The sequence below is a fragment of the Pangasianodon hypophthalmus genome, chromosome 4 (genome assembly GCF_027358585.1).
Source record: "Pangasianodon hypophthalmus isolate fPanHyp1 chromosome 4, fPanHyp1.pri, whole genome shotgun sequence".
Lineage (NCBI taxonomy): Eukaryota > Metazoa > Chordata > Actinopteri > Siluriformes > Pangasiidae > Pangasianodon > Pangasianodon hypophthalmus.
In genome coordinates this window covers 30,899,253-31,187,610 of record NC_069713.1, presented here as the reverse complement: position 1 = coordinate 31,187,610, position 288,358 = coordinate 30,899,253, and the positions used below count along the sequence as shown (strand labels likewise).

Below are 288,358 nucleotides of genomic sequence, written 5' to 3'. Positions count from 1 at the left end.
CCACACCACCAGGAAACCCAGCAACCTATGTATGTTGCTACGTTTTATTAAGACATGTACACTGTGTTAATGCCCAGGAGGACCATGAAGCGCCTCTAAACTTGTTCTGGACGTTTTATGCTTCATTTATGCATGAAAGCAATATAAATAAAAAGTCCATAACGTGAATTATGAATCAACTGCTAATATAAAAACTTTGCAAACTTTGTCAACTGCAAAAACAGCATAAATTGAGAAAATTGCATTAAAAAAATAATGCAGAACTGACTAGGTGACGTTGCAACACGCCTATGTAAGGTAAGTTGCAGGTATTTTGCATGCACGCGCCTTTTAAATATGTTATTAAACGTTGCACCACGGATCCGTTCCCCGTGCAAAAGCATGCACGGACACAAACTCGCGCAGATGCAGAAATTTCACACAGCTTTGTGCAGATAGTGTTTGTGTGTTTTGTTTTGTTTTGTTTTTTTTTTTTGCAGAATGTTTGCATATAAGCGCTAAGTTCACTTAAAAATACGCGCGCGAGAAGCTCACGAGCTGTAAACAACACCACCAACGACAGCAACAACAACAACAAAAACAAAAAAAGAGAGTTTTCCAGGCAGCGCGTGAGCATTTAAAAAGAAAGGAAAGAAAGAGAAACACACAAACCAACAACTGAAATCACAACGCGGAGAAAATAGGGAGTAAAACCACTAAAAACAGTGAAGTTTGAACAAGTTTGTAAAGTAGTTTTCAGGGTCCGCGCGCGGCGCTCGCGCAGGTAAGTTAGCTTAGGGTTTAACGTTAACGGCAGGTTTGGTTTCCGTGACAACGCACAAATTTTGAACTTACTTCTCTCGCGCTTGGCTATCGGACGGCACCACGGCTCCTTTCCCTTTGGCGTACATGTTGGACTCCGTTTTTGAAAGATTTTTAAGCCCCTACTCGACGCCTGTCAAAGAAAGCGGCCAGGAAAAGGCTCCATCTCCATAGCTACCCAGGGTAGTGTGTGGTTTTCTTCCTCCTCCTGTTTTTTTTTTTTTTTTTTTTTTTTTTTTTTTTTTACATCTCCAACATCGGCCACAAATCAGGCACAGTTTCTACCGGGGGGGACTTGAAACAGTCCGCCGCGAGAGCTTTTTTTTTTTTTTCTTTTTTTTTTTTCTTTTTTTTTTTTTTCAATCGCTGTTCCGGGAGTTTACTCGCCCTCCCTCTGCTGTGGGGAAAGGGGGGGCTTCTTAAAGGGGAACGCACACCGAAAATGACCTGACACACGCCACAACTTTTTCAACTCATTCCGTCATAATTGTTTGTTGGCCAAACAGGACAGTTTGATTGATTTTAAAAAGGAGCTTTGACATGTGAGTCATTTAGTCCGTTTAAATCAAAACATGCTGGGTTTTTTTTTTTTTTTTCCTTTCTCTCTCTCTCTCTTGGCAGGTGAGAACACAGCAGTGATCACAGGACCAAAACACCCGGTCCGAGAGCGAGCGAGCGTCTGAGCGAGGCGGTGTCGGTCCGGTTGCAGACCGTGGTTCGATCGAGAAAGTGATTCGAAGACTCAAACGAATAAGCTTTGTGTTTTGGGTTCTAGGTGGCATTTTTTTCTAGAATCATGAGACGAAATGACAAATCGAGGGGCCGTGTGTTCGGGAAACTTATACCGACTCACATAACATTTGATCTGACGCACAAAATTAGTTATTTATGTAATTTCCTATTAATTTATTCACCACTGACTCCATATTCCTGGTTCTTTTTGAGCTTTTTAAGCACCTTTGCCAAAGTACTCTTGAAACAACCCAACCAAACGTTGTGTATTTTGGGTTGCGTCCAGCGTTTTCTTAAAAACCGATCCAAAGGACAGAGCTTCAGTGCTACAGAAATGCCATGTGTTCTGGAGATTTGGGCCGAACAACAAAACGAGAAAACGAATGTTTGATCTAACACACAAAATGTTTTAAACTAGTTATTTATGAGTAGTAACTATCTACTGGTTTATTTAGCGCCGACTCTCTGTTCTTTGTTCTTGGGTGATTTTTGTGAGTTGGACACACACTTGGAAAAAATTGTTGGTTTACCTTTTTCCAATTCTGTATTTCTAACAAAAGAATTGGGTTTTATGAGTACCTTCTCAGCCTCAAGCAGCCCTCAACTAATTTTATTTTGGTCCGTTTAAATATGTGCCGTGTGAAATCAAAGCAAAAACAAATTGCAAATGAAGCAAAAGTATGAATTTTCTCTGATTTGGACTCACAAACCGAGTAATACATGTGAAAGGCTGTTGTGTAGAACAACCAACAGTTAAACACAATCCAACCCATGTGAGGACAATTTAGGTGACGGTACCAGTTTAGAGGCAGACTGTAAATCAGACTGCTGCGCTGTAGTTTATACAAACCTGACATGGGTCTACTACTCCCACCTGATCCAGCTTCATGAAGGATGTTACCATTAGCTGGTGAGCTGGATGTTATGTGTTTGGAGAAGGAAAACTGTAACTGTCCAGAGCAGTCGGTCTTCAAGACTGGATTTCCAAAATCTTACCTGAAGTACTTGGGGTGGATTACGCCATCCTTCTCTAGAGTAGATTGGCAGCTACAGGGGTTTTTGTGGAGGTTAGGGGAGATCCAATTTCGGTCAACAAAATAAAAGACTTTCAATTTAATCTAAGCATAGAATTACAATGAAGGTAAACATTTGCATAGTCAATAACACAACCGACAGTTAAACATAAGCCAGTCCACACAAGGACAATGTGAGGAACTCTACCAGTTTGGAGGTAAATTGTAAATCAGACTGCTGTATTTCGAACACAATCCGATCTACGTGGCCAGCGTTGCCAATTTATAGGTAAAACATTGTGTCTTGCCAACAGGAATTTAATTCTTGCTTCTGTATTACTCTCAGAAATTGATCAAAACTTGCACATACTTCGCTAAGAAAAGTTCGCAAAGACGTTACTGACCTGTGACTTGTGGCTTACACAGCCCATGTGGTGAAGTGTGAAGATTTGTACGCTAGATAATGTATCTGTAAATAACATAGCTGTGAGTGTAAGCGCAGTAGAGTTGGAAGGGAAGGGGTGGATTTCGCAGCATCCTTTGCCAAAAAAAAAAAAAAACCTGTCAAATGTTAGAAACTTGATAGTATTCTTAGACCATGATCTATTAGCACTATCATAAGGATATGTTTTTGATGGAGATTCCCAAACACTTCCTCAAACTTATGTTTCTCACAAATGCTGTAAATGTAATGTAAATATAGAAACAGTTGCTAAATGCTTAGATCAAAATATTGAATTGTAATATACTAGTGAGGGAAAAAGTTGCACTTACCATGATTATGGTTGTTAGCATAATTAATGGTGTGGATGGAGTTAGCGTAGAAGTTCTACTAGGTGCTGTCAGTCTGCTAAGTATGAAATAAACCACTTGAGGGTGTGCTGTAATAGGAAAATAATCAACGACAGGGTGGTGTGGTATGGCCCAATGCATTGAAAATTATGTTCCAATAACGACACATCCAGAAGCAATCTATTAACGAATTTTAACACAAGTTATAGCAGCTATAAATAGCCGTTTCCTCACCAGCCTCACATTTCTCTCTACTGAAGTTAATAAGACACAAAAATGCAGCTTGTCATGTTACCAAGAAGGCTCTGACACTGGACACTCCTTCCATAAATATTCATCTTACACAAAACATCACCGTATCAACAGTAATATGTTTGTTTTTGTTAAATAACAATAAAAAGTTTGTTTATTGTTTCGCCTTAGATTATGTGGAGCGTCCACTATGGAAGTCCCAGTGAATGAGTTGTTACTATAGAAACGATCGCAATAATGTAACCCTGTGAATTGAATTACTAACAGCTACTAACAGCTACTACTAACAGCTTCCAACCAATCAGATTTGAGAATCACTGTAATCAGTGTTAAGACTTGTGTGAAGGTGTATTCTTATTTTATATGTTTTTATAACAGTTACGAATTTGTTGAACATTTCGGATTTGGTCTTCAACAAACAAACTACTATAGACCTTGAACAGTTGTGAACTCTTTGTGTACGTGCATGTCAGTGTACCAGTGTGCGGCCTGTAGACATAGTCATCCCTTTGTTGTAACCAGCCCCCTCTAAACAGCATCTGAGAGACGCCCATGCTCACACGAGGGGCCCCGTTTGTGGTACATGACTGCCTGAGACTACAGACATCTTGAAAAGTACAGGCATCATATTCTGTAGGATGTTGTGGTTGACCACAGCCCTACACACGTTAGTGTTTTTCCTCTTCTCACACACCAAATTTAGCTCATGAAAGTCTTGGTAATTAGCTGATGAGTTGAATCAAGTGGCCCTCTAAGACTGGAGTCTGACACGCATCTGAAATATGAAAATTATTATTAAAGAATTTGAAAATGTCCAAGCTTTTTATTAAGATTTCCTTTGCTGGTTAGTCGTAGCTGATTTTAAGCCTTGGTCTTCTCTATTGTACAATGCCTTGTACTAACTTGAGACTTTTAAGGTTAGCATTTGCTTCCTGTGTTGCACATTTAAGAATGGACTAAAAAAGAACCAGCCTTTTCCATGATTCATCCTTAATCAGGCTGAGCTATTTACACCATTCCAGCCTTGTAATTTACCGACAGAAAAAAAAAAGCAATAATACGAATTTCATAAAGTCACAGCTAAAAAAAAAAAAAAAAGTAGTGGATTTGTACAGTTTGTTCAGTCTTATCAGGTGTACAGTGAGGTATACTCAAGCTACTTGCTCCTGGTGAGAGAACGATGCCTGTGGGGTGCTATGGAACAAGTTCATTTTGCTTGCTGTAGCTCATTAGCTTGACCACACATGCTGGGTTTGCTCCTGTTTATCCAAAACATCCTGCGGTCTCTCCTGGCCTCCCTTCCGGCCAAGCTCACTCTGAGTCACGGCTACAGGAACTGCCTCAGGAACTGCCTCGCCTTACGTCTCATGAGATATTATCGGACTTGCTGTGAAGGAACATCATGAGCCTTTAATCCTGAGGAGTTGTCTTTGCGTCCTGTACACTAAGAGTAAAGAGGATGCTCCTCCACTTTAAACCTGATATCATTTCATATGACAGTCCCTTGGATCCTGAGGAGATGCCACTGGCCGCTTTGGTTTAAGAGCAGAAGAATGGTAGATGTTTCTCCACATTAACACCAGAGTTAGGTTTTTGTCTTCTTCATTTATTTGGTTTTAACATCACAATGATTTTACAACTCACCACACTGGTCATTGGTTTTTTACATTTCTTTTGGGGTTCATGGAGGTCGTTTTACCTGTGTACAACATGCAAGAGAAAATACAGACAACCAATTAAAAGACAGTGTGCAAATTTTAAATAATGTACAGTACTTTCGAGAGCCAATCAACATAAATCCTGATAAAAGTACACACTTCCAGCGCCAAATGCTGGGGCAGCAATGTCTGAGACAGTGGAGACAGATGAGCATCTCTGGAACAATTTATCAGGTATCTTCAGTTTCAATGCTTTACAGCTCAACATCCAACCTGAAGAAGCCATTAGCTAACATGCAGCTGATCACGGAAGCGGTGTTCACTTCAGCATAGCTCACTTGGTTAGTTAACATAACTGTTCAAACAAAAAAAAATGTAGACATGTAAAAAAGTAATTTAAAGTAATTACCTAAGTAATTTCTCGAGTCATTTTCTTGATTGGTACTTTTACTTTTACTCAAATGAACTATTACTACCGGAGCAGTATTTTTTTACTCACGTCTGTACTCTGTATTCACTGATAATATGCCAAAACTACACTTTACAGCAAGGTTAATAAACTGATTATTCTGACATTATACGTCCTTATGGAGCTATTACCAATTTTAGACTCATTTCCACTGTTCTTTACTGTTCCTTGGCATGAAAAAAAATATTCCCTACAATTTAAACTTATTTAAACATGTCTGCACAATTCGTACTGATCTACGTTCTCTAGAAAAAAAAAAAACATATCATCTAGTTGGGAGAGGTGATCTATGTATGTTCTTCTATATTAACGAAAAGTATACGTTTTAATATTTCACAGAACCCGTAAAAGAGTTGGTGCTCCTCCTTCTCTCAATCATGCCAAAAAGGTTCACTCATTCATCTTCAATAAGCACTTTATGCGAGGCAAGAATACACCCTGGATGGTACACCAGTCGATCAATGTGTTTTTTAGGAGGCAGGGAGAAACCGGAGAACCTGAAGGAAACCCACACACAAACGGGAAGAACGTGTGACATTCCACACAGACAGTAACCCGAGCTCAGGATCAAACCGGGGACCCTGGAGTTGTGAAGGGGCAATGCCATTCAGTCCGCCACATTGCTGGTCTGAAATTACCTTTAGAGTTGTGATAAAAGCACTCAGCATCAGTATGGTGTGGCCCATCATAAAATGGTGTTCTGGTCAGTAATGAATTGAACCTTGGTTCACTTTTGGCTACTTTTGGTTCACACCCGAGTATTGGAGGAGTTCACATCACCAAACCACACCAAACAAAGTAGGTATGAAAGCATCCAAATAGCATCCAATTTTCTGATGATCATCTAGATCAGAAGTCATAGCTGCCTCCTCTTCAGTAAGAACAGATGAACCATGAGTAAATGGCATTGCATCCTCTTGAATCCCAGTCAATTGGTTCCTCATCAATTGTTTATGTTCATGCAAATTTGACGGAAATATTCGGATAGCTCAGAGATTATAAGTTGTGATGTTAACGTTTCTCAGTATGACAGAACTTATGTTCACCTTCTTTTGTCATATGCACAAATTCTATTTGCAAATAAGCAGATCCATCAAGCATAAATTAGGCAGTACATTCCCCTACCATGAGGTAAAGCAAAGCGTATGTGGGTGTCGTAAATACATATGATGAATAACATGAAAATGGGACCATCATTTGTCCCCAGAAAACATTACGAACATTTTGATTAATTACTATGAAGCTTTTCTAGACTTGTTCTCTGGTTTGTTTCATTGCAGGTTATGTGACTGTTTTTTGTTTTTTGTTTTTTTAGTTTTTTTAAATATGAAAATTTCATCATTTCACATTGTCAGTTATTTCATATTATACCACTGTAATTTTCTGTAACAGCAGCTCTGACAGTTGTTCTGGCTACAAAGTGAATCATGCTATAAAAATACATTATTGTTTCTATGGTAACAATGAATTCATCATTTATGGAAGGAGTCTCCAGTGTTAGCAGTTTGTAACAGTTTGTAAAAGCCATCTCTTTAGGTTTTCAGGCATTTTTTGTTTTATCACCTTAAAGAATAAGTGATGGAACCTATATATATATAGCTGCTATTTACCTCCTCTTTGTGCAAGGTCACATTACACCATCATGTCGTTGATTATTTTCCTATAACAGCACAGCTCTAAGTGTTTTATTCCTTACATATTTGGTGTGTGATCACTGAAAATAAGGTCTTAACACCTAGTTAGCTATAATAGTGTTCCCTTGACTATTTTAAAATGTTTTTTGAATGGTTAAATCATACATTGCAGGAATGTTTTTATTACTGATGTTTTCCTTCTTGCAATTTCTAACGTTATCTCAAATCATTTGTTGGAAATTGATTCCTGTTTAGAAGAGTCCAGAAAAAAAGAGCCCAAGACTTATACAGTCTCTCTTTACATATATTAAAATAATATCAAATAAAATATGTAAAAATGATGTAGCCTTGTCCATTTTTCTTCAGGCACAGGCACAATGATATTGGCTGGAACAAAGCCGGTATCACTCAGCACTTCATTCGAACTCTGCAATTTTTTTTTTTTTTTTTTTTTAGGTTGGCAGTGTATAATGGGCCTAAGAGGCAGAGGAACCAAGGTAGGACGCAGAAGCCATGTTTTTATGTATTTCATGCATTATTTTCAGTGGTGCGCCTGCATATATTTTTTTTTTCGTGCTCTGCTTCTTCCAGAAAGAAGCCCGAAAATTTCACATCGACGCCTATAATCCGGAGCTATCTCCCGATGAGCGAGGGAGAAAGAGAGAGAGAGAGAGAGAGAGATGGAGGAAGAGAGGACGAGGGAGATAGTGAGGGATGGAGAGAGACTTGACGAGACACTCCGAGAATAGTAAATACTTGCTTTTTTCCAACCACTGCTGCACAACCAAGAAATCTTCTCCACACACACACACACACACACACACACACACACACACACATATATATTCTAAATGCATCTGAAGGAAATTTAAATCAGGCACGATTGGTTGTCCTGTTGCATTTTTTTCCTGATAATATTCGATGCTCGTTCGAATCATACAAAGTGCGTGATGATTCCGTGTTAATAGCAGTTAGTGTTATATGGTGCAAAATTTTAAAACCAAGGAGTCTTGGATGCAACATGCAGCTGTGTGTGAGGGGGGAGAAAAAAAAAACGGTGCACTGCAAACAAGTTGTGGCGAATTGCATCATGGTACAAACATGCACCAAACCTCAAAAATTCACTCTTTTCAACCATGGCAAATTCACATGGAGCATACCTCACACTCTTTCTCTCTCCTTCTCTCTCTCTCTCTCTCTCTCTCTCTTTCTCTCTATCATGTCAACCTCGGAGGAACTGAAGTAGATCTAGCTCTAGACCACAAACTTTATCTCTATCTTATCACACCATCCATATCACTGCTCTTCCCTTCTCCATTTAGAAACAAATCCACATAAAAATGAACACAGATGTTAGGAATGACATATTGAAGTCGCTCCCCTTTGACGCAGGACCATACATGTATAATGTACGTGTATTTCTGGTTCCCCTGTTGAATTATATCGGTGGAGGCAGGCTTCGAGGAAAAAAAAAAATATCTCATTATTAGTGCCAGGAAGAAATCCTCTTTGCTCTGGGCTGCGTGTTGTGGGTGTTGGAGCAGTGGGGGGTGGGGGTTGAATAGAGCGTAGAGCTCTGTGTGTGTGTGTGTGTGTGTGTGAGTGTGTGTGTGGGGAAGGAGAAGAGAATGGAAATGCAGAGAGGACTGCGAGAGAGATACTGGAGTCAGTCAACCTGATCTCCAACAATTTTAGTAGGAAAGAAATCGGAAGCAAAGCTACGACCGAGCTATAACTCCATCCCCTGGCGTTAAGCATAAGGATTTGGGATTTCTTATGAATTTGCAATCGTAGGACTATTTTGCGTATACACTCACCGCCCACTTTAATAGGAACACCTGTTAAAAGGTGTTTCAATCAGCCAATCACATGGCAGCAGCACCATGAGTGAAATCATGCATGTTCACAAATGTGATTTTGACCATGGCTGAGTTTTCAGAAAGTGCTGATCTCGAGGGATTTTTACACACAACTACACACTCTGGAGTTTACCCAGAATGGTGCGGAAAAAAAATACATCCCGTTCTACAGGCGAAGGCACCTTGTAGGAAGAGAGAGGTCATTGGAGAACGGATAGACAGGTTCAAGCTGACAGGAAGACTGCAGCAACTCAACTACTCTTTACATCTGTGGTGAGCAGAAAAGCATCTCAGAATGCACAATGTGCCAAACCTTAAGGCAGCAGACGACCACATCTTGTTCCAGTCCTCTCAGCCTGAGGCTACAATGGGAACATCACGACTTTAATTCACTGCTATACAAGAACCTTTTCACTCTTAATATCCACTTTATTCCAGTTTGCTTGATCACAATGCCGCTTTTCCCAGCCATGTTTGCTCCTCTGTCCACATCTTCAGGAGCGAACATGGTGCCTGAGCTGCAAGCGAACTATCAAGGCAAGGACTAACAAGGAGGCCATGGAGACGGGAAGGAAATACGTGACCTACACATCCACATTTCTCCTCATTACCATATCGGCATCTGTGCGTCACGACCCTTTGTTTATTTTAATCCGTCCCTCCACTCGCTCAGCGCCTCGGTTTTTCATTTGCGTATCAGGAGATGCCCTTTCGCTTGATTTATACCACCGCTAGCCATAGCTGGCTCACTCGCTCAGAAAGAGGGGTAATTATTTAATTAAACTGGAGCTGGGTGGGCCACTCGGGATGCTCGTGGAGGGAAAGGGGTCCAAGTCGTGTCGGTAAACCACCAAGGTTAAACAGCTTTTTTTTTTTTAATATACAATGTACTATGATGGTATTGAATTGGATGTGTCTTTGGCATCTCGTTTGGATTTACAGTTGACCCTACGTGACCGTGAGCTCTATGATGTCATTTCCGCTTACCGTTAGAAAGATAATAACCTAATAATCAGCAAATTCTTCCACAGTCAGGAAAACTGCAAATTCCGAATGGACAGGCAGGCCTGGATAACATTGCTGTAAATAAAAGAGAAATGCTTTGTATTGCTTCTTTGGGAATTGGACTACGCTGCGAGTTTGTGTGAGGGCTCCACTTGCCGCAGTCGCAGTGGCATTTCTCTTTCTCGTTCCCTTTTTTTTCCTCTCCGAGGCTTTTTCGCTTTTGCACCAGCCAGGCTCGGGATGGTCATTAATCACCGGCTAAAATGATAGATGTTCCTCACGGAATGAGTAGATGCACCATGCATACAGAAATAACCTGCTGTGCTGGCTCAAGAAGCACACACAAACACTTTGTCTCACACACACACACAAACACACACACACATAAACACACATTCATGCGCGCACACACGCTACACTCTCAAGTCCTTGTTTCCTTCCGCACTTCTATCTCTATCTTTTTTTCTGTACATACCAAAAAAATCCGCTCTTATACGATTGCACGTTGTGTTCGTATTGATTAGTGAAAACGCAGGTCCCTGTAACAAACTTGGGTTTCGCAATTTTACCTTCAACATCCCAGAAGCACCTGCAAATTAGCATAGAAAACAAGCCTCGACATTCCAGATGGATCTCCATCTGAGTGCTGAATAATCAGACCTCTTCCAGGTATGATTGCGCCTAAACACAACACAAATAGGCCTAGTTAATCATTAACGATATGCATCATCTGGTATTTTTTTTTAATGTTGTTATTTTCTTTTAAGTTTATATTGCTAATCAGTCATCTATGTATTTCAGACACTTTACATTTTGTCGCCGTTTCCGAATCTCGGATCTCTGACTGTGCCACACAACCTCTACAGCCACCATTTTTCCTCTGGTTCTTTTTAATTGAATGTGGACCAGGCACCTCGGACGGAAAAAGACACCCTTTTTTTTTTTTCTGGAGCAAGCGCTGTTGCATCCAATTACAGATAGGGAGAGGAGGGGGGCTAGCTAAAGCCCAGGAAGAGTTTATGACCCTTTCCACACATCTGGGATGAAAAGCAGGCTGTTTTTTTTTTTTTTTCAAGCTTGAGGAGAGGCACAGGCATGTCTGCGAGAAAAGAAGTGGAGAAAACAGCTTTTTTTTTTTTTTGAGGCTTGCTGGGCTGTCTTGACGGCGGCGAAGCAAGTTAACGACATGCAAATGAAATGCGAGTACGCCGTATCTTCACTCCACGGCCTAATGAGAAATTCCGGGATTTTTCCAGCACACAAACAGAGGAAACCCCCCCCACACCATAACTACAAAACGTCTGGATGTCTGTAGGTAAGAATTATCTAGGTGAGACAAGCAGCAAAACCACTGATAAGGTCCCCTTTTTTCAATCTACACCAGGCACAAGAGGAAACTGAAAACATCAACCTTTTTTTTGTGTGTGTGTGGAATTGTTTATATGCCGAAATGGTCTGTAATTTCACTTTTTGGGTCTAGTCAAGAGTATGATTTATGGGCTACAAACAATAGACACCCTGACTGGAAAATTTTAAATATTAACCAAAACATTATTCACCACTATAAACAGATAAATAAATCAATGATATTTAAAATTGGTTTGTCCATTGCAGAACATAGAACAATTCTCAAATCAGATTTTAGTGCAGTCACATTTGACCGGGTTACTCCACAGGAAGTCTGCTTTGGCAGATTCCTCGTTAACAGCGGGTTAATTAGCATAGCTAACAGGGTTTCTAGGGGAGGGGCCTCGTTAATTAGAGATTAACCGCGCCTTAAGCTGGTGGCTGTCATCTGCTGGATTTATTAACGTGGTACAGCTTTAATTGTTCCTGGCCTGCACAAACCTCCAGCTCCTTCATCATGGACCAAGGGGGTTGGGGTCAGTACGGTCAATTACACTGACCTGCACCTCACACACCCTACTTCTATTCAAAACTGTCACTTAACTGATTAGCATATTGGTGTGTTTTCTCCGTTTGGCCTTAAATATGCAATTGAAGGAGACGGAGGTTGAGGAAATGTAATAAAATATACCAAGCTGTAGTATGGACACTACAAAAGAAAAAGATTATTTACTAATATAATTAAATCAATTATTCATTTAAATTATTCATAGTCTGTATATGATCTTGTCTTTCTCTCCACATTTTAGGGTGCTTTAAAAAACACCATTTGCCTGCAACAAGCCGATTTGGAACAGTGCCACCGATAAAAATGTGTCTTGCCAGACCAGACCCATAAAAAGAGACATTTAAATTCTCCCGAGGTTACGTATTGGGCATAAATGAGCAACTCCAGTCCACAGTAATCAGTTCCACAGGCTCGGCTGCATTAGAAGATTCAGTGAGGTCATCGAGTGTGTAACGCGGCTGGCGAGCACCGCGCATCTTTGCAAATGTGACCACAATGAGTCAGGGCGAAGCAGCAGCGGAGAAAACATGGAGCTGGAGTCTGGAACGAAAAAGGGAAGAAAATACAGCAGTGTGATGATGATGATGATGATGATGATAACGGGGGTTACAAGGTTTAAATAGAGAAGGAGGGAGGGAGGTAAGGTATGTATGTGTGTGTGTGTGTGTGTGTGTGTGTGTGAAGTGGCCAGTGTGAGATTATAAAACAAAGCCTGACCTAAACTGGCCTGACTGTAGTAGATTTTTCAATACTGACTGCTGGACGTGATCAATACAGTAAAGGTGTGTAATAAAATATAATATTTTAATATAATAATTTCCATATTTATTTTTAACAAATGAAATAAGAAATGTAAAACGGTCTAATTCTATACTGTATATAAACCATATTCTATGTCTCTCCTCATGCCAAATCCCCATAAACAGTCATTTCTCGAAGACCCATGGATAAATAACACATCAGCTGGACCTGAAGAAAGGATCAGACAGACGTTTCTCCATTTTCCCAGCGACGCCAGTTGTGTTTTCCATAACTGAGTGGAACACGTGGTGATAAATACCGACCCAGTGTGTTTCTTTTCTTGAGTCTTCCTGCAGTTCTGCTTTTGTCTGAGTGACGGAGGCATACATTGTTGACAGTCGTGCCCCAGGCCAAGCCTGCAGAGCCTCTCATGTCTCTTTGCGGGGCCTCCGTGATCCCCCCCGCCCCCATTCCTTTACGCACACACACACACATACACACACGCACGCACACAGCATGTGTACAAACTACAGACACAGGGAGGTACAAAGGGCCAGGGCTTCGTTCTTTAGTTTTTCTCTTTAGTGGAGAAGCATGGCTTCCATTATTCTCCCCCCACCAACCAGAAAAACCTTGCATTTCTGTGAGTGTGTGTGTGTGCTTTATTTCATTCATAAATCCTGCTTTACATACACGCAAAACATTTTTTTCCATAGAAGACATATCTCAAACTCTTTGGCACTTGCACACAAAGTCACTAGTACACTCACTCACCAGTTCTTCCACTGGCAAATCTGTACTAGCAACTTCAGGCCTTTTTTTTTTCTTTTTTGAAGTCTCTCTCCGCGTGATGCTGTCAACGGCTAACCAAATCTTGCCACGGATCCATGCAAATTGTGCATCAAGGGGTGTCTCGGTTTACCGAGTAAAACAGGCGTGTATTAAGAGCATGCCTTGCGTGTGTTAAGAGGCGTACTCTCAATGGAATGTGGAAGGGAAAGAAGCCATTGAGAAGAAAAGCGAGACGTCTCTGTGGAGAGAGAGAGAAAGAGAAAGAGAGAGGAAGAGAAAGACAGAGAGAGCATGGATAAACCAAACCGTCTGCTCTTATACGTAGATGATGTTAACTCCACTTACAAAGTCTCGGTTGATCTGTATAAAGATGTCCAGGAATAATAAGATTTAGCCCAATTAGAAAACATGTTGTGGTGTGTGTGTGAGAGAGAAAGAGAGAGAGAGAGAGAGAGAGAGAAAGAGAGAGAGAGAATGAGAGCATGGGAAATCAAACAGATCTCATCATCTAGACGGTGTTAATCTCAGACATAAAGTCCTGCTTGATCTGTTTTAAGATGTGCAGTCTTGCATATAGTGACAGTGCCATTAGCCCGGGGAGGAATAATGAGATTTAGCTCAATTAGAAGACATTATAAGGTGTAGCGAGAGAGAGAGAGAAACAGAAAGTGAAGGATAGCAAGTGAGTGAAAGAATAGGTATGTTTTCATCCAAATGTTTTGCAAATATTAAGCAAATTTCTGGAAAGACTGGCAGGAATCGTTGCATTTCCATGAATTACTGGTTAATAGAAGCGAGCCCAACAAAGTGACGTAATAAAATGAGCAAGAGCAAAACATGTGTCATGGAGAATGTTCCCTCAAGCAAGCACACACACACACACACACACACACACACATATATATATATATATATATATATATATATATATATATATATATATATATATGTGGGTGTTTTACATTTTTCATGTTTCTTTGGTGGGGCAGGAATTCTAAATTCACATAAATCAGGTGGAGAGAAACAACACTAACACAAGGGGAAACTTGTACAACCCCAGACCTCCTGATCCTTCACCTGAACACACCAGTGCATCCGACAGGCGCCATTTGACAAACAACAGGTTCCTTCAGGACTATGGAAGGTGCATTGCTGATACCACCCACAAAGCAGGAGCTGCGGTCCCCACCATTGGGTTAAATGCAGAAGCTACGCTGAGTCAAGCAAAAAAAAAAAACCCTAGCTCCCTTGAGCACCCAAGAAGAAATGTCTTTACAAATTGATTTATGTATTACCAACCTCGCCAGTGGCCTCTGAACCATCCATTAAGATACCACACACTGCAGCCACTAAGCCGACAGAACAGGAGGAGAAACCTTTCAGTGGTGGGGGGGACGGCTAGGGGAAGTGGTACAGGAAGCTTAGCTAGTCAATTCAAATCCAGATCTCTCAATCTCTGGATGACTAAAACTATAAAATTAGATCTGTTTCCAAGTGGTGCAACAGAAACGCATTCACCCTATTGTCAGGAGATCACTGATGCCGAATCCATGGCTGGAAATCCAAGAGAGCAAAATTGGCTGTGCTGTTTGAGTGGGAGGGATGACATGATCTCTCCCCTGTCAATCAGAGCAACATTAACCAATCATGGGTGTCTGTGTGGTTTAGAGGGATGCTAGCGCTGTCCTCCAATGTGTATAGCTACCGTGTTGCGTCAGCAACAGTTCAAACAGATAGAGGGAGGAAGGAGGATTAGAAGGCGCTTTACCCTTTACCCTCACTGATTGGTAGCTGTTGTGGTTACTGGAATATGAATAAATTGGTAGAAAATGGAGTAAAACAGGTTACAAAAAAAAAAGAACAGAACTGCATCCAATGAAAAGACATAAGCCAGCCTTAACTAGTTCAAGTTTTATCACACACTATCCAATAAATCAATCTAGCTTCCTGTATCAAAGCACTCAGCTTTGCTGTGTCTCCCTCTGTTTGAGAAGCGGAGAGCATGAATACTGCGGATAAGTTCAGAGCTAGTTCTGCATACAAAGAACCCTCATAATTGAGAGAGAGAGAGCACAGTCTCATGAATGCAAATTTGTAATAACTCACACTATTGTAAAAGTTTCACTTAAGATTTGAGTCATTTCAGCCTCCCATTTTTGTACACCTTTCTAGCTTCAGAATCTTTAGAGTTTAAGCATTATGATTGGTTCTCCATACTTCCATATGCTGGTTTCCAGTGTGAAAACACTGCAACACAATAAGCTTTTCAAAGCAAGATCTAACGACTGGACTGAAAAATATTCCCATTTTTAAAAGAATTATGAAGTTTGAAGCACTAAGTGATGAATACACAGGATAATCTAGTGTGTTTTCCAACAGGCTATGGGACGAGGTCTGTGGTTGGTCAGCTGCCACGTCAGTCAAATTGTGTCTTTCTGTGAAAGTAGTTGGATCTTGGCCACATTTATTAAGCAAACGTACCATACTCTCTAGCTAGAAGTCTGGCTTGTGAGACTAAAGTAAGGGTGAGTGGAGGAACTTAGCAGTCATAGCCTTTATTATGAGCTTCATTTGATTAAGAGCATACTCTGCTTACTGCCTCCTTATTAAAGCTCTCAGTATCTAATAACTAATAAACAGAATGTCAACACTATAAGATTGGCTATTGAGGAAAGTTAAGGAAACCACAATGTCTTTTAGCTAGAAATCTGAACAAGACCACATACATACGTGGCACCAGTAGACCCCAGAAAAAAAAAAGAAATGGCTGGGTGCAAAGTGAACCCAGAAGTACCGGATCATCAAGTCAAACCTTTGCCCCGTAAGCCCTACTTGCTTTGCTGGGTTCTTCTGCCAAGGCAGAGGTCTTGGGTTGGGACTCCACACTGACTCCACATATGATGCTTATTAAGGCCCAGTTGGAGCCCGTGGCTCTTAACCAAATGGTGTGGGGAATTCTGGGAACACAGGGCTGACTTAAGTGTTAATAGAGACCGTTCCAGCACCAGCAGCAGCATTCCAAAGTAGGCGTATCCATAAAAAAGTGACAATGAAGGGGCTGGAGGGTTCCTTGGAGTTGGGATTATATGCAATACCAAGACTTTTTGTAAGAAGCAGCATACTCTGGCTTCTACAACGTCATTCACTATTTCCTTGCTGTCTATAAAAGATCTTTATTTTTTAATATTTCTTTCCCAAAAGTGTTTCTTCTTCACACATTCTTGAGGCCTCCTTCATTTCTGACTGAACCTGGACCTTTGTAGCTGTGATGTGATACAGTTCACTGTAAATAGCTCTGAAGGAAATAAAATTGATTTGAATTGAGCTGAGCCAAATTCTGCGTCATGGTGTAGCCTCTAAAATTTCCTTACTGTCTGTGAGCTTGTCATGCGGTTAAGTTGAGAAGTGCCCTTTGAATATATTGTTAATCTACAGATAGTTTATGTCTTAATAAGTTGTCTGGACACAACAAGCCACCAGAACAGCTTCAATGCACCTTATGAACACCTTATGAACGATGAATGCCGTTCTTCTAAAACGGCTGGTGTCTTGATGATGGGCATGAAAAGCTTCCATATGTGTTCAGCTGAGTTGAGATCTGGTAAGTGGGAAGGCTATATATATAGATTTACATCATTTTTATCCTGATCAAAAAAATTCACTGAGCCCTCATGCCCTTGCAAAGGATAAAAGAACCCAAACCATGCCAGCCAAATACATTTCCATTTAAATAAATTCCGTATTAATTAGTTAAAAAGTTACGGAACACAAAGCACTGCTTAATATTATTGGCATAGGAAAGACGTTTAATGTAGTCCAGTCCACATTTTTTATTTTGTCCGAACAAACACACTTGGGTCAGGCTGTCAAGGTGTGTTAGGAGTTGGAACAGAATGAAAATGTGAACTGGTAATTTATCTGACTGGATTGGGATCCCATGTTCCATGTAAACATACCCAGCTGATCTAGGAAGTATTATCTATTTTAAATTAGCCAAATTAACATAACACTGCTAGAATATTTTTAAAGATGAACTGGTAATACTTGAGGATTTTTAGCATTGTAGAAGACTTATATTTTTGACCTAGCAATGGTGAAAATGTGAATTAGCAACATGCCCTAGCTATTATTACACATTCAATATGACATAAGGCTGTGCTTGTGATATTTAAGACTCAGGTTTCATTAATCGAATGTAAAGTTTACTGCCATTCTCTGACTTCCTGTTTTTTTCTTCTGTCAGGTATTTACAATCCAAATGGCACCTCCTCTGCAATCGCTTTTGTTTAAAGTTGCTGACTTAATTTATGGATGGTAAACAGTGACAAAGTGGAGTTCCTGCAAGGTTCAGCTGGAAGAAAACGACAGCGGATGACAGCAATTGTCTGGCTTAAATCTTCATCTAAACCGCAGTGATTGACCAGCGTCCCCATGCCAACGAGGATCGCATTATAGCTGTAATCCATTTTTGCAGATGTAAAGTGGACATCTGCAGCTGATGCACTGCGAGACAGACAGAGGCACAGCGTAATGTCTAAGGATATCTAGATTTCACTGCTCACTTCAGACTGAGACCAAACAAACCTTTACTTGAGGAAAAGACTCCACTTCTGGTTTGCTTTGAAAAGACACACAGCTTATGCTGCCATTGTTCAGTAGTTTAGGTCCTTTGACAGGAAGTTCAATTTATCTAGGCCTTAAAAACCTAGCCTATGTTTGAGGTTTTCCCCACCATTCTCTGTGTTTTCAAGCTTCTAATTATAATAAATATAAGCAGCCATTAATTAGCCATGGTCTCTGTATGGAAGGGATAGCAGTACTTCCTCCCCTGTCAATCTGTGTGACATTGACTAATCATGGGTGTCTCTGAGCTCAGGTATGTGAAAGAGGGCAGACTACACTTTCGTCCAGCTGTGTGCAGCTGCCCTGTGATGATCAAAAAGATATGGGTGCCTGCTTCTTGGAGATACTGTGGAAGAACATTAGTTGCTGCTGAGCAACTGCCGAGAGCTAGCTAGTGGGTGGCAAATGTTAAATGGCCAAATTAGCAGAAAAAAAGACAAAAAAAGGGCAATCATGCGTACGAAATAGTAACATTTCCTATGTAAATGTCAGCAGAATTTGGGGTGGGACACTGTATGGTTTAATATTCTGTCAAGGAATATATCATTAATCCAAGGTAAAGCCATTACTTCATTCTCTATGTAAATATATTAGCCATTTGTGATTCAGCAAAACATAATGTCTTTGCCAAACCAAAAGTTGGAAGACTGAGCGCAAAACAGCCTGCAAAACGTACTTATCAGGTTCTAACAGCTAGGACAGGGGTGTGACCCAAAGATTTGAAATTTCCCTCCTCTGACACACTGGATTAAACTGATCCTGATCAGGGTCTTTGTCGATCCAAAGCCTATCCTGGGAATGGGAATCTGGATGGGATGCCAGATCATCACACATTCGCACACTCAGGGAGTTTTCTGGGAGCTAGAGAAAACCAGAGAACCTGGAGGAAACCCACAAGAACAATGAAGAACATGTGAAATATATAGACAGTAACTTAAGCTAAGCATCAAACCAGGAACCCTGGAGCTCTGAGGCAGCAACCATATACGTATACCATATACATTGCCATATACGTGCTCTAGACAACATTAAGCTACATAATCACACTTTAAAATAAGGTAAAACTCATTTTTTTGTTTAAAAAAAGTTTAGGTAGTCTGTATTTATGTATTTGACTGGAACTATAATTATCATCTGTATCACTTCCCGCTTTACAACACAGTTCCACTTTTAAATGTTGGGGGGTTGAGTCTAGTAGGTCCAGTAATTCTAAACTACACTACGTTAAAAAAAAAAAAAAAAAAAAAAAGGGATTTTGGTTGTCCAAGATGGCTGCCCTAAAATATAATTGTATATTTTTAAAAATTTTAAATATTATATTTTTAAAATATAATTGGTGAAATTCTGCTCATGTTTATAAGTAATACTCTGTGACTTTAATTTACAGCTAGCTATGTTAGCCTTGTAGCACCAATGCAAAAATAAAGAAGTAAACGTTGAACACCAACTATGCCATGGCTCATTTAATACATTTGAGGTATCTTACTTTTTTTTTTTCAACAAAGTATTCTGTTAACTCTATTATGTATTATGTTTACGCTAGCAAGCAACACATCGCCTGTGTCGCATATGGTTTGGTTTTTTTCTTGCGCCAATGAGAAAAGGTAGTAGCCAAAATCAATAGCCTACAGCTGACTACGTGATTAATAAACATCATATTTGTTTAAAATGTATTTAAGTTTGATTTACATGTTACATGCTAAACTTGAAGCTAACTGTACTTGCTACGCACACTCACCAGTGGCAATCTTTGCTTTGTCCTTCCAAGCTTTATTTTTCTTCGTAATGTCTCTATACACATTTAATGATAGGTTGTATATGACAGGATAAGATGAAACCACGGTAGTAAGTTTTTCTTCCACTTTTTCGCACGTCAAAATTGAAATAGAAATAAAGTTCTGAGTAGGGAACTGAAGAAACGTTGGACCACGCGCGGCATACGACTGGTCGCTTTGTCTCTTGCTAGTGTGAACCTACGCTTAGCTAGCTAGTCAATGTCAACTGAAAACCGTCACTGTTATTTACTGTTATACACTTGCATTTTTAACGTAAAAAAATTTCGGATTACATTTTTTTTTACAAACCTTTTATGTACAGACCCACAGGAAAATATGTTCTAGGTCTTTACGTTATAAAGACTTTTCCGTGCTATATCATAGCGTAAAATTTGAGGCAAATCTTTCGTAGTCTGCTGATAAGTTGAATGAGTTGCGTTAAATCGAGACGGAAACTCTGCAGTACCCTCACCCTCCATGACTGCAATCCGACACATCTGACCCAGACCTATAGGATCAAAGAGCATTGCGTCTCGCCACTTTTCTCCACAAACAGGACTTATAGGCTATTGAACAAGCCATGTGCCGAGGCAAAGGGATGCAAAGCATCTGAGACATGAACACACTGAGCTGAACCTTAGCTGTAATATAAATAGTCCTATTCTGTGGTTATTTTTTTTTTTTTTGTACTGTAATGACTCACACTGCAAGAAGAAGTCCCACAGGCAAGAAGAAGCGATAATCTAGCAAATGGAAGTCAATCTGATCTGAATAATTTATGCTAACTTTTTAACATAGATGAGTGACATATGACCATATGACACATATGATGAGCAATCCGGTTTTGTTTTGCTTATATATATATATATATATATATATATATATATATATATATATATATGTGTGTGTGTGTGTGTGTGTGTGTGTGTGTGTGTGTGTATGTATTTCTAGTGTAGTTAGTAGGCTATATAAACCTGAAACTTTGCCTGTGTGCAAAAAATGGTATAGTTGTGTTTACAAAAAGCATTAAAAACCTAATTTCCTTCATGTATACACCATCTCATTAAACCCACCCTTTTATTAAAATAAAAACTCGATGTATTTGTACGGCAAAATCTTACTTATCTAATTTAAAATGTACTCATTTCTTATTCCCGCGGAGGGAGGGCGAGACGCTGACTTGAACAGCTGCTTCATGACCCAAAAAACTGTCAGTCTTTCCCTGGAATAAATTGTGGAATGTTTCATTATTACTGCAGGGGGAAAGACAAATCGTTGTTCCACTCGGGAAAGTGGTGCGCACGAATTTACGTGGAGATTTAGATATATCTTAGATATCGAAGCCTATTTAATGTTAAGAAGAAGTAATTCAAATGAGCATTTTTGATATTTTAAAGAATAAACACGAGTGGAGAGAAGTAAACCCCCCCGCTGCCCGGAGCCCGCTTTCAGGCGGACCTGTAGTAGAATCAATTCACCGAGTGGGGAGCTTGAAACCGTCCACTCGCGCTTCTGAGGTGAGTTTGGAGAGAAAGAAGTGTTGAGCACAGTTTAGATTTCGCCGTCGTGTGTCTCTCACGCTTAGTAAACTAACCGAACAGTATCACATATATACAGATTTTAAACATTTACACGTTTATACAGAAAGAAAGACAGCTCTGGGTAGATAGTGAGATGTTATTCGTTTGTTTTGGACGGAAGAAACCGCCTCAGAAAAGCGCCTCAGTGCCGCACGCGCGTGTTTTGGCGCCAAAAACACTGAATATAGAGATATAAATTTGTTATGGTATGTTGTTGAACCTGAGCAAGTTGGTAGATTTGGGTGTTAGGAAAGCAAAATGAAGGCCTAGAAGTTTATCTGGAGAAGGAAATACGAGTAGTATGAAAACAAAAGCCAATACCCAAACCTTAACAGCAATGAATTCTGGGTAAAAACATGCAAAATACCTTTAGCTCTAGCTAAGAAGTCAAAAAAATTGTCATCATCTAAGAAAAGAGTCACAAATGAACTTTTATAAAACACATCAAAACAGTTTAAGCACTCATGTCATACCATTAAAGCTTAAACAAAGGTAAATTTACATAAATTCAATATCAAAGCATTAAGATGCCTGAGAAACACACTGATATTCAGTGTAATGTTCATGAAATCTGCTTAAACACCTGTAAAATTGAGGTGATGAGGAGTTTTGTCAGCCGTCAATCATCTCTCAAGGTCATTCGGATGTGTGGAAGCAGTTCTCCTGGATGGCGAAAGGTGGTAATACAGGTTAAACAGATTGTATTTAAGGTGTGAAGATACCTCAAGAGTACATGATACGTGATACATGATACATGATAATGGTGTTTCATTAAATAAATAAAAACAGAAAAACAAATGTATGTGAAATGCTAAAAATAGCAAGCTTTCTGTGGTGATAGCTTTGATTTCTGTTCCATAATGAAGACTGACATTGATCGGTGCCCATTTTTTCCCTGACGGGTATACTGAACTGGCCACCTTGGTATCGGTTTGGGTTCTTAGCGTCCTCCCAAAAGTCTCAAAACTACCAAAGTGAAGTTGCTTAGCTCCCCCTGTGTGAAGACAATGGTATCACACTCCATCTACACTTTGCAGCTGATGATTAGGAGTGGAAAGGTATGGAAAGCTCATGGTTTGGTAGGTCCAACCCAAAATCAGGGTGGTTTTTTATTTTTATTTTTTTGTATGTCACAACTTCAGATCAAGCAGGATGACCGGCTTCGGCATTATTGGGGTAAAACGAACAATATAAAATTTATTTTCCACTCAAAGAAGTGAAGAAATAATGTTCCTTTCCCCCACAAAGATATTCTCCGAAGAACTTCCGTTGTTTTTTTTTTAAATTTTTTTCCTCAAATCCATTTGGCAAAATGATCTTAAACATCTCGTAAAATAAAAGCAAACCAATTGTCATGCTTCATTGCTCTCCAGAAAGCAGGGAAGAAAGTCTGACTGACAAAATATGAGGTTTGCACACACACACACACACACACACACACACACACACACACACACACACACACCATATAGAAGACATTTTAAAGCCCACACAACATGAAGCATTCACCCGTGGTGGATTATAGAAATAAATATTCCTGACTACAATTTAATTTTACCTCAAAGCTACAAAAAGTCCTATTTTCTGTCTGATCAAAATCTGATCACGTCATGATTGACAGTGGTGTTTCTGCAAGCGATGTAAACAGGCATGTGAAGTGCTAGTGCTAGAAAAGCGAGTAGTGAACATGGTGTATTGGTGTATTTTGTACATATTTCTAGCAGCACACTGATCATGGAAAGTGACACAATCAGGTAAGATCGCGGTTTTTCGTTTTTCGAAGATTTACGTTCTTCTTTCAGCTGGTTTAAAAAGCTAACCCGATCAAGAGCATGGCACTACACTGTGCTGAAGCAGCAGGAATATCACATCTGGTTTAATAAAATGGATTAAAATTACAAAGCTTATCCTTACTTAGCTTGTTCTTGCTTAGCTACCGGCAATCACGTGTCAGCGAGCAGCTTATTTACCGTTGATGGTCGTGAGCTTTGCTGGTGAAGGTCGGCAAGATTGGATTAACTTTGTTGTGTGTTTTCTATTATAAATATTGTCCGAATTTATTATACAAACATGAAACACATTGAAAGAAACTGTAGCCTTGGCTTTCCAATGTACCCTTGTGTAAGTAATGAGTATTAGCGAAATGAACTTAGATAAAAAAAATACAGCTCGTCTGCCTGATTATAATACGTAGACCATTATTATCTCAATCTCAATCACAGTGCAGTCACTCTGCTAATTCTCATTGCTTTTACCACTAAAAAAAGTACCCTATGTAGAATTACTCACCATTACCACATATAAACACAAAAACATTCATTTGTTCATCTTTAGTAACTGCTTTATCCTAGTCAGCATTGCGGTGAGTCCCGAGCCTATCCCAGGGACATTGGGTGCGAGCTGAGAATACACCCTGGATGGTGGGAGGAAACCGGAGAAGCTGCAAGAAACCCATTCAGATGCTTGTAGAACTCGAAACCCCACACAGACAGTAAACCAAGATTAGGATTAAACCAGCAACCCTGGAGCTGTGATGCTACCCACTGACCCACTGTCCTGCCTTTACAATAAATCAGCGTATATAAAATGGTAAAAATTGTAATTAGATAGAGTTTTGCTCATCCCCAGGCACAAAGCTGCTGAGTGACCAGGAAAGAAGTCAGTTCAGTTTCTGTGACTGGGGTAAAAGTGGAGCTGACATGAGCAGATGGCTAAGTCTGAATGTTAATTTAGTAGCACTGATGTCACTTACGCCAAATATAGTCCCACCCAACCCCGAATCAGCCACCAGAAGAAGAAGAAGAAAAAAGAAATCTCTTAACGAAATCTCTTTGTTTCACAGTCAGTGGTAAATTCACCACAGACGCTATAGACACCAGTAAGAAGCTAATTATGAAATTGGGCTTTAACATAAAAGAGACAGATGGTTGTTGACCTGCCCAAGTTGGGTAATGAATATAAAGAATTATATGGGCAGTTGAAACAACAATTAAGCCTCTTGGGATTCATGGGGTTGTCAAGTTTTAAAACAGCAAGCTGTTTGGAAGGGTTTCATGATAGAAGCATTTAAAATGCAGTACCTGATCTTCACCAGGTGTCACTTGAACTACAGTAAGAAAAGTGGGCTAAAATTGAAGGCCAAAATTGAACGCTGTGGCCATGCACACCATCGGCATGTTTGATGAAAACGTTGTTTAGCGGCCGGTGTATCAGCTTCTGAGTTCCATTAAGATATTTTAGCACAAAACCTAGTTGCTTCTGCAAGAAGCATCCACCAAATCCATGTTTTGCTGTGGCCATTTCCGTCTCTGGATTTAAACGTTATCTAAAACCCTGTGGTCTGAATGGAAACTTATTGCAAAATCACCTGGAATCTTAAAAAAGTGCAAGGCGTCTAATGTCTACTAAAACCTGAACTTTGATCACTGAGTTCAAAAAGACAAAGATGGGGAAAAGAATAACTAAATATACTCTTTTTACACTGTTCATAAAAAAATGCTTTGTATAATGCAGTTAGACTTCAAGCTCTGTGGTAAAAAGAGTATAACTAAATTGAAGCTAGATCCATCATCAGTGATGTGACATCTTCTAAATACAAATAAGAGTGACTAAAGAGAACTTTACCTGCAAGCTACTTGATTTAAAATAGTGACACTTACCATCTCACTACTGAAAAATGTGTAAGGAGTAAAACATGACAAGGGAGTGCTGTTATAGGAAATGAATCGAGTGAAGCGATGCAAAAAAAAAAAGTTTATGTTACGTTATTGATAAACCAGAACATGCACTCAAACTGGAGAGTCATTCCAAAATGTAAGTTTAAATATTAATCCTCCTTTATTTATTGGGCAAATATATTCTATAATCTGAGTATTTATATTATGGACAGATTTCTAAGTGTGAACACAGTAGATAGTTATGTATGTGCAAAAAATAGCTCATGACGATGTAACAGTTTGTGATTGGACACACAGGGTTATAGAACCTGTTTTACCTCTTTAACATGCAAGACCAAACTCATCAGGTACTTTACACAGACTTCATGACCTCGGTCGTTTGGTTTAAATCAGGGAAAACAAAAATGTGCAATTGATTAGAGTCTCCAGAACTGGGATTGAGAACTTCTGTGGTATAAACGGCAGCATTAAGCTAATGCCTGGCCCGGGGCTGGTGAATACATGAGGCCCCACATTTCTGAAATGTTTCCTCAAAGCACATGCAACAGAAACACTTCCATTTTAACAAGCGTTTCATCCACACCAAGTCCGTTAGATGCAAGCCCACACGTCTTGCTGTGATGTTTTAGATACATTTATTTATGCTGAACCAAGAACATGGTACAACCAATAGTCTTATAAACTGTGCTATAACCATGTATTACATGCACTGAGATTTTCATAGCTACACTTTTAGAAAAAAGTTCTTTCTGAGCAGATGGTAGCGACTATCCTGAACTTGATATAGCTCTCCAGCTCACATCACAGCTGCTGGGAAAATGAGTTGAGAGAGTCACCACCAGTGTGTAAAGTCTGACTGAGTTAGACAGTGTTACCAAAGTCTAATCACTGTTTGTTATTGTTCCCAGTGACCAATCACTGATCACCATTGTTCCCAGTGACCAATCACTGACCACCATTGTTCCCAGTGACCAATCACTAATCACCAATGACTAATGAATCATCACCACTTTTACCAATGAACAATCACTGAGCACCATTGTTCCCAATGATAAATCACTTATCACCCTTTTTACCAACAACCAATCACTGATCCCCATTTTTACCAATAAATAATCACCATTTTTACCAGTGAACAATCAATGATCACCGTTTTTACCAAAGACCAATCACTGATCACCACTGTTAAACAATGACCAGTCACTAGTGACCATTTTTACTAACAATCACTGATCACCATTGTTTTCAAAGATGAATCACTGATCACCTTTGATTCCCAACGACCAATCACAAATCACCATTGTTCCTAATGACCAGTCACTGATCACGCTTGTTACCAATGACACTTCTTTTACTTTTGTTTTAAACTCTCTTCTTGATGATATTTACAAGTAATAAACACAAGTTACTCCATCCATAACTGTTTCCTTCGTGTTTATTCCTTGATGCGTCACTACCACTGCTTCTTTTTGTCTGTATTCTTGATAGGAATTATAGTATTTTGTAAATACGTAAATAGTTTATTTATACAGCCATGACCAAAGACAACTCCTTTCTATAAGAAAGAATCTATTATTTTGTATCAGGCATTAGCTACTTTCCCCTGAAAAGAGGGAAGCTCTGGGAAGTGAAGAACCTTTCACTATCTGAAAAAAAAAAATAAAATTCTAAGAGTAAAACATTGCATGCCCAAGCATTTTGCATTTGAAATGCAGCTTGTGTTTGAAGAGCTTGCTGATAAACTGTAACCAATAACGTGAGCTATTCCTATCTTGGTCACGGTGGAGTGTGTCATTTCCGGTATGAGACATCTAGAATGGCTCATCAGTCAACGGAGGCTATTATTCCTCTGTTCTTTTCTCTCTCTCTCTTTTTTTTTTTTTTTTTTGAACAAGGTGCTTGGATGTTGTTGATGCCTTTAGGCTTGTTCCAATATTAAATTTTTATAACATTATAATTGACTCTGCTTAAATCATGGCGTATTATCACAGTATTGTTTTGGAAAAGAAAACAGCATCTGTTCTTGTTCAGTAGCATTTTAATAAGTGTTCATTTAAATATGAATGTTAATCCAAATGTTAATGAAAATGTTAGCTTCATAGTCGTCAGTAAGTGCAGCAGTTCTTGAAACATTCATGAAATCCTCCTGTGGTGAAGAGAATTACCGTCTCGGAGAAGGACCTTGAAAGATAGCTGTCTCTTTTTTGTCGTCTTCAAAATGGGGCAGGATTTCTCTCAAGAGCTGACATCAACTATTTTGAAGTACCAATATTGTACGTTAAGTGTAAAACAGATTATCTGATTATGCTTAAATGCTCCAGAGTTCAGGGACACGACCTGCTTTGCTTAAACTTAAGACAGTACTGAGGTTGATGGCATGACACATCATGAACAGAGAGATGTGGACGTGCGAGAGAAAAAGAGAGATAAACAGTCAAAAAGCACCGGTGCGTCATATGTTTTGCTATGTGAGTCATCACAAAAAGCTCAACGATGAGCAGCCCCACCCTTCCCTACCAGTCAGATACGTCAAGCACAAGGAGCCTTCAGGGCTTTCAGGCACACAAGCCATCAGTCTTTGGAGTGTGTGTGTTTAAGAGAGGCTGTTTTTTTTAAATCCCGCCTAGACACAATTTTGGAAAGTATACATTGTGAAAGTCTGGTGCACTTAATGGACTGTTTGGCCTATGTGCCAGCATTAAAGGTTCCATCTCCATTGTTCCTCTGGAGAAATCCTCGTACGCTACAACAGATGGGATTTCCCTTTAATTGATGGTTCCAAGTAGAACCTCTTATATATCTGAGAACTCATAACTATACGATACCCTTAAACAGCAATTTATTTATTTACTTACTTATTTACTTACAAAATTGTAGGCATGGGACCATATCCAATAGAGAGAATTCATGGCCTGAAACATTTAGCACTGGGTGGAAAAACAAATCAGCCTACACTGTAAATCTGTAAACGATGACATACGGAGAGAGCAGAAGTGGTATTTTATCCAAATGTTTTAAAATTTTAGCCAAACCTACAGTCGGAATTCCACCCTCTATAGAGATGCTGATTATCCCACAAACAGTTGCGTAATATTTGTGAAAGGGCACCCAGCCAGAACCGCTGGAGACAGACAACTTACTGACATGTGCTGGGTGACTAACGTCATGACGTCACGTGAGAAACTGAGCTCCAATTAGCATTGATGAAATAAGGGCATGTTGGCAAGTGCTCATAGAAACACCAAACCGGCCAACTGGTTATAAGGCGGTATTGCATGTGCAGTTGTCGGAGCTCAGAAAAATATAAAAATGATTTGAGTGCTCGTAAGACCCACATTATATTTTTCTTCACGGTTTTAGGTCATTTTATGACTTATGCATGGTCTCAGAACCAAAGGTTATCAGTTAGGAAAACAGTTTTTCTTAAAAAGGATTCCAATGAACTAGATGGTGAGTTGAGTACAGATTCAAACAAGGCTTTTTCCCAGGTTCAAGGTAACATGTAACTACGCATCAAGTTACGAATAAAACGCATGGGGGCATGCGGTTATAGGGAAAAGATCACGGACAGGGTAGTGTGATGCAGCTTGATGTGAAGCAGAGTTCTTGTTACCACCCTCAAGTTGAATATTTTTCAAGTGCTGTATTCCTCTTATACTACAGCAATTTTTTTAAAATGATCATAAAACACCACATCATAATTTTATTGATTACAGTTACATTACAGTTACAGTTCGTTCCTGTTATTACTTACGCTACAAACAGTACACCAGCCTTTGTCCCGAAGACTTTCCTATGACGGAAAACCTGCCGACTTTTACAAAGCGCTGACACTGGAGACTCCTTCCAAAAATGCTACATAAGAGTCTCCTCACAGAAAACTTCTCCATATCGACAATAACAAGTCAGGATTGAGAATTCAGCATCGCCGTGGTGTAACATGAGCTAGCTAAATTTCTCTGTTCATCTCTCTATGTCGTCAACTAGTATAATCCTAAAACACCTTCCCTAATATGTTCATAAAATTTTTGTTTATGAAAGATATTATTTTAAAGACTAACAGGAATATATTTGTAACTGTGAGGCAGAATGTAATCCAAGCATGTAGCTGGAGCAGTTAAGGGTTTTACCCAAGGGCCAATGGTGGCTCTTTAACAGTCTAACTCGCAATCATGAAATTGTTTTTCATTATGTTTTAAAATGGAGGAACTTGTAATGCTACATGTCTCGATATCCTGGCAAAAAAAAAAAAAATTCCTATATACTCGAGTGTGTAAATATCTTTAATGAATAAATGATCAATTAAAATAAAATGGAATTTTTTAGCTTTTTTTTTTTTAAATTAACAATCATTATTTTTAAGTAATTTCTTTTTAAATTGATAAGAAAAAAATTATGTTAATTAATTATAAAATAAAATGAAAAAAAAGTACTTTTATCCTTTTCACATGCCTGCAGTAGTCGAAATGCATCTCTTGACATATTTGAATTACATTTATATCTCATTATGTCATGCAACACCCTCCTCCATTTTACGCCGCTTAATCATGTTACTCAGCTGGCCTGCTTGTTCGTTCGTCTCTTTTGATAATTCATGTCTGTTAATGTTTTCCTGCGTGTTAATGTTTACTTTTCTGTTTTTAGTCGTATATTCGTTTGTCCAGTGCCCTTAGGTGGGAGAAAGCCTAAATAAATAAAATCATTATTATTATTGGTTAAAAAAAAAAACCAACAACACACACACACACACACACACACACACACACACACACACACACACACAGAAGAACTGGACACATCCCATAATATAAAGCAGTCCCACTTTCTGTGGAAGTCAAATCCCTCCACCTAGTGGCCATTCTTAAAGCTACAACTCAAATCAAATGTATGATTTGACTTGAAATAAAATGAATGAAGTCGGTTTGAGCACTCGATATATTTATCTAATAAAGAGATTAATCATTTTTTTTAAAAAGTCAGCGAATATACAGATCAAAACTTTTATTCACAATTTATTCACAGAGTAATCCGAGCTCGTCAGGAAAGGTCAGTAGTCCAGCGATTGTGTTCTAAATAACACACACAAACCTACACCGTGCAGTCTTGTCCAATACTGCCACAGCACAACGAGTCAAAATCGTTCTGGCTGGGAAACCTGCCAAGTATCTGCTCAACCTCAAGGGGCCAGGCGTGAACTCTGATGACGTTGCAAGGTTCAAAGTCTGCATCATAGTTCGTCTTCCTCCTCTGGAAAGCAGCCCGGGCACGGCTCCATGGTTACACCTACTCCCATCCCACTTCGACCCACTGGCATGTCCGTCACGTACGTCCACTGGTTACTTCCTGGGCAGTAACTCTCCACGCTGGACAGGAAACCACTCTGGTTGAAACCACCTTGATGAAATCGATAGAAAACATTCATTAGCATGTTTATTATGATTACATTGTTGTTAAATTCTTTATCCTGATTGGTCAGAAGATCATTTCTATAGTAACAACACACACAGGGGCTTGTATGGCGGACACTATATTAAAAAAAAAAAAAAAGTGTTCATGTGGTGATATTTTCAGTGAGTAGATGTTTGTTTTTTTGAAAGAACATTGAACATTTTTGAAAGGAGTCTCCAGTGTCTTTGTAAAACAGTTGCTTTAAATTTCTTTATCAGGGCATGAAGGACTTTGCACTGTCTGGGAAAAAAAAAAACAGAGGGTGGAGAATGAACAAGTGTTTATAGCTGCTATAACGTAAGTGATAGCGGGAACCTATTTGGCAGACGTTCTACATACGGCTAAAAAAATCCTACATGTCGTTCATTAATAGATAAATATTTTTTTTTAGCACTGGCAAATTGCTGTTGTATAACAGGAATAAAACACTCCAGGATTATTTATAGGAAAATAATCAACTTTGGCTTTGCGTCAGGCCAAATCACACCACGTCACCGATAATTATTTTCCTATAACGGCATACCCTGAAGTGTTTTATTCCTTACTCACAGATTTCCCAAGAAAGGTTGGACTGTAGTAATTAAGTCATTATCAGGTTATGAGGTGACATCAATTAAAGCAATGTGTTATGATCATACTTGTGTGAAGGAAATCTCTGGTGTTGTGGAGGAAAGGAGTTTAAAAAAAATAAAAATAAATGAAACCTGAAGAAATAAAAATAGCTCTTGGTAGTAGACTAGGATTGTAGATTCCACTGTATACATAAAGACATTTATTACAATGATTAAATTAATTAATTACAAATGACCTGTTAACCTAGCAGGGTAAATCTGTATAGGAAATATAAAAAGTTAAATAATACATAAGCCAAATTTAAAAGAAAAAAAGTGTGTTTATAGTTAATACTGCATTCACTACTGCTCTTCTTGTTAATATTTGCTTGTCTCTATGGGAACACTTGGCAAAGCCCAATCAGATTTCACGTCATCTAAAATGGTTCAGATGTCTAGATGCTGTGTATAGGCATTTGAGTGAAAAAAAAAAAAAATTAACAAGCAAAGTGCAGGTTTATTGCGTGTAAGTGCTGATTAACTTGTGAATGACTCCATATTGTGGTCTCACTAATACGGAAATGGCCTTGTAATGAGAGCCCTGCCGCTTCAACGAGCAAATACGATCAAGACACAAAGCCTCCATTTTCTCAGTAAATAACCGACGATGAAACAGAATGTCACACTGTCAGTCGCCATATCGCACGTACAGTTTTTCCGTAAGGTGGATCAAGAAGGAAATATCAGGAAACCATTTATATCATTAACTGTTAAGTGTTATGTGCTCACCAAACACGAAGAGTTTGTCGTGGTAGACCGTGACTCCGTGGGCACTCCGACTGTGGACCATGGACGCCATGGGCTCCCAAACGTCTCTGGCTACGTTATATCTCTCCATAGTGTTGAGTTGCCTTTGGCCGTCATAACCACCCACTGCGTAGAGGTAAGAATCTATAGACACCACACCTGCATGGTGCAGGAATCAAAATCCACTGGTTAAAAAATTATCTTAGGTCAGTAAATTGCCATTAACCATTTTCCACCAATACAAGACTAGTGATCTGGTTCTTCAGCAATCTTTTCTTTTTTTTTTTTTTTTGATTGTGCATTTCCACCAAATTGGGAGCCAAACCATTATATTAATCAGATGCTTTTTGCTGCCTAACACCACAGTGTAACCATAATAACAGTCCTGGTGAATCATTAGCAATAGCCAGGTTCTGGCAAACATGATAAAATATTCAGTTTATAAGCAATTGCTAACAAGCCATGTACACCCACTGTCCAGCTTCTCATTCATGCAGTTATCTAATCAGCCAATCATTTGGCAGCAGCGCAATGCATACAACCATGCAGATACAAGTCAAGAGTTTCAGATAATCAGAGTTCACATCAAACATCAGAAAAGGGAAAATATGTGATCTCGGTGCCCTTGACCATGGCATGGTTTCTTGTGGCAAATGTGCTGGTTTGAGTATTGCAGAAATTGTTCATCTCCTGGGGTTTTCACACACTCTCTCTAAAGTTCTCTGAGAATAGTGCAAAAAAAAAAAAAGAAAACCTTGCAGTGGATGGGCTACAACAGCAGAAGACCACACTGGGTTCCACTCTTTTCAGCCAAGTACAAGAATCTGAAGCTACAGTGGTCACTGCTTAAGCAAAAGTAGACAGCTGAAGATTCGAAAAATGTCACCTGGCCTTTTTCCAATCTTCAACCGTCCAGTTTCAGTATCTGCATTAATTTATTCATTGCACTGCTGCCACATGATTGCATGAATGAGCAGGGGACAGCTTTCCCCCAAATTGGTGAAAAAGCACTTTTCATGGGATATTTTGGTTTGCAAAATAACAAAAGGTACTAGTGGGGCATTAAAAATGTTAGTTAATATTTACCTAAGCCACTACGTGCAGTGTTCATAGATGCTACATGGTGCCAAGTGTTGGTGTCTGGTTGATAGCGTTCTACTGTTCTCCACCGGTTTTGGCCATCGAAGCCCCCCACCACATACAGAGCTCCCCCGCACGCTGCCACTCCAGCTCCCAGGCGTGCCACGGACATCGGCGCCACATATGTCCACCTGTTTGTCTCTGGATCGTACCTGTGAAGAAGACGCGCAATTCAGAACTCATTCATTCATCTTCAGTCCTAGTTGGTGGATCTGGAACCTATACCAGGAATACACCTTGGAGTCCATCACAGGGCCCCATGCACATACACTTACACACATTCAAATCTAGGGGCAACTTAGTGTAGCCAATCTAACATTTCTGGGAAGTGGGTGGAAACTGGAGAACCTTGAGGAAATCCATACACACAGTAACCCGAGCTCAGGATCAAACCAAGGATCCTGGAACTGAGAGGCCACAGTGCCACTGTGCAGGTCATCATCAATTTCTTCTTTCTCTTTCGTTTTCATGTCTCTATCTCAGAAACACTAACTGTTGCTTTTAAAACCACACCGAGCAGCTAAACACACTTGGAAGAGAGTGCTAACTTCCACCCAGAGGGCAGGACCAATTATCCTCTCGTGGTCTCGCACCTATGGTTTTGATGTGAACTTGTCATCTCATGACAATAGAGCTATGTATTATACACTATGTAATTATGTATGAAAAAAAAAAAGGTTTTCTACATAATAGGATACATATAACCAGTATCCTGGTATCGTAAAACTGTGTCCTGACCTGAAATACTTTCTCACAGAACTTGATACCCAACCCCAGGATTACTATAGCTTGCAGCTATGTTATGTGATCCACAGAAAAATGGTCCAAGTCAAACAAACTCTTTCAACAACATGGAAGTAGACGTTGGCTGCCACTTCTTTATAGAAAGGTTTTCAGAGGCTTTGGATTGATCTGGTGCCAATCAAGGGACATAACTAAAAGGTGTTCAATGTTATGATGCTTTCACATATGCAGTATTTAGTCCATTGAAATCAAGCTCTTGTTCAGTTACATGCCTTAGTGTGTTTTATTTGGGCGGACCAGAGCACCTGTGAGCGGCGGCTTCGAAGCGAACGCCTATTTGACTCAAATTGGCGTTATTTGACTAACCGACACAACATGTATTTCAGACATTTCATGACAGCTGCTAAACTGACGCACAAAGGCGCAGACTGAGGATTTCGAGACCAAAGACACGTTGCCGTTTTTCAGACCAGTAAATAAAAGAGTTTTACGAGTATGTTTTCAGCCTCACCCCTTACCACACGCCCTTAAGCAGATGTGTTTTGCTTTTTGGTTCATTCACAAGGTCTTGGTTCAGGTCCAAGTGAACTCTAGCGAGATTCGACTGCTGTGAGGAAGTGATTCGATCCTGAACCGACTCAACTGCAGGAAGTGGACTAAAGCTGCCGTGTGTTATCTGTAGGTGGATGCAAGCTGCTGACGTGAGCTGTGAGGTGCAACTGAGTCAAAGGACGGAGCTGCAGAATTGCCATGTGTTCTGGAGATTTGGACAGATGAATTAAAAAAAGAAAATAAATACTGGAAGCACCAGCTATGTGTTCTCATTGCTTCTGCACACACTTGGTACAGTTTTTCCATTACCATATTTTTCACCAAAGAATGAAAGAGATTTACGAGTATGCTTTCAAACCAAACCAAACAGCAAACAAACCAAAAGTATCACTTTTGCTCTGATTCGGACTCGCCAAACAGATCAGTAGGTGTGAAAGCGTCCATAAATGCAATGCGGCGCAAAGCCAAACCACACAAGCACACCAAGTGCGTCTTTGACTGGAAATTTAATTTCAGTATTAATATGATTTGTTATTATTTTAGACTGAAATACACACTGCTCTGTCTGTAGGATGCACACTGGTGATTTCTGAATGTTACTGAAAAGTTACTGAGTTGTGCATTTCACAAATATGCTGTTTTCATCAAAAACAACCTTCCATTTTTCATCTTTTTTTTTTTTTTTAAAAAAACCTGCACTCCACCACCCTTATCAGAGCAATGTTGCATCAGTGTTGGGTTAAACTGCACAACACGCTGGAGATAAAGATGCAGATTGTCATGCTTGGACAAAGGTATAAAAAAACGAAATAAATAAAACACACAAACCAGTGGTTTTCCTTTCTGCGTCACCCATAAAAATAGAACAAAGTGTCGCTAAGAGTGAAAAAGGTTGGTAAGAATGACTAATATGATTCCTGTTACAGCACCTATAAGGAATGGTATTAGAACTGGCACTGCTCTTCTAAAGCTTGCTATTAGCTGTGGTATGGGAGTTTGTTCATCTAAAGTGACTTCTCTGAATCAGAACAGACTTCGCCTGTTGTTAGAGGAAGCACATGCCAAGTCAAACCATTTTAGACCACTTAACCACCGTCCTTCTTTCACGTGTAACACGATTCTGAATGCCACGGCTTTTGTGAAAACGTGTTCACCCACGGCAAATGTGCTTCTCGTTAATCCTGTAAGGTACGTTCTGTAGTAGGGATGTAACTGAATACGAATACATTATTCGGAATGAACAGATAATGTGTTCGAAACAGATACAAATACACATACGAATAGGAGGTATACTATTCTGGGTTTTTGGTTCGTGCTTGGAACTAGAGGTGTGTATGGGAACTGTGATCCCACGGGACACAACAAAACTGTCACGTGGATGGAAAGGTTTTACTTTCATGCAGGCGCAAGTGAGTGGTCAGATATGAAGCTCGCAGGGACAAAGAAAAAGCCTGTTCATTAATATGCAATGCCTTTACAGAGTTCTTTAATTCATCCTTAGTAACTGTCTGGTCAGGTGTGCTGTACCGTGGTTTGAATTAGTTTATATCTGTGAAAAACATGTTTGAAAAGAGTTGCCAGACATGCTGAAGAAGCTCATGCTGGTTTCCACCTCCCATTCATTCACAACTTGCTACTGGCTAATGTTTTCACATAAATTATTTATACCCCTGCTCGTTTTGGAAATGAAATGTTTTAATTGTTTAATTACCTTTTAGAAACACAACCAAATGATTTGTTGTCCAAACAGAAAGACTGATTAAAATAGTATGAAAGAAATAAAAACCTCTAGTAACGCAATATTTACAGAATAATGGGTGTGTCACGGTGGTGATCCAGTAAATCTTCTTCTGTCATAGCCCTAAATGCTTATGAAATCATGAGGAATGATAACTATGACACTATGACACTCTCCGTGCACTCACCTCTCCACTGTGTTGTGATGTGTGGAGCCATGGGATCCTCCAACAGCGTAGATGCTCCCGTCGAGTTCCCCAGTGCCCACTCTGTTTCTGGCTGTGTTAAGCGAAGCTAGCTGGGTCCACTGATTGGTCATGGGGTTGTAGCAGGACAGTGTTGCGGAGTCTGCGTTGCTCTGCATTGAGAGGTTTCGACCCCCCACAGTGTAGAAGAGCCCAAACAGTACAGAGGCGCCCAAGCCACTACAGGGTTGCGTCATCGGCTCCAGGGGCAGCCAAGTGTTGTTTCGTGGGTCAAAAGCCTCCATGGAGTCCAACGAGTGCTGCTTGTAACCCCCAGCCACGTAGATCAACTTAGTGCCTCGGTATGGAGTAGGGGGCAGGTACTTGCGGAGGGTCATGTCATGGAAGATCTTGGAGAGGAAGTCTTTGCAGGAGTTGGCCTTGCTCAAGATAGGACATGACTGCAGCTGCCTCTTGAGGAACTTGGCAGGCAAGGCGTAGATATGGACAGCATTGAGCAGAGCATGGAAGTACTGGGAGCGAGCCTCCGCATCCCATCGCACCCAGTCAGTGCAGGCTTTGTAGACCTCAGTCTCGCACAGAACCTTCAGACTGTCCTGACTGATGAGCTCCAGCAGCTGGCAGTGCGTCAGGCTGAAGAACTCCTCTTCTTTGGTCACCTGGAACAAAAAGCATAGATGTTACTTCGCTTACGATAGATACCATAGAACTGGACAACTCAGAATCAAAATCAGGACAACTTCTCATTGCAATGACGTAGAAGAATCTACCTCACTGAAGTGACTGTTGATATACTCCCGACACCGCTGATGCAGCTCGACACAGCCTATCTCCTCTGCAAACCGGGCAATCCCAATGACGTTTGAGGGCTCTAGGTTCTTCATCAGGAAGTCACAGCATGCTTTCGCCACGTCCTCCATTTGGAAGCGCATGGCAGCCAGCAGGACGTGCAGCACACACTTTTCCCCTACTGTGATGCGGGAGGTATAGGCATAGTCCACCAACCTACTGATCACCTGAGGGCAAACATCCCTGAGAGTCACCTCTGAGGCCTGGCACTCCTTGAAGTTGCTGGTGAACATGGCTTTGAAGTATGGGCTGCAGGCTGCCAGTACCAGTTTGTGCACCTGGATAATATAGACACATGTCTGTGATGGGCATAACAAGATCAAAGTGACCAAAATTAAAGATGGCCCAAAAATGCCCCATTTGGTGTCCAGGAGCCTTCCAGATTCAAGGCCCATGCAATGATCAAGTGCTGTCTAACTGCACAGTAAATTCAGGTGGTGGTAAAAGTGCTGATGAACGCTAGGAGCAACGGCTGGGATAGAAACCAGCTCATGATATTTACTGCTCACTACTTTAAGTCTTACCATTTATGGGTTACGTACAGTATACCTTAGAATGAATGATAACTAGGAGCAACTACTTTTAGTGAATTAGATAATTTGGGCAAAATATTTTTTTAAATGTCGTACATTCAGTGATACTAAGCATACTACACATCAAACATTGCAGAACAAGTTCTGCTCTTTTGGAGAACTGCTAACCTAAGATAAATGGTGCTGACTCATGCAGATCTCTTATCATGCTGGCTCTCATCTTTCTTGTGGACTCACCCCCGAAAACTCTCACCTTGAAATCAACCATCGTATCTTTGTACGTCACTCGAAGTACCAGGTCACAGAGCAGTCCGTGTTGACGCAACTCATCCATGAGATGAAGGGCTCTGGAAGGGTGACTCTCAATGGTGTAGTCCAGATAGCCATGGCCTTTCATCGAGGGCACCACGATGGCTGAAAAATCCTCATCTTTGATGGGCCTCTTCTTCCTTGGACATATCATTCTCCAAGCCTGGGTTGTAATTCGGTTTCACAAGATACAGGGCAGGTAAAATAGTCTAGATCCAACCACGTGTCATGAAGTAATACAGACACAACTGGTAGTCACTGGGAGATAGGAAGCCATTTTTTTTTTGTCTGACTCTAAATCCATCGTGACTGGGGTCTCTCGCAGACCAAATAGGCATCTTTAAATGACCCGGACCAAATATCGAGAGAATGTCACATAGATACCAACAAATGAACCTCAAAAGAGCATCAAAAGAACTAGATGTCAGACATCCTAAATCCACACAACGTCTTCTCAACTGCAGTTCATTTTCTTCAAGTGTGACTCTGCATTACGCCTTGTGCTCTCTGATTAGGTGTGCTGAAAAAAAAAAAGTAAAAAATGAGCAAGAACTTTACCAGTTTGATATGTCTCTAAGTTGACAAGTTAAATTAGACATGGCAAGTTGCTACAGAGGAACTCTGAAGTACAGCAGAAAGATGGTCTTTTATGGTTGACTAGAGCCCAAATGGCCTGCAAATTGTGCATGCAAATAGCCATATATACTCTGCTGAATCATGTTTCAGTTCCCTTTTCCTTCTTAAATCTCAAACCTTCCAAAAAGTCACTCCCACCCAAAAAAAAAAAAAAAAGAAAAGAAAGACAGAAAGAAAGAAAAAAAAAAAACACAGAGCTTGCAATTACCTGAATACCACAACCGGTGCCACTGCTGTCTTAGTTGTGCTAACTTTTTTTTCTGTGCAGCTTTTTAAAAATTATTTATCACTAAACTGGTTTGTTCAACTGGATTACATAACTTATTTGCAGAACATCAGGGCTGATTATTGCTCAACCAAACATTCCAAGTGCAATATTTGCCTTGATGCTTATCATGAGAAGAGGCCACTCGCCTTTGAAAGTGTGGCCTCGCTGTGTCACGTGAGCTTATAAGTTAAAAGGCAACACTGATACGTGGAGAATGGCACTGCATGTGCCAGGTGAGATTATTATTAACTACCTGGAGATTGCTATAATTGTTTCAGAACAGAACGTATAAAGATGTACTGATTACTGTGTCACACTTGATTGTGTAATATAACTGCACACAAGTTCAACTGAATATTGCAAAATGTCTAAATTTAATTGAGGTTACTGAATTTTGTTATTCAGTAACACCTGCACCAATCAGAAGTCTGGTTATTCAGCAACAGGTTTACATGCATCTAAAACCTACCTATAATAATAATAAAAAAAGATACAAAACTCTGCATACACTATATAGCAAAAAAGTTTGTGTACACCTGTCCATCACACTCATGTGCTTTTTGAACATCTCATTCCACACTTTGCTGTTATAATAACTTCCACTAGTCTGCGAAGTCTTTCCACTAGATGTTGGAGCGTGGCTGTGGGGATTTGTGTTCATTCAGCTACAAGAGCATTAGTGAGGTCAGGTGCTGATGTTGGTGAGGAGGTCTGGGGTTCAGTCGGTGTTCCAGTTCATCCCAAAGGTGTTCAGTGGGGTTGAGGTCAGGGCTCTGTGCAGGACACTCGAGTTCTTCCACTCCAACCTTCACACACCATGTCTTCATGGAGCTTGAATTGTGCTTAGGGGCATTGTCATGCTGGAACAGGTTTGAGTCTCTTAGTTCCAGTGAAGGGAAATCTTAATGCTACAGCATACAAAGACTTTCTATTCAATTGTGTGCTTCCAGGTTCGTGGCAACAGTTTGGGGAAGAAAAACATAAGGGTGTGATGGTCAGGTGTCCACAAACATTTGGCCATAAAGACTTACTGGCCTCTAAAGGTTATCATAGTAACAAGTCTTAACACATTTGAAAATTATTAAAGGGAAGTGCAGAGTTTGTTCATGTGTAAGTGAGAAGTTGTGAGCCACAATAAGACAATTTGTCCTTTCTGTAATCCTGGATGAATAATAAATTATGCATCCTTAGTGAGCATGACTGAAAAAAAAACAAACTGTCTTACAGCTAAGTACTTTTCCAAAGCCAGCAATAACTGAGTAACCAAGTAACCACGCCAAAGCGTATCATCGCTGACTCAGAAAACACTTGCGAGTCTCTGCAAGAACCAAACACTCATTATGGAAATACGAGTGCGCTGTTTTTTTGTTTTTTTTTAAGAAAATGTTTGCAACATTGCTTCAACATATGTGAACTTCTGCAACATTTCTCCAGCATGGTTATTTTATAATTTACAAGTAAACTTAACAAATGACAAACAAGCAAGCCTAATGAAGTTCTGGTAACAGTAACTCAGAATAATGAGCTGTCGTATTATCAGGAATGAATCACTCATCCTCAGAGAAATGATGTATGACTCTTAAGTTCTTAAGAAATTAGACTAAGTCAGGATTTTAAAATAAGCCAGGTTTCTGTGGAAAGGATGAATGTTTCATTTGACTACATTCCCAAATATCAAAGCACGATACATGAAGACGTTTTTAAGAAGCGTGAAATGTATCGCGATATTTAGGCTTGCTAACAACCTGCCAATGAAACACTGGTGAACCTGCGTAGAACAGAGTTCGATGATACTTTTATTTAAATGTCCTTTATAATAAATGAATATGGAAAAGAAAAAAATAAACATCTTGTACAGATGTTTTTTTTTTACAATTTTAAAGATTCAGCAAATCAGCTACTTCCAATGTCCTTCATTTTATCATTATTTTAAAACAAATGATGAAAAAAAGTTATAAAAAAAGATATCATGATACCCACAATGTCTATAAAATGTATTGTGGCATATATATATGTGTGTGTGTGTGTGTGTGCATTTTATCACGATATCCATATTATATTGGCTTAACAGAAACTTTGCAGGTGATGCATTAGTTCTCAGAAAATAAGAGCGCCCCTGTTGGTACTATAACATACATAATTGTTCAAAAAAAGACCACTTTATTGGAAAAGTCAGAAATAATTGTGTGGAATACTGCAGTGGAAATGACACTGGATTACTGTCTTTCTCTACAAAGAACTTGTGTTTTATTCTACGATTTTTTAAATTTATTTACCTTTATTAACTCGTATATAAACAAAGAGAACCCTGTCCTTTAATTCTCTTTCAACAACTAGATTTCTGTGGTTATATTTTATTTAATAATTTATTCATTCTTGTAAAATTATTACTATCTATTCTTCTACTTGTGTGCACTTGTGGGATTGTTGTATTTTCTAATTTGTTGTTTTTAATGATTAATATTTAAAGCAAGACAAATGTGAGACAAAAAAAAAAAAATCTTGTTTTTATATAGCCTAAATCTAATAAATATATTCACGAAAAATAAATAAATAAATAAAAATAGAGATGAAAAAGTGACTATGATTTGTTGCATAGAATAAAAGAAATCTCCTAAAGAGATTAGTGCTATATTTCAGTATTATTTATTTATTTATTTAAATTAAGAGTGTTATGTTGGTGTGTTATTGCAGGGAAAAACAACTAAATAACACGCAGTGTAAGGGGAATAAAGCACTATTTGGGATTAAGGAAAAACCAAACAATCCTACTGCTTTATATAAACACATCAGGTAGGATTTAGTTGTTCAAACTAAAGTCTAAACCAGGTCTTTTAGACTCACTGCAAGTGCATGCCAAGGCAAACAAACATGCAAAAACAATGACACTTGCAACTTTTATTTTTAATGCTCAAATGCAAACACTGAACTTCAATGCACAGAATGCATTAATGCAAATGCAAGTGTAATATCTGCATTTATATTTCTTTATATGTGGCTTATTTTTTTGCAGTAATACTTTTTATTTTTGTCATGGAACCTCATTGGTGAAGCTCTGATATGGTACAATAGTTTAACCCAGCTTATTTCTGTCCTCAGTGGAAATGTCACTATGCAATCTAGAGTGCATACTCCAACTCTTTTAAAAAACTCACCATAATCCAGAAAATAAACCCAGAGTATTTCAGTCCACAGTGTTTCTGTAGCAGAGGCACTACAGTGTGAAGTACTCTCTTAAAACTTCTTGTCGCGCGCGTGACGATCACTGCTTTTTAATCCGATTCTGACATTGCTAACTTCCGGAAGTAAGTCTTCTTTAAATACCGCGATATCAGAACACTAAAAAAAAAAAAAAAACAGATGCATTACAGCTCCAGCTGTTTAGTACCGTGCCATTACTCTACTCCACATCAGCATGACTGTGCAACTCCGACCTGGGCCGAGTTCAGCTGCGTCAGCGCGCGCTCAGTCGCCCCACACAAACCGGAAGTGGCGCTTTAACATAAACACGACTGACATTTATTTATATAATTCATATTTTCAGGTTTAGGGAAAATCTCCTCATGGTAGAAGTTGTGCTTAAACCTGAGTTCGAATTAATTTAGTACATTTTAAGCGTTTTTATTTAAAAAAGACGCTAATTCCGCATACCTAGCGCCGCATCCTGAATGACTCCTGAATCCCTACATCAGCGCACTACATAGGACGCGGAAACAGCAGCGTTCTGTTCACTACCTAGTGCAACACGCCGCCATTTTGGATTCGCCTCAAACGAATTCGTTAAAACTGGGTGCGGTGTAAGTTTCTAGTTTCTTTGCTAAGTCAAGACGAACAAATGTATCACCTTTTTTGTTGTTAAAGGAAGTTTGTCAGGCTAAACAAGATTGAGTTTTGTATATATCAACAAGAAAGACTTAGAGTTGCTGTAAATTTAGGCTTTAACACCAGAAGGTTGTAGTAGCCTATAGAAAGTGTAGGTTAAACAAAAACAAAATGGCTGCTTCCCCAATCAGGTGTACACTAAGTGCAAATAGTGCACCTGTATAGCTCATTAAAGGTGGTACAGCACCTGTAGATACTATTATTGGTTTGGGACGGACCCATGATAAAGTGTGTCCCTGAACTATAACTGGTTTTCCACTGGGCAGCATGGTACGGTACGGTACGGTACGGTACGGTACGATTGTTAAAGAGAAGATTGCATCAGCCTCCATATTACATTCTCTGACTGCCTGGAATAACAAGACGACTAATGATGTTAACTGCATACCAAATTCCATTCGAGGTCTGAGTCAAGAAACAAATCACAACCCGTGGCAAACGCACAAAATTAAAACCGTCTTTGAGTTGGTCTGACGTGTGGAGTTGGGTTAATGTGATTATTTCTACATTATTATTATTCATTATTATTTATAATGTTAGTATCTCGTTCATTATAGTCATTTCGGTCATTTTACCTACTATAAAATGACACAGAGAAGAACTCCATTCTGCAGTGCTATTACTTAAAGGAAATATCCGCCCTGGAACGACTTGCATGTTAATCTTTAATCAAAGACTTTAGTCTTTATCAATTAACATGTGATTTTTGGTATCAGCTATGGTTTCAGTGTTCATCGGCATGACACTGTTGCTCTATTTTCACTTCAATGAACGGTTTCCTACATTACCCACAATGCTTTTCGACTACAGACTGCAGTAGGATTTATGCTGCATTTGACTCAAGGTAGTTAGTTGTAATTTCTGACCTCCAGTTAGGAAAATAACAAAGAAAACTCTCCCTGAAGTCAACAGTATTTCCTAGACGGCGAGTCAGGGCGGTCTCTCCAACTCCGAGTTCAGGAAGTGACGTCAAATCAGCATGGCTGCTCACAGCATCAGTAGTAAACACATAAATCTTACCTTAAAGCGAATTACGCTGTGAAGATATACAAGTATTTGCTTTGGATCAACAAAGTTGCTTGGTAAAGCTGTAACATTCACTGTACAGTTCCATGTTTTAATATGAAACATCCTTTAAAGATGGTGGATTTTATGGATCTTATGGAAAAAGCAAACCATTTTATGCTAAAAATGATCAACTGAAACATTAACTCCAGAAGCAACCCAACAGATGGACATTAAAGAAATTATTAAACGAAAAAAGAAATAAATGAATACATTTAAAAAGCAACATTTGGCAGACTGTTACTACACAACTACATATGATTGCTGTACTGCAGTATATTGTTGCATGGACAAGAGAGCTCTCTTTAAAAAAAAAAAAAGTGTAGTTGTCTGGAAAAATATTATGGGATTATGGATTACTTGTTACAGTGCTAGCTGGTAGAAAGTTACAAGCACTCCACTTGTCCTAGGACTGAAATGTAGGACTGATCTAGGTTTGCTAGTCATTCCCACAGCTTGAAAATCATTATTAGGATTGTCTTAAAAAGCCATTTTGAACATGTAGAGGTTACACCGCTGCATGCAGAAGACCATATATCACACCAAAGGATACCAGATGTGGAAACAATCTACAGATTGACTTGGTAATAAGAGGCGTCTTAGCCTACAGGGACTAATAAAAGTAAATATACCGCCCCTGGGAAAGCCCTTGTCTCCTTTCAGGGTGTAGTGTCAGTGTTTAGACTTGTTAGAGTTTACAGTCCACACACTGAAACCGCAATGAGTCAGAGTGCATTCACCGAAAGGGACGGGTTTATCATCGGGCAGATTGTGTATATGATGACACATAGTGTCTATTAGCGACACACAATGGTACGCTATTTATAATAAGCCCAAACCGTCATCTGTCAGATCTCCATCAGGTGGGAAATGTCGAAGTATTTAAAAAAATATTTTTAAAAAACCCAAACAAACCCACACGTTCAGATAAGAAATGCCATTACGCCATTACAGCCTATCCTCAGGCTCTGAATTCATTACATAACAAACGCGTGAAAGATTCAAGGCTCATTTTCACTGAACATCCTGTACGTTTCTTGGAAGTACAGAATTCTTCCTGGTCGGGGTTCCACCCAGCCCTCGGACCGTGGTGTGGTTTTGGCGAGGGCTGTTTTGTTGATTTCTGCCTTGTCACGGTCTCGAGGAGCTTGAAGAGGATCATTGTTTTTGCATTGGAATCCTGAGGCATCTGGGAAGGGCAGGTCTCAAAAACAAAACAAAAAGAATGTAGTGATAGAGGAAGAAAGTAAACAGCTAAAAAGTGGATTAATTTAAGGACACTTCAGACACACCCAGCGATATAGCAAGGTGTGCTACAGTATTGCAGATGGAACACTTCATTGGTTATTGTTAGAGAAAAAAAAACAAACATCTCAAATCTCGTTATCTCAAATACTGCAGTATTATGTAATTGCTTAAATGCAATTGCGTATAGATTGCATACCATGCATTGCGTGCATGCGGGTCTTTACTTGCTGCTTTGTCATGCTCAGTGATATAGGGAAGTAATGAAAACATGTCACTGCACTATGACAATGCAAAAGTGCTGATGCCATGGCAGTGTTTTCTTTCACAGCCTACTTGACACAGTGTAACCTTTACTTTTGCCTTAGTCTCCATTTCAAAAGCTTTCAGTCATTTGCATGTTAATGGTTTACTGAGTTATTGGAAGCTCTGAAACGTATCATTCTCACTGCTAGCACTGATATGAGTGGTGGTGCTATGCTGGGGGTAATTCACTATGCTCCTGCTGCCCTCTAACGGTGATGTGCTGTTGTTTTTGTGAGCTTGTTTCCTCAGAGGATTACAGCCATTATTAACCTAGTAAAAAAATCTCTGGTTCAGTTACATTTAAAACCAAAATCACCTTGTTTAGATTTAGTAGTTGATGTAGAATTGAGCAATTTGGCCGTCGCTTTTATCCAAAGCGTCTTCCAAGCGACTGAGGATACACTCCATGCATAAAACAGAGCAGTTCTGGTTACACAACTGTGGCTCTAACAAATTCACAGCTACATATCTGTAACATAGTAGTCACATTTAATCATGGGTGGATAAAATACTGAGAAATGATACTTTAGTGTCATGTCAGCAGCTTGCTTAAGTCAGAAGTTGTACTCCAGCCAAATAATGTACTCAAGTGAAAGTCAAAAGATAAACGATTTTAGCTGATGACATTAAATAGATCGGAGCAGAAGTAGCCACTATGGAAGAAGCCACTATAAAATGGGTCAATTGCAGCCATAAAAGGATGCACGTGGTCAGGAACTATACTCAGACAGGTTGTCGCATTCAAAAGATTGGTATTAAGGGGCCTAATGTGTGTTAAGAAAACATTCCCCACACCATCACGCTACCACCACCAGCCTGAACTGTTGTATTAAACAGTAAGAAGTAAATGTTTTAAACGGATGAAATGAAGTAGGTTACAGCAGATGTATTATTGGCTACTTGATACTTGATAGTTTTTTTCCTCCACATATGATGGATTTGAAGAATCTGATTGGATGCTTTAAACCAAAATGTAAATAAAATATGAGTGAAATATGGGGGAGCTTGTTTTATTGATGTACAGCATGTAGTCATGGGCTGGATGAGAGAAGAAGAGATCTACTAGATTCAATTAGATAACAAGCAGTTTGAATGTCAAAATAAAAAAAATGTAAGTATGAGTAAAAAAATTCAATTTCTACAATTAATACTCAAGTAAAGTATAAAATATAAATAATATTAAAAATATATATATTTTTGTATAGTAGCAAAGTACAATTATTTTAGATTAAATGTTTCACCCCTGAATGTTATAAACAAATTACCCCATGCTATTTGTATTAAATACAATAAAATGTCCCTGGGTGTGAATGTGTGTGTGCTGTGGACTGGCATGGGTGTATTCCTGCCTCATTCCCAGTATTCCCGGGATAGGCCCCAGATCCACCATGACCTGTGTCCAGGATGAAGCACTTACGGAAGATTCATGAATAAATGAATGAATAAATATTTGTAGTGCATAACGTAGTACATTATGGCATGCTAGAAAATTATTGGCACCCTCAATACCTCCATCGTCTCTAGCACAACTTTGGGATTCACACTGTTGCTGTGTGGAAATACAACAATAAATAAATCAATACATTTTAATAACTAACTAAGCTACCGGACCATATACATAACTCTTACGTTGTTTTCGTTAATAAATAACTTATAGCTAATGGATGGAATAAGTGACCCTTTCCCATGTGCATAAAAAATGTAAGAATTACATCATTCTAGATCTTTTCTAAAGATGTAGATGGGGGCGAATATCATATATTACATTCAGTGATACTTTTATTTTTTATGCCTAGAAAAATAAATGACTTAAAAATGAAAAGGAGAGAAATTTAAATGATAAAATATCTAATAAATTCTGAAAATAAATAAATACTAAAAAAAAATATATTTAACCATTTGAAAGATTCAATACAAAATGTTTTAACAGCAAATCAGCTGCTTCTGATCAGAGTTTTAATTGTTATTTTTTTAAAAATCGTATAATATTAAATAATATTTCATCTATTTATTGGAGCTATTTATCTATTTATTTGTCTATTTATGGGCAGCTGAAATTATTTATAGTCCTGCTTATTTTTTTTAAAGGTTTGGATTCAATTCAACTGACGACTCCAGCAGAGTAACTATAATAACTCAATAATAAAAATAATACATTTGATAATGGTGAGTTATAGACCCTGGCTATGCTTCACAGATCCCTGTGGGAGAACCATGGTCTAATCAATGCTATAATTTAGCCCCAAATTTTGCTTGTTATTTTGTTGTTGTTGTTGTTGTTGTTGGATAATTCCTGGAAAAAGTAATACGGTTCACTTCATTTAAACAAAACTGTAAATGCTTAATATGTGCAATTGTGGTTTCATGCCCTTTAAATGTCAGGGTAATTTGTTTTTTAATAACAACATACATATGCTTTTTATGAATGTGTTTATGGCCCTATCCATTTTTTCTTCTCTGTTTTACTGTCTGTTGTGTCTACATAGTACACTGTATTTTTCTAACATCAATCTGCATCAATGAGAAACAACAGGAAATTAGCCGCGCCTAACAACCGGCAACAAGGAACAGCTCGGGTGAAAATAAAGAGGAAGTTAGCTTGGTGAATCCCCAGACAATATATCTACTGAATGAAAACTATGCAACTTTTTGAAGATTTGACACAATGACATGACACAATGGAACAATAGGGAACAAGGAAAGAAAGTTAATACCTAGCTTAGGGGAATGATGTTAGGTCAGGGATGCAGTGCACCATGCTAAGGAAATGTAAAATAATAACACCATTCATGTATATATTATATGCAACTATGACAAAAATGCTTTTCCAAAAGGTGGCATGTTCTTTCAAAATATCTACAGATAAGGAATAAAACACTTGGGGGCATGCGGTTATAGGAAAATAATCCAAGATGGGATGTTACGTCAAGCGGAGTTACCCTTTACTGTCCTAAAGTTGATTATTTTCCTAAAACAGCACATCCTGAAGTGTTCTATTCCACTTATACCACAGCAAAAGAGTGCATGAACAACATATCATGCTTTCTTATCCATTTATAGTTACATTTAATGTTAGTGGAACGTTTGCAAAATATGTTAAGTCTTGTTATCCCGTATATTAAGCAGCTATAAACAGTCATTCCTTCACCAGCCTCTCTTTTTTCCCCTTTCTCTGACTGTGCTGACCCTGGAGAACAATTATACAGTAAGTCTTTATTTAATAACGAGACATTTAAAAAAAAAAAACTGTTTATCATTATCTTAGGTTATGTAGCTCATCCACCATTTCAGTCCCTGTATGTGAGTTGTTACTATAGAAATGGTTTAAAAATGCATACAAAAAGTGTTACAGAAGGAATCAAGACCTTCTGACCAATCAGATTTGAGAATTCAACAGCGCTGTGGTATAAAACAGGACGTTTTTACGTAAAATAGCATAACATAACATAACATAACGTAACATAACATAACATAACATAACATAATGTAATATAACATAACGTAACATAACAGAACGTATCGTAACGTAACGTAAAGTAACTTAACGTAACATATTACAGTTTTGATAAACTACCAAAGGCAAACAAGCCCATTTTAAACAGTATTCTAATAGAATAATATTCTGACTATTTGTATCATGTTGCCTTCTTTGAAAATTCGCTGAAATACAGTGATATTACTTTACCATGATTTTTTAGACTTCCTTAAAATAAATAAAAAAAATTAAACCAACTTCCTGTCTATACATTTTCTCAAAACCACCAGCAGCCAGTATATGATCGACATGCATCTGTCACGCATTATTGCAGAGAATGCCAAAGCTGGCTTCTGAAACTATGCAAAGGGAGATCCTTCGGGTTAAGTCTTGTTGGCTTCTCTCGTCCACTCCTGTCCCTTATAGATAACCCTGTGACTAATACCGTGTATCACAATGTTATGGCGTGTAAACGTGGCTCAGCTATGTCCTGGAAAGCCTCGACTTTATTTCAAACAAACACTTTCTCCCAATCAATGGGGATTGCTCCACTGGGGTCGCTAACTGTCTTCCCACATTAGAAGGAAAATGGCCTGATTTAAGATGAGTCCATGGAGCACTGGAGTCTCTCTGGTTAATTTAAAGGCCCCATTTGTGTTTGTCAGAAATATAATGCTGGGTTGGGTTCGGATTAAGGTTCAGCCTGCGCTGGATGATCGGCATTACCGTTCTGTCATAACGGCTTCATGTTGCGCCAAGTGCTTCAAGACGGAGAAGCCAGACTTTCACACTCGAATCCAGTACTGGGCCTGAGATCCCGAAGAGAATCTCAATCACCCACCCTTCCCAGTCCCCCTTCTCCCCGCCTGCCTCTGAAAACTTTACGGTGAGATAATGTGTTCCACATGCTAGTGTTCACCCACTAAATCACTGCATCCCAAATAGCCAATGCTTCCCCCCCCGGTCTCATTACGTTCATGTCGGCTGTCTCGAAGAAGGGCTTCTGGAGAATGGATGGGCTCGTAGAGTCTGACTTGTTTACAGCAAAAAAATTTTAAATGGACATTATTAAAAACTTGAATACAATCGAGTAGGACGACATAATTGGGTACATTGTTGGCCTTCTATTGGGTTCTGTAATGAGGTACATCATCAGCCTTCTAATCAAATTCTGTAATTTCTTCATACAATAAATTCCATACGTTTTAACATCAAATTGGGATTGAAAACCTTCCAATTTTGGTTTACCCTTTTACTCCCAGCTTGGTGCTTTTTTTATTATTTTTTTCCTGGCAGGACACTTGGAAACAAATATTACTAATTCTTGTAGCATGCTATACTGCAGAATGGACATCAGTTCACATTCAGAGCTTTAAGAAAGGAAGAAAAGGGGGGAAAAAAATGGAGTGGAGTCCCTGAGGTGTTTTTTTTTTTTTTTGAGTCATGGTAGAAGGCTTTCCAAAATCTGTCAAGTCAGATAATGCAAGATTGTTAGTGGTTTTTTGAGGTTGAACGCTTACCTGACAACGAGATCATTATGTTCCGCATAACAACCTTAACCCACTTACATCTGTCCCAATCAACGAAATCTGCTGCGCTAAACAGACAGTACGCCATTTTCCAAAGCCAGAGATGTCAGTTCTGTTTCTTCAGTGAATCTGTGGAAAAGCCTCAACTACACCGTGATGCTCTAAAAAGCTTTACTATGTAATCAAGCTCCCCATGGAATAATAATACTACTGCTAATGGTAGTCTTTATTTATATAGCACTTTTAATTTTGAGTCAAACATTTTAAAGCGCTTTATATAAAAGATTAAAAATTTGACAAGGAATAAAACAATAAAATAACAAGCCTGGATTTAAAGACCTTTTAAAGGCTTGTGATCCTAATATTCTCTGCAGCACTATTCCAGACTTTAGGGGTTATTATTTAAGAAAAAGCACAAAATCTACCACAGACTGAGCTACGATTAATCCTAGCTATTGATAACGAACCTGCCTCAGTGGAATGAAGTGCTGGGGAAGGGTTATACTGTTTCAGGAGAACAGCAAGATATGTCAGAGCTTAACCAACCAGGACCATGTGACCTTTATTTCAAATGACTGGTAATCATCAGTAAAAAGACAGTGACCTCCTAACATAGTCGAGCCAATCAAAATGTACATTTCTACTGTAGGACTCGAGTGTGGTCTTGAGACAGTCTTGGATTTATTGGCATTTGCACTTGGACTTCATCTCTGAGAGATTTATGTTCGTCTTGTCTGGTTTTTCGACAAGTTATACTTTCTTCTAGAAAACAGTGTCATCATTGGCGCAGTGCACGAACTAGCTGAAGTAAAAGCTTGGTCCTAAAAAAGGATTTGTCGGGTTTTGGTCTCGATTTTCACTCAGTCTGGCTTTCATTTGGGTTCGAGCTTGACTTGACTTGGCCATAAGACTGAGTCTTGACTCGATCTTGGCTAGTCCTGGTCTTGTACTCGACAATAGCGGTGTTGCCTACAGCCCTACAAACGCCTGACTGAGCTATAAAGTTGAGACATAGTCAAAGAACTTTCTATTAAAGAATTTCATCCGGCAAAGTGGGGTTGTGCAAATTTTTTCCGTTCGAAAGACCTTCACACAGTCTGTAAATACTTGGAACAAAGGAACATTTGGTCATCCAGATTTCAGCTGTGTCATTCATTTTTCGATGACATAGCTTTTCCCTGAAGAGCTATAACTCTGCATGATGTATTGTGCTTGGCCCATTCAAGGACCTCGAATAGCAACGTTCTTACTTTGGGTAGTAACAGGAAAGGAAGTCTACTCACTCGTTTACCAGACGTGGCTAACACGAGACGAGCGGTAAAACGTAAGCCGAACAAGAGGCTTGTCTGCTACGGATAATGCACCTCATTGTGTCTCGCTGACCCACGGACAAGCCGGCCGCTACGGTTATTGTTTCAGCACACATACACTTTCACTGGCATGTGAGTCACTAGCCAAGTCGTCCAACTCAGAGAACCCGCAGCTGCCATTAGTCAAACTGTGGTCATGACATCTACCGAGGCTAGCGGCTGTGTTTCCACTGATGAACCTGATTTTCATTTAGGCCTGCTTCTCTCTCTCTCCCCCTCTCTCTCTCTCTCTTTTTTTTCATGTTAGATTCTGAACAGACAGACAATGTTTTAGCCCTCATTCATTTCTGCCTGGTCTGTAATTTTACAAAATCTAATAATTACAAGTGACAAAATAAAAGGTCTGTGTCCTTCACAAACAAATGGGACACAGTAAAGGAAAATATTTGACTTTGTATTCCATTTGCATATAATCTTTCATGCCTTTTTTTCATTTGCATATTATAGGTCATGCCCCACATTCTACTTTATTAGCAATACTGAACATGTTTTTTTAAACCCCATGTAATAGGTTTTCCTATTTCCGCAAAAGTCTTTTTTTCCCATGCCTTTTAGTGTAATTTACATAACTTAACAATTACAACTGACTGGATAAAAAGACGACCAGATGTCCTCCAGATGAAACTTGAGTCAAAACTCCTAATGCTTGTGAACAGCCCGGAGTCTGCATTGTTTTCATATCCTATTAAATTGTGGTGGGTTACATTAAATGATATTAACTTTTTAAATATGACCTAAGAACGGGCTAATTTCAGGTCAGAGAACGTCTCGTTCCCGCCTTGTTCTGGATGAATCCTCAAATCACGAATGTGTCTCTTCCCTTTAAAATGCTAAGATTGTTTAAAAGGTGAGAACTTCATGTTTTAGCTCTCAGGTAAGTTCCAAAAGACAGTAAAATCCCCAAGACTGAGTGAACGCATGCAGTATTAAATTCATCCCTACGCTACAGTGAGAACTGCTAGCGTGACGTCGTTTTTATTCGGTAAATATCACCGAGTCGAATATTTTTGGTTAGCAAAAGTGAACTATGAACTTGGCGTGCAGCTTTATGTGGTCTAAGTGGTTGCAGTTACGCTTGTTTTCACATCTCAGCCAGTGCAGTGCTCTGAATTCGACTGGTTATTAGTTTTGTTTATATTAATTCGAAAAAAAATTTGGAAATGTGCAGACCGAATCCATCGATATAGGTATTTTTTTTGTTGGTTCTCATATAGCTTGGAAAAAAAACTGTTATAGTCAGCTAATACTAATTTGAAGCCCAAAACATTTTGAAACAAAATGAGGACAAATATGCAGTAAATTGCATTGAAACTGAAAATAATTAGAAAATAAATGAAAATAATTTTTTTTTTTGGCTTGAAAAAAACCTAAACACTAAAATATATAAAGATAATTTCAAGCTAAACTAACCAAAAATCATAATCCTTCACAAACATGTAATAAAATTAAAATGACAGATACAGAAAATAAAAAAAACATTTCTCCGGGCGCCATCTTGGATTATAGACTTCAGGAGAAGAATTTACTGCTCCTGCAATGCAAACTGACGCACTTTCACATGGTTTCAGCATGTACTTTATTACGTAGCTGGCATATTAGCTAGTTAGAACACTAGCTAGTTTACAAGCTCTCAAGCTGAAATAGGGTTTAGCGTACGACTGAGAATCTACGGAGTCTCTAAGGGGACGTGATGATGGAAAAAAAATGAGATGGGAGGAAAATTTATATTTCAGTGCTTTTGAGATCACTTGCAAAACTTTTCCCCTGAGAAACTTTGCGGGTTTTTTTTCTTTCGCAAATTTTTTGTGTTCTCTCGCAAAGATATTTGCATTCTCTCGCGATCACAAAGGTTCTCAAGAAACGCAAAAGTTTTGTCAGCTCCGTAAGAATCAGATGATTACACACACAATGTAAACAAAATTTTTATTTTAATACAAACTGGTCGAAGTGGTGCAGCGGTGATGGAGCTTTGCCACCTCAGTTCGATCCTGAGCTCGGGTTAATATCTTTTCGTACGCAAGTGTCCATGCGGGTTTCCTCCGGGTTCTCTGGTTTCCTCCTACATAGCAAGAACATGCCAGTAAAGCACTTTCTGAAGATCAGGAACCCAAAGTCCAGCGAGGACTCGCTGGTTGATGCGTTGCAATTTTCCCTTTCACCTGACGGTGGCAGCAGACTGCGTTAACACTAGCTAAACTGCAAGAGCCTTCTTATTTTCTCTGACGACACCTGCGAATGAATTCACTGAACAAACTTTAGTCCTGGCTACAGACAAAAAAGCACAAAGTTAACATTGAGAAGGAACAATTTCAATCCAAGAAACAAGAATTCTGTTTTTTTTTTTTGGTTTTTTTTTTTTTGCGCTAATTAAGGAACATACATTCAATTAAACAAATCCTGGCCAATGCCAGAAATATTCAGAGGATGTGTGTGAATTCTTTAAAGAGTCTTTAACTAAAGTGGATTTGAAAATGACACGTTAAGATTATGTTAGTTTGTCTAATTACATTTGGTCGCTTAAGTAACGGGGAAACCACACACACACACACACACACACACACATATATATATATTGTATATCAACTGATTTGGATGTAAATACTCTCGATTTAAAGCTGAAATTGAATTACAATTACTCTAATATACTGTAAATAGTAAATATATTATAAATATTTTGTATTCTGATGCGGTCTAATCCGGCCCCCTTTTGAAACAAAAGTTTGGACACCCCCTGGCTGAAGATGACCTGAACGAACTGAGTGTGTACATCAGTAAGGAAAATGCAAACACATGCCTGTGGTGCTCAGTGGTTAAAACGTTTGGCTACCAATCAGATGGTTGTGAGTTCAAATCCCAGCACCACCAAGCTGCCACTGCTGGGCGCTTGAGCACGGCCCTTAACCCTCATCTGCTCAGATGTATAACATGAGATAATTGAGATAAAATGAGATAAGTCGCTCTGGATAAGAGTGTAAGGATGTAAATGGTGCTGCAAGTAGCCACTCGGTTCTACACACAGCTCCGAAGCTGATGTTTTGCGACTCGATGTGGCTGGAAATAATCCCATCAGTCGGTGATGCACCTCAGTGAGATTCCCATGGTTCCTAGAAATCATGCTTCATTCCAGAAGGTGGGGAGGAATGGAATGGAATGGAATGGAAGGAAGCGCAGAGAGAGGAGTGAGAAGGACAGCAGGAGGGTGGAGGAGGAGGAGGAGGAGGTGGAAGAGGTGGAAGAGGTGGTGGTGGTGGTGGAGGAAGAGGAGGAGGAGGAGAGGGAGGAGCTTGTGAAACCCAAGCGCCCCGCCCACTGGTGCTCCCACTGGCTTCTCATAAACTTGGACGCGTCCTGCTAAACGATGACCAAACGGCACGAAGGAGCACGAGCGAGCCATCGTGTCGCGTCAAAGCACGCTGGATAGGCTGGCTTTCCTCCTCCCTTTCTTTCTTTCTTTTTTTTTTTTTTTTTTTGGGGGACTTAACTTAAGAGACAGAGAGAGAGAGAAAGAGAGAGAGAAGGAAAGTCCAGACTGCGGTAGCAACACCTCAGAGAGAGAGAGAGAGAGAGGGAAGAAGATCTTGTACAAGCTCCCCAAGCTCTCCAGTATTCCCAGGAGGAATATTCCCTGTCGCGCGGTAAAGATTCCAGAATTCCTGGGAATGATCACGCGGAGAAGAAGCGCGTCCCGGGACATGATCGTCTTATTGTTTTTCATGCTGCGCGCTCCCGGCGCACACTGCGCGCTCCCTTCCACCCGTGAGTAGGAGTTGGAGATTTTTTTATTTTTTTATTTTTTATTTTTTTGGATTTGTGGCGTGTGTATGCGTGTGTGTGTGTGTATGCGTGTGTGTGTGTGTATGCGTGTGTGTATGCGTGTATATGCCTATGTGTGTGTGTGTGTGTGTGTGTGTGTGTGTGTGTTCTGGAGTTGTAAGGACCCATACTAAACTTATGAGACAGAGTTTGCATATCTGTACCACAAATCACACACAAGCACGAGAGAGAAAAAAAAAAAACAGTGACATTTGTGGATTTTTTTTTTTTTTTTTGCTCAGCATCAGTCAGCATTCTAGCTCTCATTCTGCAGAATATAAACATCAAATCATTCATGCACTTTGGAGGAAAAGGGGAAAAAAAAGTGGGTGTGAGTTCAAGGTCTCAGCAGGTCACACTATAATTCAGCACATGCTCACTTTTTTATTTTATATAAAAAAAAAGCACTGTAACAAAACTGATAGTTCTGCATATATACATATACATATATATATATATAGAGATAGATAGATAGATAGATGGGAGCAAATGAACATTAACACCTACACCTATGGCTCCTTTCCTTCCCACTCCTATTTATTTATCCATGTGCATCATTAACTAACATATTTCACACCTAACACAACACGCTGCATATTTCAAATCCACATCCTAATGTATGAAGAGTTGAATTTGCTGTCACTCACTTGAAATAAACACTTAAAGTGTTAAGGCAGTGCGAGAGTTGATTATTTAAGATGTAGGTATGAGGCGTAAACTAGTCAAGAATTAATCTTTTAATTAATTAATTAATTGTTTTCCCCCTCAGTTTTTTTAGTCATATGTTGACATTCCTGTAGAGGCGACATTTCATTGGCATGGCAATTAAAAAAAACAAAAAAAAAACACTTCACTTATGAAGTTTTATTGATGAGAAAATCCTTCACACTGTGTCTGTTTGGTTTACGTTTGCATTATAAGCGTTAATCACGTGCTCATGATTCTACTCTGTGCACGTTTATTATCCCGTGCCACAGACGAACCCTTTAAAAAAGAATAATTCTTCTTTTACGTTTCTATTCTTTTGTTATTTTTTAAAATGAGACATTCCAGGTCTCACACAAGGTGATTCCGTGGTGTTGATTTGAGAGCAGCTGGCGTTAAATCAACACTACAGATGTTGTTTTAGTACTTAACGGTTAATTCAGTACTCTAGGTGTTAATTCAGCACTAGGGATTCTGCTGTACAGTTGTGTTGTTGTGTTTTTTTTTTTTCCTCCATATAGACCCACAAACTTGTCTGTACATAAAAAGTTACGTGCATTAGGAATTTTTTTGTTGTTTCCCGCATTCCTGTGATTCAATTTAAAGCTAAAATGAGATTTCAAGAGAAAACAAATGCTCCTGACAAACTCCGCAGGGTCATCTTCTGTTTATTTGAGTCCAGCTGCATTTCAGCGCACGCTACAGGTGTTAATCCTGCTCTCGAGCTGTTAATTCTGCACCGGGGATTCTGCAGCACAGTCATAATCATGTAGTTTTTGAGCTGTTTCGTGTCATGCACAGGTGTGAAAGCAAAAAGGCAGAGACTAATTACGGCTCATTAAGGTTGGCTACATTCACACCCTCTTTGTCAGGTGTGAGATTTAACGGCCCTTGAGAATGTGGCAACACACGTTTTTTTTTTTTTTTAAAGCCAGAGTGGTTTTCCCCGGGCCTCCGTTTAACATAAACAGACACAAATGCATGTGTAGGCGAAAGACCTTATCCCTGATCGTATCCTTTTTAATGCACTGGTGCTGAATGCTGAATGACATCGTCAGAGGTAGCTCCCCTTTTTTGCACCCTTCTCAATTGTCCCTAATCCGAGGGATTTAACGTGAGCTGCCGTGTGTTTGCTTTGGTTTAGATCGTTTCCTCAATGTTAACCTCACGGGACCTCTTTTCTTCTTTTCCGAAACGAAAGCTCGTTTCCTATTGGGACGCATGAGAAAATAAATACGAGTGATTGCTCCTGCGAGTGTGTAAGTAAAAGACTGATTCCTGTCCACGCCGTCTCATTTGATGAGTCTCGCTTAAGGATGACCTGAAAGCCAAAATTCAAATTCTCAATAACGTACATTATAGTTTTAAGTCAAAGAAATAATGTGAAGATGTGATGTAATAGGCCATGAAATTGCAGTCGTTCACTATAAACATTGTGACAATCGCTTTACAGGATCAACAATCAGATTTTAATAAAAAATTAATATCCAGAACACCTCATATTTAGATGCTTTATGGAGAAATGGCTAATCATAATTCAAGCGTATTGTGTTTTCGAATTCTTGAATCTGATTGGTCGGAGAGTGTTTATAATTTTTTTATGCGTATGTTATCGTTTCTATAGCGACAGCTCATTCACAGTAATTGGTAGAAAGGAAGAAAACAACGTAATCAACATAATCGTTGATATGGATGTTTTCTGTAAGGAGATGTTTCTTTAACGTTTACGGAAGGAGTCTCCAGTGTCAGTGCTCTGGAGCAGTCAGTAAGATTTCCGCCGCAGGATGGAGGAGTTTGCACGTCCTGGTTTCTCAGTAACACGCTGGTGAGGGAACGACTGTTTGTAGCTGCTGTGATGTAAGTAATAAAAACAGGACCTAACGTACTCTACGGACGCTCTCTGTCCTCTTGTCCTCTATCCATCCTTCCAGCGATGGCTAGCGTGCATCCTCAGGACCCGGCTCTTCGGATCGGCGCCAGCTTGACCGCCACGTGTTCTGTCGGCACGGACCACGGCCTGCACGCCGGCTCGCTCTACTGGACGCTGAACGGCCGACGGCTTCCCAGCAACACCTACAGCGTGCTCAGCCCCAGCGTCCTCAGCGTCACGCTGAGCAACCTGAGCGGCTCGCGTCAGCGCTCGGGCGACAATCTGGTGTGTCACAGCGGCGGGGGGCACGTGCTCGCCGGGTCCTGTCTCTACGTGGGCAGTAAGTGCTGTTGCTTAGTTGTGTCGAATACTCTGGAAAGCTCTTGGTGGCTGAATACTGAAAACACCTTCCTAGACACTGTTCCTCTGTGAACGAGACAAATGAGAAATTGTGGGCGTGGTCTTTTTTAACAATCGATAATAATAGCTACAAGTAATAGTGTTGTTCTTCTAAAAAGTCACTTTATTCCACGTACTACCTTTTCGAAATGTAACGATGACGCAATGTACGTGCTTCAGTTTTGTGTTCTACGTACGTACGGCCGTTCTTTGTATTCCGTTAGAAAATATACACACGTACGTATTTACACACTCCGTTGATCAGGGTGCGTTATAGAGACCAAACGACATAGTGCAAAAATGAAAAGCCGTGCATGCAAAGATAGTGGTAAGAACATAAAAAAAATCTAATTGTAAAGTTGTGTTGCACAGTTTCTAGTAACTCTAGAAGTATTGGCACCCTTCACGAACACGAGCAAAAAAAATGATAGTCATTTAATCATTCTGGAGGTAACTGTAGGTCAGTGGTTTCTCATAAAGGAAAGATGTGTCTAGTAGTAAATGATTGTATCTCTTTGCTTTTCCCATATATATATATATATATATATATATATATATGTATATATATATATATTTATATATGTTGAAAAGCTTTATAAATTAAATTAGGGAAGTTGTGTTGAGAGTGAACTCCAGCAGTGTTGGGTGTTAAGAGTTTGGTATACATTTAGTTTAATTATATAAATTTCCAGGAAGTTTAATAATAAAGCAAACGAATGCATAGCTCTTACGCATATACCGACGAGTGACGGATTAAAGGAAATTCGTCTGGTGCCAGGGTTTGGTGCCATTTGTCCTTTTAGAAGGAGACGTCGCTACAAATCAACCCAAAGTTCTTCTTCCTGATCAGCGTTAACGGATATGATTTGAAACTGATGGGCGTGGATTCTTCCAGGATGACTCCGCCCCCATCGACATGGACACTGAATAGTTTGACGACGTTGAAAATGATTTAAAAACTCGTTTTCACGATGGCGTAAATACACACTTATGAACTTGTGTTCTGACGCCTTACTAACACACCTTATGTTGTTTTTTTTTCTTCCTTTAATTCGGCACCTGTCTGTATATACTGCGTTTTTTAATTAAGTGAGTTAACAGGTGGAACGTAGCATGATTTTGGGTTCTGGTGGATTTTCGGCTGGTTTTGATTGGCCGTTGGACTCCTCTGTGTCATGCACAGCTGGCAACCCTGAAATGAAACAGACCATCATTTTGGTTAGTCTTTCATTTCTGAAATGTCAAATATCTGTGATTAGACGGCAAGTAAGTCAAGGTGAGTGGACTGGGGCGTGTAATTTTGTAATCTTGTCAAAAAAGCTATGTTAGGTATGGACTAAAGTGAAACAAAGAGAAACATCAGGAGAGAGTAGAGGTGTTTGGTCATAAAAACCTATGACGCTATGGCTAGTAGGAACAAGTCAAAATGACTAGGCATAGTTTTATCTTGCCTTCTAATTCACTTACCTTGATTTACTGCTACTAGACATTTCATAATGACGTGAATGAAAAACCTTCTAAAGAGACTGAATAGCGCTGCGCAGTAAATGATTTATTATACGATGTCGTTTGAACATTAATAACAGTTAATAACAGTTTTTGCGTTTTGTGAGCATTTGTGATTGACCGCCGATGTTCCAGATGTGTCGTGAACAGCACACATCTCCAAAAAAGGTGCATTTTGCTCAAATTAATGACTTACTCTGAAACTCGTAGGTATGTTTTAATATATGCTAGGACACTTCGCGATCACAAAATGTAGCAATACATCTGAGTGCAAAAGTTTACACCCCTCTTGGATTTCGAATGGAAAAAGGGAATCTTTAGTTTACGATCTACACACAATGAAATGTCGGTGTATCCTGCAACTTTTTCATATTGATTTTTTTTTCTCTAATTATGAATATCTTGATGAGCATACACAGTTTGAATGTTTATGCGACAGGAAATCTGTGAAACTGAAAAACCTAAATGTCTTGAAGTTGGTGTAAGTTCTTAGTAAATTCTTAGTATTCTCTGTTTTCTGAAGGGCGTGTAAACTTTTGCACCCAACTGAATAAGTGATAGGATGCTGTTTTGTCCATATTAAGGTGAAACAAATGATCGATTTTAAGTCCTTGAAGCAGGGCTCATATATATACATAGTAATAAAAGTCTAAAACAAATAAATAATGACCGTATCTATTCGGTAATCAGATTGTTTTCAAAATTTTAACCGTGCGTTTTTAATTTTTCCGACTGGTAACGTCGAATTTTGAGCTTGAGAAGTGGTTGGATTTGACGTTTGTCTATAAAGAGTGTTATTAATGTTGTTAGCTTGAACAGCAGAGACTTTAGTAGCGTATGATGCACAAACAATTGGCACAGCTGCAGCCTTTTAAAGTCAGGCATGTTGCATGAAACAATTATTACTGGTAAGTGTTATTAACTTCCAGCTGTGAATGGTTACTGTTCCCGACAAATTGTGTCAGGAAAAATAAAATGTCAAAATTTGTGCTCGACATTCAATGTTTGTTTTATTATTTCAATAAAGCCTTGGAACTTCAAATAGAATTTCGTTTTTTTCCTTTTCAAAACGCTCCGTTTATTTAAGACTGCCAGTTAAATCAGACTTCTGGTCACTGCAGTTGGTGCAACATTTTAAAGCTTTCCATCTACACTTCTGCGTTCTCGTGTGTGTGTGTGTGTGTGTGAGTGTGTGAGATTAACTATGTTCTGCTACCATTCTTTTGGCACCTGTGAGGTCAGTTCCAGCCAGTCGGCGTCTCCCGCCGAACAAATGTAAAGTCAGAGCAAATGCACTACGTTTGTCTGGAAAGACGAAGCGCTCGACGATATGGAAAATTACTCGCCCGGGCGTCCTCTCAGCCCGAGAGCGCAGGACGAGACGGAGTGTGTATGTGTGTTGAAGTGCCGTGTTCCGTTATGCCGAGCTCCGAGGTCTCGTCCTCCGTGTTTTTAAGCCTTAATCAGCCTCCGACACTTCCACCGCCTGCCTTTTGTTCTCAGTTGAATGGAATCTTGGCGGCGTTCCCGAACTTAATCGAGGATGGCAGCTGAAAACGCTCATCCGCTGTTGAAAATATTTAAGCCGGGCCATTATTTTCAGGCTCTCGATGAAGATCTGCTTTTTTCATCTCCGTTCTTTTTTTTTCTTCTTCTTCTGCTTTTTCTTCTTCTTCTTCTTCCTAATTTAATGTATCTGGTTCTAACTTTTGCGGACGTAGATTAGGATCTGTTGTTTAGCGTTGATGGAAAGCTTCTCCTAGACGTTAGACATCATCTGTGTTTGGATAAGAGTATTTGGTATGTTCTGTACAAATATTGCAGGACGAAATTGTAAAGCTTGCTTTACTTATTTATTTATTTTTTGTTTCCTCCAGTGCCGCCTGAGAAACCCGTGAACCTTACGTGTTGGTCGAGAAACACAAAAGATCTCACCTGCAAATGGGCTCCTGGGGGTCAGGGGGAGACCTTCATCAAGACCAAATACACACTCAAATACAAGCTGAAGTGAGTGCGCACATCACACACACACACACACACACACACGGCTTGATGTGTCTATAAATGGATTCAAATTTGTTGATTTTGTAGTTTATCTTTATCTTTAGTCTTGGATTTGAACTCACAACCTTCCAGAACCGTTTATTATTAGCACTTTTTTTTTTTTTGCATGAATATTCTTTTAGCCCGAAGGCGTTTTGTGGGTGTTTGAGAAGCTCTCAGACCGGATCTGCGCTAATCCTTTTGATGAGCAAAAAGAGGTTATTCAAAAGCGAAGAAAAGAATGCAGAAGGCACTTATTCACACTGCGAGTCCACAGGATGCTGCATGCTTTACATACGTTTTCATTGAGCCAGAAATAATTCACTCAAGTTCTGACAAATCGCGTCAGCCATACTGTATATAGCCACTCTTTATTGGTTGGTGGTTGGAACGTGGTTTTTTTTTCCTCATCTCAGTGGGCTTTGGATGAACGGTGGAGAAACACAAATCTCAAATTACGAGTGACACCACCTTTCTAGACGTAAATATCGGTGCGATGATGTGTTCTGACGAATAACCTGGTTGTTTTGCGCAGATGGTACGGCCAGGAGAAAGAGTGCGACGACTACAGCGGCGGGCAGCCGTACACGTGCTACATCCCGCGCGACCTCGCCCTCTTCACGCCCTATGAGATCTGGGTGGAGGCCTCCAACCAGCTCGGGAGCGCCACCTCAGACGTCATCAACCTAGATATCCTGGATGTGGGTGAGTGTGTGTGTGTGAGAGTGTGAGTATGCGATTGTGTGTGCCACCTCTGACCCCATTCCATATGTCACTCAGGGCGACAGGAGAGAGGAAAAAAAAGCGCTGGGTGGAGTACGTGACGAATTGCCACGCTCCTACCCGTTCCTTTGATGGTGTCGTCAACCTCGGTTTCTGTTTGCGCGCTACATGGCGAGTTGTTTTCGTGTGTGAGAACAGAAGTTTACGAGCCTTTCGGTGATCTGAATGGCGCAGCTTGCCTTGGGCTACGTTTAAATGGCAATGTAACATTAAAGGAAGTCTGTAAAATGTCTTTGCATGTTATTATCTTTGATCACTGACCTTCTCCTGACTTTTTTTTTTTTTTTTTTTCCCCGTGGTCAAATGGAAATTTCGAATATCAGAATCAGACCTCTCAGCAGCGGTAGCAAGCGGTAGTAGAGTCCAGTGGAGCTGTGATATCCTGTCTGTTTTTTTTTTTTAGATGAAACCACAGAGTTTGGAAAATATTAGTCCCTCTTAAGACGTTACTTAATGATTTAAAAATTCCGTGTTGGAACGTTTCTGGTACACGTTAGTGTGTGCATGTCTCACACCTGGAAGCAGGGGCATGTTTAGAGGTGAGCAACAGCTGGAAGAGGAAGGTGGGTGTTGTACTAGTGATACCAGAAGCATGACACACTCGTCACACCCAAACGCCTCCACTTTGCTACACAATCGAAGGCTTCTTCAGTGTTTCGTGATGTTATCGTCAACGTCCTGTGTGCAATCTAGAAGCAGATCCCAGAAGGAAATGTAAGGAAATGTAAAGTATGTACTGTACTGCAATGAATACAAATTCAGTACAGTACGAGGTAAAGCGCTATAAAGGCGTGCAGTTTATTTGGAGGAAAAACTAACATGAAGTGTCTTCCGAATAGTCTTCAATGTGCCGTGGTGTGGATTATGCACATCTCTGGAATGGTACTGTCGTGATGACCACCGTTCTTCCGATAGATACTCCCTCCGTTGGTGTTTTTAACCGAGAGCACTGTTGTTGTCGCTGTCTTAACTCGGCGCTCTAAAATCTCCCATAAGTGTTCAATTAGGCTGAAATGTGGTGATGAAGTGTGAAGCCCATAGCATCTGATTTACATCATTTTCATCCTCATCAATTCATCCTTCTTCTAAGGAAGCAAATGGCCATGCTAGCAAAATAAACATTTCCATGGCACCATGGCACAGCCACCATTTTTTTTCCTTTAATTCGTCACCCATACGTGCGTTTGCATGTGGCATGTACAACCAAGAAAAGGAAAAAAAAAACACACAATAGTTCAGCTTGGGTGTCACACCCTTCTGAGATGTTTCTCCAACTGTGCTGAGTTTTTACCTAAATCATGGCCTCACAGAATATTTACTATATGTTAAATAAAACATGATGAGTGCATGGTGTTATAGGAAAAGAATTCAAAGCAGGGTGGGCTGAAACGCTTTATTTCTCTTATAGTACAACCATTTATTTATTCATGACTTAGTTTAGAGTTACGTTTAATGTTGTGGAACGTGCGCAAGACAAGTCTCTTTTTTTGCCTCTCTTCTGAAGTTAATAAGACAAAAAAAAAAAAAAAACGCAGCTTGTCATGTTACCTACCTATAAACCGCAAAATGTAAAAACTTACAAATGTTATGTTATGAAACATGTATGAGGAAATTTCACTCTATCAATGATTTTTCTTTGTCAAATAACACCTGTTTTTTTTAAATGCATTTATTATTAGCTTTAGATTTTCTAGCTCGTTCACCGTAGACCAATTCCCTGTAAATGATTCATTACTATAGAAACAACTTGTGCTTTGAATTACAACTGGGACTACTGACAGAGCTGCTGGTACAGAAAATAATCCACCTTCTGACCAATCAGATTTGAGAATTCAACACCAAATATGGTCCCCTCGATGGTTCTTTGGTTCAAGCTTTCAGAGTGCTAGAATTTGTGTATGATATAGTTTCTCTTTAGCCATACCAAACGTTCTTCTCTTCTTCTACCCAGTGACGACGGATCCTCCGGCCGATGTGCACGTGAGCCGCGTGGGCGATCTGGATGATCAGCTGACCGTACGCTGGGGAACACCGCCTGCCCTCAAAGACTATCTCTTCCAGGCCAAGTACCAGATCCGCTACAGGCTTGAAGACAGCACCGATTGGAAGGTAGCACCTTGAAATCAGTCTGCCTTCTCTGTCTGTTATTTGAACCTTTAAAATGAAACTCTTCGCCTTATCCAGCCATCTAGCTTGAACCGGTTGCTGAGTTCATTCGATGATTGACAGCGCCGTTTATTTGATGGCCGATTGATTTTCACTGCAGTATTTTTATTAGCGCAGCCGAGGTTTATTTTAGAGGTCGCCGAATGGCTGCGGACGCCTCTGGCTTTTGCAATAGCAGGAACTCTGCCATGTGGGAGTTAAGAGATTTAAGGATATTTTTACAGGATCTTGAGCAGACACCTAGCAGAGTGATTCACGACGATATCAGATTTGTGGAAGAGGGTTTAGATTTATTAGGTAGAAACCAGATATCCTGGAGCTTTAACAGTTTAACTAATGCTGCTTTAGTGTTCCTTTTTTTTTTTTTTCTCCAGCGGAGTCAGAGATTCATCATTCACCCTGACTTGTGTAGCTTCCGTATGAAAGGTCTAGGAATACAGACAACTAGGCTCTGCCAGACCATCTCATTCCTCTTAGGATGTTTGGACACAGCTTGCATCCTAGAATTTAGTCATTCCTGAGATACTACCACCACCAGGCTTTACGGATCTGATGGAAGTGTGATTAACTTGAATAACCATTTCTTTTAAAACGTTCTGCCCCACATAGAGACGCGTAGCAACGCTAATCTCTCACATCTGAATGAAACACACATGCTTACCATCTGCTTCACAATGAATCATGACTTTATTCTGGCACCTAGGTATGTGAAACCTTCCCTAAGGGTGATAGGAATATCCTAGGTTAAAGTTACCAAGGTTCCATTATCCAGGGAAATGAGGAAAGATTTATTGCCGTGCACCTTGTAAAAACGTCGTTGCTTGTGCCAGGAATTGGCTATAAATGGAAAATAACCACATAAAAGTTAGGAATCGGAGGGAAAAAGGAAGGCGTCATTAGTTAACATGAACAATGTTTCGAGTCCACTTCACCCAAGATGCTGACAAGTGATCAACCAGAGTGTATGATTTGTTTGCTCTATGCTAATCATCACCATTATGCTAATTGTCATTAGTAGCGAAGGTAGCATTCGTTAGCAGGATTCTTTTGAATGTTTGTGGTTTTGTATTATAGGATTGTTCAATACAACAAGATTGTGTTAGGTTTTTAGGCAGAGCCAAAGAGCATTTTGTTTTTGGGGGGAACGTTAGCCAACATCGAACGATTTCCATATTTCCCTCTTGATTTGCGTCATAATATTCTCGAAATGATAAACCTGTTAAAATATACCACATTATTCCATAATATATTAATCAAAATGTTATCACTAACAGTAGCTAAGTTAGCTAGCTGTTTGCATACCCTACCCTACATACATTTATACTAGTAAGTGAAAATTCGCTTGTGTCGCTTGTGTTTTTTTCTTGTGGGTGTGTAGCAACTGCTACTCTTGTTGCTTATTGTTGTTTGATTACATGTTACATGCTAAGCTTTGTTGGCGGATTAGCAAAGCAAGCTAACTTTACAAGCTACACACCCTCGCCAGAGGCACCATCAATCTCTGCTACGTCCGCCATACATTTAATAAGAGTATATTATTATAATATACTAATTACAATAATTGTGAGTCAGAACTAAAGTTGTAAGCATGGAAGTAAAGAAATATTGGACCACACCTAAAATAGGATTGGTCTGAGGAATTATTAGAGCTAATTGTTTGGATTTGTTGCTTTACCTTGTCGTACTTCATTTGCATAGAGTTAAGAAATATCAATTAATATCTTAGGGCATATTCTTTTTTTGTTTTTGCTGTACACATTTAAGTTTGAGATCAAAAGATGAAATGAGACGATAGGTGAGAATTTCATTTTTTTCAATGAGAATTTCAATTTCAAAAATATTGGAATACGTGACTGACAGGTGTTTGTTCTTGATTGTTTAAACAAGTAATAGCTCTGAATGTCTAGTCTTGGTTTGAGCCCTGGGTTTCGCCTGCGAAGCCTGCATTTGTTGTTAAAAAGGATAAACCAACATAAAGACCAGAGAGAGGTCTATAGGAGAAAAGCAAGCCATTATGAAGCAGAGAAAAGATGGAAAATTGGAAACATTGCAAGCAAGATATGGGTATCCAAATATTAAGTGTTATTTACTTTAAGACTATCTGTACCTATACTTTTGCTCACCTAGAAATTGCATGGTCTGCCACCAAAGGTACCTTTTTCTAAGTCGTTTAACACATCTAGATGTAATTATCAGGAAATGAAAGCTGAAAATCTGTTCTATCGTCTCATATTCATCTTTTGCTCGCAAACCCAAAAGTCTTCAGTGTATAGCACAAAAAAAATGAACAAATTGGCCTTGCTGTTCCAATACTTTCGGAGGGGACTGTACATACCTATAATTGAACGTGAGCGGGGTTTAAAAAAAATCTTAGATCACGTGAGTTCTGGAGATGAAAGTGCTTGACTAATCTGGCAAATTCCTTTATGGTAAACCAAAGGAAATGTTCAGAATTTCAAAAAGGATTATGTGAAAAGGGTTATGTGAATAGATATGAGAAGCTTCCAACATGGCTTGATAAACCCATCTTTGATGGTTCTTTATGAAATATCTATGAAATATAACAGTAGAACAGCTAGCTCTGGAGGCCCACATCACTGCACACACTAGTTTATTTTCCTGCTCCAGTACACCTGACTCAATTCCTGAAGGCTTTAATCATTAACCGATGCAACGATTCAGGTCTATATTCCCAAAATCTGAAGAAATTCTTCTGAGGATATTGTGATGGTGCCTGTCTAGGCTCTTCGTTCTACGGCTGGTTTGAAATGTCCTTTCCGACAACAGCAGGAACAGGAGGCCACATGGTTTCCAGTCCTCGTATCGTCGTGATACACAGCCTTGAAATAAGCTTTCACCGTTCTTTGTGTTCTTCATATGGTTTCAATCAGCAGGCAGGTTCTCTCTGGAGCAGGCCAGAAAGATTGGGTTACACATAACACAACATATCGTCGTTTTTTTTCTTCTTTGAATGTCATCGCTCTGCCAGGATTTCTGATTGTTCCCGAAATATGATGAACGATTATAAGCCTTTTAAGCATTTATTTCCTTTTAAATGCTGTGACATTTGCACTTTTCTTCTCCAGCATGTTGTCCTGTCATCCTGCCGGCTACGCTGCAACCTAGCGAGTCTGTTACCATTCAAGTATTCATTGTAATGATGGCCCCGTGACGAATTGGAGCGTGGAGCGATCCGTTTGATCATGTTGGATGTGGCGTTCTTGAATGTTTGTTGCTTTTGTAAAGGAAAGGGAGACGGCGGACATGGGCCGAATCAGGCCGGTCGCGGTTGTAAATAATTACATGGGGCCCCGGTGCTTATTATCTGACTCGGAGGCATAGGACATTCCTGCATTTGAAACTCGTCCCTCCTCTCAAATATGCAGTATTTAGAAAGAAAATTAGAGGAGAATGAAGGATCTTGGCTTGGCTTGGGTTTCGGCCGCCGCTTGTAAGCTGTTGGTGCCGTCTTCACCCGTCCAATTACTCAGTCTGTAATAAGTAATAGATAACAGATTTCCTCTCAGGGCGAAGTAGGCGTGCATGACGAAGAACAGCATGAAGCGTGTGTTTGACTGTATCGTTTACTGTCTCAGGCTGACGTATGTGTGTGTGTGTGTGTGTGTATGTGTGTGTTGACTTCTTTCGAGGATACATGTCAGATCCTCTCTCCGAGAGAATATTGTCTCCTGCTTAACACTCGAGCCTGTGCCAGCTTGCTTTGTGGATTCTAGCATGAATGGTCTGGTTTTTAGGAACGTAAACAGGCCCTATCAGTCAAGTGTATGTGTGTGTGTGTGTGTGTGTGTGTGTGTAGGTCTTTGATGTGACGTTTTTTGTTTGGGTTTCTCTCTCTTGCTGTAGGTGGTGGATGACATGGGGAACCAGACGTCCTGCAGGTTGGCAGGGCTCAGGCCGGGGACCGTATACTTCGTCCAGGTGCGCTGTAACCCAGTGGGCATCCTGGGATCGAGGAAGGCGGGTATCTGGAGCGACTGGAGTCATCCGACGGCAGCGTCCACGCCACACAGTGGTAAGAGATTCGTTAGCTAGAATTGCTGTACACACATTTTAAAAATATGCTTTATATTAACAATAATATATAACATATAGAGGACTGACCTAATGAAGCTGGAAGATTTAGCGCACATCACGATTAGGAGGCACTCTTTCACCCTTTAGTCGCCATTTTGTCTTTTTTGCCATTTATGGAGCTTTGTATGAAGACACAACTTTTAAAAATGAAGCAAATTGAGAAGAACTGTGCTGTGGATTCCAATTATCCTGACTAGAAACCTCTAGTGGATGACAAGAAATATTTGCACGTGTTGGTAATCAACAGGCCCAAAAATCAAAAAAGCCTAAAAAAAGTTACATAAAAACTGACATAATGAGAAGGAAAAAAGGATGGACAGCAGACACTGTGATCTCCACAGAGGAAAATGGCAAAAAATAAAAGTCCCGGCAGGATTGAGACACCATCCGTCCTTCATCACGTCGCCACATATTGTACGTGTCCTGCAGTCCGTTGCTTAATGGGATACACATTCGAGACAGTGCTAAATCCAGCAGCTAAAAAACCATCGCAGCACATGAAACAGATTACACATCCCACACATCTCTTCCCACTTTGCGGCTCGCCAAAAAGTGGCCGCAGGGAGCATTTGATACATTTGTTTCGAAAGACTGTTTTCTGAAGATTAACAGATTAGCTCCCCACCACGTTCCGCCGCTTCCTGTAACTCACACGCCGCATCTGGAGTGACTAAAGTCGCTATTTATTTAAAGTAGAGCTGAATTTATTTTTTTGCGCCGTCCCGTGTTTCGTTATGCGGCGTAAAACTGAAAGAGAGGTGATTCGGGACACAATGAGTGCTCGTCCCTTGGGTTTTAGACTGCGAAGCTGGTGGAAGAGCCCAGTGATGGTTGCTTATTTGTGTTTACGATGACTCAAAAGATAAGACCGGCACGTGGATGGTAGGGAAACAGTATTGTGTTACAGCGAGCTCAGTAGTTGTGGTGTGTGTTTGGGCAAACTGTGTAACCAAACAAATCATTTAACTTGAGTCAATGAACAGACGCAAGACGTTTAGTGATGGCAGACACCTAAAAGTTAACCTGCTGCATCAAAATATCCAGTGTGGGTTTTGGAGAAAAGCTTCCCATGGGGTGTTTTTTTTTTTTTTTTTTTTTAAACCAGGCTCCGGCAATGCGGCAATGGTGTTCGAGTCGGCCAACATGTCTTCTCATCTACTTTAACAATTCCAGTGATCTACACCACAGCTATGTCTCCTATTACTATGAGTTAGTGTTGGCTGTAAGTTTTCCGTACTCACTGCCTGCACTTATGCCTATTATCTCATTAAGGACCAGGTTTACTTGACTCCCTGCTGCGACTATTCAGCAGTATTTAAGTTCAGCAGTATTTCCATAGCCTCTGAGACTCGCGCATCATTGCATCATTTTTGGATTTTTGCTGCAGTTGGGGCAAGGTTTGAAAATATTCTGGACCCAAACAATCATTGTCCATCATTCAAATCCCATCAGGGCCTGGCAGAACAAACAGCTTGCTGTCCTGCTGGGAAAGTTCAACAATTCAAATTCAAATTCTGAATTTTTAACACAATGAAATTAGCTACTCTTGCACACATCGCTATACAAAAACAACGCGCTACACGTCTGGTTTTAGGACAGTCGAATATGGCGAGACTAGTGAAAAACTGGAATTATGCACACTCCTTTGACGGTGCAGATTTAACAATAACAAAAGTTAGCAAAAATAATGGCGTGACGCACGAAGCATGGGCTTTTTATAGGCTTTATAGACTTTGCTCAGTAATGGACAAATGAACAAATGGAAATATTTGTGGCCGTCTGGGAAACGAAAGGAAGTAGAACACACTTAAATGATAACTGTTTATAGAAGAGCACATTTTGTCCATCACATAGACTTTGCACCACCTACATTTTCCAGCACTAAAACCCAACATCAAGTGTAATGCCGAGGATAAAGTTTTTGAAATTAGCCTTGATAACTTCATTACTCGTCTGTTCCTCTTTGGCTTTTTTTAATGAGTTCTTTGGTTTGTCCCTACAACAAAATAGGTTCCAAGTAGACCATCTTTTAAGAACTCGAACCCTTAACCATCCAAACCCCCGAGGAAGAGTTTATTAAGTGGAAAAGGGCTCCTTGTGTCGAAAGATTCAAGTACTCTTGCTCAGTTTGGATCTTGTCTTTTTTTTTTTTTTTTAGAATGAATCAGTATCAAGAGTATAGGCAGAGATGGCCATCGTAAGTAAATCCACATGAACATTTTTGTATTCTTTTCTGTTTTTCAGAGCGCTCAATGGCAGGGTCGTGCGACTCCAAAGCGGCCCGGCAGAACTCGACACTGCGTCAGGACCTGAAGCAGTTCTTCAGCTGGGTGCGCAAGCGTGTTTCCGACTGCAGCGCCATGAGTATCAAACAATACGACCAGTGGCGCGTCTGGCTGCAAAAGTCTCACAAAACCCGAAACCAGGTATGTTTGGCTCATTTACACCCAAATCCTGGTGGTGAAATTAATAAAATATGTTTTAAACAACAAACAGAATATTCAGGAAAATATTCAGACAAAAGTGTACAGACTAACTATATATATATATATATATATATATATATATATATATATATATATATATATATATATATATATATACATATATATATATATAGAGAGAGAGAGAGATAATAAAAATAGCAGAATAAAAATACAAAAACAAAACAATAATTGCAGACAAAATATTCAGACAAAACAAAAAGTACAGACAAAATACTTCAATAAGAAAATAAATACAGATGAAATACTCAAACAAAACAATCCATATTAACAAAATATTTAGACAAAATGATAATATAATAAGCTTACAAACATACCAACCATTTACAAAACCATTACAGACATAATATTCAAACAAAATAATAAATATAGACAAAGTACTCAGACAAAACGATCCATATTGACAACATATTCAGACAAGATAATAATATAATAAGCAGAATAAAAATAAAAAAAACCTACAAACAATATACAAAACAATCATTACAGGCAAAATAAAAAGTCCATATTGACAACATATTCAGTCATAATAATAATAATAATAATAATAATAATAATAATAATAATAAGCATACAAACATACAAAACAATAATTACAAAATGACAAAATGATAATGACAAAATATTCAGACAAAACAATAGATACAGACAAAATATTTAAACAAAAATATAACAAAACAACCCTTCTGAGAAAATATTATGTCAATAAGCACAAACAAAATACTCAGAAAAAAGACAATAGATGGGGAAAAAAAACAAAAAGGAAAGACAGAATAATAAAACAAACCAATAAGTAGCGACAAACTACTCAGACAAAACAATAAGTACAGAGAAAATCCTCAAAAATATACATGCTTCCTAAATATTCAAGTAAGAATGCAGACATTCATGCTGTCTAGACTCTTTTTCTGTTAATACTGGATAAAGTGGATTTACAGTAGCGTCTGAATATTAGATCCAGGTGTGTGTTAAGTAAACTCCGCAGGCCCAGAGCCGGCCAGCCGAGTATTACACACTTACAGCTAGAAGATTGGGGTCAATTTTAAATTGTCCTGAGGACTGATGACTGATTAAGTCCAGTTTGTTTCTAGCCACTTCGGCTTAACTCGAACTGATGAATGTACGACTACTGATTATTTAACCTCCATCCTGGCTCCATAATTGGTCCCAGCTCTAATACAGTGAGGGTTGTAACAAAATCTTGGCATGTCTCCAGTTTTTTTATTTATTTAAAAAAAAAATTTTCTGTCAAAGACAGGAAAGGGCAATATTTTAGAAGTTCACAGTAGGGCCGGGCAATATGATGATATAATAATGATATTGTGCTAAATTATGCCACAGTTCACTTTCCTGAGAAACATCGTAGCATGTTTATAACTATAATTACACATATGACTTTATGTTATTTAACTGAAGAATTAAATATTTGATATGAAACGTCAGCGACACGTCAATGATGTGTCAAATATAAGTCATTGAACATTGATAATAAATCTATTGCGGCTCATATCATGTATCGTAGAAATGCCTTTTAAGTATCATGATATGATATTTGGTCATATCAGTCAACCCTAGTTCAGAAATAAATATTTTAGGAGTTGTGAGAAGTTAGAGTTTATTGTGTTATTATAGGTTAGTGAACACATGTTTATTATTATTATTATTAGTAGCAGTAGTAATACTAGTAGTAATTTGATCTCCAAGGGAATTAAATGTCTAGACAGATTAAAGGAGGGGGGGCAATTTCTGCTTTACATTTTTTTTTTGACCAAATTGTTTACAGAAGTGTCAGCTATTTGGATTTTGCGCAAAATAAAGGCGCTCTGTTTAGCTCACTTCTGAAGAAGACCCCATCTGCATTCTGCACTACATTTGTCTCTTTTACGATTCCGTGGTAATTCTTTGTTTGGTAATGGCAAGGGTTGTCTCGCAACGGGTCTGGGCTCAAGTGCACGCAAAGAACATGACCGACAGATAATTAGCCACTTTTCCTAACCGCCCTCCTCCCCTCCTCCCAATCCCGCCCCCCATGTGCGCTGTGGTCTCTCTAGTCTGCGCAAGGACACATGCTAAACGTTTGTCCGTGCGACCGAGGAACTTTTGAACCGGGATGACTGCCTCTAATCTTCCAGCGCAGCATGAAGTTTTCCAGAACCTTTGAGCAATTATACCACCCAAATGCAAAGCCTTTAAAAGCAGCCTTGTGATTAAAACGTAGCTTGACCCCCAAAGTATTTTGATCAGCGCATTCTTTTTAAGCTAGCCCCCTAATCAGTCGGGCGCGAACGCATGCTGTCGTGTCTGACTACGCACGATTGACTCATCAGTGATTTTGCTCTGCTCTTTTCAGGTTCTTCAAGGAGATAAATCGTAGCAACGTCACCCCCTGGCTGCTGGAATATTGGACAAGATGGGGGATGGTGTGGGGTGGATGGGGGGACAGCTAGCTTTCTTTTTCTTGCCACGCTAGCTGTGAGTCCTGCTGCAGAAAGACTTGAGAAGGAACAACCTGAGATTTCAAATCCACTGGACACTTCATTAAAAAAAAAGTGCCTCTTTTTGGTCCATACAGGAAACCAGCCATTTTTTTTAAATGTTGATTGATACCCATGACAGATATGGAGGATACCTTGGGCTGGGATTTGCACATTTTGTTCCGAGGATGACGTCACATGATCGTGCTTTCATTTCTGTGATATTATTACATCACAGAAGGCTGCAATATGTAAATGAGCCCCTCTAACTAGTGCCTTAATGTTTTATGATGTGTATATTGTGTGCTAAACGCTCCAGATTTGAGATTTGATCGCAGGATTCACACGAACCAACTTTTTCCGAGTAGCCAAATCGTAATGACATATCAACAAGCAGAATATGTCTGAATACACATTTTTTTTGTGTGTTTTTTGGTAGTCTTCATGAGTGTCCACTCTTACCAAAGATACCTGTACACTAGGTGTGGGTGATATAGCAGGAATATTACACCATGATATTTAAAGATATTTTTCACATTACACTCTGAACCATAAAATTCCACCTCTTGAACATTTTTTTTTTTACATAGAAAGGTGAATATAGTGTAGCTTTAAAGGTTTAAATTTTCTAAAAGGTGATTTTGGTTCAATTATTTACCTTAAATCTTTTTTTAAAGGTACACTTTATCCACATTTCCAGCTGAAAGATACATATATGCATTTGTAAGTAGTGCCAAAAAAGGAAAAAGTGCAAAAATGTAAAAAAAAAAAAAATTGGTACAAAAATTGAAATTTAACATCCAGTCAGCTACTTGTTACTATGTAACTGCTGACGATATTCCAGAAAATGATGTTTCGTGATATTATCTCGTATCATCCAGCCCTATGATCAGTCATTCATGAGCGTTCCAGTTCTATGCAGTCGTTTATGTGCATTTTGACAGGAATACCTCACAGGTTGTAATATGCAGATGACCTCATTCATCTAAGTTTTAATAAGTTAAAAAATATATATATTTTTCAGCCAATTTTTTTTACTGATGGTTCTTTTAAAATTTCTAATATCACAATCTCAGTATATAGCAATAAAAATCAGTGTAGTATTTTGTCCATATTGTGCAACCCAACTCACAACAATCTTGGAAAAAATATTTCCAAGATTGGAAATATATAAATATATATATTTTTTAAATAGAATTCATTTATTGAATTTTATGTTTTGTGTTGATGCTTAAACCCCACACACACACACATGAACCATCTGGTGTCACCTTTCTGGACTAAAAGAGAAAAGAAATTTCTCTTGTAAAAATTCGACCGTTAAAACATTTCTACTTCTATCGCAGCGGGACTCAAGATAAACAGCGCAACATCGCAAAGTTTGCGTTCGCAAGATGCAGAAGCCGGGACTGACTGGGTCACCATTCTGTTTATTCAGCGGTGGATTAATCCTCTCACTCTTTTTGCCGTCATGGCTGGAATTCCAAAAAAAAAAAAAAACAAAAAACTGCAATCGAACTCTGCGGGACTGTTAGTAAATAATTGTATGTATGTTTGTACAATTGTACTGCTTTTTATTTTTGTACTGAATTGTATCAGCGTATTTAAAAAAAGTGTAAAGTTTCTGGCTCTTAAGTTATAAGTAGGTAGTTTGTAATATGACTGAATTATTAAACTGTAATATTGAACATCACACCATGAAGATTGTTTTCTAATTTATAGACGTTAATAATAAATCATCTTTTATGTTCTGTTTTGGAGAAACGTGGTGTAAAAAAATACTTGGTGGAACTTATGTGGTGGAAAATACTTAAATACTTAAGTAGTTGTACTTCCTTATTGTACTTCAGTACTATTTGTACTCTTACCAAGAGAAAACATACTTTTTAGTCCTTAAATTTTCATTTTGACCTACTAAGTTCTCATGACACATCTCCTGAGATTTTTGTTTTTGTTTTCTATTTTCATAATTTTTCAAAATTTTTTCTTACTAAGATGTTTTCTTTTGCTGGAGTTTCCAATTCACACAGGATGAAGAATCTTGTTTGCCCCCCATATAAAAATTTATAAAGATATTTATAAAATTCATCATCAAATCTAAAGAAATATGTTGAGCTATGTTTGAAATTTGTACTTTAGATAGTTAAATTAGCTAGCTAGATACATATTGTATATTACTTTGTTAAATTAGCTAGTTAGTTAAGGATTGTACATTAGTTTTTAAATTAGCTAGCTAGGTAATTTTTGCAATTTACATTGTTAAATTATCTAACTAGCTAATTTTTGTACTTTAGGTAGTTTATGTTAATTTAGGGAGCTAGTTCAATTTTATACATTAGTTTGTTAAATTATCTAGCTAGTAATTTTTTGTGGATTAGTTTGTTTAATTTGGTAGCTTTAATTTGGTTTTGTACTTTAGCTTGTTAATTTAGCTAGTTAAATTTTGGACATTAGTTTGTTAAATTAGCTAGCTACAGTGCAAAAAATGGATATCATAGCAAGTAAACATGTCTTGAATATAAGGAACTTGAACTAATATTTCTCTTTGTTAGATAGTTTTTCAACAAATATAAGATTATTAAGCATATTTTTAGATAAGTTTACTCATTTCATGCTTGAAATCATCATATTATATTTCTAGCTAATTTGGCTTTGTTTTTTTTTTAGAAAGAAGCGAAATTATTTGCAAATAGAATGACGTTTAAAATGAGTAATATTTGTTATATAATAATCCCATAATGAGAAATATTTCTTTTGTTCAACATAATTTTTTTGCAGCGTAGTTAAGGTTTGTAATTTACTTTGTTAAATTAGATAGCTAGTCAAGTTTTGTAGATTAGCTTGTTAAAGTAGCTAGTTAGTTAAGGCACATGTTGTTAATGTGCCGTAGCATTCATTCAAAGAGTTCTTGAACATGATCCAGTCGGGAAGCCAAATTCTGCGGGTATCTGAGTTAGCAGAATATTTTCCTTATGACTGATTGCTTAGTGAACTAGCTAGTCATGCAGGATCGGACATCATGAACATCATCATGAACATTAAAAATATTTACTCTTGAACACTCTTGAACTTGGATTCTGTACAATTTTGACACAGTACCTATACTTCTACTTACGTACTGCATACTTCTACTTACATACAGATTCTCTGTATGATTTCCACCTGTGTAAAAATTCACACACAGATATCGAATCTCCAAGAAATCTATTAAAAAACTATTTAAAAAAAAACAAAGTTCAACATGGCAACTGCTCAGGGAGATTAGTCTTCTCACATTTACATAGGCTATATTTTCACTACTAAATTTGCCAATTTGTCCAATAACTGACTCTCAGCTTGCTAGTAATAAAATCTAAAGGTGAAGTCTGATCTCATGGTATTTCATGGTAAACTGCTTTATACTATATTTTCTATCATGTGCATCACACATAACCGCACTTAAATGATGATATTATATGATATCATATATATTATAAATTTATGATATTATAAATATTAAATATATTTGGGTCCAAAAGTCTGGGACTACACTGAAATTCGGGGAATTTATTTTTCATTTAAAACTCTAAATAAAGTTAAAGAATCTTTTTGAATTTTCAACAAAGAAAAGAAATTTGAAAGTACTCACTATCATGAAAATATGCATGAATATATTATAAATATACAATATTCCTGACTATTTCTAGGTTACAATTTATATTTCAGCCAATTTTTTATGTTGGAATTTCAGCAGTTTTCTGATTTTAACTGCTTCATTTTAAAAAATCCAATTTCCTTGAGATTTTTTCCTTATCCCTAACATCGAAGCGCGTGTTTAGACCACATTTACACAGATCTAACACAGATCGCAGGGTTTTACACAAACTTGTGGAGTCCGTGTCAGCTCAAGCATACGCTGTCATTCTGAAATTTAGAAATTCCTGTTCTAAGATTTTAGGTTTCACTCCGGTTGTTGGTGATAATATCATTTGTAATGAAAAAAATTGGATTAAATTACAAAAGAATGCAAAATAGAAGCTTTTTCACTAGTGCATTAGACATTCAGACCCGAATTTATATAGTGGATGTAATAAAATTAAGCATAGGACAAAAACTTCATTAGTGCAAGCAAAGTGCTTCTGAAACTATAGTTGGTAAAAACATGTAGGTTACTAGAAAGATGAAATATTGAAGGAAATACCTATAAAAATTATATAAATATCATTAAAAAAACATACTATTCACTGTTTCAACATGGCATGATTATTTTATATATATTTCCAAATTAAATTAAAGATATGAACAATAAAATGAATTGATCCAATAAAGTCAAGTTCAAGTTTCTAGTTTAAGTTTATTACGAAAAAAAACAGCTTTGCATGACACACAATTGCAAGAATTGTCACATTAAAAAAAAAAAACAAAAAAAAAAACAAGCACATCACTGGTTTTAATAATACTGCAGAATTAAACAAGATACACAGAAATTACGGTCCTTTGGTGTGTGTTTAATATCAGTATTGTCTTAAATTTCACAATATTTCACATAACCAACTACTGACACAATAGTGTTTGGGTTACAAGCATATTTTCATATCTTTATATACTTTCATGTATATTATATATGTATATGAATGTTTTGTTGAATAATTCATAATGAATGGAATTTTTGTTGTAAGCATTATTTAAATGGGCTTAAATTATATGAGCAGGTTTAGCTCTATAGGTATTGCTAGTAATAAAATTGTAAATGATCTCAGAATCAGTAAGATCAGTGTTGTGCATCAGATTTTATATATTTTGCGTATGTAATTGTACATTCCATTGCAGCCGTAATGCAAGTATATAATTAACTGGTTAGCAAGACTTGTTAGGAGAAATGTAGCATTTAGTTGTTATAAATAATGTATAAATATCTGAAAGGAAATCCCCATCACATCCTTAGTTCATTTATTACACATATATTTGTACATTATATACAGTATATATATATATGTATGAAAGTACAAAATGTTACATATGATTCACATCTATATTAAATAATTCAGCACAAGACTTACAAGTGAATCCAATCCGAGCATCGAGATGTTAGCCGAAGTCCTGCGAATTGGAGTTGAGAGATAGATGGAGAAATAAACGAGAGAACGACGACTAAGCACACATTCGCTGTGATTTAGAAGCTACACACGTTCTATACAAGACGACTAATGGAAATAGCAATAACAGAGAAATGCGAGTAACTGAAAGGAACGCACGTTATCGATCGCCTAAACAGATAAATCAGAGACAGACAGCGTGATGGTCCTTCAGCATCGATGGTCAGAAGAGCTGAGATTTTGTTTAAGGTTGAGAAAGAATCTGAAGTCAGGAAACTCACTCCTCTATCACAGAGCCACAAGTGGAAAGAGTCTGGTTTTAGACACACGCTGGTGTAATGTAGGCTTTGATTTGAGGTTGGATTGCAAGGGGAAGCTTCTTTTCCACCAAAGAAACCCCCAAAACCCAAAATCTAAAGCTCCTTTTCCCATCTCCTTGGGATTAAAGTTATTCAGTTCTTCAGTAAGCACTTTATCCTTTATCAGGTTTCTGTTGGATCCGGAGAATATCCCGGGAATACAGGGCGGGAATACACCCCGGATGGGACGCCATGCAGCACAGAGCATTATGCACACACATCATTTAGTTATGTATAGAAATATTTCTTACAGTGGAAATTAATGATAACATTTAGAAAAGTAATGGCACCTCTTTGAGGTTAGCCTCATATATAATAAAAGAAGTAAAACCATTCACATCCGTTTGTGCAGATTTGTTTGTGAAGTCAATGACCAAGACTGGCACATTAGCAAAAAAAAAAAAAAAAAAACTTTAATTTTAACAAAGTAGGAAATTTTCTAGATAGCTAATTTAACAAAGTAAATTACACAACTTAACTAGCTAGCTAATTTAACAAGCTAAATTAGTAAAATTAACTAGCTAGCTAATTTAACAAAGTAAATTACACAACTTATCTAACTAGCTAATTTAACAAGCTAAATTAGGAATATTTACTAGCTAGCTAATTTAACAATGTAAATTTAAAAACCCTAACTAAAAAAAGAAAAAAAAAAGATGTCTCAGCAAGTAAAGATAAGTCTTGAAAAAAGGAAAAGTTATCTATTTCTAAGTTAGTTATTTCTAAGATTATTATATAACAAATAAGAGATTTTTATGGCTATTTCTGGACATATTTACTAATTTCAAGCTTAATTCTATTGCTGGATAATGTTGTTTATTTCTAGAAATAAATGCTTGAAGTAAGCAAAATGATCTGGCAAAAGAATAGCTTAAGATGAGTAAACATACCTTTAAAAAAATACTTATATTTAAAAAAAAAAACTAAGTAACTATAGTAACTATAGTAGTTAAAGTTGCTTATATTCAATATATTTTTATTTGCTAAAATATTTTTGCATTGTAGCTAGCTAATTTAACAAACTAATGTAGTAAATTTACCTAGCTAGCAACTAATTGTCGAAACTTAACTAGCTAGCTGGTTTAACAAACTAATAGTGAATTTAATGTTCAGTACATCAAAAATAATATTTCTGTACGGCACACATAACCCTAATTTGGTTATATTTTTGGATTTTTGAATTTTGGATTTTTAGATTTTTAGAAACTCTAAAATTCTTGGTTTTTCATTGTTCATTGTTTTAAGGCCACTATAATGGAAAAAAAATCAAACATTTTCTCATATTTTAGTTAAAATTGAGCACATTTCACATTAGGAACCTTTACAACATAGCTTTAGAAATATTTCTTAAGATTTTCAAGTATCTCTAGAAACAAATACTTGAACACTTGGGTGATCGATTCCACGATTGCGGTTCCATTTAGCCCTTTTAAATCCTAAAACGTTATATTTAAAAGATATTTTTAATGCTTAATTCAAGAAAACGTGCAGTTAACCATTTCCAAAGGGGTTCTTAGCTAACAGGTTGCATTTTTTAAAATCAATAATTTATTTTCAGTCTATAATTTGCGTAACAGTGATGTACATTTTTTTTTGTTGGATTCCAGCCCAGAAAGCAACCAATTTTTGGACCAAATCTGGTTGAGTTTAGGAAGATTAAGGTCAGTCGAACCATTACGCCGTGGTCTGTATCATGCCTGAGATGTGGTTTCTTCAGGGTTCCACCATTGCCATGAGTTCCTCTCCGTCGTTCCACGGCAGTATGCTGGCCAGATGAAAGCAGTAATTTGCACGGACCGGCACTGTGCCATCACTCATCTGCTATCTGGGAGTGTTTTTATCTTGTATGTCATCACTGTTTCCATTTTGTGTAAAGGAACCCACCATTTAAATGGAATGAGTCTCACTTTGGAGTGGCTTTTAATGTTTAATGCGCCGCTGGGGTCCATCCTGTTGTTCCACCATCACTATACACACTCTGCTAAACCGCCCCAGTGCCTCGTCTCCTAAATTACATACGCAATGTCCATGCAATATTGAGTAATGCTTTCTATGAAGCCCATATTCGTAAATCATTAGGGGGCCAAGCACCGATGGTGTGCCACTCCAGTAATATAAGTGCTATAAGTAATTTCTTGATACCTTAGTATCATGTGAGGTGCCATGTGCATGTCCATGTCATGCACAACCTGTATAACTAATAATAACTTACAAATCATTAGAAAGCAAGTGAAATATTATATTATGTAAGTGTATTATATATAAATATTATATAAGTGAAATATCATTAATGATTAAAAGCACACTTAAATCCAGATGAATTTCTGGACTAATAAGGAATACTGAGAATGAGGAACAATATATTCACATATTCACTTGATGACGATATTTTTCAGTGTTTATAATTGTTAATAAAGCTTTAAAATTATTCCCAGGTCATTATTAGTTATCAAGTTTGCACCACATGGCATTATAATGACTAGTGACACTATTGTTACAAAAGCACATTATTAAAGATTTATGAGGCATTATTAGAGGACGTACAAAGGATTAGACGTACAGTTATAATGATTTATGAATATGGGCTTTATAGAAAGTGTTACCTAAACATTTTATTATTAAATGTCAAAACAACACATTGACATTTTTGGTTAAACTTGATTATGTGATCACGTTAAAAATGTGTCAGATTCACACGTGACTTTTCTGTAAGGACGTGGAAGATGCATTGTTGATGGAATTTGTTTAAAGCTTGGTTTAAATCTTTTTGACAAGAAAAGCAAATACATTTTAAAGCTTAATTTATTATAAACATCTACTCTGAATCTTGTCCAGTTCATTTTGCTTTACTTATTGTTAATTGTTAATATTATTTCTGCCTGCTAGCACAGGAGATATGAATATGAATGATTCTCAAATGTTTCGTTCACATGTTAAAAATGTAAATAAAGAATAAATTACATAGAATAGGTTCATTTGTAAAAAAAAAAAATAATAATAAAAAATAATAGATAATAGATATAATAATAATAATAATAATAATAATAATAATAATAATAATAATAATAAATAGTTCATGCTAAAAATTATAACATTTGACCAACTGCAGATAATCAAGATATTAGAGCAGGGGTTATCAAGTTTTTTTTTCAAGTCACACAGACCCCTTTAACTAAAAAAAAAAAAAAGAAAAAAAAAAAAAAAGAAATAATACAAAAATTACAGGCCCACTTATTAGCACAGATTTACTTTTAAAATAAAAATTATTAAATAAAAATAATTAATAAAAAAAATAATTAGGGACATCAAATGCATTTAATGGCTTTTTTATTGACTGTTTTAAAAATTTCTATTCATTTATTTTTTTTTTCAAACAAAATTGTCAGTATATTCCTGTTGATTTATTATTTATAGGCACAATAACATCAATAATGGTGAGCTGTGATTTCCAATACAGTAATAAAATTAGAAAATCAATCTAATTAATCTGAGTGTAGTAAAAAACATCTAGTGTATTAAAGGAGTAGTCAGGATTTCACTACATACATATTATCAATTATCATTTCTTTTTTTCTAGTGTTTTTTTTTTTTTAATGGAGGCATTATTTCTCTTTAATTGAACCGCTGTTCCTAAATGAAATCCACGTTTTTTTTTTTAATCCAATCAAGTAACCCAGAGCCATGAACAAAGCACTTCTTTGAGCGACACTCGATCCGAGAGATACTTGTGAGCTGCAATCCGAATCCACAGTGACGACGTGTGTGTCCACACAGCACCTGGGGAATAAAAAGAAAATACAAAAAAGAAAATACAAGAAGGATAATTAAAAATGTTAAGCATAAGAGGTAAGAATATTTTAATAATAGCCATGATGAAGATTTTTTTATTACTTTAATATCACAGGAATGGGTAGATGTATTGGATATATAAATATAGAGATTAAAAATTAAAACTAAGTGACTAAAAATTCATTTTAAAAAATACACATGAAGGATCTTTAGTCATTTTGACCTGAATGCTTGCTATGTTTCTTTTCATATCTTGTAGCTCTTGACTCATTGTACAGTGATGCATTCTGCAAAATTCACTGCATTCTGGCTAACATTTCTTCCACTTCTTTTTTGTTGCTCCTGGAGATGTGTGTTGCTCGGACAAGGATAAGGTTTCTCATCCTTGTAATGATCATCTATAATTCAGGTCGTAGTTGGCCCACTGTGTGTGTGTGTGTGTGTGTGTGTGAATGAATCCCCAACCTGTGCCGGACCTGGACACGAGGACGGTCTCTGTGAGCTGCGAGCTGCTCCATGGCAGAAGAAGTGACGAGACGGCGTCCTCTCATTGCTGGCCGGGAGAGGGGTGAGTTCTTGGAATCTTCCGGAAAATTTCCGTCTCCTTCTTTTATGCTGCTTTTCAGGCATTAAATTGCTCCAGACTATTAGTGTCAGTCAGCTTAGAGAAAATGAACGTAATCTATATAGTCTCAGGGATTTTTACTGATGCTATATTTTCTGTATTTTGCAAACATTTACGAAATGGAAGTATATTATATTATATTAGTTAGTTTGTTTAACTGGATTTTTGGAGACGGCAAAACTAATCTTGCAGACTGTAAAGTTTGAGCTCCTTGTGTTGAGATTCAGAGTGAAACCTTAGCTGGGTTGAAGCAACAATAATCAAAGGCTGGGAGTCGTGGACTTGTGGCGTGCATCAGGGTTTAATCCTGAGCCCACGTTCGGTCTAAATGACAGAATAATAAAGAGGGGTCGTGTTACGAGCACCCTGCTGTCCGGACCTCCGCCGTTTCTGAAGAAACCACCCATGTTTGGTGGTCTGGACACTTCAGGCTGCGGTGAGCCTCAATATCCGCTTTCAAATAAAGGCCATCTAACTTCACTGCTATTATGGTATTGAATGTCTAGCAGTCGGAGCTCTAAAAAAAAGGCTAAAAATACTAGTGGATCGCTTGTGATATTATCTTCTTCCCACTTAGGGTTAGACAATGTCAGCTTGTTTTAATGTTGTTGTTACATGTGATGTGTGTCAGTCACTAAAGCTCAAAGTGGTCCTCAAAGAGTTTCCTTTGCTATATATAAAAAATCCTGTATATAGTGTCATTCTTACTCCTACTATGGAGTGTGCGATTAAACGAAAATAATCAACAACAAGGTGTGGCCTGATGCGGTGAAGCGGACTTACTGTTACAACCCTAAGTTGACTATTTTCCAATAAAATGACATCCTTGAGTGTTTTTTTTTTCTTCTTATACCACAGCAATTTGCCAACACTAAAAATTTTTTATTCATTAAAAAATGACACAGTGTACTTCTTATCCGTTTATAGTTGCGTGTAATGTTGGGGGACGTCTGCGAAATAGCTATTAACAGTCGTTCCCTGACCAGAATGTCATGTTACGCATAAACTCCTCTGTTTCCATGTTACAGCTTTGCCTTTGACTGTTACAAAAAAAGCTGACACTGGAGACTCCTTCCAAAAATGCTAGATGAACATTTCCCTACCGAAAACTCCACCGTGTCAACAATTACACGTTTAAATCCGTTTATGTGGCGCACCCGTACAAGTCCATACACCATACAAGTCTCTGTGTTGCTATAGAAACAATAACGTATTAATATAAACTATTGTCAGAGCTGCTGTTATAGAAAATTAACCAACACCTTCTGACCAATCAGAGCTCGAGAATTCAAAAGTGCTGTGGTATAAGAAGTTATTGTATAGCTATAAGTTTAATGGTGTACCTTTTAGAGGTAATTCCGTTTAGAAGTTTACTGCAGCTACGATTATGCTAATTCGCATAAAAACATTAACATAAAAATATGTCAAATATGCCAATACGCAAAAAAACAAAACAAACAAAATGTATAAATTATATACAATGTATACATTGTGGCGCTTTCTAGACAAAAAGGTCGTTAATGCGTCTTATAATCCAGAAAGAATACGATATTGGCAGATTGTTTGTGGATTTATTTAACAAAAAGTGCTTACGACGTTCTTCAGAACATGCATGTTCGCACTTTGTGAACCTCAAAAGCGAATCCAAGACGAAAGAAACTCATACGAAACCAAAGCAGCGTTAAAACGAGTCCACTGGGACACCTGCCTGTCCCTTAGGCTGATTTTTTCCCCTTCTTTAGAGCAGTATGAAATTTCACAGCCTGCTAGAGCTCAGGATTTAAATGATGCTTTTTACAGCTGTGCTTCAGGATTCGAGCAATGTGTTCTGCACATGTGGCTGAATTTCAGGCTAAAAATACATTTACTCTCATGTGTCCTTGAATTGGAAGGATAGTGTTCTAGTAGTAAAAAGAACAACAACAATCACTTCTGAGAGTTTTGTGTTTATTTAATAAGCCCATTGAGTGTGTTGTTGAATTCATAGTGTATTTTTTTAAGGCATAGACGCAACTTAAAGTTAAACAGTCGTCCCTGTTACCTGCAAATGCCTGAAGTTGCTAAGTTAATGTTAAGTTAATGTTAAATTTCATACAAATTTCAAACAGACTTGACTGTTATTTATTTATAAATGTTGCTAAGAACAGCAGTAGCAGCCATTTTTAGCTTCCTCAGGAAACTCACACTTGTGTAAATCACATTCACTCTGTTTATACTGAATAATTGATATTTCTTCTGTCTTTAGCGAATCTGGTGCAAATTTATTAGTCGTTCTTGTATTTTCGTTACTCCTGTGAGAACTTAGAGGCCGTGTGCTTTGCTAACGTCACAGAGAGACGTTGCTATTGCTAGCGCAGTTACGAACTCGAACATCACGGATAACAGCCACGTTTCTCTGTTAGAACCTAAAAAAAAGCTTCTTTTCCTCACGTACCATTTTCCAGAGATGTTCAACGTCATATTAATGAGGAATGCAGATATTTAATTGATGTTTAAATGTTTGAAAAATTCCATTAAAAGCTCTTCTAGTAATTATTAAGGTTAATATTTGAACCTTTCATATCAGACTGTAGGAAACGTAGATGAGAATTTATTTACTTGAGAAGTAAATGAGAAACTAGAGTTTTGTTTGGTTGTTAGCAGCATTCGCCTCGTAGCTTTGGTGCAAAACAAAAAAAAGATGAAAATAATAAAAAAAAAAAAACAGTATACATATCCTGTATACATGTATGCATCATCATCATTATTATCATCGTTATTATTATTATTATTATTAGAGAAATGGTCCTTGAGAGGTAAGGTTCTGTTCTAGGGATGTTTTTGAGTTCCCATGACCACTATCACAACAGAGCCTCTGCTGTGACAAGACTCTCAACCTTCAAATGCTCAGCTCTGTGCATGGATTTGGATAAAAGCGCAGGCCAAATGAATAAATGCAAACCCTTGTTGTTATTATTATCATGATTATTATTATTATTATTATTATTATTATTATTCAGGGCCCGGACCAGGGCACTACGCTCTCCCCCCTACCATCGGCTACATAAACCACGACTACACCAAGCCCAGCAGTCCGGCATACTCCTTCCACCGCCGCATGAGCAGCAAAAGTAAGTGGAATCAGACCTCACGTCATTGCCATCACACTGCTATTTATATGAGGCTGAGCTAAGAGCTTCCTGCTCATCATAACCGCCAGGCATGCTTGGACTTCCCCTGCGTAAACTATGGAGATGGATTACGACACCGTTGCGGCATCCGATATCTAAACTGTCGTTACAACCTTGCTTATAATAGAGGGGGGGTTGCAAATTAAACAGCGCACATCATACTGATATGTTTATGTTGTATGGTGTAATACAATAATCGCACAATGACGGCGATTGTAATATCAGCTTGCAGTGGGGCGCCGAAACAGGAAAGAAAATTTTACAACTGTGAAACTGTGTAATTCTGTCATTCTTTTTAGGACTTTTAGACAACAAAATAGGCAGTAGTAAAATTCTTTCACCATATTCTTGTTGCATTGCCCGGAATAATGAAATAAAGCTCGCTCGGGCTTGTTAACACCTTTTAACTCTTTTCTGCGTTAAGACTAACTGCCAGTGTTATTGTTGCTTTTATTATTATTTTTTTAATTCGTACAAATTAGTATTGATTTAAATATTTTCAGCTTTTATCTGAGTCAGTTTAGTTTTAATATATTAATATTTTCAATCTTATATTTTTCATACTTAATTTTTTTTTATTTTTGAGATTTAAACATTTTTAAAAATATTTTTAATATGGATTTAGTTTGACTTTTATGAATTTAGTTTGAGTTTGATTTTAGTTCTAGAATAATAACTTTTTATTTAATGTCAGTTATTTTTTTTTAGAAAATATTTCTTATTTAAATATTAGCATTTTACATCAGTTTGAATTTTTAGTATAATATTAAAGGTGCAGTCAGTGATTTTTAAGTCATTACTTTTTTTTTTTTTTTTTTTGGTAAAACTTCTCACATTCTGGCTTTTTCAATAAAATGTTTGTTCGGAGGTAAAATGGTGGCACATCAGTCCAAAAAAATAAAGAAACAAGCAAAAGAACAACAAATGATGTGGAGCACCAGCATCCAACCAATCACAACAGGGAGGCGTGTCTACAGAAAGCTCCGCCTCTTTCACTAGCAAACAGACATTTTAGCGTCTAGGTTTGGGGATATGGCTTTGGAAAATTGTTTGCTTTTAACTATAACGCTGCTAACCACTCATTATCATCATTCTTTCTTTAATTACACATTCTCTCAATGCATTCTGGGTAGTGCTGTTTGAGGACTGCAGTCCTGGGCCTCAGTACCACGTGGATGACAAGATCACTCGCTTCGGAAGAGATGGCACTCCGTCGTACTCGATGCTGGGTAGAAAGAAGGTCGGAGGTGAGAACGATGCTCTGGTTTGATGAGTAATTAAACTCTTTATCCATTTGCTTTCTGACAGGAAGTCAGGGTTATGACTTACTGTAACTGGAAATGCATAAAAAGTACAACGTGTTTTTTTTTTTTTTTTTTGTAATTGGTTGCAAATTGCTGATGTCAAGCGAGAGTGTAAATAAAAGACGCGATGATGACGTGAGGGATTTAAACCACATTTTTCTTTCATATAATTGAAAAATAATATGTCATATTCCAAAACACTTTTATCTTATGACTTGGGAAGTGAAATAATGTCTTTTTTTTTAATTATTGTGATCTGATCATCAGAGAAATTTATTTCTGTCAAAGCCACTTTTCCAGAACTGTTTAAGAACAAATCTGTCTCTCCTCAGCGGATAAGTTCCAAACTCCCGGCCCAGGAGCCTACAGTCCGGAGAAGGCCCCTCCGCTAAACTGGCATCGCCGCCCGCCGTCCTACACCATGGCGTTCCGTACACGCTACAGGAGCGTAGACGCCGTACCTGCCCCCAACCGCTACACCCTGCCCAACCTGTTGGGTTCGCGTATTCCCAACAAGCCCTCCAGCGCCAGCTACTCCATGTCCCGCCGCATGAAACCCGGGGCGCCCTCCGAGGACCTGGCAATAACACCCGGGCCGGCTCACTACAACAGAACGGACGCGAGCATCTACATGAAGAGGCAGCCATCTTTCTCCATCCAGAGCCGCCACAACATCCCCAGCGATGCCACGTGCAAGCCTGGACCGGGCACTCACCGCCCGGAGAGAGTGACGGCGCACCTGCCCAGGCCGCCATCTTTCACCATGGGGGTGCGGCATTCGGAGTTTGTCACACCTCTAGTCATCGATTTAACTGACTGAAAAAAGCTACTTTCTGGAGTCTATCAACACACATGGATGATGACATGATGAGGAAGCAAATTTTCACTGTTATTTGTATTTTCACGTGTAAATTATTTATATATTTTATTCTTTAGTTATAGAATATAGATAGATATATGACAATATTGACAGTTCTTACTGGTTTAGTCAACTTCAGAATTATTGGCACCCTATAACTATATAATATATAATGCGTAAGATTTTCCCTGGAGAAAAAATAAGAGCACTTGCTGTCACGTGGTCAAAAGTAACATGTTTCAGGACACTGAGTGCTAGTGACGTTATTTTTATTGACGTAATTTTGCCGCATACATAATAAGAGGAAAATTATTATTATCATTATTATTATTATTATTATTAAATTTATACATAATAATTACTTAAAATAATATTAATATAAATATTGAATTAATGCTTAATTACATTATTATTATTATTATTATTAATTAAGTAATTAATTAATTAATTTTAAACAATGTTATTTTTAAAAATCATGTTCTTTTTGTTCTTCATGGAGTTGACTGTACAGCTTGCAGTTTTATTTTATGGCTTGACTGACTGGCTGATGAACGAGTGTTGCAAATGCATTTTTTTTTTCCATTTAATTTTATTTATTTTTAAATTTGCCAATCTGATGAAACATCTTGGTACTGTATAGCTTTAAATTAGCTTTCAGGTTTGCGTTCACAGACTGTGTGTGACCGGTTAAATCAAACTTATGGTGTAAAAACATCCTAAATTACTTGGCTTTGTTCATGTGTTTTGTCTCTTAGTGGGTTTGGGTCAGCTTCTGGGCAAGGTAATGTTCACGGTGTCGCTCCACTCGCTGCTCTGACCGTGACCCAAGTGGTCCATAACAGATACACGGATATGATAGGTACGTCCGGGCATGACTCCACTCCGAACCATGCTTTCTGACTCAATGGGACCCATCTGGAACGGCAAAAATCAGTGTTTTTATCATTTTTATGAAAGTACACCTCATCCAAATATGCTAACAATGCTAGTTTATAGGAAACCTAGATTATATTTAGGAATGTTAGCATTGTTAGCAAAGAGTGCACACAATCTCAGCAGTAAAGGTACCAAACGGTACTTTTCCTTGTTGCTGAGGCGGTACTATCAATGGGAAAAGTACAGTTTATTTCTGAGAGTGTATCAGTAATGCTGACTAGCCTTCAGTAGCATTTTTAGCATTGGTGCCTGAGGAGAAAAAACTACACCTCACCCCAAAAAATGCTAATAGTGCTAATATATAAGGGCAGTCTGAAATCACTGGCATTTGTTTACCTTGTTAGTTCATCACTTAACATTTATCAGTCACTTAACATTAAAAAAAAATCTCATCATCGAGTGAAAACGCTGACTCATTTTCTGACAGAAATATCTAAATATATTATGATGTTATCTCATAGAGGTCATATAATGTTATGGATATGGGTTTATGAGCATGATAGTCATTTTACTAACTGTCCACCTCTGTTATTTATTAGCATTGTTAGCATTTGAAGCATACCAGTAAGACATATGAGGAAGAAATTACATCATCCTCATAAATGCTAGCATTGCTAAAAGATATTAAAGGCCAGTTAGCCCTGATATGAACCTACAAGGCTTTATTTTTTTTGGTTGAAAATGCTAGAAAGCTGGGTGTGTAGCAGTGTGTGACTCACAATGCTATCTGCATTAGCGTTTCCCCATCGGAACTGCACTTTGTATTTCAGGGGGAAGTTCACAGGGTCTGGCCATGTTGGTGGAGGAGCCCACTGCACGTGGAGCTTCTTGCCTGGTAAAGCCGTCACCTTCACGTTAACAGGGGGGTCAGGCTTCACTGCGGACCAAGCACAAAAGTAATAATAGGCCACAAAATATTCCTAAAGCAGCAGATTTATAAGCAATTTCCACTTATATGATCAATTGGCCACTTTAATAATAGCACCTGTACACCAGATGATGTTTTTTCAATCTCCAGTCATCAAGTTTCAGTGAGATGGTATCCTCAGATACTTGTTCTTGGCTAATTGGAGTGGAAACTGATGTGGTCTTCTGCTGTTATAGTCCATCCACTTCAAGGTTCAACATATTGTGTGTTCTGAAATGCTTTTCCACTCATCACGGTTGTAAAGAGTAGCTATATATGTAAGTTATCATAGCTTTCCTGTCATCTTATCATCTTGTCCTGTCATCTGGCCATTTTCTTCTAACCGCTTTCATCAACAAGGTATGACTGAGCAGGTGTACAGGTGTTCCTAATAAACTGGTCAATGGATGTACTGTGTATCTGAGTATACTCGTACTCCGTTTGCGCACCTGATATTAACTAGGTTATTCTCTCTGGTATCGTCGCTACTAATTTTTCAGAAAATCAGAAACTTTTTTTTTTGACTCACTAAAGAAGCCAGAATCTAAATGCAAAAAAAAAAAAATTGCAAAGAAAATCCACTTACGAAGATGCAGGGTGTCGTGAGATCAGGACTAGATTTAAGACTAAGGCAAGTCTTACCGATGTCCTCGAAAATGACAGGCAGGACGCGGCTTGCGCTCCCAAGAGCGTTGACAGCTGTGATGTTAACCAGGTACGGCACGTTCGAGAAGAGGTCCAGTTCTTCGAGAACACATTGCCTGTCCTGTTCGCTCTGTCTCTGGCATGAACAGACATCGTCACGAAGCCTGACCAAATTCACAAACAAGTCCACGGTTTGAATACTCATGGGAACTTTAATCATAGGTGGATCTACCAGCACTTAAGGTTTCCATACCCTACCTGTAGGTTGAGATGTAATGGGTTGGCAGTATCGGGTCTTGCGGCAGACTCCATGAGCACAGGGCTTTTAGGGGATAACTCGGCGACCAGCAGTGGACGTCTGGTAGGGATGGAGGATCTGCAAAGGCAGTAGAGGACTACATTATAAACCCACACCACTCTAACACCAAATCCTAACAAAAGGATTTGCTCTAATTACAAATTAAAGTGTAGAGAAGGTACAAACAGTAACCCTGCCCCTTGCTCTAAACTTAAACTTACATCCATGGTTATTATTATTGTTCGTACCCACCTTTAATATTTTCTAAGGTTCTGCAGTATTTCACAAAATATGAGCAAATAAGTCATTTAAACCACAGTAACCCTGACTAGAATCGAACATTTACTAAAGATTAAAGAATTAAACATGGAAAATATATTGTGCAGCACCACATGAGCATGCAATACGTGCCCATGTTAATCAACGTGATGTTTCTTTGTCCTATGAGCTGGAAAAACACTCATCCTTGCACCTTTTTGCTGGATTCAATGTGATCCCAGTCTCTATTTTGCACTAAAGAAGCGAGCTATAGGCTAGTTTAGTAATGAGTAATGAGTAATGAATAATGAGTAATAATGAGTAACAAGTAATGAGTCTACCTCGAGACCTGTTTTGTAAGTACATGCCCAAGGGCACTATTTTCATGCATAATTTTGTTGGACAAAAAAACAGAAATGGACGTGTCTAAGCTGACCTGGGGGGGACGACAGAACATTGCGCTAACGCGTAAAAAAAACAACATCAGGAACAGTTCTTAGACACAACGCCAAAACAATATTTTCCTGAAAAACCCATAAAAGTCTTGTCCTATTTCTTACAATCTAGTTTTGCAGATGTTCACTACTTAGGTCCCTTTACTTCAGCATGAATCGGCTATTCCATTCAAATACTAACTAAATACAACAAACCTTGTTATTTTATCCATAACATATACCAACAAAAACATTAATTGTTGACAGGTGTGCACAAAAGAGAACATAATTAACAGAATATATGTAGAAAAACACGAATTATACCATAGCGCTGTTGAATTCTCAAACCTGATTGGTCAGAAGGTGTTGATTATTGTTTCTATAGTAACAGATATAGACTTCACAGGGCCTTGTATGGCATAGTACACTGGACATACTGTAATCTAAACCTAATAATAAACAGAGTAAGAGTGTTGCTATGGTGACGTTTTCTGTAAGGAGGTGTTTTTAGCTTTTATGGAAGGAGTCTCCAGTGTCGGAGTTACATACCAACCCCCACTAACTTCAGAAAAGTTTCTTTACTCACAGCCCAGCTGCAGTCGTACTGTTTCCACGATTTCTCCATTTGAGTCATGGCATGTGTAGACGCCCTGATCGTCAAGGCTGGTGTTGTGTAAGCGAAGAGCAGGGCTTGAGACCAGGAACGATCCGTTAATTCTCCATTCTGATATTTCTCCATTCCTTCCATCTACACAGGGCAACTCCACAGACGATCCAAGAGCCACGTAAACATCTGATGGTGAAAAGAAATCGAGACCTTCGATGAATAAGGTTCAATCTGACAAAGATACTTTATTTAATAAGGACTAAAACCATGAAGTTGTATTTTTTTCTGGTAACAGCACATCCTGATGTGTTTTATTCCTCTTATACCACAGCAATTTGCCATCGATTACAGTATAATGAATGAAATGGTGTACTTTTATCCATTTATAGTTACATTTAATGTACATTGAATGTCTGTCATACTTTTGGTAATATTTTAGTGTAAAACCTCTGAATAGATTCATTTAAAACAAACACGAAAGACAAAGCCTTATCATTTCAAGATCTTCAAATTAAAAAAACTTCTCGAAAGGTGATCTTCTCCTATTCTCCTTACCCTTTGGTTCAGAAGATGTGTCTCGACTCCAGATTTGAGGAAAGAAAGCGAAAAGAGAGAGAGTATATAAAGAATATTTCAGGTGCATTGTTAGTGCAGGAGAAGATAAATGATTTCGAAATCAACTTTCAGGTCAGCAGAAGAGTTCAGACAGATCATCTCGGGGTTTTTTTTTTTTTTTTTTTTGTTAATCATTAGTTAGTAAACACACTCCGAGAGGCACCAGAAATCAAGGCTGAAATAGGAAATATTGCTGGTGGAAAACGATTAGAATTGGATTTCACTTCTATTTCAGCTTCAAAACGGGATCCTCTGAAAGATGATCCTTCTTAGCACATGTTACTCATTGAAATTGCAAATTAGCTTTCGAGGTCAATAACTTGTAATGCCTGTGCATGTCTAAACCTCGGCGCACGACGACCAAACGTTCTAGCAGCTAGATCGCACAGGACGAACATAAAAACAACCACACTGCAAATAAAAAAACATGGGATTTGGAGCAGAGTTAATTCTTTAAAGGTGCGGTGTGTGATTTCGGGACAACACTGCGGTGTCCCGGTCACCAGATCTGCTATGGAGCTTCGATTGATAATAATCAAGCACAAAGTGCAAACAACCGATAACAGATGTCAGTGATAATCTGAGTTCTCGAGTTTGAACTGCTTTGTAAATAATGGCGTTGCTCATAAATAACGGCGTAGACCCCCCCCCCCCCCTCATGTATCTACACCCTCATGTAGGGTCATTTCATGGAGAAGTCCTTTAATGATGGACTTCTACACTGTTTCTCACAAAGCTAGTCCAGAATCTTCACACACACACACACACACACACACACAAAATCCTCATATCCTGTTAGCCCCCTTTTATTCGTCTATCACATATTGCAAGCTGAATCGATTACACATAAGGCATAAACACGTCAGGACATGATGTTTTAGGAAAAATAATCAACGAATATAAAAAAAGAGTTCCTGTTCCACCCCAAAGTGGATTATTTCCCCAAAAACAGCATGTCCTGAAGTGTTTTATTCCTCTTGTATATACAACTTCGTCATTAAATTTTTATTTATTTATTTATTTATTTATTTTTACAAATTTATTAAAGAATGACACATCATACTTTTTTATCCATTTATAGTTACACTTGATGTAATGAATGTTCCTGTTATCCACTTACGTTATTACAGGTGTAAACAGTCTCTCTTTTTTCTCTCACAAGACCGGCTGTTTGTACTAGATATTTATTATTATTATTATTATTATTATTATTATTATTATTATTATTATTTTGATCCTGTTTAATTCTCCAAGCTAACATGGAGATAGAGCTGTACAGGAATGGAGGCAGCAGTAATATACAGGGTTTTTCCACAGACATGAGGACAAAATTAAAACTATTCCTATGGCAACAACAGAAATAGGAATAGGCAGAACTGTATTCCCGGAGGAGAGGTAATAAAAAGACAGGATTCTTGGGGGGCATTTTAAATCAGTCCTGGGATATTTTTACATGTCTGATGGGTCATGTCCCAAATTGAAAATGTTGTTGACACACATCTTTGTTGTTGGTTCTCTTAAATACTGAGTGTATTTTATTTGTGCATGTGTATACTTCTCTCTGTCATGTCTGTAATGGCCACAAGATGGCGGAATGTACTTTCATTTTCACCTCAGTCTTTAAGCACAGATCATGTGTTTGACCTCTAAGTGACCTGTAATGTTCCGTGTTAGCTACATGTCAGCTATTCTGTGTTTGGAAAAATAAATATAGTAAGGCATAAACAGCTGAAAAAAACAATAATTGCAATTAGGATATGTAATCACGTGTCATTTCTGTAGTTTTAAGGAACTGCGATTATTTATTTTATCTGTGTGTGTTTGTCAATCTGCTTTTGATCGATGTTGAAAAGCCAAAAGGACTTTAGACATCTATATTAATAAATCATAACGAGGAAAATAATCACTGAGCTGAAGCGGATGTAACGTTATACTTTTTTATCTGTTTATAGTTACATTTAGTGTTGTGGAACTTCCTCGAAACAAGCCTCTGCTCGCAAATCACTGCAAGTTATCACTTACATTATAGCAGCTATAAACAGTCATTTCCTCATCGGCCTCTTTTTTGAAAACAAACAAACAAAAAAATATGACGTTACTGAGAAACTTACTGAGAATTTCCTCCGTTCTGAAGGCTTTCCCATGGTGGAAAACTTGGTTATCGATACAAAGCACTGACACTGGAGACTCCTTCCATGAATAACATTAAACAAAGGTCTCCTTGTAGAAAACATCTTCATATAAATGAGGATGTTTTTCATTGATTGTATGGAGAAAGAGTTGTTACTCCCAAAATGAAAACATTAAACATTGGTCTGAGCTGTGAGGAAGGATATCGTAACTTAAATAATCACTCTTTACAACCGTGGTGAGCAGAAAAGCATCTCAGCATGCACAATACATTGAACCTTGAGGTGGATGGGCTACAAGAGCAGAAGACTTCTGCTGTTGTAGCCCATCCATGTCAAGGTTTGGTGTGTTGTGTGTTCTGAGATGCTTTTCTGCTCAGGACGGATGTAAAGAGTGCTTATTTGAGTTACTATAGACTTCCTGTCAGCTCAGACCAGTCTGGACATTCTCCTCTAATCTCTCTCATCAACAAGGTGATCACATCAGCCTGTGGACCCTCCACACACAAGATGTTTTTTTGTTTTTCACACCATTCTGTGTAAACTCTAGGGACTGCTGTGTGTGAAAATTCCAGGAGATCAGCAGTTTCTGAAATACTCAAAACCAACAACCATGCCTCGATGAAAGTCACAGAGATCACACTTTTTTCTCATCCTGATGTTTGATGTGAACAATAACTGAAGCTCTTGACCTGTAGCTGCAGGATTTTATGCATTGTGCTGCTATATGATTGGCTGATTGGATAACTGAATTGAATGTGCAGGAGTTCAGGTGTTCCTATTAAAGTGACATGTGAGTGTATGTGTTCATTCTAAGTAAAATAATTGTTTAAAAAATAATACATGCACAAAAGCCTATATTTTGCATTCCTACAATCTAAAATTCGAATTTTAAACTTATAATAGTTTATTTAAACTACATGGAAGAGCCAAAAAACATCCTTTCCGCTCCGAAGTGAATTCCACCACTCTGGCAACCCAGATCCTTAACTAGCTTCATAATTGAAGAGGAGTGACTATGGTGAGCAACAAGTGCAACATTAGCGTAAAAAACTATTTTCGAAGCAAAAATAAAAAGAAAGGGCTGGTAAGGGTGCTTTTTGTTTTGTTTAGAAATGAATTTTTAAGAAAAATCGAATAACATGGCTGTCTGGTTGAACATTTTTCACTGGAAAATGACTTAGCAACATGAGGAGGCCATTTGGCTAATTTGTGCTGTTAGCATAAGATTAGACTTTATAGCACCTTATTAGCTAGTTATAGCTAGCAGGAAAATAAAAAAAAATACTATTAAGGCGAAGGTTAAAAGTTTCTAAGCAAATTTGTTTTCTCTTACATGTTTGTTTCTGTCTTTTGACGAAATCAGAAGTGTTTAGACTGCTAAAATGGATGGTACAAGAAGCAAAATTCACTTTATTTCATTCTGGTTAATTTCCAAATGACTTCTTATTGGAGTTCTAGTGCACTAAATAGGGTGGAAGTAGTTTATTTCACAAAGGGAGTACAGCACTATTTGAAATGGAGCCTAAGTGATGTTCAGGTATAGTAAGCAAAGGTAAGGAAGAAAACACTTGGGGGTGTGCTGTGATCGGAAAATAATCAAGGACGGGGTGGTGTGACGCATCCTGAAGTTGATTCTTTTCCAAAAACAGCACTTCCTGAAGTGTGTTATTCGTCTTATATCATAACAACTTGCCAATGATTATAATTTTCATTGATTAATTTACATCATGGCATACTTTTTATCCCTTTAGAGTTACATTTGATAAGACAAGGAAAAAAAACACACATTGTTTGTCATTGTTTGTTTGTTACGTTGTCCTGAAGACTTTTCCTTGGCAACAGACGTACTGACCATTTCTGAAACTGGAGACTCCTTCCATAAATAATCAGAATGCTTTACAGTATCAGTAATTAGATACTTCCTTTTCTGTTATTGGTCCTTGGGATGTATCATTGCAGCATCAGTACATGGATAGATGACACTTGACTATTTATAAATACGCAAAAAAAAAAAGAAGCAATAAATAGATATAAGCGTACCACTGTCCATGCAGGAGACCAGGAGTGTCCTCTGTGGCCATGTTTATATTACGTAGATATATTTTTTTATTAGTGGAATGTGAGGGAGAACCTGTTGGACGTGGATCTATAGCACTAGGTTTGGATGTGTCTTTTTTCTTGTCCGACAGCAAGATCCAACAAATGACTTCAGCATCATTCCATCATGGAACAAAGAGTTTGTGTACCTGATTGGTCTGGAAGAGGTGGTCCAGTTTCGCTTAGAGTGGCTGGACAAGACTGTATACACTGCGCCTAACAAACATAGAACCAGGGGTATGAATATTTTCTCAAATAAGATATGAATTTAATGATTGTCATGATTGCAATAAAGCAGAGTTACTGTTACCACCCCCAAAGTGATAGTTAAAAAAAAAAAAAGTCCTGAAGTGTTTTATTCGTCTTATACCACAGTAACTAGCCAATGAAAAAAAGATCAATGTTTATTTAATAAAGATTGACACATTATACTTTATATCCATTTATAGTTACATTTAAGGTTGTGGAACATTCGTAAAATAAGTTAGTTCCTGTTATCACTTTTTTGCTAGCTATAAACAGACATAATATAATCTCACATCATCTTGAAGTTAATAAGACATAAACATGCAGCTTGTTACCTTAAAATGACACACTTCTGTCCTGAAGACTTTCCTGTGGTGGAAAACCTAAAGTTACAGCTTTACCTCTGACTGTTAAAAAGCGCCGACACTGGAGACTCCTTCCAAAAATGTTAAATAAATGTCTCCTCACAGAAAGCATCAGTATATAAACAATTATGTTTTTCCTTTGTTAAAAAATTATGTGGAGCGTCTACCATACAAGTCCCTCTGCACGCTGTTGCTATAGAAAACATAACGTATTAGGATGGACGTGTTAATATAAACGTCTGATTTGAATTACAGCATTCTGACCAATCAGATTTGAGAATTCAAACGCACTGTGGTATAAAGATTATATATTAAACGTATGGACAATTGTTTGATATACATGTTACACTATATGGTCAAACGTTTCTGGACACCTGACCATCACACCTATATGTGGATCTTCTTCAAACTGTTGCCACGAACTTGAAAGCACACAGTTGTATAGAAAGTCTTTGTATGCTGTAGCATTACAGTTTCCCTTCACTGGAACTAAGAGGCCCAAACCTGTTCCAGCATGACAATGCCCCTGTGCACAAAGCGAGCTCCATGAAGACATGGTTTGTGAAGGTTGGAGTGGAAGAACTCGAGTGTCCTGCACAGAGCCCTGACCTCAACCCCACTGAACACCTTTGGGATGAACTGGAACACCGACTGAACCCCAGACCTTCTCGACATCCCAACATCAGCACCTGACCTCACTAATGCTCTTGTAGCTGAATGAACACAAATCCCCACAGCCACGCTCCAACATCTAGTGGAAAGCTTCCCAGAAGAGTGGAGCTCATTATAACAGCAATGGGAATAAATCTGGAAGGGGATGTCCCAAAAAACATGGTCAGGTGTCCACAAATATTTGGCCATATAGTGTTGCTATGTTCATATAACCATTTTAGCTTTTTTTTCATAGTATTTGGTTTTATTCTACATTTGTCATTCAGGGAGACCAAAGAAGTTTTCTATACCTGCTGTTGTGCCAGCAACTCTTCCCAAAGATCCATTCACCTGTGCGAAGTGCAACACTGATGTCTCTTGTTCATGGAAACCAGACGTGAACAGTTCCATCCTGTGTCACGCTTGTGTTAAGTGCAGTTGGAGGAAAGATCACTGGCTCTCTAGTGGACCAACAGAGACCATTATCAAATCAATTTCTGACAACTCTTCCAGTCTCAGTAAACCTGTGTGGAATGAGCCCCGGTCTATGAAAGAAGCTGTCTTCCCTTTGCAACATTCCTCTCATTCAGTCCCACAAGAGTGTGATCAGCAGGTCCCCAAGAACTCCTTATCTTCCTCTTCCAATTTTCACCCTGATTCACCTTTCTGTTGCTCCTCCCCTCTTTCCTCAGATCTTTCCTCCCCACCTGGATTTTACTCTGATACATCTTCCCAGTGGTCCTCCTCCTTTTCCTCAGATGACTACCCATGCCTTTATCATTCCTCATCCTCCCCTGGTTCTTCTCTTTGCGATGGCTCTTCACCTTCGTATCTCCCTTCTTACTCAGATCTTAACTCTTCTTCTTCATCCATGTCCCCATCACCATCTGGTTCTCCACCAAAAAATTCAAGTAAGTGGGTCTCGCAGAAGGGTAAAACGCCTTACTGGATGGAGTTTCCACTTACCAAGGCTTTACTTATAGATGACAAGGCTGAGCAAGAAACGAAGAAAGAGAAGGAAGAACAGTTGACAAGGAGCAAGTCACAATGCAAAGAAGAGAAGACTGGGAAGATGGCCGCCTTAAGTGTACCTTCATCATCATCGAATCAGCGGATCCTGCCAAAGACTCAACCTGCGCTCCCTGACTCGGTTCCATCATCATCACCATTGCTCAGTGTTAGTAAACACCAATTTCAGACTCAGATATTAACATCAGATCTGCAGAAGACAACAAGTGCAGAAAAAAACAAACTGACCATGGAAGAAGGGTTGAAGCCTGGTGATGGCAGTTTACAAAAGATAACTCCTAATATGTCATGTGGTTACATTTCCTCAAAAAAATCAGGATCTTCTACCTACACCTTGGATTCTGAGAAGTCCAAGTCCACAATCCGCTATCTTCCCACAACTTGGTCAGCTGTCTCAGGCAGCGTAAGACAGCAAGATTCGAGGTCGATTCCAAGATGCTTTGATGATAATAAAAAAGAGTCCATCATGAAGAACGGAAAGTTTGGTACTAAGGTGCAACATCAGGTGTCCCATGCTCACCCCACTTCATCTCGGATCAGTTCAGCTCCTACACACGCGTCCTTCTTATCCCAAACTGCGTTGTCCTCCAACCAGGCAAAGGCCATCCCTCAGAATAAGGCGAAATGGGTAGCAGCTCCAAATCAGAAGATTGATAAATGGATTCAGAAGCCAGAATCCTCCATGGGGTCTCATGGCAGCTATTCATCCTGGTCTTCTGCTTCTTCTTCTTCTTCATTTGATCAACTGAGAAAGTGAACCAGCAGGTTCTGGTGTCACCGAAGATGAAAATTTTCATTACAAAGTTCAGGTCAACTCGTAACGGGAAGCCTTGCGACCCCAAGTGAGAGAAGGATGCAGTTAGGTTTCTTTAGCTTCCTGACCCTCTATCCTACCTTACCTTAGCCATTTCTTTGTTTTGCTGCCCCTTGAGCTCTCTTACAGAAATGCTGTCAAGTTCTATGCACTACAGGGTTCCAATTTGCTCTTTAAACACTCTGTTACTTTGCATCTTTCCAAGATGTTATAGAGCAAGGAGTGTCCACTCTTATCCGCAAATGGGCGGTGTGGCTGCAGGTTTTCTTTCCAAACAATCAAGAGCCACACCAAGTGCAGAACCTGCAGAACCTCCGCTGTGGCTTGTGGGTTGTTTGGAATGAAAACCTGCAGCCACACCAGAGGTTCTGCAGGTTCTGTACCAGGTTTGTTTCATGATTGGTTTAGAACGCAAACCTGCATCCACACTGGTTCTTTTTGCGGCTAAGATTGGACACTCCGTGCTTAGAAGATCAATGTCTTCCTTCCAGGGTTGATTTGAAGTCCCTCTATTTGGAGAAGACAGGTTCATGAACATGTTTCATAAGTTTCAGATTATAAGTGTATTTTTTTTTGTTCCTCTATTTGTACTCAAAAGTTTTTGTTGCAGTTTATTTATTGTTAGAAATTATTTAATAGAAGGCAAACCTTTGCCTTGAAAAAAATGGTTTGGTTAAAAAATACAAGAATTACATTTTGTGACGTTTGGTTTATACATCTTCCGGTGATTATAGTACTGAGAACAAAGTAACTTAATTGATTGAATATTTGTTGTGGCATACAAGAAGTCAGTGTGTCATAACTTATATCAGTTTCAGTCAGTAAATCAAAATAAAGCGTTCTTGTTTGTCGGAAGAATAAAAAGCAGCGTGCTACAAAATGCAAAGAGGCTAATGTTTTGATTCATTCTGTGGTTGTGAGTTGAGATCGGCGTTCCTATAATATATAATGTGACAAGACACTTGACAATTGTGACTGCTGTTTCTAAAACCACCAATAGGAGGACGGTATAGGATTACGCAAAACTCGCAAGATAACTACAAATATGGTATGGTGAAATGGCGAAATGTAAACAAAACATACTAACAGACAGGATAAAAAGTATCTGTATTACTGCAAACTCACTTTGAAAAATGTTTCTGTTTACACGACCGCTTTATATGCACAAAAGATGATATAAGCAGAACGTAGTCTTTAATCGTAGGTCTATCGTTAGAGGATCTTCATCGTATAATCTGACATGGAGAACGTTATCAGACGATCTGTTAGAATTCGTCTAAGGTTTTATTAGGATCTTGTACAACGTAACGAGTAATTATCTTAAAAGACTGGCTTAGGTTTACAACGTAGGATGCTGATTAATATTCCTTACCTTATATTTAATGCTAATTCTTAGCTAATTAGTTTGCGGATTTTAGATTTGAGCATGTTTATATTGGGTATGTTTATCATTATGTATTTTTTGGTAGCTGAAGTTAGTTTGAGAGCGTGTCTCTGAGGCGAGCTCTTCATGTTACCTGATCAATTTATGGTGAACATTGTGTTTACAAAATGTTAAATGCATACTATGATTTGATTTTATGTAATATTCACTTACATTTCATTTAATTCTCATTCTGATAATTGATGTTCTAGATTTAAATGTATACATTATATATTTCCCAAACGTACCACAGCTTTACATGAATGAAACAAACCAAACCTTGTGTACATTGGTTGAACATAACGCAAATTTTATCAAGTTAAACTTGCACCTCTTTGTAGACCTGCATAAACTTATTATGAACCATGGCCCCTACCAATATGGCTGACGCGTTGACGTATGGAGTGCCGGAAGTTGTTGTTCTAATGTCCCGGATGTGTTGCTGATTAGTTGACTGTCAACATGAAAGATGGCGACGCATCACAGGCAAAACGCTGCTGGTCGGAGGAAAGTCCAGGTAATATTTTATTAGTTTTTAAACTAGTTTTAATATTTTACTGCATCATATTTTGTCTGCACTTGCTAACGTGAGAAAGACATCGATTTTCATATTTATCTAAATGAAATCACTGTCGCTTCCGTAACCCTAATCAAAGTGCATGTTGGGTAATGCAGGGCTAATTCACAATGCATGTAAGTTTTTTCCCCACCCATATTGCGTCAAATCCCGCTTTCTGCACGATGATTGGCTAGTAACTCGCACTCACGGGCAAGTTCACAGATTGATGTCTTTCCTGGCCAATCATGTCGCAGGGGGCGGGATCCTGTTGACCAATCCTCGCACAGGGATAGGAGTTTGTCGGAATACAGGTTGGAAAAAAACGCGTATTGTTTTGCTAGGATATTAGATTGGAGTTTTTGTGTATTTTTTAAAAAAATTTAATGTTTATTATTTAAAGGTGACACAATAGCACGGCTTTTAGCTATAACTGCCATGTTCGGTGTGTGTGGATTTGTTTTGATTAACTTAAATCTGTTGCTATTCACGCACAGCTAGTTAGCAAACTAGCATACTGGGGAGTGGGGATGTGAGAGTTCATGCAGCTTTTTATTTCAGCGCACAGCTGATGGGGAGAAACCTGTGAGATGATGAGAGTAAGTGCGTTTCTGTGTGGCAGAGATGACGGAACTTGTGTTGGATGAGTGAGATGTGTGGAGTGTAAAGTTACTCTGTGCTTCCAGGTTTCCTATGTGATAAGAGATGAAGTGGAGAAGTACAACCGCAACGGAGTGAACGCCCTGCAGCTGGATCCCGCCCTGAACCGCCTCTTCACCGCGGGCAGAGACTCCATCATCCGCATATGGAGCGTCAATCAGCACAAAGTACCGCCGCCACACCGCTCTCACAGCCACTCTCACACCGCTCTCACAGCCACTCACACCGCTCTCACAGCCACTCAGAGCAGAGTTCATCAGAATAGAGTTGTATTAGAATAGAATACAGTAGAGTTGATCAGAATAGAGTTCCTTTAAAACAGAACACAATAGAGTTGATCAGAATAGAGTTCTTTTAGAACAGAATACAGTAGAGTTGATGAGAATAGAGTTCTATTAGAACAGAACACAATAGAGTTTATCAGAGTAGAGTTCTATTAGAATAGAATACAGTAGAGTTGATTAGAATAGAGTTGTATTAGTATAGAATACAGTAGAGTTGATCAGAATAGAGTTGTATTAGAATAGAATACAGTAGAGTTGATCAGAATAGAGTACTATTAGAATAGAATACAGTAGAGTTGATCAGAGTAGAGTTCTATTAGAATAGAATACAGTAGAGTTTATCAGAGTAGAGTTCTATTAGAACAGAATACAGTAGAGTTGATGAGAATAGAGTTCTATTAGAACAGAACACAATAGAGTTTATCAGAGTAGAGTTCTATTAGAATAGAATACAGTAGAGTTGATCAGAATAGAGTTGTATTAGAATAGAATACAGTAGAGTTGATCAGAATAGAGTACTATTAGAATAGAATACAGTAGAGTTGATTAGAATAGAGTTGTATTAGTATAGAATACAGTAGAGTTGATCAGAATAGAGTTCTTTTAGAACAGAACACAATAGAGTTGATCAGAATAGAGTTCTTTTAGAACAGAACACAATAGAGTTTATCAGAATAGAGTTCTTTTAGAACAGAACACAATAGAGTTCATCAGAATAGAGTTTTTTAGAATAGAATACAGTAGAGTTGATCAGAATAGAGTTCCTTTAGAACAGAACACAATAGAGTTGATCAGTGTAGAATAGAGCTCCATTAGAACAGAATACAGTAGAGTGAATCAGAATAAGATAGAGTTCCATTAGAACACAATAGAGTGTATCAGAATAGAGTTCCATTGGAATAGAACACAGTAGAGTTTATCAGAAGAGAATGCAATGGAATTTTGTCAGAACAGAGCAGAATAGTTGTATTAGAATAGAATACAGTAGTTTTACCGGAATAGAATAGAGTTCCCTTAGAATAGAACACAATAGAGTTAATCAGAGCAGAACAGAGTTGCATTAAATTATAACACAGTAGAGTTTTATCAGAATAGAACACAATAGAGTCCCCCCCCCCCCCCCCCCCCCCCCGAATACAATGCAATAGAATTTTTTTTGTCAGAACAGTGAAAAATAGAGTTTTATCAGAATGGAATAGAGTTGTATTAAATTAGAACACAATAGACTTTTTAAAAATCAGAATAGAATACAATAGAATTTTTTGACAGAAAACAATAGAGCAGAGAAGCGTTTATCAAAATAGAAGTTTTTAAAAAAAAAAAAATTAGAATACAATAATTTTATCAGAATAGAATGCAGTAGAATTTTGTCAGAACAGACAGGGCAGAATAGAGTTTTATCAGAATGCCATAGAGTTTTATTAAATTAGAATACAATATAGTTTTATTGGAATAGTATGCAATAGAATTTTGTCAGAACAGACTAGTTTTATCAGAATATAATAGTTGTATTAAAATAGCATGCAATAGTGTTTCATCAAAATAGAATCCAATAGAATTTATTTGTCAGAATAGAGTTGAATTTTATCAGAATAGAATAGAGATTTGTTAAATTAGAATAAACCCGTTTTAACACAATAGAATATAGTAGAATAGTTTTAGTGGAATCGAGTTTTGTCAGGGAGAAAATAGAAAAATAGAAATTTTTCAGAATAGAGTAGAATAGAGTTTTATCAAAATAGAATCAGTTTTATCAGAACAGAAAGGAAAAATATAGAAGAGGTTTTATAAGAATACATTTTAATCGAGTTTAATCAGAACCAAAATAGAAAGTTTTAATAGAAAAGAATAGAATTAGTGGAGATTTATCAGAATAGAATTGAGATTTATTAAATTAGATTAAGAGTTTAATCAGAATAGAATACAGTAGAATAGAGTTTTATAAGAATACAATAAAGTTGTATGAAAATAGTTTATTAGAATAAAACCGAATAAAGTTTTATAAGAATAGAATAGAGTTTCATCAGAGTAGAATAGAGTTTTTAATAAAATAGAATAGAATTTTACCAGGAAAGGATAGAAAGGTTTTAGCATAATAGAATAGAGCTGAATAGAGTTCATTACAAGAGAGTAGAATGGAATAAAGTTTTATCAGGAGAGATTAATATTTTTAAAAAATCAAATTAGAATAGAGGTTTATCAGAAGAGAATAGAGTTATATTAGAATAGAATAGAGTTTAATAAAAAAGAATAGAGTTATATTAGAATAGAGTTTTATCAGAAAATAGTAGTTATATTAGAATAGAGGTTTATCAGAAGAGAATAGAGTTATATTAGAATAGAGGTTTATCAGAAGAGAATAGAGTTATATTAGAATAGAATAGAAGTTTATCAGAAAAGAATAGAGTTAGAATAGAATACAATAGAGCGAAGACGTTTCCATGGAAACGTTCTGGTGAGATGACCCTGCAGGAGTAATAACATGGCAGCTCTTATCTGCGTAAGAAACAACAGAAGCTCATGGACTAAAGTCTCCTCTGTGTTTTCCTGCAGCAGGATCCTTATATAGCTTCGATGGAGCATCACACCGACTGGGTGAATGACATAGTACTCTGCTGTAACGGAAAGACGCGTAAGTCTGACCCGACGATTATTTATTTCTTTTTTTTTTTTTTATGTGAATTCTTTCAAAATTACTGACCGACTGCCTGATTGTCCTACTAACTGACTGACTTATTTATTGACTGACTGATTGACTGACGTACTTGATGACTTATTAGTTATTGACTTACTGATTTACAGATTGACATAGTGACTTACTTACTGACTGACGTACTGACTGACCTGTCTACTGACTGACTCATTATCTACTTCCCTACTGACTGACTTACTGACTTAATGACTCACTGACTGACTTACCTATCTACTGACTTAATGACTTATTATTGATTTACTGACTGAGTACTGACTGACTTTCTGACATAATGAATTACTAACTGACTTATTACTGATTTACTGACTGAGTACTGACCTACCTACTGACTTACAGAGTTAATGACTTACTGACTGACTTATTACTGATTTACTGACTGACTTTCTGACATAATGACTTACTAACTGACTTACTGATTAATGAATTACTTACCCACTGACTTACTGACTTATTATTGATTTACTGACTGAGTACTGACCTACCTACTGACTTACAGACTTAATGACTTACTGACTGACTTATTACTGATTTACTGACTGAGTACTGACCTACCTACTGACTTACAGACTTAATGACTTACTGACTGACTTATTACTGATTTACTGACTGACTTTCTGACATAATGACTTACTAACTGACTTACTGATTAATGACTTACTTACCTACTGACCTACTGACTTATTACTGATTTACTGACTGAGTACTGACTGAGTACTCACTGACTTTCTGACGTAATGACTTACTAACTGAATTCCTGATTAATGACTTACTTATCTACTGACTTAATGACTTATTACTGATTTACTGCCTGACTTACAGACTTAATGAATTACTGACTGACTTACAGACTGACTTATCTACTGTCTTAATAACTCACTGACGTACTGAGTGCTGACTGACTTTCTGACATAATGACTTACTAACTGACTTACTGATTAATGACTGACTTGTCTACTGACTTAATGATTTATTACTGATTTATAGTAGAAGAAGAAGGCTTTATTTGTCACATATACATTACAGCACAGTGAAATACTTTTCTTCGCATATCCCAGCTAGTTAGGAAGCTGGAGTCAGAGCACGAGGTCAGCCATGATACAGCTCCAGTTTACTGACTGACTAGCTTAACTACTGACTTAAAGACTTATTACTGATTTATTGAGTGACTGACTGATTTAATGACTGACTTATTTACAGACTTAATGACCTCTTCCTGATTTAATGACGTATTACTTGACTTGCTGAGTGACTTATTTAGATTCACCAGTTGCTCAAATCCTCTGATGTGGGTTACATCTTTTTTTTTTTCCCCCCCTGTAGTGATTTCAGCGTCATCAGATACTACAGTTAAAGTGTGGAACGCACATAAGGGCTTCTGCATGTCCACGTTAAGAACTCATAAGGTAGGACCTAACCAGCCAAGTCCTGTTTATATAAACCACACACAAATCACACATTGTTTAGTTATTATGTATAAAGTTCTATAATTTCTGATGTGATGTGATATGATGATGATGATGATATTTTGTGGCCTAGGACTACGTCAAAGCTCTGGCTTATGCGAAAGACAAGGAGCTGGTGGCGTCGGCTGGGCTGGACAGACAGATCTTTCTGTGGGACGTAAACACGCTCACGGCTCTGACCGCTTCCAATAACACGGTCACCAGTGAGTGAACTTCCTCTTGGGAATTTCGATCTGATTGTTTTTTTTTTTTTAATACTCATTGCATTTCATTCCGGTTAATATGATGTAAATAAAGTCGTATACTAACGATTCTTAACCTGTTATTTCAACACGTTATAGTGTAATCAGACTGATATAATTTGATCATTTTGACTCGTTTTCATTGCAGCTTCCTCTCTGAGTGGGAACAAAGACTCGATCTACAGCCTTGCTATGAACCAGCTGGGCACCGTCATCGTCTCAGGATCAACAGAAAAGGTTCGAGAAATGGCTTTTTCTTTTTTTTTTTTTTTTTTCCAGACCTTCAAACAGTTTTCCGTACATAGTTTAAAGCCTAGTTTAGGGGGCCAAGCACTGTAATTTTGCCGTTTGTGAATTAAAGCGCATGAGGGCTAGCTTTCTTTAATTAGTAGCTTTGTTAACATTTTAGGTTTAGTGTAACTACGTAGCATGCAAACGGTGTTTATTTATTCAGTGTTTTACAGTTTGTACGCTACACCAACATCTGTCACATCAAAGCTGGTGATGTGCCGGGAACAGGAACAGTTTATGTTCATTAGTTTTTTGTTTTTTTTTTGGGCAGGTCTTGAGGGTCTGGGATCCACGGACATGTGCTAAACTAATGAAGCTGAAAGGACACACAGACAATGTGAAATCATTATTATTAAACAGAGACGGTACTCAGGTATGTGTGTGCCCTCAGCAGCCTGTCTTATTATTATTATTATTATTATTTTTTTTTGGAAGGAAGCTTTCTTTTACAGTGTTCAACCATTTTGTGTTGTATCTGTTCGTATATCCAGTGTCTGTCCGGTAGCTCGGACGGTACGATACGACTGTGGTCTCTGGGTCAGCAGCGCTGCATCGCTACGTACCGGGTCCATGATGAGGGCGTGTGGGCGCTGCAGGCCAACGAAGCCTTCACACACGTCTACTCAGGAGGTCGCGACCGCAAGGTCTACTGTACGGACCTGCGCAACCCAGACATCCGCGTGCTCATATGCGAAGAGAAGGCTCCTGTTCTCAGAGTGAGTGACGGGACTAATGTGTTTCTCTTTAATTCAGCTGCACCCTGATGTTTTTTTTTTTTTTTTTTTTTTTTTAAAAGCTTTTCACACATTAGTGCCACCTGGTGGCTGAAGGAATGAATGAATGAATGAATGAATGAAGGGCAGCTATTAATCTGCAACCATGGCTGGTGGTTGGCACAAAAGATATTAATCCAAAAGATACAAATTTCTTGCCACGTAATAGTTTTTTAGTTCAGTCATATCATCATTTTTATTGTAATGTTTTTATTAAAATTTCTGTCTGAAAATTAGTATGAAAAGATAAAGGAAGTAGATAAAGAAAATGAGCAGACAGTGAAGCACGAACTTGTATCCGTAGAACGTAAATTCGAAGGATGACCACAAGCATGTAGACAAGGAAAAAGGAAATCGGCAGAGTTGCGATTGCTGAAGCCTTGAAACACCTGTTTTGTGTGTGTGTGTGTGTGTGTGTGTGTTTTGGTGTGTGTTCAGTTTGAAACAAGTTAAATCCTGGGCCGTGTTTAATCTCTAATAATTCATTCACCATAATTACCTGCAGAAAGTGTGTGATGTCCCAGTCGTTTTAGGATAATCTGTCAGGATTATAAGGCGTATGTTTTCACATAACTGTTTCTGGGAATTAGTTGTGTGTGTGTGTGTGTGTGTGTGTGTGTTTAACTGAACCTTGTATTTTGTCTCATCTCTTTTTGCTGCGTGTTCAGATGGAGCTGGACCGATCAGCAGACCCTCCTCCTGCCATTTGGGTGTCCACAACTAAATCCTGCGTGAACAAATGGGTACTGCTCCTCCAGTTTCTTCATCCAGCCTGCTCAAAGCTCTTCAGACACATTAACATTAAAGTCTAATATTAATTATTAATGCTTTTTACACCACAGCGCCTTTGAATTCTCGAATCTGATTGGTTAGCTCTCGTTTTAATACGCTTCTATAGTAACAAATTATTTTCCTATAACAGCACACCTTTAAGTGATTTATACCTTACAAATATAAGCTCACGCATGCTCTTTCTTCACCAGTCTCTGAAGGGAATGCACAACTTCCGAGCGTCGGGAGACTACGACAACGACTGCAGCGCCCCGCTGACCCCACTGTGTACACAGCCTGAGCAGGCCATTAAAGGTAAACTCAAGACTCAAGGTCATTTCCTATCAGAGAAAGCTCTAGCAGCGTGACATTTCTCTGAGATCAGTTTAGTGATCTAACACACTCTCTCTTTTTTTTTTTTTTTCCGCGCCTGAACAATCAGATCAAAAGTTTGGGGTCAAGAAAAAAAAATGAGTCTTTGTCATGAGCGAATATAAGATTTAGATAAAAAATATTTCATTTCCAATATTCCAATGTTGCATTATAACTAAAAATAACAACTAATTTTGGGACATTCACTCGTACGCAGAACTTAATTTTTTTTTTTTTTTTGCGCTTGCAGGTGGTGCCAGCATAATTCAGTGTCACATCCTGAACGACAAGAGACACATCCTCACCAAAGACACCAACAACAACGTGGCATTCTGGGATGTGCTCAAGGTCGACGCAGCTCCTCGTGATTTAGGTTAAATCGTGATTTTTTTTCGCGTTATGTTTGTCAAGGCTTGACGGTGTGTTTGACTCTGTTAGGCGTGTAAAGGGGAAGACCTCGGCAAAGTGGAGTTCGACGAGGAGATAAAGAAGCGCTTCAAGATGGTCTACGTGCCCAACTGGTTTTCCGTGGACCTTAAAACAGGGGTGAGTGTTCGCTTGAGAGTGTCATTGTCTGGAACCAAATTGCAACATGTAACGTATTTTGTCGCCGCTTAGATGCTGACCATCACCTTGGACGAGAGCGACTGCTTTGCTGCCTGGGTGTCTGCCAAAGACGCCGGATTCACAAGTCCGGATGGATCGGACCCCAAGCGTAAGTTCTCAGCTGATTTTCGACTGAACTTAATTCATGTACTTTTATGCTAACCACGGTTGATTAGAAGGGGTTGATTAATTTCAAATAACAGCAGCTCTGACAGCAGAGGTTTATATTCATTCGCTGGTTCGGATACATTATTTTTTTTTCGCACAGTGAATCTGGGAGGACTGCTGCTCCAGGCTCTGCTCGAGTTCTGGCCTCGAACACACATCAATCCGATGGAAGAAGAAGAAGGAGAAGTTAATCACGGTAAAGCCTCTTGTCTCATCAAAACCAGGTTTCCTGAAGGTTTGACTGGCTTTTCACTGGTAACAGCATTGCGTTTCTGTGCTTCTGTAGTAAACGGGGAGCAGGAGAACCGGCTTCAGAAAGGCAACGGCTATTTCCAGGTGCCTCCACACACTCCGGTAATCTTCGGCGAGGCAGGGGGAAGGACGCTGTTTAGGTAATCCCAGTTTTTCCGTGAGTGCCTGTTTGATTAATTCAGCATTAACAATTTAACATGCACGCTTCTCGTTTGTTTACCAACATCAGAAAAGACCTTCAGTACCAGAATTGTGCACAGATTGTCATATTGAAGTACAGACCGAAGTGCAGCAATATATTGGCAATAAACTAGACTCCTGTTACATGTTTATTTCAACACTTTGATTTTTTTTACGTTAGATCGTATCATGTTTAGCTGCAAAGAAAAAAAACCCGCAGTTCCTTTTCAGAGTCCGCATTTTCTATCCCTGATTTTTTTCAGGTTAAAAGGTGAGTGCTTGTGTTTAAAGGTACTAATAAAAACCCTGTCTCCGTCACATCTACTCAAGCAAAATCTGGCAACCTCCGAGCAGCTACACGCAGGCGGTTTGTAGAATCTGAATCTCAGTCTGAACACCCAGAAAATGGATCACGTGTGTGTAACCCAACTCTGAATATGTGTAACTTTCCCCCGAGTAAATATTGATGTAACATTTGGACTCAAGCTTTAAATGCATAGGAATCTGAGCAGTCGTGTTGAAACGCTTGTCTTTGTCTCCCTGTAGGTTATTATGTCGAGACTCGGGTGGAGAAACGGAGTCCATGCTGCTGAATGAAACCGTTCCACAGTGGGTCATTGACATTACTGTCGACGTAAGTGTTTACTCTCATTCCCTCGTTCTCGCATTAAGCTACGATGTTTTGCAATTCTCTCTTAAACAAGTTGAAATAGCGTAGTTCACTATATGCTCACTACATAGGGTGTAATATTAGTGAACAAAGTGCACTATTTATACACTAAAACATGATTTATTGTTCATCTACAGAAAAATGTGAAATTAATGAAGTATGATTTAGAATAATGAACTCCATTTTTAAAAAAATGTAATTAGTAAATAGATTAAAAAAAGGAATAAATTACATGTGTTCATTCAGAGAACTTTTTCTACTTGCACATATGAAGTCTTAAAGACTTGTTTATATGATCGGATGCTTTTTCTTTTGCTTTTGTCATCTCCATGTTACAAAAGTGACTAATGCGCTTTGATGGTTTTTGTCTCGTGTTGTAGAAAAACATGCCCAAATTCAACAAGATCCCGTTCTACCTGCAGCCTCACTCATCCTCCGGGGCCAAAACGCTCAAGAAGTAAGGCTCAAAACACTGTGCACTTTATTACAATAAGAATTAATAAGACTATTATTAATTAATGCTTTTATAATATTTCGTATTATTTATTACTATCTTGAAATAACGAGATAGGATGTCAGTATTTTACCTTGAGATCTCATCTCATTTGATTTAATATCTCGTTATTTCAAAATGTTATTGAGTTATCTCATTATTTCAAGATGTTATTTTTAATTATTTCGTTATTTTGAGCTATTATTTCAAAATGTTATTTTGAGTTATATTGTTATTTCAAGATATTATCTCATTATTTCAAGCTATCATGCTGTTATTGTGTTAGCTCATTTCAATATGTTTTTTGAGTTATCTTATTATTTCAAGATGTTATTTTGAGATATCTTGTTATTTCAAGACATGATGTTATTTTGAGCTATTATCTCATTATTTCAAGCTATTATGCTGTTATTGAGTTATCTCATTTTAAGATTTGTTTTTCTGAGTTATTTTATTATTTCAAGACATGTTATTCTGATATATTTCGTTATTTCAAAATATTATTCAGTTATTTTGAGCTATCTCATTATTTCCAGATGCTATGTTGTTATTTTGAGTTATCTCGTTATTTTAAGCTATTATGTTATCGAGTTATATCATTTCAAGATTTGTTTTTTTTAGTTATCTTATTATTTCTAGACATTATTCTGATATATTTCGTTATTTCAAGATGTTATGCTCTTGTTTTGAGTTATCTCGTTATTTCCAGATGCTATGTTGTTATTTTTCAATTATTATCTCGTTATTTCAAGATATGTCCATATGGGGCTTCTGTAGTAATTAATTTACATTTTGTGTAAAAAAAAAAAAAAAAATAATGTTGAGAGAGCAACTGGTGCTGTGTGATAGAGATGTTTACTGAAATATCAAAGCAGTAAACGAATCATTTCAGTTTGTCATATTTAATTAGAGTAGCTACAGCTAGAGAAGCTCAACTGAATCCATCTAAGCTTCACACAACCAAACTCCAATATCCTCAAACTGTCTGGAGGGATTTTCTGTTAGACTAAGACACGTGTTCACGTGTACGCCGGCGCACGGCTCATGGTGCATTAACGCTCCCCTGGCGTGTTTAGGGACCGTCTGTCGGCCAGCGACATGCTGCAGGTGAGGAAGGTGATGGAGCACGTCTACGAGAAGATCATCAACCTGGACACGGAGTCTCAGACCACAAGCTCATCGGGAACGGAGAAACCCGGAGAGCAGGAGAAGGAAGAGGACATGGCCATGCTCGCCGAGGAGAAAATCGAACTCATGTGCCAGGACCAGGTCTCCCCACACACACACACACACACACACACACACACACACACATTTAACCTGCTTTTGGATCAGTACAAACGTGCTTCATTTCATTATTTTACACCTTCTTTAGGTTCTGGATCCAAACATGGACTTGAGAACAGTGAAGTATTTTATCTGGAAGAGCGGCGGAGACCTGACTCTCCACTACAGACAGAAGTCTACGTGAGAGTGATGGCAGCACACGCATCTTTTTTTTTTTTTTTTTTTTTTTCCTTCACCGCTCTCCTTTCTCATCTGTTTGCTCATGGAGAACGTTCAGCGCCATTCCTCTTCTCTCGCCCTGAGACTGGAAACAGACTTTGTACAGTATACTAATCCAGGACATTTCTATTATTTCTATTATTTTTTTTTTTTAATATCTTTGTTTAACTTTTTGTCTCTTTTTTTTTTTTTTTCTTTTCTTTTAAAGATTTCCAGTTGGTTGATGATGCACAGGGACATACGTTCTGGAGCATTTAGATGATCACAGATTTTCTGAACCACCCAAGATTTCTGTTAAAGTACTCAAAAAAAAAAAAAAAAAAAAAATTAATGCCACATGGATGTGCGTTTGGGTCAAAACATCAAAAAAAAAAAAAGAAAATCTCCTTTTTTTTCATTTAAAGCAGATTTTCTTAGTAATTCTGTGAAACTCTGATTCAGGATTTGTCACATGAGCTCAGTTTCAGTGATGAGTCACTGAATAAGCTACGTGGCTTTCGACCAATCACGTCGGAGATTAGATTAGATTAGATAGTGACACCCGGAAACTTCTAGTTAACTTGGCTAATGTTAGTGGTGAACAATTTTGATGTTGAACAAATAAATCTGAGGATATGACGATCAAGACTCGGATATTAAAATCCCAAAAACTCGTGTCTACTCGTGACGAGCGAGCTAGTTTACTAGCAGTTAGCTAGCTGTCTCGGTGAAAATTGGGACTTTTCTAAATTCCTAAATTACATATTTCTGTTTATTCACAGATCCGGGTATTTTATTTTATTTTTTTAAATAAGCGTCAAACATTCAGAAGTTTTTGAGCATTCAAATTGTTCCACATAGATTAATCGAAACAACCTATTATATGTTCAGGGGTACTTTTAAAAAAAGTTCCCACATCCATCACTTCCTTCTTATTCAGGAATAAATAAAGCCAGTGCTGGTGTTGGTGGTGAAAGAGTCGAGGGATGTCCTTTTCGAAGACGTTATCGTAACTTCTTTCGGCGGCTCAGTTTGTAAATAGCTCGCTTTTTAAGTTATTATTCTGGGTTTATGAACAGTATTTTTGTATCATCTAAAAATCTATTGAAGAGAGGAAAGAAAAAATCTCAAAGGATTTAAAGTTGCAACATTGTCTCTCCGGTCACGTCACCCACAAATGTAAATAAGAACAAGCGAACGTTAGCATTTCCACAGATAGGATTTAACCCCTTGAATGCCTAGATTATTATTCAGAGATTCATCTTAAAGGTTACAGTAAGTACAGTGAGGATGGCTTCTGGGAGTTTAAAGGGTTAAGGATGTTTTGGATCTTTTAGCCATTTGGTTTAAATCTTGCTGCCTGGTTCAAATAACATTCATTTGGCCAAAAAGTCAAATGGACACTATTTCTCCTTCATCTTCAATGCAGTCAATCAAGCAAGCTGATATAGTTTGTACACTTTTCTGGCCACAAGCTTCAGGATCTTGCGGATTTCAATCCGATGGGCTGTTTATACGCACTTCCGCACCTCATAAATTTGTCTCGGATGACTTCTTGATTTAATATTTATTTACATTTACTCTTTTTTGCAAACTAGCAGGAAGCTCCTAGATTCATGCATTTGAATACAGAGTGGAACGATGTTATCATCTGGTAAGCCTTGTCGATAAACGTGGCCGAGACCTGACTACTTTCACAGCAAGAGCTCGTTTGATTGACATCAAGAACGACCAATCGCATTAACTTGCTAAAAATCCTCGTATAAATTTTAAAGATGTGAGAGAGAACCTTTATGAATTCAGTGATCTCCTCCTTGTCGCAGTGTAGAGTAGTTTTTTTTCGTTGGAAATCAATGGCTGGAGTTATGTACTCATGGATGTACATGATTCTGAAGCTTGTGGCCAGAAAAGTGCACAAAAGCAATCAGACACTCCATGAGCCTTGAGCAGGGTGTCTCAGATTATCATCTATTTAGCTTTGAAATGAAACAAAGAGATTCTGGTTGTCCAAGATGGCCTCCCCGATGATCATATTACAACACTTAGCTGCATTAAGTTTTTTTTTCTGGATTGTGAGCGCATTGTGGCTCTAATCTAAAACTAAAAAAAGTAAACATAACACACCATGGCTGATTGACAACATTTGGGGAAAGTGGAAATTACGCAAATTTGATTTCTCGCCAAATTATTTGTTAAAAATCAGGCAAATGATATCCTGCAGAGCTAAACCCTGCTAATTAATCTCTAACTTCCTGTCCATTCCATGAGATGTGTATGAGCAGGAGATGGAACCGTGCTGCACTCTCGCCAGACACTCCAGGACTGGACTTGGGCTCTTCTGCTTGAAGTGAAGGAACGTCTATAAATAAAAAGTTGAAAACTCACCAATGAGGCTAAATATAAACCATATAAATATTGTATATGTTGTATTATAGCTAGACGGATGTTATGTTATGTATGTGACCTAAATACAGGATCATGATACGGTGCACTGACTTTGTGTGTGTCTCAGTAATTTAAAAAATTTATATTATTCTGTATTTTTTTTTTTTCTGTACGTCCTACAACAGTATGGTGCAATAATAATAATAATAATAATAATAATAATAATAATAATAATAATAATAATAATAATAATAATAATAGGCTTCTCCTTCACTATATACGCTCACTACATAGCACATGTTGGAAACCAATTGCTAATTTTTATTTTTTTTTTAAAAAATATCTAAGAAGTGGTCACAAAGGATGCTTATACGTCATACAATCTTCTACTTAAAGCGCAACAGGAGGAGACTGAGCTTTTCTAAAAGGTTTAAGGTTTTTTAAAAAAAAAAAAAAAAAAAAAAAAACAGCTAAAGATTTAATTCATACATCACCCTGATGTACTGTTTTTAAAGTTTCATCTTTAATTTTGTATCAGAGCTACGGGAAAACGTAGCTATCAAATAGTCTGTATTAAAAATAAACAATTTCACTTGCGCTATGTTTGAGATGCAACCATCCAGAGACCACGTCATTATTGAAAGCAATCTATTTTTTTTTTTTTATTATTAATACTGCAACTTTTTCAGCTTGGCCAAGCCTATTTGTGCATAAATTCACAACTTGTGTAACGGCGAATCGATAGAAACCCTGATACAGAGAACTCTGTGCTAAGTGTGTGTGTTGTGAAGTCCTGAGCCGTCTCGCTGTCCCTCTCTCGTGAGTAATTTCAGGCTGTCGTGTCCTGGCAGAGTCGCCTGATGTCCTCAGCCAGCTTGAAGCAGTGAAGGATGCGACTCCGCTCGGCCTGGAGTTGTTCGGGCGGCACGGTGCCCTGCAGCTTGCTCCCAAACAGCACCATGTCCTGCATGAAGATGCCCACGGGCTCCTGGACTCCAGCCGGCAGCTCGGTCACCGTGCAGGTGCTGAAGCGCAGGTGGATGCGTTTGCCACGGCTCAGGCCTTCAGCGCGCTCCTCCGTCCAGGTCAGGGGTCTGTGCAAAGGGGGTGAAGTATAAACATGACAGACTTCCATATTATACCACAGAGCTGTTGAATTCTCAATCCTGATTGGTCAGAAGGTGTTGATTATACGTTCATAACAGTTATCGTTTCTATAGTAACAGCTCGTTCACAGGGACTTGTACAACATCGCTTTTTTTTTTTTTTTTTTTTTTAATATGTATTTATGTAATTGTTATTAAAACAATTGTTAAACATGACAGACTTCCATATTATAAACTTCCATATGTTGAATTCTCAATTCTGATTGGTCAGAAGGTGTTGATTATATTATTATGTTCATATATGTTACTGTTTCTATAGTAACAGCTCGTTCACAGGGACTTGTACAGCGCTTTTAAAATTTTTTTTTTTTTAGTTGTCGTTATGGCGAAGCTTTCTTTAACATTTACGGAAGGAGTCTCCAGCGTCAGCTCTTCAGGACGGCGCACTTTACAGATTCTCTGTAACATCGCACGCTTTGACGACAGGCTTTTTATCGAATTAACTCCAAGTGAGAGGAAAAAAAAGAGAAGAGTCCAGCGCTATAACGCATAAGTGATAACAGGAACTGACTTGCTTCACAGACGTTCCACAACATTAAATGTAACTATAAACGTATAAAACGTACAACGTGGCGTTCTTTAATTAATACTACATTGTAACTGTTGGCGATTTGCTGTGGTGCAAGAGAAATAAAACATTTCAGGATGTGCTGCGATAGAAAAATAATCAGCTTCACCAGACCATGCTGTCGTTGATTATTTTCCTATTACAGCATGACACACAGTGTTTTATTCTTTACTAACTACATGTAAAAGATGATGTTTTTCTATAGAAAACAGACAGGACATGTTTCCTGTCTTATCTTTTATATCTTTAGTTGTTTCCTGGACTGCTGACGTATAAGGAAAGCTTGTGTATATATACATACACACACACGTACGTGGAATTTGATTATTATTTGTTAGCTAACATTGCTAACATTTCTTCCTTGGAATAACGTTCCTTCTCGGAGATAACGAACAACTCGATACAGTTTAAGGTGATTGTGTGATGATTTCAACATCACTGGTGGCTATAAGCTAGCATCACGGCTCGAGTCAAAAGCCAAAAGATCCAAACATGTCTAAGCTGATTGACTCCATTTGGTGTGAAACGCAAAACGTGTTTCCTAAACTCACTTCTGATCCTTGGTTAACAGGTGGACCGTCATCTTCGTGTGCTTCCTCTCCGGTTCCTCGACCATCGACGCCGCTTTAACGCTGAGCTCTCCGAAAAGATCCACCAGCCAGGTGAGGCGGGCGATGCCGCTGAATGACAGGAACCCGAATCCGCTCTTGAGTGGACCTCCTGGGCGGACACGGGACAGGAAATGAGGTCACGGGCACTGCCGCGGTAACAGAACTGAAGGTGTGTGGGACGTGATCGTACCTGTGAAATGCAGGCTTCCTTCTTCCAGCTGTTTCCCAGCTATGTCTTTCTTCAGCTGCTTGAAGTCGGGGGTCAGGAGCTCGATGTGTTCCTCGTGCAGGACCAAACCTGAAGAGACACGGAGGTAAAGATCACGTACCTTCAGCGGTGTCTGGTGCTGATGTTTAAGCCACATTACACCACAGTGATTTTCTGCATCTTCTCATGCGGAGCGTTGTAGAATTATTTCTAAAAGGTCTCGCCTTTCTGTTGCGCCCGGTCCCACAGGTCAGCGGCGGCGGTGTAGCTGAGGGCCATGGGATACTCCACACACACGTGTTTCCCTGCCTCAAGAAACCGTCTGAGCGAAAATTAAACCACACAGCAAACATCAAATGCAGTTTGGGTTACAGTTGTAGCTAGATTTATTTTTTTCCTATTGTAATACGTTATCGTTTCTATAGCAACGGCTCATTCACAGGGAGTTGTATGACGGACATTTCACAATAACTGCTAATATGGTAGTTCTTGCCATAAGGAGATGTTTGGAAGGAGTCTCCAGTCGTTGATTATTTTCCTGTAACAGCATACCCCCATGTGTTTTATTCCTTACATATCATACATGCTATAAAATACAGGTTCTAACTAAAACCTTCCTGCTACACACGTTTATTCCTTTGTGAAAGTCATGGTCTTGATCGTATTTCTTTGTTTCTTCACTAATCATGTTTTCTAGGTGTTGATCTGGTATTGATTTTGTGTGCTTTCACTTCCTCGTCCACGCCGTACGCTCAGACTATGCCCGTTTGACCTTTGAACCTCTGCACAGGCACGCATACAGATCATCTACGCAGCCGTGCTGATCTTCAAATTAAACTCCGAGCGCTCGGATTCATCAGAATATGACTTCTTAAGGACTGAGGACTAAACGTCGTGGTGTCGCACCTGATGTAATCTTCATGGCTGGCGTTTTCTGTGCACAAGAAGGCCACCTGAATGTCGCTGCGGCTCAGCACCTCCTCCAAAGGGATCTGTTGGACTCCCTGCTGCTCCTCCAGCGGCCTCCTACACATCGGAAATCCATTAAAGCCAGTTTTACACTGTGAGAACATTCCAATGAAATCTTATCCGAATTCTATAACAGATTGTACGATGAAGATCCTCTAACGATAGATCTATGATCAAAGAAAGCTCACTTTGAAGTTTTTTTTATTCTGTCCATTAGCATGTTTCGTTTACGTCTCGCCCATCGCCGCTAACGTATCTGTAGGTGTCCCGCAGGTAACGCTGTACGATGAAGATCTTCTGACGATAGACCTACGATGAAAGAAAACAACTACGTTCTGTTTACAGGCTCGTGCAGAAAATGTCGCAAAAACATTCTTATTACTTCAAGCTCACTTTGAAGTTTTTTTTATTCTGTCCATTAGCATGTTTCGTTTACATTTCGCCATCGCCGCTAACGTATCTGTAGGTGTCCCGCAGGTAACGCTGTACGATGAAGATCTTCTGACGATAGACCTACGATGAAAGAAAACGACTATGTTCTGTTTACAGGCTCGTGCAGAAAATGTCGCAAAAACATTCTTATTACTTCAAGCTCACTTTGAAGTTTTTTTATTCTGTCCATTAGCATGTTTCGTTTACATTTCACCCATCGCCGCTAACGTATCTGTAGGTGTCCCGCAGGTAACGCTCTACGATGAAGATCCTCTGACGATAGACCTACGATCAAAGAATTACGACTACGTTCTGTTTACAGGCTCATGCAGGAAATGTCGCAAAAACATTCTTCAAAGTGAGCTTGAGGTAATAAAAATTTTTTATTCTGTCCATTAGCATGTTTCGTTTATGTTTCGCCATCACCGCTAACATTTCTGTAGGTGTCCCGCAGGTAACGCTGTACGATGAAGATCCTCTAGCGATAGACCTACGATGAAAGAAAACAACTACGTTCTGTTTACAGGCTCGTGCAGAAAATGTCGCAAAAACATTGTTCTTATTACCTCAAGCTCACTTTGAAGTTTTTTTATTCTGTCCATTAGCATGTTTTTCGTTTACGTTTCGCCCATCGCTGCTAACGTATTTGTAGGTGTCCCGCAGGTATCCCACAGGTAACGCTGTAGGATGAAGATCCTCTGACGATAGACCTACGATGAAAGAAAACGACTACGCTCTGTTTATGGGCTCGTGCAGAAACTGTCGTGTAAACACAAACATTCTTCAAATGAATCTGAGAATTACGAATTTTTTATTTGTCCATTAGAATGTTTCGCTTTTGTTTCGCCGTCGCCGCTACCCTATTTGTAGCTGTCCCCCGAGTTTCGCAATAGTAATCCTCTGCCGTCTTCCTATTGGTGGCTTTTAGAAGAGTGTCATAACGGCGCTTACACTGAGACTTTAATCAGAAATTTCTCACGCTGCCAGAACGTCGGTTCGTCGGTTGTCTGGTCGCAGTTATTGTTATGCGTATGTTTTAAGTGATAACTCGTAGTACAACGCTGCAGTGTTAAAAGGCAGAGTTCCTGCACAAAGTGTGTGAAGTTTGCCAGCATTCTTTACTCTCATCGATTATATCTCCTCCCTCCTGTGATTCCACCATTTTGAGAGTTTACTTTTCTTCACGGACGTGATAGTTGCATCGAAATAGTTGTATGATTACATGATTTCTCAAATGACACTGACCTAGACACCAAGCCTTTAAGAGTGAAGATTTCCGCAGCGCTGGACGGCAGAGGCGCGAGAAGGTCTCGGATCCTGACCCGGCCCGCCATGCCGACGCCTACCACCACACACCCAAACATGTCACCTGAGGAAATAAAAGTTAAAATCCGAATGAGGTGAGCCTGGCTAGAGTTATCACGATAGAAAACTAATTTCCCCACATTTCCCGCACTTCTTCATAAAATCTTCACCTACGTTTTGACCCTTGTGTGTGGAGAAACATGAAGTCAGTTGTTTGTAATTTGTTATACATCACATGCTGTGTAATGTGGCGTTCAAGGCGAGTGTGTTAGTATGGAATGGGAAATAATGACTTAGCACTGACGAAACATTAAAACAGGGTTTGGATACTAAAGCCAGTTGGTCTTCTGTCGTGTGTGTTTGCTTGATAAGCTTTAATACGTTATCAGTCGCCACCCATCTGGATCTGCAGTGCAAAAACCAAACAACAAACACAGTGACTAGTGTAAAACAGTTCATATTCATCGCTACGTTGGGTTGTTTTGTAATATGCTTGTATGCCCATGTTTAGAAGAATCATTTTTAACACCTACAACAACAAAGACTACTACTGCATGCACTGAAACACTGCTAATCTCCAACTTCTACGCAGTGAAACCGAACTGACTCACTTAAGGACTAAACCGATTCACTGAGGAGAGAGGGAGCGAATCTCCTGAACCTGATTCACTGAGTCAGTTGATTCACTGAACAACAGAGGAGCGAATCTCCTGACTCCTGATTCACTGAGTTAAATGATTCACTGAACGACAGAGGAGCGAATTTCCTGACTTCTGATTCACTGAGTCAAATGATTCACTGAATAATAGAGGAGCCAATCTCCTGAAATTGATTCACTGAGTCAACCGATTCACTGAGGGTAGAGGAGCAAATCTCCTGAACCTGATTACCGAGTTAACTGATTCACTGACCAAGACAGAAGCGAAACTCCTGACTCCTTATTTACTGAACGAGAGAGAAGTGAAACTCCTGACTCCTTATTTACTGAACGAGAGAGAAGTGAAACTCCTGACTCCTAATTCCCTGAGTCAGATGATTCACTGAACGACAGCGGAGCGAATTTCCTGACTCCTGATTCACTGAGTCAAATGATTCACTGAACAATAGAGGAGCGAATCTCTTGACTCCTGATTCACTGAGTCAAATGATTCACTGAACAATAGAGGAGCGAATCTCTTGACTCCTGATTCACTGAGTCAAATGATTCACTGAACCACAGAGAAGCGAATCTCCTGAAATTGATTCACTGAGTCAATGAGCGAAGCTCAGGTTCGTCTTACATACAGGTTTTTTGAAATATTACAGCGTGCACCATCCAGTAAAATGTCGTACTTTAGCCTCCATGTTATAAGTTTGCAGTTTGTCGTAGTGTGAACAAACAGGGCGACTTTTGTAGCCTGTAATCGTTTTATAACATATATAGAGGACATAGTATTATATAATAACCCGCAAAACAGGTGTGTAGTTATAAACATGTTAACTAATTGTTCTTGTCTGAAAAGGAAAGTCACAATCTGTTCACTTACCGCAGATAAATCTGGTCTCAATGTAAACAATAGCTGTAGGATGTCGGCTTTTACACAATTTTGCAGAAGTATATGTGAGTGACGCACACTGGCGCATGCGCAGATGGAGGGCGCTGATCTGCACACTAGTGACATCTGGTGGCCGAAAGGATGAACTGCAACTCTTAATGGAAAAGGTCCTGGTGGATGCTGCATTATTTTTGTTTTGTTTTGTTTACAGGTAATAAGTCTGTGTTTAAAACATTCTTTCAAAAGAATAAAGGCAACATTAGGATGAATATATAATTTAAATTTATAAGCTATAAATGGCGTACCAAGGAAGATACAAAAAGAAAGATACAAGAAATACAAGAATGCAGTCCAAAAGTAAAGAAGATATAAAGAGAGACAGAAATTATTACTCATAAATGCACTATCATTAATTATAGACTATTCACTATTAATTATAACTTCCCAAATCATGCACCTGACAGCCCCCCACCCCTCCCGCCGCTTTTGACGTCATTGGTCACGTGTCCATGACAGAACGAGCCTAACCGAGTCAAACCGAGTCGAGCCGAAGGACGAATTCTGTTTTGCTCAAGACTAGCAGGGCTTGGTTTATGATTTGCTCAATCCAGACACCCCCATTGTACCTATATTTACATTTACATAACATTCAAATTCAGAAACGTCTGTAACAAACCAAATATTGTGAAAATAGATTTTAAAAAAGCCAATCATACACGATTTTATCAAGGTAGTCCCAGATTTCCCCATAGACTTGCATTGACTCACAATCGAATGGAGCCCTTACCAATATGGCGGACATGTTGACGTCTCGGACAAGCTAGCAACGTCGGCTAATACGAAGTCTACTGTTTAGCTGTATCAGTGCCTGGTAGCTGACTAGATATTTAGCTCGCGTGTATGTCATTTTAGTTAAGAGATAATGTGCTTAGTGAACTCTTTAGCTTAGTGAACTCTTTTAACAGTAGTATAGTATTGCAATGTTTCGATTTATATTGTAACCATATTAAGCGTACAATAAAGTTTGGTGGATTCAAAACAAAGATGGCCGCTTCCATGTACTACAAGGTGATGTAGCGAAGTCTGCCTATTTATTGGTCATTACTCATTTTTACTGATGGTTAAGATACTCATGGTAGGTTTGATACTCATGGTATACACACACACACACACACACACACACACAGTGAGGGGAAGGAAGCTTAGAGTGTTTCTGGATCTTCTTCTGGAAGTTCATGTTGTGTCTCTTGCTCTCTTCTCATCACTGCACCTCTGCTCCAGATCTACTGAGCAGTTGAGAACTTCAAGATGAGCCGCTCTATCAACCACCTGCAGCAGATGACCATCTTCGTCACCGTGGTTACGGGCGGAGGCTGTGGGGTGATGTACTACCTCATGCAGAGTGAGTGGTTCGAAAAGCCGCTTTTCCACAAGAGCTCATTTCACACATCAGGAACAGTTACGAAGAGTTACAAAGAGTTACGCAGAGGTCACTGTAACTGTTCATATGCGATGAGCTGACTGTTTAGCGTTTTTTTTTTTTTTTTTTTTGGAAGGAGTCTCCAGTGTCAGCGCTTTGCAACCTCCACAGGTAATGCTGTGAGACAGAAATATAAGTTCTCACAGTTTCTGGCTGTTTTTTGGAGCTTCCTCTTTGGAGAATCGCTCGGGATCTTCTGAAGAGCCGGTGTGCCGTGACAATACGCTGAAGCGAAGTTTCTTAGATAAAACTGACTTAACTGAAGCAGAACCTACCCAGAAGGCATTGCGAGAAAAGAAAATGACGAGTGAAGCTGTTAATGTATAAAACGTACTCGATAAAATGTTTCTAACATCTGATTTGGGTTTTATGTACTTCATTTTGATGTTATGCTAATAACTACGTAGCTAATACACGCTTACACAAGGGCGGGTTATTAATATAGTGGAAAAATAAATCATTTCATGTTGTCTAAAAATCTGTTTTGTGTAGAAAACTTTGCCAAATCGGAGTACTATCGATCTGCAGTTGAGCAGCTAAACGATCACTCCACGGCGATGGCCAATCTGGGAGCTCCTCCCTTAAAGATCCACAACATCCATCTCACCGATCGCTATAATCGCGTCGATCACTCCATCGCCCAGGTCAGTCTTTTTCTCTGTTCTGGAGTGGGTTCGTCATAAGTCAGGGTTTTAACTAATACTTTGGCATCACACCACCCAATTGATGATTATTTTCCTATAACAGCACATCCTGAAGTGTTATATTTCCCCTCTCCTTGTGTCAAAGCATTGTTGAATTCTCGATTCTGATTGGTCAGCTCTTACAGTATTGCTGTCTATAATTCACATCACAGGTTCCTAATATCTTATCATTTCTGTAGTAACAGCTTACGCATAGACTCGTGTGGCGGATTAAACAACGTGTGACTGTCAATGGGATGAAGTTTATTTAACATTGCTGGAAGGAGTCTCCAGTTTCAGTGCCTTGTTGCAGTCAGTAACTTTAAGTTTTCCGAGGAGTTTCTCGCTAACAAGCTGTACGTTTTTGATTTATTAACTTTAAAGATGGGACACAATGTTGACGAGGGAACGACTATAAACCGATATTCCTGCGTGTCGTTGTTTGTTAAATAAAAACGTTGTAGCTGTTGGAAACATTGCTGTGTTATACGAGGAATAAAATACTCAGGGACGTGCTGTTATAGGAAAATAATCAACTTCACCACGGTAACAGATAGCTCAGTTTCGTGTCCTACACAACCCCAACCCCCGTATCGTTGATTATTTCTTATGACATCACACCTCCATCACGAATGTTTTATTCCTTACATATTGAAATTAAAAGGCTACTTGTGTCATTGTCTTATGTTTAATTTTTTTTTTAGCTAAAAATCCCTGTGACTGGATCAAAGACAGGAGGCTACCTGTACACGACGTCCATCAGAGACGCTATTATGAACAGGTATGCTGCTTCTACCTTTTGGTTCTACGTCCTTAAATAACAAAGAACGAATCCCAAACCACTACTATATATACGACAGCACGGATAATAGATACTTAAATAATGATGTTTGTGATATATTGTGTTTATATAGTGCTTCAACCAAGACTGGGGAAAAAATCAGTCAAGTAGACACGACATGTAGCAAAAAAAAAAACAGACAGAGGGTTCGGAAGTCATAACAAGTACCAGGATTAAAAAAAAGTAATCAAACCTATTGACAAACTCCAGGTTACAAGGAGACAAAACATTATCAGGATGAATCTTGCTACTTACAAGTTTCCGAACTCCTGCAGTTTCTTCTACAGAATAGCAATTAAATAAGGAAAATTAAAAAAAGCTGCTAAACGAGTGCTTCATTAAAGGTACATGATGCACTTGGAGGTTAAAGCTACAAATAAAAGCCTCCTAGACAATGCTAGTGACCGGGTTGTGCTGTTGTAGGAAAATAATCAACGACAGAGTGGTGTGATGTGGCCCGACGCAAAGCAGAGTTACTCCTACAACCCCAAAGTTGATTGTTTTCCTATAATAACATCCCGAAGTGTATTATTCCTCTTATACAACAAGAAGTTGGATTTGTTTCTTAACAAATGATACGTCATGACTTTTATCCGTTTATAGCTGCGTTTAATGTCCGCAAATCGTCAGCGAGACAAGTTCTTGTTCCATCACCACCCTCTCTTTTTTTAATCTCTCTGGAAGTTAAAATGCAGCTTAAGCACAAACTCCTCTATCTTGAAGACTTTCCCACAGTGGAAAAGTTTAAAGTTAGAGCTTTACGGAGCACTGACACTGGAGACTCCTTCCAAAAACACTAAATAAATGTCTTCTCACTGAAAAATTTGCGATATAAATGAATCTGCGTTTTATTAACCATGGATTATGCTACTATTGAAACTGTTACTATAGAAACAATAACACTCCTCGGGTAGAATATTTAAAGAACATAAAAAAGTGGATCATGGTAGAAACAGGTAGAGACTTGTAGTAGGGTACAGTTAAGTGTAAAAGTTTGTACACCCTCAGGACAATATATACTCCTGGGCACAAAAAAAAGGCAAAATAGGAAGCTTTTAATGGTCTTAACAACAAATCATTGGTCAGGAAATGAGCAAGAATTAACAAATAGATAAAGGAAGTTAGCATGTGAGAGCTTTTCCCTTTGATTTTTAAATGATTTAAGCCTCGTGGCCCCTTGATGAGCTGCATCAGGTGCAGCAGATAACGAAATAATCACTAATCTTTTAAGGAAAAAAATCCCAGAAGATATTTTTGACAGATTTTGTACACCCTGACATGCATTAGTTTGAATTTTACATCAAACATTTTAACCATTTTTATGATTTTCCATTGTGTAGGAGAAGACTATAGAAGTGAATTTCCCTGTTTCTAGGGAAGGAAACCAGCGAATGGAGGCACAGGAGCTCTCAGGAGTGCATTTGTTTCACTCTCGCTCATTTTCTGACCAGTGATTTGTTGTTAAGATCATTAAAAGCTTCATATTTTGCCATTTCCGGCTTGGCCCAGGAGTGCAATTCATCCCAAGACATTTAGTATGTAGTATGTAGTATGTTTTACCTGCCTGATGTCATACACTGCCTCCTTCAGATCACTCCATGGAAAAAACCCCTCCTTTTTTCTGTTCATTTGCCTTATGTTTTGGGTCGTTCTCTCTTTGCAGGCTACACCCACACTTCATGTTTAACATCTTGACATTTACATTCCATTTCCATTTTTTCCCCATTCAAACTTCTGGGATGCAAACGTTTCCCCGTCTGACTGTAGGTAAATTCTCAGGCAGGTACTTCAAGCAGCAGGACAAAACATCAAACCACGATGTAAAATTGGGCCCATAATGTCCAGAACACACTGTATTGATAAGCATTGAAGCGCAGACATTATCACCACCGGCCAGGTGTAGTGAAATACTGAACGTGTGTGTGTGTGTGTGTGTGTGTGTGTGTGTGTGTGTGTGTGTGTATAGGCTGTTGCTTTCTGAGCTGCAGGGGTGACAGCGTTCATCACGTTCCTTTTATTGGTGTCTGTTTATTATACCATTTGAAAATTTTAAAACTTTCTCTGCTCTCGTCTGTACAGTGTGTGTAAGTGCTCTTCTCTGTTTTGATGATGATGATGATGATGTGATGGCAAGGCGCAGGAGCAAGGCGGACATTTTGCGAGTCGGTATCCGATTAAAAACCGAATTGATTGGGCTTATGTTTCTTTTTCTACATGTAGCTGTTCAACAGCTTGATCAAAGCGTGACCTTCACTGTGTGAGGAAATTACTGAGGCGCAGTTTTAGTGAAATGTCTGTATGGGTTTTAAATTTTAGCCAAAACTTGATTTTTCGTTGTTATGAATTGTTTTAATATTATTATTTTTTTCCCTGAATTTGGCCACAGGTTTTTCCCAGAATGCCACACACACACACACACACATGTATACACACATTTAATGTATGGTACAGAGTTCAGATCCCAGGAATACCTCGAACCCTCAGCTGCTCAGTTCTGTGCCCGGACTACATCCTGCCTCGTTAATGACCTGTTTTATAGAACTGCATGGATTCTGCATGGATCATTCGCTCTTTCTTTCCTGGAACGTTCTCTGTTCTCTGCAGGTGGCATCTCCAGCGAGTGGCTTTGCAGCTCAAGACCGGCGAGACCATCGAGATTTTTCCCAGAACAGAATCCGAGTAGCTTTACACGTAGCTTCACTGTTTTGCTTGTTATAATGGATATGAACTGCAGATATAAGGATAGCTAAAAGGTGAAAAATGACAAGCGAATATAGATTTAGTGTCAATAATGTGCTGAATAATGTATTTTTTTTAAAATATATATATATATTTTACATAATAATGTGTATAACAATAGCCAAAACAGATCATAGTGTATTTCTTTCAAAATAGATATGCTATGATGGACAAACAATTTCAATAAAAAAAAAAAAATCAAGGAAATACTACATATTAAAGTGTTTCATTGTAAATTATGCAAAGTCTAAGCAAAAGACGAGATGTTTTTGTGACTGACCAAAAATTCAAGAGGCTTAAAATTCATATAAATGTGAGTTGGTGCTCTCAGAATATACGAGCTAGAATTAAAAGTCTGAGACTTTTTTTTTTTTTTTAATAGATAATTTTAAATAATATCTTTCTAATTCTAATGCTAATCTTTGCTATCTCAGCTTCTCCTCCATGTCAAGCAATGGTCTTGTGTTTTTAGTAAAATAAGTGTCTAAAAGCAGCTTTACAGACACCAGGAAGCAAATCAAGGCCAACTCTAAGGAAGAAGAAATCTTGCAGTATGAATGTATATATTATAATCTGATATGAATATGTGATATGTCAATGATTCATGGTTGCAAAAGGAAATCTGTAATGGACAAGCAACTAGAATGAAAATACTTCATTCGACTGCTATTACATTTTGTTTCTGATCATCGGATGCCTTTAATGGTGTGTGATGAACGTTCCACTAGAGGATGCCGTTGGTCTGAAAGTCTGCAGTCCCTCCTAAAGGCGTGCTTCTCTTGTTTATTCCCTCAAAACACAAACAGGTACCTTGTTAGTCCTTCGACATGGAAGATGAATACATAAAATGTGGACGTCTCTCCTTCCACGTCGTATTTAATGTGGTCCTGCACAAATGGGACCCAATTGGACACTTGCAGGAAAATCAGAACAGTACATAAGAATCTTTTCCAAAAAAAATCAAAAATCAATCACGCTTGTAATCAAGTCAGAATGCCTCTACAGAGGAAAATCCCCAATAATGAATAATTAAACATTCGTTCAGTGAGAAGAAAGTGCGAGATGCATTTTTAAGCTCTCTTCACCATATTCAAAGTGTTTCTCCTCCTTGTTGCGTGTGGTTTCTTTGGCTTTCGCATTTCACTTATAACAGGGTGCCTCCAGGAGTTTCACTGTCTACACAAAAGCATCTGAAGAATCGAAAATTTAATTTAGTGCTAGGTTGGCATGAAATTACATTTCCTTTTCACTTTCAAATCTCCGAATGAAAAGAGGAACCCCAAAGCATAAGTAAATTAGTGAACACATTTCTAAGAAATGAAATGATGCAGCAAAACATTGTACTGATCTGGGAGAATGATGTCTGTTCCAGTTAATGCAAAATTACTGTACACACATATACACACAAGTCTACTTTCATTTTACATGAGATATACTACCAAGAATTTTTATTTACATAAGTACTATTAGTATAGTTGATGTTCATTATTTAATAATGTACAACGTTAAGTAAAGAATAAAACGCTTGCTTGCTGTAATAAGAAAATAATCAATTTTAGGATTGTCTGTTATGGTGGAATTATTTTTTTCCATCCTGAAATGAATTATTTTCCAATAACAGCTCTTCCCGAAATGTTTTATTCCTCTTATACCACAGCAGTTTCCCTCTTTTTATTTATTAAAGAACATCACATTGTACTTGTTCAGCTGTTTATAGTTACATTTAATATTGTGGACGATCAGCAAAACAAGTTAGTTCTTGTAATCACTAATACTGTATATAAGCAGCTATAAAAAGTCATAATAAGCTATAAACATTCGTTCTATCAACAGCTTCTCGTTTTATTCTCTCTCTCTTCAAGCTGTTCAGCTCGTCACGTACCATTTGCCCCATTTTTGCTTTTCAAATTGCTGCCGTTTAAATGGTAAGACATGGATGATCTTGGCACAATGTTAATTATTGTCTCCTAATTACAATTACATGACATTTGACTTCATGTGTACACTCCAGTATGCATGGCACGTTATCATCCCTAGTGAATAGTGGTTTTGTTGCGTTTGCATAATTTATTATTATTCGCCATTTTTGGCTCCATGGTGGTGGCATAAATGCTTAGAAAGCATTATTCAATAACAACTGGCAAATCTGCATTATTGGATACTTCATCCAATATTTCAGTATGCTTAATATGCAATATTCAGCAACCCTTAGTGAAGCTTTTGCCTCGGAGAACTGCTCCGAGTGAGGAGGGAAGGAGAGTTTGTTAGCACTGTGTACACATTAACCTTGTTAGTGCTTGAGTTACATTTTACTCCATGCCTAATGAGCATTATTTAACAACTTTTTTGGTTCTCTGCAGGACCAGTAGTTGAGTGGGAATTGATCCAACTCTATGTCTAGCTTTTATCAGAGGCCTGGCAGCACAAACTAAGCATATAAATAAAGACAGTCCAAGAAATAATGAGCAGTAATAAGGCTTGAAATTGCACTTTCAGGTCTGTTCAGTACCTTTCCTCCTATCATCCTCCATTAAAACCATTGGATTCGTAGATCTTGGATATAAGAGTAACCCATGCCAAGCTTTTGAACAATTCATTTTATATGTTTTCTACTGTCTACAAAAACCATGTCCTTAGAAACTCGCAATTTTCTCGAGTCTCACTAATTAACCATGAGATTCAGGGGTTTAACCAGATGCACTTCTGTCAAGAAGACCACTGGAAGCTCTCTATAATTATAAAGAGAACTGATACTATGTCTTTTGGAAGGCCAAATAAGTGAAAGGCTCTGTGAAACAAAGCTTGTATAGATTTGGATTGTCCACAGCTGTAGATAATTTATTGAAAATTTCACTAATATAGAGGCTTTCCGTTGGGAGTTTGGTAAGTCAGAGAGTAAAGAAAAGACAAGGTGTAAACCCTTGTTTAGTATGTTTGGAAGGAGTGTGCAGTAACTCTGCTTCATGACCTCTATAAATATCCATAATAATACTCAGTGCTCAGAGTAATGTAAGGGACTACCATGGCTATTGAACAAAATGGCTTTTACTTTTACCACAAGGGCTGAGGATGAATAGGAGTGTCTAAACAGGGGTGTTTCGGTGATCAGATTTTGAAAATTCTTTGGAAGCCACTTCATTTCCAGACAGCTTCCTCTTCTGGCCACAAAACTGTAAGGTCAACAGGGCTGAACGGTCAATCAAGCTCTCAGTAGACTAATGCTAAATGTTAGGAAACCCCAGGAAACTGCAACTGGTGTCAGTTGACCACAAGGTTCAACTTGGATATAACCAAGGTCTGCTTCTAACACATGATACATGTTTCTGTAATAAAGGTGAAACAATCAGAATGTCATTTTTATAGCTAATCACACACTGTTCCAAATATCCCATAGTACCTCATTTATACAGGTGCGTTTATCAGACTACAGCATCGCCTCGTGCTCGTACCGTCTTCTGCAGTAGATAAAATGTTCGATTTGATTATTGTACAGCATGTATGTATGAAATTTAACCTTAAATGACCTCTGTCACTTCAAGAGCATATGGAAATAATTCAGCAGAAATCACATTTAACCCTTTGTATCCATTACAGGACCAAAGTATACCCTATTTCCTTCAAGTACTTGAAAATATATATATTTAGCATGTTTAAAATTCATGTTTGCATGAGTTTGGGATTCAAAACAGTGTCACAGTCTTATTATATTGGGTATGTTTTTTGTGCTTCCCAAAGATTCCCCTAAATCAGTATGCTGTTTAGTTACCAGAGTGAATTAAAAACATCTTTGTAAAACTCTGACTAGATCTCTGCTGCTAAGGGACCATCAATCAATGGCATTTATCCTCCATAGTCAGTAATGCATGATGGTTATTGGAAAGTGAAGACTAGAAATCCTTATCTGTGAGGTTTCCCAAACCCCTGGAGTTGTTTTATTCTGAAATGAAGATTTACTCACTACTCAAGGAGAAAATAACGAAAAGGAACGAGACATTGTTTATTCATTAAGGCTGAAGCTTAAGCTGTCGATGCATTTTTTGGGCAGGATGCATGTGATAAAACGTAGTCCTTGTTGTAACCCCTGCTGTCTTTCTTTAAGGTCATACCGTTAATTTGCACAGACTGACACTGATTTACATTCACATTTACATTTATTTAATATATATTTATTTGGAAGACACTTTTATCCAAAGTGACTTAAAAGTGAGGCATCATGGACCTTTTTAAGAAGTACGTATCCATCAGCTGACTTGAAACAAAGTGCAAGGAGCAACAACTAGATAAAAAATAGTTCGATCACGTGCACAGGACTACTACAAACGTTTTGCAGGTTTTGTAGCTTGGTCCGTGTTTTGTTTTTCGCTCCAGGAAATAAAATAAAAAGATCCTGAAGCAACATTCAACATCACTTAATACACAATAGCATTTCCTTTCGATTTTTTTCTTTAGGGTAAACATGCAGGCAGCCTTTTACCCATACACATGTCAATGTTGTTCCATTCAGCTCTAACAGCCTCCCACATGCCATCAAGTAGACGTGGGTGCTAAATTTAAATGATGCAACATCTTTGTGGTAAGAAGGCCCTGAGTGTAATAGAGCAGAGATAAATTCGACTACTTGTGAGAAACACTGCTTTATGTTAAAGATTTTCGTCAAATGATTATGGATTCATGGATAGTGTCCTCTCAAGAGGTCACTTTTTAATCCCTTGTAAGTACAAGTGTAGGCTCGATCCATCTAATACCTTGTAATGCAGATGTTCTCTATGCTGCCATTTTCATTTAATATCATGATCGAGTCATGGGTGTTTACTAAACATCGATTATATACCTCTTGCTCATTTTGTATAAGAAAGATACTTCACCCATTAACGGTTAATTCAAAGCAAGAGTTAAGGACTAGTTAGCATCTGTAAAACATATACATGCCCAAAAGACAACATCAAGAAGACAAATTATATTTTATACCAACAATGTGTTATATTTCACAGATGTTTCTTCATTATTACAATGCCTGAAAAGTATAATTAAGATATTAATAGTGGAAAAAACCCACAAAATTATATTCAGCTGGTTCTGTTAGATGTCTTATACAGCCTTCATGGGGGATGCAAACTTTTGCACTCAACTCTAAACCTTAAAAGCCAGGTAATTTTTTTGGTGCTATTTCTTTGAACCCTCTCGCTATCCTCTATATGATCTAACTGCCACAGTGTTAGCCTGTAACACAACCTCAACCGGCTGTTCCCAGGTATCTTAATCATTTCCCCAAAAAAAAAAAACTGAGGGATTCACAGGAGTTCCCAACCTGGAACCACGGTTGTTTAGGAGTTCTAGCTTATCTGGCGTAGCTTATCACTAAACAACAGACCAGAGCATGATAATGAGATTACTGAATAAGGAAATTGGAAATACACGGTAAAAACAGTTTCTATTCAGGCATGTTTTATAATATTTCCCAACCTGTGCATACACTATACAGTATACGCAAAAAAAAGCATTGACTCTTAAGCTAAGCTAACTCTGGTTACCAGAACATGGCTAATCAGCGATGAACACAAATCAAACCATTCAAACAGAGGGACTTGTTAAGGAGTCTGTTTGATAAGTGGGATTTGCCATTGATAAAAGTGTATTAGTATCTATGGGGCTAGCCTCACAATCCTCGCTAAGTACGTTTTGCCATGAACCAGCTACTTTTACAGAAATAGGCAATTTGACTGATATGACACATGAACCATCGAACTACAAAAGTGCATATGGAAACCCAGTCAGACTGCATCTTAGATTCTGACGCTATCGGCCAAAAAAAGTGTACCTGAGGCTGAGACCATGAGACTGATACCTGTCTAGATGATGATTTTAGTCTTTGTGCATATCAGAGATATTCGAGGTCATCCGTGACAGCCAGAGTATTCATCCTGAAAGTATGATGACTAACATAATCAAAAGAACATTACAGAACTGGAAGTTCTCACGTAAATTTGAGGTGTCATTGCATCCTGGTAACTTTTGTTTGCTTTTTTTTTTTTGTGTCATCTCATCAATAGGTTCTTTCACTCGTCAAACCTCAGGGACTCTTGAACTGAATTGAAGCCTTGATCTTGTAGCCTTTGTCTTTAGACCACAAACATGACTGTGTCTAGCTTTTCAATACTCAGACTCTTGGTCTTGGTGTCATTACTCAATGTCTGGAAACTGAGTTTTTTATATAATTATTCATCATCCAATCATAACAGAGTGTGTATAAGGTTTTGTCTCATTTTCCACTCTTGTCCAGTGTGTGCAGCTTTAATGGTTGCTGTGGTGCAAGGCAACCATGTTACTAACATGTTTAGTGTTTTATATATAAGGAGCAAATCACTACAGGGCATGCTGTTGCAGGAAAATAATCAACGATGGGGTGCTGTGATATGTCTCTAGTTACCGTTACCATCGAAAAAAGGATTATTTTCCTATAACAGCATGTGTTTTATTCCTCTTAGCATCAATTTGACAATGATTACTTTTTTATTTTAAATTAAAGAATGACAAATGGTACATTTTATCCATTTATAGTTACGTTTAATGTTGTGGAATGTCCGTTGAACAAGTTAGTTCCTGTTATCACGTTCACAATCATGTTATAGCACCTAGAAACAGTCGTTCTCTCCTTTTTCTCTCTCTTGAACTTAATATGAAAAAAATATATGCATTTCGTCAGGTTACTAAGAAACCGCAAAACGCAAACTCCACTGTCTTGAAGACTTTTCCCTGAATGTTACAAAGCACGAACACTTATGATTCCTTGCAAAATCTTTTTGAATAAACGTCTCCTTCACAATATCAATGATTATGTGTTTTTCTTTGCTGAACAACACATTGTTAAATTGGTTTAGTATTAGTCTTAGTAGTCTTATTATTAGCATTAGGATTAGTATTAGTCATAAGTGGAGGTGCGGTTAAAGAAAGTTAATCAACACCTTCTGACCAACAGTAATTGAGAATTCAACACTGATGTGGTATAAAAAAACTTTCTATCGTCTCTTTGCTCTATAATTTGATTTTAGAGACAGGGCTTCAGTGTTTCCACCGCACATGAATAAGGTTTTTCCCTGGAACCATTCAGAGCCATTTCCAAATTCTGCTGAAAGATTGTATTACTGTAACTCCTCTGAATACATGTTTTTAATTTACAATTTAGATTATATCATTACATCATTATGTACCTCTATCAAAGCTTAACCTGTGCTTGTGCAAAGAAGGGCAAAGAAGGAGCGGGAACATTTGTTCCTTTCAGAGTGCCAATATATTTTGCAAATAGCTCCCATTTACTGTTTCTCCTATATCAGCGCCATCATCTACCCACTTCGTTTTTTTTTTCCTATGAAACTCAGTCTGTTATTAGGAGGAGGTGTGTGATCATGAACTGTTTAAGGTCCTTAGGCTGCATCTTTTAAATGCATAACAGACAAAACAAACCACATGAGATCAGAAACCTTTTTCACCCAAACAAGTCGTAATACATTCACTTCCTGGAAAAAGCCCAGTCTTTGTAGCCCTACACAGAAGTGACATGATGATTGAGTGCTATAAATGCTAAGATAATTGAATCTCCTGAAGTTTTTATAGATTTGGAATAACCAGCGACAACAATATGAACAACAATATAGTTACATGTTATTGGGTTTTTTTTTTTTCATGGCTTCGTAAGTTTTTGAGTTCTCTTGCACATCTACATACATACCACTAATATTCACATGTTCCCAAGACACTGAATCCCAGTACTATTCTAATTTAATTTTGTTATTTTAGCTACATCAGTGTTTTTCTATCCTACAGCCCCAAGATAAAAGATCTTAGATCTTGCTGATATTTCAGATGAAGCCTGCTTGAAGTTTCAGGACACATTTCAATGATAAAAATGATGCTGTTTAATCAGATTATCAAAAATGCCTAGCGAACCTAAATACATAACGTATCATTCATATCACAAAACCCTTCTTTATGTCTTAGTTCCTATATGCAGCTTGATGTACCTCTGAGCTGACCTTGAAATCTTTTGAATTGAACATATATTCATAATATATCACCCTTAAAATTAAGGAACCATGTACATCCGTTTCGTACGTGTGTTTAATGTACACCAAGTTGCCATCACCTGACCGAAGCGCATGACAACCAAGTTAACAGGGAAGTTGTGACAGAAACGCTCTTGTTATCCTGTGATGTGGTGTCAAACTTTCAGTTACTCAGTTGAGAAAATTTAGGGGATGTCCAAGATCTACAGTAGCATTATGGGTCATGTGTTATCAGTGCAAAATCAAACCAGCAAGCAACGAAAAAAAAAAAAAAAAAATTGACAGTTGAGCACAAGAAATCCAAGCCTTCTTGTAAGTTTTGCATTTATTCATTATGTCTTAGTAAGAGTTAGAGAAGTCTCCACAGATATATACTGGGGAATTTCAACCAGTGAAATACCCAAATAAATGTCCATAATGAAATCATAATTTAAAACCATGAACAAATATAGTACATAAAACAGTACATAAAAGTCAGAGCTTTTACACTAAAGAATTTCTTAAGCTGTCTAAGTGGGTTACTGGATGTAATTAGGCCATTTTCTTAGGAGACAAGTCCTTTCAATTCTTCTCTCTGGAGATCCTAAAATCCCTTCAAAGTCCAACATTAACCAGTACAAAAGTCTCCGCAATGGAGCCATAATTTAATATAAAAGTCATACGTTTTAAAACATATACATATATACAGTATATAAAATTCATACCTTATGCACCATTTACATAGAAGTTATTTCTTCACCTCCATAAGAGAGCTAGTGAATGTGATTAACCTGTCTTGTTTACATGTACAAGTAGAAATAACTCCTTTCAACTGACTTTTTTTTTTTTATATAAAAAGAGCCCAAAAACATTTTCAGTTCCAGTACTCATGTCTTTAAAAAAAAAAAAAAAAAAAAAAAAAAAGGCAACTTAGTCCAATGAACTACTAGTACTTTTATCTAGACCTCTGCCCATGCTTCTCTTCCAGTTTGGTAAAAAAGGAAATAATTATCTCACCACAATTATGCTGCCATATAAAACATATAAAAAAATATTGCTCATTTGAAATGTTATCTGCTTATTGTGCAATTAAAGCCGGGTTTACACTTTACGGTTTTCCGCTTGATTTTACTGTCATGGACAAAATTGGAATCATTAAAGAATTCTTCAACTGTGAGTTAAAATCAGCAGGCTTACAACACACAAGCTGATGTGCTCACTGGTGGACAGTTTAGTTCCATTGTGATCAAACATGTTTGACCACAAATTTCTGTCAGTGTCCGAAAGTGTGAGCGTTGCTCAATGCTCATCTAAAATCCACCAACAGGAAAACTGGGTCACTTTCTCCATGACCTCAGATCACGCTGATTGATGATGTAAGCAGAACATGATAATAGTACTTTTTATCATAGAATCTCACATGCATTATCATGAGTAATTGCGTAGACTGTTATAGAATTTGGCCCAGAAATGACTTTCATCATTGTGTACTGTGAGACAAATAATAATCTCAAAAGTCTGCTGAAATTTCACAGTGTTAAACTAGCTTATGATAACATCTTATCGGTGGAAGTGGTATACAAAGCTAACCATGGGGACTTTTCTCATCTTACAGAAATTACCAAGTAGCTCATGAACTTCGCATTATAGTTCCAATGACAGCTCGTTTAGCTTTTGGGGCATGTTACTCATCCATTTATGTAGTGTAGCAGAAGAGCAAGGCAGTAGGGCAACAGATGTAGGTAGAAGAGGTCAATCCAGCTGCAGGAGTGACCAATGTCAGAGTTCTGTGTATCCAGAATCCAGATCAGTCCAGATGTCCAAGCCCAGGGTCAGGGCCAGCCCTTGCCTTTGTCCTTATTGAGCTCTTGTGCTATAGTCCTTAAAGATGAGCCACCAGGTTATCCAGGTCTCTTTTCCCAAGCCGTATCTTTCACAACTTGATCCTTATGAGACTGATTCCAGAAGGGTTCTGTAGAAGTCAGAACGGAGGAACCTGGGGTACGAGTCCTTTTCCATTAGGCTAAAGACGATCTTCTGGGCCTCTTCAAAGCAATACCTCGTTGGGGTTTGGACATTCTGTTTGATCAGCTCCCTGGTTTTGTGGTCAATATTGATCTGTGGGACATTACGAAAAACGACGTAAGTCATCGTAACAGATTTATTACAAATAAAATCGCTCGGCATACTGCTTTTCAAAATGCTACGTGGATTTTAATTTTGTCATTTCAATGGATTTGCAGTGATCCGTAGCTATTAAACATTCTTGAACATGGATAACATGAAGAACGTCACAATTCTTTTTTTTACCTCTTTTGGAGCTTCGGCCCGAACGTAGCGTTCAAATATCTTCTTGGCTCTGGAGTTCAGTCTAGAGTTGCACTTGATTTTCTTGAATTCCTCGCAGGTCGTCCAGAATTCAATATTCTCATCGCTGAACTCAGACTTGAGAAAGGCCTGGAAAGTTGTTTTACCAGCTGCAGGAGATAAGAGGACAAGAGTCACTTTGTGTAGTTTTATGGATATTTCACATTTAACATTTGTCTCATTTTTGTGCCTTCATGCCTATTTGTATCTCTACGACCACTGTGCGATGAAGATCTAATGATCTGCTCATAATTACTGGTAGATGACTATCCATCAAAGATGTAGGCATTGGACGTACAAAAATTATTTAGTATAAATGTAGAACTGTGCAGTTATGGTACTTACATTTTGATCTAAGAAGAGTTTCTAGAGATTGTGACCAGAGCAGGCTCTCCCCAGGTTTAAGTCTGGTTGAAGGAAAGAATATTAATACCATATAATACATACAGCCGGTGTACAGAGACAAAATCCCATAGCAAAAAAATACACAAAAATTACACTCACTTCTCTGACATTGGGCTTCTCATGAGCTTGCACTGAAGCCGCCACTTGATGTCATTCCTCCTGGAATGAGAAAAAGAGTTTAACACATAAGTTCATAGTTTTCATTAAACGAGGCATCAAAAGTATATAAAAAAATTCAACTCACTGAGATTGTGGTGGCTTCTCTTCCTTGGTCATATTGTCCAGTTCTTTTGTGGTTCGTGGCAAGCTCGGCATGTTCACGCGGATGTGTTTTTAGCACTTAGGTGTGTTTGTGTTTGGGCTACCGTTAGCTGGTTACCACAGGATCTGAAAGCAAGAGAGGATGCAACAGTTTTTATCACCGAGACTTGCAGCACGTCATCAACTCAGACATGCCTAACCACAGAAAGCAAGAGGAAGTTTGAACTGACGCTCGTTGGCTGCTCAGGACCTGGTGAATGTGCTGCTCACTTTGTTTCTTTCTTTGACATGTACAGATGCAAATCCGCCAGTGGAAACTTCAGCAGCCGATAAGCAAATGCTGACTTTTACCTCACAGCTTTTCAGTGAGCTCTTTGTCTGCGCTAGTAGTACACAACAAACAGTGCTGCCATAGGCATAAACCTGATAATAATTGTTTATTTTTACTAGACAATGCTTGTTAACGTGTAAACATCATTTGAAATCAGCAGCAAAACATACATTCAGAAATATTCTGCTTGCTTATTGGGATTCCACTGTGTTAATGTTTTACACCTGCCTTTGTAAAATGTTAACTCATGCATAGTATGAGGGTGATAGCACTTGAGTCAAGTGGGTTACTGTATTTTATGTATAAACCAAATATTAATTGAAAAAAGGTCTTTGAGAAAGGAATGGTGTCTGTACTATAGGTGAAGCCCTTGGTATTGTGCTGTAATGGTGTCATGGTTGCAAACTTCTAACAATTGCCAGCTCATATGAAAAATAAGTGGTTAAGGTTGTTCATACCCTTTCCTCTCTCAGAATTACTCTTTCTTGTTAAAACTCCTGTTACTGGAAGGTCACAATGTTGGGCAGTGTGTCCTTGCTTTAACCTACAAGATTTGACTTATGAAAGGTTCAAAAACTAGCTTGTTCACACCAGAGAGTAAAGCCTGCTAAGCCTAGCAGTTCTTTGAGGGAAATCATGCAAGTTACTAAACCACAGCTGAATTAGTAGAAATTCACTGGAGTTGCAGGGGGTTTCTGCAAGTATTGTGTTTGGGGACAGTCAAGAAGGTCGAGGACTTTCTCTGTATGGGGAAACAGGATTGCTTCTGTGTCCTTAGGGAGGTCACCAGACAGCCTTATAAAAACCCCGTTCTTCTTGAAAGTTTCACTTCTCCTTTTGATATTCTCTCAAGTCTTGATATTTCAAGCAGAATAAGCATGATATTCACCCTTTCATCCTTGTACCTGAGTCCAGTGCAGTCCCTGCTGGATTGGTTGGCATGGATGGGGCAGTGGTGGCTCAGTGGATAAGGCTCTGGGCTAATGATCAGAATGTTGTTCAGTTCAAGCCCCAGAACCACCAAGCTACCACTCTTGGGCCCTTGAACCAAGCCCCTTATTCCTATTTCATGGCTGACCCTGAGCTTTGATGCCAGCTTCCTAACAAACTAGGACATGCAAAGAAAAGAAGAATTTTACTGTACTCTGTGTATACTTGTGACAAGATGATCTTCTTTAAAATGTAAAATTACTCAATATATTCATATTCATTTCAGCAGGAAAGCTTCTACCGTGCCCTGTACCTTGAATGTTCATTCATTCATTCATTCATTCATCTTTAATAAGCGCTTTATCCTAGTTGCAGTGGATCCGGAGCCTATCCCAGGATCACTGGGTGCAAGCCAGGAATATAACATATATGGGATTCCAATTCATCACGGAGGACCATGCAGACAAACACACACACTTTCACACCTAGGGACAATCTAGAGTAGCTAATCCACCTACTGGCATGTCTTTGAGAGGTGGGTGGGAATCTGGAGAACATAAAATAATTCCAGACAGACAGTAACCCAAGCTTAGGATCAAACCAAGGACCTTGGAGGTGGCATCGTTACCCACTGCCCCACCATGCTGTCCACATTCCTGTGGAATGTTATTGAGAACAACAATGATCTAAAATGCATTTGTACCAAAAAGGTCATATGAAGTCAGACACCTCTGGCATTTAGGGAACCAAGATACACCTGTGGTAGAAAGCACATGATATCAGCATTGTTTGTGGCATGGGAGGTTGAAATAGCGAGACTGGAATAGTTCATTTTCTATTCTGATCCTGAAAAAGGGAACCTGTTGGCCTTTCAGTGCTAATTTAAAATGACTAGGTTTGATTCCTCGTGCACATTACGTCAGCTGAAGAGTTTTTATACAGGTGACTGCACTGATATACTCTTTGGGGGGAAAAAAGGTTCTTTGCAGAGTTCTTAAAAAATAAGGTCCTGCTTGGAATGTTCTTGCAAAGAGAAACGCTCACAGTTTACTCAGTTGCAACATCAGCATGCTTTACGCTACGTTTTTGGGAACCCCTTTAGATTTCTATGTAGGACCCTAAAAAGAGATGGTTTCAGAAAAGCCTGTAACCCGTTTAGAAATCTTGAATTGTTGACCATCCAAAAAACCACAGAGAAGCGATTTTATCTACATTCATTCAACCAATTGCGCTTCTGAGGTTTGCCACTTAAGTAACTATTGTTGTATTGGTACACCCTTTGGTCATTTGTTTGAAACCTATGTAGTCCTCACATACACTATTAAAAAAGTTCCAGTTAGTATTCTTAAGAGTTTTTGGTTTATCTTTCCGAGGGAACCCTTAAAGGTTTTCTGTAGAACCCTCCAAAAGACGGGTTCTCTTTCTGAGAGGGTTCCAAGTAGGGCCATTTTAGGGCCCTAAACTTCGAAATAACCCTTGAGGAACTATTTTTGTCTAAGGGTGTGTAATCCTAATTGACAAATCACACCATCATGAGTTCTATCAATGTATCAGGGGTATGTGAATATATTCTTGAGATCAGTTCTTTTTTAGATTTCCCAAGAGCTCAAGAAACCATCACTTTAATCAGATTTATGACATACAGGAATTTTAGATTCTGCCAAAGGCCAAGAAACCTTTATAAAGCAAAACGGATGTTTTTTTTTTTTTTTTTTAGATGACCTAGACTCTTAGCACTCTGTTTGTCCTTCAGGGAGAACTCCTTAAAATTTCTATGTAGGACCCTAAAAAAGAGGGTTCCAATAAGATCCCCTTTAGAAATCTAATCCAAATAACCCTTGATCAACTATTTTTTTTTCCCTAAGAGTGCATTATCCTAATTAACGAATCACAGCCATCTTGAGTTGTACCAGCGTGTCAGGGGTATATTAATTTGTCCTTGAGATCAGCTATTTACAGCTTTCCCAAGAGCTTCAGCAACCATCAGTTCAACTGTTTTCAGATGGTGACCATGTGAAACTATTCAGTTGACACTGTTAGTTGTCCTAGTTTGTAGTCATACATTAGTTGTCCTAATTTTTTGATTTCTCCCAATGAACAAGGAACCTTTTGAAAATCATAATGAATTCTTAGATCAACTTCAACTGAACACCCTCTGTTTGGTTCATCACTCTACTCTTTTTTGTTTGTTTAAATTCACATAGCTGTCCTACTTTAGATTAACTTTGTGGCATATGTTTAATTATTTTACTGTTGTTGAATTTTACTGTTTTTTTTTTTTTTTTTTTTTTTTAAGATGTGTTTGTCGATTTGTTCCTTTTTGGGGAACCCCATTGATTTTCCTTGTAGACCCTAAAACAGGGGGTCTTCCACTTAGAAAATCTTCCAAGTAGAGCTCTTACCAAGTAGTTAGAAATCTTGAACTATTAACCAATCATTGAACCCTTGAGGAAACATTTTCCCAATGTAGATAACCAGATGATTTGTCAGCTTAATAACCGTTGGGTTTTGTATGTACAGATGTGACTGTACACACCAGAAAGCAAGGTCGGTAGAAAGGCCTGTGGTTTTCAATACATGTTTAAGAATGATGAATCGGATGTGTCAAGAATGAGGATACATGTGTGTGTCAGACAGGAAACCCTCAGCCCACTCGTTTGGTTTCACACTGACGTCTAGAGTGTATGACAGCATGGTTGCATTAATGGAGGTCCTGTGGGGTACAGATGTAATAATTGACACAGGGTGTTGCATTAGACATATTGTTGTGTAATTAAGGAACAAATTACTTGGGGGGATGGTGTTTGTACGGAAATAATCAGCAACAAGATAGTGTGATGTGGCCTGATGTGAGAGTCATTGCTACCAACTCAGAGTTGATTATTTTCCAATAGCTGCATGTTGTCTTCATTTTATACCACAGCCATTTTTTTTAAAGAACAACACACACTTTTTAACCTTTTATTGCTACATTTAATGTTAAGAGACGTCCATGAGACATACTTCCTGTTATCACTTCCATTAAAAACAGTCACTCCCTCACCAGCTTCTTTATTTCCCCTTCTTTTGTCATGTGACTAAGACAACTTATGGCCATGCCACTCTGAGAACGCCTGATCTCGTCTGACCTCAGAAGTTAAGACCACGTCTGACCTCAGACAAAAAAAAAAACAAAAAAAAAACTGCTGGTGGATGTTACAGAGAAACAAGAAAGGGCCAAATCTTCTATCCTGAGGACTTTCTCAAGGTGGAAAACTTCTCATGGTGGAGACTGGGACAACGCGCTAACACTGTTGACTCCTTCCATAACTATTAAAGAAATGTCTCCTGACAGAAAACCTCACCATATCAACATTTACTCCTTTTTTTAATCCGTGTTTTATTAGTCTGAGATTATTAGAGCAATTCCCTGTGGATGAGTTGTTACTATAGAAATGATAATGTATTAGAATGTCTTATTGATTCGGGAATTTAAAAGTGCTTTAGTATAAGTAAGAAAAATTGCTTGGGACATGTTCTGTTTGCCAGCAATGACATTAAAAAAAAATAATTAATTAAATAACTTCACGTTGTACTTGTTGTCCTTTATAGTAACATTTAATGATGTTAACAATGTTGTTTCTGTTATCGCTTTATGTTATAGCGACTATAAACAGCTGTTTCTTCACCAGCCTCACTTTCCTTCTGTTTTTTAAAGTTCGTCAGACAATAAAAATGCATGTCACTGAGCTTGTCATGTCACTGAGAAATCGTCACGAAGTGTGAAGTCCTCCATCCTCAAGTCTTTCCTATGGAAGGAATAAAGTTACAGCTTTCTCCCTGACTGTTATAAAGCACTGACACTGGAGACTCCTTTCAAAAATAGTAAATAAACTGTGTTAAGTTGCTACTATAGAAACAGTAATGTATTAAAATGACCACATTAATATAAACCAGTGGTTTTCCTTGCAGTCTGACCTACTTCTGAGGTGCAGTACTAAAAAAAGTAATCAACACCTAAACCTAGAACCCTAAACCTTTCCCTTTCAGAGAGCTTCCCAAGTAGAACATTTGTAACACACTAAGAACCCTTAACTAACCAAAGAACCCGTGAGAAATGCTTTTCTGTGAGAAGTTAAGTCATGTTTGCATGCAAGAGTTCAGTTATGCTTGCAACTTCCTGTGTTTTTTCCCTTTTTTGCTTTTCTGTCTACTTGACGTGTTCTGTCTATTTGGCATTGATGACAGCATTTCTGATAAATTCATAGCTGTGTATAAATAAGCACGCAGACAAGCCCCTAATATCAAACAAACAGAGCATGGAGACATGTGACTTACGCACTTTGGATATGAATGTGCAGAAATGAAAGCATTTCAAGAGGAAGAGGAAGCCGCCCTTGTTGATACTGTAGCATGCCACCGTTCAACTGTTGAGAACAACTTGTACAGACAACAAAAAGGGAACAGTGCAATATGCATAAAAGCCATTCAAATGAACCAACAAGTATTCTTTTGTATTACGTGCACACTTGCTCATTCTTTATTATAGAATTTTACACTGAGATACCATTGACTCTGGTGCATCATCAATGGTTTATGCTTTAGCTATAATGTAAAGTGCATGCATATTTGCAGAGATGGTATTTAATTAATCAGCACAAAGCAATGCAATGTGGATGCTGTAACACATGAACTAGTGATAACAGAGAATTTTGGTAAAGCTTAAACTAGAAAATAAAGATTATTGGGCTTTATGGTGCATGTAATAATCAGCCGAAGCAATTGCAGACTGGAGAAAAAAAAAAACATCTTATCTGCCTCTATAAAACACCATCAGTGCAGAAAGTGTCCATGTGAGAACTAAATAAAGCTTCCACTGCGAAGTGTAAATCTCCATCAGCATCAGATTACAGAGTATTAAGATAAGCATGCAAACCCGTTTTTCCATTCAGCTTGTTCAGGTACATAACTTTGCATCTTTAGCACATAACAAAAGGCCTCGCGTCAGCTCTGGTTGATTCTCGATGTGATCTCAAGTGTAGATGCAAGTAAACATGGGAGAAAAAAATTAATGTGGCATGATCAATACGCCGTGATCGCACAAAAATTTACAAAGAATAGTTCAGGAATGAAGTTCGGAAAGAGTTTTTGGATGTTTTTTCTTTTCTTCAGTACAGATACTGTGTGTTTGTGGTCTGGATTTCGCTACTGAATATCCAAGTGATCACACACTCGCCTCAATGGACATACAGACTTACTAATAATAATTTTTGACATAAATTGTCATTTTTCAGGTGAAATTTCCTTCAGATCAACAACCTATGTGCATATTTAACTACACTTTACCTTGAAATATCATTAAATCATTAAAATACATTAAAATGAACATCTCATGCTCGTCTTTTTTCCACAAGTCATCCATTACACATTAGAAAACTCAACATTTTTAGTTCCCACAGGAAGTTGCATCATCCAAATTTCCAGAAGATCCTGGGAAGAAGAAAGGGTAAATTTTTTCGTTCTTTTTTTTTCTCTTTATTTTCAGTGATATTGTGATCATTTCTGACTGGGTCACTTTGAAAGGGCGACGCTCTTACCCAAAATATATATTAAAAGTAATTTTAAAAATGCTATTTTCAGTAAATCATTAGCATGGCTTCTAGTTAACCACATTTTATGTGTTTGCTAATTTTATGCCTCAACCTTCAACCCTGTTAGTCTCATAAGAGCAAAAATATCAGCTGAGAAACCTTGTAAAAATGAGATATTACTGCCTGAGATGAAGGAACACTTTTTATTTTGCAGGTTTTTTTTAGATTCAGTGTTGAAAATCTTACTGCAAAAGAGCATGATTCAGGTTTTAAAGTTGATGCTACAGCTGTTTTTTTTTTTCTTTCAGTTCTATGGCATCCTTTTTCAGAGTCAGAAACCACAACGTGTTTCTGAAAGTCTGTAAAGTAAAATGTAAGTGATGAACGAAGTAGCTTTCATTATTCTGGTAAGCTCATGTATAGTGTGGAAATCCCACTTGAGTCTACTTATGAAAAACATCAGCTAATTTACTGTCAGTTAGCTAACTTGCTATCTTAGCTAACTTAGCTAATGCAAGTAAGATGAGGCTACTTGGGATAGCTGGAGCATACAGGCTTTTCCCAATGGTATATTCTTAGATCCTGGCATTTTGATAATAGTAAAAGTGTAGAACTATTCACAGGTTATTTTTTTTTTGTAGATTCTTGTGCACAAAAAATGCAAACTTTTGCACTAATCTTATTTTAAATTGTCCAATGGAATGGGGAAATTCTAGCTTAAAAAAAAAGAAACGATTGTCCAATTATAGACCTCAGAATTAAATCTGACACTTCAACTTCATGTTCTTTAACGTCATATTCAAATGTAATAAAATGGAGTAAAAGACCGAGTCACAGAAACAGAAATATCAAGTTTCAGCTGCTTTGCTTTCACATTTACAGCCCGCTATGTAGCTATAGTTGACTATACTGTGGTATAGTGTGACTTTCTTGACAGTGTGATGCACAGTAGCAATATCAAGCCATTATAAGGGTGGAAAGAATAAATGATATGATGGATTAGGTATAAGAAGAACACTTGTTATGTTCCTGCTTTAAAGGCCAATGCAATCTACCTTTCTATCTGTCTGCATTTAACCAGATACACTTACTGCTGATTAGCAACATGGAACTGAACCTAATTTTACTATTCTGAACAAGCAGGAGAACAAAATACAGCCAAATGATGGCAAATTGTGTCAAAATCATATTCAGAAATGGAAAGTTTCCATTTAGTGGAAGTTACAAAATGTTCACTGTTCTTAGTATTTTAAAGTTAAAAAAGTAAAAGTAAGTAAGCTGAAATGTTGTCTTTCTATGAAATCAAACTCAGTCCATCTTCATCACACTCGTTTGAAATTATACAAATTTTCCATTAGTGGATTGTTTTTCTTTTTCCTTCTTTCTTTCTTTCTTTTTTTAATATGATGGACTATGGATCTGATGTGATATTTAAATATAGTTAAAGTGCAGTGGAATGAATTGCCATTCAAGCAACTTAAAATGTAATAATTGAGTAAAAATTTCCAATGGTTGTAGGTTTTTTTTTTTTTATTTTTTAAATCAAATTGGTAGGCTATGGATTTTTTAAAAAAATATTGGACTGGATGTTTTAAATATAGTTCACATGCACAGAGTCACAACTGATTGAATTTGTAACTTGTTTGTTTTGTTTTATCAGGATTTGACAAAATCTTTGAGTATTTGAAAGTCGTGAATTAAAATGTAGGGAGTAAAATGTTCGAAATGTTCGAAATGGTATATGAATAAAAAAATATTCCAGTAATTCGAGTACAGTGATGATGCTTATATATGGAATATAGGAAAATAATAGATTTGAAAATGAGTCAGTAGTATGGATTGAGTTTGACTCTGAGGCCTGAGGGAAAGCCACTGCTTGGGTTTCTGATCAAGGCCCACAACCCTCAAGCGGATGTGTCCTGAATCTGAACTCACAAGTCACTATGAGTAAAATACTACCAAACCAATAAATGCAAATATATAACGAGGCAAGAAGCTTCCACGCCATTTTTCAGCACAGTGTTGCCACCTACCGTCCGTCCAACAGACTGTGCGTCCAGTAAATGAAAGACTGTTTCCCCTGAGCAACATTTAAATGCACTGCACTCAAAATGGATGTGGTTTAGTTACAAGGTACTTTTATTTGCAAGGGCAATTCCAAGAGAGTACGCTGTACATTCTCTTCTGAGAAAACACCAAAAAGTATCCCAAGGTAAAAGGAAATGAGATTCTGATGAAACCTCTTTTTTTTTTTTTTTTTTAAGCTAACATCATATATCAATAACTCACATCACACAAAGCATCAGCTTTCTTTGGGCAAATTTTTTTTTTTTTAATTTTAATAATCCAAAATTTTTACTACTCATGGCATGACAACATTTGATTGCGCAATTGTATACTTATACAGTACATGATGTTTTACAGCTATTTCATAATAATTATAATAATAATAATAAAAAAGACTGCTATATAATTTCGCATGTGGTATGTAGATGACTTTTTATATGTGTACCGTATCCACGCAAATAAGCAATTTACCATATGTGTGGTGGCCTGGGAAAACCCATCAGCTGGCCAGAATTGGGATTTTCAACCTGTACCATAGTTTGACACCTCAAATTTAAATAGATTTCATTGAAATGGCATGGAAATGACTGATTTCCTCAGTAAATGTTACATTTTTAAGGGTTTATTTTACATTTTAAAATGTTAGAAATGTACTTCTGATTGATATACATGCAAAAGAGAAACCAGTTTAGTTAAGCAAATCTTGTAAAAACTCAAAATTTCGCCATGTAAAGTGTTTTCTCAGGCCGCCACACACATATATACACATATTTATTAGAAAAAAAAAAGTCAAACAAAAGCATGTTAAAAAAAAACCCTTACGCTTGTTATACTTAAAAGATGACCACACCACAAACTTGACTACAACCTTATTCTACTTCGCAAACTAATACAATGTGCAGCAACCTGCAAGTTTCTGTACAATATAACGGTCCACAGAGTGATGTTTGCCAGTTTTGATATGCAATACACTCTCAATTACATTTCCTTAAAGTGCGCTAGTTACCAGGTAATAGTGAGATCGATGGTGAGTTTACGTTAGCACATTGTTGATATGATCAATCATTCAATTGGGGTGTATTCACAGAAACACATATTACAGACCTAGACCATGTGACGTACGTTTGTAATCCCGAAAAAAATGTAGCTGTAAGTTTTGCGCTACATTTTCCTGCATCAACTTAAGCTAATTTTTATCCATGTGTCAGAAATTTCAAGATTGTATATATCCATGGGAAAAACTATGTTAAAAGTTTGAATCAGCTACGTTTCCTAGCTACTTAAGAGATCGCTAGCCAGTTTTCTCTAACTATTTATTTGACAACTTCAATCAATCTAGACTATCTGCCTTTTTTTTTTTTGTCTAGCTGTACACAAAAAATTGTCATCCTAAGTTGGCTAGCTAGTTACTCTTTCATGTACAAGCAAAAGCTAGCTACATTTGCTTGAAAAATTTGTCAATCGGTGCTATTCTGACTTTTACAATGTACCTGACTTTGTAAATGTCGGATATGTCGGATTTTGAAGCACTACAGCATATTTCTAGTTGATTTTTGACTTAGCTAATAGTTTGGCGTTTCAATTTTCAATAGCGTTGTAGATCCTTACATACTTAGAAAGCTTACGTACATGATAACGTTGTAAGAAAGTACACATAACAGTATATTATGGGCTCGGGTGGTAAGACTCAAGTTTTATTATTTTATATTTTTTTTTTAACAATACAACATCTTAAGGAAATTCTGTCACATGTCTCAGTGAACAAACTTTTAAGAATCGCTGCACATCACTAGTGGTTTATTTAGGTCTCTAATATGGATGTCTGTGGTCGCTGAAATTGAGTTTTTTTTGGTAAAGGGCACTATACTGACATATTGAGTAAATCACTATAATCTATAATGAAGAGCATTTAGTTCCTCAGTTCCAAATGGCCTATTGAGAGTGGCTTTTTATAGTAGAACTCCATGGGAACTCAAGCGGTTCAGCCTGAACGAACATGTACGTGCATTTACCTGGGAACCAAACACACTCTTAATGAAAGACATTAAGAAGAAGGCAGGTGTGGCCTCATTTCTGCAGCAACCCTTGGTAGATGTCAGATTTTAAAAACCGCGGGTAAGAGTCCCTCGTCATGAGCCTGTAGATCAGAGCTTGGGCCAAGTCGAAGGTGGCCATGTCAGGCTCTGCGATCTTTTTTGATATTGTCGCTCGAGTCTTACAGTCGATGTTGATCTGGAAACAAATGGATGCTATTTCTGTTATTTCGGCATATAGAACAACAGCAATTATTATTATTATTATTATTATTATTATTATTATTATTATTATTATTATACATTTTTTTCAGCCTGGCTTTCATTAGCACATTTAGCAGCTTAGCACTTATATAATAATGATGTAGTTGTGCAGTAATTAATTAAGTAATTGCCACATTTCAATTATTCATCACACGCAACACTGTGGATCACCTCAAGGATCCGAGATCCAACGTACCTGCCTGGGAGCCTCCGTTTGTACAAACTCAGAGTAGATCCTATTGGCCTCACACGTCATTTCCGTCCTGCATGAGATCTTCTTGTATTCCTCACAAGCTTGCCAGAACATAATGTTTTCCTCACTGTACTCGGACTTCAGGAACTCCGTGAAGGCATGCAAACCAGCTACAACAGGAAAAAAAAAATCCAGAACAACAGGGAATCATGACGTAAACTGGGTTTATGTAAGATTCTTCTGTGAAAATAAGGCTGCATTTTGGGTGTTGGCTTGTCATTGAGAAGACGCAAAGCTCCTATTTGAATGCTGACGCGCAGATTTGAATTATCCAAAGCACCTTAAAACAAAAAGCCTTCAAGTATTTCAGTATTACTTTTGCTTTTTTTTCCTTTGTAATTTTTTTTTTTGAAAAGATTTCAATCAATTAAACAATGAGTTTTTACTATACATCACCCCAAGTTGAACAGATATTATATATGAGTACACTGGAAGTTGAACCACTCTTATATGATGATTGGCTCTTAATGGAAGTTCAGTTCACGACTGAGAAGTTCAGTGTTTGTTTTTAACGTTGTCTTTTGCTCTTAAATTGGAATTGCGCTCAAGAACTCAACAGAACACATGATAAAGACTGAATGAAGATAAAACGTAGCTTCTTACCTGGGGACTCCAGTAGCTTTTCGATCGACTCGCTCCAAACTGTAACATCTTCAACAGGTTCCTTGGCAAAGCAACAAAATCTACCCTTCAAAATTACAATTAGATCTTTCACTAGTCACATAGGCTACAAAACCAGGATTACCTTACAACCCCGAGCATTTAGCATGAAATTCATTTCTCTAAATTCTCTCATTAAAAAGACATCAGACAACACATTTCATATTGAACTAGCAAGAAATATACTACAATTTTTTTTTTTTTTTTAAAACACAGCCTGATCAGTGCATTAAAGTGCTATTACATGTCCAGAGTACAAATTGAATCCTAAACGAACTCACTTTATGGCCATCTTTGCCACTCCGGGTGTTCAGGATCTGCTTGCCGCGCACTCTGCCAGTGTGTGGGACTGTCGAGTGGGTCTGAACAGGACTACCTCCATGAATAGAACGCATGGAAATGAACATGCAAAGCTCCGTTTGGGAGGGTCACCTCACCGCAGGACCTGTGGGGAAGCCTCTTCCGATCTAAGTTAAGGCCCAGATGACGCCATGCCTAACACGAGAACTTCCATTTAGTCCGTGGAGGTGAAGGGGAGGGAGGGGAGCAGCGATCTGATAGATGAAGCCTGAAAAATATTTTAATAAAGAAGGGTGATCCATTACTGAAACGACGTTGGGCAAAATGTAAAAAGCTCTTTCTTCCTCCTTGTGTAATTCATCAAAATACTTCAGAAATGAAACATCAGGTGTGTTAGTGGCCTGTTATGTCGTTTCTTATGATTTTTACTGCATGACAATTACTTTTCAACTTCTTCATTTTATTATTATTATTATTATTTTTTTTATTATTTTAATTTATTAACCATCATGGAAGCAGGCCACTAATACGCAAACCTGAAGAAGAAAAAAAAAAAACAACAACTCACCATGTCCAGACGTAAAAACACACTTTTGTAGTTACAGTAAAATCCAAAACGACATAAAATTATATTCATTTATTTTATTAGTCAGGCCATATATATTTAATCCAAATGGGAATATTATAGAATTCATTATATTAAGTATATTAAGTGGCAGCTGAATAAATTTTTTTAAAAATAAATTATAAATGAATATAAATTATTCAAACTTTTGAACTTTAATGTAATTATAACTATGTACCTTTATGTCTGAATATTGCTTTCAGTTCTCAAGAACACATTTCTTTTTTTTTTTTTTTTTTTTACTTATATTTAAAAAAGGATGATTAAATCTTCTTAGAGAAACTGAAAATTGTAGTTTACACCTTTGTCAGTTTTGGACATTAACGTAGCTTGATAAAAAAAAGCCAAATTTACAGAGCATAGTTGCATTGAAGACACAGAGTAACTATTTATATATTTATTGACATTAAAACACACTAGTTAAGTTAAATAATGTGTACGTAAATGTACAAATTAGATTTAAAATTTAATACCTAAGTGGTTAATAAGAAAAAAAATGTTTAACCTAAAATAGAATGATGCTAGAATTAAAATTCTTCTAATTTGAGTCATTGTGTCTCATTAAATTCAGTTTAATGAATATGTTTTCAAATATGTGACTAATTTCATCCCTGTAACTTTCCCAACAGCTCTGATTCACACTCCTGTGCACACACACACACACACCTGTGCACACACACATCCTTGAGCGTGGGATTTCTGCGCTTATTAGTTATTAGAAATAGAAATAATTCAACTGTATTGCTCTACAGTCTTAACTGCAATAAAGCTTTTACCTTAAAGTCTTGATTTTTTTTTTTTTTTTAATCCATCATTTCCTTCATCTATAGCGACTTGGGAGATAAAAATTGGTAGTAGTATAGCAAACCTAGATGAATTTGGACGCAAAGCTTTCTCTGTAATCGTTCTTATGGATTTTGCTGCTATTCATTAAATTCATATTCATAGTCTTTTCAATTTCAGATGAACTCTTCAAGATTTATTTGACTCTTTGAAGTACAATGGTTTATTACTAAAAGCACTTTGATTAAACTAATGTAATGGTCTGGTTTGGCTGGTCAGTATACCCTTAAAGCCATCGATCAAACAATCGAATCAAAAAGCGTGACATTAAAATCGCTGAATGGAAATCTGGCCGTAGGCAAATGGAGTGTGGTGGAAATCATCGTGTCTCCTCCGATTTGCCTATTGTACAACATCGACCTCGGCTCACTGTAAACCTGCAGCCGACGCCGATGTCATATTTTCCACTTTCTGTCATTCACCTGCTTCTTAACATAGATTTAAACAGTGCAAATTTCCTTACTGAAAAAAAAAAAAGCATTAGCATGATTCATTTGGTAGGACAGCTTACATATCAAGGCCTGGGTTTTATAAAGTTCTCTATTAAATTCATTATTAAACCTTATAATATTAAGGTCATTTGCGTTTCTTGCAATATGCATGAATTAAATTTATATTAAATTTGACCCATGCATTTATCACATGATTCATCTGATTCATATGATTCACACGATTCACATTAGCAATGACTCTGTTAGCATTTCACTCTGTTTCAGGTAGAAGCTTATCATACTAGACTTATATGCATTGCTTGCAATATGCATGAATTAAATTGTATTAAATGATGCATGCATTTCATCACATGATTCACATTAGCATTAAATTATACATTTATACATTTGACTCTGTTTCAGATAGAACTTTATAATACTTAGGTCATCATATGCCACATGCATTTCTTGCAAGATCTATAAATAAACCTTTTTTTAACTGATGCATGCATTTCATTGCATGATTCACATGATTCGCATCAGTGATTCATATGATTCGCATGATTCACATTAGCGTTGACTTTAACTCTGTTTCACCTAGAACCTAGAATCATCCTAAACTCACAAGATGTCATATACATTTCTTGCAAAATTCATGAATTACATTATATTAAATGATTCACATCAGAGATTCACATCAGAGATTCACATGATTCACATGATTCACATGATTCACATTTCCATAAACATATGCATTTAACTCTGTTTCATATAGAACCTTGCAACCCTAAAGTGACAATATGTCATGCATTTCTTGCTGTATGCACAGTATACGTACATTTCATCACATGATTCACATTAACGATTCACATGATTCACATGATTCTGCTGACTAAGTGTTGACTAAGCCACTTTTATAACATTAGCATAGCAGTGGTGGAATAATGCACATACGTAGCCAGCTATTGATCAACATTGACCTTTAATTATCAACACTAATTACATTACTATTTTGTTACTAAATAATATAAGACAATAAACTATGTACTATAGCCAAAAAAAAAAACAAAAAAAACCCCTAAATGTTGTGTTTACAGTGAAATATGACAGAAATATCACATCAAAACATGATATAGGTGATATATGATATGTATTACAATACAGGTTTACTAAAGAACTGCCAGATTCATGATAATTTTATGTCATTTTTACATAAATAAATGAAATAAAAACTGAAAAGGAGGAACAACCTTAAAAATCTGTTAATAACTTTAATATTTGACCATTTTAAAGCTTCAGTGCAACATTTTAACAGCTGCTTGTAAAGTTTATTTTTCACTTATATATAAAAAAATTATAAAAAAAAAAAAGATACCATGATACTGTAATATCTCCAAAAAGTGTAGTGACATAATTTAACACAATATTGATATTACACTGTATCATCATATTGCCCAGCCCTAATCCTAATAACATATGATTGTGTAATATTTTGATTATTTGTGATTACGTCAAATAATCCCAATCAGATTATGTCTATTTTTTGAATCATAAAGTAATCATTAATAATTATAACAGGCCTCAGTATGTAAATGATGAATAAGTTCCTGCTTCTGAACCTTTTACATGAATATTTTAGGAATACTAGTCAATTATAGTTTATTAAGTAAGGAAGAAATCACTTGGGGAGCATGCTGTTCTAGGAAAATAATCAATAGTGGGTGGTGAGATGCAGCCCAGAGCAAAGTAGACTGACTGTTTCCACCCTGAAGTTGATTAACTTCCAATAACAACCTCTCCTGAAACATTTTATTCATCTTCTAACACAGCAATTTACCATTAATTACAATTTTTAATGTTTTTTTATCCATTTATAGTTACATTTAATGCTGTGGTTACATTTAAAGTCAGTTCCTGTTTATTCTTAAGTTATAGTAGCTATAAACAGTTGTTCCCTTGCCAGACTCACTTTTATTTGTTTGTTTGTTTGTTTGTTTGCTTGAAGTTATCAAGACAAAACCAGACAAAGAAACAAACGAGCAAACAAACAAACAAAAAAGCACAGCAACCAAGAAACCATAAAAGCGTAAACTCTGAAGACTTTCCAGCAGTGGAAAACGTACTGACTGCTACAAAGTGCTGACACTGGAGACTCCTTCCATAAATATTATCTGTTTATTATTAGACTTCGATTATGTGGAGCGTCTGCTGCTTAGTCCCGGTAAATGACTTGTTTCTATAGAAACGATAACGTTTTAGACGTATTAGAACAAGCGCATTGATATAAACCTGTGATTCGAATTCCAGCCTGCGCTACTATAAGCTAGTTTATTAAATAGCTTCTGACCAATCAGATTTGAGAATTCAACAGCAAAGTCGTACGATTACTGAAAAAGTGCTGATTATCTTAATTTTCTCTTTTTTTTTGCTGTAGTTTGCAAACATTGTCTTGTGCATTTTAGCCTTCTCCTCATTCGTAGTCCCTGACGCCTGATTTTATTATTATTATTATTGTTATTTTTTATTTTTTTCCCGAGAATCTTGTGTATATGACATCAGCCAGAAAGCTCTGCTGATTAACCGTATCTCAGCAGGCTTCCTGGCCATGTAAATGTCTGCAGGCAATGGAAAATACGAGGACGGCCGTGATTTGCATGCATAATCTTCCGCACATGGCTCTGCGAATTTGATTTCCAAAAGAGGTGGTGGGGACGTGCTCAGAGCCGAGCAGGTCACACTTTCTCACTCCTTCTCGCTCTCCCCACAACCTTGAGTACCAAACACTTCCTTACAAATGCCGAATGCCTCGCTCCAACTGTCTGGGGCTTGGCCACTTCAAGCATGGCGTGTCCCTATGCACGGCCAACACTTGCATACGAGTCTGATAGCTCTGACGTAAGCAAAATGGCGGAATTGTACGCGCGTGAACTGGTTTTCAATTCGTTTCATACGTCGCGATTGAAAAGGAGTCGTGATTGGCGAGGGGATTGTGTTCTCGCCGCCTCCTCAACCTTGTTGCAGGCTTATTTGGTTAGGAATTTGTTTACACCTCCTGTGTGTGTGTGTGAGTGAATGTGTCAAACATCACTTATGATCAGTCACTCATTTAAAAAAAAACAAATCGGAGGATCCTTGTAAACTTTTATGGAATTGTAAAACGTACTCATGATTTATTCTCACAGCAGATGACTTTTCACTCAAACATTAGATGGAGCTGTGGTTCCTCTTTCAGCTTCCTTTCCACATACAGCTTTATTTCCTGTCGAGCCGGCAGCCAGCAATAACACAACCTTTATTTCTCTAGCCTTGAATTTTTAATCGAGCATGGCCTGAGTCAGAGTGCCAAAATTTCTGGTCGGCGTGATTCAAATTAAATTTTTATTTATTTCTTTTTTCATTTCCCCTCACCGCCTTTCATCCCCATGTCAAAATCAGAGTCCCACACCTGTCTTAAGCACACTCTCATTGCCTGCCCTTCATGACTGTGATGTGTGTATTACCCATTCCCTGCAAGTGACCATTTGCAGAAGACGAGTTTTGAAGCAGGGAGTCCTGTTTTTTTTTTTTTTTTTTTTTTGTCAGCAGTGTCATTGAAATTGTGTACACTCCATTTCCCTTGAATTGTGTTCAGTTTAAACTACAAAAACTTGTAAACTAGCAAGCAAAAGAGCGCAACGAATTCATCTTGCCAACAGAGTGTTGAATAGGTAGCTAATTTGGTGTTGTGATAACTAGCTGGCTTGCTAACTAGCTAGCATAGTAACGAGGTAGCAAAATAACGTAATGAAGATACCATGTGCAGTACTGGCTAATTAATTAGCTTATTGGCTAGCTAAGTAGATGTTGTGTTAACTAGCTGGCTTACTAATAAGATAATGGTAATGGCACATGGTATCTTCATTACTTTATTTTGCTACCTCATTAGTATGCTAGCTAGTTAGCAAGCCAGCTAATTATCATGCAAATTAATTCACTGACTCTCTTTGTACATGATATCCAACACAACTTTATTATACTTTATTTTGCTAGCTAGTTAGCAACAACACAAAAGTTAATTAATTAGCTGAATCAATTAACTTTTGTGCTGTTGTTGTAACTAGCTAGCACACTAACCAGCTAACGATATAATGAATTTGTGCTAGATATCACTAACTAACTAGCTAGCAAAATAAATTTATGAAGTTGTGTTAGTTACATGAAGTTGTATTAGTATGTATAAAGAGAGTTGGCTAATTAATTTCCTTTGCTCTTTAGCAAAATAAAGAAATGAAGTAGTAATAATTATTATGTGTAAACATAGTTAGCTAATTGACTTTTGTTAACTAGCTAGCAAAATAAAGTAATAATGTCGTGTTAATATAATGTATAGGCAAAGTCAGCTAATTAATTAGCTTGGTAAGTAGTTACTGTACTAACCAGTAATGAATTTAAATTAATTTTCATTCTATAATTAATTAATTAATTACTTGTGAACCAGCTAGCTAATTTGATGTGGTAACTAGCTGGCTTGCAAACTAGCAAAAAAAGGTAATTGTGTTCGATATGACTAACAAGCCATGACAAAATAAAGTAATAACCTTGAGTTAGATATCATGTATAGATGAAGTTGGCTAATTAAATAGCTTGTTAACTAGCTAGCTAAATTGATGTCTCAACTATCAATTAGCTTGTGAACCAACTAGCATACTAACTAGCTAGCAGATAAAGTAATGAAGTTGTGTTAGGTATAATGTATAGATAGAGTTGGCTTATGAATTACCTTCTTAACTAACTAGCATGTTATCTAGCTAGCCAAATAAAGTAAGGAATTTGTGTTAGATATCTTGCATAGACCCAGTATAGACCCTGTTGCTGATTATTTTCCTATAACAGCATGCCCCCAAGTATTTTATTCCTTATTCAGTATATATTACGTGATATTCAGATCCATATGAGGATTTTTCAAACAGCTGAAAACTGAATTTGTCTCAGTTTTTCATTCATTAATCATCTTGAGTAACTCAGTAACTCAGTATGTGCTTTATTCTGGTTAGGGTTGCGGTGGAAGGGGAAGGAAGACGTACACACTGGATGGGACTTCAGTGCATCACAGGGTATTACACACACACACACACACACACATTCATACCTATTTCTCATTTCAAATAATGCAAACCTAATATTAGCTTTTGATAAATGATTAAACCAATTCTTGATTGCTCTTCTTTATTCTGTTCTCTGTGTTCGTGTGATATGACAGGAATAATTATTAGGATGCCATTTGTAACATAACCATAGCATTTCTGTAGAATTGGTCACTCTGGATAATTTTATCGAAAGATGAAACAATACTGTATTTTGGTTTGTTAAGAAATCCTAACATCGTAAAAGGCTATAGCAGAAGTCAGAACAGACGAAGGCAACACGTAGCACGGATAATCCATAATCATAAACCGGCTGAGAATCGAAAACCAGGAAGTACAAGCGGTAAGAGATTTACAGCAACAAAAGCACTATAAGACTTTACAGACACAACAGACAAAATAATCACGAAGTAACACGAAACAGCTGAACACAGTCAGGTAACAAGAAAATATTGGAATGTGGGTGGAGACAGGATCAGAACAGACAAATGTTTGAGAGACTGAACAGTTATTTGTTTTAACTGGGGCAATGTTATAAGCTAAAGTGTTAGTTTCTCAGGGTGTTATCTTTAGTCAAATATTTGCACACCTCCTCTGTGATAAAACTCCGGCTCAGGATGTTTGCCTGACACATCACTGGATCATTGGATTGGATCATGAATTTATTTATTTATATAGTGCTAGATGTTGCATGATATTGTGGCATGTTTGAATATAATATAATATAATATAATATAATATAATATAGTGCGTCTCAATACCAAGGTCATTATAACAGGCTAATTAATCAGCTTGCTGTGTCGTGCTCTTTTGATCGGCTTTATTTTCTTTTCCCTTCTGGCCTTCCAAGATGGAACACAGATAAAACGATGTGACCTGGTTTAATTCAGAGAAATCCGGATGAGAGAGTTTTATCATTAAAGAGACAGGCAAGTATTATTTCAGACGTCACTCTGAGAAACAAACACTGCCCAAATTACGCTAGTTTGTCAACCTCTAACCTTATTGTATTTGTTTGTTAAATGCTAAGTCAAAGGCCTCGGTAGGCCGCTCCGCATTCCTGATGAAACTCTCTTTCATTTAGTGTTGTAAAAAAAAAAAAGCAATAAGTTCCCTGACAAAAAGAAATATGCAATTTCTTGCGAGGTGACCTTAATTGCACGATTTGAATACTTCGACCTGTTGAGGAATATCAATAACCGTTCCGAACCATAAACAATCTTACCCTGTCAAAGCTTAACGGCTTTCCGTCCCAATATTTTAGAAATAATGAAATTTTTGTTGGTAATGGAGTCCATAAAATAGTTTTACACGTATCATTTGTCTGTAGCATTAATATTTTACTCAAGCCTGCTTCACTCATGAAATATAGATTTCCTCTGTGCTTTAATGCCCTTTTTTTTGAGACGAAGTAATACCTGGGTGTGATAGATTTACCTACTAACGCTGCGCTTGTTATTCCGGCCCTGATTCCGTATTGAGCCAACAAGAGAGCTTATGCATTCTGCACGCTTTTATGTGCATACATAATTGATATTTGCTGAGAGTCCTTTCTGTGTGGAGAGATTGAGTTGTGCTTCAGGATGTGATGGAAGCCTGATAGGAGTTCTGATGATCCAGAAAGTTCTGTAGGAACTGTTTGTAGTCCAGTGATTAAGATTACCTGGTCCATGGTTCTGTAGTTATGACTGGAAAGTGGTGAGTTCAAAAGGCTGGACATTTAGCGTGATAATGAACTTGTTTTACACACATTATATATATATATATATATATATATATATATATATATATATATATATATATATATATATAAAACAAGTAAATCCTGAATATAAAGTTATAACTCTATGAATTATAATTATGAAGTTATATAATTTATAATTAATATAAGTTATGATTATAATTATGAATTATAATTATGAAGTTATAACTCTATATGAATATATAAATATAAATTGTGACTATGTAAATGTAAATGTAAATCGGAATATATATAGTAGTAACTCTGATAACTCGGATATATTCAGATTTACATTTATATGTTTGGATTTACATTTATATATTCACAATTTACATTTATATATTCACAATTTATATATATTACAAATATATATATGAATAGGAGGTGCCTTCTTTGTTTTTCTTTCTTTCTTTTTCTTTTTTGCTATGTGATGCATTTACAGCATGAGTGACATCCTTAGTAACTGCCTGGTCAGGGTGACAGAGTTTAAATTAGGTTACTATTTTTGTTAATATTATGCCAACTAAATTCATTAGAACGGGTCTTATAAGCAGTAATTGTGCAAGAGTGTCGCGCATTAGGGTTTGTGCGACTATTAATTTGTCCTAGTCCACCAGCGAGTCAAAAAATGCAAAGAATGCATTTAATTTACATTTTATTTATTGTTAAAAGACAACGAAATTAACTGCGAAGGAGTTCCTTTGGGAGCAGGCAAGAGTGGGATTCTCGCTCACACCTCTCCACCACTCCATATCACAGTGTTAACTGTCCAATAAGGGCCAAACAGGAAATGATAATAATAATAATAATAATAATAATAATAATAGTGTAGTTTTGTGCAGTTGAATTGGCTTCATTTCGTACATTTTGCTGCTTTGTTTACCTTCTGTCTCACTATTTTACTGCCTATTAGTTGACTAACTGACTAGATGCAACTCATACCTTGGTGCAAATCTCTAGTTGAAACCAATTATGAACTGGAGAGATGAAGCTGAGGTTGAGGAACTGTCAGAGCCAGAATTCACACATCATGCTGACACTGCTGGCATTTATACCTCTGTTTTTTCCCCTCCAGTGTTTTCTAGTATTACTGGGGACGTAGTGTGACTTCATATTTATGTTTAAACCGGAATAAGGATATGGATATTTGGAGCACTGATCAGATCCAGATCCAGTTCCAGATCCATTGCGTTACACCAGTACTGTGTTAGCATAGCTGCAGTTCTGTGAATCACCTTCTATGTGATGTATAGTATATAATTGGAAAATATGACACAATGCACATGTAGCTTTTCATGTTAAAAGTCTTTATCAATCCATTAATTACAGTGCTTGTAAGGAAAGGACAATATTGTTATTTCTCATTCTTTCTCTTTCTCATTTCTTTACAATTCCTGAAATCAGTTCATTTTGAAACAGACTTTGTTCATGGATAATTTCAGTCAGAGATGAAATGTTTATTTTAATAACAATCGTCCCACCCGAAACCGTAGAATTTACGCCAATAAATATAAAAGAAATAAAACACATAGGGGCATGCTGTTATAGGAAATAATCAACAATGGTGTGGCGCAATGTGCGCCCCGTCATGAAGCGGAGCTCCATCAAGATCATGAATCGTTTATTGAGAAACGCTTTTATTATACAATGATTTATCACACAGGTTGTATATACAATTTACAAATTAAAGCTAAGATCGTAATCATGTAGATAGAAATAGATTAACATGAAACTCTCGGCAAAGGGAAAAGTTTTAGTCAATAAATAATTCATGGCTTGGATTAGTACTTGAATGTAAATAAGTCCTAATGTAAAATAAAAACAACAAAAACAATGCTAATATGTATATTAGGTGTTGAATAATACAATAGTATAGACAGGAAGGAAATGTGAGATAGTTTAGTCCTTAATATTTCTGCATTGTTTTGATAAAATCTTCTCATAGCTTCTCATAGCAAGAAGCTAAATTTCTGGGTCAGAGTTTAATACTTGCACTTGTGTAAACAGATATTTTATTTAAAAAAAAAAAAAAAAAAACAACTTCAATACTGATATGTATGAATCATCGTGAACACCCTGATTTTCCATAGTGACAGGAATTCTTGGGACAACAAGGGGCGGAGCTTAAGTTAAACGTAATCAGTGGCTACAATACTTTATCTGTGATGTGCGTGTGACTTTGGCTCCTGGTTTAAATTCTGCTGTAAGTAAAGAATAAAACACTCTGGGTGTGCAGTTATAGGAGAATAATCAACGACAGGGTGTTGTCACGTAGCTTGACGTGTTACTGTTGAGTTACTGTTACCTAGAAGCTGATTATTTTCCTACACCATCACGTCCCGAATTATATAGTTACATTAATGTTGCGAAACAAGTTATCACGCACGTTGTAGCAGCTATAAACAGACGTTCTCTCACCTCTCTCTTAAAATTAATAACACACACCTGCACACACACACATGCACACACACACACAAAAAAAAGCAGCTTGTCATGTTACTAAGAAACTGCAAACTCCTCCATCCTAAAGACTTTCCCATGACTGTTACAAAGCTCTGGCACTGGAGACTCCTTCCACAAATGAAATCCTTACAGAAAACCTTCCGATATCAATCGATAACTTTAACATTTGTTAACATTTTTAATCCATTTATTTTAGCCTTAGATTATGCAAATCATCGTTGATAGAAGTCCCTGCGAATGCGCTGTTACTATGGAAACGATAACGCATTAGAACAAGCGCATTAATATAAGCCTGGGATTTGCCTAGCAGCCGGCACTACTGTCAGAATTGCCGTTACGGAAAAACACCATCTGACCTTAAAACAATTAATTTAGCTCGCTAGTGAACTTGGATAGCTACACAATATAAGCTACTGCTAGAAACATAATGTTGACGTTGTCCAAGTTCAATATTTAGCTCGGTAACGTTAACACAGTCCTGTACGTAGCTGCCTGCCCACTATCTAACTTTACTGGCATATAAAACCAATATTTTATGCTAAGCGAATACACTGAAATGAAGCCATGTTGACGGTGATATCATTTGATCCAATCTGCGATCGTTGAAATTGGAATCTAAGCTCAACTCTTTTGCTGACCCAGGGAAAAAAATACTGTCCAACGCACATCTAGCAAGGCACTGAGTGTGAAAGATGCACAGCTACGACTGTAGAAACTATTATACTAACTGTCATTGAGGAGCTACAACCAGGCTGCTGCGTTATCTTCGCGGTCACTGAAGACAAAAGATCGAGACCTTCTCCTGGTCATGGCAGGAGGCGCTTTCCTCTTGGTCAGGCTCAGGTAGATGTCTGAGGTGAGGAAGCGTGGGTAGCAGTCCTTCTTCATCAAGGCGTAGATTTTGCTCTGCGCTGAATCGAAACATGACTGCGTCGGTTGTGCGATGTTCTTCTGTATGTCCAGCTTGGTTGAATGGTCGATGTTAATCTGTAACACATAATACATTAAACATTTTTTTTTTTTAAATGTGTTAAATATATCTTAGAGTGCTGTTGAATTCTGGTGTTGACCAAAGTACTTTCCTGGGCATCTATTCTTTGAAAAATGAATCCAGGCAATTCCAGTGTTCTGGATATGACTAGCATGGTAATAACTTAACATCACTAAGACGTGCATATCATGTCATGTCATGTGACCTTATGAAGAAAAATAAGATAGGAGGACAGATAACAATTAGTCATCATTAGATCTTGCAGTGACACAGATTTACGAACAATATTAGAGATAATCACGCTAACTACCAAACCCCAGTATGTCAGTTTGGACCATTTCCTTTTCTTATCACAGTGCTAGATGCAGTGTTAGCTGTATTGCATTGCATACACAAACTTCTTCATGCTTTGTTGGTGATGACTGAGCTGTTTTTGAATCTTTGTTAGCTTGCACCACAGCTAGTTGGATTATCTTGTTCAGGCACATTTTCTCACTTTTGCTAGGTGCAGCACTGTGACTCAAAGTGTTTTCTGAACTGCGTCTACTTCCCTATGTGACAATGTAGTCCATCTGCAGCTTAAACACCTTAAGGGTTAACCATAAACCTACTGTGTGTGTGTGTGTGTGTGTGAATTCAACACATCTTTCCTGTGCTTTATATGACGATGGTAACTTTGGACTTGGAGAAAACGAACGTATATGTTTTAATAATTTAATAGTTAGCCTCTGCTGTATTTTAAACCCACTTTAAAAAAATTGTTTGAAAACAAAAATTGTTAAAAAATTGTTTGAAAAAAAAAGGAAATGCTTGTTTTGTGGTAGTCTGGAAACAAGTTTTGAGCAAAATCTGTCTTTCCTGCCATTCATCTCAACACGCTTTAACAAATGTGCGGGTAATCCTAATGAATTCAATTTGTATTTAGACACCGTCACATGATTGCCAAAACAGAGAACCGCGCTTTCACGTGCTGTACAACGGACAACGGAGAACGTTTTAAAAAGAGCATTAATAACAAGAAATTTAGTCAACTGAATGAGTCAGCGATTATTTCCCCATCAAGCATTTGTGTGTGATTTTTTAACCTAGCCATTTTCTTCCTTTTCACGTTTGGCACGAATTGAAAAAGATAAAGTATTAATTCTGTTTGTGATACATGCAAATGTCCATCTGCAGTTCAGGGAAATCGGTAGCTTTCAGAACGGTATATAGCTCGAAAATTTGACCATGTGAATATATCGGATACTGTGACAGCCTCTTGCTTTGTCAGTCATTGTGTAGTAATGTGTAGTCTCTTGTAGTTCTGTGTTGTTTAATGTAGCACCATGGTCCTGGAGGAACGTTGTTTCAGTTCACTGTGTACTAACTAGCTGTATATGGTTGAAATGACAGTAGAAGCCACTTGACTTGATTTGACTTGACTTCATTTCTCCTATTTTGCCTATACTTCTGCGAAAGCGTCACATCATTAGCGTTACTCTGTATTCGTTTAATGACCAGACTGCTTTTCAGAGTAGACCGGATACTTTCAGAACATGACAAGTTCGTTTTGTCTCAGTAACGTCTGATTACTTGAATTTCAAAGTGTTTTGGTTTTTTTTTTTTCCTCAGGCTGTAAGAGTGTGGGTGGCTGAGTTGGGGGGGGGGGGGGGGGGGGGGGGGGGGATGGTTTGTTTGCAGGCCCAGCTGTGAAATGTTAGCAGGAAAACCACACGGTCACATCTCCACTTCGGTCTTGTGGCCACGCGGCCGTTTTTTTTTTTTTTTTTTCTTCAAACGCCACGCACTATAGACATAATGCTGTTGCAGAGGATTTTTATTTCAGCCTCACAGACATAAAAGTTCAGCCAAAAAACAAGTGAAACTAAGCCACTGGGCTCGCGCTGACGCTGGTTCTCAGTCATAGGGGCTTTTTCTCTGGAAGATTTAGAAGAACAGCTACTAAAGCAGAGACAAATACCTGAGAAACACTCACAGAGGGTTAAAATAGATTCTAGTAAATCAACTCACACGCTCAAGTGTATTTTATCTACACTGAAACTACGATGTTATTTTAAATCTATTTTCTGCCGGTTGTTTACGCATCTATTTTGTCTGTGTAGCTAAACATTTCACTCCTTTGTGTTATGTTTCATTATTATATATGTCTTTAGATGATAAACTTTAAGAAATTTGATTTCGCCTGCAGTACGTGATTTATGAATAGGAGATGAGATCGGCTGGTGACTCAAACGAATCAATACTTACTTAGTTTTTGATGCACGTAAAGTTTGAAAGAATCAAATCACTAAAGTAAAGAATCAGTTCATATGATCAGTTATTTACTAAGCCATTCCACGTGTTTTACAACTTCCAATAGCTAACCAAGCTAACCAAGTGGTGTTTTTTTTTTGTTGAATTCTCTATTCTGATTGGTCAGAAGTTGTTGAGTAATTTAATGTAATGTAATTTAAAACGGTCAGTAAGTTGTCCTCAATGGGAAAGTCTTTAGGACAGAGGACTTTGCTCCTGAAATGTGTTTTATTCCTCTTACAGCACAGCAATTTTTTACAACAATTACAATTTTGAAACTTTATTAACTTTATTAAAAATACTTTTTATCCGTTTATAGTTACATTGTTATGGAACGCTCCATGAAACAATCATCACTTATGTTCTAGCAGCTATAAACAGCTGTTCCCTCACCAGCCTCTCTTTTTTCTCTCTCTTAAAGTTACTGAAGCTTGCTATGTTACCAGGAAGCCGAGAATTTGCAATGTCTAGTCCTATAGACCATCTTATGTAGACTGTGGTAAAACACAGACTCTAGAAACTCCTTCCAAAAATGCTCACAAAAAATGTCACCATATCGCCAACTGCACTTATTTTTAATGCCTTTAGGTGGAGCATCTGCTGTCCAAGTCCCTGTGTTGGTTGTTAGTATAGAAATGTTGATGTATTAGAACAAGCTCATTAATATAAACCTGTGATTTGATTTTCAGCCAGAACTATTTTTGGAGCTGCTGTTCTAAAAAAAACGAATCACCATCTGACCAATCAGAATTGAGAATTCAACAGCGCTGTGGTATAAATGGTCTCCACCTCTGACAAGGAAGCTCTTTGTTGTAGGGTTCGTCATGGAACTTCTACTTTGTTCCAGAGTGTAGATCTTTTTTTTTTTTTCCCCACAATCACACTTTATTAGCGTTTCTGACAATTACAATCTGTAATTAGCTTTTCTACATTGGTAAAGTCAAATTTGCTGACATTTCCTGGACATTTTGTAGATCCTATACAACAAACAAAACAAGTGCATAGAAGCCCCACTTGAGAAAAGAGAAAAGTGTAAAGTGTTATACACCAGTCTGTGCTAATAAAGTCCTGAATAAGAGCTTTTGCTAGCGTACCTCTTTGGGCGCCGCGGCGTCAATAAATACTGCATACATTTGCTTGGCTTTGGATTGCAGATTGGCAGGGGACGCTGTGCTCTTGTAATCCTCACACGCTAACCAGAACTCGATGTTCTCCTCGCTGAACTCGGAGCGCAGGAACTGCGTGAAGGTCTCCACTCCATCTAAATCAGGAAAGGAGCACGTTATTTACGTTTGATCATTTGCTTTTACCGGAATTCAGCCCAAGATGGATCTGAGAAGATATTGGGAATTGAACTTGGCCACTACAACAGATCCTTCAGTGGTGTGATTCTTGTACAAACAACATTTGTACGCTTGAGTCACCCTACAATGCAGAAGTGAACCTTCTTGGTTTTGTGTGCTGGAGAGTTTATCAAGAAAGTTCTTCCTCATCATTGGACTACTTCAGTAAATGTTATACTTGTTTGTTGAGCGTAAAAGCTCAACTCTGTATCAAGCAATGCTGGGGTTGGTTTGAAATGTCAGGCTACGAGGAACATCTCTTGTTATTCTAATCAAGCTGACCCTTCAGTTCCCAACAGGATGTCTGCACACGTCACACGATCAGTGCTTCTTCATTGTTTAACATTAACATTAACACTATCTCACCTGGATGTGCCAGCAGATCTTCAAAGGAATCGCTCCATCTCAAAGCGACCTCAGGTGGAATGCTGCAAATCACAGATAAGGCGGCGTTTCTTATTTAATCAGGAAGTCCATGGTGGCAAATTTCAGCGTGTAGATATAATGTGTAAAAAGGACTTACTGAATGGTTTTACTTGGCGCCTTTTTCTCTGGGCTCACATTTTCATGCGATCCAGACCTGGTCATCAGAAGACTGAGTCTATACTTTTTGTCCTTGTCCTTATCTTTGTCCTTGTCCTTATTTCTGTATGAAAATGAGAAGTTATTAGTTCCATAAAGAAACCAGCACGTCTCAAAGTGGGGTCAAGGGACCGCAAGAACAGGCGCTTCTAGATTATTGTACTCGCTGCATTGCGTGTATTAAGATACAGGACAATGACATTGTCCTGACAATGACATGTCATGCCCCTACCATGATGTGTTTATGGATCTCGAGGATCGATTTTTTACATTTAAATAAATAAATAATTCATACAGTGACGAATTAATGTGAACGGAAGCATAGCAGATCCTTCAAACCACTGGCACGTTTTCTTTACAGGTGAGAGCATTGAATATTTTATTAAATCAACAAATCAAAACACTGAATTAAAAATGTCATCAAATAGATGATATCCCACACTCATTACAATCCCATGACCTTAATTTACTATCTTGTGGCTTCATTAACTAACTGTCGGCACATGAAATAAAAAAAAATTAATAAATAAAAAATAAAATTAGGGATGTGCTGGATCAAGTGCTATTTTATAAGCTACTGAATACGCTAGCTAACATTACACACAGTCACAGTCACACAGATGCGATTTTGAATAACGTAACATTGACTATGTTAGAATGACACAACAAAGACAGGGTTGTTTTAAAACAATTCTTTGCTGCTGTCTCACTGTCTTCTTTGGTATTCTTCTAGCGTCAATCACACCTTGTTCCACTTCCTTCAAACTTAGCTAAATGGAACAAACACCTTCCACATGGGGGACTTCTTCCACCACCTTAAGGGGAAAAGGTGGCTGCATTGTCACTCAAAAAGTGATGAGATATACATAATTTCAGAGACAACTAACCCTCATTTAGTTGTGGCCAAGCTTGTTGGCCCCCCAAGGCCCTCTCACAGAGCCGCCTATGACTCCATGATTTAAATAATTTTTGTTACAGTAGTAAAAAAAAATCATGACCCACCATTATTAAGGTTATTGTATTTGTTTTTTAGCTCTTAGGGCCTTTTTGAGAACTTGAATCGAATCTCAGTAAGTGAAAAACCAATAGCCTATAAATAATGTCAGCTTGAAGATTAAAAAGCTATTATATCACACACTTCAGTAATGAGCCTAATATATGAACAGTGTGATAGTTGAAGAAATCTGCATGACAGCAGATATACAGTTCCTTGGCAAGTTTTGAGAACCTCTGCACTAAACCATGCAGCATTTCCTTTACGTTGTACAACACCGAACCCTTAACTTATCCAAACAAACCTTTTGTTTCGAAGAGTGCAGAAATCTTATGTTCGATCAAGTTGAATATTTTAATCAGATTGAGGTTGGATGAGTCATTTGTAATGCGTGCAATGCTGACTTACGGAGTCACGATATAAGAGGTGCAATAAGGGGAAGTACTGATACACTTTGGTCAAGAACCATTTCTGTACTTCTTTAAAACAACTTTCAGAAGACCGAGTTGCAATTAAGAAAGAATGTAGAATCGTCTCATAAAGGTTTTACAGAATGTCTTTCTTTGTATCCTAAGCAAGAACCACTTGCCATGAAGCTCTTGTACTTTGGTAGTGATGATTTGTAACAGATCTATTTACAAACCATTATCCCTGATATCACAGATCCACTAGAGTCAAGCTGTAGAACTGGATAACGACAGTGTGTCCAAGTACACATCTCAATCACTTTTTGTTTACAGATCATTGCGGTTATGCATTGAGTAATCTGCAGGATATCTGGATTCAAGCTAAAGTGCTCTGATGAAAGAATTAAGCAATGCAAACACAGCCAATACGCCAACCTGTCGCCATCATAAAGTAATACCTGCGGAATTACAGCATCCTCATACACAGACTGCATATTACAACCCATCAACTGTTTCTTGAAAGATTTCAAGAGAATAATATTAATAAAAAAACTTACCTTGAGTGGCTGTCTTTCATTCTGGTAGCACGCCACACGGTCTCGCCGAGCATTTTGAAATACACTTCCTCCTTGGGGGCAGAGAAGTCGAATTGAGGAAACAGAAAGACAAAGGTCTCCATGCTTTTCCCCGTCTCACTCTCCCTCTCTGTCTCTCTCACTCATGAAGCTAGACAGCAGGACATCAATCTTATTTAACCGCAAATCCTCAAAGCACGGATTGGTATCTGGCAGGTCATTTCCCATACCTGTCGTTAACACTTCCTGTTCAATGGGAACTACCCCCGATGTTACGGTAACATGGTTGAGAAAGAATTTCCCATTTGAAGAGGAGTAAAGTGTCAGCGAAGGCACTTTGTAAAGAAATGGTGTAAAGAGATGATTGATGGAAGGAAAGTAAGCCAGTGATGGTGAACGGTGTAGATAGCATGGTAAAAAAAAAAGTCATTGTATTTAATAAAAAAATGGTGGAAAAAAAACTACACATATCTCAAATCTGGTCCAAATCTTGTCCGGCGTTCAAATTTTGCTTCAAAAGCAATGGAAAGCTTTGTCATGTTAATAGACACTTACGTCAAGTCACAGATAACGCCTGACATGACCTGACATGAACTCTGCATCATAAGACTGACATGACCGTGTCATAAAGGTCAGGACAATCTGTAAATGGTAATTATCATGATATCTGTTCAATGCCATGTTCAATGATGTGTACATTTTTTTCCTATAGTTCTACGTAGTAACTTCCCTATTGTGGGAACAAATACCTTTTCGGATTCCACATTTGACCTTTGGTTTTTTTTTAAGTGTATTTAGCAGTTGTTTTATGACACATGACATCTTACGCCATGACAAATGTCATGAAAGGTCTGTATGATGCTGCAACAAACAGCAACGATCGGCCAGTAAGGTAATTCCACAACCAACGCGTAGTTCAGTGAGAAATTACACAGTGAGGAATAAATCTTGAGGGTATGCTGTTATAGGCAAATAATAAATGACACAAAGCTACTGTTGACATGCTGCAATTACAATGTTGTAGTGTGTTATCATTTTTGTCAAAGTTGTAACATTTATAGTTTAACGTTAATAGTGTGTTTAATGTTGTGGAACGTCCACGAAACAAGTGAGTTCCTGTTATCACTTACGTTATAGCAGCTATAAACACCATATAAATCGTTCCCTCACCAGCCTCTCTTTTTTGTCTTTTGAAGTTAAAAATATCTACAAAAGACATAAAACTAGCCCCAAAAAATTGGAAAAGCGAGACTCATTTTTCTTTTTTTTTTTTCCTCAGCTTTTGCGTCACCGTGGTGCGCACGCATTTCTGATGTACGGACGTTATCCACTATCTTATCCGAATCTTTGCAATATATCTTAAAGTAGACTCCTTCCATAAATATTCAGTAGATGACTCTTCATAGAAAACATCACCATATCAACGATTATCCGTTTTTCTTTGTTATATAACATTTTTTTAATCCAATGTTTAGGCTTATATTGTATGGAGCATCTGCCATACAAGTGCTTTTAATGAGCTATTACTATAGAAGCGATAATTACATGGTATTGAGTACGAGCGCATCAATATTTTCATTACAGCCCAAACTACTACTATTACTACTACTACTACTACTACACACGGACACACACATGTATACAAAGTACACAAGAACGAGAGAAAGTGGAAGTACTTAGTCCAGTGCAAGTGCAAGAAAGACTCACAAAGTCCAGATACTTCAAAAAATTGTACTTATAATGGCGTTATTGAGTTCATTACTTAAATGTAGCATGTAGCAGAAATTCTTTTATTTATAAAAACAGGAATGAATTCATGCATAAAAGTACAAACCAATCAAATTGAATGAACACACAGATATTAATATTTATCATTTTGCATTAGTGGCTAAACCTGAACTCAGACTTTCTGTACTTTTCTGGATTTCTGAGCAGAACTATTGAAAGCCACATTCAGATCAAACCCCCTGCAGAGTCCAAAGAACATTTCTTTAATCGTTTTTATTCAGTTTAGTTACAGGTCTTCTGTGAGAAGTGAGGCTGCTTTTAGAAGGTGTTCACTGACAAACCTGGATCGGTGCATAATTCACAGGCCCTGGAGCAGCTTCACCTCCGACTGAGCCGCTGAATCATTCTGGGATAAGTCACCCCGGCCTCGTTCTCTGTCCTTATGAGTAAAAATATCCATTTTAGTTCCTTCTAAGCTACATATCTCATTATGAGTGCTTATGTTTTTATTTAAAACTGACATAGCCACTCGTACAAAAAAGTCACGTGTCGGTGACTAATGTGAAATTTACAGTTTGCTCTTAGGCTTCACGTGTTTTTCCCATGTAGTGTACGTGTTCTTATTTTTTTCCTCATATGATACATTTATTTTCACACAAGCAGGACGTGCAGTTTCATTTTTTCATGTGATTTTCTCACAGAAATCATTCTTTTTCACGTTATCACATAACGTCACAAGTGTTTACTTGAATTCATGTTACTCACATTAAACATACGTGAAAATGTATGTATAATGTGATATAAATTATGTAAAATGTATGTGATTTTATTGTAAGGGAACTAAAAGGAATATTAAATATATACAAATACAGATGTTTGTGCTTGAAATAATTAAATCTCAAGAAGCCAAGCTTAGACATCAAGGATTTTAAATTGTCCCAATATACAGTTAAAAAGCATTGAGAATAAAAACACTGAGATATAAAGCTATACATTTAAACATCACAATGTTTGCACTTTGCATTAAGGAAATTAAATCATGTTTGACTGTACTCATTAGATTTAAATAGGATTTCCTAAACTTAATACATGAGTGCCCCAGATTCTATATTTTTCCTTTCAATATGATAAAGCAAATCATCCAGAACTTCATTTTCTCATGTGTTACAGTTCCAGCATTATCAATGTCCAATTTGTACTTAAATTGTCTTGCAAATTGTTGTTCTCTGTACAAATTCAGTATTAAAGAGAGTATCCTGACATGTAAATTTTAAGGGATATTCTATATAGCTTTAAAAATAATGTTAAAAATCTTTAAAAATCTAGCATTATGGACGTGATGTGTCTAAAACAGTCCTTCACAGACTGTAGAAATCCCATGGTTGCATTATTTATTGCACATAACCACTCAAATGGGAAGTAGAAAGAAAGTAAGATTTAAGCATAGCACAAGAACTGTCCAATTTCACGGTATTTAACATTTTAAACTTCAACATACTCTGCTGTTTTATATTATTATTATTATTATTATTATTATTATTATTATTGTCATGAATAAATGTTTTTTAGTTAGAGGAGACTCAGGGAATGAATTCAACTCCGACACTTCTGAGCTTTCATTTGTCAAAGCCCAAATTAAACAAATTGAAGAGTGCTACATGTCGTGTATCCTCGTTCATGTCTGTCGCCTTGTGTAGTCACATTACAATCATGGACAAATCTGTTTGACGGGTATAAAGGTCAACAGGGAACAGGTGCGTCCTCGAGCGGAGATGAGAGCGGCATCTTAATCAAAATATCTCACTTGCGGTGACCCAGTGGACTAATGTAATCATAGGGACATTTTGCATGTACTGTATGTTTACAGATACTTAGATTAGTAATGTAGTGGCTACGAAAAAGTGCATTCAAAGGATCATATTTTATCAACAGACAAATTTGCTTGTAAATTGTTCGTAGGAGAGACAGACACCGTGACAAAAACAATTAAACGAAGCAGTTTCCCTGTGTAATCTTTATTTCTTGGTTTTCATATCAAACCAGTTCTCTTTATCTTTATCCAGACCTAATTCACCTTTTCTGTAATTTGTCTGTAAACGTGAGTCAAAATATCTTCCTTTACTTTCACCATTTTGTTCTCATTTTGTGCTTTCAGCTCTCTCTGAGCTTTACCTTTTATGGAGTTATGTGGGCGTCGCTAAATGCTATTAACAGTGGTATGCACGTGCTTTGCATTGTATTTGTGATTGGTATTCATCAACAATACGCTTATGAGTATGAAGAAAATCTGGCGTAAATTTTCTAAGTTTTGGCCTGCGAAAACATTTACGGAAACGTGTTGTCGAACGTCCATGAAACAAGTTACTACATTTATGTTATAGTAGCTGGAAACAGTCATTGCCTCACCAGCCTCGAAGTTGAAAAGACAGGAAAATGCAGCTTGTTACGTTAAAGAGAAATCGGAATCTCCTCCTGATGACTTTATTGTGGTGGAAAACTTACTAACTGTTCCAAAGCACTGAGACTGGAGACTCCTTCCATAAGTGTTCATAAATTCCTCGCAGGAAGTGTCACCGTATCAATTATTATGTATTTATTTGTTAAATAACAACATATTTTTTTAAATTCTGTATATTATCAGCCTTAGATTATGTAAATGATTAATAATGCATTAGTACAAGCGCATTAATATAAATATTGCAGCTGTAACTACTGTCTGAGCTGCTGTTAGAGAAAATTAATCAACATCTGACCAATTAGAAACAACCGGAAACCACCATTCGACACCAGTGTGTTGTGTATATAGTGTGTAGTAAAATTATGTCCAGATAATATAATTGAATCAGACAATTCAACAAAGAGTACTAAAATACCTGTGTAGAATAAAAGCTAGTGCAACAACAGCAACAACGGACAATCTGCTACTTAAAAATAGCAGTAACATAGACTTGAAATTAAATTAAATGAAAGGTTAATAACACCTAGTTGTGTTCCATGTGTTCGTGTGAAGTTAAACTGGCACTTCCTCATATGGCGGGTGATATAGTATATGCTTGATGCTAACGCAGTAATATTGCTGGTGCAGTCAATGTTTACCGACTTATCATGCTGTAATAGCAATAGCAATAGCACTAATGCTATTTCAGTGATAACATCTCAGCCTGCCAGCACTGATACTAAAACAGATCATGTTTTCCCAGTTGTATTAACATTGTAAACAAGTCAAAACCAAAAGACATGGCTAGAACAAGAGGAACTTTCTTGGGGTCATAAGTAACCCCTTAACACATTACAAACTCTCAAAGGAGAAGTTTTTTTTTTTTTACCTCTCCCTTAGTGTTATAGAGAAACTTTTGATAGTAAAAAATGGCTTAGTGGTTAGCACGTTTGGCTCACACCTCTGAGGTTGAGGGTTCAAATCCCGCCTCCGCCCTGTGTGTGCAGTTTTTGCATGTTTTCCCCGTGCTTTGGGGGTTTCCTCTGGGTACTCCGGTTTCCTCGTCCAATCCAAAGACGTGTTGTAGGCTGATTGGCATTTCCAAATTGTGCGATTGTGCCCTGCGATGGTTTAGCACCCCGTCTAGGGTGTCTCCTGCCTTATGCCCCTGGGATAGGTGCCAGGCTTCCCTGTGACCCTGTGTAGGATAAAACAGTATGGAAAGTGGATGGATGGATGGATGGATGAGTTCATCATTTAGGGAAAACCGTTCCAATTCCATTTTTTGATGACTCAACCTGTACTAGTCTTGTGTTTGTCCAATTAGATGCTCTCTAGAATGGTTTGTGTATGGTTCGTTGGTGCATTTTTGGATGTGCATCTTCCCGCACACTATTGCCTTTTCCAACTATCCCTTGTTTGAGGAAAAAAAACGGTTGGGGTTTATTCATTTGGGAGAGGCTGGAATTTGTACAAGTTGGTGCTGTTCAGTACTGGAATGTTGTACCTCAGACTAATCTAAATCGCAATTCCGTCTTTATACCCCATGATGGCTTCTCCATGAGTAAGTAATGAGTAAGTAATATAATTTTATCTAGCATGTAGATGGTATCCCAGTGACAACCCTGTGACTTGTTAAACTCTTCGTAGTTCTCTTTTTTTAGCTAGTTTTTTTAAACTACAGTGAAGTTTATATTCAGTGGGGTATGGCATATTTCGAATGCTACTGGCTGTAAATCAGTCAAGCACTTCAACACGCTGTCACCCTGACTTCCTGTTTCAAACAGAAATACATCAACAACACTGCTCTCAAGCCATGGGGGCCTTAAACGTATAACGTATGGTTTAGTGAAAATGTGGTGAATGGAAATTAAAGTGTTGCGCCATCATTTGTTCTTCTATTATCATGTTCTCTCCCAATTCCAGTTCATGAATTTGATTTCCAGATGCTATTGGGAGTCACCCCTAGTACACCAACCAGTTGTTTGGCTTCTACATAGTCATGTTGCAAAGCAGAAATGTTTAGCATTCTTATCTTAGCTCTTTGACCTGCTTGACAATTCTGGTATGGAACTCTGAAAGATGCAGGAGCTTCATCCACGTCCGCTGAGACGTCTGCTACCTTTCATGCTCCCAGCTTAAATATATCATGATGCAGCATGATAGGAAAGTCTCCGATGCGTAATGAATATGAAAAGATAAATAAAAGTGGGGAAAGGAAGTTTAGAAATAGAGTCCTGGCTCTCAGTCCTAGTCCAGGTGTCTAATGTAATTTCCTTCTGCTGATAATTAGCTAATGAGGTGAAATTTACACAGTATGGAGTCCACAGGATTTGATCGTTGTCTTATAGTCAGTTTCTTTGCCTCAAAACCAGTTCCCCATTTGAAACTGCTTTCACAATTGTGTTTAGTAGCACTTGTTCATGGCTTTTCATTATCATTTTGTTGCATGGCAATCGTCTAACCAGACCCTGAGGCCCTAAACTTGTACAGAAGCTGTCCTCCTTGTTCATTACTCACAGACATCAAAGCATCAGTTTGCCAGGGATCCATTTGTTAAAGCTGTCAAATGTGTTCTTATAAACGAGGCCTGAGCTAAAGAAAGGGGAAATGTGGCAGGCAGAAATTGAAACTGAAATGTGTTGTCGCAAAGTGCTACTTCCTGTCTTGCAAGCTTGTTAAAGAAACTTCCAGATCCATCTCACATCGCCTAATGCATCCTGATGCTCAGACATGTTGTTTATAAAAATATTTTCTTGGACTTTGGATTGGACTGCTCTTTGGATTAACAGTAGGCCCCTTACAATTCAACGTGATTTTGATTCAAGGTGTCACGATGCGAAGAACGATTCTCAATGCATTTTGATTCTATACATGATCTGCTAGCTAGCTCAGCTAGTTTCTAACACACCCATAGCTCACTTGCTAGCCTACGCCTTTCCCTTTCCATTTCACCATCCAATTGGTTTAAAATATATCAGGCCAGTTCCTTTTTTTTTACATTTAGCTTGAACTGTCTTGTGGCTTTTCAAAAAATATGGCTAATAATTTAAAAACTATATGATTATGGAGATATGTGCGTTGATGCAGAATCGTCTAAAGAGAGAATCGAGATGCAGACTTTTTTTTTCAGCCTTAACTGACACTGGAGCCCAAACTCGACCAAACATTGTCTGCTGTGATGCTTTTGGAGGATGTCTTGTGGAAACTTCTGTCAAGTTGAATTTTTTCAAGATTGCATGCTCAGTGACATGCTTTTAGGTCCCTTACAATTCCTCTTGATGCGTAGCTGCTTTTTCATCATCTAAAATATTACACATTCCATTTCACAGTGCTGAATTTCCATGCTGACAGGCAGCAATCTGAGAAAATAGCACCTCATACACTAATAAAAAAAAGTTATAAAAGGTTTTTCTTGAGGGTATTTGAGGATATTTATGGATGTGAAGCTTTTATATGAAACTTGGACACCTGGCCTGGGATGTCTGTATTGTCTATAGTCCTTATGGTTCCCTAAAATGGTTCCCTATAATTCTTTGCAGTCTGTGCTAAACCTTGGTAAACAAAGATGATCTTTTTCGTGAAGATACACAAGCGACACACACAACATGTGGTTAATGTGAAGGATGGGATTAGCCATTGTACCTTTCTTTGCAATGCTTTCCTTGTTTATCTGAATGATTATGGATTCTAGAGGTGTTTTATCTTTTAGGAACGAATTCAACAACTGGTGTGAATTCTCGATTCTGATTACGATCATTAAAAAGCAAATTGAGACACTCTGGTATCAGAAAATAGTCAACTCCATGGTGGTATGATGTGGCCTGACGTGAATTTAGGATTACTTTCCTATAAAAGCACGCCCCACCGTGTTTTACCCCTTACTCAATACAGTGTCATCGAGCTGCAGGGTAAATTAGAGGGTGATCAATTACTAGGCTGTGCAGCAAGATTTCACACAGTTCTCACCCTCATCAACTGATTAGTCACTGAGAAAGTAAACAGAAGTAAAATTAGCAACATCAAACGCCCCCCCCACCCCTCCACCCCATGCCTGCCAAACACTCCTGCTGTTGCATTATATTCACAGCCATGATCATGCAAAGATATCAAGATCATTTCTCTTAAATGGCTTAATTCTCATGCAACTTCAAGATGTTTATCTGCCAAGTGACGGCACACCGATATTACAGCTGGGATCTCCCGAGTTCTCAAGCGCTTACAAGAACACGAGTGGCTTCCTGTAAACTTGTTTTCACTTCCCATGCGCACAGCCGTGAAGCAATAGCAAGCACCTGCTGCATACCAAGGAAGCCTGATGTCAGGTGATGTCATTTCCTCAACAACAACATTCTTAACAGGTTTGGAGTCTGACCACGAACCAGGAAATTGATTACTCTTAACACGCAAGGGTTGGCATACACAGTTTATCAACAATAGTATTACACTCAGTGACAGCTGGTGGTCATATTAGATGGGAGGCTAAAACACCTATATGAAACTATACTAAACTAAAAAACACTAAACTCCCAGAAACAAAGCTATTTTTTTTTTTTTTATGTTTTATTTCTATTTTTAGCCTTTGATTATCCTACAATGTCAGACACTATCAATTCAACTACACTCACCAGCTACTTTATTAGGAACACCTGTACACCTACTGCCCTATTCATGCAACGATCCGAATATCAAACAATCACATGGCAGCCGTGCAATGCATAAAATCACGCAGGTGCAAGTCAAGAGCTTCAGTTAATATTCACTTCAAATAGCAGAATGGGGAAAAAAATGAGATTTCATTGACTTTGAGCGTGGCGTGATTGTCGGTGCCAGATGGACTGATCTCCTGGGTTTTTCACACACACGACCGTCTGTAGAGTTTCCACAGAATTGTGAGAAAAAAAAAAACATTAGCTCTGTGGGTGGAATATTATTGTTGAGAGATATAAGATCAGACTGGTTCAAACTGACAGGGACACTCTTTACATCCGTGATGAGCAGAAAACCACTCTTTATATCCGTGATGAGCAGAAAACCACTCTTTATATCCGTGGTGATCAGAAAAGCATGTCAGAATGCACAACCCTTGTGAGATGTTAACCCTTGTGAGAGATGGGATACAAGAGCTGATGACCACACTGGGGTTCCACTCCTGTCAGTCACGAACAGGAATCTGAAGCTACACTGGACAGCTGAAGACGCTTGACATGACAATGTGTTCAGTGTATTTCAATGGCATCTGCATTTACCAGATCTGAATCCAATAGAGCACCTTCTGTATCAAACACTCTGGGAAATCTGTAGCAATTATGCGATGCAATTATTGTCAACATGGCCCAGAATCTCAAAGAAATATTTCCAAGACCTTGTGGAATCCATGCCATGAACACTTGAGGTGGTTTTGAAAACAGAGAGGCGTCCTACCCAGTATTAGTTATGGTGTTCCTAATAAAGTGGCTGTGGAGTGTAAATCTACGGTCAACTGAAAACAGAACAGAAGAAAAGTTTGCATGCCCTAAAAAACGACTATAGCTCAGTTCAATCGGGCCTCAAGGCTGCCTCCTTCTGTTTATACGTAGGTGTTGCACAGTTGGTGCTGAATTTTAAATCCACATTAATGGGCTCAGTTATTACCATTATTAAAGAAACATTAAGGTTATTTAGATTTAATTGTTGTATATGGGCTCCGAATCTGTGCACCCTGGAGGCATGTGGGCAAGCGACTGAATCTCAATTAAATCAGGACATTAAATATAAAGGCGCATTTTAATTAGCACCCGGAATTGTCTTACACTTGCGAAGAATGTGTGCGTGTCTCTCCTCGGGGGCATGAGTTATTCCAGCGCCTCCACACATCCTTTGCAGCTTGTTTTGATCGATGGCAGTGCATTTTTGATTAAAGTGTGATGAATCTGCATATCAAATCCATGACAGTGCTGATAGATTGAGGGCTATAGTAGATATTGTAGATCAAAATACAAAATTTCTGACATTGACTTAACTGCAAGGTGCTCTGTTGACCTTTATTCATCAGAATGTAACAGAGACTTAAGAAGTTTTGCTCAATGGCCAATGAAAAGGAAAAGATTTAAGCTGACAACCGTTTGGCCACTAAATTTAAGCTTTAAGATACCGATTAAGCCTTTCCTGGTGCTTTGGTCTTTTGGTGCTAACTGTGTTAACCAGTCTCACAGAAATGCTAATATGGCCTTTTTAAAGGAACGCTAGCTTTAATATTAGCTAGAATTAGCATGATTAGCATTAGGACCGAATAAAAGTTATGGCTTAGTTCACCATTTTAAAACCCGCGACTCCATTAACTCATTCATATTCAAATTTCTTTCCAACCTGCTACTCGACATGCTAAACTTGTGATTCAAGACGGTAAACATGTTACTCTTAACTTCATACAAAAATGCTAGTGATAAATTAGCATAATGCTAGGTATAATTAGCATACTTATATGCTTAGGTGATTATATGATTAGGATTGAATAAAAAATATGGTTTACGTCACTCATCTGAAAAAAAAAATGCTAACATGGCTATTGATCAAGGAATACTAGCCCTAATGTTAGCTGTAATTAGCATGATTGTCATTAGGACAGAATAAACAGACATGCTGAAGTTTTTTTTTCTAACCAACAAGATGCTAATTAAGACACTAAACTTGGGACTGTTAACCTAAACTGCTACTTCACACAAAAATGCTAACATAGCTAGTCATAAATGACATTAGAGTTAGTTTTAGAGCTACGTACACAATCTTGCTAGCTCTTAAGCTAAGACCAGTGGTATAGAAATATACAAGTTTGACACTGATATACGGTAAATGTTTCCTCACATAAACATGCTAATTCAGAGGAGAAAGTTGTGAAACTTGGGTATTTTACACATAAATGCTATTTAGCATGACTACAAATCTTGCCAGTGGCCTTCCATTTTGAATTTTAGGTCTTGAATTTTGTATATATATTGTGTTAGAATGTAAGCTTGAATAATATAATATAACTTATAATGACATCACAGGATCCGAGTTACAGTATGAGCATACATTTGAGACTAATCAGGAGGTTAAACCTTTAAAACGATTAAAACACCCACTTTACATAAACTCCACTCCACCTCACCTAAAAATGCTAACCTACCTGCTAATTTTAGTGTCAGACTGATTAATGGCCATAATGCTAATCTGTCCTCACAAGCTTTTATTTGTTATTAGCAACTTTTGCACATTTAGTTGACTTCTTTTTTGTTTTAAAGGTCCTAAAGCTGTTGTGCTCTTAAACAGGGTGTAATGAAGGATGAGAGGCTAGCAGTCAAGCTCTCCAGCTTAAGCTAAGGTGACTCAAAACTGACACCGAAGCGACGTCTTGTCACTCTTGAGTGATGCGCTAGTAAAGGGTGCGTGACATTTTTTCTCTATCGCAGGTCTACAAAATGTTCATAGTCCCAGTGGTAATCAGATGCAGGTGCCAATAGTGATGGATTCCTTCATGCTAGAGGCCCGCAGGCTTGACCGCCCTCCCAAACACACTCCTTGATCAATGCACATTTTCTCTCTAAAAGATCTTTCCATCCACTTTCATACTGCTGGAACTGACACCCACTTTAGCGCAAATCAAGCTGTATGAATTGGGTTTCGGGGGGATGGGGGATGGGGGATGGGGGAAGAAAAGAATACTATTGTTACTGTGAATTTCAAGTCTCTTGCAGATCACAGTGCATTTGAAGTGTTAATTTGGGCTTGTCAGAAAATTAATGGGGGATTCTTGATTAGAATAGGCGTTTTTATGCTAGGCTGCCTTTATTCAGTCATTCCAAACAAATGGTCTCCCTGGCTATGCTCGCAGCCATCTGTATATACAACACAATTAAAATTTGATTAGGCAATTTCCGTTAGTCAAAACCGTGCTGTTCAGTGCATGCATATTCTTTTTTTGAGAACCATTACAAGCCTAGCAGTCTAGAAAAGAAAAGAAAAGAAAAGAAAACACTGTGATTCTGCAAAAAAAAAAAGACACTTAAAATTGGTCATGGACCATTTCTCTTTCTAATGAAGCTCAAGCAAACAAATCTGGATTGTATACATTTGAATTGTACACCACATTGCGCTGAGTGGTGCACATTGTGTTGGGTTAAAAATTATGTGCTATTTCAGATGTATGACATAGAGAGCATGGAGAGTATACGACCCCCCAGTGTGAATGTTCAACCAGTTGGAAATGAGGCCTTCAAGTTTTTTTGTACCTGCACTGAAAGGTTGCCATGTGTTGGTCTGCTCGGTCAATGTCTAACTGTCTGCCAGATAAATCATCAAGGCAGCATGAGATTGAACAGTTCTTTCTGCTTCATACAGAAGCTCCCCAGGTGGGGCCATCCATGGTTAGCTTCACTAAGAGCAACCGATCTTGGCTTTACAGTGGTACACCAGATGCCCTGTCAAGACTGCTGGAACAGGAAACACTAGTTCAAGATTGGCTAATCTAGAATTCATCTAAAACTGATTCTGCTCACATTGCACAGAATTCAGCAACTAGACCACAGAGTCCTGCTAAAAAAACCTGTGCCTTAATGCTTTTTGGTGGAAATTGTTCCACAAATGGTGTCCAGCTCATCAGGTGGATCTGGTCAACTTCCCAGTTCCCAAAATACTATGTCTTTAGGGAGAACCAGAGAGTGGCAAGTCACCATCTACAATAAAGGTGTATAAATGCTTCATAGGGCTTCACAGCACCGTCAATGGCATCTGCGGGTTCATAAACTTATTATGACCTTTCTGAAAGGGGTGAGAAAGTTCCATGGGATCTCCTGTTTGTGCTGGAGTCACTTCAGGCCAAGTGTTTACTTTACCAACCTGTTCAAGATTCCAAACTTATACTTTTTTGCTAGCGATCACATCAGCATGGGAGAGATGCTCCATACTCTAGCTATAAGCTCACCTTGCATGTTTTGGTGGAAGGATGACTCTGGTCATCTGTATTTTGTACATCAATTGATTGACCTTGCTGTGCAGCCAGAGAGCATTTCTTGTAGTGCCAGTTATGTGCTGTTCGTTACAATTTAGATCAAACTATTTATCTATCATGGAGGAAAGACACAGAGATCTTCCCTGTCTAAACAGAGACTGGTCCACTGGGTAGCCTACTGGCAGGCTGAAATATCCCTTAACCAGGCGTGTCGTCTACTCATGGGCATTACTTAGAGGCATAGCACTCCAGGACGTCTGCACTGCTGCTACCCGGGTGTCACCATGTACCTTCTCCAAGTTCTACAACCGTAACATCACCCCTCCCAGAGGCAGGAGTTTGGCGGTTGTCACCGAACACCTTTCCAGTTATCCGTAAGTGCCACCGATTCCTCGTGATATTGTGGCATTCATTATCTAGGTGATAATGGATCCCTGGAGAACTGCCAGAAACTGAAACAGCGCCAAACCAGTGAGAAGCTTCCAGGGAAAGATGGTGGGATTCATTGCAAATTCTACATCCCACAGTCACTTCCTGACTTTGCTGGAAGGTCACAGCATTCATGTGCACACACACAAGAAGGTATACAGTTGATTCTCACCATCCGTGGTGGTTTTGAGGGCTGAAATTGAATGCTAGATACATATGTATGTTCAGGGTGCCTTGTTATTCAGAACCAGGTGAGGTTCCAGGAAAAGATGGTCAGATGATGACAGTATTTATTGCACCTAATGATCACTCCATGACTTTGCTGGAAGGTATTGCATGCATGCATTCACACACAAGAAGGAATCCAGGTCACTCTCATGGCCCCTGGTGGTTATCCAGAGATAATAGAACAACATAACTAGTGAAATATTTTTACTTTAGGTATTATTTATTTATTTGCTAATTAGCAATTAATCCGGTGTTTTTAGTTGTAGTGATGAGTAGCAGTAGACAATGATATCAGTGTGTAAAAAAAAATTCTTTTTTTTTCTGTTATTCTTTTTTTAATTCAAGTCCATACTCTAGATCCCTTAAAAAATCTCAACTTATTCCGTTTTTCATCCTACATCACATTATACAGTAACTATCGTGAATTATTCATGTACTAATAGCTAAAAGAGTGAGGAATATTTAATGTGGACCCGCAGACAGACTCTGGGAGTTTAAGAGGTTAAGACATTAATCATATGTATAGATATCTTACTAAAGTAACACGCAGAAACATTTTTCTTACTGTCCAAAACTGTTTAGGCTAGCATCAATAGGATTAGTATCAGCTTACAATGTATTTTGTAGCTTAGATTACTACATTTAGCAGCCAGAAAGCCAAAAGTCTAGATAAGTCAAGCTTCCTTCTACTGTGTATATCATCCTGTGATTGATTGACTTTATAGACTTACACAATATACCTCAATGTAATAACCTGGTGTTTCCTGCTTAACCTTAGATAGCATATCGGTTAAGTTGCATGTTACACCCCCCCCGCCCCCCCCCTTTTTTTTTAAAGACGGGAAGGTTCAATCTCCACTCGAGCTGAGGAATGACATCATTGCGAAGTGCATGCGGCAGATGATGCAGAGATCAGTTTCGCTGAGTGCTTGATGTCCTTGCTGTATCCACTTCACAGAGCTGGAATGGGCTTTTTCCTCCCTGCACTTTGAAGAATCATTCTCATGCACTAACGCCATTTCCTTTACAGAAACCAAATCTAATCTTACACGGTGTTCCGAGTGATTTTTTTTTGAGAAGTAGTTTGAAGAAGGGATGTAACTTTAACTGTACAGTAGAATGTCTAAACCTCCAGGGAACTCGTAGCTTTACTGACGACGTCTATGATATGAAACCTGATAAAATCACTCTCACTTATAAGAATTCCTATGAATTTTTATCCACTCGGAAACACATTATATAACTTTATATTGAAATATTTGAGGTGTCTTTAGCGATTGGTGCTAATTTGTTGGTTGGTGCTCAAAGAGCTTCCATTTTCTAGCGATGTTCATCACCATATTAATAGGAAATCTAAACTAGAAGTAGTAGAAACTTTGGTGTTGGGCTCAAAGTCACAGAATGGAGCGCAGCTATATGATGGAGTCATGCTGAATTACGGCAGCATCCCGGCTCGGCTAGTTAGTGATCTACGAGATGACAAGTGTGATGGCGTTGATGGTGGTATTAGCATGAAAGTTGAAGCTGATCAGTCTGAGCAAAGCGTACAGTTGAGGTGGTGAGATAGCTGGACAGACTAAAAGATTAAATCACCGCTGCATCACTCTCTTTAGGGAGAAATGAGAGCAAGGGCTACATCTACTTGAACCAAACAGCATTGTGGGTAATGTCAGAAACCGGTAGCCAAAGTGAAAATAGACCAACATGTCGAGGAAAGAAGTTTAAACTAAAAAAAACTCAGGATTTCATTACAAAATAAATCTTGGACATCATGTAAATTATAATGATTAACATTCAAGTCTATTTTTCCGTTAAAAACGCCTTCAAAACAGAAGCCTTGGCTGTGGAATTGCCCCCACACGATATAGTCCATCCATAAATGCTCATTTATAAATCAGTACATAAATGCTAACACTGCATTACAAGCATCTCAATGCTTAGATTGTTTGAAAAGCCCCAATGTATCCGGCCTCTGACCCAAACATCTGTTAGCTGTTGGCATCATTTTTTACAACCCTCTCAGCACCCGGAGGTGCAATGCTTTTTGTGCTGTATCGAAGATTTATATGGTGTCAGTGACACTGGAAAAACATTTTTCAGCCTGCGTCTTTTAGGAATTACTATAATGCTCCAAATTCGCAGGGTTAGCAAACGGCTGTCTAGCAGACCACTGTCTTGCAAAGATTTTATTATTTTTTTATTTTCTGATTTGAATGAATAGCACGCTTGGCCCAGCTCAAATGGATCAGTTTCCTCCTTTTTTTATGCTGCTTTGTGGAAATCCAGGAGGCAAACAGTAGATTAAGAAAAGTGAATAGGGGCCCTAATCTCTTACCACACACAAAAGGAAAAAGAGCTTCTCTCTGAAATGAAAAGGACAGTAAATGAGCTTAAAATGCTGACCAGGTGCAGCTTTTATAGGTATTGAGACTAGTTAAAGGGATAGCTTGGCCAAAAGGTAAAATGTAGCTGGTCATGTAGCCAAGACATGTCTGCTGTGTAATGTTTGCTTCTTTAGTTTTGTAATCGTGCTATGAAACTAATATTGCTAACAAGTAAAGGAGGCTTATAGTCTAAAGCTAAGCATTATGTAAACTCCATGCCTAAAATCAACAGTTTCCACAAATGACTTTCCACTGAAATGTTATTTGTTCATAAACGGCTTACCTCAAACATAGTCGATCAGCCCAGACTTGCTTGGCATTTGATGTTTGTTTTTTTTTAATTTTGGAGCTACAGAGTGAATGTAGCTAACAAGCGATGAAAGCTATAGCTCCAAGTTTACTACTTCTTGATAATGTTTATAGATACCAGTGTGCCATATTGTCAGAAATGACATCAGCAAGTCATACATACAACTTAACATCATTTGCACAATCCTAAACTTGTACCTACATCTTCCATTACTTGTAAGCTACACTAGTCCTTTATATCCATTACTAAAGAAACAAATGCCTTGGCTGATCAATTATATTGGAGGTAAAGAAACAAATTGTTTAGATTTATTGTTTGTCTATTCCTTTAAGCAGATAGTGCTTGGACCCCGATGATCGCTAATGGCCAGGCTTTTTATATATTATACTACAAATATAATGTGGTCTAGTACTGGTAATGCTGAAGCTGTGAACCAACTCTGTAGCGCTCCCAAATGCCTTACCCACTACAAAAAAAAAAGCAGAAGAGATAAAAATAACAGATAAATTAATATATAAAAAGACAGAAACCATAGAAGGACACAAGTCTTACTCTTCTTACCCTAACTATAACGTTCACTTAGCAGGTTGCTAGGATTCTGTAAGTATTTGAAATGAAATAGGCCAAATTGATTCAAATCTCTGCCAAGAGCAGAATTATACCATAATTACTCCCTCCTTACTTTGTCCTGAGACGTGCCAATCATATGCTGTTTGTCGTGAAGTAAACACAGCACTTTAAGAGAATTTCCATGAGCGAACTGGTATACCAAACCAGCGAGTGAGAAAAACAAACATGAAGGACAGAGTGCTGGTGAAAAAATAAGTCCTGTTTTTTGCTTCTGTTGTAGATCTGTCTCTGTGCCATCCTGTTATTGGTTTGTTACCTGATGGTGTCCACCTGTATTGTGTTAGTTCTCGATTCGTTTGTCTATTTATAGTCTGTTGTTTTGTCTTATCTTGCTTTTTTTTTTGCTGTCATTAAGTCCAATCCTTGATCTGAGTTTCCTAGTTCTGTATATCTTTGAACTGATGTGTAAACAGGCTAGCAAGGTGATTTACCCGTAACTCTGATACTGAATATCGTCCTTCTCTACGTTGTCATTCATAATTCACAAATTAACAGTAGGCTTACTCCAGATTCTAAACAAAGTTGCTCACATACTAGCCTCAGTTGGAGGCTAGTAAATTGTATTGTATCATATCGTAGCGGATTCGTTAGCATCAAATTGAAATAAACATCCTCGTCATCGTCACCAGAGTTAAACTAATCATTATTTCATCTGCGTTACTGAGAATAATATTATTCTCTCTTATTTAGATAGAACTGGTAAGAGTATTGTTTTGGTTAGAATGTATGTGTTTTGTTGTGTTAGCCACTTTTTTTTATTCATATCAGCACAAATGGTGCTCAGGCTAGCACTTTTTTTTTGGGGGGGAAAAAAAGCCTCGGGGCAAAATAATACTTGAACGCCAGTCTAAAGTGTGTACTAGAGTGTAAATGATGTCCGATTGAAAAGAATTAGGCACAGCAACAATGGCCTTGATGATTTGCATAAAAAATATTGGTTTATTACGTTTTTTCTGCTTGTTTTCTCATTCACTTGGAGAGGGTTAGCGACAGTGTGACTGCTCTACCATTCCTCCTGCGCGGAGAATATGAGCTCCTTATCAGAGCAGCATGACATCTTAGTGTGACTTTCTTAACGTTTGATGAGGCTGTCACCTTTGATATCCCTTAGCTTTCTCCTGCCGTTCGAGGCTCGTAAACAAGATTAAAACGTGAGGAAAGCAGGTCATAACAATAAATCTCATCAGTCATAAAACATTACAGCTCATTTCGCTGAGCTGCTTGACGGATTGATACTTCGGCAGCGTTATTATCGGTGCACAAGCCAGGAAATGCTGCTGTATCCCTTTCCCAGGTTTCATGTTGTCCTCAGGTTTGGTGCTGCTAATGCAAATCGACCCAGACATGCATAACTCATTAAAAGATAAGTTACGTAAGTATTGGCCTGCATAAGTATTCGGCCCACTTGATCTTTTTCACATTTTTTGTGCTATAACCAGGAACTGATATGGACTTAATTGGAATTATACATCCTAAATCTACAAAAAAAAAAAAAAAATCTCACAGTTTTGAAGTGGAGGTCAATATAAAAATCACTATAGCTTGCAAAATTATTTGCAAAATAAAAAAAAGAAATCCAAAATTGCATGAATATTCAACCCCCTTGCCGTGAAACCCCTAAATTTGTTCAGACGTCACGTAATTAGTTTAAAGAAGTCGACTTTTGCACAATAAAAGTGTCGTGATCTCAAAATAAATATACCTGTTCCTGGAAGAAGCCATAGTTTGTTATAGAACATAGCTAAACAAACAGCATCATGGAAAATTCATTATTAAAAAGCGGAAAGAATATGGCGCAACTGCAGCTTGGGTAAAGTAAAGACGGGATTAGACAGAGAAGCACCCAAGAAGCCAAGGGTAACTCTCAGCACAATTCTACCACCACCATGCTTCAAAGTAGGGACTGTATACAAGGTATACCTATCTATCTGAGTAATTTATATTTCCCAGCATTGATATCCCACATCAGATGCACTTTTCTAGTTTCCTGTTACATACGTTTAAAATGAAAACTCTTCTACCCACGTTATATGGCGCTCTTCCTTCCGTACATAAATAAAGTATTTAATTAACTTGGCCCACGCGGTGACCACAGCGCTCGTTTGGGAACGTCTCAGGAGCAGATCATCAAAGTGCGCTCTTCAAACATGAACGACGGTGATGTGAGAATGTCGGGGGAAAAAGAAATACACCGAGATCAAACAAAAAAGATCATTAGTGCTCTATCCTCCAACGTCCCCACGAGAACCAGGCTTTCGACTGATATCTTAAAATGGAGCAGATAAACAAATTATTTTTCCATATGAAGGAAACAACCGAGTTAGGTGTAATGTTGAAGAATGTGACTCAGCAGGGACGTGATCCATTTAAGAGCACATGGAAGAGTGAGAAGAGTTTGTAGATGCATGGTGCAGAAAAAAAAAAAAATCCACGTTTTCCAAAAACTCGCAAACAACAAGAGAAAAACAAGCTTCAAAAAAAAAAAAGGAAAAAGAAAATAGTTAACATCATGAAATGAGCAAATAATAATAATAATAATAATAATAGTAATAATAATAATAATAAAACAATTTTCCACTCAAACTGTTGCAATTACTTAGCTTTCCTCTAACAAAAAATATTCTTATACAAACTTTTTTTTTTTTAAATAATAGTGTCCATGAAAAGTGTGCAAATTTATTGGCATCTTTATAGAATATTTAAAATTGCCACAGAAATAAAAGTCCCATTCAAAAAAAAAAAAAGAAAAAAGAAAAAAAAAATCAATTTATTTAAATTGCTTTCACTCTTTTGTTGCATTTGACCATTTCCTGTTTCCTTGGGGTATAAATATGAGGTTGCACCCGGTTTTTGGCATCCACCACCAATTGGCTTTCAACACAAAAGTGAACAACCTAATGCCTAATCACAATCAGGATCATGATAAAAATAAATTTAAAAAAGAGTCGGGAAGAGTCGACAGAAAATGGACGTATTTATTCTACCTAGGGATGGCAAAAATATTAATTGTTGGGTGCCAATAATTTTTGAAACCATTGTTACAGCACAGTATGGAATAGCTGGCAATTTGCCAGGAAGTGGGTGTATGATGAAGGCACCTAGGATTACAAACCCTATTAAAAACCTGTGATCTGAATCAAAGCCGGCATTTCCAAACCTCCAACACCTACAGCCTTATTAGATATTCCAGGAAGAAGCTCAGTGCTGTTATTCTCTCCAGCGGAGGCTTCACCGTTTCCACAACCGCATGTCCGACAAATTATTAATCAACAAAAAAGTGCTGTCAAAATATTCATCAAATATTTATGGCTGCAGTTTACTTTACATTGGGTAAAGAGAGCGTGATATTGATGGCTCATGAGAGATGATCAAAAAGCTCCGTCTCTCCAAGATAAGACAAACGATCCATATTTCATAATTCCGACCTCTCCCTTCAAACGTGTCGTGTAATAACTCATAAATCGAATTTGCCGTGTAATGGACTAGAGGGAGGTTATATATTCACATTGCACTCACATTACATGCAATGTGCTGTCTAGAGAAGCCAAAATCAGCTCTGCCCCACGAACATGGTATAGAATTATTAAAAAAATATTAAAAAATCAAATAGAAAAGACCGCAATCCCAAATCTTACACCTAATCTCTTATTAATATGCTTAAATTCCTTTCTTATTTCGTACAAATACAAAGCATTAGTTCTACTGTTCAATAAGAATCTTGGGTGATTATGTTTAATTATACTACAGTGCTGCTGAAGTCTTGATTCTGATTGATCAAAAGGTGTGGATTGATTTAATAAAAACAGCAGCTCTGACAGCAGTTCCTGCTAATCCTTTATCGTTTCTATAGTAACAACTCATTCACAGGAACTTGCCCACCACATTAATAAAAAAGACATTTAAAGCATATTATTGTTTAACAAAGAAAAACATACAATCGTTGATATAGTGACGTTTTCTGTATGAATGTTAAAGCTTATTTAACAATTGTGGAAGGAGTCTCCAGTGTCAGCGCTGTAACAGTAAGTTTTCCGCCACATGAAAGTCTTCATGACGGAGGACTATAAGCTGTAAGAGAGGAAAAATAGAGAGGCTGTTGAGAGAACGACTCTTTAGAGCGTAAGTGATAAGAGGAACAGCATAAAATGTAGCTATAAATGGATAAAAAGTCAGTCTCAGTCAATGATAAGATAAAAACTGTAATCGCTGATGTGTTATTAGAGGAATAAAACACATTGGGATGTGCTGTTAGAAGAAAATAATCATCTTTGGAGTGGTGACCAATCAGATTCAAGGATTCAACAGCACTATGGTGTGTCCTTATGTCATTAGCACGGATGCTAGTTGATCAAATTTTTTCACGACATTCCATGTAACGCAAATTGTAGATTGAAAGTAAATAATTAATTAAATGGTTTTAAGTAACTGATGAGAATGTCCTTAGTGTCGTCATGGTATTAGCATGGAAACTATTTAACCACGTTTTGTGTATTTGCTAATTGTATGTTTAAAAAAAAACATAACCCTGTTACTCATTTAAGAGCAAAAATGCAGCCTGTCACCAAAGAAACTTTGTAAAAGAGAGAGAGAGAGAGAGAGAGAGAGATATTGTTGAAGTTTTAGGGTTACAATGATAAGACTAAGAATGAATTTGTATCAAAATCGTGACCGTCATTACGTTCTGTTTTAATTTTTTTTTCAAAATTATAGTTATAAGACGTAAGCCTATAGAGAAAGAGAGAGAGAGAGAGAGAGAGAGAGAGAGAGAGGGAAAAAATCAACTAGCATAGTGGAGTAAGGGGGCATGCAAGTGTTTTGTACATTTGTGGAGAAAATTCTAAGAAGGGAAGCAGCTACAGCTTCAATACCAGCCATTATATGTTGCTCAGCCTCGATTTCTACAAAGACAGCAATCCTTGAGATCAATAAATATTTGTTCATTCCGGAGAAAGTAGGCACTGGAGTAAAAACACAGGTAAGATATGTGTCTCTGCTGCCTTTGTGCTTCTGCTCACATTATCTTGATGTGCAGCTCCATTATGTAACACGAGCCTGTTCGATTGCACGGCCATTAGATGTTTTTATTACCAACTCATATCTTTTCGAACCATTTCCCAAAATACTTACTCCGGGTGAGTAAGCCTCTCAGACTTTGTTCATCCATTGGAAGAAAACCACCAAAAAAAAAAAAAAACACTTCAGTTTTATATTTCATTAAAAATCAGTTGGAGCAACATACTGTAGGTAGGTATTAAGGATGTAACTGAATATGAATACATTATTCAGATTGAACAGATAATGTGTTCTAAATGGATGCAGATTGAGGTCAAGAGCTTCAGTTAACTGCTGATCTCCTGTCTCTAGAGTTTACAAGGAATAGTGCAAAAAAAAAAAAAAAAAAAAAAAATCATCCAGTGAGTGGCACTTCTGCAGGAGGAAGCGCATTGTCGATGAGAGGAACATGGTCAGACTGGTTCGAGCTGACAGGAAGGCTACGGTAACTCGAATAACCACTCTTTACAGCCGTGGTGAGCCGAAAAGCATCACTCCTGCTTTAAATCCAGATATAGATGCGGATATTTGGAGCAGGAAGCATATACAGATATACATAATAACATTGTGTTACACTCTTAGTAGGCATCTTAATTACTTTCTGCATGTTTACCTTATGGAGATATTACCATTCTCTCGGATAAAAAAAATGCACATATGCAAAAAAGATAGTTCCTCTGCGTCGCACAGAAGCTCCACATGAAGAATAATTTATGAACTGGATCTCAGACAGATTCTGAAGCTGAGATTCTCGAGCTGAGGTGCATGGCAATGGTGTCTCCAGCTATGAATCATAAAGTATTTAGAGTTCATCTACAGAAGAACAGAAATAAAAGTTGCACTTGCGTAAGATATAGTTAAAAATAAACTTTAAGGAAGACGCTTAAGAAGTTTTAGTCATCTCTATAGGAGCTCTTATTTCATGCTGCAAATATGAACTAAATGTATATCCAATGTCATGGCATGCTACGTGATGTCATATATCCAATACACCCACTCACACACTGGTTCAGTAGTTATCCCTCTTCTGGAGTCGCCGTGTGGTGCCTGTGTAGCAGCGCGCCACAGACGCTAATGAACTCATGAAATTTAAAACCTAATCTGTGATAATGAGGTAATTAGCACAGAAGCGCATTACAACCCTGAAAAAAGTGACAGCAGAGCTTTAATGATCAAGGCTTTTTTTTTTTCCCTTTTAACTACACGACAGAGTGAAAACGACGAAAGGAAGATGGATTACACGCTACACATGAGCAGTCTCGTGAGACGTTAAAAATGACCTCTTGACCACAGGAGGTCACATCATGTGTGAGAAAGATGTTGTTTTGAAAAATAGTGGTTTAAACCCGTGAGACTGAGACACAACAAGAAGAAGAACATTTTCATGGAACTTTTTATGTTATTTATTAGTAAATTATGTAGCAAAAAAACCCTCATACAAGACAAAACAATCAAGGAGTTTATCCTTGACCTTGTATTTTCCAAACAGTTTTCTCCGGCATTCGGCGGTTACGTTTCACCATCTTCTTCATTTATTTCTATAATATTCGTAACAGTAAGACTAAAAGACCATTATACCATGTTGTATAGCTATCATGCCATGTATTTTGCACAACATTCAGTTGATAATCCTAGTAAGTAAAGAATAAAACACTTAAAGTTGTGCTGGAATAGGAAAATAATCAAAGACAGGGTGGTGTGAACATGAAGCTATATAACTTTGGGGTTATTGTTACCAGTTAAAGTGTTTTATTTCTCTTATACTGTACCATAGAAATTTGTCAACCCTACCAATTTCTTACTGATTAAAGAACATCACATACTTTTTAACCGCTTACGGTCACATATTTAACGTTTTGGAACGTCCACAGAACAAAATAGTTCGTGTTACCACTTGTGTTATAACAGCTATAAACAGTTGTTCCCTCACCAGGAAGCGCAAACTCCTGAAGACTCCTAACAAAAATCCTAAATAAACATCTCTTCGAAGGACACGCCACCATATCAACAGCTACAAACACTTTTATGCACAGCATCCACCTATAAGTCGCCGTGTAAGTTGTTACCATAGAAATGTTAACAACCAATCAGGATCGAGAATTCAACAGCCCTGTGGTAGAGGTAAACATAAAGTATTAAACGTCACCAGATAAAGCTCTATGCAGTACCTATAGTTGTTCATTGTACGCTTAACACGAGATATAGTTTGTTTTCTGAAACTACAGGCTGTATGAAATCCATCTGAGAGCTCACCTAGACCGATGCACTTCTTTTCATTAGCACTGTGTACCCTTGCATGTTAAAAGCTATCCCTGCTTTATGAGAGCAGCACTTGGTCAGGTAGCAGAATGATCGTCGTCTCCAAAAAAAACCCCAAGTGCATTTCAGGTCCGCTAATGAGCTCCACCATTACAACCACCACTTCCCATCATGCTCTCATTTGTGCTTTCCAAAACTTTGAAGCTGCTCTCTGGGCCAGCCCCCAAAACACGGACCAACATCAAAACCTCAACCTCGGAAACAGATCAGTGCTAATGTTTATCCCTTCAGCACTTTGGGATGCTCCAGCCTGTCTTGTTTGTTTATTTATTTATTTATTTTTGCCGTAATTAACAATCTTTGAATGCATTGTATGATTGTATGGCATCATCAATTCTTTTCCATCCTCTTCCAGGAAAGAAGCTTGGGTTGGATGTAATAATTGTGATTGTGGTACAGAGAGAAAAGCTAATTAAAGAGCCATCCAAATGAAAAAAAACAATAAAAAAAAAACAAGGCTAGCTTTCACTCCTACACGCTAACAATTCGCTTGGTTTGTTTACCATAAATTGTAATGTAATGGTGTAAATCCAAAATGAGTTAATGGGACATCTTGTTTAAAATGTTCCCATTTCTGTAGTCACATGCCTTGACCTTGTAATTAGCGTTGTGTATGCTTCACTAATAGGCTGCGGACATGCTGCTTGTAATTAGCATTGCACCAGGGTCAGTACTGTGTCGCTCGGATTCTTAGCACAGCAAGACTTCAGTAATGAAAGACTTATTATCAGTGAAACATAACTTTCTTTGGAAAACTTTAGAGGTGTATTATTAAAGTTTAGTAAGATAATTAAAATGAAATAACATAGCAAACTTGTGTTAGTTTTATCTTTCTATCAGACGTTTAAAAAAAACAAGAAAAATTATGATGAAACTAAAACAAAACCTGAAATAAATGTGTATATTTTGGATTGTTTAATCCTGTAGGTAATATACAACGTATGTCCACAAGGTGTCCATTTTGGGAACACTCAACTAATACAAGACCAGGCTGCTACCTCAGTGGTGCCAACATCTTTTGACCCCTTACTACAAAGATACTAAAGACTTGAAAACTTTTTTAAGCTAGATCAGTGATCAGACCAAACATATAAATATAATTTGTGTGATGAAAACGCAAATTCACCGAAGGGGAAAGGACAGAGGACATGAAAGATTTGCTTTACATTTGCTTCTGGTAGCTGTTATTTTTGCTTTGCGTGGATTTTAACTAGGTGAACTCTGACCTGTTAATTCACCACAATTTCTTGTGAGCCAATTGAAATCTAGAAAGCAGGACCATGGACTCTTTAGTTGGTTAAAAATAAAAATGGAGAAGCAGTCTTGTCTTGTACACCAACACGTGTTAGGGTTTTTGGGGTTACATTTTTTCTCTCTATGATTCTCTTGTAAGCAATGTTAGCACTTCTGCTATCTACTTAAGTTGGGAGAAACATTTGACCAAATGGAGTAAATATGTAGGTTAGTTATGAAGGTTAGGTGTGAAGTTTGGCTGCTGCTTTGCTGCTAGCTTGTAAAAGAAAAAGAGCAAGATGTTCTGTTCTCACTTTTTATTTTGAAATCCAACCTAGAAGGAGTGGTGAAGGTAAATATTGGACTCAAATTCCCAGAATGCAGTGCAGATACTGTATATGACACAGTCGTGATGAATTACGACGTGACCAGAGGTATTAGCATGAAAGATCTGGAAGCTGATTTGTTTGAGCTTGTACACAAGAAGAAGTGAGAGAGCTGGACAGACTAAAGGACTAAAGCGCCGCTGCATCGCTCTACATGAGATGAAGCAAGGACAAAATCCTACTGGCGCCACTATCAGTGCGGTATCACGAGTAGGAAACTGTTAACCAAAGTGAAAATAAACCAGCGTGTCGAAGAAAGAAATTTAAAGTAAACAAAAACTCAAAATAAATCTTGGATCACATGTTAAAGATCACATGTTAATTATAAAGATTAATATATGCGATTTAGGTTTTGATAATAGGCGTGTAAGAATGTGTGTGCAATTATTCGTAATTTAAGCTACATATCGTGCACACATTAATCTAATTAAAAGACGAACATGGATTTATGTTCACTGGAGCTTTAACACTAAATCATAATATATGTAGATAGCTCCTTTTGTCAGTGTAACTTTTGTAGCTTCATCAGAGGAACTTTGGAACATTAACCAACAAATGTTGGGCGCACAAACACCTTCCATTAATTTCCATGAGTTTTAGTAGTAAACACACTCGTCATTTAGGAGCGTTCGGTGATATTCATGAAATATTCATCGAAAGCCACAGGAAAGCGGTGGATGTGTAATGGCTCGCAAATTATCCTCTTCACAACTGTCCACGCCACGTTCGCTCGGCATCACACTTTTACATAATACATTAACACATTTGCCAGGTTTTCTGGGAAGAAGAACGAGTCTGTTTTAAGTTTCCATAGTATATTTTCTGATATTTTCTGATACTATCGCTGCAGGATGAATTATAAAACGTTCGGCGTACAGGTCGACGTCTCACAGAAACGCATTAGTGTTTAAAACCCACTGAACTGGGAATCACTGGAAGAAGATCTTCACTTTAAAGAATCTCTGTGCTGCTTTGTTCGTCAGTATATGTGCGTATGTGAAAAAAAAAAAACAAGCCCTTAACAGTTTGCTAATGTGATAATTAGCTACTAGCTATGATTAGCTAGTAAAATCAGATATCATGTACATATACTGAAGTGAATTCTCGATTCTGATTGGTCCGTAGGTGTTGATCAATTCACAGGTCATCTGCGTAGGATTTTTTATTTTTTTTTGTGATCAAATCACAGGTTTATATTAATGTGCCCATTCTAATACATTATCGTTTCTATAGTAACAAATTACACAATGTGTAGAGCGGACGCTAAGATTTGATATATTGCATTTTTGGAAGGAGTCTCCAGTGTCAGCGCTTTGTAACAAGCAGAGCTCCTGTTGTAACCTTTTTTTTTTGTCTTATTAATGTTACGATGAAGTTTCTATAGTAACAGCTTACACAAGGACTTGTATGGCGGATGTTCCACATAATCAAAGTTTAATAATAAACGGATTAAAAAAGTTTGCTATATAACGAGGAAGAATATTTTCTGTGAGTTTTTCCTCCATGGGAAAGTCCTCATGACAGAGAAGTTTGTGTTTTAAAGTTTGACAAGCTGCATTTTATTAGGCTGGTGAAGGAATGATTGTTTATAGCTGCTCTAACATAAGTTATAGCAGGAGCGAACTTGTTTCGTGGATGTTTCACAACATTAAATGTAGCATTAAATGGATAAAAAGTATGACATGCCATTCATTAATAAGTAAGAAAAATGTAATTGTTGATATAAGGGATATAAAACATACTTTGGGCCTCATCACACCAGGCTGTTGTTGATTATTTTCCTATAACAGCATGCCCCAAGTGTTTTATTCCTTACTTAACAGTTTAAGCGTTTCGGAAGCCTTGTTTGCTTCAATTTTATTTATTTTATTCAATTTACCGCAATGTTCCTATATATAGTAGGTAACTGAAACACAGTCATAGATTCATCTCAGACCTGCAACACGATGCACAATATTTTCTACTATGCTGATAATTTATTTTTAATTTCATTTACATCTGCATTTGCATATTTAGTACAGAGTCTGTGTGTGAAGGAATCTAATGGGAGGTCATTAGGCTTCCCGCGGGGAGGAAAGGACTGCTGATTAACAAATGAATCCGAAAAGTACAAGTGTATTGAGAAATGAGCTTTCTAAGCACACAAACACACCGACCCATCTCAATATCTCCAAATACATGCTCGCTTTGCCTCTCTTTCACACACCCACACACACACACACACACACACTACAACTTGATGTAGTTATATGAAAGATCTATCATAATCTTCACCAAAAATAATCATAATCATCCTCAAACATACTACAGATAAGTGCATGGCTAGTTATTGCTGTATAGTTTCTGAGAACTAAAGATACTTTATTATAAAGTGGTTTATGGCTAAAGATGGTGGACGCCATTTTTTTTTTCTTCTTAACAATCAGTTAAGCCACAAAAGCAAGTGGTTTAGTAGATAGCGAGACGGATACACACACTTCAGGAGCATAGTATGCAGAAAACTTTATTGCTGTAGCTAAAAAGACAAGATCTTGTTAAAGGAGAGAAGTTTTGCTCTTTCATGCCATACTCAGTAATAGTGTGAAAGTCACATAATGACAGCAGATATAATTAGATCTTCCAGTTTGGGCCTTGTTCCAAATAACATACTAGTGTACTGTACTTAAGTACATCAATGCTATCTACTATCTATACTATTTAGGTTTGTGATACAGCCTTGAATTCTTGCTTCTCAGAGCTTTCAGATTAAAGACCCAGTACAACCCACGTTTACGAAATGTTCTCACGCAATTTGCTTGCAATCCGTTTTTTTTTTCCTACTAGTGAGGTTAGAAGAGGGTGGATTTGAATTAAACAAATAGATGTTGCAAGAACAGTGACAAATGACATACCCTGTGCAGAAGAAAAGGAAACATTCAAATTGTGCCAATGTAATTATTATAAAATAACAGTTCGATTAAATGCTCAGGAATAAAGATGAGACTGCCAAATCTCTCGAGGAGATGTGTTCCAGATTTTACAGCATTAGGAATGCAGCTTCGCCGCTTTTCTTTTTGCCCGTGCTCTACCCTTGGGATGTTCATTAAGGCAGCACTTGACGATGTTAAAACTCGATTTAGAACACAGCCTGTCAGACATTAAGAGATGTATAAACACGCCAGGTTATTAAGAGCTTTAGAAACCGAACGAAGGAATCAAATCAATTCGAAACAAAGCAATCCATTGGTTTAGTGATGCTGAAAAAGGTGTAAAAATCCACACAAATATGTATTTGATACAGATTGCAAAGATTGCGAACTGTATAGTTCTTTGGATTTTTGTTCTAATCGCTTGAATGTTCCATCCGTGTCAATATGTTTTCCCCAAGCACCAATTTGTGTTGGGTTTGAAATTTTCTACGATGCAGAAGATAAAAGCGCAAGCAGAAAAGAGATGTCTCAAAAACGAGCTGCTTGAGGTGTGATTCCAGCCTAGCGACGCAGTAACAGCAGCCGTATACAACATTTCTCTTCTCATTTTCCTGCCCTTTTATCTACTCTGACTGAAGAGTTGATTTCTTTCACTCCCTCCCAAAGAAGGAAAATGAACAAGGTCTTGGAACTGCAAAGGCATGTGGGATTAATATATTTTTTTTCCCTTTGTATGGTGTAAGTAGCCCACTTGAAATTGAAGAGCATTTCAGGAGAAAAATAAAAGGCCTCACGACTTGTGAAACTGCAATAACAACGTGGACGTGACTTTTGAATAGTGCAGGCAGGCAGCCAAAAAAAAAAAAAAAAAATCAAATGTAGACAATTTTCTAACCCAAATCCATCTTATATTTACATTTCTATTAACAGAAATCTCAGTAATGTACAGTATTTAGCAAGTTCTAAGGAGAAGGTGCCAAAATTAACAGCCCTGAAATGTGTAATTTGTTGTACTAATGGTTTCCGTCACACCATTTGTGCTACAATGACAACAATCATTTCCCCAGATGGTTTTAAGATAGAAAGCTCATTTAGTGCTTTCGATTTCGATGTAAAATAAAAATAAATAAATACAATGCAAAATAACAGGATGTGCTGGATCAAGTGCTATTCTCTACACTCACAAATAACACTGATGTTAAATGAAAACAAATTTGCAGTGATAATCGTGAGAATTAGCTAGAACTATTCGTGCAGCGATATATTGGCAATATAACTAGACTCCTATTAGATGTTTATTTCAGTGCTTTCCATCTTCATCTTCTCATTCATATATCATTTTATTATTCTTTTTTTTCCATTGTTAAACCGTCTCTTACTTTTGTATTGCATTTGACAGCGATTTCATTTTTCAGTCTGCATTTTCTATCCCTGAACTTTTTTCGGGATTAAAGGCAAGTGTGTGTTTAAAGATTAAACCCCCTTCTCCGATACTTCTTCTCAAGAAATATCTGGCAACCTCACTGGAGTGAACTCCATACCCTGTAACTATGTACCTATTTAACTATATGCTAAATAATACACTAGTAATCTGAATCGACTTAAGCAGCCGCGTAACCCTGCTCTGAATACACAGAACTTTCTCATGAAAATACTGGCATGACGTTGGATGCAACTCTGATTGTGACCCTAAGAAATTTCGACACAGGAAAGTAAATATGCAATACTTTTTGCAGTTCTAGTGTTCAGAAATCTGTGGCTAAGCAACTGGCAAGCATCAGCGCAGAGTATAAACTAGCTAGCTAGCTAGCTAGCTTTCACAAAGAAGTTGTTTTATACAATGTAAAGACAACGTAAACGAAACAAAATCGTAGGGGATACAAATATTTCTTTCAATATGTTAAAAAATTGCTAAGAAAAAGATAGCATACAACTAAAATTATACTATAAATACACTTAGCATTCGTTGCCAAACAAACATTCTGCGAGCTACGCATTAAGAAGTATTAATAAAAATTATTAAGACTCTGAGTTCTCAGAAAATTTCAACTTCCAAAGTAGTGAATAGCAAAGGAATTCATATTTTTTTAGCTCATCTAAACCCCAGTTCAGTTTTTGCCAATTCCACAGTTTCCAAAGGAAACTGTCCTGGAGCGCCAGAATGTAAAGAAGGAAGTACAACAGAATTTTTATAGATTTTTTTTTTTTTTTTTTTACACAATAGCTGTACAATGAATATATAGTGTACAGGCTGTTTGACTCAGATTTCCACAGAGTTTATTCTTAACCGTATGTTCCTATAGAGTGAAAAGAAACCACAATTTGTGTAATAGAGATGTGCCTGATAAATCCCAAGGCCACATGCATGGGTACAGAAAACAAAGAATGTGTATTTATAACAGAAAAAAAAAAGAAAAGAGAAATTGCATTCAGGCTACAGGTACCAGAGTCAGTCAATAAATATCTCATTCGTCCTAATCCAAATTCTCGGCCCAAAAACCGTACATCAGCATTTCAGAACAAACTAAATTCAATGCCCTTTGATTAAATGCACCACTGAGCAATTTCTAAGATGTAAGCATTTAATTTTTCCTGCTTGGGCAGTCAGCAGATCCTGCCTGGAGTATTCTTACAATTGCTTTCCCAATCGTCAAAAAATGTTTTTAACCCTTTTGGGCCGGGTTTGAGCTCAAAACGAGCCAACAAGTTTACAGTATCAGTTTCTATCAAGCCCATATTCGTAAATCATCATGAAGCTCTAATAATGTGCTATCAATAATGCACAGTTATAGGAAAATATTCAATGACAGAGACACCGTTACTGTAATTTGTATCCATTTATAGTTACATTTCCTGTTGTCACTTATGTTATAGCGGCTATAAACAGCTGTTCAATCACCGGCCTCAGTTTTTTTTTTTTTATTCTTTCTCGAAGTTGATAAGACTTCTCATGTTATCAAGAAACCACAAAGCGTTAACGCCTCTGTCCTGAAGACCCCCCCGTGGTGGAAAACTGACCGTCACAGAGCAGTGACACTAGAGATTCCTTTCATAAATGTTAAATAAATGTCACCACATTATCAACAGAAAATGTCACCACATTATCAACAATTATTAGACAATATGAGAAAGGATAACGTAATAGAATATAAACCTTGCAGCTGGAACTGCTGTTATAGATAAATCAATCAACGTGTTCTGACCAATCAGAATCGAGAATTCAGCAGCGCTGAACAAAAAGAGCAACAGAACATAAAGAGTTAACCCTCTTTATTTCTGGTATCATATGAAACACACATTTATGCAAAATAAAACATTTCCTGGTGAGAGTTCATTATTTACAGGAAATATAAGACATATACAGTATAGAGGAATAAATGACCTGAAAATGCGTTGGATAAACAATATGGAGGTGTAATAAATAAGGAATTGGGGAACATTGAAACTATGTGCCACGTAGGAGCCACACTTGGTCATTTGAGCCACACACACGCCATTTTAGACTCTATATTTAGCCTATGATAAATGATGCATGCTCTATTCATTCGTTTTGTGCAATATCACTGTGTACTCACAGCGCTGGAAAAAATCATCTCTCATTCAAACAGAGCGCACGCTCGCTTTTCGCACCGCTATGAGACCCAAGAGGTGTGCTCCTGAGTGTGATGGGTCTACTGTTTAATAAAGTTCTTCATCTGTTGAAAAGAGGCAGACGACCTCACGCACACGGGGTTGGCCCACTCCATTTTCAGTTTAATGTGCAAACACAGAATATATTTCACCACCTCTTATATATAACACGTGATTTAACTCCTCAGCTCATTAATGAGCCTTTTGTGAAGTTAAACGAGCAGGAAAACACTATAAAGTGCAGCGTAAGGACACTTAGGTAATTGGGGAAACGCAGTTTTAAAGCCAGCAGGGAATGGAAAACTGTGATTACTTTCTAATTAGGTTGATTTCGGTCTCGTGGGCCACGAAAGTTACAAATAATTGGTGACTTACATGTGTATTTTCTTCCCCTACCACAACATCAGTGTCTTCAGAGCTCAAAGCGTTTATGAAAAATTTGAAACCCTGGACACATTGACATTTTTTTAAAAATGTAACTTATCTTCCGACTTTGAACGACTTGTATAGTAATCTTCATCATTAACATGCGAGCTTCGGTGAATTTATTTTGTAATGTTTTTTTTTTAGTTTTATCTTCTTTCATTGACATGTTACTCTATTTTCACGTTGGTTAACAGTTAGCTAGATTATCCACAATGCTGTGCTGATAATGGTGCAGTGAGATTTAGCCCTTGCTTCATCTTTTTTCAAAAGAGAGTGATGCAGCGGCACTTTAATCTTTTAGTCTGTCCAACTGACCAACATTTCCAACTCCAGTTTTCTCCCCAATTTGGTCGCCTGCCAATTTCTTTTCCCCGTATGACAGGGAAGATGAATGGTCCGAGACACGTGCTTCCTCTGAGAAAGGTGACAACGTCTTTTCGAACTGCTGCTCCTGCTGCATCACAGGGTGGTGTAACACACTCGGAGGAAAGCGCTATCTATCGTCTTCCGCAAACATGACAAGATTGTCGCGAGAGAGAGAGAGAGAGAGAGAGAGTATGCCACCCCTCCCATCCTGACAACAGGGTGTTTTCCAGACAACGCTTTTCTGTTGCGCCACATGGGAGCCCCAATTATTAACGTAGGACAAGACATGAGGTTCTGAATTCCTATCTCTTATTTTATTTCTATCACATCTTCTACTCTGTCAGCTATATTGACTTAAAAAGTGCCTATATGAAAAAAAATAAGCCTACAAGTGCAGTGTGAGTCATTATTTGCAGTACATTGGTGGCACAACACCAAGAGCAAACAGCAGAACAATTGCAAACTAATACACACTACTATATGATGAAGCAGTGTGGCAACAGAGAGACAACATGCTGGAGTGAAGTTCCAAGTGCTGGATGTATTGACTGGATCCTAATTGCAAATCCAATATGAGTCATGGTCAGACAAACACAGTTCAGTCAGGGTCAAAAACACCAAGAAAAAAAAACAGGACAGGAGTAAATACAGGAGCTATTAAACAGGAAGTGCACATAAGGCACTGATTCTCACTTTAACGAAGCAGGCCATTTGAGATAATTGATGCCTTTGTGGGAGATTTTGAAAGAAATGACCAAAAGTGTGATATTGAAAAACAATTACTTCAAGAGATCCATTACTGCGAGAAAAACTGGACGCTTTGCTACTGAGGTGTTTTGCTTTGTGCGTTTTTTTTTCCCAACAGCTTTCTTTAATGGAATTTTAAGTGCATGTACATAATAATGTTACTTTTGTTAAGTACTTTTTTTTTGGCGCTCACAGCTCCAGGGTTCAATCCTGAGTTTACTAACTGTCTGTGTGTGCGTTAGTATGTAGCTGCCTGATAACGTGACCAGGTTATAGGAAGAAAATAGACTTACAAAGATAATACCTATCACTGTAATCTGTCTTCTGCTACGTACACTTTGTATTTATCACTGAAGTTTGTATTGTGATGGCTAGCGATTAGCATTCACCTAGTTTGTACGGTCATTTCCTTTCATGCTAGCTAACGTTTCAGAGAGTAGGAATGATGCTGTTGTTTGTTAGTGTTAGCTAATCTTGGTTTCTTGGTGAAACAGGGACTAATTTCCCATCTGTAATTAAAATCAGGGTGTGATTTGAGGATTTCTACTTTAATTTGAGTGAAGAATTTGAAGCTGTACTTCAACTTTTACTAGAGGATTTATTTAGTGTGCCAAGAAAACATTCCCCACACCATTACACCACCTCCACCAGCCTGGACTGTTGACCCAAGGCAGGTTGGGTCCATGGATTCATGCTGTTGGTGCCAAATTCTGACCCTACCATCTGTGATCCTCAGCAGAAATTGAGATTCATCGGACCAGGTTACGTTTTTCCAATCTTTAACTGTCCGGTGTTGGTGAGCCTGTGCCCACTGCAGCCTCAGCTTTCTGTTCTTGGCTGACAGAAGTGGAACCTGACGAAGTCTTCTGCTGTTGTAGCCCATCTGCCTCAAGTTTCAATGTGTTGTGCATTCTGTGATGCTTTTCTGCTCATCACAGTTGTACAGAGTGATTATCTGAGTTACTGTAGCCTTTTTGTCAGCTTGCACCAGTCTGGCCATTCTCCGTTGAGCTCTCTCATTAACAAGGCATTTCCGTCTGCAGAACTGCCACTCACTGTATGTTTTTTCTTTATTGCACCATTCTGTGTAAACTCTAGAGACTGTTGTGCATGAAAATCCCAGGAGATCGGCAGTTACAGAAATACTCAAACCAGCCCGTCCGGCACCATAAATCATGGTCAAAATCTCTGAGATCACATTTTTTCCCCATTCTGATGGTTGATGTAAACATTGCCCGAAGCCGCTAGTCCGTATCTGCATGATTTTATGCATTGCACTGCTGCCACACGATTAGCTGATTAGATGATTGCATGAATGAATAAGTGTACAGGTGTTCCTACTAAAGTGATCGGTGAGTGTATAGTATTTTCATTTATTCTGAAATCTGATCGTCTCTGCTGACCCACTTTGTACAGATCCTACCTGTCATCCTGGTTTATACGCACAGCTGAGAGTCAAACACACATCTCACAGTTCATGCTAATGAACAACTCAGATGCGGAACAGAGGTTTCCATGGAATCACTTTGATTAAGCAAGAGTAATGGCATTGTCTACATCTATTAAAAAGAAAAGACCCTCATATATATATGAGGCTCTCATATTCAACTAAATAAGTCGAGTGAAAGAGTGAACTCGTTCACAGATGATACATCACTCATTTATGTTTACCTGTAGGGCAAAGATGTTTTCTTTCAAGACCATTTGGAAAATGTCTGACCCTAATCACACTGACACATATGAAGATTGCCATATTGTGCTCCCGGTTTCTCCATGGATCATGTACAAATTCTCAGAATTAGGATTTCTCGTAGCACATCTGTTAAATATGGATGAGCAATATCTCGCAGGTGGTGGGACCGAATATCAAGTGCATGACCCAATGTCGCCGTGGTGGTCTAATAACTGTGAAGCTGACCTTTCTGATCCCAATCTCCCACCTGACCTTTTCCTCACACTTGCATTCCTACAGAGCAGCTCCCTTGGCGAGAACCTTGTCATGCAGTTGTCCTATGGCTTTGTTTCTCACAGTTCTCACTGTCGCCGTTTCTCAGCATGGCGTTTTCCTCCCTGCTGACTCATTACTACTGTAATACAGTTCTCGCTCTGTGCGCGCCAGCAATCCTTTACCCCTATTCCCAATGCTCATCATTTCTCTCAGAAGTATTTTGACCTACATTGACCTCTGCTCTTTCAGCTCCATGTCACCAACACCATCACCAGCACCAGAAAATACACTGTACTTGAGCACATAGTCATTTTATTTTAAATAACTAACTTATCACTGTTGATTTGGCCTCTCTATATAGGAATGCTAACAAAGATCTACTCTAGGTTGGGTGCAAAAGTTTATATCCCTTTAGGACAAATTCAAGACAAAAAAATTATAAAGACACACTTCTATCCTCTCTTGCAAGATGACTCCATCTCCATCTACAGGACACAAGGACTATCTGAATAGTTTGATGAGGTTGAACATGGTGTAAGTCATATGCTATGGCCTTCACAGTCACCAGATCCCAATGTAATGGAGCACCAATGGGAGCAATGTGTTAGACAGTGCTCTCCACCACAATCATCAAAACAGCAACTAAGGGAATATCTTTTGGTAGAACAGTGTTTATTGCTCCAGTTCAGCTCCAGAGACATGTAGAATTCTTTAGAACGGCTCTGGGGACTGACAGGGTCATGGCAAAACTTGGTTTTCAAACCATTTCCTGTTAATTTTTGACTTACATTTTGGATTCTTGTTTTGTTTCAGGATACACCCATGTTTCATTTTTGTCTTCTTTGAATTCTTTTTTTTTTATGTATAAATTTCCATTCAAAAACAATGGGGATACAAATGCATGGCCTGGTCATTGTTACTTGGATAAACTGAACAAGTTCTTTAAATTCTCTCTGTAATCGCTGAATTTGCAGTTCCCCCGTAGAGTTCATAAGCATTTCGAACTGTATATCTTATATTCTGCCTATGAATAGTTTAATACTTAATGGTGCTGAGAAAAGCAGGAGAGTGCATTAGCATATATCAATAAAATTCTGCTAGTTGAGGCTACAGACCACGCTGACCTCCAAAACGATTTAAATCTGATATCAAAGTGCCGTTTTGCGTGTTTTCCTATTATTCTCATTATGCTACTGATGAAATGATGAAATGACTGATTAAATGATTGTCGACACCCAACCCCCTTTCTGTGACTCTTAAAATGAGTGTACAATTTCTTTTGTATGTATCATTAACTGAGAGAGAGAGAGAGAGAGAGAGAGAGAGAAAAGAAAGGCTTGTGAATGACTGTTTGGGTGCTATAATGTAAGTTGACATGTTATTCTTTGATGTAAAAAATTTAATTGTTGGAAATTTGCTGTGGTTTAAGATGAATAAAACAGTTCAAGACATGATGTTACAGGAAAACATTCAACTTTGGGGTCTTTTGATCATTGATAAAACATTTCCAAGTGTTTTATTCCTTATGTAACCACTTTAACCGCTCTGGGTTTTGACAGATCCAGAGCCAATCCTGGTACCACTGGGCATGAGGCAGGAATACACCCTGGATCTATTGCGGAGCAATTCTCAACTAGGGGGCAATTTAAACCAGCCAGTTATCTCGAAAGTGGAGCTCAAGATTAAACCCCAGAGTTGTGAGGCACCAACAATACCTGCTCCACCACAGTGCCACCAATCCTTGTTAGGGTCACAGTGGATCCTATCCTCGGAATACTGGGCAGCATCACACTTTGAATGGAGCAATAAATTTGTAATTTTCATTGATATTTTTCATCATCATCTTTGTTTGCATGGGGAAGAATTGCTTTGGGAATTTAAGGTTCTTTTTTTTCAAAGAACCTTCCTTTAAGATTGATTCACTGCTTCAAATTGGTTTTGGGACAACTATAAGTTCAAAGATAACAAACAGGGGATATATTCTGTTATATTCTGCAAGGTCAGTTTAAAAAGTTATACCTTCACTAAGTTCATTTTTATTGTAAAATAATTCATGAAGGCAAGATTGAAGCTTGTCTCTGACCTCTGAAGCCACACAAATCTGATCTGAAATATTCCCCAGCTACACCCGTTTGGTGTCTGCAGGAACAATACCAAGGTTGTGTGCAGAACTGAGGACAGGTGAGTGACAGCTGAGGCTAAAGGTTCACCTCCCCATACACACCGAGCAGCTGCTGTGGCATTATATACACCGAGATCCTCACTCTGCAGCCAGCCAAGAGGACTCACTCCAACACCTTCTCTTTTAGCCGTATTCCCACTTGATAGCTTTCACTTGTTATGACATCTCTCCAGGTGGCACGGGTCGAGACCACGTGACCACACAGACCCACGTAATCCCTGTTTGTCGACCTTTCTTCAAACTACACTGAAGTGGCAAGGGTACTTAGACAGATTGCAGCTTAAGAGGAAGGTGCCTATAGCGAGCGAGTGGTGGCTGTCAAAGCCTGAACTCACAGTGTCAGATGGAGTGGTAAAAGTGAGGCACTTAGCTTCTTATTTTGAATGAAATTTGGATTAAAATTGATTTGGGACAATAAATAAAATGGTTGGAATCCATTTTATGGCACTAAATACTTTGCCCGTTGCTGTACACTGAAATTCTGAGTTCAATGGAGCATTGCAACAGAGAATCCTCCATGGCTTTGAAGAAAGTGGTGGACCTAGTGGTTCAAATCCCAGGCCTATCAGTTTTGGAACCACTGTTAAGCTTCATCTCTTCGGAACCATATAATCATCATCTCTGAGGGATACGAAATTATCTTGTGGTGTTATTGAGTCGCAATTTTATCCTGTAAAAGTTTATGGTGTAATATTTGGAAAAGGTTAATGCTTAAATGTGCCATTATGACGTTCAGTTAGCTAATCAGCTTGAGGTAATATTGTATTATACTGTTTTCTGTCCGTTAATGTTTTGTTTAGGTTTTGCCATCACCACTACCATATTTGTAGCTGTCCCGTGAGTTTTGTGTTGTCCTCCTATTGGTGGATTTCACACAATTGTCATAGTAGCACTCACACTCTGAGATTGTAATAAAAATGTCTGTTTCTGCCAGAACTTTGTCGTTGGCCATCTTTGCTCATAGTGGCTGCCAATGAGCTTGTTACATTATGCCTTTTAAGACCACTGAGCTTAAATCATGACCAAAGAATTCTTTTACAATTTTCAATTTTTGCCAGCAACAGCAAAATCTGGACAAAAAAATCATACAGCATTAAAGGTGGATTAAGTATACACAAGACGATTGGTAATGGTCAGCCAGACTCTCTAGTTCTGGTACTTGAGCAACAACTGAAGTAGTAGTAGTAAAGTAGTAACAGTAGTACGGACACTGGACCTTCCAGTGTACCTGAGACTGAAGTTCAATTAGAAGACTTTCAAATCTGGGTTTGTGCAAGGCTGCATGGTGACTATGTCTATTTCACATCTATTCATTCCTTCATTCATTAAGTGCTTTATCCTGGTCAGGGTTGTGGTGGATCCACACCCAGATCTCTATGGGACACCAGGGCGATATAACTTATTGACATCAACATAACGTAGTCGATCATAACGTAGTCCTAAAAGGCTAAAAATGACTAATAAAAAAACTTGGTAATCTTTAACTTATACCAGTTATTACTTTATTTTATCAATATTGAGGAATTGTTTTATTGAAACCTTCTAAAACCAAACAATATTTAAGTTTACAGAGTAATGCAGTTCTATCTGTGTCTGGCTGCAGTTCAAAAGAAAATCCACTTTGTAATTTTCTTTTTGATAACGGAAAATTTAAAGAAGCCCTTTTCAAGCTTTAAAAATATATTACAGTTTTTTTTTAGGATGGAATGTCAAAACTAGGACTCACATCATTTCTTAGATAAATAGAACTAACACGATTTGTAAGTCACTTTGGATTAAGGCGTCTGCCAGATGAATAATTCATAACCATTCTTGAGGATTCATAGAAATAAAAGATATCTGGCATGCATTTTGATCCTAACAGCTGTTAATATAACACAAAAGCATCATCTAGCCCTATAAGATCATTAATATGGAGCAGCAGGGTGCTAGTGGGAAATATCGGACAGTCGCTTGTAGTTTTATTAATTTATTATTTTGGAGAGACCATCTGGTGGGTAGGAGTGTTGAACTCATTGAATAGGCATGACCTTGGTGTGTTGAGGATTCACAAACACACATATATTGTGGTCTCATTTCATCGTGTAGGTGTGTAGTTCATAGAGTTCAATGATGCATTTAATAGTTTCTGTGGTGTGTATTTTTAGCATGGCTATTTTTTTTAGATATCATGCATGTTCCACCATAAAAATATTCAACGCTGTGATATTTAATTGCAGTGTATTCTTAATTAAGGGAATTCAAATGTCTATAATGGGTCGATGACGAACACTAAGTGTTCATATTTGTTTTGTTTTGTTTTTTTTTCTTCTACCCTGTCCTGCCACTGGTTTGTTGCCCTAATGTGTTCACCTGTTTCGTGTTCATTCTTGTTTAGTGTGTTTGTTTATATCCACTGTTTTGTAGCGAATATTTCAGTACCTTGTTTCTTTTGGCCCCTTTTTATTTTGACTATGGACTCTTTAATAAAGCACATACCAGGTTTACGCACATGTGACCTGTCTGTACTCATCACACAATTCACCATGAAGTCTGTATAAATATGCAATTGATTTATTACATTGAGGCCACAAGGCCACAGACTCTGAATCTCATGGCCACAAATTATTATGTGCTATTAGGCTATTGTGCAGCCTAAGTCCACAATTTAATATGTCATGGGATGTCGTACTTAATTCATGGTCTCCCATTAATTATTTGGTGAAAACAAGCGGAAAAGTCTATTCGCTTAAATGCACTAATGGTGTACAGTATCCATGTCGCAATGCCAGTGACTCCAGTATGTCTTTATGCGTAACTCTTTGATTGAAGTAAAATGTGACATCATTAGCGTATTTAGGTTCCTGGGTCAACTGATTTCTCTCTCGAACACATTTGAAAATATTTCGTGGCCATGAAATCGATCCCTTATTAAAAAAAATTATCACTTTGTTGCATCAGTGGTTCCGTACAAACGCAATACAAAATGCAATATACATAGACTTAGATTCTTATAGGCTAAATCGTTCCAAATTCTATATGAATTTATAAACAGTCGCAGGTTTTGGCTGCATATATTCTTCATATCGTTAGTTCCATGATACCACAGCTGTTTGTGAACTGTCCTGCACTTTGGGTCAAACCATTGCCGGAATCAGAGAGGTGTAAGACATCCACGAGAATATTTTTCTTTTATTGATTGATTTACTTACTTATTTATGCAGTTTTCCATATGCAAATATTTATCTGTCTGTCCCTTTAAACCACCGCTGCCTCAGAATATTGATGTCTAATTACACTGTCTGGTAATAAGCAAGGAAAATAAGTGCAAGGCCATTTGACGCACTCTTCTTCCCAGCCACCAAATGTACTTGCTCAGGAAAGGCACGTTTTATTGGGAAAGCTTAAATCCTCTAGTTGAGCGTCGTGCAAATTGCAGACCACGTGTCTAAATCATTCAGAGCTCAAGAGGTTGTACAACTCAAATCATAGTACGGGCTTAGTCATGGGGATTGCAGTCATGCTGTTTGAAAACCATGGTTAATTTTTTAAAGGGTGTACAAAATCCAACAGAATAGCTTTCAGAATACTGATGAATGTTGCACGAGAAAAAATCAGGTAAAAATCGCACACTTTTATGAGGTCTCATTGATGGTATAATGAGAAGGAAGTGGGGAGAACTAGACAGGTAGCTGCATTCACACTTTCTATTTTTTTTTTTCAAATCTGTAATGCTCTACTTGCTTCATGTTGTGTTTCCCTGCAGACCAAACAATTCTGTTATGGTTTCGTCATCTGTAGATCTACTAAATCTGCTTATAGTTTCTCTTCCAAACACATTTTTTTTGGGAAAAAGGGATGATAGAGTAAATAATGCAACTTTTGTACACTCATTACTTTACATTCTTCAACCGTATTTCACATGCGTCTTCTCAGTCACTGCTGATGGTCTGTTACCATTATGTCTAAAAACATAAAAACATTGTCACTGCATGAATCTACAGTTTGGGCTAGAAAGAAATCAGTCCCAGCTTTGCACTTTGCTTCTTCGTACCATTCTGTGCATTTTTTCTTATGATCATTGGTGGCGCTGTTGCACTCAGACTAATCCATTTGATTACATTATTAACAATTATCTATAATAATAATAATAATAATAATAATCTTTTTAGCTACGTTAGTATATTTTTGATCGACTTTTTTTGGCATAAGCGGAATTGAACATATATATATTTTTTTTACTTTGCTGTGGACTTCCATGTTCTTTCCAAAACATTGTCAAAACCCGTCAAAGTAAAAGCGCACTGACGTTTTTTTGGATGTGACACGCGAGATAAAATGCTTCAAAAGCATGCAAATTCAAAAATCCCTTTTAGAAACGGCACTGCTCAAATCTCCGAGATTTTATGCAGGAAGCTCGGGCAGATGCGTGTCGCACTTTTCCGAAAAAGTGACACTCGAAAGCTCCTCACTTCACACTGCGAATCCTGTCCTCCATGACAGATGGCAGTTTTTATAGGATCATAAAAAGCAGCCTGTGCAAGCGGATTTTTATTGAGGAGTAACCATCTTTTATACACACGAGCTGTGATTTTCTGAATCGAGGCAGTTATTTCTGTTTTTTTCCTGGTGCATATGGCACACTTTTCCAAGCCACAATTTGCTTTTCCGCTGAGGGGCCAGTTCAGAGCTCCGTTTAATCAATAGTTTACACAAAAATGGTCAATTTGAAGATCTTAAGCCTTAAAAAGGGTCCAGATTATTTTTTACAACCCTCCAGCAAGTCACTCCTTTGCTAAATGTGCGCTTCGTGGTATAAGACAATCTAACTAAAACGTGTAAAACACGTGATGTTACCTTTACCAGTATTAACAGCTAATTTGGGAGAAAATAATAGCAGCGATGGTAGGCGTAATGTTGATCTGTAATGTATAATTAATAAATAGTATTGCTATGCTGACTATTTTAATGTGGTTGTTAAAAAATCTGACCATATTGAGATTTAAACTGGGCTTTGGAACTTCATTTGGCATCTATAATCCGACAGTTATGACAATTAATAGCCAGTAGTTCATTAAATGCCACTGTGGTCCACGTGGTCCACGTGATATCAGTTGTGTATTTTTGACTTTCTATCGTTATCCAACATGCGTCCTATTAAAAAAACAGGAGTTTAATAATAGTCCTTTTCCATTATAAGTCTAAAATGGGGTTGCAGAGATGCAGTATTGTACTCAGGCTACTGTAAAAGTTCTTTTCCCAAAGGAAGTGTCACCTTTGATATGACCGATTGAATCCATAGCTAACACCGAGCCCGTGACAGATGAAGTGTGTGAGGGCTGAATGAAGGGCAAAAGGGCCTAGTTGGAATGCTAGTATGACTGATGGATGTGTCAATCACGGAGACGTCGTTTTTCATTGGATGTGGAAAAAATTTGGGAAGAAGTAGGTCGAGGGCGGAAGCTATGTAGCGTTTCTTTAGATCTGAAATTTTTTTTTTCAGATCTAAAGGTTGGAAGAAACCACCATTTTGATTTTACTCTGAGTTACACCACAGCGTGGCTGAATTCTCGATTCTGATTGGTCAGAAAATGTTCGCTTAAATGTTTGCGGAATCCAAATATGAAAAACGTCCACTGCAGTACATTTCAGTGTGAACAGAGTCGACATGGACGTCCAAGTCAGATGTTATACAGGCTCGTTTCTCTGGTTCTCTGGAACCTTATTCTGTTTTTGTTTTTTTTTTTTAAATTAAAGTAGATAAAAATGGGATACATTTTTGGGTGATTGAAATATTCTTAATTGCAGCACAGTCGCCATGTCGTCCTCCTTTACCGTGCTATTTTTAAAAAGCATGAAGTGATCCATCTTAATATTATTAATAATGTGATTATTATTTATACTATAGCAGTACATCAGGCACTAAAGGCAATCTTTTCTCTACCCAGTACTTGCTGATAGACATCATTCATTAATAATCCTTCATAAATTTTTGCTCTAAAAGAATCTGGATTGATGAAAAACAAGCAAAGGAGAAACAGGAGAGCTCGTTAGATTTAAAATGGCTGTAAATTGCTGTTGACTTACGTACTCGCCTTAGCATTTGGCTGTTGATCTTATTAATTACTTGGATTCAGACCTTTTACTGAATTTTTTCAGCCTCGACTCCTGCATTCGCATTTACACGTAACGTGTGTACGTGTTAACGAGCGAACCCGACTCTGCATCAGCACTCTGCCAGGCCACATCTCATTTTAATCGTGTCGGAAATAACTCAACATTACGATTAGGATTAGGCCAATGAGATCAGTGATATACATGAGCAGATGGCAGTAAACTGTGCATGGCGTTCAACATGACTGATGCTTGTTTTTTTTCACTCATGCATGTCCTTTTCATGCTAAATGCTAATCCTGGAGGAAAAAACAATCATGAGAAGACTGTGGAAAGACAAGAGGTCTATGAGAGGAAAGTGATTGGACTGGAAAAAGGAAATGAAATGATTTTTGACTTTGAGCAAGCCCATTACTGGTTGTTTAATGTTTTATGGAGACAAAAAAAACATTGTGAAACAAATTTTATTGGTTGGTGAATAGAGATATTTGTCTGGGAAAAAGAAATTATACTGAAAATGAAATTGATTTTAGATTTGATTGAAAAGAAATTAATCTCACACCTTAGTGAACAATGCACACACTTATTAGGGGTAGAAATTAGTTTGAGAATAAAAAGAAAATGCTACTGTTTATGAAAGGTCTTACAAGAAGGATTTTCCTCTGTGTTTGAGTGGAAAATTTTAATGATTGTGTGCAACATTTATCTTATGTAATCATAATTTCTCCTATCCATTTATCTATCCTTGTTATCCTTGTACTATTTATGCTGTTTTTTTTGTGCATGTAATCTTTTTTGGGTTGAAAGCTTTTGGTTTTTGCCAGGATGAAGGACAAAAGAAAAATGAGTCCTTGGAAATTAAGAGCAATTTAAAAAAAATAATAATAATATCTTCAATGATATTTATTATGTTTGCATTTAAGATAGAATTAGTGGTGTCAATAATTTTGTCAAACGTTTTTGAGAATTTTTTACAACAGGAACTGAAATTGAGAATTTTAATTCAATAATTAAAATAATTTAACATTTAATTTTTGTTTGTGACATTTAAATCATATGCTAATTTGTTGACTGTTCTCGTGAAGGGTGCCAATAATTCTGAAATTAACTGAGTGGTCTCTGAGCGGTGAACCAAATCAATGGATAACCACTGTGACTGATTCGATTTAAAATGTTCTTATTATCGAACATCACATTTAATATATAGACCTAAAAGATTCTCACTGGTTGTAAGAAATTTTACATAAATAGCGACTATTATCTAAAAACAATTCTAAATAAAAAATATTGGTAGATTTATTTCATGCATTAAAAATACGATAAAATAGATTATATCCTATAAAGCATCTTTCTGGCTTTGTCGAATTTTCCACATGGAGTAACAGCTGCCTTGTGATTTAAATAAATACAGGGTGAATTAATAGGATGTGCTGGATCAAGTGCTATTTTATAAGCTGCTGAATACTGAGGGTGGATTTGCAGTGATGTGCTAATTAAATTAGTCTTTTTTAATTATTATTGTTAAATTGTCTCTTGATTTTAATGTTACGTCATATTACATTTGACGGCAAAGAAAACATCTCGTTCTGCAGTCCGTATTTTCTATCCCTTTCAGGATTTAGAGGCAAGTGCTTGTGTTTAAGGACATGATAGATAAACCCACGTCTCGAACACGTCTTATCAAGAAAAAATCGGCAACCCTTGAAGAACCAAGAAAATTGACTTATGCAAGTGAGTTACATCAAGTCTGATTACATGCAAATTTTAAATATTGAAGTAGCAATTGGATTTAAGTCGCTGACCCTGACAATGTGATTAAAGGCACAGTTGAGTGAAGTGTAGCCTCTTGTACTTACAAAGAAGTTGTCCGATTATACCAAGTGTAGATATGTCAGCGTGCCATTATGTGAAAATATCATGCACTACGGCACTAAGCCTCAGAGACGAAGCCTTGACGTGTTTCCGGGGGTTTCTGACAGGCAGAGCAGGGTAGGAGCTCTCCTCTGAGGAGAGTCCTCCAGCCTGATCCACAAATCTGATCTCCTTCCAGCTTCTCCGAACCTGTTTATTATCAGAGGAACTACAAATGCTGATCTCAAATCAGCCTTGACAGATAAATCCACACAAAGGAATTGAGTTCATTATGAGATGCAATGTTATATAATAGGATGCTAAATGTAGTCATGGTAGAGCAACAGAGTAATGAGAAGATACACAAGGGTGGAGGACAGGGGGATAAAAAGCAGCCCTCAGGCCAAATCTGGGCTGCCTGATGAGATAATTTAGACTGCCAATAAAATGGAAAGCTTTTTTTTTTTTTTTTTAAATATATGGAATCAGATTCATTTGAATAAAAACGACTCTCTAATATTCCAAACTTCTAGTTCTGATCAAATTTCATCCGTGAAAATCACCAGGGTTTAATGTTATAATTTACTATTGGTTTGTGACATGAACATTTGCATCATGCAAAAAATACAACACATGGGGCGGGTGCACTTTTATAAAAATAATCAACATTTAATCAACAATATTTAGAAAAATAAGTAACAACTGACGTGTTTTGTTCCTCTTATACCACAGGAATTTGCCAAAGATTACAATTTTTTAAATATTTATTACACTTACAACTCCACTTTGTACTTTTTTTTCCATTTATTGTTACATTTAATGTTAGGTAGTTAGATAATGTCTGTTCTCTTAAAAAAAATGAAGCCTTTTCAACAAAATTACTATTAAGGCCACGCACAAGGCTCTTTTTCTTTCATATATAAGTGATGACTTTTGCTTTTAATTTCAAGGAAGTATAATAATAGGACCCAAACATGTCAAAGAAACAATTAAGTCTAATATTATATAAAAGGAAAATGCAAGTAAGAGGCTTTTACCTCTGAAATGGTCAAATTTGTTTTTATAAAAAAAATCTCCCATAACAGCTATTAATACAGAAAGCTCATTATCTCGTGGATTGCAGCAGAGTTATTATAAGATCCCTTTAAACTTCTTTTTCTGACAACAAATAAGAGATTATGAGTCTATGAAGAGGTGTAATACAATCCTACTATCAGATTTAAAATATTAGCCTTGACAGCTCCATTATAATTATGTACTTTGTATAACAGAATAATAAAATGCAGCCTCTGTTTATTTATTTATTTAGTTATTTATTTATTTAAATGCGGATTTGGGTTGATAGATTGAGATCTGCTTGCATAAAATATTTAGAGAAAGTTATGTGATGGTTGGGGAGAATCTGGCATGAGATCATACAGTATGTCTGGGTTTAATTCCCATGTGAGAACAGCTCATTCGCACATTCTAGCTCGAGATCGAAGCCGATGTTCGAGACTCTTAGTTGGTGTGCTGTCATAAACAGCTGATAATGAAGTATTTCCCAGAGTGCTTTGGGTTTACACTGAAATCTGTGAGTGTGTGTGTGTGTGTGTGTGTGTGTGTGCTGCTGTTTTAAATCAGTGTTACAGTTTCTCATATCATGGCTATGGCTGAGGAATCCCATTAACAATTCACAAATAAATAGTTTCCAGAAGCTCTTGGGATACACACGAATTGTGATACTTTATTAGCTCAGTTTCTTAGACGAACTCTTGACGCACCAGGAGTTGGCATGTATATCACTTTTGTGAAGTACATTTTAATCCATATGTTGGCCATACTCTCTGGTTGGGAGGTGTGGCATACTCTCGCACCCCGTCAATCACAGCGACACTAGCCAACCGCAGGCAACTGACAGCTCAGGTATGTGGAAGTGGGCGGATAGAGCTGTGCTTTCCTCTAAGTGTGTTCTGCTGCCCTGTAACTTTGCAACATCCAAATATAATGGCAATATCTATACATTCATTTATACATGACATGTTTCAAAGGTTTTTTTTTTTTTTTTGGATGCTTAAGGGTACATCAGTTTGTAAATGGGCTCCCTTTCTGAAAGGGCTACTCTCGAATGCAGAATTTTACATAGAACCTGTAACCTGTAAGGCCAGGATTGTACTTGCTTTCAGTGTGTACTTGCTGTAGCTCTATAATCCTGGATCATCAGCCAATCTTTCCCTTTTTTTTTCAGTTAAATGAAATAAGGGGTAAACTATCATTATAAAGTCCTATCATTAAAACCTACTGAAATGTACTGTAATGTGTGTATCATTTGATTCCCACGTAATAAATATCTATAAATCTGATTATCCTCATATGAGAAAGATAATAACCTTTGGACTGGACTGCAAGATGTTAAGGAAGCTTCAGCTACTACATTACCAGGAACTTTCTGGAGTAACAAACATTACTCCAGTTTTATTCAAGGTACATTTGTTGCCTATTATCTTCCACATTGACTGCAAAGTTCTGCTTATGAAGTTTAAAGTTCTGAATGGTTTCGCTGTAGTGTATCTTGCTGATGTGCTGAAACAGCACTTTGCTCAGCTGAAGCAGTTTGTCTTTTAATGCTAAACATTAAGATCACTTCTTCAATAACTGATTTTAAGTCCAGATTTTAAAAAAATACTTGGGTACCTTGACCAATTTTTATTCTTGGGACTTTTTGTGATTCGTAGTCATTTAGATTGGTTCTCATAGCCTCCTCGACTCCTGCCATCTTCACTTTTTACCTTATCGTGACAGTATACAAGTCTTCCCAATGTATGTTTTGACAATGACCTTCCCCCTTGTGCAAACAGATTCTAATCCTTAAGACATATGAAAGGTACGAAGGGGAATAATGCCATATACTGTACTTCTAGTCACCCATTAAGTATAACTCCAACCTAAGAGTTCCTCCAAAGGGAAGTCTTTATGGTGCAAGATGAAGCCTGTTTCCCTAAAAGTTAAGTGTGCTAGCTAGCTAGCTACTGTCTTAGAACAACATGTTCTGCTTAGCACCCTAAAGGTTTATTTGGTATGCTCCCTCAATAGTTCTAAGTCATTCTATATTCAGAAAAGTTCATAAAGGTGGAAATAGTAGCAATTCAAAGAACCCTTGAGAAGCCAAGTGTAGATAGTTCACTGTTAAGGAAATGGTGTATACAAATTACGTCAAGGAAACGTGCTCCTACCGAAGAATCCACTAACCTTCTCCCATTCCCTTCTACCCTTTGTGTTGCAAGAAAGTCAAGAAAGAGGAAGTTGACCAAGGAAGTGTTGACCAAGAGGTTTCTGTTTTTGCCAAAACTTTTCATCAAGGACTTAACCTGGAGCTTCGTGATCCACCATGTGGATCCTGGAGGGAGAGAAACAGAAGATTCTTTTCAAGTAACTCAGCAGGACGCGATGCAATGCAATTTCAGTTGGCCCAGAGCAGTCACTGAATTGCCCAAATGAAAGGAAAATACTTTCAAAAGGAAAGACTTGCCTCAGCATGTAAGACAGAAAGGGTGGAAAGCTATGTTGTATTGATCATTTGAAATGTGCCATCAGCATCCATCTGTAAAAAGTCTATGTAGCCTGATAGCTTTGTCTGTGTGAACAAAAAAATATAAATAAAAAATTAAAAAAGTAAAACTAAGCAAATTCTTAATTGCCTACATTTAGGACGAAGTTTCATTTCATGCAATGCTAGCTACAGTGACTCGTATGCATATTCAAAAGCCAGTTTTTAATAATTAAACAATGAATAACAAATCCTCATAGAAATGAAGCATAATTTTCTAGTTCCTCAAGTTACAATTTGTATTCAAATGCCCAGATTTGTATTTAAGCTCCAAAAGGTACCCAGGAGACAGCTTTTCAGGAAGGACTGAACACCAGCTTGAGTTTCCCAGGCCAAGCCATTTATCCAGCAGCTTCAGTTTGTCAGGCCATGATTGTTTCTGCATCTAATAACAGTCTGGGCTTAGAGATAAAGCTCTGCCAAATCAGCCATAGTGCTGAGATAATAGGCCACGGTTGCTCGATGCTAAGGTTCTGTGTGTATGCCAGGGGGTTGTGAGGTGAAATCCCAGGACTGCCAAAGAGCCACTGTTCAGCCCTTGATCTCAATGGCCCAGCTCTACCTCACTTGCTATGTTTGTCAGATGAAAAAAAACTAATTGTATTTGAAATAATGGATAAATTTTGCTATGATTTAGGAAGTGTTCCTAATTGTTAGTCGTGTATTTTTGCCAAGAAGGAAAGTCATCCTGGGTGCAGTGTTGGAATGTTCAAAAACGGTCTATACTTGTAGAGTTAGCTACTTAAGTCCAGTCAGTATTGACCTGAAAAACCAGGTTTTTAAATAGCATCCAAACCAAGACCTTAAAACACAAGCCTTTGCCTTTGAACCAGAGAGAGAAATAAAAAAAAATCAATGATAGAAAATGTGGACTTTATTTTGTCTTCGAGAGAGAGGGGAAAAAAGAGGTTAGTGAGGGAACGACTATTTATAGCTGTTATATCGTAAGTGATAGCAGGAACTTATTTGTTTTGCGGATGTTTCATGACATTAAATGTAACCATAAATGCATTAAGAAAAAAAGGATTCATGTGTGTTTTTTTTTATTTGTGGGTTTTTAATGAATAAAAAATTGTAATTGTTGGCAAATCTGTGATCTAAAATACTTAGGAACATGCTGTTATAGGGAAATAATCGGGTTCAGGGTTGTAACAGTAACCCTGCCTCACCGTCGTTGATTATTTTCCCATAACAGCATGTTCCCCAGCAAGTGTTTGATTTCTTACTTAATAACAGAAGAATATCTATTGCTTTTCAAATATTCATTATTCTTGAATATCCAAAACATACATAGTAGCATGGTTGGTAGTGAAAGTTTTAATTTCCTGGCACAAAGATAATCTTTTTAAAGATAATCTTTTCAATAAATATAATTCTTTTGCCAATTTCAGGATTTCATAATATGGGAAAAGACAAGAGGCATGTGCAAATATCACAAAATCACATTATCAATATATTGCAAAACAACACAAACAAAGCAGCTACACTAGCTGCTAGATTATAATAAAGCTTCTCTTTATTGACTTGGCAATGATAAAGGATGAGTTTATAGTGGAGAAGATTTTTTATCTCTTTCTTAAAATAGATTAAAACAACAAAAAAGACCTCACTTTCTAACTTTTTGTCATCTCGTCCTTGCCTATTAATGCTGAAGGCTTCAAAGGTGTAAGACATCGTACCTGCTTTGATGACGGCTTGGTAATTACTGGCACAGCTTTTAAAATGATTTTCTTCATCTTTTGGAGAGGATGACAAGGAAGACAGTGCTGATGTCGACACGCCAACTTCTCATTAGCTTAAGTGAAGAACTTTGTACATTGAGGCTTTTAAGATGATCACAGTTCCACCTGAGCGACATAGTCGGACTTGAAGAGAATATTTCACTTGAATGAATCACATCTTAATGGAGTTATTAGTTCTCAACAATAAAGTATGAACCATAGTCATCCCTTCCCTTATATGTCTATTGCTTATATGATAGGATTAGAAAAATAGTGTTTTACTAAGAATCCATTTTCCCGTTTTTAAAGAAAAACAGCACAATACATTTTTGGAAATAAATAAAATAGTTTCTATTTGATTAATGGAGAAATGATGAAGAACCTGAGCACTTTCGCAGCTTCTATTTAGACGGTCTGGTAAGTTAATGGTACATTAATGATTTCTGATTCGTAACTCCCTCAGCGAGGCCTTAATACAAGAGACAGAAAATAGATATGCATCCCAGGATGAATTGTTCTCAGAACAGCGTGTAGATAGGACTACTAATTCCAGTGACTGCAGCTCAATAAGACCTTCCTGGTGAGAGGAGATCAGGTAGCTTCAAAATCAATTGGATGGAGAAAGGAGACTCTTGTGATTTAAAAATAATGGGCTGCATCAAGATGCAAAAAATTTAGAGTGGAGATTCATCGATTTCATTTTTTTTTTTCCAGACTAAGTACTCATCAATACCAATACAGATTTCAAAATTAGTAACATACTTAGTATTAAGCAAACACATACATACATATACAAAACGAATCAGCCTTAGATGCTCTGCTCACAAACTACAAAAAAATCGTCTATATCTTTTGTCCACTTTTCTGGCCACGAGCTTCAGAATCTTCAAGGTTGCAGTTTGACTGACTTCTTATATCTGTGTATACACATTTTCTTATGCCAGTTTTTTGCTACAAGATGTAGTCATTCCATGATTAAGCTATTTCTTTTTGAGTTTTGTTTGAAAAAGTTAGTTGCAAGTAAACAAAAGTACGCATGTCTTGGCCATGTTTAGTATCGAAAAGTACTAGCTTTCTAACAAAAGCTAGATGTCTGGCTAGCATGAATGAAAAGCAGATAACCTTAAATGACTACCTCATTTGGGCTTCCATGCTAATCTTTTGAGGCTTAAGGTTTGTTTAGTCCAAAACAATAACTTAGACAACAGCCATCACGAACATTTTGGTGTAATTCAGTTCTGCATGAAACTGTATGTCTTGTTCCTGTTGATTTGCAGGTAGAAACCATTATCTGCCTTGTAACAGGTGTTGTGGCTTAAGGTGTTTGCACACTGGTTGCATCATGCACCAAAATAAAATTTGTACAGTCAAATGAATACACTTTACTATATGACAATTTGCCATCTAAAAAAAAAAACTGCTGTGAAAGTGCTTTAAATTTTAAAACGAAACTAAGTTTGGTTTGTTTTTTGGAATAACAAATTTAAAACGGCTAATCCTTATATGTGATGAAAATGCTAATGCAAGGCTCATAGTGTCTTAGTGCGTTCAATACTGTACCTAGCACAGGCTTATAGCCTTGTTGGTACTAGGATATAGCCTATGTAATGTATATAACATTACATAAGCTATATCCTATATGTACATTTTCATCTCTTCTGTAAATATTCCACCAACTTATAGAATTTGAATTGAACCTTTGATTTTGATGCATTAGCCGTATCAAATAATCCAACATAATAGAGAGTCTCCTGAGACATAAATTTACACAAACGTAGGAGCTCTTGTGGGATACAAATGTTTTTTTCCCCCAAACTTACTTGATTTTCATGACTACCGCATATCTTATGCTAAAGTGAATGAATGAGAACTATGAAATGATGTGAAATTACATGCTACAGAAGGATAAATGAGTGAGTTAAGCAATGTTGTGCTAACAGAGGCCCTAACATTAAACAAAGTAAGCTAGGCTAAGAAAGCAACGGTGCTAAAATCATCTGCGTGCATCCTACGTATATAGAAGGCCTAGCATAACATTAACGGTATAACTATTTCAGATGTCCAGGTTACGATGTATCATCATATCAGTGTATTACACCTCTAGGGTATATGTTCAATATTTCAGGACTTAATTTCTACGTAGCCATTTTTGACCTCTGTCAGTTAGCCGGGATGACTCCTGAGAGCTCTGCCGGCGATTAAGCTAACCTCTCCATAGCACTTTGAGCAGCTTATCATTAAAAATGCATTAGTCAAGAGAAACAGTGCTGGACCTTCCATCAGATGAGACCTTGGGGATACCCAAGATACATCATGGACTATTACAGAAATGATAAATTACTAAATAAAAGCTTTCAGAGGAACAGTACTTGTGGAAATAATGGTTCTTGTCCGATTGTGGAGCAATATATTATTATGAAATGCTAAGCTGATGTTTTCAGTATTTATCCAGTATTTAGTATTACTAACAGGACATTAGTATCACTGACATACGTGAAGAGCTGCTTTCTTTATACAAACCAATCCTGTCACAACGAATCCAACAGCGCTGTGGTATAAATAAGAATATAATATTTCTCATTGCTTTCACTTCATTAGTCTGATGAAAACTTCCGCATTGAAATTCTGCAGATTTCTGAAAAGACCCCAAAGGCAAAAGTTCTCAAAAGAAGCAGGAGAAGGACTCGTCCTGTACGTGCCCGTGTGTGTGAAACATCTGTGACTTTGAACCTCAGGTGATGTTCGGCATACGGCACAGAGACAGCCGCTCTCAGTCATAAGAGATAGTGAGCGTGACCAAACTGGATCTTCATGTAATATACAGCAGAGTTCACTAGTAGGTTATCAGGTTTATCAGTTATCAAAAAATTCCACTCAGTTGTTTTGGAAATTGTCATTCAAAGAGGACGTTGTATAAAATGGAGACAAATCTAAATAATATTGGAAAATATATCAGAATACACTGTTTGCAGATCATTTGTGTCATTTGTACTGCAGAATTTCTCAAGTACGCTTGATAACTGCCATCCTCACGTTAACAGCTAACAGATGGTGCTGCGTGAAATAGTATATTATGTGTTATGGTTAAAGCTGTGCATCAGGACAACAAAAAAGGTTGCGTAAGATGGCAGGTTTTACTTTCATCTGCACAGTCAGATATGAAGCTTGCAGCCATCTTCATTAACTGCTTTGTCTTGGTCAAAAAGAGTAACTGCAGGAGGTGGTGGGATTGGTCAATGGTACTACGGGAGGATTCTGCAGGTAGGATTCATCAGAATTCCTTTAGGAGCAGACAGAATTGGTCAGAAATCCTTCAGAAGTGGACAGGAATAAGCAGAATTCCTTTGGGAATGGACGGTTTGATCAGAATTCTTTGGAAACATGGGATTGTTCAAAGATTCTGCTGAAGCGGGCAGAATTGGTCAGAATTCCTTTGGAAGTGGACAGGATTGGTCAAATTTACTTTGAGAGAGGATGGGATTGGTCATAATTCCTATGGGAATAGGTGTTCCCAAAAAAAGTTCAAAAGTTCTGAAGGAGCAGGCAGGATTGGTCAGAATTCCTTCACGAATGGAAAGGATTGTTTAGAATTGCTGTGGAAGTGGGCAGGAGTGGTCAAAACTCCTTTGGGAGTGGACAGGATTGGTCAGAATTCCTTCAGTAGCGGATGGGATTGGTCAGAATTCTTTGGAAATAGGAGGGATTGGTTAGAATTCCTTCAGGACCAAGCAGGACTGGTCAGAATTCCTTTTGGAGTGGGCAGGATTGGTCAGAATTCCTTTTGCAGTGGGCAGGATTGGTCAGAATTCCTTCAGTAGCATGCAGGACTGATCATAATTCCTTTGAGAGCAGATGGGATGGCTCAGCAATTCTTTGAGAGCAGGGAGCAGCATTGTTCTGTGGGAAGGATTGTTCAAAGGCTCTGCAGGAACAGGCAGAACTGTTCAGAATTCTTTTGGGAGGAGGTGGGATTCTTCAAATGTTCTGCATGAGTGGGCAGGATTGATCAGAATTCCTTTGAGAGTGGATGGGTTTGGTCAGAATTCCTTCGGGAACATCCTGGATTACTTCGAATTCCTTCAGAAGTGGATGGGATTTATCAGCATTACTTTGGGAGCAGGTGAAATTGGCCAAAATCTCTTTGGGAAGCGGGCACACTACCATTACTGTCTTCAGTCTGTAAAAACCTTTAGAGTTTATCAGTGAAGAGTCTTGTTTGCCGAATGGGATTTGACAAAATTGTGTTTCATAATGAATGTCTAATGGAGTAGCATGGAGTCATTTTGCTGTCAAACAAATAATCCTACAGAAATGCCCTGACCTCAGTACACCCTGTCAAGATGTACTGGTTTAACAAAACACTTTAACAATTACATTAATTGTCTAGGTATAAAATGGGTGTAATGTGAGTCTTCCTCTTGAACAGAACCACACAGTGGGTAGTCTATGACCTGAAATTAATCAGTTGGTCAATTATCATTTAGTTAATAGACATTGACGATGAGTTCTCAAGGTACACTGTGTCCAATCTCATTTGTCCGATCAGTCAAATAGGATTAGAGAGTGTGTAGACTGTCAAAAACAAAAACCCAAAATATCCAATTTTTTTGCTTAAGACTATCTATATATTTATATAGATGGTATGCATCAATCAATCAATCAAATGGGATAAAAACATTATTGCTGTGTCTTTCTACACATGATTAACTTTGCCAGAATATGAAAGTTAATCAGAAGCCATACCATGCTGTCTGAATTAAAAAATAAATAAATTGTTTATTTATGTCTACATAAATGAGATAATTACATAGATGAGAAATTATGTATTATATATTTACTATTTATATTTCATTATTATATTATGCTTTAATGTATTTATGTAAAACAGACTTAAATCTGTGGACACCAAGCATGAATGGTTCGTGACAACATTTATTTATTTATTTATTTATTTATTTTTTTGCCTTTCACCACTTCAGTATCATGACATTTTCAGAGTCTGGCTGATGAGCAGAACACAGCTGCATCACTAATCCTTTATTATTACACAATGCTATCCGTGTTGTAAAAGCAGATGGTGCAACATATGGTACAAACAATGTACCACAAACATGTCCATAATAAGCAAAAAAAACAAGATTCTTATTTGCCACATATTTTTGAAGAACCAAACAAACACAATCATAATTTTCATAATCTACGGGTTGATAATCTAATTGTTCTATAACCATTATGTAATCTCATTGTTTATTAGAAAGTTGGTAAGTTCAAAGTGGAACTGCATTATCCATATAAACTCTAGATTACCAGAATGCTGCATATGGTGATGAATGACAATTACCTGTAAAATACCAGGAGGGTGTACAGCACAGTTGATTTGCATTTTGTGACGCCCAACTGTCTAAGCCTATACACGTATATGAAAAGGCCAAAATCTGGAGCCGATTTGCAGTAGAAAAAAAAAAGGGGACATTAAGCATGGAGAAAATGCTAATTTTTTCAATCAAAGTAAAGTGTCTCAGGAACGTTCAGCCATACCAATGCAGCTTCCCTGATGCCATGTTGGAAAAGCAGGAAGTTATGTGTCATAGGAAGTCATGCAGCACACTAGGGAGTATAGAGTATATACTAAAGCTTGTGACATACCAGATCAGTCACTTATCGGTCACTCAGAGCTGGCTCTAATAAAGTGTTGCACAGCATTAAAAGAAGATACGCTGAGACATTACTTGAGTGATTTGTCTTATTTGCCTTAATGTATGGATTATTGTTGGCTTGCTTTCTTTTTTTCATATTTCATATTTCTTTAGTTAATGGTATTAATATGAAAGGATATAAAAAGTGTGTACAACTGAAATACATACGCTATTTAAACCTGACAGCAGGTATATATATATATATATATATATATATATATATATATATATATATATATACATACATTAGTTTACATTAGTTAGTCTTCTTGTGTATGAATTTACACGTGCTCAGAAGCACGAATAGGATACGAATGGTCATCCAAACCTAATGTCTGACAAACAGTAACACAGTGAAACCCATCCTTAGTTCCCATTAGTACCAATAAGCTTCATCTATTTCAGAATGTCAGTACAAATCCTTCTCCTGTATCAGTTCAGAGTAATAATGCTCACGCAAACTTTTGATTATGAGTGTCATGCAATCTGCCTTAACTTGACATGATTTAATAGTAGTGCTGGAGTGGGACTAATTTGCAGCCAGGAAGATTTCATGCATATGACAAATCCACATTGGGTGGGCGTTGTTTTAATCTGAAAGCACATCATACATTATATATGTTTATATTTACCAAAATGTAATATTGTGGAATGCCTGTGTTACATCACTTCTGTGATAAAAAGCTATATTAATGGAGATTATTAGGTTTTCCCGATAAGCCAAAACATTTTCATTTTAATTTAGCCAACTTTTGAGAGAGATAAACCTAGGCCAGCTTCAGTGTTGCTAAGAAATAAGATTATAGATTAAGATTGCATAAGATTGCAGTTTGCATGAAAGTGTTAGAGATATGCCTCTTATATATGTTTGCTAAATTAGCCTCTTAGCTCCTGTGCAAAGCAAAAGAAGCAAGACACTAAACATGGCTGATGGATTCATTCATTTTGAGGCAAACTGTTGTAGTAGCCTAAATGTTGAAATTACAGTACACATGAAATGAGAAGCAAAGTAATGATGCGTATTAAGCTAACATCACGGGACGGCAGCTTGCTAAAGGTACACAAACAGCTCGGACGACTGCCAAAGCAGAAAGTTCAACTCAACACATGAATATTAATGCCGTCTCTGCTTGGACAAGAACAAATTCGTAATTATCAGTGTGATCCGTGCAAAAAGAACTATGCAGATAATCATACGGAGCGAAGCTAGCATCTCGCGTTTCGTCCCTTTTGCTATCTAAACATTGTTTATGTAGTGGATCATTTTTGTAAGTCAGAGATAACCTGACTGCTGCAACAAATTTTTCACGTTACCCTTATTACCAACTGGGGAAGGTTGTACCAGAGGCCGAGTTTTTTTTTTTTTTTTAGCCTACAATTACACAGAGTGTTTAACAGATAACACACCACATGAGAAAACATCGAGCTCTGCAGGCAAACAGAATTTTTACAGTAATTACATGAAAAAGCTCTCTGGGGACTCGCAGCGATTTCAGAGGGACTCACTGAGCGAAAATTACCTTGTGGCTGTTTACATTGTTCTCACTACATCAGTGTTTGTGTAGGCTTCATAGCAGCATGAACACGAACTGTAACGCAAGTCTAGCTGTACATTTTCATAACTTTGTTTCACAAGATGTAGACCTGGATAATAAAACTGGCTATCAGTTGCTATTGGTTAGTTAGGAAATTATATACAGTATACTGCCATTTTCCTAGCTAGCTAATGATGGTAGATTAGCTTGTGAAGTTCCACCAGAACAAATGTGATCAAAATATACTGTCTTTAGTCATTAGTTCTAATGTGTCAGATTCATATTCTGAGCTTTTATTAGCCACATTAAAGCTTCAGAAATCTCTCTGTGTAGTATAGATTGAAAAAAATAGAAATTCATATTTCTGTAAATGCTAATCTGTTTGAATTTTTAATACTACAAAATCATCAGAGGGTCAAAGTCAAAAGCTAAGCTTTTGGATAGAAAGATGATGATGTTGTACCAGAAATGTAGAAATGTTTTTGCTGATTCACTTTTGTACTAGTGTACCTTCATTTGTTGTAATTTCTTACAGTGTATGCAATATGATAATCAGTATTAATTTTGAGTTTGGAATATGATCAAAGTCCCAAATTTAGAATGAATGAACGAATTGTTATACTCTTGTTATTTATTATAGTTTTTATACTAGGCTACAATTATATCCTTGTTAATAGCTGTTAAGTATCAAATGTAAAAAGTGTTGTAGTGTCTTGTAGTCACTATACTAAACGATAATAATAATCAGTATCGGTTTCAAATTTAGAAATGACTATACATATATGTCAGATCTAGAAATATTAGTATTAGTATTACTAGTATAGAATTGTAAAGAATAGTATTACTAGAATTAGTTTTGAAATTTTAAAATATTACCAAATTTACAATGTTCTATCTCCAAACACTTCACTTTACTTTACCAAAAATTACTTTGTTCTATCTCCAAACACTAACAATGCCAAAAATGCCTTTGGTAATAATTCAAACCATGTTATACTTGTAAAATGTTTGTTATAGTATACTTACTTCTGATTGGCTCTGACAGTAGTTCGGCTACAAGGTCAATCACTGTAATAAATGATAGTTTCTATAGTAACAGCTCATTTACAGCATGGATGCGCCACATTAAGTGGTTAAAATATGTATATAATTGTTGATATGGTGAATTTTCTATAAGGAGACATGTAACATCTTTTGGAAGGAGTCTCCAGTGTCAGTGATGGTATAAATTTAGGTTTTCCACCACAGGAAAGTCTTTACGGCAGAGTACTCTCCACTTTGCAGTTTATATCTTACATGATAACCTGCATTTTTTTTTTTTTTGGTCTTATCATTTGTTTGTAGCTACAATAACGTAAGTGATAACAGGAATAATTCCATGATCATAAATTCCGTTGATTAATTTCCTATAACAGCACACCCCCCAAGTGTTGTATTCCTCACTAAATTGATAAAGTTTAAAATTTATAAATGAGAACAAATCTAAAGTATTATTAAGACCAAAAAAAACACAACATTGTGTAATAATACATTTTAAAGTATTGTTAAAAACCACTGGCTGTGCTTAACTGTATCTCATTAGTGTGAGAGTGAGTGCATGAAAACCTTGCATAGCTACATGGCAAAATTAACACCAAAGCTGAATCCAGTCTAGAGCTCTTTCTTTAAAAAAATAAATAAATAAATATAAATAAAAATAATCCCTCTTACCATTAGAGGCATATGACATAAGCACTTAGTGCCATTTAACCCAGCATGTCATAACAAAGTAGATAAAAGATGCATAACATAATTATTAACTTGTCATGAAGGCAAGTTAATTTATCTTTTCAGAGCTACAAAATGAAGGAAGATTTAATATAGATTTTTACTGTATTCATGCACTGAATACTGAGCATTATGACTCACTTTAGTGATTTGATTCCTTCAATTTAATTCTTCCAAACTTCCCAAATGAGTTCAGTTTTTTTTTTTTTTTTTTTGGTATCAGACGGACTCACAATGCATGACATTTCTACTTTTTCGTATATGGAGATGACAACAATGGCAATAATCATTGAGGTTTTTTTTCCAACATTGTGAACTTGACCTCACCATCTACAGTCATCCATCTAGGGATCGGGACCAACATGTCAGTTTGGTATATATATATATATATATATATATATATATATATATATATATATATATATATCTACAGTTATATAGATATAGATACATATGTAACTTGGATAAAGTTTCTACTGTAGCATATAGTATTTATACTTCCTACCATTGCCTAGGGCTGTAGGACTCGCATTCGGTCTCGAGATGTTTTCTTGGATTTATTGCCATTTGTATTTGGACTTGTCTGGTCGTGGACACTGGTCATGCTAAATATGGTCTTGCTCTCATTTATGTTTTCTTTTTTCCATGTTCCTTCTTCTAGAAAGCAGTCTAATCGTTGGTGCATTACGCAAATGAAGCCAAGTAGCTGAAGTAAAAAAAACTTGGCCTCGAAAAGGATTCGGTGGTTTTCTGTCTCGATCTTGACTCAGTTCCTTTAAGATTCAGACTTGACTCGATCTCAGCTAGTTCTAGTCTTGGACTTGACAATAGCGGTTTTGACTACAGCTCTACTATTAGTGTGTGTGTGTATGTCAATATGACTAAAACAACTTTTATGCAGGTTATGTTTCGTTTTTTTTTTTTTTTAGATATTATGGAAATTGTGCTAAAATTTGTTCAGGCAATAGTTTTATTAGTAAGACTATGTCTGGTTGTGATAAGACCCTAAAGTTGTTTTCTCGAGTTAAAAAAAGTTTTAACGAGCTCTTCAGAAAATGATGCAAGTATCTTAGGAAAACGTTTTTTTTTTTTCCTCATTCACTTTTTTTCACTCATTCGCTCCATCTAAAAGCATGTTTTTGGGAGTTCTCCAGTTTCCTCCAATCTCTCGAAAACATGCTTGTTGATGGATTGGCTATGCCAAGGTGTGAATGAGTGTGTGAATGAGTGTGTGAATGAGTGTGTGCTGCCCTGCGATAGACTGGGACACGATAAAACACCCAGTGTTCCCGAGATAAACCGCTTACTGAAGATGAATGAAGGAATGAAAGGAAATATTTTATCGTCGCCTCACTCAAAAACAGAAGTTTTACAGCTCACACCACCTGAATTGTCACATGACCCACATCCTGTTCACGGTGACTTGATTACTAATCACGCACACCTGTTCCTAATCACACAAATCCCTTTAAATAACTGTTCTCCCGCGAAGTCTTGCTGCTTCTTTCTGTCTGCGGGGAGTCCGAGCGCTTTCTTCTGATAGTTTATGAGTTTTTTTAAATATCTTCTTATATTTATATTATTATAGGAGGTATAGCTTGTTTCTAAATAATATGCTAATCACCAGATCTCAGTTATTGAAATCAAAAGTTAGGTTAATGAGGTTATTAAAGATACAGACACACTGTACGGACATTTAAGTGTTTTATTCACAAATGCACATTATAACATTATAACTGAATGTCTTGAACCTAAATAACTTGATTGACCGTTCTGGGTTTTGTAAAGCAGAGTGGGTTAGAAACACCACTTTTGTTCGTCATGTCTGATTTGTTTTCTGCTTTCATTGCACTTCAAAGGCCAGGTGTGTGTGTGTGTGCAGATGAGTGTTGTGTTACATAAGGAATTTAAAAAAACGGACTGGAGTTACTGTTACCACCAAAAGAAAGTTTATTACGTTATATTACTTATAACAGGACGTTCCGAAGTGTTTTATTCCTCCTATACAACAGCGATTTCCAAACAAATCTTATTTATTAAAAAACAACATAATTTTTATCCATTTATAGCTACATTTATTGTTTATATTCACTTATATCCCAGCTATAAACAGTCGTTTTTTTCTTTCAAAGTTCGTAAGATGTTAAATTTATTCTCTCCGGAAGACTTTCCTGTGGCGAAAAACTTCCTGTGAATGTTACAACATGCTGATACTGGAGACTCCTTCCATAAATCTCCTTACAGGAAACATCGCCACATCGACAATTAAAAAAAATGGTTTTTTTGTTAATTAATAACAACACTTTTTTTTAACGAAATTGCTTATTTTAGGTTTGGATTACGTGCAGCATCCACCATATAAGTCCCTGTGGATTTGCTGTTGCTATAGAAACGATACGAAACGAACGCATTAGTATAAACTTGCGATCTGAACTACAGTCTGTCGATACAGAATATTAATCTTTACACCTTCTGGCCAATCAGATTCAAGAATTCCATTTACAGAAAAGGTTGGAAGTAATGAAGGAATAGGAGAGGGTACAAGTACATATTTGTTGCGTGTGCACCCAACGACACAGTGCATCTATCCATCTAAACCCATTAAGATGAGAGATGAAAGAGTGTACTGTCGCAGTAATGCATTTATTGACAACGGGTGCTTTAGAAACGATTCCTGGCTTTATTGCGTCTCCAGAAATGCTCTCTATTAAAAAAAAAAAAAAAAAAAAAAAAGTTTTCGTGCTCGTGCTGAAGAACAGAACAGATCTTTCTATTGTGTGTTGTCCATTATTGGTCAGTCCTTTCCTGTTTGCACGTAATGTTCAACAGAATGGCTGTGCATTCACACACTGGAAGAATACTAACCACGGCGCTGAGTATTCACCAGGCCATCCACTTCACTCTTTCACTCTTTCACACGGTACTTCACGTCACGCTTCCTATTGATGCTGATGTCGCAGGAGTGTCATTGCTAGCTGCAGATGTTCCTTTAAAATATCCAAAAGTGCAGTAAATGATACACCTACATCATTTTTTAGAGAAAATTTCAACTTAAACATTATTTTGATGAAATACTAGAGTGTAAGCGTGATCCTTTTAACCAGTCTTTTTTACAAACGATCGTAGAAATTTCCAGAGAATAAATAATTTAATGCTTGAACTATTGCTGCAGTCTTGCAACATTTAATGTCATCTTTATTTCAAGCAAAGTATAACTTGTTAGATATGCTGCATGGTGATGTTTCTCTAATTATTATTAATATTATTATTATTGTTGTTGTTATTATTATTATTATTATTGCTATTGCATCAGAAATGATGCCTACAGGCTTTTCCGCTACTGTGATTTGTGCTTACACACACCCACACACACACACACACCCACACACACTCACAAACACACACACGTGTGTTACTCCGTTGCCCTGAAGCAAACCCGCTCTCTCGCATTTTGTCAGGTGAAATCTACAAGAGTGATCCCTCTGCTGATTTTCAGGAGCTGCTTTAGCGCACTGAGAGCCAGTGTAAGAGAAAGGAGAGGCGAATAAGAGGATAACATGAAGAACAGAGCGTGAAAAAAGACGAGAGGGAACAAGTGAAACGAGCGAGAGAGTGAGTGAGGAAGTGCAGAGGTATAGGCGTTTCAATTACTGTGTACACACACCACCCCGGACTATAACAGGCTTCAGCCTTAGGGGACTGATTTACCTCCTCTCTCTCTCTCTCTCTCTCTCTCTCTCTCCCTCCTCCACCTCCTCCTCCTCCTCCTGCTCTCTGTTCCCTCTTTTTCTCTTTTTTCCCCTCGCTCTCTCTTGCTTCCTGAATTCCGTCTTGCTTCTCTGGCTCACCTCTCTCTCTCTCTCTCTTCTTTCTTTCTCACCGGTTCTTACACTCCTTCTTTTCCACTTACTCCGTATCTTTCTCTATTTCTCTTTCTCTATTTGTTCTTTCTACTCCTCACTTTTCTGTATTTTTTTTCTTATCCCTCTGTCATTTCCGTCTGTCCTCTGCTTTCTCCTTGTCTTCACTGCTTTCTCAGACCTTTAACGCTCCAAACCTTAGTTCACATAAATGCACAAGCAGGTAAAATTCTAAAGGCAAAAACTCTCTGCTGTGTACGTGCTGCGTCTAAAGACTCCCGAGGAGGGCAGTCTGAAGAATCCTTTTAGGATGATAGATGATATTTAAGACCGTACCTCAGTGTTTTTCTCTCCATCTTCTTTCTGCATCTCACTACATTTTTCATTTTAGGTTTTTAGTTTCATCCCTTTGGCTATGTTCTTGTTCTCTTCTCTCAATTGCCTTAAAAAAGAGGCATCGTGAAGTGTATTTCATTTTATCCCTTACTTCATTTTGTCCTTGCTTCAATGTGGAACCCTATGAGGCAGGTTTTTCCATTTCATAAAATGTTCCAAGTAAAACCACTTTAACCCCTCTAGAATCATTAAACCAGCTGAAGAAACCTTAAAGCAAGTCTTTTATTATTTTTTTTTTTACTGTAACTGCTGTATCTTTTTTCTCTTCCTTCTCTTTCTAAATAAAATGCAACATACGTAAGTAGCGTAAGACTATACCAACTGTGAAGCATGGTGGTGGTAGCATGATGCTTTTAAAATGCATGGCATTATTCATGAAACTTTAGATTTTTCCTTTTCTCGTCTATCTATGTCACTATTTATTTCTATTTGTCTCTTTTGTTCCCAGTACACTAAAACAAAACAAAAAAGCACCATAAAGTGTTCATTTTGTAACAGGAACCCTATGAGGCAGTTTGTTTTTTCCCCTCTTCTGAAAAGGTGAAAACCCCTATAAATCTCACCTAGAACTCTTAACCAGCCAAAGGATCTTTGTCTTTATTTTCTTTCTCGCTATTCTTGCTATATCTTTTTCTCTTCCTTTGCTTCCTAAATAAAATCCAGCATTTTGCAGTAAGACCATACTAGCTGTGAAGCATGGTGGTGGTAGTATGATGGTATAGAGATGCTTTGCTGCCTTGGGACCTGGACGTTATTGAAGGAAGCATGAATTGTGCTCACAAACTTTATATCACGAACTTTCTTGAGAAAGTCCAAAAAAGTATATTAGCTAAAAATGCTGACGTGTAAATGGGTTACAACACGACAATGAGTCTGAACTTCATTTTTTATCTCATTATATCTCACTTGTATTTCACTGATTTTTGTTTTTATCCCTTTGGCTATGAACTCGTTCCCTTCCCTCATGTTATGACTATTTTTCTGGCTTTTCTCCCCCTCTTCTATCAGTATATCACTATTTCGATTTGTCTCTTTTGTTCAAGGACGAAAATCAAAAACAAAATTTGTATCGTAATTTCATGCATCATTATTATGGAATGGAATTTAAAGTTGAATTTATTTTTTAAAGCCTTGCATACAGATTCAAATTATGGAACGCACATTCAATTTATAGACTTCACATCCAGTACTGTGAAAAAGTATTTGCCCCTCACCAGTTTGCCACTATTACTGCTTATTTGTCACACTGCATGGTTTCATTGCCAGAGACAAAATGTTAATTTTGAATACAAATTACATTTTTAAATTACTTTTTACTTTTATTTATGGCTCAAATTATCCAAATTTAATTGAGAATTAGATTCAGCTGGGTGAACACAGCCAGACCTGACTGCAGCTAAAACTCACTCATACGAAACCTTGCTCTCAGTGTGAAGCAAATGCTGCAAAGGTTCTACAAGCTTATTATGGCACAATCAAAGGAAATTTCAAAAGGGGGGGGGGGAGTCACAATGTCATTTTCAAGGCATTTGGGCTCCACCGAACCAGTGTTAAAGCCATTATTACTAAATTACAAAGACCTGGAAAAGTGGTGAATTTTCCCAGAAGTGAAACATTTCTTAAAGGGCACCATGACAACTCCCTCAGAAAGTGAGAAAATACCCAAGAACTATATTTAAAAAAAAAAATTGTAGACCTTTCTAGCTTAGTGTGCATGACTACACAATAAGAAAGAGGAAATGGAAAATGTGGAATTCATGGGAAAGATGGGGGAGTAGCAAGTCAGAAACCACTGCTAACCAAAGTAATGATCCTCACAGCTTTTTGCGATAATGTTTGCTGGCCAGACAAAAGAAAAACTGAAGGTTTTGGGGCAATACAGTTCTTGTTATGTCTGGCATAAAGAAAATAAACCATCTTCCAATCAGAACATGGCAACTGTGAAACACGGTGGCGGTAGCGTGATGATATTGGGATGCTTTTCAACATTAGGACCTGGACGACCTGCCATTATTAAAAGAGCCCTGAATTTCCACTGGGTTATGCAACAAGACAATAATCATGAACACCAAAAACAAGTCCGTATCTGAACAGCTGAAAAGAAACAAAAATCAGAAAAAGTTTGGGAATTAGGCAAAGTGCTGACTTGAACCCAAGAGACCTGAAACAAGCAATTTGTGCTTGGAAAGCTGCCAAAATATCTGAACTAAAGTCATTTTGAATTTTTTAAAAAATATAAATAAATAAGTCTCTCCACAGCAATATCACATTATAGGATGTGTTTGGTTGCAGATATTGCTGTAACCAGTTGTTAGCGTTGGATAACTTTGTGTTAATAAATAACAATAAATCAAACATAAGCTTCCCTTTGTGTAATATATTTTAAGAAATAAAATAACGCACCGTAAGCCATAAGCTATAATACAGCTTTACGAAGTAAAACTCCAAATCCTAATCATTATTCCATCTCCTTTTCTCTATCACAATTTCTCTCTTTGTCCTTGTCACTTTCGTCCCTCTCGTCCCTATCTCTCTATCCCCCCCCCGCAAACACACACATCTCTTTCCCTCTGTCTTTCCCACCATCTCTCTCTCTCTCTCTCTCCATCTCTCTCTATTCCTCTCTCGCTCCCTTTCATTATCTTATTCTCTTCTCCTGCCTCTACTCATCTTTCTCTCTGTGCCTCTTAATAGATGTGCCGCTTCAGACGGCGGAATTTAATTTCCACCTAAAAAGGCAAACAGTGATTCTGAACTGAGTGACTTCATTACCCGAAGCGTGCTCAGGTCTCTCCGTGTTAATGGAGTGCAACGTCACGGCCAACTCCTGCAATTTTCATAACGTTAATGATATATGACACTATAATGTACTAATATAGATTCAATCAAAGAGAAGGAAAAGAATTAGGCAATTAGAGATTCAGTTATTGCATAAATAGCCTAGATTACTTTTTTTTCCTTTTTAACCCTTTCCTACACAATATTACCCTAAGGAAATAGGGCCACAGGGGCAAAGGTCATAAGGCTAATCAGTGAATTAAAATAGAAGGCAAAAACGTGATTGTGGATCACTTAAAAAAAAAAAAAACACACACACACACACACACACACAAAAAAACACCACCTGTTATTTTTTATCCTGTTATTGTTACCAGTCACGTTTTGAGCCAAATCGACTCATCAGCCAATTATCCAGACTTTGAGACCATGCATCATGTAAAGCCTAAACAGATGATTGCAAGAAAAGTCTTAAATGCTTTCTGTCAAATGCGTCCCAGAAATATGTAAGCATGACCAGATCTCCAAATATAAAACATGTGCATGCGCGTGGAAGGAAAGGAGGACAATAATGTGGGATTTGAAAAATGCATGCACACACACACACACACACACACACTGAGAGAGAGAGAGAGAGAGAGAGAGAGAGATTGTCCTTTAAAATGCAGAGCGTTTCCAAAAAGTGCACCAGGCGCGCGTGCACTTCTCTCACCCTGCAGATAGGCGATAAGGCAAATGCATCATGGTTCATCCTCCTCGCGCGCGCTCACAGCTCGAGTCAATGCGCGTTTCTTATTGCGCTATTAAACTTGTTTGGCTGTCGGATTTGTTGGGGAGGACAACGAAGATTAGACGAATTAGACGATGTTAGTCTGATATGACACTTTTATTATTCTCCCAAGACGCTGCATGTGGATCTCGCGCGCACTCTGCAGATACCAGATCGGATTCGAGACTTACGTGCATTGGACTTAACTGAAGTGGGAGGATTGCTGTGAATAGCGTGCATTAAAAAAAAAAAAAAAGTTAGTTTGCAGTGAGGTGAGAAAGAAAAGGACTACAAAATCAGGTAAGCTGTATGGATGCTGTAAATGCGACCACCTGTACCGGCTGTGTTTTTGACTTAACGTGCATCACTGAAGCTTTTCTGCGGACTTGACACGCGAGGTACGTTCACGTTACCTTGCAGTTGCAAACCTGGGAAAGCGCGGCGGGCATGCGGCACGCGCGGATGCATGGCCGGGCACGGTGCTCTCCGCGCGCTGCTCCTGCTGCTGCTGCTCGTGGCCGCGGGGACGTGCGCAGGGGCCGCGGAGCGCCTCGCGTGGCTGCTGGCGGACAAGGGGCCGTTCCGCCGCGCGCACGAGTTCACCGAGTTCTCCGAGCGACACCAGCACGGTTTCACCACGCGCTACAAGATATACAGGTACAGGCACGCGACTGTATCTAAGCCTAACATATAACGCTTATACTTTGTTTTATTTTAGGTGCATATTTTGTTTTCCTTTGTTATAATAAGCTGTAGCATGAAGGCAAACAGCTACAGAGTTAAACTTGAAAATGCATCTACTCTAATAATTCTACTCTGTAATTCAATGACCAATAAAAACAAGCCAAAATAAACAGCTGAATCAAAACCAGCCCAAAAATCAGCCCACTTGCAAATCAAAACTAATTCCAGTACAACCCAAAATCCACCCAATAAAAAAAAAAAACAAAAAACAAAAGCAGCCCACTTGCAAATCAAAACTAATTCTAATACAACCCCAAATCCACCCAATAAAACAAGCCCATCAAAACCATTCCAATGGTTAATAAATTCAGCACAAAAAACACCCAATGGACATTCAAAACCAGCCAAACTAACCATCTGTCACATCTGCCTGGGACATTTCACTGCCATGCCACCAGAGAGCACCCTCCCCCGAGGTTTAGAGCCTCTTCCTCATTCCACACTCATTTCCTGTCTACAGACTATAATACAAAGCACATGGTTACATGCTATCATTGTAAAATCTTGCTGTTGGTTTTCATTTGAGTAACTATTGAGAAATTTGCCATTTTGTGTATGACCCTTGCCTTGTTATTTGGATTTGCACTCTGGTTCTGGAAATACTGTTGATTACCGTGTTTGACACTTGCCTCATTTTTCTGAGCACTCTTTGGATTTGCACTCCTATGAATGCATTCTCACGAGACCACTGAATCCTGTAAGTTACACCATCCCAATGGCCAATCAAAACTAACTCCAAAACAGCCCAACAGACAAGCAAGAAAACCAGCACAAAAACCACTAAATCGTCAATAAAACAAACTGAAAACTAGTCCAATAAGGAATCAAAACCAGCTCCAAACAACAGCTCAATGGCTAATCAAAACAAGCCCCAAAGCAGCCCAATGGCCGATCAAAAAAAGGACCCAAAACAGCCCAATAGCTAATCAAAACAAGCCCCAAAGCAGACCAATGGCTAATCAAAACAAGCCCCAAAGCAGCCCAATGGCCGATCACAACAAGCCCCAAAACAGCCCAATGGATAATCAAAACAAGCCCTAAAACACCCCAAAGGCCGATCACAACAAGCCCCAAAACAGCCCAATGGCTAATCAAAACAAGCCCTAAAACACCCCAAAGGCCGATCACAACAAGCCCCAAAACACCCCAATGGCCAATCAAAACAAGCCCTAAAACACCCCAATGCCTAATAAAATCAGCCTGAAAAACACCCAATGAACATTCTAAACCATCCCCCAGAAAACAGACCAATGGCCAAGAAACAAATTTTAAAATGTGCCCTTTCCAAACTCTTATTAGAAATGTATTGTAAGCCAACAGTGTTAAAAGCATGTATTTTCCCTACAGCTCTTTCACCATGGCTTTAAAATGATCTTGCATTATTACATATATTGTCCAAATGGCTATTCGAATGAGCAGACCTTGATATCACTGACACATGACATAACACATTTACACACTAACGTACAAAAAAGTGTTCTTACATAATTCTTACAGAAGCTTACTGTGCCAAGAAATCAGGTGTTTGGCGCATGCTTACCACTTTACAGATGAGCTGATCTGAATATGGATGCCAGCATGCATCCATAACTCAACCTTGATGAAGTGATATCTCAGACATTACCGTGATACCGTACTGGCAGAAAGAAAAAAAAAAAAAAGGATATTAGAGTCGGCACAGTGGTGTAGGAGGTGGTGTTGGTGGCTCACAGGGTTCGATCCTGAACTCTCTGTGTGGAGTTGTGCATCATTCCTGCATTTTAATGAACATAGTCTTTGTTTGTCCCCCAACGATGAAGTACAAACCTCCCACTCATGTAACTTTTTTGTTGTGGTACATTTGGGAATGTAAGGAAGGCTGTTGGATGCGAGAAGCTTTAAAACTAGCTCTGACTGTTATATCGTAAGCCATTTTCCAGATCTACCATTCATCGAACCTCTACACATCCTCTCATTGGGCCGACTGGTAGCAATGGTAGCAGCTTTCTTAAAGCTAATAATTGATCCTTGCCATGATTTGCTCTTTTATACAAGTGAATTTATCAGGGTCCTTGAGTAGAGCGTGATAACTCTAGGTGAGCATAAAGATGTGGATCAAATAGTAGCATGAAAAACGAACTGGGCAAGAAAAGCTATTAATGTACCTATTGTACGGAGAGATGTATTGACTTACCCGTAGTAAGCATGCATGCTGAGTGTATTAAGGGAACATCTTGCTGATTATAAACAATATCTGAAAGACCTTCCTCCTCGACTTCTACCCTACACGCTTAAAAAATTCATGCGTTTCAGGTCAGAACACCAGAGGTGGAAAATAGGTATAGAAAGATCTGAGCAGATTACATTTCAGAGAGAGAAAAAAAAAAGAGCCGTACAGTGTGTTTAGCACCTGGCTCCCTGCTGAGCCTTTTCAAGTCCCAGCACAATCAAATCCCACCTACTGTTTTTGTCTGTGTCGGCCAAGTGTACAGGGGAAGTGTGGAACAGAAGTGGTATAAACAGGAGGAGGTGGAAAGGAGAGCCAGATTGTGTGCTGATTGCTTTTGTGGCCTTTTCTCATTTCACGCTGCTTTTTCATTTCTAACGGCTCGCTATCTTACACTATAGATGCACTTTGTCACTTACGGTGTACCGGTTTGTTCGGTCATACGTTTTCTAGATATGTGTGATTATGATTCGTGTGTTCAAAATGGTTTTGGCAGTGATCCGCCAAGTCAAATTCTTGTGGGCGCTGTACATGTTTTCATCCCATGATCCTCTGCTTTTCACTGGGCCCTGAAGAAGTCTCGACAATATATTTTTGCCAGAATTTAGCAGTTTAGTATTTTGCACTTTAGGAAGAACAATGCAGAAAACAAATCTATGCCGATACAGGTCAAGAGCTTCCGTTAATTTTCACATCAACCATCACCATGTGATTTAAGGGACTTTGACCATGGCAGATGTTGCTGCTTTGAGTTTTTCTGAAACTACTGATCTCCTGGGATTTTCACACGTGACTAGAGTTTACACTAGAATGGTATACTTAAAAAAAAAAATCCAATGAGGGGCAATTCCGTGTGTAGAAGTGACTTGTTGATGAGAGGGGTCAGGGGGGAGAGGCCAAACTGGTTCAAGCTGACAGGAAGGCTATGGTAACACAAATAAGCACTCTTTCCAACCGTGTTGAGCAGAAAAGCATCTCAGAAAGCACCACACCTTATAACTTGAGGTAGATGGGCTACAGCAAGCAGAAGACCACGTTAGGTTCAATTCCTGTCAGACAAGAGCAGGAATCTGAGACTACAGTGACCACAGGCTCACCCAAACTGCTCAATTAACAAACTTTGGACAAACTTTGCATGTTCTGATGAATCTCAGTTTCTGCTGCAGATGGTAGGGTCAGAATTTGGGTTTAACCAAGCAAGAATACCGGAACTGCCTTGTGTCAACAGTTCAGACTGGTGGTGGTTGTGTATTGGTGTGGGGAATGTTTTCTTTCTTAATAACAGTCAAGCATCGTTTGAATGCCATGACTTCTTGAGGTTTGTTGCTGCCCACGGCACGTACATCCCTATATAGCTACAATTTACTCATCTTATGATGGCTACTTCAAACCATAGTACAAAGCACAAAGTCGTCTCAGACATGACTGTGTGCTGTTTGCACACGTGCACTTTACGTAGACCTGTGTAGGTCTGTGTTGTCTCATGTAGCTCTGTGTTGTTTTATGTAGCACCATGGTCCTGGAGGAACATTATTTCATTTCAGTGTGTAGTGTACCAGCTGTATGGGGTTGAAATGACAATAAAGCCACTTGACTTGACTGGATGACAGTGAGTTCAGTGGAGTTCAATGGCCTCACCACTTACCAGGTGAGGATCCAATAAAGCACATTTCGGACATGATAGAATGGTAGATTTGGAGCGTTAATGTGCAGCTGACAAATCTGCAGCCGTTATGTGATCAATCATGTCAACACCAGACCAGAAATTGGTGACCACATGCCAAAAAAGAGTGTCACATTTGTGAAACTTTAAAAACTACAAGTTTAATGATACAAACACGCAAAATATTTGAAAAGGAGGGCACATTCAGTGCAAAAAAATATCTTTTTATGGAGCCATAATATCAGCATTTTTTTTACAGACAGGTGATAAAATTGGTCTCTCTGTTATGCTCTGTGGGGAATTTATTCATTTTATTAATTCTCACTGAAGTGCCAAGCCAATTCCAATAGACCCTGTATATTTAGTGAATTATAGAGTATATTGTGATGTTCTGCAGGGAGTTTGGCCGATGGAAAGTGAACAACTTGGCTGTGGAGAGGCAGGAAGCAGTGCCCTTAGACCCCGACTTTGTGCGCAACATCAGGCAGCTGGGGCGACGGCCGAGCCTGCAGATGATCACGGACAATATCATCAAGAAGTATGGCACTCACTTCCTGGTCTCAGCCACTCTTGGAGGTAAGAAGGGTGGAACATCTGGTTTTCTTATAAATCATTTAAAGAGTTTTTTTTTTATTTTCCATGGATATCAAAAACTAATACAAGATTTCTATGGTTTCTATGAAGACTAATTTCATCATGTTTGTATATTTTGTATTTCAATAACAGTAACTGGTAACTGGTAATATCACAAATCATTCTAGTGCATTATTGTATAACTTACAGACTTGTATCACAGATGTTCCAGATAAACAGTCTAGAAATGTGGGCGTTTTCTATGAGGAGGTGTTTTTAAAACATTTTATGGAAGGAGTCTCCAGTATCAGCGTAGTTGGTAGCAGTTAGCGGTAAAGCTGACACGAAACTCTTTAGGACTTTGTGGTTTCTCAGTCACATGACAAGCTACGGGGTTTTTTTTAACCTCAAAAGCGAAAAAACAAGAGACTAGTTATGGAACAGCTGTTTATAGCTGCTATAACGTAAGTGATAACAGGAGCTAACAGTTTCACGGATGTTCCACAACATTAAAATGTAAATATAAACAAATGAAAGGGAGGTATAAGAGAAATACATGCATTGTTGATTAATTTCTGTATAACAGCACAATTACTAGAAAAGATAGCGAGAGATGGGAATTCATAGAAAGTTACTTAGGAAGGAGGTGGAGCTTCAGACGTGATCGTTCTCCCAGACTTCATTAAGTGCCATTTCAATTCTTCCCCACCAGCTTGTTTTTAATATTCAAGATTAAGATTTTATTATACAGCATAATGAAAAGTAACGCTTGCGCTATAAAAAAAATCGTGAAGAAATAAAGTAATCTAGGTAATATAAAAATTACGACTCCATAAGGGTCCATGAATAAATTCATAATAGTAATAATTATTTATTAAAAGACACCACTTTATAGCTGTCTATATATGTCTATTATGCATTATGAATTGTTAAAGAAGTAGTGCTCATCACACACTCCGGATTATATTTAGTCATAGATACACACATGGGTTTTTTAATAACTTATACTGACAATAAATGAAGTCATAGCTTATAGATGATATTTATATTTTAATGTATTCTTGCATTTCTTTGTATATTACACATATATGCACACAAATAACATATTACGACCTATTTGTTTATAACTGTAAATTATGAACAACCTTATAACTAATAATTTGAAAGCTACTAGCATTTCGAGAAGGCAAAAATTAGTTGTTTTGTTTTGATTTGTTTTACAAATAGGTTGTTGGCCCAATTTAATGAAACCATTTTACATATCTTAACTATTAGGACAGACTGAAAAAAAGGAGGGCAGACATTAATTTAGTTCAAATACAGAGAGCATCAATAGATTCTTTCAGATCTCTTCCCTGCTGTGGGAGAAAATATATATGCTGACGTTGATTAGCTGACGGGTAATGCTTCTCAGATCAGTCCATGCTGGTATGACAGAACATTTTCTGCTAACAGGAATGAGGTCAGATTGGACATTAACGTGACTACATAACACATTTTTTTTGTCATTTGATATCCATGCTTTTAATTTCAGAAAGCAATAACCACCGCTAATGGATTAACCTCCATCAGGGACACTCAGACTAATGACCGAACAAACTCACACAAATGAAGTGATTTATATTTATGGACTTAATAGTACAGTTAATGTAGCTTACGTGCTGCTATGCCCACATATAATTTAGAGTTAGAGCCCAAAAGTGATGTCAGTATCTACGTAGGGAAAGTTACAGGTATTCAGAGTCGGGTTACGCACCTGAGCTCACCATTCTCCAAATCACCTGTGTGTGTTTTTGTCGGTTTTTCTTGAGTAGAAGGGCCTGAGAATGGGGTTTTCAACAGTGTCTGGACCACTGCCTTCAAATCATAATATGTGTGCAGGATGTATGCTATTTTATCCTGCTTTCATTTGCTATTTTGAATTGTTTTTGTTAATTAATATTCGTTAGATGCTCCTGTAAAAAAAAAAAAAAAAAAGCATGCCCACGGGCTAATGGATAACCTGCCCGAGCACTCATCTGCTGCAATTATGGCTCATTTTATGTGTTGTTCATAATTTTATCCATAAAATATGTAGCTCTTGAGATAAGTAACATGCTGTCTCCTAAGATGCTCTCCATATGAAAACATCTACTAATACTTAATTAATTAATAGTGTCATTTTATGTATTTAATATTGCCCTTGAATGGCCTGGTAGTCTTTAAGCATACATTTTGGCATGATATATTGTCAAGCTGTCAAACAGTGCCTCTGTTTTTCAGCAAACTCTACATTGTTTGTGTAATTTGTGCAACTTATGAATAGCTCTGAAGCCTGGAAAAACCTCCAGACACCAAGCAAGGCTACTCGTTGAACTATAAAGGGAGCTCTGTTGACGGACATGAGCTTCCATGCTGCGCATTCTCAGTTTCAGAATCAGTGATTTTAGCTGAATGCCATCCAAACAAGTGCATTTTACGAATTAGGACATCCCTAAATAGTGTAACATGACACACGTTGACTATTTTGCACATTTATTGCACTGATTTTTTTTTTTTACAGTATAGCCTAAAAAAGCATTGAAGCATGAAATGTAAATTGTAGCCTGTGGATGGCTGTTAACTGAAATCCGTTCTTTGTAGTTGGTCAGCATTTATCTGCACTAATAAAATAACCTCAACAGCGGCGTCCTGAGCCAGTTTTGTTAGTCGTGCAACCCTAACTTCACTCAAATGATTAGTCCTAAATGTGTTCCTTCATCCTCTATTTATGTGCAATGGAGCTTGAATTAAACAGACAGCCTCTGTATATAGGGAGCAAGTCAAACTAAAAAAAAAGTCTAAACAGATATTTCACGACATTTCTCCAGTGTTGCTAATTACTTTGGATAAAATTATTTGTACAAGTATGCAAGGTCTGGGTACAAATGGAAAATATGCCAGAGGTCAAGTGATATCACACAACCTGCCGATGTTATCGACATCGTTCACTCTGTCTGCCACTGCTAGTGTGTGATGACGGCCTTGTGGCTCTTATTGTACTCTAATTGTCAGTACCCAATGACTGCATTTCCCTCGGAGAATAATTACAGTACTCACCACGATGATCCCGCAATCGATATCTCAGCTGCTAAGTGCACCTCCTGTGCCCTCATTTGGGCTCCATTTAGATCTCCAGACAATTCAGCACCTGACTGGAGTCATTTTTTTCTCCGAAACGTATTCTCCCCAAACAAAAACCCTCCGGCGGTCGAACTGCCTCCTGTTCTCCTTCATCCTTTCACAGACGAGTGATAAAAATGAGAGCGGTGTGCTGGGGTTTCTAGGCCAGAAGAGTCTTGATGAAAAGAAAGCGCAACAAAAGAGTGAAAGAACCGTTTTAGTTTGAAAAATTGATGAATTAGCGATGATCTGGCGATCACACATTTCAGTACTCTTTATAAACAGTTCAGATTGTTCAATTGTCTACACAAGACCCAGGTTAAGTGTATCAATTTTTTCATCAAATCGTAGACATGTCAAGCTAGCTTATTTTAGACTTCTAGCTAGCGTTAACGATTATTAACATTCCATCTAACAGATTAGAGCATTCAGGAAGTTTTACGCAGGTTATAACAGCCTAACCTTCTCAGAAGATAAAAGATACCAGTAACCTATTTGTCTCGTGGATGTTCCACAACATTAATTGTAACTATAAACGGATAAAAAGTATGATGTGCTGTTCTTTAATGAACAAAAACATTGTAGTCGTTGGCAAATTGCTTTGCTTTAAGAGGAATGATACACTTCAGGATGTGCTGTGGAAAATAATCAACTTCTCGGTGCTGAGAGGAACTCCGCTTCATCACACCACCCCATCGTTGATTTATTTTCCTATTACAGCATGTTCTCAGATGATTCATTCTGTATATAACACATAATGTAGCATGATAAAGGATATTGGTTAGTGTGTTAAAATCAGTGCAGGACCCCAGCTTTCATGGTGCTGTCCTGATTACTTCGTCTTGCTGCTTCTCTGTAGACTATTCACCAAACTGTAGCTGATAGAGACCCACAAAATGCTTGGAGATTAGAGAGAACTGGTGAGGCGAGGATAGAGAGAGAGTCGGTGCTCAGCTGCTCAGTGGCGTGTGAACTAACAGCTCTCACTTCTCTCTCTCGTCCAGGTGAGGAGTCCTTGACCATTTTCGTGGATAAGAGGAAGCTGAGCGAAGCCCATTCAAACAGCGGAGCCGCTAACGGCACGCTGACACTCGAGGCCCTCCATCACCTCGCTGCTTCCTACTTCATCGACCGAGACAGCACGCTGAGGAAACTGCACCACCTCCAGATCGCCTCAGCGGCCATCAAGGTACGGCCCGGACTTCCTCAAGCGTCCTTAACCTTTACGTTATGTTCGGGTCAGAAGAACCTATGTCACATTTTTATTGTGAAAATTCTAATTAATAATCAGTAAAATGTTAAATAAATCAATTACACAAGTCAATTAATACTCAAATTAATGTCAAATTGAGCAATTTAGTAATAAATCAATTATTATTACACTAATCAGTTAATTCGTAAGTAAATCTATTAAACAATTCCGTTAATAATCAGTTAAATGTTAAATAAATCCACCAAACAAATTACAAATCAGTGAATATATTAACATCATGTTACTATTTTCATCTTAGATAAATAAATATGACTCAATTTTCACTTCTCTCACAATCCCTCCATCTCCCAGCGATATTTCAAAACAGTACTCTTGAGCGCAAAAGTTTGCGCACCCTTAGACCACAACAACTTTTAATTTAATGTCATAATTGAATGATCTCATATCCTACAAATGCTTTTAATTAGGTTTGACATGTTTCTTTACTAATTAAGTAACAAAATGGCAAAAATGCATGTTAGGATATTATTAGTTAAAAAAAAAAAACAAGTGATACCAGTTCAAAAGTTTGCATTTCTGTTTGTGACTTCAGTATTATCTAGAAATATTTTCTTCTAGACCCACTCTTTTTATCTTTTCGTTTCTTTTCAGTAGATTAATCTTGCCTTTCATTTTTAACTCCTAAAACATACGTATTCTATTTTGCATAAAAAAAAAACATTGTAAAATTAATTATTTGAAAGGTATTGATTGTTTAGTTTTGAATTTTTTTTATTTTATTGCTTAATTATTGATTATTTTGATGTAAATCCAGAGATTTGGAGAGTGAATGGTGCATGCAGTACATCGCTAAGCATACACAGCTGCATGAGAATGAGTATGTATTTTGCATACTTTTTTGCATATAATGGGTGATATTTTGAGACGAGTGCAAAATGTGTGCATAATTATGAACACGCTAACCTTGGGGAGTTGGTTTTTGTTTGTATAAACACATTAGGCAGAGATTCAAACCTCTCTCTCGCTGTAGTTTTGGATGAATATTCCTATATTTTTTGTACACCTATTCTCCATTTCCCATCATCCCATAACTGCTTTGATTAAAGCAATCTAACGGGTATGAAACGTGCGTGCATTTCATGCCGAAGTGGATTTATGAACGTGTCGAGCGTCGCTCCAGGTTGCAGCAGGCGACCTGTCTTGCTGCACTTCCGCTAGTCACGATAAGTCGTGTTTTGAGTTGTTTTCTGTCATGATGGATTTGTGATGAAGGAGAAGAATGAAAAATTGAGCTGGCATGTGTGAAGGATAGCTGTGAGCATTAAAACAAGAGTGCCAACATAAGTTCTAGGATTCCTAAGCATGTGCACTCCTTTGCCTTGGGTTTAGATTTATGAAATTTACTTTGTGATACTTTTATTCAAAGTAATTGATGAAGCAGTTTACAATCCAAGCATATAGTGTACTGCTCAAAGGGCTTAGTGTAACATTTCGTCTTGTTTCTGTCTCCGCGTCCTAAACACCTTCCACAATGTTGTTGTCTGAAATTGGTGTATTACTTACTATCTCAGAGGTGGACAATATCAGATTTCGTGCCCATCAAGAGTTTTCAATTTTTCATACTTCCAACAACCAGAAAAAGAAAATAAGCACTAGTTTCTATTGGCTTTCGCAAAACAAGCATTTTCGTATGGTGTGTGTGTTTACGTATAACAAGCTTTACGGTAATACGACGCCCCTCCATGTTGTGCGTTACTACAAGCTTTTGAATACTACCACTCGCTGTATGTGGAAACACTGACAAACAAAATAAAGTACGTCACAAAGCCATCATATTACCCTCCTGCTAGTACAACACTCAGTCATTTTGCGGTTAAACATATAAAGAGAAAATAAAGAAAATAAAGCCGAAAACAAGAATAATCGAATAATATTTTTACAGCCTATAACCAAAACTTTCCTCAACGACTTTACAACGTTTTTGTCAAGAGTACAAACACGATATGCTACATAATCTTATACTCGTTTGTTTCCTCCTTGTGAGTCAGTATTAGTGCACCTAGCTAGCTAACTAGCTCACCATGATGTTATTACATTACGTTAGCTACCACATTTTAACTTTTTATGATATTTGCGTGTGCTGAAGAGTGAACCTGAAACTCATCACTGACATCGAGCTATCTGGATGGGAGGGATGGCATACTCTCTCTTTCCTGTCAATCACTAGCCAATCGTGAGTATCTGTGAGCTTATGTATGCAGAAGACGGCGGATAGCACTTTCCTCCAAGGCTGTTATGCTGCCTAGTGATGCAGCAGGACCCAAAGATGTGGTCGGTGGGGAGAAAATAGAGGAGAAAAAAAAAACGAAATCCTCTGTAAAATGCTATAAAATTAGTAAATCAGTGTGCATGGTTTTAAATAAATAAATAAATAAATAGAAATGTATTTATCTATTTATTTATTGAAAAATTTCTCTGTTTATATTATTCACCTCCTTATTTTATTTATCTGCTTATTTATTTATTTATTTATTCAAACATTTCTCTATTCATTTAGCTACCGGTTTATTTATTCATATATTTATATATATTTATTTATTTATTTATTCATTCAAACATTTCTCTATTTATTTATTTCCCTGCTTATTTATTAATCCAGCATTTCTCTAATTATTTATCTGTCAGCCTGTTTATTTATTTATTTATTTATTGTGGGTTTATTGGACATTTGCACAATTTTTTTTACACTTAATTTTTTTATTAAATCAGGGCCTATGACTTGTCGTAGTACTGTAGTACTGTAGTATTGTAGCTGAGGTGTTGAGGGTCCTCGACTCAAGGCTCCAACCTTGGCGCTACATTGGCAAATCATGAGATTTGAGCACACAACCTTCTGAGAACCTGAGCTAGCACATCCTTTCCCTTTAAGTCATGATTATTAGTTAAGCAAATGCTGCTATAGCCAAGGCCATTTCTCAAGGTGTTTGGACCCAGAGTGATTTAAAAGCAAAGTGCATTTGACTCAGGTAAGGACTTTCCCAATATTTCTGTGTTAATGAGGACAAAACAGCAGCGGCACCTTCAGCCAAGCCATCTATCATAATGATAAATGATCGTGGCTCACCTATCCGTATGATGAGTAATTCCGCTCGAGATCAGACGCATCTATACAGCCTAAGTCCTGCAAGCAAGTCGGTGGATGTTAAATGTGTCTATTTTTAAGTTCTAAACTCACAGATGAATTTAGCAGGTGAAGAGATTCCTCATTGAGCTCTAATACATTATGATTGCTGTAGCTGGGTCTTCATTAGAGCTGCAGATGGTACCACTAAGACCGAGCAGATCTGCTGTTATAAATGTCCCGAGCATGAGCAGTCGCTTGTCAGTGTAGAAAAATGGACCTCATATGTTTTATGTCACATGGATTCAGATATGATCATTTTCATCTTAGCCTGGAGATAAAGGAAATGTCATGAGAGGAAATGTGGGAAGAATGAGAATATATATCCTAGATTTTAATATGAGAATATTAAACAAATCCGGCAAAGTTTAAAACACCCGAGGATGCTCGTGTTACCGTGATTAGCTCCCGTTAATGGCGCAAAAAGTTCCTACCTTTCTTAAGACCGGTTCATGAAGCTCCTGTGAAGAGAATTCACTGAAGAATTGGACGAGTTCCAACCCTGCGGCCTCAGACGTGCTATTAACAGGATTGGATAGCTGAGATGAACAGATGTTTACACCTGAGCCCTCATTTATCATTTATTAAAACACAGCATGGCGTGCTGTTATAGGAAAATCATCAACTAGGGAGTCTGGCTGTTTATATTCACTGAAAGTTTGGGGGAAGTTTGATGCCTCCGAATGAGCGAAACCCTAAATCAAACCCCGTGTACATGTGTGATGCTTTCTAAATTCATTACAGAATTAGCGAATATGTAATTAAACAGCTTTTTAATTAGCAGCCCATACCCGAGAGTAACCAGGAATTTGTAGTGAACATTTAAAAGATAACAAATGTCTAATGAGAGCGTTTACAGCTCATCTGTGGTGCGTAACGCAGGCTGAGAAACGATCTCCGGAGGTATTGCTTCTCAGAGGGCGATATGACCGACTGCGTCTCGTAATAGCTCCACAATCGATGCGAAACCCTCGCAGTTCTGACAGTGAGGTTAAGAAAGATCGCTCACATCATTTGATTGCATGGCTTGCCAGCAGCAGCTGTTTTCCAGCCTTCGTCCAAATGCTGTGAAATGGGTCTGAAATGTGCTTTATGAAGAAACAGCTGGAGAATACCTGTTTTCGGGCTTTGTCTTGTTTTTTTTCCATATTAAAAGTGAAGAGAAAATAAAATTGGGCAACTAGTTAAGGTTTCCGTCTGTATATTTGAGTTAACATCATTAACCGTGAAGCATATCGACAGGTTTTATCGACATTCCACCTGGCTGCCGGCTCAGTTCCAGGCTTTGGTGGAAATCATACTGCAAGAAAGGCAGTGATTTGATATTTAGACTTTGTGCCAAATATCCTGCAATTCCGCAAAAAATTCTAAATAAAATGTTCAACATTAGCCAACTGTCTTCACCAAAGCAGTGTTACAGATATTGAGATTTTACTGGAGAGTCTGATCTGCCTAGGGGGAAAAAAAGGGTACTTGAGATTTTAATATTTTGAGATTTTTAGGATTTTAAGATTTTGAGATTTTAAGATTTTGAGATTTTTAAATTTTTAAATTTTTAAAGTTTTTAATTTTTGAGATTTTTTAAAATTATAAGATTTTGTTAATTTATAGGTTTTAAGATTTATTGAGATTGTAAGATGTTAAGATTTTAGAATTTAGAGATTTTTATTCTTTAAGATTTTAAGATTTGGGGATTTTAGGATTTTAGGATTTTAAGATTTTGTGGTTTTAAGATTTTAGGATTTTAAGATATTTGGATTTTAAGATTTGGCGATTTTTAGGATTATTGAGATTTTGAGATTTTAAGATTTAAGATTCTGGAGATTGTAAGATTTAAAAAAAATGTGAAATTTAAATTTAAAATTATTGAAAAATTTTAATAATTTAAGATTTTAATGTATTGAGATTTTAAGATTTTGAGACTTTGAGATTGTAAGCTGTTGAGGTTTGTGAAATGTTGATGATTGTAAGTTTTCAAGCTTTTGAGATTTGAAGATGTTTAAACTATGAGATTTTGTGATTTGGTATTTATATTTTAAGACAATGTGTAAGTTATTGTGGATTCTGGAGCTACTTTTAGTGCTATAAAGATCTGTTTATTACTTGCAAAAAACACCCCTTGTTTAATGAGTTAACTTTTTCCCTTAAACCAGCCAGTGTTAGTGATTACAGACCCTGATCTAGAAAACTGTGTTTTGAAAATGTTCTGAAAATGTAATGAGAGTCACAGATTAGCACTAATACTAGTAACTAGAAAATAAAGTAGTGGAGTCAGCTGTCACGTGTAGATGGAGTAGTAGACTAAATAATCCTTCCTTCTTGTTTTTAGATGGAAAAATGGAAAAGATTTTCCACTCAAACAACCACTTTTGAACCACTTTTTCAGTATGAGTTTTCATTTGTTCTCAGTTCACAGGAACCATGTCCTGTTTCTCTGTGGTATAACTATAAGGTTGTATATGAAATCTCTAAAAATAAAATAAAATCTCTTTGTAAAATCTCTTTGTCATCCGTTACCACAGAAAAAAATCCAAAGAACCTTCAACAAAAAAGGAAACAAGTGGTGCTTGACTTGCACAAGTCAGGTAATGGATATAAAAATACATAAGCACTTGGCCATTAAGGACAATTAGGGCCTTATAATTTGAAATTTATTATTTTTTTCTGTATCTGACAAATCAGTTTTTCCATTTCATAATGTAACTATTTTTATTTTTAAAAAAAATCTAAAAAATGTTCACCATCCAATGGAGCTGTTTTCTCCTAAGCCTTAATGTAACAATTCTGACAATTTTGAAATGAAATGGAAATGAAAATGAAGCGATCAGCACTATTTTTTGATGCAAATGAAAGGTCCTGAAATGCTAACACGCCAAGTCAGCTAGCTAGCAAATAGCAAATCGCAACATAGCTGACTAGCTGACAAGTTGACCAGTGTTTTGGGGGTGTTCATTACACAAGTTTCACGGTGTCATCATTTCAGCTTAATATTACCCTCATTATTCTGTTATGAAGTTCATAATCGTTGCCAGAAACCCATGTTCTTGGCAGCGGTTCTTGGCAGTATTCCTTCAAAAAGTTGCCAGTGTGTCACGATGTGCAGATTTTAAACAATGCACAAGCAGAGGCAGGGTTTTCGTGTAGGAGGAGGTGATGCTGGATTCCACCCTGGCCTTCTGTAGAGTCCAAATCCAGTGCACTTTTAACTTTTTAGATTGATTGTGCTTTCAAAAAACCTTCACATTTTACAGAACATGAGTAACTCAGTAGGTGTAGCTCAGATGTGAGTTTGAGGAATATTCTAGGAGCCTTGAATAGCATTTTTTTTCATCTTGAGCATCATGGAACATTTTATTTAGCTCTGTTTATGTTTCTCACAGAGGCTCTAGGCTCATTCGTTATAACTTCTGTACAGCTGAAAGTAAATTAAAGTACGTTTTTGTTTTCTATGTCGGAATCCCTTGTTATTGATGACCAATACAGACTGATCTTCAAGAACAACATACTGGCTAAGAGTTGATATTCAGTCACCTAGCATTGTCTGTGGTCATTTTCTTCTCATTTAGCCAGTCGTTTTTTGTTTTTTTTTTGCTAGCAATGACCTCCTTGTGCTGAGTTTCATGTTTAAGATATTCTTTCAGGTTAGCAGTATTGGAGGAAGATGCTGTAGTTCCTCTTCTTGCTATTTTTCATATAGTTTGCACTCTTTCCATTCGTCATAAAATACGTCCATTTTGTGTCGTCTGGTCATTAGCGCTATGACGTACGCAAGCCTTACGTAACACAGTATAGCATGGTATCGGATGTTGGGATTGGAACCAAAAAGAGTCTCCAAGTACTGAAAACCTAGAGCAGAGTTTCATATTCTTTCTCTTTTAATAATAAATCCCCCACTACCTCTTGAGATCCAGCGGAGATTTATTCCACAGACTAATGACTAATGTCGTTCATTAATTTCCACTTAATTCCAGTACGTTTGATCAATGTTTCGTTCCACATTCGCACATCCCAATCAACGCGCTCATGTTTCATTCAGTGTGCCCAACATTGTCACTTCATATTCTCAAGGTTTGATTTACATTTTTCTGGTTCATTTATTCTCAGTGATCACTATTACTGTATATATGAAGATGTGTGTGTCAAATGTTTGACCTGTCGAACATAAGTTCTTTTTAACGACATGTGTATTGCAGTTGGTATTAGGAAACTGAAAAAAAAGTTATAGACATATGCTTTGATATATCTCAGAATTCGGTTAATTTGAGACAATGAATGATTTACACTGCATCGCTAGCAAGAATGGCTAGAATAGAGAAGACAGTGTCATAACTTTGCACTGCTGTGGCTTATTCAAGACTGCTGAGTGCAAAAGTTTGTATCCCCTAACTTTTGTTTTGAAAAAAAAAAGCAAAATGTATCTATCTTACAATTTATCTACAAAAAAAAAAAAAAAAAAAATGAGGACAATCTCTAGAAAACAGCTTGAAAAGCATCTCGCTGGCTAAGTTCTGGAGAATAATGTCAGAGACATCAGGAGGAAAAAAACAGGAGAGCTGAATATATTTCAGCTGAGAGCATCCAAAAACTGTTGAGAGAATATGAAAGAGGCATTTTTAAAAGGAGATAGTGGGCAGAGAATATTTATACATCAGAAAGAAAAATGGAACAAATGGAACAAACCCAAAAACTAAAGTAAATCTAATCAAATATTGTTAGTAGGATTATTATAATGGTTGCCAGTTTTCAGCAAAATTTCCATCTCAACCATCTCAAAAACTGCACAGAAAGATCTGAAACGATCCCTTTGCATGGAAAAAAGGTTCACTGCTCAGTAGTGATCAACTCTGTAAATCTGCTTTCCCTCTACAAATCTTTACAATATATATTTCAACATAAAAGGTTCTGTATATCATAGATACATTGTCTGTACTTTCACTTTCCCTTTGTTTGCCATAACATATGTTCATCAGATTTAGAAGATCTTGGTTGCTGTTGAGTATTTTCCAACTAGCCCAAAAAAAAAAGAAAAAAACACCTCTACAGACTTGCTTTTTTTTTTCCAAAACTAGCAATTTGGCGTAAAAATCACAAACATGATAGCTACTGTTATCTACCAACTGAAAAAAGCAAAAGTTCAGAAGTTAAATAAAGTTGAATTAAGTTTTGCAAATTGCTATTCTTTGTGGTATTTTGTGGGGGGAAAAAAATTTAAAATGAGAAAAGGGTGTGGCCTAAACACAAAGGGATTTTTTCCTTTTTTTAATTCATATTATGCTTCTTCCCCAACCTCAACTACATCAAACTTTCTGTCTAATGTGACTAAGTAAGATAGAGAGCTATTTTTTCAAATCAACAATATCTTTCTCAAATCACGGAAGGATTGTTTATTACTTTATTTTTTGGGGTTTGTTACATTCCAGTAAATTCAGAAAAGTACAGAATCTACTACGAAGCAGGGACGCAGTACTGCGGTGAGTCAAAATGGGGTCCATTTCATAATGTAAGGAAGATTTTTCCAGGAAGATTTTAGTAATGGCGAAAAGCATGCACAACGATATTTCTTTAGTATTGTTCTTTAGTAAATTTTAGGCCAGTTTAGTACTATTGAATGGTAGAATATGCTTTTATATGCCCACTGGAGCAAACCACTAATAGACTAAAAAAAAAAACCTGGATATTTGTATCTGTTTAGAACCTGTTCATCTGTTCATTCATCTGTTCGTGAGTAATGTGTTCGGTTACATCTCTACTACAGAGACGTGTGAAGAATTTTGAAAAAAACTGAGCTTGAACTCACACATTCTGTTACAACAGAAATGCAAATGAGCAGGTGTTGAGAACTTAATCTGCTGTATGAACTTTCTGTTCCATGCAGGCTTTTGAACAAAGTGCGACTTCCAGGTATCATTAATCAGTTCAGGGAAATCCAATTTACACCCTCTGTTCCTCTATTACACTGCAAATGGAGATTCTTCTATGGGCTTTGATGAGGTTGAGGTTAATGGCAGTTTGGGAAATTAAGGCTGCAGAATGTATAATTTGTTAAATGTTATCGTAATATTATTGGCCTTTGGGATATCGATAACGGAGAAGGCTGCAATATATAATGGACCGGGTAATGAAGTCTTTTATTGTGCGTGCTGATCAACTTGATCAATCTCATGGTGGGATCCAGGGGCTTAATCTCAAACTGTTCTGCAAAGATTCGGTTCTCAGTTTTTGTGAAACTGGGGATGGAGAACCAATGAACTGGTACCAGCTGAGATCTTATGGGGGTCTTATTATCACTACAATGACATCACAGACTGTTGTTGTGACTGACTGTCATTAAAAAAAAGAGATATTGAACAGTGATGAGGGGTTCGAGGGTTATTTTTCAAGAAACAAGTGATATCACATCCATGAATCCAGTGGTGCATGGTGCCTGACTTGGAGATACTCTGGAGATAACCTCAACAATGGAGATAACCTCAACAATGCTTATGCTAATACTAATGCCCGTTGTCATTCTGCACATAATAATTGTCTCTACAGTAATTATATCTTAATGAAATACATAAAGATTCAATTTGAATGGTAAACTATGATCTAAAAGCCAGAAGTAAAGCCAGTCATCCATCACATATAATTTTGAATTAATGAAAACTCTGAATGATGAAACAAAAACATTTTCAACTTTTTTTTTAATTGAAAAAGGGGAAAAAAAGATATCAGAAGTTCTAGATGAGATAATGCTGATAAATCTGTTGCTCGTGTCCCATTCAGTGGTTCACCAAGTAAGGAATAAAACACTTGGTGGTGTGCTGTAATAGGAAATGAATTAACAACAGGGTGATGTGTTATGATCCTGTTCTAAGATGATATTAATATTACATATATGAATATACACTTGTGATTTGACTTACAGCTGGAAATACTGTCAGATCTGAAATGTAATTTTTGATGCAGGGGAATGGATTTTAGTCACTTAGCTGACATGCCGAGCTAGCTACTGATCACTAGCTAGTTAGCAAGTTAGCTAAGAACCTAGCAGACTTCGCTAGGTAAACTATTCGGCATCTTTCTATCACAAACAAATTTTTCTCTTAAGATATTAGCATGGAATCTGTAAATACGGTATGCTATAAACTAAAGCAACCCTTACTTGTTAGCCAGAATTAAAAAAGCAAACCTTAAGCACAAAACATGTTTCGAGTGATATTTGAGGGGTTAAGGGATGTCTAAACAGATGTGCGATCGAGTGAAAATAAGACTTAATACTCTTGACTGTAATCTATCTGCTGCTTCGTACACTTTGTATTCATCATGGCAGTTTGTATTTTGCATAGTTATTAGCATAGTCATTAGCATGCTAACAAACCTTTAATAGATGTGAGAGTGAGAATGAGACTTGAAACACATTTCCATGGTGCTACGTACACTTTGTATTTACCACAGCAGTTTGTACTGTCACAGCTAGTGATTAGCATTCAGCTAGTTTCTATGGTCAGAGAATGTTAGCTAGCTAACATTTGGCTCCGGTTACTTAGCCTTCGCTTTAAATAGTTTTCCTACATTTCTTCATTCCTTTTGAGTCTTTCTTCAACTTTTACTTTCATGCTTGTGGTAAATGTAAGAGTTTATACATATGTTTTCTACTTTGCCTGCTAAGAGAGAAGAATTTGAAGCTGTACTTTGTGACTTTTACTTGAGGAAAAAAATTTGGCTAGTTTTAGCACGTCACAGAGAATTAAAGTCGGTGTAACTTTGAGATTTAATCCTCCATATTAAAGCTTCCCAAGCAGTCAAAACATCTTTTTTTGTCGAAAGGTGTCGGGAATTTTAATGTGCATTTGCATGTCCTTTGTTAGCGTGCGCCAAGGACTGCAGTGTTTATATCGGCCTGTGTATTGTGTGTGTGTGTGTTTCAGGTTTTAATGCATCACCTCGTAGCATCAATAAAAGACCCTGAGAGCGCAGTGGGTGTGATGTGCTTCTCTGTGTTTCTGTCTCTCATACACACGGGTTCAAAAGTACTTTGTGCTGCTTTTTGTCCTTGACATTTTTTAGCGAATTTTGTCAAAATAATTTTTTTTTCAGTGTATTTATTATCCTGTGTCCCCTTAAAAGCAGGATTTTTTAAATTTAAAATTTTTTAATTATTTACTTCATTTTTCTCCTCTGGACAGTTTTCTGTCCTTGAATTTATTTATTTTTTGTCAAGCTGTAGTCAGATTTTTTTTTCATTGCCACTTCTTATCTTGATTTCTCAGAATTGTTTTTTTTCTTTTGTCTTTTGAGTGACTCTGGGGATTTTAGTCACAGCCGTCTCATATTATTTATATATTTAAATGTGATTTTGCTGCCTTTTGTTTTAGTCTGATTGTTCTGTTTTTTTTGTTCTTCTTGTCCTTGGTTTCTTTGTAAGATTTTACTCATCGTGAGTTACGATGTTTCTCTGCAGTTGCAGTTGGACATTTCGGTTAGAATTGTCTCCGTCATGTCGTTAAAAAAATTGTTAACTGAAGTCAGAGTGATAAAATCTCAAGAAGCTGTAGTTCTCTTTGTAATGAAATCCACTCTACGAAGGGAAAAGCAAGAATCTCTCACACGCTCGTCTGCGGTGCCACATTTGTTAATTAAACAGTGACAATAGAGCTAGCAAAGTAATCATCCGCTGCAGTTAACAAGCAATGACGCCTGGCCATGATATTAAATATCTAATATCAATCGCTCGACAGTGGAACTGCATTTTATCACGAGGTCTGTTCGATGGTGTATTGTGTGAATTCAGTGCAAATGCTGCGCCGAGTGTGTGCAGGGAGTGAAACGATAACCCGAACCCTGCTGGTCAAATAAGGCTTACTTGAAATAATAATAGTATAGTTGACAAATCTATTTGACATTTCCTGACAATTCCCCTCGTCTCGCCCTGTGATACGTGATATTTAACGTGAGCCGTGATGTTGCGTTGCACCGTGTCATGGTGTCATCCTACAAATGTCATTCCACCCCCCACTTCCTGTGTTAGAAATTATAAAAGAATGAATGAATACATTAATATAAATCTGTGAATTGATGTTTAACTGATCAACCTTCTGACCAATCAGATTTGAGAATTCGCTGGGGTTTAATAAAATATAAATAGAGATCATTTTTTCAGAGGGAAAGGCACGTGTTGTATGCAGTAAAGGCATATAAGTATTAGGACACTTTTATTTGTTATTTAATATACTTTCAGTGTACTATATATATCCACTTAAAATTTAAACAGATAATATATTTTGTTTTTATGAATATGACAGAAATATGATAAATATGACCTTAGTGCTTTGGTGCAAAGCTGCTGTTGGCAGTTACAGCTATGAGATATCTACGGTTAGACGTAATCAGCTTTCTGCAGCATCGTGGGTCAATTTTGGCGCATTCCTCTTAGCAAATCATCCTCAATTACCCAAGGTTGCAAGGGTCCTTCTGATCATGATGGACTCACGATTTCAAAATCCTCCATGAATTTTCAACGGGATTGAAGTCAGGAGATTGGCTAGGCCATGCAAAGTTATTTTAGCTGTCTGTTTAGGGTTTGTTATCTTGTTGAAATGTCCATCTTCTCCCCAGATTCAGTTTTTGTCCGATTAAATTCTCCTCTAACATGTCTAGGTACATCACTCCATTCGTGGTTCCTTCAATGATGTCTAATACCCCAGTACCCTTTGCAGAGAAGCAGCTCCAAAACATGATGCTCACACCACCGTGCTTCACTGTGGTTCTTAATTGGGATCATACGCGAGCAACGGAGATGATTGCGCTGCAGTCCATTGCTTATTGTTCTTTGTGTAAGAGTTGTTCCTGCTGCTTTCAGGTCGTCCTGCAACTCTTTCTGAGTGACTGCTGGCTTCTCGCTTACCTTCCTTATCATTAATCTGAGAGTGTGATGTGAAATCTCGCGTGGCTCACCTGTCTGTGAACGATTAGTTTCGGTTCCGTGAACTTTCCACCTGCATAATTTTCAAACCAGTTGTACTGACAGCGATGTTTATGGTCTTTGCTATGGCTCTGTGTCTTTTTCCATTCAAGTGTCGTTTAATAATGTCGTCTCTGAGAACTTTAGGAAGCTTCTCCAATGTCTTTTTTTAATGACACCAGGAGCAATTTGAACAAGCAATTTGTTATATCTAGAACATTTGTGTAACCTTTACATATAGTATAGTAGATATTTTTTAATATAGCGTCTGAATAATTTTTTCCCTATCAGTTTTGTTTTTCTAAACAAACCCTTTTCATTCTTACTTACATAAAATACATACTTTTTGTTCATATTTATAAGTACAAAGTCAAAAAAGATGTGTGTGAATTTGAGGTGGATATACAGTATGCACTGGAAGTATATTAAATCACAAAAACAAAAGTCTAATTTCTCTGTACTTTATAACACCAAAAAAAGAATCAAAAGTATCTAAAATTCACAATATATCATTTTTTTGTAGCATTTCAATCTGAATAATTTTAGTCTGAAGAATTATTTGACTTTCAGGTAACTGAGACGAGGACCGGCCCACTTGGCTGTAGCAACTACGACAACCTCGACTCTGTCAGCTCTGTTTTGGTCCACAGCCCTGAGAACAGAATTCAGCTCCAAGGTAAAGTACCTGAAAGCTATCAGCGATGAACATTACTGCAGCGTAGCGTGGCTTGAATCACTGCTGATGATGTTTGCTATTTATGAATTCCATGCTGTGGTAACTTTATCTACCTTGTGAACTTAGTGAACCTTCATGTTCTGTTCACTGCTTAGCCATGATTGTCCCATTGACCTTATAGAATATAAGTAGTAGCGTAATGATGTCAGGCAGAAACTCATTAAAAGTTTTACCTTAATAGAGGCATTGGTTGTATTAATATGCACCAATGATGAGCTCGTTTTAAATAAAAAAAAAAAATCTATTATACTTTTTTTAATTTAAGAAATTATTGATGTGTCACGCATGCACACAAAAATATGGCTAGCCTTTTAATTATGTCTTTCTACTACTGTCAGAGCCGCTGTTATAGAAAATTAATCAACACTTTCTGACCAATAGCCATTTAAACCGCATGTTGTTTCAAAAGTCTGAAACACATGCTATCTATGCTAGTGGCTTATCACTTAAATTTCGTTTAACATTTACAATTTCCAGGCCTCCAGGTTCTTTTGCCGGAGTACCTCAGGAGCCGGTTCGTGCACGCGGCGCTGAGTTACATTGGCTGCAACGGCGAGGGCCACTTCACGTGCCGGGACGACGACTGCTGGTGTCAATGTAGTGAGGGGCACCCGCAGTGCAACTGCCCCCACGCCAGCCTCCGAGCACAACACAGCAACCTGGAGCACACCAGCGAGGCCTGGAGGCACGCCAACCAGGAGTTTGAGCAATCAGGTGCTCGACTTGTTTCGTCTTGCTTCGTTTCTGTTCTGGTTGCAAAAGTCTGCACACGCGTAAGAACAAAATGAAGAGTCATTTTTGTGTTGTTCCACTTTTTTTTTTTTTACACGTCTAATTTGGGTCATTTTCACCCTAACGGAGTATAAGGGTTAGCAAGAAAACGGACTCGAGATTTAATTACTGCTCGGGAAGCCAAGAGGCACTTTCTGGACAGGATACAGGAACTTTTGGCAGCAGAAAACAAACTGCAACTTGTTTTTTTTTTCTATAGAAGATTCTGGTTTTTTGGTACCTGACTGGAAAACACCTATTTTAGAAAACTCAAGGGAAAAAAAAACAGAATAGACTGATGATGATGGTGTTGGGTGTGTCTTCGGCATATTTTTTCTCATCCTGCAGACGTGTGTTTCTCAAAAAAAAAAAATCTTAAATTTTAGAACTTTTGGCACCCTTAGAACGAAAGGAAGACAAATTAATTTATAGTACGATGTTTGGTGTCAGGTTTCACAGATGTTCCTTCATTATAACAAAGTAACAGAAATGGTCAGTGTGTGTATATGTGTGTGTGTGTGTATGTGTGTGTGTGTTAGGATGTTCCTTTTGGAAAAGATCAAATCAGTTGAAATGTTTGCATTTCCCTTTCTGGAAAGTGCGTCCACATTTTTGCTCCTATAATTGCCATAAAAATAGAAAAAATTTTTGTTAAAACTCTGCAAAAGGTCAAACAATGGCACTGAATATAATCAGAAACCAAAAGTACTTCTGTCTGAATTTTGAATAGGTGTTTTATGATGACCGTTGGTCAGAAAAAGTCAGAAAAAATATATAACTGGAAACGAATATAGAAAAAAAAAATCAATTCCGGTTTGTTTTCCGGTGCCAGAGGTTCCTTGTATCTTGTGCGGAGGAGAAAGTGCATCTCAGCTTCCTGAGCACCAATTAAATTTAGAGTCCAGCGCATTCTCTCGCTAGCCTTTATGTTCTGTTAGGATGAAAATGACCCAAATTAAATGTGTACCAAAAGTGGAACAAAACTACGACTAATTCTTCTGAGATTTTGATGCTTTATAATTAACACAGTTGGTTCACCCTTTCTAATGAACATGACGTTCCTGTCATTTGGACCTGGGAGTTACAAGCTGAATTAGAAAGTGTTTAAATTGACTGACATCAAAAGGTCATTGCCTTCCTCTCTGATTTTCACTCCCATCTGTTCACACACACACACACACACACACGCTTCATTCTGTGCATCTATTTCCATTAGTATGGAAATGAATTAAGGATAAGGCTTGTTATCGTACATTTGACATTTACATTGTTGTGTGCAGATGAGTTCCAGGCTTTCATGGTCCGATTGTCGACACACGCGGCCCTGAATTTGTCATCAGTGTGGCGCGCGTGGAGGAGTGACGCAGCACTGCTAAAGCGCTACAGGAAGTTGGAGAACGACGCCGTTTTCCTCCTCAACAAAGCGCAAGAAAGCGCCGCTAAACTCTTCAGCCTCAGCCGGAGGTGCCGCTCGCAGCCCAAAATAATCCTGCCAAGGGAAAGGTAAAAAAAACAAAAAACAAAAAAAAATAGACCTGTTTCTGTACAGATATTAGTGCACCTTTGTCCAATTCCACTTTCCCCATCGCCGTTCTGACAAAACCTACCCAAGCTTGTGAGGCATTGTGATTTGATGTAACATCGTTTTCAAAGGAATTTTATAAAACGGTGGAAGAGGCTCTTTAGAAATTAAAACAGGATCAATAAAACACGTAACATTTCATTTCAATCCCATGTTCAAGATGGGATTACTTTCCCATTACTTTCCCCTAGCTAGCTTACTAGTTAGAAGGAAAGCTAATAAAAGTATAAATCATTCTCAAGCAACCGTAAGTGCATTTAGATGCATCAAATAATCAGATAAGTGTCATTTTCCTCGCATTAATTTGACAACTGAGTGTACACGAGTCAGTTAATAATCAGATTTATCTTAGCAGGGATGTGAAGAGGCTAAAGCAGCCAAAACTCTACTCAAGGAAAAGTACTTTAACAAAACTAATGACTTGTGAGTGAAAGTAATCACCCAAATTGTGACCTTCGTAAGTGTGAGCCAATCATTTTATGTCTACACACAGAGCAATCATTAGCAGTAATGCTAATATGTGTTTGCCTAGCTCAAACGTTTGTCACGTTCCTAAGCAAAGAACAAAGAAAGATCGTAATTTTATCGTAAACGTAATGTTTTGTAATCTGCCATCTCCGACTTCACGCTGGGAGATTTTCAATTCAAAACCAAATGACTTCCTGCACCATATTGAATAGCAATTTATTTTTTTTTGTTGATAATTTCTATAATTTATTTCTATTAATTGAATTTCTGTAATATAATTTTCTTTTCTTGAGGCACAGAATTGGGGGATGTGCGTTTATAAAAAAAAAAATCATCAACGAAAATTAACCAACACCTTCTGACCAATCAGATTTGAGAATTTAACAGCGCTGTGGTGTAAATATTTTGAATCCACCATTTTGTATTTCTTGTTAATTGCTTGATTGGACCACAGAGATTAGTTTTCTCACTGGTTACGTTCGAATGCTAACATTTTGTATCTGATTTCTTGAAAAAAAAAAAAACAGCTGTGTGCTGAGCGCCACGCTGATGATGATCTGATTTTTAGCGTCTTTCTGACAAGAGTGGTTATGTTCTTGTGAAAAATGGCATCTCTCCTCCCAGCCTCTCTTATGTCCCCGGTAATGAACGCTATCGAGTAACGAGCGGAATTTAGCGAGGGCGTGTTTAAAGCTATGTGAGAATGGAAGGTCAGCGTTTATGGACTTCTGGTTGACGTCAGCATCCGTAATTGCGCTTGTTTAGCTGTTTGCTTTGCAATTATGCAAAATAAGACGTGAAAGTTTTTAACATCAGCACCGCCATCCAAACAGTCTCCTAAAGGCAGGGCATTAACCTCGACGCCAATTAGCCATCTTATGAAGCTTAATGGATGGGACAGAAAATTTAGTTAGCATGCAGTTATGAAAAGGAGCCATTATAATCATTAGAAGTACATGATTATGATTTTAAAGTGCAGCTCCGTAGTTGAGCCGGTTTTGCTCTCCTGTGTACAGACAGCTACACGAGCAAAGCTTTAATAATGAATGTGTTACTAATGTTTTTTTTTCAAATGCATGATTTAAAACCAGCCACATTGTTTTATTTCTGTGAAATCTCTCTAAATACCGTGTTTACGCATCAATTCATTAATTATTTTTAAACTGTCGTGACTCAAACGCTGAGACATGTTTGTCCCTATCATGATAATGTCAATAATCAAATGTCGATTGTTTTAGAGGAAAACTAACAAAAAATGTTCATCATTAAAGTTCATATTCATCAACAGTTCATTGTTGTGCTTTAAATTTATGACGAAATGTTTAAAAATGAGACGAAAATATCCAAAACAGACAAAAGTAATCCAATTCACCAGGAAATCGTAAAAAAAAAATTACAGCATCACAACGTTAAAAGTTATTATACCACACCGCTGCTGAAATCTCAAATCTGATTGGTCAGAAGGTGTTGATTAAATAAAATAAAATATCTGTGCTTGGTGGATCTGTGGACTTTTTTTTTTCTTGGCTTCAAAAAAGTTTGCGAATTGTTGTTCTCGGACAAATGTGCTCTTTTCTTTGTATATGAAGTTAAAAACGGTTCTTGATAGTAAACTCAGGCCTTTGGACCCTACTGTGCATTTTAGCACTAATGACCATAATGTGTTATTCCACCTCATACTGCAACCTTTAAAGCTATTAGTAGGCACTCGTGGGCTTTTTAAAATTGTGCTTTTAAAGGCAGAATTGTGCCTTTAATGCAAAGCTATTATCACTGTTCTTGAAGGCAAATAGTTCACTTGCCATCTATTAGAGTTGAGTCATTTGTTACCGCATTGTGTTTCAGGCTGCAATTTACTCACATGCGATTATATAGTTGCTTATTGCTGGTTTCTTGTCGGACTCTCCCACTTTGTTCTTGTTTTGCTTCCAGGCATCTCAGTTACTGGCTGCAACGCACCCTTTCCCTTCTGTACTGCGGTGAAACCGAGAGTCCGGGAATCTACTCGGAGGTGACGCGGAGCTGCGTGTGCCCGGGTGGCCACCTGTCCTGCCAGGGTTTGATCCCCTGCTCTGTGGGCACCGGAGGCCGTTGCGCATCATGCTCTCTGGAAAATCGAACACGCTGCTCGAGCTGCAACAGCGGCTTCGCACTGAGTCAAGGATTGTGCCGTCCTGCTGCTCCAAGCCCCACCAAACAGTACCTCGGAACCGAGTCGGAAATGCATGACTCGGAACTGCGTGATCTCCTGGAGCAGCGCGACGGCCACCTAGCCTTATCCGCCGTCTTCGTGAGCAGCGACGTCAAACTCAACACCTGGTTTGAACCTTCATGGAGGAAAAGGATGCTCCTGACTCTAAAGAGCAATAAATCCAAGTCAAGTCGAGTGCACATGCTGCTAGGAATTTCGGTGCAGATTTGCATGACGAAGAACTCGACCCTGGAGCCGACGCTCTCCGTTTCGGTGAACCCGTTCGGTGGGAGTCACTCAGAGAGCTGGACCATGCCAATGAACCATAACGGGTATCCTGACTGGGAGAAAACGAGGTTAGACACCCCTTTAGACTGCTACAACTGGACTTTGATGTTGGGAAACCGCTGGAAGAGCTTCTTCGAAACGGTCCATTTCTACCTGAGGAGCCGAATCCAGAGCGACGGCGCTCAAGGGAACGAGACGGCCGATTCGGAAGTGGCGAACAGAAACGTCTCGCAGAATGTCGGCTACATGAAAATTAACAGCATTCAGCTGTTTGGATACAGCGTGCACTTTGACCCGGAAGCTATTCGAGATTTGATCCTGCAGCTGGACTATCCGTACACGCAAGGATCCCAGGACTCGGCGCTGCAGGAGTTGATGGAGATTCGATACCGAGTCAATCGATTATCTCCTGCTGGCCCGACGCCTCTGGATCTTTTCTCGTGTCTCCTTCGACACCGACTCAAACTCTTAACTTCAGAAGTGTTGCGAATTCTTGCGGCGCTGCAGGCTTTCGGCGCCAAACATCGACACTACACAGAGTACGAAGCGGTCAAACTTTGTAGCTAACAAGTAACATTCGGATCCAATTTATTGGTTTGTTTTGATGAAATGTTGACAGTCTGAAGTTTTTGTTATTTTATTATGACTGCACTGGTTTTGGTGTTTGATATAGACGGTTTTACTCTTCATAGAGATATTTGTATTTGATGTCTGATGTAGATCAAATGAAACGCAAATGTTTTACCTGCAACGCAAATGTGTTTTCCTGAAAACAATCCCAGCAATGTTGCGAGATTTGAAGTAAATAAAATGGGTAAAATCCTATTTTTAAGTGCCTTAAATGGTGTGTAGCAACTTTAGCAAGCTCCGAACGCTGCGCTCATTGGTACGCAAGGCTGCTTTATTTTCCACTGTTCTCTATAATCAAGAATACTGCCACATAAACAGTTCAAAATAATTCGCTTAATTATTCCATTTCCACTGCACAGCAGGCCACAGCTGCAGAATCGTACACCTCATGATTACTCTTTAAACATTCTCGTTGTGCTCTTATAATATTTTGGATATAATTTTCAGTGAAGTCGCTGTTGATTGTTGAGTTTTAATCTGACGTGCATATCAGATGATGCGTGATTTTTACTTGATGCAAAAGGTTTCATGTCGTAAACACAACACTCGGAGGTGCTCTGTCACACTTTAACAAATAGCCGTCAAGCTTCATGGCCACATGTGGTCTTTTTCTCATCCTATATTCTCTCTCTCTGTCTCTCTCTGTCTCTCTGTCTGTAGAAGACAGATCCAGTTCTCCTTGCATAAAGAATTATATCTCGGCTGGATTCAGAGTAGAGTTAAGCGCACACAGTGAGGAGTTAATACAGAAATCGCACACATTAGTATTCAGGGATGGAGTTTGCCTAAAACTGAGGTGTGTCTTGAGTCCGTTTTTTCTTGCATGATATCAGTTCATGCGAGGATCAGAGTTAAATCCGGCGCCATTGTCTGACAGGTTGATGAATAAAATCTACTGAAGAACGAAGTGCGCACAATGATTTAATTTAACAGGAATAGTTACGCAAACGTTTCGAATTTGGAGATTTGTCAGTGTGTAGCCATTTCAAATCACACTTCCCTTTTTAAATGACAACCTAAACAGGATGTTAGGCTAATTAAACAAAACAGATTAAAATGTGTTGTTATTTAACAAAGAAAGAAGGATATTTGTTGATATAGTGAAGTTTTCTGTTAGGAGATGTTTATGTACAGTAATATTTATGGAAGGAGTCTCCAGTGTCAGTGCTTTTAATAGTTATTGAGGTTTTCCCCCACAGGAAAGTCCTCAGGACAGAGTTTGCATTTTTTTTTTGTTGTTGTTGTTTTTTTTTACTTAACATCACAAGAGAGCCTGGTAAAGGAGCAACTTAAAGCTTATAGCTGCTATAATGTAAGTGATAACAGGAGCTAACCTAGCATTAAATGTAACTGTAAACAGTTTACAAGTGTGACATGATGTTCGTTATTAAATGAAAATCCCTGGCAAGTCGCTGTGATATGAGCAATTCGTATAGAAGTCATGCTCGATAATTCTGTATTTTAATTGACACAGAAAAGTTTTCCTGATGTAAATCTTTGGACCAGGACAGGTCGTACATGTTGTGTATGATTTAATGAAATAACATTTCTTTGTCTACGGGCAGGACAAACATTTATAGCATAGAATATTCCCAATAAAATGCAGTTGGAGCTAAATGTGTGCAGACTTCATTCTTCATTAGATTTAAACATGATTTAAACACTTGTTCTTAATATTGTCAGCTTGATGTCACCATACAGTATGACGTCACACAATAAATTTTTCATCAGGGCTGGAAATACATTTCAAAAATGATGGAAAGCCGTTCCATTTCACATGAAGGACAACAGAGGAGACGGACAGCATCTTAATCAGAGACGTTGCTTATCATGAGGACAAAGTTATGAATTTAGTAAAATGCTGATAAAATGAGATAAGCCAAACTTTGCGACAGTGTTGAATACTTTTACAGAATCAGAAGGATCTTGTTGAACTTATCAAGTCCGTTCCCAAATATCGATATATTTTCTCGCCACTCTTTACAAACACCGTTCCCACTCAGTATTCACTCTGTACCGCTTGTGCTGTTTTGTTTACAGCTGCTGCTTTCTGTCACTTTTTAGGTCCACTTAATCACTCAGCAAGCCTTGTGCTTAATCTCGCGACGTCTCTGAGCGCTGCAGTATGCGGAATCGCCTCTCGCCTCTCGTTCAAATGTTTGGCCTGTTGTGCGTACGGTTACCGGTGTTGTGCATACGGTATGGTTGTTTATCCAAAAGGTGATTGAACTGTGCGCAGGGTCCAAAGGATCAACTGGCCTAATAAAATAGCTAACTTTTTGCATGATCAGAGGTGCCAACATTTACGGTTTGGCCATAGCATTTATGATTTTTGACCCCTTCTATGGTGATACAGGAGGAAAAGTCAATTCACCGAAGGGGAAAGGTCGTGGGACGGGCTTCCGAAAGTGGTAACTTTTGTCTTGTGAGTCAATAAAAACCAAGTGGGCGAGACTATGGTCTGTTTAGTTATTGTTATTAAATAGACTTGCTGTTTACGTTCTGTTGCTTGGTGCACATATGCTAGTTTATTTATCGTAAAAATAGATAAACGCTAGTTTATTTATCATAAATATTTTTGTGTTGTTTTTCTTCTTAGCAAAGTTGGCACCTTTGCATCAGACATGTTTACTGTTAAGTTTTATATTCATTGCTATTTCCAATTCATACTGTGAAACCGAGTGTTAATTTCAGATCTGTTTATTCTCAAACGACAAATGAAATATAAATACTTCTGGGGTGAAGAAAAATATTATCAAATATATAACACTTATAACTATAACTATAATTAATGTACCTTGATGATGAATGTGCATCTAATTCTTTGTAATTTCATTCAAATCTTGCTTTAAAATTGAAAAATGCCTTATAAATATAATTCATTTCTTGTCAAAATAGAATATTATACAGTCGCCTGCGTAAGTTTTCATCCCCTTGAACTTTTCCACATTTTGTAGTGTTACAGTCTGAAACTGAAATCAAATCGACACAAATCATCCCATAATATTGAGGTGATGGAAAATGAATAGAGACTGCGAAATTATTTACGAATAAAAAAAAAAAATACAAATTTGATTGCATAAGTATTTGCCCCCATTGCTTTGAAACCCCTGAATTATTTCTGCTGCAGCACCTGTTTCTTGGAAGGTTCCAAGTTTGCAAACGGCATCCTGAAGACCAAAGATCCATCAAAACAAGTCCAGGACAAAAAAGTATAGATCAGGGCTAGGTTATTAAAAAAAAAAAAGAAAAACCCAAATTTAGAATAAAAGCAACCAACAGATTATGGGTGATTCTCAGCATGGTGCTACCACCACCATGCTTCACAATAGGGATAACAGTCTTACAGTGATGTAAGTGTTAAGTTTGTAAGTGTTTTTAAGATCAGTATTAAGTTTTTTTTTTTTTCCCTCAAAATGTAGTGCTTTGTACCAAGACCAGAAAGATCAATTTTGGACCAGAGAAGCTTTTTCCATGTTTGTGCAAAACTCCAAATGTGTGTTCATGTGGCTTGCCTCTCTTTTATAATACCCAGCTTTGTGGAGTGTTCAGGTTATGGTTGTTCTGTGAATGTCCTCTGACTCATGTCCTCCTCCACACCCGGTCACTGAGTTTTGCTAGACAGCCTCCACTAGTTGCATTTCCATTTTGAAACATAGATTTAATGGATTTTTAATGGATTGGAGAATAATGCTGGTGTATGTGGGAGCATAATACAGCATACTTAAAAAAAATTAAAGTTTTAAAAAATCTATTTATTAATTACATAATTAACTCTCGTTCAGTATGTGCCTAAGTAGGCCCCCCGTGCTTCCAACTTTATTTCTCCATGGAGAGGTTGGCATTTGTGTTGAAACTTTTATAAGGAACCTATTGGGCATTGCGAGGCAATAGCAGAGTTGAATGACTTATTTCAATAAATAAATCATTAGAAAATGACGTAGATACTTACAATCGACTAGCTTCTTAGTTTTCAGTACCGATTTTTAAACATACGCTCTCACCTGCAGGTTTGTTATGGACTCAGAAGTTAGAGCTTAGCTCTCCTCCTTGAGTTTTAGAACAACTGACAAACAAGCAACTCAATCTTTCTGTTCTACTCTCAAGTTCAATCTGAAAATAGGAACATTTTTATGACTTAATCACCGTACCTGACTCGTACCAGGCTGACATCGCTACCCAATGTTAGTAGCTGAGTAATTTAGTTAATGATGAACTCTGTTAAGCCTCAGGCAGTTCATTTTTATCCGTTGTTTTTCAAAGCACAACAACCAGCGGTGGTAAAAGACATCATGCTTTGTTTGTTTTGGAAGCAAAAAAACCTGAGATTTCAAACAGCTAATCCTTTTCCTTAATCCGCACCTACACACAAAGCTGTGTTTAACAACAGGCAGAAAGGCGAAGAGTCGATAACTGTAAAAGCGTGCGATGCGTCATTGCTGGCACTCAAGCAAAGCTCCCTGAAACGAGAAGGCTCCAGCACAATGCATCTCCTCGCTGTTTAGCGAGCACCCGGGGTGCTGTACGTAAAGGCTTTTGTTAATGAAGAGTCGAGGAGCGAGACGCTAAAAGCCTCTACGATCGATGAGAATACGATGGGGGTGGAATAATGTATATTCCTGTGTTGTTGTTGGGGTTTTTTTAAAGCCCCTTTGTCACTTCAGTGCATGTAGGGCACATTCAAAGGATTTCTTGAGACACTTCAAAGAAAATGGCATCTATGAGATTGTTAACTACGTTGACGCAAAATAGTACCACTGAGATGTTGCTACAAGCCTTCGAATATTTTTGGGTGTAGGCCCCAGTTCATGTTTTCCAAATGAGTACTCTCTACAGGCTCATGTGACATGTGTGGTAAGATTTGACTGATGCGATGTTATTTCCAACCTACACCATTCTTTAATCTAGTACCTGGACTGTTATAGTTGAGGCAGCAGCTGTCAATCATGCAGCTCTCATAAATATGCAATATGTTGAAGTACACACCTACGCAGCAGCAAGGGAAAAGTTGACAGAGAAAAAGGAACAAAAAGTACAAAGCACTTTTTTTTTTCTTTTCTTTTTTTTTTTTTGAGAACAATTTTCAAATTAAGCTGAATTTCTTTTGTTTAATTAAAAGTAAAATGCTACAAGTTTGCAAGTAATTGCAATTAATCTCAATGGGACAGGTAAATTTTTTTAACACAGTGGTGTGACAATGGAAAGTCAAATAGAGAATTTCTGAGCATCACTTCTTACACTCACAAGGACACACACACACACACACACACACACTCACAGACTGAAGGACCAGGAGTCCTTGAAATGAAATCAAGCAGGGTGGCTTTGCACTGCTGCCATGTTCAAAAGAAACATGCTTCAGGTGCCACGGGCAAATTGAGACAAAGCCTTTTAAGTTCACTCTGTCACCTTTACACTTCAGAGGCAGACGTGAAATGAAAGACCAAATGTCAGGCCTGCATTTAAAAAAAATTTTGCTTTCATGAAACACCACACTGGTCTGAACCTTTCAGATCTGCTGTAAGGCCTTGAAAATTGTAAGTTACAGAGACAACGGGGCTATAACCTTTTTTCCTGTGTCTAAATGTTCCCATTATTCGTTAGCCAAAGCTAGTTTTATATTTCATATACTTGGAATTGTAGTGTTTTTTTTTTTTTTTTTTTTTTAAATAACGGTGTGCTGTTATAGAAAAATATAGATGACAGAGAGCTGTGATTACCACCATGAAGCTAATTATTTTTTCTTTCTTTCTTTCAAGTCTTTTATTCCTCTAAAACCACAGCAATTAGTCGACAAAAACAATTCTTAATTTGTTAATGAACAACACATCAATGTTTCTATCCATTTATAGTTACATGTAATGTTGTGGAACACCCACAGAGCTAGTTATCCTGTTATCACTTACGTTATAGCAGCTACTGTATAAACCGTCCTCATGTATGTTTTTCTCTCTCTTGAAGTTCATAAGATGAAGAAAAAACAGCTTGTCGTGTTACTGGGAAACCAGAAAGCGTAAACTTCGCTCCTTTTCCTGAAGACTTTCCCATGATGGAAAACTTACCACCTGTTACAAAGCGCTAACACGCTAGACTTTCGTAAAAGTTTCGTAAATAAATGTCTCCTGACAGAAAACGTCACCATATCGACGATTATAGGTTTTTCTTTTTTGTTACGTAACAACATGTTTTTTTTTTATTCTATTTATGTGGAGTGTCCAACATACAAGTCCCTGTTGCTATGGAAACAATAATGCATTAGAACGAGTGCATTAATTATAAACCTGTGATTTGAAGTGTAGAAACTATTTTCAGAGCTGCTGCTATAGAAAATTTGATCATTTTATAAAATGTTGTAAGATAAAATAACACGAAAATGGCAAAATAAATAAATAAATAAATAGAATCAGACATGGAGATGTATCTGAAACCATCTGGGTAGATGATATGAGGCTAAAGTTGGAGGTTAGCTAACATGGAAGCAGAGTATTCCGTACGCTACACCTGCATTTTAGCCTTTAATTGGATATTAAAGGAAAAGGAAATTCCATCCAGGCTGTGAATTATGCAATTTGGGGTTAAAAAAAAAATCTCATCAGCATGCTTCATTGGAAAATATATTGACATTTCTTTAATTAGAGGCGCTTGCTATGCAACGCAAGCATCACTTTTATAATTGTGCGAGTTTATTCTTCTTCTTTTGTTTCTTATTGTAGTTTCTGGACACTTTTTCGGCACGTCCCTCAGTAGTCCTCAGTAGTTTTTGCCCCACTGTCAAGAAACGTACCTCAAAATGTGCAGCCCCATTCTGACACGTGCTATTAATTTTCTCAGCGTTCCCATGTGCACTTTTCCACAGAGTATGAAGAAGGAATAAAACACAGGTGTCACAGCTCGGACATTGTTTGGCTGATATGCTCGTATCACGTATCCTCTCGTAGACCTGGCATATACACATTGCGTTTCAGAATTTTCGCTGGAAATGTTCGGAAAATGGCGTTCTTCCAGCCCACTTCCAGCCAACTCCCACACTGTAAGTGACGCCAACATGAATGACGTGTCCATGTGTTTCGACTTCTTCCAGAGAATCAGGAAATCCCATTTGGGAATTGATCCGACGTGCATGTCGTGTGGAATTTCCCGTCGGGATTTGCAATACACACTAATGTAAAATGAGTCTAGAGCAGCAAACAGAAACACTATTTCAATTTACTATCCTCACAGAAACGGATCATACCTCAAATCGCTCGGAATTCTTGGAAGGTGTGTGCGATTACTTTTCTCACCATTCCCACGTACGTGTCGTGAAATTCCTGATCAAATTTCCCCTATACACACTCACTGAGAAATCAGTAGCAGGAAACAACAGGCCATAAACTGATTGTAATCACCAAACTCCTGCAGTCATGTCATACATCAAAACGATCAACTTAGCGAAGAGAATTGCATTATGGGGGATGACAATACCCTTGACTCACTGTGCAGAATTGCATTATGGGTCACAAGGCATCATGTGCACTTCGCCACAAAACTTACTGTAACCACAAAACTATTGGTACATAGATGTATGACATGTCAAAATGCTTGGCTGACTGAGGAGAATTGCGTTATGGGTATTTTAGTGACATCACATGCAACTAAACTTTTAGTCTAGATTTCAAAAACTGTGAAAACCTTAAATGTGTCAGTTGGACCACGTTTACCACAAATCACTTGCCGTCGCCGTAACTGACTCTTATGTACCTAAATCCAATCAGATTGTGTCTGGAATCCTCGTCTATATAAGCACCACATTAGATTTTAAATAAAAGCACAATGTCAGGGGTCAAATAACAGGCAGGCAACTCAGACAAAACAGCAAATAAATCAGAAAATACAAACAACGTAAACAGAAAAGAAAGAAAGTTTAACATAACAATATCAACACATGCAAGGATTAAAAGAACACAACAACCAGTGGACTAGCTGAATGAGACACAAGTGAGACAAAACAGATAAAACAGACAAAACAAAACTGATTACAAGAGAATATACATAAAATACACAAAAAAAAAATGACACCCTGAGTCTAGAGAATAAGCAAAATAAACATAAACTATAATTGTAATAAAGTAAAAAAAAAAAAAAAAGTGAAAAGTGCTAAAGTAAGTGCATTTATTGATATACTGATTAATAGTTTAATGCTGTGTATGAATATGATATCTGGTTTATTTACAGCTTATGCACTGTACATCCTAAACAGTGTTTCTAATAGTCTCGTTATAGTACCATTTCACTGAAATCCTCCAGTTCGAGGCTCTACAGAGAAATAGTCCCCGTGCAGCTGCAGCCTCGGGGGGACCGGAGTTTATGAAAAACCCCATTAAAAAATAACACAACATAAATCAGTCATTGACAAATTCATGCCCAAAGGACACAACTCCACACAGCCGTGCAATTAAGACACGCACAAAAGCTCACAAATAGGAGTCCATATCAGCACTTTTCCGCCGTCTTCCGAGACACTTTGGAAAGTGCAAACGAAGTAAATGAAGCATTATCTCACAACTGATGCTCCACAAACAAGAACACGGGGGTAATGGATTTCCATCTATCTAGTCATTAAAAATTAAAAAGTCTTGAAATATTGGGACTAATATGGGACGTTAAAGGAAATCTCTACCCTGAAAAACATTAAATAAATTTATATTGAAATATTTGTAATGTTTTTTTTTGTATTTTTGTTATTCCCATGAGAAGTGAGTCATTGTGTGCTGATGCTGATGTCACATTGAGCATAGTTATTGCTAGCATGGTTTAAAAAAACTGAACAACCTAGAACATAAAGAACGTAAAAACAAAAGCTTCTTTTCTCACTTGGCTTGGCTAATGATCTATGATGGTATTGAGTAGAGTGTACAGATGAGGAGGTGAGAGAGCTGGAGTAATAGAAGTAATAAAGCACCGCTGCATCACTCTTTTTAGGTAGCGCTTAATCCCACTGGCGCTGAGAGCATGATGCTAATTTATAGTCTTAAGCTTCCACTATTAATTAGCCACATCATCCTTAAAGCTTGTCACTAAGGAAGCAACATTTGGCCTCTAAACAAATGGAAAACTTGTGTAAATCTTTAACCCAATGCATTATTTAAAGAGAACTTCTGCCATGTGTGTTTTTTTATGCTAAGTTAAGAGCTGTTTAGGAACTCCAGGGAGCCTGTTGAGGTTAGAAGTGGGTCAAGGCTACTGCAGCCAGCTAGCGAGAGAGATGTGGGTGTGCTGTAAATCCTAAAGGAGCAAGTTTTTCAGTGGTGGGTGCTATTAATCAGAAAGGCCACTGCGCATCCTGTCAAAGGTTTCCATACCCTTACGGACATTGTGTTTGTCCAAGGCAAGGCAGAGAATTGAACCAGAAAAAACCTAGACATCCTGCAAAATTGCTTTGTCTAAAGCACAAGATGCAGGGCGGAACAGGCTGTAAGTCATGACATGGATGCTTGAAATTCCTAAAAATTGATTTTGTGATTAATTTTGAATAACTCTCTGGGGAATACTTGATTTTTTTTTCTTTATAAGTGGACTCTAAAGTCCTGTCCACATGTATGTGGATATTTTTCAAAAAGTAGTTTTCAAAACAACTTCTCTCTGTTTTTTAAAAAAAAAAAATTCCCGTCCAGATGAACAGCATTCAAACGAAAACACAAAGAAGATCACTGAAAACGCTTAGACGAGCATGCTAGCCCTGTAGGTGGCGACAGTATGTCGTAAACAAACTCAAGAATAACTTTAAGAGTATGCGTATTGAGCGGAAAACGAAATGCACAAAATGTTATTTAAAAAAGTTCTAAAATTAAAATTTACAAGCTTACACTTGAATACGAAGTGTTTGCCCAGGTCTTATCCAAAATTCACAGTACGATTTATAGAACAGGACCGGTGGATTCATTGTAATTGGTTTGCTGTGGCTTTTTTTTTTTTTTTTTTTTTTAAAAACATTTTGAATTTTTTTTCTTGTCCAATCAAAACTCATAAAAAAATAAAATACCGTGCGTATAAGCTCTGCGAAAAGATGTCATTATCATTTTTCCTTACTGTGATATTGCTTCTCATTCCAGGTTATCGTCGTATAATGCCTATTAAAGAGTGGAATTGATTCAATTTGATTAGACACAGACCGTTTCTTGTCAGGCACAGGCTTTCAATTGATATCACCTGACACTCAGACTGGCATATGCTAATTTATCAAAGCGGCAATTACTGCTAATCGCTATTCAGCCTGTCAGAGTTTCCCCACAAACTCTATGGACTGAATATGTCATATTAATTTGCCAGCTCACTGAGTGGCATGCAGAACCATACTCATTATTCAGGCCTCGAATTGCTGAGACATTTTGAGTCATATTCTCAGTTCTTATCCTCGTAGCTTGACAATTCATGACCCATGGATATAGTTTTTTTCGAGCCAAATTGTCCACGAGAAATACCCTCGACTAGCTCAAAGATTAACATCCATGCATTTCAACGCTGTTAGCTCGGTTATGTATGCAAGCAAAGCTACAGAGCAGGCCGTGAGATATGTAACCATCAGCACTTTAGAAAAACATGGGAAAAAACTGAGGAAAAGAAGGAGCCATATCAAGGTATATCCTCAAGCCACGGAAAAGCGTGCGTTCTTCTTCATTTAAGGAGCTGTAAGCGGTTTGCAGATGAAGATGAAAGCCAATCCGTGACACACTTGAAGATGAAAGTGGCATCACAGGCTCCACTCATTATTCACGGTTCAGGTGTGTGCCATAAACCTCGTCCTCCATTCCTCCTCCTCTCGATGGCTCTCTTGATAGCGCGGGAATGGCTATTCGCATCGGCCCCTTAACACGATTGTCTCCGGCCTCTGGTGGCTTTGACGGGGAAATTGAGATAGATCTCTTCCAGTGCTGAAACCAATTCCACCCCACCTCCTTCGATTGCAGTTCATTAATCCTGGAATGGCTTAACACTTAACACAATTTTAACGCTTCGTGCAAAAGAGCCTTTACAGCGGAAATAAAACTGCCTCCCGGCCCAGAAGAGGAGGATCATTTTTTATTCTGTCCTCTGGATTGTTGATCTGTAGGAAAAATACCGTTCACACCAGAATTATTGGCACCCTTCAGGGAAATGGGCAAAAATAAATAACTCAGAATATTAGTTATATTTTGACTTTAACATAAAGTCAAACATAAAGCATAAGGGCTGTGTATTGGTATATTCTATCTGTAGGCTAATGGTTCCAAAATTTATTTATTCATCTTCAATAAGCGCTTTATCCTTGTTTCAGTCACAGCAGATCCGGAGCCGGCATGGAATTTATTAACAGTAAGTAGAATTAATATTAGAATATTGAATATATTTTGGTAAAGCCTGCTCTGGTACTTGGTCCATTCTTTACGCCCATTTTATATGATTACGTTTGTGCATATGGATGATCCTCTTCCATTCACACTACAGGTTTGTGGTTGTAGATGGTTATTGCAAAACTTTGATGATGTGCACAGCAACCATTTCCGTGTTGCTTTCAGGTGTTTGTTTGTGGTCATTATATTGTTGAAAGATTCATCTAAAGCCAAGAACCTCCTGGCAGAGGCAAACAGGTATTGAATTAAACGTCTTGATACTTCATGATGCCATCAATCTTGCCATGAGTCACGAAACAGCCCCAAAGTACATGAACATGAACATTTAATAAAACAGTTTCAGGTGTGCTCTTATAGGAAAATAATCAACAATCAACAATGGACTGGTGTGATACAGCCCAGTGAGTTACATCCCTAAGTATTCTATTCCTTTTGATTTAAGAATGACACGTTGTACTTTTTTATACGTTAGTAAGCTCCTATGATCACATATGTAATAACAGCAATAAACAGCCATTCCCTCGCTATCACAATGTTGTATAAAGATAATTATATCTGTGAAGTCCCAAAGATATCATGCAATTTAGTGTAGGCACAAATTGTGGTGATAACAGTCGGAGGTCCATTATAATATGTCTCGGAGGATTCTGGGATATTCTGAGGTATGCTGTTTACAGGAACGTGTGCAGTAAATGCTGAAATAAGAGTGTTGTGATGACTAACCCATCCAGAAAGCATGCTGTCTTTGTCAAAACATACGTATAGTGGCAAGGGTTGATATTCAGATCATAACCATTGTGTCTTAATAATACACAAAGCCCTGGCATAGTGGCATTCGGTCTACCTGACAGAATAATAAAGAGGATGTGTGTATACAAGCATCCTGCTGTCTAGACCTTCGCTTTTTTCTGATGAAACCACCCACGTTTGGTTATTCAGACACTTCAGGCTGTGCTTAGTCTGAGTATGCACTTTCAAATACAAGTAACATGTCGAGTCCAACTTTAGTGCTTTAAAGCAACTCAGGAGGAGTTCACATTGTTCATGTCCTCTATGTTGATAAAATATCTTTATTCTCCCACTGTTCGGTGGTAGAAGGGTGGTTAAACAATGTCATATCTTTTTTTAATATTGCATATAGTGGTTTATCTCACATATCTCTTACACGGTATCATGGGTCTTTGGACTATTATGAATAGACGTGAGGGTTGTGGGGGGCAGGAGCCAGATTCCCTAGAGGGGAAGAAGCTGGTCAACATTCTGGCAGTACAGACTCGGATGCTGCTGTACATTCTGCCAGATGGTGGGGGTTAAAATGTCAACGAGAGAGGTCCTTACTAACGCTAGAAGCTTTGAATGTGGTAAATGTCCTCAATGGAGCGGAAAGAGACCACAGTGCTGTTTCAGCACCGTTATAAACTACAGTGGACCAAAATAACAACAGAGCAAAGCTGAACCAGGTTGTTAAAGTGAAAGATTTCAAGTGACTCTAATTTGCATCATTAGCCAGTAGTATTAAGATTTCATTCTGAATCGAGTCACATGAATGTATCTGCTTGACAGTCCTTGGCACTGGCCAGGTGTGATGCTCAGCATCGCCTTCCAGCTGTCAGGAACCAGGACAAAACATGACCACAAGGTCAAAATAGACTTTAAAACACTCTCGGTGGAGTTCTGGTAATAGCATTGGCTTCTCTTTGTTTACAGATCTCTGTGATTATCATTCAACTCCACTTCCTGAAGACAATAGCAAATTTGTGTGTAACTAGACAATTAGCAATTAAAATAAGATTTTAATACAAGATAGCATCGTTTTTGAAGTGTCAAAAATCAGAATTTTTTGGTATAGTCTTAATTACACCATTAATTATGTTTAATACTATAGACATTGTGCATACATAATCACCAGGAGAAAATGGCGGAACTACTTACTAACTAGACTTTCAATCTGGAGAGGACGGGACAGCAATTTTTTTCCCCCAGTCTCTAATGTAAATTAAACAAGAAACTTTTCTCCCATAAAAATGCCAATGGATGGTCATCTGGGGCTCATGTCCTCCCTCTTAAAGGAACAAATGGTTCAGGCCTTGCTGCACATGTATTTATTGTCTAAACACAGCAAACCGCGGTTGATTCATATCCCAGAGCAGACAAAAATCGATACACTAAATCCAGGATGTACTCCAGTTTACTTTGATATTAAATTTAGAAATAGTAAAAAACTGTACATAAAGTTTTGGACAAAAATTCTTGCTCAGCTTTATCTGTATGAGGTTCACACAGATATTCAGATTTACTCCACCAGTAAATATTTCCACCCATTCTTCACTGGAGCTATAGCAATGCTAACAGGCCTGTGTGTCCGCCGGAAAATAAATGATCTGTCACATAAGAACTACATTACTGCACAAAAGCAAGCATGATGTGGTAATTTTGGTCATTTATCACTCCACTAGGTGGCATTATGACCTTGCAAAAAAGTGTGTAAACAGTTTCTTGGACTCCTGATCACTGATGTCTGTTTAATGCTAAAACATTTCAGGCCACGTTACACCATCCAATCGTTGATTATTTTCCTACAACAGCATGCTGCATTGTGGTGCAAAATGCTGCAGAAATGAGGCAGTTCTGGCTAAAAAGCTCGGCGTATAGCCACGTCTTTGGAGCAAGTGGCTGTTTAGACTGCTTTAAGGCTTGTTTTACATTTTATTGGCGCTTTGAAATAACTTACATCTCGAACCGAGGCATGAAACAGTAAAGAATTCGTAATTTGACATATTTCAGTCCTAAGAGCTGCATGTTCATTAACGACGTCTCTTAACGTTGCTAGCTGTTGCTATGGCAACAACTAAGTGCGAAAATGTAAGTAGACTAATTTCAAATTTCGCACTGTTTAATAAGCTATTCTGAGAGTTCAGTCTTCAGCCTTATTACTCAGTCATTTGTATAATGAAAGCATATTGTTTATACACTCAATGGCCACTTTAATAGGAACACCTGTACACCTGCTCATTCATTTAATTATCCAATCAGCTGATCATATGGCAGCAGCTACAGGTCAAGAGTTGACGCTGACGTTGACAGCAATGGAGGAAAAAGTGATCTCAGTGATAGATGAAGATTGGAACAACATCATCGACTATCCAGGTTTGGTGAGTCTGGTCCCATTGTAGCCTCAGATTCATGTTCTTGGCTGACAAAAGTGGAACTGGATGTGTTCTTCAGCTGTTGTAGAATGAACCTCAAGGTTTAATATGTTGAGATGCTTTTCTGCTAATCATGTTTGTATAGAGTGGTTATTGGAGTTACCATTTTTGCTTTTATTTTTCACATCAGTCTCTTAATTTTAGTGAAAATTAATAGTAAATATACTAAAGCTAACAAGAGTGTTGAACAAAATGTAAGTCTGGGAGTTTTTCCTGAGTATGGATTTGCCTGGGTTGAACCTGATCGCTTGTGTTCAGACACCAAGGATTTGGACCTTGATTCTCAGATATGCACTAATAAAGAAATCTGGCACTTCCATCCCACTGCCTCTGGCTCAATCCGTCTCACAGGCTGTTCCTGCCATCTTGAAAAATCTGCTGAGCTAAACCAACTCCACTTCTGGTCATTTTGGAAAAGGGGAAGAGCCGACTGTCTGAACTAATCGTCTAACTGACATCTTAATTTGCTGGTTAATGACTAATTATACATTCATGAATCAAAATGACTGCATATTGGTCAGTTGGTATCAATCAAATCTATTTGCACTTGGAAACTAATTATGCGTGGAGTGTATGTAGGGCAAGACATGCTAAAATTTATTGTACTCTAAAGTCATGCAAGTAAATACATTATTTTTTAGTGGGTGTTTTTTCCCTTTTATTCACAATATGTTGGTACATAGAGACAAAGAATGTCATTAATATTCTCGACTGGTGCTGCGTTGTAACAAAGGAGCCAGATACCTGATTTGCTGCCAGTTCTTCTTGCTGGATGAAGGTATGTGTGTGTGTGTGTTTGTGTGTGTGGAGTTTAGACATTAAAACTAACATAAAGCAAAAAAGAACCCTTGCTCTGTTATATATATATATATATATATATATATATATATATATATATATATATATATATATATATATGTAAAAGTTGCTACAAAACAAAACTTTAACTGCCTTTGTTAAATTCTCAATTCTGATTGGTCAGAAGATGTTGATTAATTTCCTATAACAGCAGTGCGGATGGTAGTCCCAGCTATAATCCAAATCACAGGTTTATATTAATGCGCTCGTTCTAATCCATGATTGTTTCTATGGTAACTGCTTGTAAGATGGACGCTACACATAAACAGGTTTTCTGACAAGGGAAAGTCTTCAGGACGGAAGACTTTGTGCTTTGAAACTTGTGCACAAAAGTAAGCTTTAATAAGCACAACTTGTAAAAAAATGTCTCTGAAAAAGGAACTCTTGGTTGTTTTGTGTTCTGAGCAAAAAAAAAAAAAAAAAAAAGACTAAGGCAGGATTTTAGTACTGCTTGTAACACACCCTTGTCAACTTCCCCTTGCTATTTCCACATGGGCGAATTCCCGTCAGCAGCTTCCATCCTTCAGACCTGGCACATTTCCAGGACTCTCCTGGCAAGAGCTGATTGGAGACTTTCCAGCTTTGCAAAACCGGCATTCTAAAAAGGGAACGATGTCTAAAAATGGACCTAAAAAAAAAAAATAGACAGCTCTATAATTTCATCATTAATGCATACTTGATCAGCTGGAAAGTTAATTAATAATTCATAATGAGTAATTAATTATTATTAATTACAGTGCCTTGCATAAGAATTCACCTTGAATTTTACTAAATGGAATTGAAATTGACTTCCTTGGGATTATATGTCATGAATCGACACAAAGCAGGCCATAATACTGAAGTGCAATATTATTTACAATTAAAAAAAAAAAAAAAAAGTTGTGATTGCATTCGTATTCAGCCCTGTTACTGTGAAAACCCAAAATTAGGTCTGGCACAACCAGTTGCCGTCAGAAGTCACACATTTAATTGACCCGTTTAAAGAGTTACGTGATCTCAGTATAAATAAGCCTGTTCCTGGAAGCCTCCAGAGTGTGTTAGAGAACATGAACAACCTAAACAAAAGACCAAGGAGCTATTAAGACAAGTCTATCAAAACTTTTAACATTGCTCAGAACACCATTAAATCCATTATTAAAACATGGAAAGAATCTGGCACAATTGCGACTCTGCTAAGACTAGGCCGGCCACCAAAAGTCAGCGTCCGGGTAAAGAGGAGATTAGTCACAGATGCACACAAGTGGCCAAGGATAACTTTGTAGGAGCTAGAGAGATCCACAGCTCAAATGGAAATAAATTGTTCACAGGAAAATCATAACCTGGACACTCTGTAAAGCTGGACTTAACAAATGAGTGGTGAGCCATGTGAAATCCCATTTGCTGTTTGGAAAAGACATGTTGGAGACTCAGCAAACATGTGGAAAAATGGTGTCTGGGCTGGCGAGACCAAAACTGTACTTTTCTTCCATGACACAGAGCATTTGGGGGAAACCGAACACTACTTATGACCATGAGAACACCAAAGTCACAGTGAGGTATGAAGCATGGTGGTGGTAGCATCAAGGTGTAAGGATGCTTTTTGTCAGCAGGGATTGGGAAATTGGTAAGGGTTAAGGGTACGACTGGGGTGGAAGTTCACCTTCTAACATAGTCATATTGCCAAAGCTACAGTGGAGTGATGTGTTAGAATGGCCAAGTCAAAGACCAGACCAACAGTCTCATAGAGCTTGGAAATTTTGTCAGAATATCAGGATCCAGATTTGCAAAGCTGATAGAGACATATCCCAAATGTAATTGCAGCCAAAGTATTGACCTGAGCAAATGTTCGCCTTTTCGTTTAATTAACCTTTGTGTCATCTTTAAATGTAAGATATATTGTGCAAATCAAATGGTAAAAATCCCAATCAAGTCCATTTCAGGTTCAGGTTGTAACACTACACAATACGGAAAAGTTCAAGGGAGGGTTGGGGGGGTGAATATTTATGCAATACACTGTAGCATTAAAGCAGGGTGGGATTTGAATACATTCTGTCCTTTGTTATTTTCTCCTTGGTTGAATTCCTGTTTCCATCTTAAGGCCTGTGGAATCCACTCAACATAATCATAACTGGTTTTCAAGAAGAAAACGTAAGCCAGAAGACATTTATTTCCAAAAAACAGCAAAAAGTTATAAATAAGGTTATTTATGAATGTTAATAGGAGCTGTAAAATATTTCAACTTTTGATTTGATATTGTTAAATCAGGCGTATCTAGAAAACAATTCCATTTATTCTGTACATGGCAGCGACAATTTCTTTATCAAGTTAGCAGACTGTGGATTAGCATGCTTGCTAGTTAACAAGCCAATATGACAGCTCAATAATAATAAAAAAAAAAAAATTGTGCTTGCTGCCAAGGTCGTTATTGAAAAAGAAAAAAAAAAAACATCAGTGTGTTGAAAACGGCACTGGAACATGGGAAAGATTGCTAATGTGCATGTCTGTGGTCTACAATATAGGCCTGATAGATCGTTTTCTCACATACATGCACATTTATCACTAAACACTGACCGAGATCTCCAGCAACTGCTCACAATTGCCATGCCGGCCCGGGCCCCCAGTGACTTGTGCAATTTTCTAGACATTTCTACTCCATATTGCAATAGAGAGATGTGGCTAGTATCTGCTCCTCTGGGACCCTTATTATGCAGTCCATTATTTCCCACTGTGACTTTCAGCAGAAGAGGGGAAAAAGACAGAGAAGCAAAAAAAAAAAAAAGATGTGTCCCATTCACTGTATTCAGTTCTTTATAGCACCAGAGCAGAATTAACATGCGATTTGTTACTTAAATTTCTAAAACGCTATCATTTCTACAGTAACAGCTAACTCACAGGGATGTGCATGGTGGACGGTCCGCGTAATCTAAGAATAATAAAAAACTGTTAAAAATATGTCGTTATTGAACAAAGGAAAACGTTGATATGGTGAAGCTTCCTGTAACGTTTATGGAAGGAGTCTCCAGTGTCAGAGCTTTGTAACAGTTTTCATGACAATCTTTGTTTTTTGCTTTTTTTTTTTTTTTTTTTTTTTTTTTTTTGACACAACCTGCTCTACGTACATATGCACGTAGCTACTTAGCTTTCTAGTCGGTTTTGTTTGTTTTGAATTTGATGTACGTTCATGTGGTTTTGGTTGAAAAAACAAAATGGACGTCGTGAGGAAAAAAACATGGACGATGTGAGAAAGCATCTTTCGTTTTTAGTTTTTTTTATTTGTATCACCCGTGACAAGAAGTTTATTTTTCCTAACTGTAAGAAAATAACGAGCTGAACAATTAACATGCGAAATTACTACTTAAACCTTACCACCTGATTTTGACGTAATATTTATATTGATGGCTTGACCATGACTTTTTGTTATTGGCGTTCCCCCAATTCAGAAATTTGGGGCTCACAGAAAAATAGATCTAATTACGAGGTTGTGGTTTCGCTCGT

At 37.8% G+C, this 288,358-nt stretch overlaps 13 protein-coding genes and 1 long non-coding RNA gene across 32 annotated transcripts in view; 7 read left to right on the top strand and 7 right to left on the bottom strand.

Annotated features, from left to right (window-relative positions):
* zgc:110158 (uncharacterized protein LOC553590 homolog) overlaps window positions 1–1,055 on the bottom strand; it is a 59,069-nt gene extending 58,014 nt beyond the window's left edge. Inside the window, exon 1 of one of the 2 annotated variants that reach the window (XM_053233196.1) lies at window positions 835–1,055. In XM_053233196.1, the coding sequence (XP_053089171.1) occupies window positions 835–890 (56 nt within the window). In that variant the 5' untranslated portion in view covers window positions 891–1,055. The remainder of the gene's footprint in view (window positions 1–834) is intronic. The other variant, XM_053233195.1, reaches the window with a different exon arrangement.
* A 5,936-nt stretch (window positions 1,056–6,991) lies between these two features.
* LOC113540631 (uncharacterized) lies at window positions 6,992–19,722 on the top strand. The gene is made up of 4 exons (XR_004578005.2): window positions 6,992–7,848; window positions 7,943–8,099; window positions 11,017–11,530; window positions 12,372–19,722. It is a non-coding gene; the product is annotated as an uncharacterized LOC113540631 (long non-coding RNA).
* A 10,582-nt stretch (window positions 19,723–30,304) lies between these two features.
* On the bottom strand, window positions 30,305–42,544 carry keap1a (kelch-like ECH-associated protein 1a). 2 transcript variants are annotated; one of them, XM_026937105.3, is made up of 7 exons: window positions 42,254–42,544; window positions 38,139–38,714; window positions 37,274–37,630; window positions 36,486–37,162; window positions 33,211–33,416; window positions 32,107–32,283; window positions 30,305–30,712 (listed from the first exon to the last, which is right to left on the bottom strand). In XM_026937105.3, exons 2-7 carry the CDS (start codon window positions 38,346–38,348, stop codon window positions 30,546–30,548), a joined length of 1,794 nt encoding a protein of 597 aa, XP_026792906.2. In that variant the 5' UTR covers window positions 38,349–38,714; window positions 42,254–42,544; the 3' UTR covers window positions 30,305–30,545. The 2 variants fall into 2 exon arrangements, with proteins under 2 accessions (XP_026792906.2, XP_053089567.1); XM_053233592.1 differs by lacking the exon at window positions 42,254–42,544 and adding an exon at window positions 39,039–39,987.
* Window positions 42,545–55,293: 12,749 nt separating this feature from the next.
* Window positions 55,294–76,021, top strand: crlf1a (cytokine receptor-like factor 1a). The gene is made up of 8 exons (XM_034303327.2): window positions 55,294–55,726; window positions 58,420–58,698; window positions 62,141–62,270; window positions 62,842–63,011; window positions 65,041–65,198; window positions 69,120–69,288; window positions 71,595–71,776; window positions 74,205–76,021. The coding sequence occupies exons 1-8, from the start codon at window positions 55,630–55,632 to the stop codon at window positions 74,226–74,228; spliced, it is 1,209 nt and encodes a 402-aa protein (XP_034159218.1). The 5' UTR covers window positions 55,294–55,629; the 3' UTR covers window positions 74,229–76,021.
* Window positions 76,022–83,529: 7,508 nt separating this feature from the next.
* On the top strand, window positions 83,530–89,893 carry odf3l2a (outer dense fiber of sperm tails 3-like 2a). The gene is made up of 4 exons (XM_026937101.3): window positions 83,530–84,119; window positions 87,176–87,286; window positions 88,480–88,593; window positions 88,983–89,893. The coding sequence occupies exons 1-4, from the start codon at window positions 84,068–84,070 to the stop codon at window positions 89,468–89,470; spliced, it is 765 nt and encodes a 254-aa protein (XP_026792902.1). The 5' UTR covers window positions 83,530–84,067; the 3' UTR covers window positions 89,471–89,893.
* A 169-nt stretch (window positions 89,894–90,062) lies between these two features.
* ebi3 (Epstein-Barr virus induced 3) lies at window positions 90,063–94,318 on the bottom strand. Its single transcript, XM_026937116.3, has 6 exons — window positions 94,150–94,318; window positions 93,574–93,780; window positions 92,256–92,373; window positions 91,995–92,161; window positions 91,165–91,322; window positions 90,063–90,424 (listed from the first exon to the last, which is right to left on the bottom strand). The coding sequence occupies exons 1-6, from the start codon at window positions 94,235–94,237 to the stop codon at window positions 90,275–90,277; spliced, it is 888 nt and encodes a 295-aa protein (XP_026792917.2). The 5' UTR covers window positions 94,238–94,318; the 3' UTR covers window positions 90,063–90,274.
* Window positions 94,319–97,273: 2,955 nt separating this feature from the next.
* On the top strand, window positions 97,274–103,231 carry LOC113540054 (uncharacterized). 2 transcript variants are annotated; one of them, XM_026936237.3, is made up of 3 exons: window positions 97,274–97,359; window positions 98,531–98,675; window positions 99,988–103,231. In XM_026936237.3, the coding sequence occupies exons 1-3, from the start codon at window positions 97,357–97,359 to the stop codon at window positions 101,484–101,486; spliced, it is 1,647 nt and encodes a 548-aa protein (XP_026792038.2). In that variant the 5' UTR covers window positions 97,274–97,356; the 3' UTR covers window positions 101,487–103,231. The 2 variants fall into 2 exon arrangements, with proteins under 2 accessions (XP_026792038.2, XP_026792037.2); XM_026936236.3 differs by having other exon boundaries at window positions 97,296–97,425.
* Window positions 103,232–103,343: 112 nt separating this feature from the next.
* On the top strand, window positions 103,344–117,440 carry wdr48b (WD repeat domain 48b). 4 transcript variants are annotated; one of them, XM_053233102.1, is made up of 20 exons: window positions 103,417–103,483; window positions 104,084–104,121; window positions 104,209–104,349; window positions 107,020–107,098; window positions 108,500–108,582; window positions 108,716–108,845; window positions 109,033–109,121; window positions 109,447–109,548; window positions 109,667–109,891; window positions 110,617–110,691; window positions 110,932–111,034; window positions 111,342–111,439; window positions 111,530–111,637; window positions 111,710–111,806; window positions 111,966–112,061; window positions 112,152–112,257; window positions 112,844–112,931; window positions 113,348–113,424; window positions 114,537–114,729; window positions 114,836–117,440. In XM_053233102.1, exons 2-20 carry the CDS (start codon window positions 104,113–104,115, stop codon window positions 114,929–114,931), a joined length of 1,995 nt encoding a protein of 664 aa, XP_053089077.1. In that variant the 5' UTR covers window positions 103,417–103,483; window positions 104,084–104,112; the 3' UTR covers window positions 114,932–117,440. The 4 variants fall into 4 exon arrangements, with proteins under 4 accessions (XP_034159589.1, XP_034159588.1, XP_053089077.1 ...); XM_034303698.2 differs by lacking the exon at window positions 104,084–104,121 and having other exon boundaries at window positions 103,344–103,483; window positions 107,023–107,098; XM_034303697.2 differs by lacking the exon at window positions 104,084–104,121 and having other exon boundaries at window positions 103,344–103,483.
* Window positions 117,441–117,831: 391 nt separating this feature from the next.
* On the bottom strand, window positions 117,832–124,268 carry blvra (biliverdin reductase A). Of its 3 annotated transcripts, none has more exons than XM_034303701.2 (7): window positions 124,116–124,268; window positions 122,530–122,653; window positions 120,790–120,909; window positions 120,108–120,205; window positions 119,866–119,973; window positions 119,616–119,784; window positions 117,832–118,424 (listed from the first exon to the last, which is right to left on the bottom strand). In XM_034303701.2, exons 1-7 carry the CDS (start codon window positions 124,210–124,212, stop codon window positions 118,160–118,162), a joined length of 981 nt encoding a protein of 326 aa, XP_034159592.2. In that variant the 5' UTR covers window positions 124,213–124,268; the 3' UTR covers window positions 117,832–118,159. The 3 variants fall into 3 exon arrangements, with proteins under 3 accessions (XP_034159592.2, XP_053089078.1, XP_053089079.1); XM_053233103.1 differs by lacking the exon at window positions 124,116–124,268 and adding an exon at window positions 122,764–123,174; XM_053233104.1 differs by lacking the exons at window positions 122,530–122,653; window positions 124,116–124,268 and adding an exon at window positions 121,041–121,164.
* LOC113540096 (cytochrome c oxidase assembly factor 1 homolog) lies at window positions 122,544–211,501 on the top strand. Of its 8 annotated transcripts, none has more exons than XM_053233110.1 (6): window positions 122,544–122,684; window positions 125,406–125,526; window positions 126,097–126,248; window positions 126,992–127,068; window positions 160,280–160,339; window positions 209,447–209,681. In XM_053233110.1, the coding sequence occupies exons 2-6, from the start codon at window positions 125,433–125,435 to the stop codon at window positions 209,571–209,573; spliced, it is 510 nt and encodes a 169-aa protein (XP_053089085.1). In that variant the 5' UTR covers window positions 122,544–122,684; window positions 125,406–125,432; the 3' UTR covers window positions 209,574–209,681. The 8 variants fall into 8 exon arrangements, with proteins under 8 accessions (XP_053089085.1, XP_053089087.1, XP_053089086.1 ...); XM_053233111.1 differs by lacking the exon at window positions 122,544–122,684 and adding an exon at window positions 124,664–125,277; XM_053233109.1 differs by lacking the exon at window positions 122,544–122,684 and adding an exon at window positions 124,665–125,192 and having other exon boundaries at window positions 209,447–209,679.
* rgs13 (regulator of G protein signaling 13) lies at window positions 138,235–141,118 on the bottom strand. Its single transcript, XM_026936317.3, has 5 exons — window positions 140,923–141,118; window positions 140,778–140,837; window positions 140,619–140,680; window positions 140,217–140,383; window positions 138,235–140,024 (listed from the first exon to the last, which is right to left on the bottom strand). The coding sequence occupies exons 1-5, from the start codon at window positions 140,991–140,993 to the stop codon at window positions 139,854–139,856; spliced, it is 531 nt and encodes a 176-aa protein (XP_026792118.2). The 5' UTR covers window positions 140,994–141,118; the 3' UTR covers window positions 138,235–139,853.
* rgs1 (regulator of G protein signaling 1) lies at window positions 149,892–153,488 on the bottom strand. 3 transcript variants are annotated; one of them, XM_053233106.1, is made up of 4 exons: window positions 153,329–153,488; window positions 152,991–153,051; window positions 152,331–152,497; window positions 149,892–152,069 (listed from the first exon to the last, which is right to left on the bottom strand). In XM_053233106.1, exons 1-4 carry the CDS (start codon window positions 153,452–153,454, stop codon window positions 151,905–151,907), a joined length of 519 nt encoding a protein of 172 aa, XP_053089081.1. In that variant the 5' UTR covers window positions 153,455–153,488; the 3' UTR covers window positions 149,892–151,904. The 3 variants fall into 3 exon arrangements, with proteins under 3 accessions (XP_053089081.1, XP_053089080.1, XP_026792119.1); XM_053233105.1 differs by having other exon boundaries at window positions 152,991–153,075; window positions 153,329–153,486; XM_026936318.3 differs by having other exon boundaries at window positions 152,991–153,070; window positions 153,329–153,478.
* rgs18 (regulator of G protein signaling 18) lies at window positions 163,399–172,016 on the bottom strand. Its single transcript, XM_026935838.3, has 5 exons — window positions 171,740–172,016; window positions 169,723–169,845; window positions 169,566–169,627; window positions 168,951–169,117; window positions 163,399–165,560 (listed from the first exon to the last, which is right to left on the bottom strand). The coding sequence occupies exons 1-5, from the start codon at window positions 171,859–171,861 to the stop codon at window positions 165,315–165,317; spliced, it is 720 nt and encodes a 239-aa protein (XP_026791639.2). The 5' UTR covers window positions 171,862–172,016; the 3' UTR covers window positions 163,399–165,314.
* Window positions 211,502–239,862: 28,361 nt separating the features above from the next.
* Window positions 239,863–271,836, top strand: brinp3b (bone morphogenetic protein/retinoic acid inducible neural-specific 3b). Of its 2 annotated transcripts, XM_053233023.1 has the most exons (8): window positions 239,863–240,421; window positions 240,542–240,778; window positions 245,132–245,310; window positions 249,453–249,637; window positions 263,356–263,461; window positions 263,999–264,235; window positions 265,573–265,795; window positions 268,275–271,836. In XM_053233023.1, the coding sequence occupies exons 2-8, from the start codon at window positions 240,588–240,590 to the stop codon at window positions 269,386–269,388; spliced, it is 2,235 nt and encodes a 744-aa protein (XP_053088998.1). In that variant the 5' UTR covers window positions 239,863–240,421; window positions 240,542–240,587; the 3' UTR covers window positions 269,389–271,836. The 2 variants fall into 2 exon arrangements, with proteins under 2 accessions (XP_053088998.1, XP_034159317.2); XM_034303426.2 differs by having other exon boundaries at window positions 239,863–240,778.
* The last annotated feature ends 16,522 nt before the right edge of the window (window positions 271,837–288,358 follow it).

Bases quoted from the DNA above. Each gene is read 5' to 3' on its own strand.
- keap1a (XM_026937105.3), bottom strand. From the start codon at position 38,348: ATGATATGTCCAAGGAAGAAGAGGCCCATCAAAGATGAGGATTTTTCA. The intron at 37,631-38,138 runs GTGAGAGTTTTC...TATATTATCCAG, and splicing joins ATACGATGGTTGATTTCAAG to GTGCACAAACTGGTACTGGC. The intron at 33,417-36,485 runs GTGAGTGCACGG...TCTTCTTCACAG, and splicing joins CATCACAACACAGTGGAGAG to GTACGATCCAGAGACAAACA.
- crlf1a (XM_034303327.2), top strand. From the start codon at position 55,630: ATGATCACGCGGAGAAGAAGCGCGTCCCGGGACATGATCGTCTTATTG. The intron at 63,012-65,040 runs GTGAGTGTGTGT...TCTTCTACCCAG, and splicing joins CCTAGATATCCTGGATGTGG to TGACGACGGATCCTCCGGCC. The intron at 71,777-74,204 runs GTATGTTTGGCT...TGCTCTTTTCAG, and splicing joins CTCACAAAACCCGAAACCAG to GTTCTTCAAGGAGATAAATC.
- odf3l2a (XM_026937101.3), top strand. From the start codon at position 84,068: ATGGCAGAAGAAGTGACGAGACGGCGTCCTCTCATTGCTGGCCGGGAG. The intron at 84,120-87,175 runs GTGAGTTCTTGG...ATTATTATTCAG, and splicing joins CATTGCTGGCCGGGAGAGGG to GGCCCGGACCAGGGCACTAC. The intron at 87,287-88,479 runs GTAAGTGGAATC...CATTCTGGGTAG, and splicing joins CCGCCGCATGAGCAGCAAAA to TGCTGTTTGAGGACTGCAGT.
- ebi3 (XM_026937116.3), bottom strand. From the start codon at position 94,237: ATGCACCTGAAATATTCTTTATATACTCTCTCTCTTTTCGCTTTCTTT. The intron at 92,374-93,573 runs GTGAGTAAAGAA...CTGCCTTTGCAG, and splicing joins AGTACGACTGCAGCTGGGCT to ATCCTCCATCCCTACCAGAC. The intron at 91,323-91,994 runs GTAAGACTTGCC...CTTGGTCCGCAG, and splicing joins TGTCATTTTCGAGGACATCG to TGAAGCCTGACCCCCCTGTT.
- LOC113540054 (XM_026936236.3), top strand. From the start codon at position 97,357: ATGGTGAGCAACAAGTGCAACATTAGCGTAAAAAACTATTTTCGAAGC. The intron at 97,426-98,530 runs GTAAGGGTGCTT...CTTGTCCGACAG, and splicing joins AAAATAAAAAGAAAGGGCTG to CAAGATCCAACAAATGACTT. The intron at 98,676-99,987 runs GTATGAATATTT...TTTGTCATTCAG, and splicing joins TAACAAACATAGAACCAGGG to GGAGACCAAAGAAGTTTTCT.
- wdr48b (XM_034303697.2), top strand. From the start codon at position 103,436: ATGGCGACGCATCACAGGCAAAACGCTGCTGGTCGGAGGAAAGTCCAG. The intron at 104,350-107,019 runs GTACCGCCGCCA...GTTTTCCTGCAG, and splicing joins GGAGCGTCAATCAGCACAAA to CAGGATCCTTATATAGCTTC. The intron at 110,692-110,931 runs GTACTGCTCCTC...TTTCTTCACCAG, and splicing joins AATCCTGCGTGAACAAATGG to TCTCTGAAGGGAATGCACAA.
- blvra (XM_034303701.2), bottom strand. From the start codon at position 124,212: ATGCGCCAGTGTGCGTCACTCACATATACTTCTGCAAAATTGTGTAAA. The intron at 122,654-124,115 runs GTAAGTGAACAG...TTATTTCCTCAG, and splicing joins TGAGACCAGATTTATCTGCG to GTGACATGTTTGGGTGTGTG. The intron at 119,785-119,865 runs GTACGATCACGT...GTGTCCGCCCAG, and splicing joins AGGAAGCCTGCATTTCACAG to GAGGTCCACTCAAGAGCGGA.
- LOC113540096 (XM_053233110.1), top strand. From the start codon at position 125,433: ATGAGCCGCTCTATCAACCACCTGCAGCAGATGACCATCTTCGTCACC. The intron at 125,527-126,096 runs GTGAGTGGTTCG...TGTTTTGTGTAG, and splicing joins GATGTACTACCTCATGCAGA to AAAACTTTGCCAAATCGGAG. The intron at 126,249-126,991 runs GTCAGTCTTTTT...TTTTTTTTTTAG, and splicing joins TCGATCACTCCATCGCCCAG to CTAAAAATCCCTGTGACTGG.
- rgs13 (XM_026936317.3), bottom strand. From the start codon at position 140,993: ATGCCGAGCTTGCCACGAACCACAAAAGAACTGGACAATATGACCAAG. The intron at 140,838-140,922 runs GTGAGTTGAATT...TTCTCATTCCAG, and splicing joins GAGAAGCCACCACAATCTCA to GAGGAATGACATCAAGTGGC. The intron at 140,025-140,216 runs GTAAAAAAAAGA...AATGTCCCACAG, and splicing joins GGGCCGAAGCTCCAAAAGAG to ATCAATATTGACCACAAAAC.
- rgs1 (XM_053233105.1), bottom strand. From the start codon at position 153,454: ATGTTCATTTCCATGCGTTCTATTCATGGAGGTAGTCCTGTTCAGACC. The intron at 153,076-153,328 runs GTGAGTTCGTTT...GTAATTTTGAAG, and splicing joins GTGGCAAAGATGGCCATAAA to GGTAGATTTTGTTGCTTTGC. The intron at 152,498-152,990 runs GTAAGAAGCTAC...TTCCTGTTGTAG, and splicing joins AAAGCTACTGGAGTCCCCAG to CTGGTTTGCATGCCTTCACG.
- rgs18 (XM_026935838.3), bottom strand. From the start codon at position 171,861: ATGGAGACCTTTGTCTTTCTGTTTCCTCAATTCGACTTCTCTGCCCCC. The intron at 169,846-171,739 runs GTAAGTTTTTTT...ATTTTCATACAG, and splicing joins ATGAAAGACAGCCACTCAAG to AAATAAGGACAAGGACAAAG. The intron at 165,561-168,950 runs GTACGCTAGCAA...TATGTGTTACAG, and splicing joins ACGCCGCGGCGCCCAAAGAG to ATTAACATCGACCATTCAAC.
- brinp3b (XM_053233023.1), top strand. From the start codon at position 240,588: ATGGCCGGGCACGGTGCTCTCCGCGCGCTGCTCCTGCTGCTGCTGCTC. The intron at 240,779-245,131 runs GTACAGGCACGC...GATGTTCTGCAG, and splicing joins ACGCGCTACAAGATATACAG to GGAGTTTGGCCGATGGAAAG. The intron at 265,796-268,274 runs GTAAAAAAAACA...TTTTGCTTCCAG, and splicing joins ATAATCCTGCCAAGGGAAAG to GCATCTCAGTTACTGGCTGC.